The sequence below is a fragment of the Nymphalis io genome, chromosome 22 (genome assembly GCF_905147045.1).
Source record: "Nymphalis io chromosome 22, ilAglIoxx1.1, whole genome shotgun sequence".
In the NCBI taxonomy this organism is placed as follows: Eukaryota; Metazoa; Arthropoda; class Insecta; order Lepidoptera; family Nymphalidae; genus Nymphalis; species Nymphalis io.
The window spans coordinates 7,813,639-8,101,996 of record NC_065909.1 but is presented as its reverse complement, the minus strand read 5'-3'; the positions used below and the strand labels follow the sequence as shown (position 1 = coordinate 8,101,996).

The window sequence follows — 288,358 nt, the reverse complement described above, 5'->3', positions numbered from 1 at the left end:
TTTTCGTTATTTTGTTAACACTTTTGTAACACACACACACACACAAATAGACCAAATTGTTGTATTAATTAATAAAAACGGTATACCGATAATGTATTTGATCTTTTAATATTTTACCAACCTTTTCAATATCGTAAAACACGTTTATATTTCTCATCAATTAATTAAATAAATCGTTAAATGTTATGCAAATTTTTAAATGTCAATATGACGCGTCGCTTCTCTTAAATGACGTAGACGAAAGTTCGATGAGGTTCACTATAAGTAATTATTTTGATATTGTTCATACAAAAATACTAAAATCGTGATTACAAAGAGAGATTATGGGTTAGGAGAGTAAAATTTGGGGTTATATGTATTTTTGATGCTAAATCACAATAAAATACAAATTTAAAAAAAATGTCAAAAAAATAGAAAAAAAAAAATCTGCATAGGGACACCCTTATCAGCTAGCAGTATGAAATATACTTTACGACCTATCTCTCATACGTCAGAAATATACATAACAAATTTCATAAAAATAGGTCGAGCCCTTTCGGAGGAGTTCGACCACAACCACCGTGACACGAGATTTTTATATATTAGTCAATTATTTACTATCTTAGAGAAATAAAAAGGGATCGATTTGGCTCATTCAAGCCACTTCCACCTTCGGGTCCTGAGTCAGTCTCGAAATCTGACCCAGGCTAAGGTAAACTCTATTTGAGTCTCATCTGACTGATTTGTCAATTTAAACCAGCTTGACAATACTGGCTTCCCTCGAGGTAGCTGATCCCCATTTGTATCAATGTGTTGAGTTGTATGTATAGTACGTGACATTGAAAATGATAATAGCGTGATTCAGAATCACAAGAGAAATAGATAATGAATAAGGACTCAAGTTCGAAATGTTATTATAAATAAAAAATAAATCAATATAAGAAATGATGATTGTTATATTTTTTTTATGACATAAATCTTAATAAAATTGTTTTCTTAAAACGACGTAATGGCAAAAGTTAAACTTGTACAAGTTTAACTTTTGCCATCGCGAGGTCGCGAATTTGATCTACTTTATTTTATTATTGTTAATGTAGTTATCAAAAGCATTCAAATTTTGGTTGCCGCGAGAATTTAATGTTGGCACTTTTTAGAGTTCAATTGCATTCCGTTGTATTTGCACCATAGTATGAGCCTATTTAATTACTCAATAATTATTATCACTTTCAAACTACTTCTAATAGGTAAAATAAAAGATAAAACGTTAACGATGAGGTACGAATAAACTAACTGAGTTATTCTTTAAATTCGGTGTCGTCAACAGCTGTTGATTCTCACAATACCCGCGTAACCGCGTACGCGCAAGAGTGTGACAAGTGACTGATGTCCTTGTTTGCGTTTCAATAATCTGTGGATACTCGGATGTAAAGGCGGACAAATTCAAATGTCCGTTTCTACTGCGGCGTTTGTTAAAATTCGACTGTAGGTGTATTCATTTACGTACAAGATAATTTTACTTACTTAGAAAAATTAAAAAAAACTTTAATACAGACTCGTAGATAAGGTTAATATAAGCTTATTTTTGCCAAAAAGCATTTTTACAAAAATGCAGATGTCCGTATCTACTTTGCTGCCATCGGCATGTGGCGCTGTAGTCGCGCGTCTATCCAATAGGAACGTTTCTATTCGGTTTCCTCCATTATGGATGAAGAAATCACTCAAACTCGTCCCTAGAAATTAAAGTGTCTGAATCTGGGTGCAATTATCTATATAAGTATGTATTTACAAAAGAAAAGTAGTATATGTAGTATATATCAGTTGTCTGGCTTCAGGGGAAGAATAGACAAAGGGAGGAACGAAGTCCTTTGCGATATTTTTTCGTGTGCGAATGGACTTTAGGAACAGATTTGCTACTGCATACGTGCCGATGAGTAAACCGTTCAACGGTAACAATTTTTTTTTACGCTGGAAAAACTGGTACTGAGAACTACCAAAATAAAAACAAACTAAAAATAAAAACAAAAATATATATATATATATTTGTTTATTCCGATAATATTTAATTAGAAGTTTATTTCGGTTCGGAACAGTAGTAAAGATATGAAAGCGTAATAAACAAATAAATAAACAAACTCACTTACGCATTTAAACTAATAGTTATAAATAAAAAAAAACCTTCGTTAAAGCAACTGATACTGTGGGATGTTGCTAAAAGGGGCCAATATCAATAACCTTTACTTTTGCTAATTCAATAGAAACGATGAACCGTCTAAAACATTTATATAATGCATATAACTATATTGGCGATAAGCCAATAGAGTTACATGCATTATGCGAACGTCAGTCCAGTCCTTGTCGGCTTTATTTAATTATAAATTGTATTTTGAATGATTATTATTATTATATTATGATTATAAAAATATTAACTGTCCCCTACAACGCCAATGCGTTACCAACCTTGGAAACTAAGATATTATGTCCCTTGTGCCTGTAGTTACACTGGCTTACTCATCCTTCAAACCGGAACACCACAATACTAACTATTTCAATCTGCCGCCTTAATATAACCAATGACCAAAAACCAACGTAGCATTCGTTATCTTAAAACACTTACAAGTACAGTACATCGAATGTTTATAAACAACTTATTTCATACCAAACTCTTAGCATCCAAACGGTTCGGAAATCCAGCTAAACCAAAAGCTCCTTTGACATGACGCCGTTATATTCATGTCAATCAGGTTCAGTTTTCGAACAAATGCTTTGAAGTTGTTTTCGATTTTAATTGACTTTGAAACTCACTAGCGTACTGTATTTGGAGTTTGAGACTGACACGGTCGAAGAACTAATTATTCTCCGGAATTTAGTGAACTATAAATATTTATTGGAGACGAAACGAATTCGTGCAAACGATACATATATGTGGATTCGATTTTCGAGTGTCTTTTTTACACGGAAATCATATTTCTTCTAAGAAATTAAAGAGCATACGTCATTTCGCATAAAATGGATAAAGTTCCGATATACAAATTTAAAATAAATAGAATGACTCACTCATAAGTGGTACGTATACGGAATGTCGTATCATATAGCGTGGACGCTTAAGTGAAGATTTTTTTTTTAAATAACCTACAAAATATTTGTATGTTCTTACAAATCTTTATGTAGGTATGTTTAAAACTTAAAAGGATATTATATAAGAATAGGTAGGTCATTAACTAATATTTTAAATAAATCTGAACATTTCCAAAGGTGGAGATTAGAAATAGTACAAGTTGGTTGAATGTAAATCGTAAGCTTTAGCGGTTCTTAATTTTCTGTCGAAGGAGTTTTTTTATATAACAAAATATCTCACACGAGTTGACATAATTGTACGAGTATGTATGTTTATGAGTATATGGATACTACATTTTGCATCTTATTGCAACGTCTAAACGTGGGTCACTCGACTATATAAATATACTTTTTCAATTTAAAATATATGTTATATATATAAAGTTATTTTCAAAGTAATGATTTGAATTTAAGTGACTAACATAAAAATATAATATTTAATATCTTAGAAAAAATAAAAAGGGATCGAGTTGGCTAACTGAGCCTCGGCTCCAACTTCGAGGTTTCAAATTTACCACTTTTCGGCGAGTCTCATCAGACTGCTTTGTCAATTTAAACCAGCTTGACAATACTGGCTTCCCTCGAGGTAGCTGATCCCATTTGTATCAATGTGTTGAGTTGTATATATAGTACGTGATATTGAAAATGTTTATAGCGTGATTCAGAATCACAGGACAAATAGTTAATGAATAAATGTAAGGACTCAAGTTCGAAATGTTATTATAAAAAAATAATAAATCAATATAATAAGTGATTGTGTTATATATTTTTTTATTCTTAGAACAAATTTGACTACCATACAAAAAGTTGCAGTCAACCATAAAAGAAAGCCATACATATCTACGCATGGGCGAGCTAACCGACGTATACCAGCATAAGTTGAACCCTATTTAATATGATTGATCGTATAGATCTGAATTCAACTTACATTGGAAGTGCTAAATCTCTGAAACTGTCCATTTTTTAATTATAGAAGCTAACGTTTCAGCCAATTCTACTGAATTAATAACTATTAATTTTATCGAATAATTTTTCAACGTGATTCTTTAAATATTTATTAAATTAAATAAACACTAAATTTTAAGTGAAGTTAGCCACAATACACGAGTGAAAACCACACTCAATTCGTTAAGCCGTTTCTAAGATTAACGCGCACAACAGATAAACAGACAAACAGGCAAACAGACAAAAATTCTAACAATCATTGTTTTGGGTTCTATTGCGTTGATAACGGCCTCCGGTAATAGTTTTACTCATATATCTTTAACGCACAGACAGTGATCAGTTATAGATTTATAATATGTATAGAGATTTAAACATGTAAGTATAATATTTAACAATTTAATATTTTATTTAAACTTACTAAGTAACGGTTTCGCAGTATTATTGTAATTAGTTTTTATTATAAGCAAATTAAAAAATTAAATGCCTATCTATAGCCCTTAGGCTCGAGTGGCGACCACGAACCGAAAGACGCAGCGTGGGCAGGTCCCCTACAAGGTGGACCGACAACTTAGAACGAGTCGCGGGAAGCCGTTGGATGCGGGCAGCGCAAGACCGGCCAACGTGGAAATCCTTGGGGGAGGCCTTTGTCCAGCAGCGGACGTCTTTCGGCTGATACGATGATGATGATGATATCTATGTAAATCAAACATTTACTTAAAATAAACTAACCACAAAAAACCTTCCAATGCATATCTTTTACATTACATAGTGCGTCTTTAACAAATCGCTACGGCCTTGAATATCGCAAAACTGTCACAACCATCAACGACGTCTGCCGTCACTCGTCTGTCCGCGTTCGGGTCGCACTCTCATTGTCATCGTCGTAACTTTTAAAATATTTGTCCAAATGAAATAGTATAAAAGACAGTTTATCTACTTAAAATATCAAAAGTGATAAAAGTATTTGTTTCGATAAGAATCAATTTATTACTACAAAATGTGTATTTTGCTAATAAATATCAAATTTTATTGTATTTTCGATTCACTATTTTAGCGATAATGACTTACACATATAAGATAGATATATGTTATATGCTGCCGCGGATTTTTTTGTAGAACTAAGTTACATTTCCACCATACATTATACTCGTATAACTCTCACGGTTTTGGCCGCGCACGCCAGAATGGCTGGCAGATAGGGAGATTTTTTTTTCGACTTATATATACCTATACATTAGCCAATTTAATCAATAGCATTATAAATTATGGCCTATGTGTTATTCTGATGTATGAGCTATATTATTGTAAAGGTTCATTAAAATTCATTTTGTAGCTTTTGCGTGAAAGAATAACAAACATAAACTATACAAACATTCGCGTTTATAATATCAGTAGAATAAATCCGAACACTTCCATAGAGAGGAGATTAGAAATAGTACAAGTTGGTTGAATGTAAATCGCAAGCTTTACCGGTTTTTAATTTTCAGTCGATTACATAATAGTCGGAGGAGTTTTTTATATAATAAAATATCTCACACGAGCTGACATAATTGTACGAGTATGTATGTTTATGAGTATATGGATAGTACATTTTACATCTGAATGCAACGTCTAAATGCAGGACGCTCGACTATGCAAATATACTTTTTTATTTAACATATATATTTAAATATAAAGATTATTTTCAAAGTAATGATTGACTTTAAGTGACTAATACAAAAATATAATTATTTAATATCTTAGAGAAATAAAAAGGGATCGAGTTGGCTAGATGAGCCTTGGTCCACCTTCGAGGTTTCTAAGTTTTGAGTCATTATCGGAATCTGACCCAGGTTAAGATAAACTCTATTTGAGTCTCATCTTACTGATTTGTCAAATTAAACCAGCTTGACAATACTGGCTTCCCTCGAGGTAGCTGATCCCCATTTGTGTCAATGTGTTGAGTTGTATGTATAGTACGTGACATTGAAAATGTTAATAGCGTGATTCAGAATCACAAGAGAAATAGTTAATGAATAAGGACTCAAGTTCGAAATGTTATTATAAATAAAAAATAAGCCAATATAATAAATGAAGATTGTTGATATATATGTATATATATATTATTACAGAGACTAAAATTTTGTAGTTGTCTTCTTTTACTTTGCATATAATATTTCAAATAGCTTCATCTACGTCTCTCAGTTAAACTCATTTAATTTACTAAATCACGCCAATGATTTGTTTTAATAATAATGCGAATATAGTAATACTGTTTTATTTATTATTTGTTCATAATAATTATATATTAAAATGACTGCAAACGATACCTTCATAAGAAATTGTATCCTTTTAAAACTGAGAGGTAAATCTGTTTTTAAAAAATAAGTACTTATGATTAACTAACTATTAAATAAACGAGCAATTATAAATTTATGTGCAAATAATGTATTATTTTAGAACTAATTTGGTTGCCATAAAAAAAGGTTACTCACAAGTCATCTTTAAATGATAGATATATGATATCGTGGACTTTTTTTTAACTTTTTAAAATAGAAGAAAAACAATTCTGATATACGTGATTGTTGTTTAACTTTAAACGTTTACGCAGTGCACGCAACGGAAGCTCCCAAAAGGAATACGTTTACCCCGCTTCAACAACATATTCAATGATGCTTTGCTCGTATTGGTTGTAGCTTGATATTACTTTTTTATTTATTTATTATGTATATCTGAAAAAGTTGTTATTTTACTAATCAAATTAAGTAAGATAAGAATCAAATCGATCTCGAACAAGGAGAGTTGCCACCTTACACAGTGTTTTTAAGAGGTGAACAGCATGGTTTGATTGAGCTGCGAGGAAGCGTAGAAGCTGGGGACAGTCAATTTTGAGGAAAAAAACTTTATCCGCAAACATTGCATACAGTGTATGCCTAAGATTGGCTAGGGACTTAATGTTTAAGTGTTTAAGGTGACATTTGTATGAGTATATGTTTTTAGCTATGCCGTTATGTAACGCAAGGTGACATACAAATCGTTTTTGAATACGATCCAGTCACAATGAGTGTGTAGCATAATGTGGCCTCCGGATCACAATACAATATTCCAAGACACTACGAATCAAGCTGTTATAAATTATTATTTTAGTTTTTTTGTCGCAAAATACCTTAAGATTTTTTTGGATAAACTCTAACACGCAAGAACGTTTTTTATTATTGTGTCCATATGACACCGAGGTCGCGAATTTGATCTACTTCCTTTATTTTTTTATTGTTAATGTAGCAATCAAAAGCATTCAAATTTTTCTGTCGTGAAAATTAAATATGATGGCACTTTTTAGAGTTCAAGTGCATTCCTTTGTATTTGCACCATAGTATGAGCCTATTTAATTACTCAATAATTATTTTCAAACTACTTCTAATAGGTAAAAAAAGAGATAAAACGTTAACGATGAGGAACGAATAAATTAACTGAGTTATTCTTCAAATTCGATGTCGTCAACAGCTGTTGATTCTCACGATACCCGCGTAACCGCGTACGCGCAAGAGTGTGACAAGTGACTGATGTCCTTGTTTGCATTTCAATAATCTGTGGATACTCTGAAGTAAGGGCGCACAAATTCAAATGTCCGTTTCTACTGCGGCGTTTGTTAAAATTCGAGTGTAGGTGTATTCATTTACGTACCAGATCATTTTAATTACTTAGAAAAATTAAAAAAACTTTAATACAGACTCATAGATAAGGTTAATATAAGATTATTTTTGTCAAAAAGCATTTTCACAAAAATGCAGATGTCCAAGCATGAGCAAAGTAGATACTACTTTGCTGCCATCGGTTCTTATATATATAATATATCGAATCGAATATATATTGAGTATTCTCGTGTTATATTCGATGAAATAGTTATATATATATATAAGTCGTGCTATTCTTCTATTGGACATCCCCTGCTCCCCGCAACGACCCCCTCCGGTGCCAGTTGTACTCGCCGCGTCCTCCGACGTTGGCTTGAGGAAACGGCCGGTGCTTGTTGCCAGGAGTCTGCCTGCTCAAGAAGCGCACGAGTGGATCCTGCACTTTTTTGGTGTACAAAAAACCCTGCAGGATCAGATTATTGGATAGCTGAGGAATTCAATCACCGGTGTGCGCGGACCGAACTTCTGCTCGCGGGCGCTTAGCTGGGCCTCCCCTAGGGGTCTCACCTGGCTTGGTTGCACGCGCTGAGGTCGTGGTGCCCGTGCATATTACACAGAGCAGCTTGATCCGACACCACCATCATGTCTGAAGGGGGTAGTCTCCCCCCTTAGAACAACGCAAGCGTGGCCGAGGCAAGTCCCGCATCGAGCGGTCAGTTGTTCGAAGAGACATCTTCGACAACTCGACCGTGCCTGTCACCCTCATCCCCGCCGCCGCCCCATGTATACGCATAATACATGCGAAAACCGGAGGAGAAGACGTACACCGGGATGCTGAAGCAGACTTCGCTGCCACTGTAGCTGAATCTACAGCAGGCGTGGAAGGAGCCAAGTGCCCGAGACCGGACTCTTCTCCGGAGTCTTTGGAAGGGGAGGATAAGCGTCCCAGGACTGACGTCTCCCCCGCTTCACCGCCGTATGGATCGCCGCAAGACTCGGCGTCTTCATCGCGCGCGGCATCGCCTATGGTGGGCGATGCAAGCGTAGAAGGACGGCCAAGGGAATTACCACCGCCGCGATCCCCCTCCCCGATGGAGGGGGGGTCGCAAGACACCTGGCCGCGTGACTCGACGAGCTACGCGGCCCTGCCATCGACGGTCGAGGAGATGACAGCCGCCCGTCCCACATCACCGCAACCGGGGTCGTCAGGGGTCTCCTATGCGGTGGCCGCTGCCGCTCCAGCGTCGCCCAGGAGTCGGGCCCCCGCACCGGTACCAGCACCTAGAACGACGCCTCGTTCAAGCTACCCGCCGATTACGGCGGAATGCCTGCCGAACTGGACGAGGCACTTTGAGGTTCTGAAAAGCAAGCTCGGACACGCCCCGAACGCACGCCCTCTGGGAAAGGGAGTGCGCTTCCTGCCCGGATCCGTGGAGGAGTTCCGGGTGATTCAGCGCCATTTGACTGAGGCTATGAGTCAGGACAAGACAATATCCTGGTTCTGCTATAGCCCAGCCGCGGAACTGCCAACCAAGGTGGCCATTAGGGGGCTGCCACTAGATACACCCCCGGAAGAGGTGATCGCCGCCCTGCGCAGTCTAGGGTTCCTTGCACAGAGCGCGAAGGCGATCCCAGGCGGAAGAAGCCGGCATGGGCGCACATATTTTGTCCAGCTGGCGCACCTGAAAGAGCAGGAGCTTAGAAGCCTATACAATGTAACTGAGTTCCTGTGCATGCCCAGCTTGCTGGTCGAGGCCTGGAGGGGCGCGAAGAGCCCACCTCAATGCCACCGCTGTCGCTGCCAATCGACTCACCGCTGCCTACATTGATCGTGGGTGATCTGAACGCGAAGCACCACGCTTGGGGCTCGCGCGTCATCACCCAGGCGGGTAGGCACCTGCTCGAAGATAGCGAACGACAGGGTTACGGTGTGCTGGGTCCAGGAGCGCCGACCCACATACCGAATAACCCTACGTACCAGCCGGACGTCCTGGACATCGAGCTGCATCACGGACTAGACGCACCTATTGATGTTGAGGTTAATTACGACCTCAACACGCAACACCTGCCAATTGTGGTCACAATCGCCCTCCAGCGAGACTTTATAGTGCCCCGTTCCCCCACGGTTTGCGGGTTGACTGGGGGCGCTACTCCTCAGAGATCTCGGAGTTTGAACTCACGGTCCCGATCGCGACGACTGAAGATGTAGAAGGAGCTGCTTCTAAAATTTCTGAGGCGATCCAGAAAGCCAAAGAAGCAGCCACCTCTCAAGGAAGCACGCCAAGAAGTCGTCAGGACCAGCTGCCGAGCTCGCTCCGAGCTAAACTGAGGAAGAAACGTGATCTTCGCCGACTCTGGGTGTGAACGCGCTGACCGAGGGTGAAGCGTACCTCAACAAGATTGCAGAGGAAGTGTCGTGTGCACTCGTGGCTCTCGAGGATGACTACTGGGCGGCCACCATCGATCGAGCATCCGAGCATGACACGACGCTGTACCACCTCTGCAAACAACTCACCGGACATGACTCGTCTGTCTATCCGCTCCTAGATCGAGCGGGTAACAGAAGATATTCCGCCAGCGACAGAGCAGAGATCCTGGCGGAACATTTGGAGGGCCAATTCACCCCCAACCCACCGGACTTAACCAAAACCGATGTCGTCCATCATCACGCGGCGATCCAGAAACAAGTGGAGGTATTCCTGTCGGCTCCAATCCCGCCACTCCAGGGAGACGATTTTATCTCTCTGTCCGAGCTGCGGAAGGCCGTCTTCCGACTACCGAAGAGGTAGGCGCCAGGCCCCGACATATTTTTTTTTGTTATCGTTTTAATTTACTAAAACGATAACAAAAAAAAATACGGTTGGGGAAGAAGAGCAAGGGGAGGGACGAAGTCCTTTGCGATTTTTTTTCGTGTGCGAATGGACTTTCGGAACAGATTTGGTACTGCATACGTGCAAATGAGTAAACCGTTCAATGGTAACATGCTCACAAGCACATTTTCGACACACAAATAGACCAAATTGTTGTATTAATTGATGAAAACGGTATACCGAAAATGTATTTGATCTTTTAATATTTTACCAACCTTTTCAATATCGTAAAATACGTTTATATTTCTTATCACTTAAATAAATCGTTAAATGTTATGCAAAATTTTAAATGTCAAAGTGACGCGTCGCTTCTCTTAAATGACGTAGACGAAAGTTCGATGAGGTTCACTATAAGTAATTATTTTGATATTGTTCATACAAAAATACTAAAATCGTGATTACAAAGTGAAATTATGGGTTAGAAAAGTAAAATTTGGGGTTATATGTATTTTTGATGCTAATTCACAATAAAATACAAATTAAAAAAAAATATCTAAAAAAATAGAAAAAAAATCTGGATAAGGACACCCTTATCAGCTAGCGGTGTGAAATATACTTTACGACCTATTCTCATACGTCAGAAATATACATAACAAATTTTATAAAAATAGGTCGAGCCGTTTCGGAGGAGTTCGACCACAAAAACCGTGACACGAGATTTTTATATATTAGTCAATTATTTAATATCTTAGAGAAATAAAAAGGGATCGATTTGGCTCATTCAAGCCACTTCCACCTTCGGGTCCTGAGTCAGTCTCGAAATCTGACCCAGGCTAAGGTAAACTCTATTTGAGCCTCATCTGACTGATTTGTCAATTTAAACCAGCTTGACAATACTGGCTTCCCTCGAGATAGCTGATCCCCATTTGTATCAATGTGTTGAGTTGTATGTATAGTACGTGACATTGAAAATGATAATAGCGTGATTCAGAATCACAAGAGAAATAGTTAATGAATAAGGACTCAAGTTCGAAATGTTATTATAAATAAAAAATAAATCAATATAAGAAATGATGATCGTTATATATTTTTTTTATGACATACATCATAATAAAATTGTTTTCTTAAAACGATATGTACAAGTTTAACTTTTGCCATTACACAAACAAAAATTGTTTGTTACACAACAATTAGGTAAAACATATAAAAAAATGTTATGTTTATTGTAATTATTTACACACTATAATAGTTTCCGCTAGCGGCTGTGCCCGTGTATGAGGGGTTAAGAAACCCTTGTACTTTTCTTATCCCATACCGATGTATATATTTTATGTACAAAATTTCACGGTGATCTATTAAATAATTTGTTTACTTTATTCATTCTAACAAAAGTAATAACATTTATTTTTATTCTTAGCACCCTTAAGTCAAATGATAAGTTAAGTCATGCATTCGTAGTTGTAACGCACAATAGGGAATTGAACCTAAGCACCCAGCTTCAAAGTTCAACAGCATCAACTAGCTAACGTAGACTGGGTCCAGTACGTGTCTTCGGTCCTTTTATTAAATGTCTTCCATAGGTAACCAGTTGCTGAAGGGTCCAGCGAGTGTCGTCTCCACTTATATTTATGATTATAGAATTCATATAGAACACAGATTACAGTTTTGTAAGGCGCGTAAAATATCGATCGGTCAGCTCGAATATCGATGAGAAGAGACGCCGCATCGATGGCAGCGAAGAAGATACAGACATCTACATAAAAGCAATTTTTAGTAGATCACATTAAGTAAAAAATAGTAACTATTTCGAGATTTATGTACCAATTAACATGAAATTTTCCATGATGATTTAAAATAATATTGTATTTTCAGAATAATGTTGATGTACTTTACTACTTTGTAAAAGCCTCAACGTAAAAAGTCTGCTTGATATCCGTTTATTCGTTGTAATCAAAATGGTGCTCATTCTACTTAAAATATTTAATAAAATAAGATAACAACCTCTAGAACTATTTTTTAAGCATATTTAAAGAAATCTACGCTGCATAAAGTCAGTATTCAATATTTTTAGACTAAAATTTTGTAGTTGTCTTCTTTTACTTTGCATATATCATTTCAAATAGCTTTATCTACGTCTCTCAGTTAAACTCATTTAATTTCCTAAACCACACCATTGTTTTGTTTTAATAATAATGCAAATGTAGTAATACCGTTTTATTTATTATTTATTCATAATAATTATATATTTTTATTTAGGATCAGCTATCAAAGAAAATCAATGTCAAGATAAAAAATAAAGTATAATGCTTATTACAAATAAAAAAATGAATATCACTGTTTCTTAAAAGTATAATCAGCCATGAAATTTACAGAATATCAGACTATTTTTAATCACTTAGTTAAGTGCTTTATTGATAAACCCGCGGTCCCATACGCGTATAACTTAAAGAATTCACAAAAGTATTATCATATTAATATTTATTGGCTTTCGCCGCATTCAGATCCAGACATGGCAACATACAATTGGCCATGAGAAAAACAGAATTCCCTTAAATCTATTCCGACAAATTTTAATGTCTGTCTCTGTGCTTTATTTATAACGACTGCAAACGATACCTTCATAAGAAATAGTATCCTTTTAAAACTGAGAGGTAAATCTGTTTTTAAAAAATAAATAATTATGATTAACTAACTAGCCGAGCCGAGATGGCCTAGTGGTTAGAACACGTGAATCTTAACCGACTATCGTGGGTTCAAACCCGGGCAAGCACCACTGAATTTTCATGTGCTTAATTTGTGATTATAATTCATCTCGTACTTGACGGTGAAGGAAAACATCGTGAGGAAACCTGCATGTGTATGTGTCTAATTTCATTGAAATTATGTCACATGTGTATTCTACCAACCCGCATTGGAGCAGCGTGGTGGAATAAGCTCCAAACCTTCTCCTCAAAAGGGAGAGAGGAGGCCTTAGCCTAGTAGTGGGACATTAACAGGCTGTTACTAACTATTAAAAAAACGAGAAATCATATTTATGTGCAAATAATGGATTATTTTAGAACTAATTTCGATTGCCATAAAAAAAGGTTATAGTGAGTCATCCTTAAATGATGGACATATGATATCGTGGACGTTTTTTTTTTACTTTTTAAGAAAAACAATTCTGATATACGTGATTCTTGCTTAACTTTAACCGTTTACGCAATGCACGCAACGGAAGCTCTCAAAAGGAATACGTTTTCCCCGTTTCAGCAAGTTTATTTTTGTCAAAAAGCATTTTCACAATAATGCAGATGTCCGTATCTACTTTGCTGCTATCGGCATGTGGCGCTGTAGTCGCGCGTCTAACCAATAGGAACGTTTCTATTCGGTTTCCTCTATTATGAATGAAGAAAGCACTCAAACTCGTTCCTAGAAATTAAAGTGTCTGCTTGTATTGAGTCTGGGTGTAAACATATATATAAGTATGTAATTACAAAAGAAAAGTAGTATATGTAGTATATCAGTTGTCTGGTTTCCATAGCACAACCTCTGCTTAATTTGGGATCAGATGGCCGTGTGTGAATAATGTCCCAGGAAAAAAAAGTAATAAAAATTTATATTTGTAGTATAAACTCTTATTTATTATACTATAAATTTTATGAATACTTATATTTTGCATCTTAATGCAACTTTTAAACGCGGGTCACTCGACTATACTTTTTTAATTTAAAATATATATTTAAATATAAAGTTATTTCCAAAGATTTAATGTTGACTTTAAGTGACTAATACAAAAATATAATTATTTAATATCTTAGAGAAATAAAAAGGGATCGAGTTGGCTAATTCAAACTCAATTTGAAACCTCGAAGGTAGACCCAACCTTCGAGGTTTCAAATTTTTCACTCCTCGGCGAATTCTGACCTAGCTTAAGGTAAACTCTATTTGAGTCTCCTCAGACTGATTTGTCAATTTAAACCATGATATGTACTGGTTTCCCTCGAGGTAGCTGATCTCATTTGTATCAATGTGTTGAGTTGTATATATAGTACGTGATATTGAAAATGTTTATAGCGTGATTCAGAATCACAAGACAAATAGTTAATGAATAATATAAGGACTCAAGTTCAAAATGTTATTCTAAATTTAAAAAAAATATCAATATAAGAAGTGATGATTGTTTTATATATTTTTTATTCTTAGAACAAATTTGACTACCATACAAAAAGTTGCAGTCAACCATAAAAGATATGGGCGAGCTAACCGACATTTATCAGCATAAGGTGATCCCTATTTAATATGGTTCATCGTATAAATCTGAGTTCAACTTACATTGAAAGATCTAAATCTCTGAAACTGTCCATTTTTTAACTTCGTTTTGTTATAAGCAGCTAACATTTCAGCCAATTCTACTGAATTAATAACTATTAATTTTAGCGAATAATTGTTCAACGTGATTCTTTAAATATTTATTAAAATAAAACAAGCACTAAATTTTAAGTGAAGTTAGCCACAATACATGAGTAAAAATCACACTCAATTCGTTAAGCTGTTTCTAAGATTAATACGCACAACCGATAAACAGACAAACAGGCAAACAGACAAAAATTCTAACAATCATTGTTTTGGGTTCTATTGCGTTGATAACGGCCTCCGGTAATATGTAGTTTTACTCATATATCTTTAACGCACAGACAGTGATCAGTTATAGATTTATAATATGTATAGAGATTAAAACATATCAAGTCAAAGTCAAAGGCAAAAATCTTTATTCAATATAGAAGTGATACACTTTCATATTGATTGTCATAAATCTAACACCGGTTCGGAAATAAACGTCTCAGACCTGAGAAGAACCGGCGAAAGAAACTCAGCGGGTTTTTTTTATATCTCATTTCTATACAAGAAGTGCAATACATATACAACACTAGCCAAATTATATATACTTTTTCTTTAAATTTGAGATAACCTGGAGGCGATCGTTTCATTCCCAGGGTATGCAATCATTTAAAAAGTCATCGGATGTGTAATATCCTTTAGCACACAAGCGTTCCTTAACGATTCTTTTATATTTCACAATTGAATATTTTTGAACGTTTTCTGGGATCCTGTTGTAAAAGCGTAAACATTGTCCCATAAAAGACTTACTAACCCTGTGTAATCTGATAATAATGGTTGTAAGTTTATACTAGTTCCTGGTGTTAACAGTATGTACGTCACAATTTCTAGAAAAAAAATTATGTTTTTGCGTACGTACATAACATTATCAAATATATATTGAGAAGCGACAGTCATTATTTTAATTTCTTTAAATTTACATCTAAGTGAATCTTTAGGGCCCAGTTTATAAATTGCACGAATAGCCCTCTTCTGCAGTACAAAAATCGTATTAATATCGGCTGCATTACCCCAGAATAGAATGCCATAAGACATTATACTGTGGAAATAACTAAAATACACTAGGCGAGCCGTATCTACATCAGTCAACATTCTAATTTTTTTTACTGCGAAAGCTGCAGAGCTGAGTCTATATACCAATTTATTATTATGAGGGCCCCATTGAAGCTTAGAATCTATGGTGATACCAAGAAGTTCTGTTGCTTCTACAGCATCTAAAGCTTCCCCATTTAAAAGTACATTCGTTTTTACAAATTTCACGTTGGGAGTACTGAATTTAATACATTTTGACTTTTTACTGTTTAACTGTAAATTATTAGCACTAAACCAATGTACTATTTCAGAGAGAGCATTGTTCACCTCGTCATATATTAATAAACGTCTTTTTATTTTAAAAATCAAGGAAGTGTCATCAGCAAACAATACTATCTCATGTTTGTTATTTAGTAAATGTGGCAAGTCATTTATATAAATGAGGAACAGAAATGGACTAAGAATAGATCCTTGAGAGACCCACCCCCACACCAACTGGAGCCCCGGGGATCTCTTTCCATTTAAGTCTACCCTCTGAATCCGATTACTCAAATACGAAATCAGGAGGCTGAGTGCTGTGGCTTTAATCCCATAGTGACGTAACTTCCTGATCAACGTGACATATTGCACACAATCAAAAGCCTTAGATAAGTCACAAAATATCCCTATGGCATCCTGTGACTCTTCCCAGGCTCTATAAATATTTTTAACGGGCTCGACACCAGCAGCGGTTGTCGAGCGACCCCTTGTAAAGCCAAATTGTTTATTGTGCAGGAACTTGTATGTATGTATCAAAATGTACTAACATTTGGTTGAGCGTTCATTTTTGAAAAATCTTGCTAAGCGTTGGTAGTACAGAGATGGGTCTATAATTGTTGGGGTCTGAAGTACTACCGATTTGAAAATTGGAATTACCTTACTATGTTTCATTAGGTCAGGAAACACGCCACTAAGAATACATTTATTAAATATAATAACGAGATAGGTGCAATTTTATCAATAACCGACTTGACTACCTTAACAGAGATTCCCCACAGATCGGCCGTTTTCTTAACATCCAATGAGTTGAAAGTTCTTATTATATTTTTAACACTTACAGTATTAAAGTTAAAGCAAATATTACATTTAGTAACATTGTTTTTTAGTAACGATTCTTCTTCCGTTTGGCAAAAGCTCGGGAGAAAGAGATACAAGACATTACAAAATGTCTTTGTGTAAAGGACTCAAATGGCACTTTGGTTTGCGACGCAGTTAAGGTGAAGGAGAGGTGGCGCGACTACTTTAACGTGTTGCTTAACACACAACACAGTAATGTCTCTCCTCCAGAACTGCCTCCTAATCTCGGACTTGTTGCACCGGTAACACCTGACGAGGTACTCGAATGTCTTCGTACAATGAAAAACCGAAAAGCCGTAGGCCCTGACGACTTGCCGATTAAAGCGTGGAAAGCGATGGGTTCTCATGGTGTGAACCTACTTACTGACCTTTTTAACCAAATACTTACTAGTCGGAAGATGCCCAACTCTTGGAGATTGAGTATCATTACTCCAGTATATAAAGGCAAAGGTAGTGTACATGACTGCGAAAGCTACCGCGGTATTAAGGTTATGTGCCACACCATGAAACTCTTCGAACGCGTAATCGATTCAAGGCTTCGGCAAGAATGTACTGTCTTGGAATGTCAATATGGGTTTCGCCCAGGCTGTGGAACCATAGACCCCATCTTCGCTCTAAGAATACTGGCCGAGGCCCACAGGGAAAAGAAGAAGCCGCTGTACATGGCGTTTCTAGACCTGCAGAAGGCATTTGACTCCGTCCCACGCCAAATTATATGGCGGGCTTTGAAGATAAAGAACGTGCCACAAATCTATATTGACATTATCCGAGACATGTACCATAATACGGAATCAATAGTAGGGACCGCCGTTGGCGACACATACCCTTTCCCGATCACAGTTGGTGTCCACCAAGGCTCGGCCCTGAGTCCTTTTCTGTTCAGTGTAGTGCTTGACGTTGGCACAGTGAAAGCCCATGACCCGTCTCCCTGGCTCATGATGTATGCTGATGACATTGAACTGGTAGATGAGGACAAACAGGTATTGGAGCAAAAGGTGAACCTAAGGGAACCAGTGGAAGGTTGTGCTAGAGAAGGGAGGTCTGATACTAAATGTTGCGAAGACCGAGTATATGGCCTGTGGCAGTACGGACCCCGAACCCATAAAGATAGGCGGAGAATCCGTTATCAAGACGGAAAAGTTTAAATACCTCGGGTCCGTACTGCACGAGTCTGGTACAGTCGACCACGACGTCAGAACTCGAATAAACGCAGCCTGGGCCAAATGGCAGGAAGTCACCGGGGTAATCTGTGATCGCAGGACACCGGTGAAATTAAAGGGCCTTGTGTACAAGTGCATCATCCGACCAGTCTTATTGTACGGCAGCGAGACGTGGCCAGCTCTCGCGAGACACGTTCAGCAACTTCACGCGTCGGAAATGAGGATGCTGCGGTGGATGTATGGCGTTACGCGACTAGATCGCATTCGTAAAGAGCACATCCGTGGTAGCCTTGGAGTTTGCGATGTAGCGGATAAGTTGCAGGGAAGCCGTCAGCGTTGGTTTGGCCACATTAACCGCAGACCACCAGACTATGTCGGGAACCGATGCCTGGATTTTGTTGTCGAAGGCCCTATATCCCGCGGCAGGCCCAAGAAGCACTGGCTCGATGTTGTGAGGGACGATATGAGAGAGCACGATCTCATTAAGGAGGACGCCTTAGATCGGGCAAAGTGGACGCATAGATGCAGGAAAGCGGACCCTGGCGTTACTAGTCCGGGAAAACGCTAGGCAGAAGAAGAAGAAGTTTTTTAGTAACGATTCAGCGACGGTAGGAGAGGAATTGAGTGATTTGGTAGTCGAAATTGGAATGTCAGTAAAATTTTTTCAAAAAGAGTAGCAGCATCCCGATCAGAATTAATTGGCTTATTATCAATGGATAGGTTGAAATCAGAGATGTTATTTTTAACTCTTCCAGTTTCGCAAGTAATAGTTTTCCACGTCATTTTTATTTTATTTGATACGTCTACGATTTTTTTTTAATGTGCAACGACATGGCCATTCAGCACACTCGTTTAAATAATTTAGAGTAAGCATTTACATGGTTAATGAAAGAAAGGGACCGATTGTGAGTCCTTGCATTATATAGTTCATACAACCTTTGCCTACTCTTATGAATTCCAACAGTCGCCCAATTATTAAATGTGAGAAAACTCCTTGAATTGACTGTCTTTGAAGTAAATATAGCATTGAATTCTTTTTTAATTAATATAAAAAAATTGTTATAAAACACATTAGAATTTTCATGTAATGGTAAATATGAGAGCTTTGCCATAATATTACTTCTGAACTTCTCCATTCGATTCATATTGATTGGTACATATGTTTGTTTTATTTCTTTATTATTATTTTTTTATATTTGACTTAAATGAATTAACTCTCACGGTTTTGGCCGCATTATGGCCTTTGTGTTATTCTGATGTATGAGCTATATTATTGTAAAGGTTCATTAAAATTAATTTTGTAGCTTTTGCGTGAAAGAATAACAAACATAAACTATACAAACATTCGCGCTTATAATATCAGTAGAATAAATCCGAACACTTCCATAGAGTGGAGATTAGATATAGTACAAGTTATTTTAATGTAAATCGCAAGCTTTAGCGGTTTTTAATTTTCAGCCGATTTCATAATAGTCGGAGGAGTTTATTATATAATAAAATATCTCACATGAGCTGACATAATTGTACGAGTATGTATGTTTATGAGTATATGGATGCTACCTTTTGCATTTTTCGTCTTGCGCGAGAATTTTAATTTAGCCGTGACTCCTAAGATATTAATTTAAATTAATCCTTTTATAATTCCAATGAGGCAGCCGGTTCTTTTTATTGCCTTTCAATCGATTCAATTATTAGCAACTAACAGCTTCTATTTAAACAGACAGATTGAATTACTGCTAAAATTACTGCTATAAACAAACATAGTCTGTTCAAAGGTGACACTGCTAACATAATTCAAATGGAATTAAGTTTTACTTATTGCGTAAAATAATTAAATTTGATTCAGAATAATGATATTATTTCTAAAGGATTTTATTTTGAATATTGTCAAAGTAATTTAAACCATTTAACAATAAATTAAACATCAAAAATGTCTTTAAAATTTCAAACAATCAAAAAGTACTTTAAATTAAATATTGTTATATTTGCTTGATAAATAATGGTCATTGATTTTGTTTTTTTTTTCTTTCGATAGTTTTTTTGACGCTGAGCATATGATTATACTATCATTTCTCTGATTATACTGTCAGTAAACACTCAAATTATGTGTATATTGAATGTATATAATGTATGTATATTTCAATTAATTTACATGATTTAATAACTTATTTTTCAAGATTGCATTTTTTCTAATTGCTTCAATTTCGGTTTCATGACTTTCCTCCATAAAATTGCGATTAAGACGCGATATAAGTTCCGTGTAAATTAAAACAATAACAAAAAAAATGTACGGTTGGGGAAGAAGAGACCAGGGGAGGAACGAAATCCTTAGCGATATTTTTGTGTGCGAATGGACTTTAGGAACAAATTTGCTACTGCATACGTGCCGATGAGTAAACCGTTAAATGGTAACATGCTCACAGGCACATTTTCGTTATTTTGTTAACACTTTTGTAACACACACACACACACAAATAGACCAAATTGTAGTATTAATTGATAAAAACGGTATACCGATAATGTATTTGATCTTTTAATATTTTACCAACCTTTTCAATATCGTAAAACACGTTTATATTTCTTATCAATTAATTAAATAAATCGTTAAATGTTTTACAAATTTATAAATGTCAGAATGAAGTGACGCTTCTCGTAAAGGAGGTAGACGAAAGTTCGATGAGGTTCACTATAAGTAATTATTTTGATATTGTTCATACAAAAATACTAAAATCTTGATTACAAAGTGACATTATGGGTTAGGAGAGTAAAATTTGGGGTTATATGTATTTTTGATGCTAAATCACAATAAAATACAGATTAAAAAAAAAATATCTCAAAAATAGAAAAAAAAATCTGGATAGGGACACCCTTATCAGCTAGCGGTATGAAATATACTTTACGACCAATAGGTGGTAAAGTATATACGTCATAAATATACATAACAAATTTTATAAAAATAGGTCGAGCCGTTGCGGAGGAGTTCGACCACAACCACCGTGACACGAGATTTTTATATATTAGTCAATTATTTAATATCTTAAAGAAATAAAAAGGGATCGATTTGGCTCATTCAAGCCACTTCCACCTTCGGGTCCTGAGTCAGTCTCGAAATCTGACCCAGGCTAAGGTAAACTCTATTTGAGTCTCATCTGACTGATTTGTCAATTTAAACCAGCTTGACAATACTGGCTTCCCTCGAGGTAGCTGATCCCCATTTGTGTCAATGTGTTGAGTTGTATGTATAGTACGTGACATTGAAAATGATAATAGCGTGATTCAGAATCACAAGAGAAATAGTTAATGAATAAGGACTCAAGTTCGAAATGTTATATTATATTATATTATAAATAAAAAATAAATCAATATAAGAAATGATGATTGTTATATTTATTTTTTTATGACATATATCATAATAAAATTAATTTCTTAAAACGATATGTACAAGTTTAACTTTTGCCATTACACAAACAAAAATTGTTTGTTACACAACAATTAGGTAAAACATATAAAAAATGTTATGTTTATTGTAATTATTTACACACTATAATAGTTTTCGCTAGCGGCTGTGCCCGTGTATGAGGGGTTAAAAAACCCTACTTTTACTTAAGTTTAGAAACCGTATTTTTCTTATCCCATACCGATGTATATATTTTATGTACAAAATTTCACGGTGATCTATTAAATAATTTGTTTACATTATTCATTCTAACAAAAGTAATAACATTAATTTTTATTCTTAGCACCCATAACTCAAATAAAAAGTTAAGACATGCATTCGTAGTTCTAACGTACAATAGGGTATTTAACCTAAGCTTCTAGCTTCAAAGTTTAACAGCAGCAACTAGCTTACGTAGACTGGGCCCAGTACGTGTCTTCGGTCGTCCTATTAAACGTCTTCCATAGGTTACCACTCGCTAAAGGAACCAGGGAGTGTCGTCCACACTTATATATATGATTATAGAATTCACATAGAACACAGATAACAGTTTTTTTGAAGCGCGTAAAATATCGATCGGTCAGCTCGATGAGAAGAGACACCGCATGTGGCGCTGTAGTCGCGTCTCTAACCAATAGGAACGTTTCTATTCGGTTTCCTCTATTATTAATGAATAAAGCACTCAAACTTGTTCCTAAAAATAAAAACAAAAAAATATATATATTTGTTTATTCCGATAATATTTTAATTAGAAGTTTATTTCGGTTCGGAACAGTAGTAAAGCTAGAAAGCGTAATAAACAAATAAATAAACAAACTCACTTACGCATTTAAACTAATAGTTATAAATAAAAAAAAACCTTCGTTAAAGCAACTGATACTGTGGGCTGGTGCTAAAACGGGCCAATATCAATAACCTTTACTTTTGCTAATACAATAGAAACGATGAACTGATGTTGGTTGTTTTATATACAGCACCTAACCGTCTAAAACATTTATATAATGTTATTCATATAACTCCATTGGCTTACGCGGCGAACGTCAGTCCAGTCGCCCTTACATCGCCAATGCGTTACCAACCTTGGAAACTAAGATATTATGTCCCTTGTGCCTGTAGTTACACTGGCTTACTCATCCTTCAAACCGGAACACCACAATACTAACTATTTCAATCTGCCGCCTTAATATAACCAATGACCAAAAACCAACGTAGCATTCGTTATCTTAAAACACTTACAAGTACAGTACATCGAATGTTTATAAACAACTTATTTCATACCAAACTCTTAGCATCCAAACGGTTCAGAAATCCAGCTAAACCAAAAGCTCCTTTGACATGACGCCGTTATATTCATGTCAATCAGGTTCAGTTTTCGAACAAATGCTTTGAAGTTGTTTTCGATTTTAATTGACTTTGAAACTCACTAGCGTACTGTATTTGGAGTTTGAGACTGACACGGTCGAAGAACTAATTATTCTCCGGAATTTAGTGAACTATAAATATTTATTGGAGATGGAACGAATTCGTGTAAACGATACATATATGTGGATTCGATTTTCGAGTGTCTTTTTTACACGGAAATCATATTTCTTCTAAGAAATTAAAGAGCATACGTCATTTCGCATAAAATGGATAAAGTTCCGATATACAAATTTAAAATAAATAGAATGACTCACTCATAAGTGGTACGTATACGGAATGTCGTATCATATAGCGTGGACGCTTAAGTGAAGAATTTTTTTTTAAATAACCTACAAAATATTTGTATGTTCTTACAAATTTTTATGTAGGTATGTTTAAAACTTAAAAGGATATTATATAAGAATAGGTAGGTCATTAACTAATATTTTAAATAAATCTGAACATTTCTAAAGGTGGAGATTAGAAATAGTATAAGTTGGTTGAATGTAAATCGTAAGCTTTAGCGGTTCTTAATTTTCTGTCGGAGAAGTTTTTTTATATAACAAAATATCTCACACGAGTTGACATAATTGTACGAGTATGTATGTTTATGAGTATATGGATGCTAAATTTTGCATCTTAATGCAACGTCTAAACGTGGGTCACTCGACTATATAAATATACTTTTTTAATTTAGAATATATATTTATATATAAAGTAATTATTGACTTACTTAAAGTCAAAAGACTAATATAAAAATACTAGATGACTCGTTAAACAAACGTCTGCCATATAAATTATATATATATATAAGTTACAAATTTATTGGTTTTTTTTTTAAATATTATTATACAATAGGAAGGCGGACGAGCATATGGGCCACCTGATGGTAAGTGGGCACCAAACGCCCTTAGACATTGGCATTGTAAGAAATGTTAACCATCGCTTACATCACCAATGCGCCACCAACCTTGGGAACTAAGATGTTATGTCCCTTGTGCCTGTAATTACACTGACTCACTCATCCTTCAAACCGGAACGCAACAATACCAAGAACTGCTGTTTTGCGGTAGAATATCTGATGAGTGGGAGGTACCTACCCAGACGAGCTTGCACAAAGCTCTACCACCAGTAAAGCTAAGTGTGTGGGGATGGGAACCATGACAGAAATAGGAAAGGAGCGCTGTAGACGATAACCGCCGATATAAACAAAGAAACACAAACCATTCATTTTCTCAATTCAATGTATTTCATTAATGTAATGGACATATTCATTGTTGGTTTAAAAGTTAAATGAAAAGTGAAAAAAGTAGTATATTTTTATCCTAAGGTAGTAAATTAATTTCGAAGAGCAATTGAGTGTACGATAATTTTTGTCAGTCCGTCTTTTGCCATCACAAATATGCTCGATGTTTCTCCCACCCGAGAATATGCCACGTATAATTTTCCGTTTGATAAACATTGTGTGCCCAAGTCTAAGCCACAAACGGACATCGTTTGGCCTTGCGACTTATTGATTGTCGTTATACATATATGCATAAAGCACCACCCTGCGAATTTTTACATGCGTTTCTTTATTATTGTTTTCTTAGGTTATGTCTACGGATTTTGTGTGTGAGTGGTGGCTCATCGTATATTCGTCCCACATTAAGAGACAAAACTTTTGAAAAAGGTGGTCCGTTATTTGTTTACTTTTTAATATTGGTAAATGGTCAACCCCACCCATATACATTGGCATTTTAAAAAATATTCACCATTCCTTACATCGCGAACGCGCCACCAACCTTGGGAACTAAATTGTCCCTTGTGCCTGTAGTTGCATTGGCTGCATCGCCCTTTAAGCCGGAACACAACAATACTAAATATTGCTGTTTGGCGGTAGAATCTCGATAAACATAAACATAGTACATACGAATGGAACATAATCTTTGCGCTGACTATTTCGCCATCACATCGTTGGCCATCACCATAATATTTCGTCTTGCGCGAGAATTTTAATTTTGCCGTGACTGCTAAGATATTAATTTAAATTAATCCTTTTCAGGCAACCGCGTCTTTTTATAGCATTTCAATCGATTCAATTATTAGCAACTAATAGCTTCTGTTAAAACAGACAGATTGAATTACTGCTAAATATTTTTTGAAATATAGTTTAATATTTTACACCACTCGAGATGATTTATTTTAGACAAACTATATAAACAAACATAGTCTGGTCAAAGGTGGCACTGCTAACATAATTCAAATGAACTCCATTTTCCATGAACAAGTTTTAATTATTGAATAAAATAATTAAATTTAATTCAGAATAATGACATTATTTCTAAAGGATTTTATTTTGAATAATGTCAAAGTAATTTAAACAATTTAACAATAAATTTAACATCAAAAATGTCTTTAAAAATTCAAACAATCAAAAAGTACTTTAAATTAAATATTGTTATATTTGCTTGATAAATAATGGTCATTGATTTTGTTTTTTTTTTTTTCGATAGTTTTTTTGACGCTGAACATATGATTATACTATCATTTCTCTGATTATACTGTCAATAATAAACACTCAAGTTATGTGTATATTGAATGTATGTAATTTATGTATATTTGAATTTATTTACATGATTAAATTAACTTATTTTCCTAGATTGCATTTTTTCCACTTGCTTTATTTCGGTTTCATGACTTTCCTCCATAAAATTGGGATTAAGACACGATATAAGTTCCGTGTAAATTAAAACAATAACAATGAAAAAATCCGGTTGAGGAAGAAGAGACAAGAGGAGGAACGAAGTCCTTTGCAAATTTTTTTCGTGTGCGAATGGACTTTAGGAACAGATTTGCTACTGCATACGTGCCGATGAGTAAACCGTTCAATGGTAACATGCTCACAGGCACATTTTCGTTATTTTGTTAACACTTTTGTAACACACACACACACACACACAAATAGAACAAATTGTTGTATTAATTGATAAAAACGGTATACCGATAATGTATTTGATCTTTTAATATTTTACCAACCTTTTCAATATCGTAAAACACGTTTATATTTCTTATCAATTAAATAAATCGTTAAATATTTTGCAAATTTTTAAATGTCAAAATGACGCGACGCTTCTCGTGAATGACGTAGACGAAAGTTCGATGAGGTTCACTATAAGTAATTATTTTGATATTGTTCATACAAAAATACTAAAATCGTGATTACAAAGTGACATTATGGGTTAGGAGAGTAAAATTTGGGGTTATATGTATTTTTGATGCTAAATCACAATAAAATACAGATTAAAAAAAAAATATCTAAAAAATAGAAAAAAAAATCTGGATAGGGACACCCTTATCAGCTAGCGGTATGAAATTTACTTTACGACCTATTCTCATACGTCATAAATATACATAACAAATTTTATAAAAATAGGTCGAGCCGTTTCGGAGAAGTTCGACACAACCACCGTGACACGAGATTTTTATATATTAGACAATTATTTAATATCTTAGAGAAATAAAAAGGGATCGAGTTGGCTCATTCAAGCTATGGCTACAACTTCGGGTCCTGAGTCAGTATCGAAATCTGACCCAGGCTGAGGTAAACTCTATTTGAGTCTCATCTTACTGATTTGTCAAATTAAACCAGCTTGACAATACTGGCTTCCCTCGAGGTAGCTGATCCCCATTTGTATCAATGTGTTGAGTTGTATGTATAGTACGTGACATTGAAAATGTTAATAGCGTGATTCAGAATCACAAGAGAAATAGTTAATGAATAAGGACTCAAGTTCGAAATGTTATTATAAATAAAAAATAAATCTATATAAGAAATGATGATTGTTATATATTTTTTATGACATAAATCTTAATAAAATTGTTTTCTTAAAACGATATGTACAAGTTTAACTTTTGCCATTACACAAACAAAAATTGTTTGTTACACAACAATTAGGTAAAACATATAAAAAATGTTATGTTTATAATAATTATTTACACACTATAACAGTCTTCGCTAGCGGCTGTGCTTGTGTATGAGGGGTTAAAAAACCCTCGTACTTTTCTTATCCCATACCGATGAAAATTCACGGTGATCTATTAAATAATTTGTTTACTTTATTCATTCTAACAAAAGTAATAACATTTATTTTTATTCTTAGCACCCTTAAGTCAAATAATAAGTTAAGTCATGCATTCGTAGTTGTAACGTGCAATAGGGAATTGAACCTAAGCTTGTAGCTTCAAAGTTCAACAGCACCAACTAGCTTACGTAGACTGGGCCCAGTACGTGTATTCGGTCGTCCTATTAAACGTCTTCCATAGGTTACCACTCGCTAAAGGAACCAGGGAGTGTCGTCTACACTTATATATATGATTATAGAATTCACATAGAACATAGATTACAGTTTTTTAGGGCGCGTAAAATATCGTCCAGTCAGCTCGAATATCGATGAGAAGAGACACCGCATGTGGCGCTGTAGTCGCGCGTCTAACCAATAGAAACGTTTCTATTCGGTTTCCTCTATTATGAATGAAAAAAGCACTCAAACTCGTTCCCAAAAATAAAAATAAAAAATACATATACTTTCGCATTTACACTAATAGCTAGGATGCAATAAAAAAAAAACCTTCATTAAAGCAATTAATACTGTGGGCTGGTGCTAAAAGGGCCAATATCAATAACCTTACTTTTGCTAATACAATAGAAACGATGAACAGATGTTGGTTATTTTATATACTACATATATAGTACCTAACCGTCTAAAACATTTATATAATGCATATAATTCTATTGGCTTACGCGGCGAACGTCAGTCCAGTCCTTGTCGGAATTATTTAATAATAAATTATATTTTAATGATTATTATTATTATATTATGATTATAAAAATATTAACTATCCCCTACATCGCCAATGCGCCACTAACCTTGGAAACTAAGATATTATGTCCCTTGTGCCTGTAGTTACATTGACTCCTTAAAACCGGAACATCACAATACTAAATATTTCAATCTGCCGCCTTAATATAACCAATGACCAAAAACCAACGTAGCATTCGTTATCTTAAAACACTTACAAGTACAGTACATCGAATGTTTATAAACAACTTATTTCATACCAAACTCTTAGCATCCAAACGGTTCAGAAATCCAGCTAAACCAAAAGCTCCTTTGACATGACGCCGTTATATTCATGTCAATCAGGTTCAGTTTTCGAACAAATGCTTTGAAGTTGTTTTCGATTTTAATTGACTTTGAAACTCACTAGCGTACTGTACTTGGAGTTTGAGACTGACACGGTCGAAGAACTAATTATTCTCCGGAATTTAGTGAACTATAAATATTTATAGGAGACGAAACGAATTCGTGCAAACGATACATATATGTGGATTCGATTTTCGAGTGTCTTTTTTACACGGAAATCATATTTCTTCTAAGACATTAAAGAGCATACGTCATTTCGTGTGAACTAGTTCTAAACGAGTTTAGAGGTATACATTAATAGATGTCTGGGAAAAATAAATTACCACTCGACCCGGCACAGCGCTGCGCTAGCAGCAGCTTCGGATTCAACATTAGCGCCGCCTCTAGGGACTATAAAATGCCGCTCCATTATCTAAATTTCGCATAAAATGGATAAAGTTCCAATATACAAATTTAAAATAAATAGAATAACTCATTTAGAAGTGGTACGTATACGGAATGTCATATAATATAGCGTGCACGCATAAGTGAAGAATTTTTTTTTTAAATAACCTACAAAATATTTGTGTGTGTTTACAAATCTTTATATAGGTATGTTTAAAACTTAAAAGGATTTTATATCAGAATAGATAGGTCATTAACTAATATTTTAAATAAATCTGAACATTTCCAAAGGTGGAGATTAGAAATACTACAAGTTGGTTGAATGTAAATCCTAAGCTTTAGCGGTTCTTAATTTTCTGTCGATTTCGTAATAGTCAGAGGAGTTTTTTTATGTAACAAAATATCTCACACGAGTTGACATAATTGTACGAGTATGTATGTTCATGAGTATGTGGATGCTGCATTTTGCATCTTAATGCAACGTCTAAATGCGGGTCACTCGACTATATAATATTATTTTTTTTAAATTTAACACATATATTTAAATATAAAGTTATTTTCAAAGTAATGATTGACTTTAAGTGACTAATATAAAAATACTAGATGACTCGTTAAACAAACTTCTGCCATATAAATTATATCTACTGAATATTTTGGTTTTTAAATAAAAAGTTACAAATTTATTGTAAGTGTGTGGGGATGGGAACTATGACAGAAATAGGAAAGGAGCGCTGTAGACGATAACCGCCGATATAATCAAAGAAACACCAACCATTCATTTTCTCAATTCAATGTATTTCATTAATGTAATGGACATATTCATTGTTTGTTTAAAAGTTAAAAGTTAAATGTAAAGTGAAAAAAGTAGTATATTTTTATCCTAAGGTAGTAAATTAATTTCGAAGAGCAATTGAGTGTACGATATTTTTTGTCAGTCCGTCTTTTGCCTTCACAAATATGCTCGATGGTTCTCCCACCCGAGAATATGTCACGTATAATTGTCCGTATGATAAACTTGGTGTGCCTAAATGTAAGCCACAAACAAACATCTTTTGGCCTTGCAACTTATTGATTGTCACAGTACATATATGCATAAAGCACCACCCTGCGATTTTTTTTCATGCGTTTATTTATTATTGTTTTCTTAGGTTATGTCTACGGATTTTGTGTGTGAGTGGTGGCTCATCGTACATTCGTTCCACATTAGTATGTCCTACATATTGGTAAATGGTTTGCAAATTGTTTACTGTCATAATGACGCGACGCTTCTCGTAAATGACGTAGACGAAAGTTCGACGAAAGTTGAGGTTCACCATAAGTAATTATTTTGATATTGTTCATACAAAAATCGTTATTACAAAGTGAGATTATGGGCTAGGAGAGGGAAAATTTGAGGTTATATGTATTTTTTATGCTAAATCAAAATAAAATACAAATTAAAAAAATGTCTAAAAAAATTCTGGATAGGGACGGGACACTCTTATCAGCTAGCGGTATAAAATATACTTTATTACCTATTCTCATACGTCAAAAATATACATAACAAATTTCATAAATTACCTTATCCTGGGTTAGATTTAATATCGAAATCTGACCCAGGCTCAGGTAAACTCTATTTGAGTCTCTCTGACTGCATTGTCAATTTTAACCAGCATGACAATACTGGCTTCCCTCGAGGTAGCTGATCCCCATTTGTATCAATGTGTTGAGTTGTATTATAGTACGTGAGATTGAAAATGTTAATAGCGTGATTCAGAATCACAAGAGAAATAGTTAATGAATAAGGACTCAAGTTCGAAATGTTATTATAAACTATGATATATGATGATATATGATATGTTTGTCAGTCCGTCTTTTGCCATCACAAATATGCTCGATGGTTCTCCCACCTGAGAATATGCCACGTATAATTGTCCGTTTGATAAACATTGTGTGCCCAAGTCTAAGCCACAAACGGACATCGTTTGGCTTTTTTTTTTTTTGAGGAGGAAAGGCATTTACGCCTGCCGCCCGGACACGACAGGGACGGGTATGTGGGACTCACGGAGCAGAAGGCCACCGTCCTACCCACTAAAACCTCCTCGTTTTCGTCTCGCCGCATGGTGGCGGGGTTACGGGAACGCGTTAGCTCACCACCGCGACCCCGCCTGCGGCCGTCGCTTTGGGTGAGCGACCCACCTGTTGTTTTTTATTGAGGTTTTCTCCTCTCGGCCCGGCCGGTGAAGGCAAGGCCCTCGGTCCCACAACAGGCTGGCGCCTGGATAAACGGATGGGAAACGAGTTTGAGAAGGCGGTTACCGAAGTCTGTCCGCCCAGAATCGACACCGAAATTGGGCGAACCCGCCTCTCCCTCCTCCTCTACTCCTCTACTCCTTCCTCCAGTCACTGGCAGCCCGGACTCCGGAGACAAACTCCTCCTCTCTCCGGCGGCTCAAAAGGACCCCGGAGTCCTCCTATTTGCCACGGAGCCGCTCGCTGGTCAACTCTGCGCAACAGAGAAGTCCCAGGAGCGGCCTGCGACACTTCCTCCGCGTCAGTCTCAGCCGCGATCGACAAGCATTCCGGAAAAACATCGGATTACTGGTCAACCCCGTTGCCCAGGGTGCACCACGTGGAGGTGACTGACATGCACCCCGACATCGTTTGGCCTTGCGACTTATTGATTGTCGTTAAACATATATGCATAAAGCACCACCCTGCGAATTTTTTCATGCGTTTCTTTATTATTGTTTTCTTAGGTTATGTCTACGGATTTTGTGTATGAGTGGTGGCTCATCGTATATTCGTCCCACATTAAGAGACAAAACTTTTGAAAAAGGTGGTCCGTTATTTGTTTACTTTTTAATATTGGTAAATGGTCAACCCCACCCATATACATTGGCATTATAAAAAATATTAACCATTCCTTACATCGCGAACGCGCCACCAACCTTGGGAACTAAATTGTCCCTTGTGCCTGTAGTTACATTGGCTCCATCGCCCTTTAAGCCGGAACACAACAATATTAAATATTGCTGTTTGGCGGTAGAATCTGGATAAACATAAACATAGTACATACGAATGTAACAAAATCTTTGCGCTGATTATTTCGCCATCGCATCGTTGGCCATCACCATAATATTTCGTCTTGCGCGAGAATTTTAATGTTGCGTTACTGCTAGGATATTAATTTAAATTCATCCTTTTCAGGCAACCGCGTCTTTTTATAGCATTTTAATCGATACAATTATTAGTAACTGACAGCTTATATTAAAACAGACAGATTGAATTACTGCTAAATATTTGTTTAAATATAATTTAACATTTTACACAACTCGAGATGATTTATTTTAGACAAACTATGTAAACAAACATAGCCTGGTCAAAGGTGGCACCGCTAACATAATTCAAATGAACTCCATTTTACATGAACAAGTTTTACTTATTGCATAAAATAATTAAATTTGATTCAAATAAATGAAATTATTTTAATTATATTATTTATTGTCAAAGTAATTTAAACCATTTATAAATGAAACATAAATGAAACACCAAAAATGTCTTTAAAATTTCAAACAATCAAAACAGAGTCTAGCATAAATTAAATATTGTTATAATTGCCTGATAAATAATGGTCATTAATTTTGTTTTTTTTCTTTCCATAGTTTTTTTGACGCTAAGCATATGATTATACTATCATTTCTCTGATTATACTGTCAATAGTAAACACTCAAGTTATGTGTATATTGAATGTATGTAATTTATGTATATTTGAATTTATTTACATGATTAAATTAACTTATTTTCCTTCATTGCATTTTTTCCACTTGCTTCAATTTCGGTTTCATGACTTTCCTCCATAAAATTGCGATTAAGACGCGATATAAGTTCCGTGTAAATTAAAACAATAACAAAAAAAATGTACGGTTGGGGAAGAAGAGACCAGGGGAGGAACGAAATCCTTTGCGATATTTTTGTGTGCGAATGGACTTTAGGAACAAATTTGCTACTGCATACGTGCCGATGAGTAAACCGTTCAATGGTAACATGCTCACAGGCACATTTTCGTTATTTTGTTAACACTTTTGTAACACACACACACACACAAATAGACCAACTTGTTGTATTAATTAATAAAAACGGTATACCGATAATGTATTTGATCTTTTAATATTTTACCAACCTTTTCAATATCGTAAAACACGTTTATATTTCTTATCACTTAAATAAATCGTTAAATGTTATGCAAATTTTTAAATGTTAAAATGACGCGACACTTCTCTTAAATGACGTAGACGAAAGTTCGATGAGGTTCACTATAAGTAATTATTTTGATATTGTTCATACAAAAATGCTAAAATCGTGATTACAAAGTGACATTATGGGTTAGGAGAGTAAAATTTGGGGTTATATGTATTTTTGATGCTAAATCACAATAAAATACAAATTTAAAAAAAATGTCAAAAAAATAGAAAAAAAAAATCTGCATAGGGACACCCTTATCAGCTAGCGGTGTGAAATATACTTTACGACCTATTCTCATACGTCAGAAATATACATAACAAATTTTAATAATAAGGTCGAGCCGTTTCGGAGGAGTTCGACCACAACAACCGTGACACGAGATTTTTATATATTAGTCAATTATTTAATATCTTAGAGAAATAAAAAGGGATCGATTTGGCTCATTCAAGCCACTTCCACCTTCGGGTCCTGAGTCAGTCTCGAAATCTGACCCAGGCTAAGGTAAACTATATTTGAGTCTCATCTGACTGATTTGTCAATTTAAACCAGCTTGACAATACTGGCTTCCCTCGAGGTAGCTGATCCCCATTTGTGTCAATGTGTTGAGTTGTATGTATAGTACGTGACATTTAAAATGTTAATAGCGTGATTCAGAATCACAAGAGAAATAGTTAATGAATAAGGACTCAAGTTCGAAATGTTATTATAAATAAAAAATAAATCAATATAAGAAATGATGATTGTTATATATTTTTTATGACATAAATCTTAATAAAATTGTTTTCTTAAAACGATATGTACAAGTTTAACTTTTGCCATTACACAAACAAAAATTGTTTGTTACACAACAATTAGGTAAAACATATAAAAAATGTTATGTTTATAATAATTATTTACACACTATAATAGTCTTCGCTAGCGGCTGTGCTTGTGTATGAGGGGTTAAAAAACCCTTGTACTTTTCTTATCCCATAACAACGTATATATTTTATGTACAAATTTCATGATGATCTGTTAAATAATTTATTTACTTTATTCATTCTAACAAAAGTAAAAACATTTATTTTTATTCTTAGCACCCATAACTCAAATAAAAAGTTAAGACATGCATTCGTAGTTGTAACGTGCAATAGGGAATTGAACCTAAGCTTGTAGCTTCAAAGTTCAACAGCACCAACTAGCTTACGTAGACTGGGCCCATTACGTGTATTCGGTCGTCCTATTAAACGTCTTCCATAGGTTACCACTCGCTAAAGGAACCAGGGAGTGTCGTCCACACTTAAATATATGATTATCGAATTCACATAGAACATAGAATACAGTTTTTTAGGGCGCGTAAAATATCGTCCAATCAATCAATCAATGGTCCTCCTGGCTGGTCTAGGCCAGTCTGGGTACGGGCCTCGGGGTTGCCCCCCCTACCCGGGATGGTCCTCCCCGACGGATTCATCCGTCGTGTCCTTTCGTTTTGGCCCAGAGGGCCAGGGTCGTTATGATCCGGTGGCTATAAGTCCTTACGATTACGATTACGATTTTCCTTTTTTGAGGGTGATGTCGTCCTACCGTGTCTCCAGATCGTCGTCGTCCTCTTCACCGATGCCCGCATCGGCGCTGATGGTCGGCGACAGTAGGAGCTCACGAGGTAACGGACGCCCCTCAGGTGGTCTGGCATGAAGCGGTGCTATACCGTGGAGGTGTACACTCGCACTGCTATCTGCCTTAGCAAATAGCGAGCGAGCGAGCTTGCGGACGAACTCCTCCACGGTGGGCGTCCTGGTGTCTCGATGGATGACATCATTTCTGACGTACCTCGGAGCTCCTACAATCAAGCGTAGGCATCGGTTCTGTTGGATCTGAATCCTCCGCTTCTGGTACGCTGAGCAGAGTGCGTACCAGGCGGGGGCCGCATACGTCAGGCACGAGCGGACGTAGGCACCGTAGACCCTCAGTCTGGTCTTCAATGGAAGCCGCGACGTGAAGAGGGTGTGCAGCTTAGACCGGGCAGCCGCGGCATGACTCACCACCTTGTTAACGGTGGGTATCATGCGCAGCCTGCGGTCCAAGTGACACCCCAAGTAGCAGACTGAGGTCTGCCATCCCATGTCCTGGCCTCGGAAGGTGAGCCGACGCATCGGCTTATCAGCACCGACAAGCAGAGCGGCCGTCTTACCAACGTTGACAGCCATCCTCCACTTGTCTAGCCAATCCGGTATCAGATCCAACACGCGTTGCATCCTGTTTATGGCGACGATCTGGTGGTAGGACGACGAAAAGAATGCGCTGTCGTCCGCGTACAGGGCCAGCATCACATCCTCTTCACCCTCACGCAGATGGTCGCGGAGGGTAGGGATATCATCCGTGTACACCGCGTATAGACGCGGTGACAGGCAGCTACCCTGGGGTACTCCGGCTCGAATGGGGCGCGGCTGAGAATCCGCGCCTTCCACCGAGACATAGAAGCTTCGGCCTTCCAAAAACGACGCCACTACTCGCACATACGCGAGAGGCGCCGAGGTGTTCAAGAGCTTAGCCAGAAGTCCGGCATGCCACACCCGGTCGAAGGCCTTCTCCATGTCGAGAAAGACCCCGACGGTGGGATGCCCTTTGTTTCGCTCACTGGCTAAGTGGCTAAGAACTCTCGCCAGCTGGAGCGTCGTTGAGTGGTCGCTGTGGAATCCGAACTGCTCCTCGCGCAAGGGCAGGTGAGGCGCGAGTCTCCGCAGCAACAGACGCTCGAACAGCTTGGCGATGTGCGAGAGTAGCGTGATAGGCCGATAGCTTGCCGGGAAGCGACGATCCTTCCCGGGTTTAGGGAGGACGATAACCTTCCCTCTCTTCCACGCCTCGGGGAAGTGTCCGGTCCGGAGTATCCCGTAAAATGCACTCGCGAGCGCTACGAGGCAGTTGTTGGGTAGCTGCATCAACGCGACGTTGGTAATTCCGTCGGGGCCTGGCGCCTTCCTCTTCGGTAGTCGGAAGACGGCCAGCTCGGACAGAGAGATATAATCGTCTCCCTGGAGCGGCGGGATTGGGGCCGACAGGAATACCTCCACTTGACTCTGGATCGCCGCGTGATGATGGACGACATCGATCTTAGATAAGTCCGGTGGGTTGGGGGTAAATTGACCCTCCAAATATTCCGCCAGGATCTCTGCTCTGTCGCTAGCGGAATATCTTCTGTTACCCGCTCGATCTAGGAGCGGGTAGACAGGCGAGTCATGTCCGGTAAGCTGTTTGCAGAGGTGGTACAGCGTAGTGTCGTGCTCGGATGCTCGATTGATGGTGGCCTCCCAGTAGTCATCCTCGAGAGCCACGAGCGCACGCGACACTTCCTCTGCAATCCTGTTGAGGTCACGCTTCACCCTCGGGCAGCGCATTCGCGCCCATAGTCGGCGAAGATTACGCTTCTTCCTCAGTTTCACTCGGAGCGAGCTCGGCAGCTGGTCCTGACGACTTCTCGGCGTGTTTCCTTGAGAGGTGGCTGCTTCTTTGGCTTTCTGGATCGCCTCAGAAATTTTAGAAGCAGCTCCTTCTACATCTTCAGTCGTCGCGATCGGGACCGTGAGCTCAAACTCCGAGAGCTCTGAGGAGTAGCGCCCCCAGTCGACCCGCAAACGAGGGGAGCGGGGCACTGTGAAGTCGCGCGGGAGGGCGATTGTGACCACAATTGGTAGATGCTGTGTGTTGAGGTCGTAGTTCACCTTAACATCGATGGGTGCGTCTAGTCGGTGGTGCAGCACGATGTCCAGGACGTCCGGCTGGTACGTAGGGTTAGTCGGTATGTGGGTCGGCGCTCCTGGACCCAACACACCGTAACCCTGTCGTTCGCTATCCTCGAGCAGGTGCCTACCCGCCTGGGTGATGACGCGCGAGCCCCAAGCGTGGTGCTTCGCGTTCAGATCACCCACGATCAGTGTAAGCATCGGCGAGTCGATAAGCGATTGGACATCAGTGCTGCAGAAAACCTGTCCGGGTGGCTTGTAGGCGGCATACAGCAGCAGCTCCGTCTCACCAGCATGCACGCGCACCCCCTGCGTACGTAGGCTCACAAACGGTGCATGTGCAAGTTCTTCGTGTATGATATCACTCCTCACCAGGGCTGCAGTTCCTCTGAATGGGCAGCCCCGGGGAGAGACTTCATCTCGCCGATACACGAAGAAGTTCGGGATTCGGAGCTCGATTTCGGCCGAGAGCTTCGTCTCGCCCAGGAGGATTACGTGAATATCCTGCGACTGGGCGAGTAGGGTCAGCTCCCGGATATGGCCAAATAACAACCTGAACCTTGGGAACTAAATTTTCCCTTGTGCCTGTAGTTACATTGGCTCCATTGCCCTTTATATTTATATCATCATATATCATAGTTTATAATAACATTTCGAACTTGAGTCTAGTCTTGAGATTAACATTTTCAATGTCACGTACTATACATACAACTCAACACATTGACACAAATGGGGATCAGCTACCTCGAGGGAAGCCAGTATTGTCAAGCTGGTTAAAATTGACAATGCAGTCAGAGAGACTCAAATAGAGTTTACCTGAGCCTGGGTCAGATTCCGATAATGACTCAAAACTTGGAAACCTCGAAGGTGGAGTCAAGGCTTATCAGGCCAACTCGATCCCTTTTTATTTCTCTAAGATATTAAATAATTAACTAATATATAAAAATCTCGTGTCACTGTGGTTGTGGTCGAACTCCTCCGAAAAGGCTCGACCTAGTTTTATGAAATTTGTTATGTATATTTTTGACGTATGAGAATAGGTCGTAAAGTATATTTCATACCGCTAGCTGATAAGGGTGTCCCCATACAGTTTTTTTTTCTATTTTTTTTGGACATTTTTTTTAATTTGTATTTTATTGTGATTTAGCATCAAAAATACATATAACTCCAAATTTTACTCTCCTAACCCATAATCTCACTTTGTCATCACGATTTTAGTATTTTTGTATGAACAATATCAAAATAATTACTTATAGTAAACCTCATCGAACTTTCGTCTACGTCCTTTACGAGAAGCGTCGCGTCATTTTGACATTTATAAATTTGTAAAAAATTTAAAGATTCATTTAATTAATTGATAAGAAATATAAACGTGTTTTACGATATTGAAAAGGTTGGTAAAATATTAAAAGATCAAATACATTATCGGTATACCGTTTTTATCAATTAATACAACAATTTGGTCTATTTGTGTGTGTGTTACAAAAGTGTTAACAAAATAACGAAAATGTGCCTGTAAACATGTTACCATTGAACGGTTTACTCATTAACACGTATGCAGTAGCAAATCTGTTCCTAAAGTCCATTCTCACACGAAAAAAATTCGCAAAGGACTTCGTTCCTCCCCTTGTCTCTTCTTAATTTACACGGGACTTATATCGTGTCTTAATCGCAATTTTATGGAGGAAAGTCATGAAACCGAAATTGAAGCAATTAGAAAAAATGCAATCTTGGAAAATAAGTTAATAAATCATGTAAATTAATTGAAATATACATACATTATATACATTCAATATACACATAATTTGAGTGTTTACTATTGACAGTATAATCAGAGAAATGATAGTATAATCATATGCTCAGCGTCAAAAAAACTATCGAAAAAAAAAAAACAAAATCAATGACCATTATTTATCAAGCAAATATAACAATATTTAATTTCAAGTACTTTTTGATTGTTTGAAATTTTAAAGACATTTTTGATGTTTAATTTATTGTTAAATGGTTTAAATCACTTTGACCATATTCAAATATAATCCTTTAGAAATCATATCATTATTGTGAATCAAATTTAATTATTTTATGCAATAAGTAAAACTTAATTCCATTTGAATTATGTTAGCAGTGCCACCTTTGACCAGACTATGTTTGTTTATATAGTTTGTCTAAAATAAATCATCTCGAGTTGTGTAAAATATTAAATTATATTTCAAAAAATATTTGGCAGTAATTCAATCTGTCTATTTTAATAGAAGTTGTTAGTTGCTGATAATTGAATCGATTGAAATGCAATAAAAAGACTGGAATTATAAAAGCAAAGCTTGTGCTATGGAAGCCAACATGACAAATGATACACTACATATACTACTTTTCTTTTGTAAATACATACTTATATAGATAATTACACCCAGACTCAGAACAAACAGACTCTTAAATTTCTAGGAACGAGTTAGAGTGCTTTCTTCATTCATAATAAAGGAAACCGAATAGAAACGTTCCTATTGGTTAGACGCGCGACTACAGCGCCACATGCCGATGGCAGCAAAGTAGATACGGACATCTACATTTTTTTGAAAATGCTTTTTGACAAAAATAAACTTATATTAACCTTATCTATGAGTCTGTTTTAAAGTTTTTTTAATTTTTCTAAGTAATTAAAATGATCTGGTACGTAAATAAATACACCTATACTCGAATTCTAACAAACGTTGCAGTAGAAACGGACATTTGAACTTGTCCGCCTTTACTTCGGAGTATCCACAGATTATTGAAACGCAAACAAAGACATCAGTCACTTGTCACACTCTTGCGCGTACGCGGTTACGCGGGTATTGTGACAATCAACATAGCTGTTGACGACGCCGAATTTAAAGTTTAATAACTCAGTTAGTTTATTCGTACATCATCGTTAACGTTTTATCTCTTTTTTTACCTATTAGAAGTAGTTTGAAAATAACTATTGAGTAATCAAATAGGCTCATACTATGGTGCAAATACCAAGGAATCTAAAAAGTGCCATCATATTAAATTTTCACGACAACAAAATTTGAATGCTTTTGACTTCTACATTAACAATAATAAAATAAAGGATGTAGATCAAATTCGTGACCTCGGTGTGGTATACAATAAAAAAATAACTTTTATACCTCATATGGAAACAATAATATAAAAAAAGGTTCTTGCATGTTAGGGTTTGTCCTAATAAATTTTAAGGTATTTTGCGTCAAAAAAAGACTAAAATAATAATTTATAACGGCTTGATTCTTAGTGTCTTGGAATATTGTATAGCGGTCCGGACACTCCATGCTACACACTCACTGTGACTGGATCGTATTCAAAAACGATTTGTATGGCACCTTGTGTTACATAACGACATAGCTAAAAAAATATGCTCATATAAATGTCGCCTTAAACACTTTAACATGAAGTCCCTAGCCAATCGCAGGCATATACTGTATGCAATGTTTGCGGATAAAGTTTTTTCCCTCAAAATTGACTGTCCCCAGCTTCTATGCTTCCTCGCAGCTCAATCAAACCACGCTGTCTACCTCTTAGAAACACTGTGTAAGGTGCCAACTCTCCTTGTTCGAGATCGATTTGATTCTTATCCTATTTTACTTAATTTGATTAGTAAAATAACAACTTTTTCAGATATACATAATAAATAAATTAAAAAATAATATCAAGCTACAACCAATACGAGCAAAGCATCATTAAATATGTTGCTGAAACGGGGAAAACGTATTCCTTTTGAGAGCTTCCATTGCGTGCACTGCGTAAACGGTTAAAGTTAAACAACAATCATATATAACAGAACTGTTTTTCTTCTATTTTAAAAAGTTAAAAAAAAGTCCGTGATATCATATGTCTATCATTTAAGGATGACTCACTATAACCTTTTTTTATGGCAATCAAATTAGTTCTAAAATAATACATTATTTGCACATAAATTTATAATTGCTCGTTTTTTTAATAGTTAGTTAATCATAAGTACTTATTTTTTTAAAACAGATTTACCTCTCAGTTTTAAAAGGATACAATTTCTTATGAAGGTATCGTTTGCAGTCATTTTAATTAAATCACATAGACAGGTATTAAAATTTGTCGGAATAGATTTAAGGGAATTCTGTTTTTCTCATGGCCAATTGTATGTTGCCCTATCTGGATCTGAATGCGGCGAAAACCAATAAATACTAATGTCCCACGAAAATAAAACTAAAAATTCTATAAATCCGCTTTAGTGAATTCTTTAAGTTATACGCGGATGGGACCGCGGGTATAGCTCGTTACCAATAAAACACTTAACTAAGTAATTAAAAATAGCCTGTTATTCTGTAAATGTCACGGCTGATTTTACTTTTAAGAAACAGTGATATTCATTTTTTTATTTGTATATAATGCATTATACTTTATTTATGATCTTGACATTCATTTTCTTTGATAGTTGATCTAGTATAATTTACTTAAAAATAGTTTTGATTTTTTGTCCATAAACAAAAATATATAATTATTATGAACAAATAATAAATAAAACATTATTATTAAAACATCCGCCACAGAGAAGAGACAACGCACCAAAACTCTCTGCTGAGACACTCGAGCTCATGAGAAAACGACGAGAACTACCATCGTTTTTGTCAGATAAGGCCTTAAATAGAATAATAAAAACGCTGACGCGACGCGATCTCCGACGCTCCAATACCCGAGCCATCAAGACTGCGATTGAGCAAAATCGGGGATCGAAAGTATTCGCTCGCAAGTTTGGGAGGCCGCGTCTGACAAAACTTAAAACTGAAAATGGTGGGGTCGTTACCTCTAGGCCTGAGATTGTCGGAGAAGTAGAGTTTTATGGGCAGTTGTTCTCTTCAAGATTGGATAAACCCGTGGGAATCAGTATTGATGACCAGCGCGCCCCTCTTATGCGCCATAACTCCGAGGAGCTCCCGGTCGATGACCAAGGCGAGATTAGGGCGGCTCTAGCACAGCTTAAAAACAACAAAGCTCCGGGAGATGACGGAATCACAACAGAGTTGCTTAAGGCAGGCGGGACTCCGGTCCTGAAAGAGCTAGCAAGCCTCTTTAATTCCGTCATCCAACATGGCAAGACCCCGGAAACGTGGAGTGGGAGTGAGGTGGTACTGTTTTTCAAGAAAGGTGATAAAACCCTCTTGAAAAACTACAGACCAATCTCCCTCCTGAGTCACGTGTATAAGCTGTTCTCAAGAGTCGTCACGAACCGTCTCGCCAGACGACTTGACGAGTTCCAGCCCCCAGAGCAAGCCGGCTTTCGATCAGGCTACAGCACCGTGGACCACATCCATACTGTTCGGCAGATTGTGCAGAAGACCGAAGAGTACAATCAGCCGCTGTGTCTGGCATTTGTGGACTACGAGAAAGCCTTCGACTCCATCGAAACCTGGGCAGTGCTCGACTCATTGCAGAGATGTCATATCGATTGGAGATATATCGAGGTACTTAGATGTCTGTACAATGCCGCTACAATGACTGTCCACATCCAGGACTGTAAGACGAAGGCGATCCAACTGCGCAGAGGTATGGAGTCAATGTAAACGGCGAGTACATCTCACACCTTCGATTTGCCGACGATATCGTCATCATAGCAGAGTCGCTGGAACAACTCACCGAAATGCTGCGTAGCCTAGGCAAGTCTTCCCGGTGTGTCGGTCTCGGTATAAACTTGGACAAGATCAAGGTCATGTTCAACAGGCATGTCGTGCCGGGACCGATATACGTCGAGGGGAAACCTCTCGAAGTTGTTAGTGAATATACCTACCTAGGACAGATTATACAAGTCGGTAGGAACAACTTCGAGAAGGAAGCCGATCGAAGAATTCGCTTGGGATGGGCAGCATTTGGCAACCTTCGTCAAGTTCTCAAGTCGTCTATACCGCAATGTTTGAAGACGAAAGTCTTCAACCAATGCGTCTTACCTGCCATGACATACGGTGCCGAAACGTGGACACTAACTGCGGGACTAGTCCACAAATTCAAAGTCGCTCAGCGTGCTATGGAGCGAGCTATGCTCGGAGTATCTTTGAAGGATAAGATCAGAAATGAGATTATCCGGAAAAGAACCGGAGTCACCGACATAGCTTGCAAAATTAGCAGGCTGAAGTGGCAGTGGGCTGGTCACGTATGTCGTAGGACCGATGGCCGTTGGAGCAGACGAGTCCTAGAGTGGAGACAACGAATCGGCAAGCGCAGCGTAGGGCGCCCTCCAGCCAGGTGGACCGACGACCTTAAGAAGGTGGCGGGCACCAACTGGATGCGGAAGGCGGAGGACAGGGAGCGAAAGTGAGTTTGTTTATTTATTTGTTTGTTCCGAACCGTAATAAACTTCTAATTAAAATATTATCGGAATTTATACTACAAATATATATATTTTTAGGAACGAGTTTGAGTGCTTTTTTTATTTATAATAGAGGAAACCGAATAGAAAAGTTTCTATTGGTTAGACGCGGACACCGCATACGCGCCCTAAAAAACTGTAATCTATGTTCTATGTGAATTCTATAATCATATATATAAGTGTGGACGACACTCCCTGGTTCCTTTAGCGAGTGGTTACCTATGGAAGACGTTTAATGACGAATTTAAGGACGACCGAAGACACGTACTGGGCCCAGTCTACGTAAGCTAGTTGGTGCTGTTGAACTTTAAAGCTAGAAACTTAGGTTCAATTCCCTATTGTACGTTACAACTACGAATGCATGAATTATTTGAGTTATGGGTGCTAAGAATAAAAATAAATGTTATTACTTTTGTTAGAATGAATAAAGTAAATAAATTATTTAACAGATCATCATGAAATTTGTACATAAAATATATACGTATAGTATAGAGGGACTACGAAAGAAATGAAATTAAAGCCGCTGGAAATAATAACAAAATATGGAACGTAATAAAAAATATTAATAACTTAAATAAAACTACAAACCAACCTTTTGAACTCCTTAATATAAATAAAACACCCCTGGAATCAGTAAACTCAGTAAACAAATACTTTGCAAGCATAGGTGCTGATCTGGCCTCAAAAATAACCTCAAACCTACCAACCACCTCCACTAATACCTTTAGAACATCATCTATACAAAATTCATTCGTTCTCTTAAGCACTACAAAAGATGAAATATGTAGACTTATAATCGACCTAAAATCAAACTGTAGTCCTGGCTGGGATGGCATAACGTCCAAGGTACTCAAGTGTCTAATTGAATTTATTGTGACTCCGCTCACCTACATTTTTAATAGATGTTTATCCGAAGGTATATTTCCTGTTTCTCTCAAGAAATCCATAGTTATACCCATCTTTAAAGCCGGAGACAGAAATCTTGTATCAAATTACCGTCCAATCTCGATATTACCATCCCTCTCGAAAACACTTGAAAAAATTATAAATAATAGACTTGTTAAATATTTGGAAGATAAAAATTTAATCGCAGATACACAATATGGCTTTAGGAAAGGAAAATCAACCTCGGATGCAGTTCATTCTCTTGCGGATTTCATAGTAGACAAATTAGACAATAAAGAAAAATGCCTAACTATTTTTATTGATCTTCAAAAGGCATTCGATACAGTCTCTTTGAATAAAATGATCGAGAAGCTAGACAGATTAAGCATTAGAGATAGACAACTACAAATTTTACAAAATTATCTGCTAGGTCGCTCCCAGCAGGTTAAAATAGGTGACGTTATCAGCAATGAGAGATTTGTCACTTATGGAATTCCGCAGGGTAGCATTTTAGGCCCAACTCTATTTCTTTGCTATATAAATGAACTTTGTAACCTAAAGCTAAGAAAGTGTAAAATAATATCATATGCAGATGATACCACACTTACATTTCACGGTAAAACATGGAATGAAGTATTTGAATTTGCACAAGAAGGTTTTAATACGGTTAATCACTGGATGGCTTATAATACACTCACTCTGAATCCAAGTAAAACTCAATACATAGTTTTTTCAATACGCAACACACCTAATAATACAATATCACACCAATTAGTAGCTCATTCGTGTAATCTAGCAGATCATACCAAACGTACCTGTCCCATTATTAATAAAATAGATCAAACTAAATACTTAGGTATAACAATTGATAAAAATCTTAATTTTAAAGGGCATCTAAAACAATTAAGTCAAAAACTCAGAAAACTGACATATGTTTTCAAAAATATGAGACATATCGCTGACTGGACCCTCATCAGGACTGTTTATATATAATTATGTCAATCTTTAATAGCATACTGTATAACTGTATGGGGTGGTTCTAACAAAACGCACATAATTGAAGTTGAAAGAGCTTAAAGAATGTTACTTAAAGTAGCTCTCTCTAAGCCACGCATATTTCCTACTGAAGACCTATATAGGGAAGCAAATGTTCTAGCAGTCAGAAAACTTTACATTTTGAACATCATTTTAAAAAAACACTCCAGGATTAAGGCCTCACTGATTGATATTGCTGACTCTAGAAGATCTTATGAAGTATGTAAATCTGTAATGGTCAAAACATTTTTTGCCCAAAAATTCTTTGATTTTAAAGCAGCCAGGCTTTACAATAAATTAAATAAATTACTCTCTATTTCAAATTTACTAAAATTCGCATGTAAGAGGAAATTAACTGACTGGCTTTTAAAACTGGACTATGAAGAGACAGAAAAATTATTAATTTAATACATTAATAATAAACAAGCAATTGTAGTAAAAAAAATAATCTACACACCATATATACACATACATACAACACACAGGCACAAACACACACACACACACACACACACACACACACACACACCCACATATACACATGCACTCACACGCACATATTCACAAGCATACAATATCTTTTTATTTCTATTAGCATAAGTATAACTTATTACTAGATAATATATTGTAAAAGCTTTAGTGTTTCTCCTGTTTTCTATAAAATTAAACAAATAAATAGTTCCTTACTCAAGAGGGGGAGCCAGGAGACCCTTAGCACAGGGCAACCTAGTTTGGGCTCCTGTATCCCACATATAACTGTATTTATATATATTATAAAAAAAGAAAATGTAAACATTATTGTCTGTGGGAGAGAAAAAAAAATAAATAAATTATTAAATTTATTATTATTATACATTGCTATGGGATAAGAAAGGTACTAGGGTTTCTTAACCCCTCGTTTCCGCTAGCGGCCTTTGGTTAGAGACGCGACTACAGCGCCACATGCGGTATCTCTTCTCATCGATATTCGAGCTGACCGATCGATATTTTACGCGCCCTAAAAAACTGTAATCTATGTTCTATGTGAATTCTATAATCATATATCTAAGTGTGGACGACACTCCCTGGTTCCTTTAGCGAGTGGTAACCTATGGACAGTGGCGGCCTTAGGGGGTGGCGAACAGGGCAATCACCCGGGGCCTCACTCTTGCAGAGGCCTTGCGCAACAACCCAAGCAAATTTAAAAAAATATAGATTATATATTACTTAACTATATATATTTTAAACTTTAGATTTTGATCCTTAATTACTTATTAAGGTAATAACATAACGGTAAATTAAAATAAACTAATTCATTCATTCAAGAATAATTGAAAAATTAATTATGTAGTACTTGAATATCGCGAGTCGGGACATAATGTTCTGCTCCTCTATCGCTTGAGGAATCCCCGTGTTTCATTTCGTTCGTCAACACTTGTCACTTTGGAATTATTTTGCTTGCAGTATGAGTTACAAAATTGTTACTGTACCGTACATATCTTTCAATTTTATAGAAATATTACGTTATTGTAGTATTTAAAGTATTGAATGAGCTGAAAAAGTGTAGAAAAATTCTGTGTGTATGTGTGTGTGTAATTTTTAAATAAAATTATTATTCTGACTGTTTGTGCGAAACAAAACGAGATTTACGAAATGAGTTCGCGTGATTGTGATGCCGGTAGAAAATTTGAGTCAGGTAGTTCAAAAAGGAAAAGAGCTATCAAAAGAAAGCTGGTAAAAGAAAATCTACGTGGATCTTTATATAAATATATAAAAAGTGATGATCAAGAAACCTCTACAAAACATTTATTGACTGAAAGTGACTCTAATCCTGATCCAGCAGAAAACATTCCGTCCACATCATCATGGGTGCCATCATTAAGTAAAAACAGCGAGGATGATGATGAATTAACTACATCATTGTTTCTAAGGTCACCGGTGCCGTCGCCAATGCTATCCAATCAAGAACACGAATCTAAGTCCGAGTATATGTCTACGTCCATCACTGTTGGAATGGAAAATCTGAATCCTCAAAATGACCCCGGTTTGTGGCCCATAACAATTATTGATGTAGACCGAACTGAGATTGTATTAAAAGGTCCAATCCGGATTAAAGTTGATTGATTTCCCGTAAATGATAATGGACAGTGATTCCGCGAATATCATTATAATAAGATATTAGTTAACGGTGAAAAGCTTGACAGGCGCTGGATGATGTATTCACAAACAAAGGATGCCGTTTACTGCTTTCTGTGTCGAATTTTCGGCCTAGAAAATACAAAGATTGGATCAAGTGAAGGAGTGTGTGATTGGAAACACTTGGGTGATTACCTAAAGTCTCACGAATTTAGTCGACAGCACAAAGATTGTATGTTGAAATGGATTAATTTAGAGAATGGTTTAAAAAGCTGTTCTACGATTGACTTCTTGGCCCAATCACAAATTGTTAAAAAGATTGCTTGCAATTGTAAATTTTTTAGCATCTCACAATTTGACCTTCAGGGATCATAGAGAGACGTTAACATGGGACTCAGATTCGAGTGAGACAAGCGGTAACTTTATAGATTTAATAAAGTTAATAGCCCGATTTGATCTCGTGCTGAGACTTCACCTAAAACAAGTAAAGGATAAGACGATTAATGACCACTAAATCGGAAAAAAGTATTCAAAATTAGCTCATACAATTAATGGCAAGTCACGTGAAGAATCAAATTGTTGAATAAATTAAAAATAATAAATATTACTCCATTATTCTTGATTGTACTTGCGACGTTTCTCGTATTAAGCAACTTTCAATTATTAAAAGATTTTTTTGATAAAAATACAGCTGAAATTGAAGAACATTTTATTGGTTTCTTAGCCGTCGAAATAACCACAGCTGAGAGTTTGACTAATTAGTCTAATGATATACCTATTGTATATTTATATATTCTGTGATTATATAATTATATAATCACAGAATTAGAACAGTTAGATATATCATTGCAAAACTGCAGAGGCCAAGGATATGATAATGGTGTCAATATGCATGGTGAAAAAAGTGGTGTCCAAAAACGTATTCTTAAAATTAATCCACTTGCTTTTTAGGATAGATTAGAGGCTCTCAAACATCATGAAAGCATATTTGGTTTCATGTATAATATAAAAAGATTAAAGGAAATTAGTGATAGTATTTTTTGAAGCAATGCAGCGACTTGCAAATATCTATGACAACAGTAGGAGAATATTGATGGACATGAATTGTACGAAGAACTGAATATGTTCATCCGTGTGTATAAAGGAAACGACGACATTATCTCGATGCTGAAATACATAATAGAAAAAAAATTACTGAAGTTTACCCCACTATCGAAATAGTCCTAAGAATTATTGCTACCACACCTGTTAGTGAGTTAGTGAGTCTTTCGAGGCTTAAAATTATTAAAATATATTTAAGGAATTCGATGACACAAGATCGGCTTCCAGTCCTTGCTATTCTTTCAATCGAAAATGACGTAGCTCATTCGTTAGATTATTGTGCTTAAATTAAAGATTTTAGTCTTAGGAAAAGCCGCAAACATCAATTTTAAAATTTACCATCTCTGTATTTGTTAATTTTTAAAAATGTTTCAATATAAAATATTTTAAAAATCAAATTAGATTTATTTGTATAACTTTAGCATTTCTCCTCAAACATGACAAATACCTAAACTAAACAACCAGACCTACTTTTGCATCACATACTTTTCACGTAGGACAAAGGGCCTCGCAAAGACCTGCCGCCCGGAGCCTCGCAATGGGTAAGGCCGCCTTTACCTATGGAAGACATTTAATAGGAGGCCCAGTCTACGTAAGCTAGTTGGTGCTGTTGAACTTTGAAGCTAGAAGCTTTGGTTCAATTCCCTATTGTACGTTACAAATACGAATGCATGTCTTAACTTATTATTTGACTTATGGGTGCTAAGAATAAAAATAAATGTTATTACTTATGTTACAATGAATAAAGTAAAAAAATTATTTAACAGATCACCATGAAATTTGTACATAAAATATATACGTTGTTATGGGATAAGAAAAGTACAAGGGTTTCTTAACCCCTCATACGCGGGCACAGCCGCTAGCGGAAACTATTATAGTGTGTAAATAATTATATTAAACATAACATTTTTTTTAGTTTTACCTAATTGTTGTGTAACAAACAATTTTTATTTGTGTAATGGCAAAAGTTAAACTTGTACATATCCTTTTAAGAAAACAATTTTATTAAGATTTATGTCATAAAAAAAAATATATAACAATCATCATTTCTTATATTGATTTATTTTTTATTTATAATAACACGAACTGGATTGAATCTATCCAGATTTTTTTTTCTATTTTTTAGAATTTTTTTTTTAATTTGTATTTTATTGTGATTTAGCATCAAAAGTACATATAACCCCAAATTTTACTCTCCTAACCCATAATCTCACTTTGTAATCACGATTTTAGTATTTTTGTACGAACAATATCAAAATAATTACTTATAGTGAACCTCATCGAACTTTCGTCTGCGTCATTTAAGAGAAGCGACGCGTCACTTTGACATTTAAAAATTTGCATAATATTTAACGATTTATTTAATTAATTGATGAGAAATATAAACGTGTTTTACGATATTGAAAAGGTTGGTAAAATATTAAAAGATCAAATAAATTATCGGTATACCGTTTTTATCAATTAATACAACAATTTGGTCTATTTGTGTGTGTGTGTGTTACAAAAGTGTTAACAAAATAACGAAAATGTGCCTGTTTACTCATCGGCACGTATGCAGTAGAAAATCTGTTCCTAAAGTCCATTCGCACACGAAAAAATGTCGCAAAGGACTTCGTTCCTCCCCTTGTTTGTTCTTCTCCAACCGTAATTTTTTTTTGTTATTGTTTTAATTTACACGGGACTTATATCGTGTCTTAATCGCAATTTTATGGAGGAAAGTCATGAAACCGAAATTGAAGCAAGTGGAAAAAATGCAATCTAGGAACATAAGTTAATTTAATCATGTAAATTAATTCAAATATACATACATTATATACATTCAATATAAACATAATTAGAGTCTTTACTATTGACAGTATAATCAGAGAAATGATAGTATAATCATATGCTTAGCGTCAAAAAAACTATGGAAAGAAAAAAAAAACAAAATCAATTACCATTATTTATCAGGCAATTATAACAATATTTAATTTATACTAGACTCTGTTTTGATTGTTTGAAATTTTAAAGACATTTTTGATGTTTCATTTATTGTTAAATGGTTAAAATTACTTTGACAATATTTAAAATAAAATCCTTTAGAAATAATTTCATTATTCTGAATCAAATTTAATTATTTTATGCAATAAATGCAGTAAATCTTGTTCATGTGAAATGGAGTTCATTTGAATTATGTCAGCAGTGCCACCTTTAACCAGACTATGTTTGTTTATATAGTTTGTCTAAAATAAATCATCTCGAATTGTGTAAAATATTAAACTATATTTAAAAAAATATTTAGCAGTAATTCAATTTGTCTGTTTTAATAGAAGCTGTTAGTTGCTAATAACTGAATCGATTGAAATGCTATAAAAAGTCGCGGTTGCCTGAAAAGGATAAATTTAAATTAATATCTTAGCAGTCACGGCAAAATTAAAATTCTCGCGCAAGACGAAATATTGATGGTGATGGCCAACGATGCGATGGCGAAATAGTCAGCGCAAAGATTATGTTCCATTCGTATGTACTATGTTTATGTTTATCCAGATTCTACCGCCAAACAGCAATATTTAGTATTGTTGTGTTCCGGCTTAGAGCCATGGAGCCAATGTAACCACAGGCACAAGGGACAATTTAGTTCCCAAGGTTGGTGGCACATTCGCGATGTAAGAAATGGTTAATATTTTTTAAAATGCCAATGTATATGGGTGGGGTTGACCATTTACCAATATTAAAAAGTAAACAAATAACGGACCACTTTTTTCAAAAATTCTGTCTAATAATGTGGGACGAATGTACGATGAGCCACCACTCACACACAAAATCCGTAGACATAACCTAAGAAAACAATAATAAAGAAACGCATGAAAAAATTCGCTTTTTGCATATATGATAACGACAATCAATAAGTCTCAAGGCCAAACGATGTCCGTATGTGGCTTAGACTTGGGCATACAATGTTTATCAAAAGGACGATTATACGTGGCATATTCTCGGGTGGGAGAAATATCGAGCATATTTGTGATGGCAAAAGACGGACTGACAAACATATCATATATCATCATATATCATAGTTTATAATAAGATTTCGAACTTGAGTCCTTATTCATTAACTGTTTCTCTTGTGATTCTGAATCACGCTATTAACATTGTCAATGCCACGTACTATACATACAACTCAACACATTGATACAAATAGGGATCAGCTACCTCGAGGGAAGCCAGTATTGTCAAGCTGGTTAAAATTGACAATGCAGTCAGAGAGACTCAAATAGAGTTTACCTGAGCCTGGGTCAGGTAAACTCTATTTGACGGACTGACAAAAAATATCGTACACTCAATTGCTCTTCGAAATTATATTTACTACCTTAGGATAAAAATATACTCCTTTTTTCACTTTACATTTAACTTTTAACTTTTTTAAACAAACAATGAATATGTCCATTACATAATGAAATACATTGAATTGAGAAAATGAATGGTTGGTGTTTCTGTGTCATAGTTCCCATCACCACACACAATAAATTTGTAATTTTTTATTTAATAACCAAAATATTCAGTAGATATAATTTATATGGCAGACAACGCTTGCCGAGTCATCTAGTATTTTTATATTAGTCACTTCAATCATTACTTATTATTTTAAAATAACTTTATATTTAAATATATGTGTTAAATTTTAAAAAAAATATTTATATAGTCGAGTGACCCGCGTTTAGACGTTGCATTAAGATGCAAAATGTAGCATCCACATACTCATAATCATACATATTCGTACAATTATGTCAACTCGTGTGAGATATTTTATTATATAAAAAAACTTTTCCGACTATTTTGAAATCGACTGAAAATTAAAAACCGCTAAAGCTTACGAATTACATTCAACCAACTTGTACTATTTCTAATCTCCACTTTTTGAAAATGTTCGGATTTATTCTACTAATATTATAAACGCGAATGTTTGTATGGATGTTTGTTACTCATTCACGCAAAAACTAAATGGATTTTAATGATACTATACAATAATATAGCTCATAGCTCGGTATGGGGGTGTTCTGTTACGCAGACGACACTCTCATTACCGCGACGGGGCGGGACTTTGGGGAGGCGGCCCGCCTGGCCGAAGTTGGAACAACTTTGACCGTGGACCGAATGGAAATGTTGGGCCTGAGAGTCTCCATATCCAAAACGGAGGCTCTCATTTTTCCACGGTTCACGGAGAGGCCCCCCTCGGAGGGCGAGTATCACCGTCCACGGGCCGGTGATCAAGGTGCAGGCCCAGATGAAGTATCTGGGCTTGATCCTGGACGGGGGATGGAGCTTCAGACAGCACTTCGTGCAACTCGGCCCGAAGCTCATCAACACAGCTGCCGCCTTGAGTCGCCTCCTAACCAACGTGGGAGGACCGGGATCGCTATGTCGGCGCCTCTATGCCGGCGTAATGAGGTCGATGGCACTGTAAGGTGCCCCGATATGGGTCAATGCGCTCACTGCTCACAACCGGGCCCTCCTGCGGAGGACGCAGAGGGTCATAGCTGTAAGAGCGATAAGAGGGTATCGTACGGTGTCTTGGACAGCGGCCACGCTCCTCGCGAGAGATCCGCCCTGGGAACTCCAGGCGGAGGTGCTCGCAGAGGTGTACCGCTTCCGGCCCGAGGCGAGAGACCGCGGCGACCGTCCAGGGTCGGCGGATGTCGGGCGGATCAGGGCTCTAACCCAGCAAGCCCTGATAGCCCAATGGGAGGAAGATCTGGGGTCCCCCACAGCGGGCCTGGCGACAGTGAAGGCGGTACGTCCCCACTTGAGTCGCTGAGTCAAAAGAAAACGAGGCACGCTCTCGTTTAGGTTGATGCAGGTACTTACCCGACACGGCTGCTTCGGTAAGTACCTGCACAGGATAGCACGGCGGGAAATGTCACCTTCCTGCCACGAGTGTGGTGCGCCAATCGACACGGCGCAACACACCCTGAAGGAGTGTGCCGCGTGGGGGCCCCAGAGGCTTTCTCTGGCGGCAGTTGTCGGCGGAGACCTCTCCTTGCCGAGCATTATCAACGCAATGCTCGGAAGCGATGAGTGCTGGTCGGAAATGGTCTCCTTCTGTGAAAATGTAATGTCGCAGAAGGAGGCCGCGGAGCGGGAGCGGGAAGAGGACGCCGCTGCAAACCTGCTCTGCCGAAGAAAACTGGGGAGAAGATTGAGGCGCTATGCGCACCTTCTCCCTCCGCCGCAATAGGCGTCGCCGGGACTAGGGGGTTCTCAGTACCCTGGTAATCCCCCTACAGAATGGAGGCCTGCATACGCAGGCTGCCCGTCAGAGCGTCGCGGTAGCATGCGCAAGCGATCCCGAGGCGCTCCTCGTTATGACGGGTACCGCTGGTTTTTTAGTGGGTATTCCGCTTTCGGGGCGCACTCGACGCGTCCAATATAAGTTAAACTCAGATCTTTACGATCAATCATATTAAATAGGGTTCACCTTATGCTGGTATATGTCGGTTAGCTCGCCCATGCGTATGTCTATCTTTTATGGTTGACTGCAACTTTTTGTATGGTAGTCAAATTTGTTCTAAGCATAAAAAGATATATAAAACAATCATCACTTATTATATTGTTTTTTTTTTAATTTAGAATAACATTTTGAACTTGAGTCCTTATATTATTCATTAACTATTTGTCTTGTGATTCTGAATCACGCTATTAACATTTTCAATATTACGTACTATATATACAACTCAACACATTGATACAAATGGGATCAGCTACCTCGAGGGAAACCAGTATTGTCAAGCTGGTTTAAATTGACAATTCATTCTGATGAGACTCGCCGAACACTGAAAAATTTGTAACCTCGAAGGTAGAGCCGAGGCTCAATTAGCCAACTCGATCCCTTTTTATTTCTCTAAAATATTAAATAATTATTTTGTGGACTACGAGAAAGCCTTCGACTCCATCGAAACCTGGGCAGTGCTCGACTCATTGCAGAGATGTCATATCGATTGGAGATATATCGAGGTACTGAGATGTCTGTACAACGCCGCTACAATGACTGTCCACATCCAGGACTGTAAGACGAAGGCGATCCAACTGCGCAGAGGGGTGAGACAGGGGGATGTAATATCCCCGAAACTGTTCACCAACGCGTTGGAAGACGTTTTCAAAACGCTGGATTGGACTAGGTATGGAGTCAATGTAAACGGCGAGTACATCTCACACCTTCGATTTGCCGACGATATCGTCATCATAGCAGAGTCGCTGGAACAACTCAACGAAATGCTGCGTAGCCTACGCGAGTCTTCCCGGTGTGTCGGTCTCGGTATGAACTTGGACAAGACCAAGGTCATGTTCAATAGGCATGTCGTGCCGGGACCGATATACGTCGAGGGGAAACCTCTCGAAGTTGTTAGTGAATATACCTACCTAGGACAGATAATACAAGTCGGTAGGAACAACTTCGAGAAGGAAGCCGATCGAAGAATTCGCTTGGGATGGGCAGCATTTGGCAACCTTCGTCAAGTCCTCAAGTCGTCTATACCGCAATGTTTGAAGACGAAAGTCTTCAACCAATGCGTCTTGCCTGCCATGACATACGGTGCCGAAACGTGGACACTAACTGCGGGACTAGTTCACAAATTCAAAGTCACTCAGCGTGCTATGGAGCGAGCTATGCTCGGAGTATCTTTGAGGGATAAGATCAGAAATGAGATTATCCGGAAAAGAACCGGAGTCACCGAAATAGCTTGCAAAATTAGCAGGCTGAAGTAGCAGTGGGCTGGTCACGTATGTCGTAGGACCGATGGCCGTTGGAGCAGACGAATCCTAGAGTGGAGACCGCGAATCGGCAAGCGCAGCGTGGGGCGCCCTCCAGCCAGGTGGACCGACGACCTTAAGAAGGTGGCGGGCACCAACTGGATGCGGAAGGCGGAGGACAGGGAGCTTTGGCGCACCTTGGGAGAGGCCTATGTTCAGCAGTGGACAACGATTGGCTGTTGATATATTAAATAATTATATTTTTGTATCAGTCACTTAAGTCAATCGTTACTTTGAAATTAACTTTATATATAAATATATATTCTAAATTAAAAAAGTATATTTATATAGTCGAGTGACCCACGTTTAGACGTTGCATTAAGCACTAACTACGCAAAATGTAGCATCCATATACTCATAAACATACATACTCGTACAATTATGTCAACTCGTGTGAGACATTTTGTTAAATAAAAAAAAAAAAAAAACTCCACCGACTATTATGAAATCGACAGAAAATTAAGAACCGATAAAGCTTGCGATTTACATTCAACCAACTTGTACTATTTCTAATACCCACTTTTTGGAAATGATCATATTTATTTAAAATATAAATTAATGACCTACCTATTCTAATATAATATCCTTTTAAGTTTTACCTACATAAAGATTTGCAAGAACACATAAATAATTTGTAGGTATGTAGGTTATGTTAAAAAAAATTACTTCACTTCCGCGTTCACGCTATAATATACGACACCCGTATACGTACAACTTCTAAGCGAGTCATTATATTCATTTAAAAATTGTAAATAGAAACTTTATCTATTTTATATGAAATTTCGATTATGGAGCGGCGTTTTTTACAGTCCCTAGAGGCGGCGCTAATGTTGAATCCGACGCTGCTGCTAGCGCAGCGCTGTGCCGCGTCGAGTCGTAATTTATTTTTCCCACACCTCTATAATGTATACCTCTAAACTCACTCAGAACTCGTATACATAAAATGACGTATGCTCTTTAATGTCTTAGAAGAAATATGATTTCCCTGTAAAAAAGACATTCGAAAATCGAATCCACATTTATGTATCGTTTACACGAATTCGTTTCGTCTTCTATAAATATTTATAGTTCACTAAATTCCGGAGAATAATTAGTTCTTCGACCGTGTCAGTCTCAAACTCCAAGTACAGTACGCTAGTGAGTTTCAAAGTCAATTAAAATCGAAAACAACTTCAAAGCATTTGTTCGAAAACTGAACCTGATTGACATGAATATAACGGCGTCATGTCAAAGGAGCTTTTGGTTTAGCTGAATTTCTGAACCATTTGGATGCTAAGAGTTTGGTATGAAATAAGTTGTTTATAAACATTCGATGTTCTGTACTTGTAAGTGTTTTAAGATAACGAATGCTACGTTGGTTTTTGGTCATTGGTTATATTAAGGCGGCAGATTGAAATAGTTAGTATTGTGGTGTTCCGGTTTGAAGGATGAGTAAGCCAGTGTAACTATAGGCACAAGGGACATAATATCTTAGTTTCCAAGGTTGGTAACGTATTGGCGATGTAAGGGATGGTTAATATTTTTATAGTTATGACAATTTACAATCGAGTAGCCTTTTCGTTCATCCGCTTAATCTATTTCGCATATTGACGCAAAGTTTTATTAAATTCGGGCGTTGTCTTTTCGAGATTGAGCTTTAACGCAATGTTTCTATCGAATTTTACCATTACTGTAACGATTCTGACGTAGCTAAATAGCTACCTATTAGAATAGAAAGATACATTTATATTGAAGGACAAAAATACAATGACATTTTTTTGTATTCTTTGGCCCAGGACCTTCAAGGGGCACGTGTAATTGATTAGAGTTTTGTGTGAATTAGCTGACATGTGGCGATGATGGTTCTATAACCATCTATGATGTCGGAAAAAATCATGCAGCGAGGAACTGGACTGATGTTCGCCGCGTAAGCCAATAGAGTTATATGTAGTATATAAAACAACCAACAACTGTTCATCGTTTCTATTGTATTAGCAAAAGCAAGGGTTATTGATATTGGCCCTTTTTGCACCAGCCCACAGTATCAGTTGCTTTAACGAAGGTTTTTTTTTATTTATAAGTATTAGTTTAAAGGCGTAAGTGAGTTTGTTTATTTATTTGTTTATTACGCTTTCATACCTTTACTATTGTTCCGAACCGAAATAAACTTCTAATTACAATATTATCGGAATTCATACTCCAAATATATATATATTTACTTATTTTTATTTTTTTTAAGACCGAGTTTGAGTGCTTTCTTTATTAATAATAGAGGAAACTGAATATAAAGCGTTCCTATTGGTTAGAGACGCGACTACAGCGCCACATGCGGTGTCTCTTCTCATCGAGCTGTCCGATCGATATTTTACGCGCTTCAAAAAAATTGTAATCTGTGTTCTATGTGAATTCTATAATCATATACATATATAAGTGTGGACGACACTCCCTGGTTCCTTTAGCGAGTGGTAACCTATGGAAGACGTTTAACAGGATGACCGAAGACACGTACTGGGCCCAGTCTACGTAAGCTAGTTGGTGCTGTTGAACTTTGAAGCTAGGTGCTTAGGTTCAATTCCCTATTGTAATTGCATTCGTAGTTGTAACTTACAATAGGGAATTATAGGAATTAACTTTTGATTTGAGTTATGGGTGCTAAGAATAAAAATAAATGTTTTTACCTTTGTTAGAATGAATAAAGTAAATAAATTATTTAACAGATCACCATGAAATTTGTACATAAAATATATACGTTTTTATGGGATAAGAAAAGTACAAGGGTTTCTTAACCCCTCATACACGGGCACAGCCGCTAGCGGAAACTATTATAGTGTGTAAATAATTATAATAAACATAACATTTTTTATGTTTTACCTAATTGTTGTGTAACAAACAATTTTTATTTGTGTAATGGCAAAAGTTAAACTTGTACATATCGTTTTAAGAAAACAATTTTATTATGATGTATGTCATAAAAAAAATATATATATATAACAATCATCATTTCTTATATTGATTTATTTTTTAATTATAATAACATTTCGAAATTGAGTCCTTATTCATTAACTATTTCTCTTGTGATTCTGAATCACGCTATTAACATTTTCAATGTCACGTACTATACATACAACTCAACACATTGACACAAATGGGGATCAGCTACCTCGAGGGAAGCCAGTATTGTCAAGCTGGTTTAAATTGACAAATCAGTCAGATGAGACTCAAATAGAGTTTACCTTAGCCTGGGTCAGATTTCGAGACTGACTCAGGACCCGAAGGTGGAAGTGGCTTGAATGAGCCAAATCGATCCCTTTTTATTTCTCTAAGATATTAAATAATTGACTAATATATAAAAATCTCGTGTCACGGTTGTTGTGGTCGAACTCCTCCGAAACGGCTCGACCTATTTTTATAAAATTTGTTATGTATATTTCTGACGTATGAGAATAGGTCGTAAAGTATATTTCACACCGCTAGCTAATAAGGGTGTCCTTATCCAGATTTTTTTTAAGTAATTAAAATGATCTGGTACGTAAATGAATACACCTACACTCGAATTTTAACAAACGCCGCAGTAGAAACGGACATTTGAATTTGTGCGCCTTTACTTCAGAGTATCTACAGATTATTGAAATGCAAACAAGGACATCAGTCACTTGTCACACTCTTGCGCGTACGCGGTTACGCGGGTATCGTGAGAATCAACAGCTGTTGACGACATCGAATTTGAAGAATAACTCAGTTAATTTATTCGTTCCACATCGTTAACGTTTTATCTCTTTTTTTACCTATTAGAAGTAGTTTGAAAATAATTATTGAGTAATCAAATAGACTCATACTGTGGTGCAAATGCAATGGAATGCACTTGAACTCTAAAAAGTGCCATCATATTAAATTCTAATGCTTTTGACTTCTACATTAACAATAATAAAATAAAGGAAGTAGATCAAATTCGCGACCTCGGTGTCATATGGACACAATAATAAAAAAAGATTCTTGCATGTTAGGGTTTGTCCTAAGAAATCTTAAGGTATTTTGCGACAAAAAAACTAAAATAATAATTTATAACAGCTTGATTCGTAGTGTCTTGGAATATTGTATTGTGATTCGGAACCCACATTACGCTACACACTCATTGTGACTGGATCGTATTCAAAAACGATTTGTATGTCACCTTGCGTTACATAACGGCATAGCTAAAAACATATACTCATACAAATGTCACCTTAAACACTTAAACATTAAGTCCCTAGCCAATCTTAGGCATACACTGTATGCAATGTTTGCGGATAAAGTTTTTTTCCTCAAAATTGACTGTCCCCAGCTTCTACGCTTCCTCGCAGCTCAATCAAACCACGCTGTCCACCTCTTAAAAACACTGTGTAAGGTGGCAACTCTCCTTGTTCGAGATCGATTTGATTCTTATCCTATTTTACTTAATTTGATTAGTAAAATAACAACTTTTTCAGATATACATAATAAATAAATTAAAAAGTAATATCAAGCTACAACCAATACGAGCAAAGCATCATTGAATATGTTGTTGAAGCGGGGTAAACGTATTCCTTTTGGGAGCTTCCGTTGCGTGCACTGCGTAAACGTTTAAAGTTAAACAACAATCACGTATATCAGAATTGTTTTTCTTCTATTTTAAAAAGTTAAAAAAAGTCCGCGATATCATATGTCTATCATTTAAAGATGACTTGTGAGTAACCTTTTTTTATGGCAATCAAATTAGTTCTAAAATAATACATTATTTGCACATAAATTTATAATTGCTCGTTTTTTTAATAGTTAGTTAATCATAAGTACTTATTTTTTTAAAACAGATTTACCTCTCAGTTTTAAAAGGATACAATTTCTTATGAAGGTATCGTTTGCAGTCATTTTAATTAAATCACATAGACAGGTATTAAAATTTGTCAGAATAGATTTAAGGGAATTCTGTTTTTCTCATGGCCAATTGTACGTTGCCATATCTGGATCTGAATGCGGCGAAAACCAATAAATACTAATGTCCCACGAAAATAAAACTAAAAATTCTATAAATCCGCTTTAGTGAATTCTTTAAGTTATACGCGGATGGGACCGCGGGTATAGCTCGTTACCAATAAAACACTTAACTAAGTAATTAAAAATAGCCTGTTATTCTGTAAATGTCACGGCTGATTGTACTTTTAAGAAACAGTGATATTCATTTTTTTATTTGTGTATAATGCATTATACTTTATTTATGATCTTGACATTGATTTTCTTTGATAGTTGATCTAGTATAATTTACTTAAAAATAGTTTCGATTTTTTGTCCATAAACAAAAATATATAATTATTATGAACAAATAATAAATAAAACAGCATTACTATATTCGCATTATTATTAAAACAAATCATTGGCGTGATTTAGTAAATTAAATGAGTTTAACTGAGAGACGTAGATGAAGCTATTTGAAATGTTATATGCAAAGTAAAAGAAGACAACTACAAAATTTTAGTCTCTGTAATAATATATATATACATATATATCAACAATCTTCATTTATTATATTGGCTTATTTTTTATTTATAATAACATTTCGAACTTGAGTCCTTATTCATTAACTATTTCTCTTGTGATTCTGAATCACGCTATTAACATTTTCAATGTCACGTACTATACATACAACTCAACACATTGACACAAATGGGGATCAGCTACCTCGAGGGAAGCCAGTATTGTCAAGCTGGTTTAATTTGACAAATCAGTAAGATGAGACTCAAATAGAGTTTATCTTAACCTGGGTCAGATTCCGATAATGACTCAAAACTTGGAAACCTCGAAGGTGGACCAAGGCTCATCTAGCCAACTCGATCCCTTTTTATTTCTCTAAGATATTAAATAATTATATTTTTGTATTAGTCACTTAAAGTCAATCATTACTTTGAAAATAATCTTTATATTTAAATATATATGTTAAATAAAAAAGTATATTTACATAGTCGAGCGTCCTGCATTTAGACGTTGCATTCAGATGTAAAATGTACTATCCATATACTCATAAACATACATACTCGTACAATTATGTCAGCTCGTGTGAGATATTTTATTATATAAAAAACTCCTTCGACTATTATGTAATCGACTGAAAATTAAAAACCGCTAAAGCTTGCGATTTACATTCAACCAACTTGTACTATTTCTAATCTCCTCTCTATGGAAGTGTTCGGATTTATTCTACTGATATTATAAACGCGAATGTTTGTATAGTTTATGTTTGTTATTCTTTCACGCAAAAGCTACAAAATGAATTTTAATGAACCTTTACAATAATATAGCTCATACATCAGAATAACACATAGGCCATAATTTATAATGCTATTGATTAAGCCAATATATAGGTATATATAAGTCAAAAAAAAAAAATCTCCCTATCTGCCAGCCATTCTGGCTGCGCTGCCAAAACCGTGAGAGTTATACGAGTATAATGTATGGTGGAAATGTAACTTAGTTCTACAAAAAAATCCGCGGCAGCATATAACATATATCTAACTTATATTTGTAAGTCATTATCGCTAAAATAGTGAATCGAAAATACAATAAAATTTGATATTTATTAGCAAAATACACATTTTGTAGTATAAAATTGATTCTTATCGAAACAAATACTTTTATCACTTTTCATATTTTAAGTAGATAAACTGTCTTTTATACTATTTCATTTGGACAAATATTTTAAAAGTTACGACGATGACAATGAGAGTGCGACCCGAACGCGGACAGACGAGTGACGGCAGACGTCGTTGATGGTTGTGACAGTTTTGCGATATTCAAGGCCGTAGCGATTTGTTAAAGACGCACTATGTAATGTAAAAGATATGCATTGGAAGGTTTTTTGTGGTTAGTTTATTTTAAGTAAATGTTTGATTTACATAGATATCATCATCATCATCGTATCAGCCGAAAGACGTCCACTGCTGGACAAAGGCCTCCCCCAAGGATTTCCACGTTGGCCGGTCTTGCGCTGCCGGCATCCAACGGCTTCCCGCGACTCGTTCTAAGTTGTCGGTCCACCTTGTAGGGGGCCTGCCCACGCTGCGTCTTCCGGTTCGTGGTCGCCACTCGAGCCCTTACATAGATAGGCATTTAATTTTTTAATTTGTTTATAATAAAAGCTAATTACAATAATACTGCGAAACCGTTACTTAGTAAGTTTAAATAAAATATTAAATTGTTAAATATAAAACTTATATGTTTAAATCTCTATACATATTATAAATCTATAACTGATCACTGTCTGTGCGTTGAAGATATATGAGTAAAACTATTACCGGAGGCCGTTATCAACGCAATAGAACCCAAAACAATGATTGTTAGAATTTTTGCCTGTTTGTCTGTTGTGCGCGTTAATCTTAGAAACGGCTTTACGAATTGAGTGTGGGTTTCACTCGTGTATTGTGGCTAACTTCACTTAAAATTTAGTGTTTATTTAATTTAATAAATATTTAAAGAATCACGTTGAAAAATTATTCGATAAAATTAATAGTTATTAATACAGTACAATTGGCTGAAACGTTAGCTTCTATAATAAAACTAAGTTAAAAAATGGACAGTTTCAGAGATTTAGCGCTTCCAATGTAAGTTGAATTCAGATCTATACGATCAAACATTTTAAATAGGGTTCAACTTATGCTGGTATACGTCGGTTAGCTCGCCCTAGCGTAGATATGTATGTCTATCTTTTATGGTTGACTGCAACTTTTTGTATGGTAGTCAAATTTGTTCTAAGAATAAAAAATATATAACACAATCACTTATTATATTGATTTATTATTTTTTTATAATAACATTTCGAACTTGAGTCCTTACATTTATTCATTAACTATTTGTCCTGTGATTCTGAATCACGCTATAAACATTTTCAATATCACGTACTATATATACAACTCAACACATTGATACAAATGGGATCAGCTACCTCGAGGGAAGCCAGTATTGTCAAGCTGGTTTAAATTGACAAAGCAGTCTGATGAGACTCGCCGAAAAGTGGTAAATTTGAAACCTCGAAGTTGGAGCCGAGGCTCAGTTAGCCAACTCGATCCCTTTTTATTTGTCTAAGATATTAAATATTATATTTTTATGTTAGTCACTTAAATTCAAATCATTACTTTGGAAATAACTTTATATATATAATATATATTTTAAATTGAAAAAGTATATTTATATAGTCGAGTGACCCACGTTTAGACGTTGCAATAAGATGCAAAATGTAGCATCCATATACTCATAAACATACATACTCGTACAATTATGTCAACTCGTGTGAGATATTTTGTTATATAAAAAAAACTCCTTCGACAGAAAATTAAGAACCACTAAAGCTTACGATTTACATTCAACCAATTTGTACTATTTCTAATCTCCACCTTTGGAAATGTTCAGATTTATTTAAAATATTAGTTAATGACCTACCTATTCTTATATAATATCCTTTTAAGTTTTAAACATACCTACATAAAGATTTGTAAGAACATACAAATATTTTGTAGGTTATTTAAAAAAAAAATTCTTCACTTACCTGTATACGCTATATTATATGACATTCCGTATACGTACCACTTCTAAATGAGTCATTCTATTTATTTTAAATTTGTATATCGGAACTTTATCCATTTTATGCGAAATGACGTATGCTCTTTAATTTCTTAGAAGAAATATGATTTCCGTGTAAAAAAGACACTCGAAAATCGAATCCACATATATGTATCGTTTGCACGAAATCGTTTCGTCTCCTATAAATATTTATAGTTCACTAAATTCCGGAGAATAATTAGTTCTTCGACCGTGTCAGTCTCAAACTCCAAGTACAGTACGCTAGTGAGTTTCAAAGTCAATTAAAATCGAAAACAACTTCAAAGCATTTGTTCGAAAACTGAACCTGATTGACATGAATATAACGGCGTCATGTCAAAGGAGCTTTTGGTTTAGCTGGATTTCTGAACCATTTGGATGCTAAGAGTAACAGTACAGTAACAGTAACAGCCTGTAAATGTCCCACTGCTGGGCTAAGGCCTCCTCTCCCTTTTTTTTTTTTTTGAGGAGAAGGTTTGGAGCTTATTGCACCATGCTGCTCCAGTGCGGGTTGGTAGAATACACATGTGGCAGAATTTCAATGAAATTAGACACATGCAGGTGTCCTCACGATGTTTTCCTTCACCGAAAAGCACGAGATGTATTATAAACAGAAATTAAGCACATGTAAATTCAGAGGTGCTTGCCCGGGTTTGAACCCACGTTCATCGGTTAAGATTCACGCGTTTTTACCACTGGGCCATCTCGACTTGATAAAAAATAAACTTGATTTGATAAATTGATAGATGGATGCTAAGAGTTTGGTATGAAATAAGTTGTTTATAAACATTCGATGTTCTGTACTTGTAAGTGTTTTAAGATAACGAATGCTACGTTGGTTTTTGGTCATTGGTTATATTAAGGCGGCAGATTGAAATAGTTAGTATTGTGGTGTTCCGGTTTGAAGGATGAGTAAGCCAGTGTAACTACAGGCACAAGGGACATAATATCTTAGTTCCCAAGGTTGGTGGCGCATTGGTGATGTAAGCGATGGTTAACATTTCTTATAATGCCAATATCTAAGGGCGTTTGGTGACCACTTACCATCAGGTGGCCCATATGCTCGTCCGCCTTCCTATTCTATAATAATATAAAAAAAAAAAACAATAAATTTGTAACTTATATATATGATATAATTTATATGGCAGACGTTTCCAAGGTAACGCATTGGCGATGTAAGGGATCGTTAATATTTTTATAGTTATGACAATTTACAATCGAGTAGCCTATTCGTTTATCCGCTTAATCTATTTCGCATATTGACGCAAAGTTTTATTAAATTCGGGCGTTGTCTTTTCGAGATTGAGCTTTAACGCAATGTTTCTATCGAATATTACCATTACTGTAACGATTCTGACGTAGCTAAATAGCTACCTATTAGAATAGAAAGATACATTTATATTGAAGGACAAAAATACAATGACATTTTTTTGTATTCTTTGGCCCAGGACCTTCAAGGGGCACGTGTAATTGATTAGAGTTTTGTGTGAATTAGCAGACCTGTGACTACAATTGTTATAGATGTCGGAAAAAATCATGCCGACAGCGACTGGACTGACGTTCGCCACGTGAGCCAATGGAGTTATATGAATAACATTATATAAATGTTTTAGACGGTTAGGTGCTGTATATAAAACAACCAACATCTGTTCATCGTTTCTATTGTATTAGCAAAAGTAATGGTTATTGATATTGGCCCTTTTAGCACCAGCCCACAGTATTAATTGCTTTAACGAAGGTTTTTTTTATTGCATCCTAGCTATTAGTGTAAATGCGAAAGTATATATATTTTTTATTTTTATTTTTGGGAACGAGTTTGAGTGCTTTCTTCATTCGTAATAGAGGAAACCGAATAGAAACGTTTCTATTGGTTAGACGCGCGACTACAGCGCCACATGCGGTGTCTCTTCTCATCGATATTTGAGCTGACTGGACGATATTTTACGCGCCTTAAAAAACTGTAATCTATATATCAACAGCCAATCGTTGTCCACTGCTGAACATAGGCCTCTTCCAAGGTGCGCCAAAGCTCCCTGTCCTCCGCCTTCCGCATCCAGTTGGTGCCCGCCACCTTCTTAAGGTCATCGGTCCACCTGGCTGGAGGGTGCCCTACGCTGCGCTTGCCGATTCGCGGTCTCCACTCTAGGACTCGTCTGCTCCAACGGCCATCGGTCCTACGACATACGTGACCAGCCCACTGCCACTTCAGCCTGCTAATTTTGCAAGCTATGTCGGTGACTCCGGTTCTTTTCCGGATAATCTCATTTCTGATCTTATCTTTCAAAGATACTCCGAGCATAGCTCGCTCCATAGCACGCTGAGCGACTTTGAATTTGTGGACTAGTCCCGCAGTTAGTGTCCACGTTTCGGCACCGTATGTCATGGCAGGTAAGACGCATTGGTTGAAAACTTTCGTCTTCAAACATTGCGGTATAGACGATTTGAGGACTTGACGAAGGTTGCCAAATGCTGCCCATCCCAAGCGAATTCTTCGATCGGCTTCCTTCTTGAAGTTGTTCCTACCGACTTGTATTATCTGTCCTAGGTAGGTATATTCACTAACAACTTCGAGAGGTTTCCCCTCGACGTATATCGGTCCCGGCACGACATGCCTATTGAACATGACCTTGGTCTTGTCCAAGTTTATACCGAGACCGACACACCGGGAAGACTCGCCTAGGCTACGCAGCATTTCGGTGAGTTGTTCCAGCGACTCTGCTATGATGACGATATCGTCGGCAAATCGAAGGTGTGAGATGTACTCGCCGTTTACATTGACTCCATACCTAGCCAATCCAGCGTCTTGAAAACGTCTTCCAACGCGTTGGTGAACAGTTTCGGGGATATTACATCCCCCTGTCTCACCCCTCTGCGCAGTTGGATCGCCTTCGTCTTACAGTCCTGGATGTGGACAGTCATTGTAGCGGCGTTGTACAGACATCTCAGTACCTCGATATATCTCCAATCGATATGACATCTCTGCAATGAGTCGAGCACTGCCCAGGTTTCGATGGAGTCGAAGGCTTTCTCGTAGTCCACAAATGCCAGACACAGCGGCTGATTGTACTCTTCGGTCTTCTGCACAATCTGCCGAACAGTATGAATGTGGTCCACGGTGCTGTAGCCTGATCGAAAGCCGGCTTGCTCTGGGGGCTGGAACTCGTCAAGTCGTCTGGCGAGACGGTTCGTGACGACTCTTGAGAACAGCTTATACACGTGACTCAGGAGGGAGATTGGTCTGTAGTTTTTCAAGAGGGTTTTATCACCTTTCTTGAAAAACAGTACCACCTCACTCCCACTCCACGTTTCCGGGGTCTTGCCATGTTGGAAGACGGAATTAAAGAGGCTTGCTTGCTCTTTCAGGACCGGAGTCCCGCCTGCCTTAAGCAACTCTGTTGTGATTCCGTCATCTCCCGGAGCTTTGTTGTTTTTAAGCTGTTCTATAGCCGCCCTTGGTCAACGACCGGGAGCTCCTCGAAGTAATGGCGCATAAGAGGGGCGCGCTGGTCATCAATACTGATTCCCACGGGTTTATCCGATCTTGAAGAGAACAACTGCCCATAAAACCTCTTTACTTCTCCGACAATCTCAGGCCTAGAGGTAACGACCCCACCATTTTCAGTTTTAAGTTTTGTCAGACGCGTCCTCCCAAACTTGCGAGCGAACACTTTCGATCCCCGATTTTGCTCAATCGCAGCCTTGATGGCACGGGTATTGGAGCGTCGGGATCGCGTCGCGTCAGCGTTTTTATTATTCGATTTAAGGCCTTATCTGACAAAAACGATGGTAGTTCTCGTCGTTTTCTCATGAGCTCGAGTGTCTCAGCAGAGAGTTTTGGTGCGTTGTCTCTTCTCTGTGGCGGAAAACACTTGCGGGATGTGTTTTGCAGTATTTTGACCAGCGTGTTGGTTCTCCCATCAATGCTGCTTATGGTTTCCAACGCGGTGAATTGATTTTGAAGTTCCATTTGGAACTTTTCGGAGCCTTGAGCAGCTTGGAGCATGGTAGGTCGGTGAGTAGATCATTCTCGATCTTTCGGCTTTTAAGTTGATATTTAGAGTGCCTCGAACCAAGCGGTGATCACTTCCGGTATTAAACCTGTTGATCATGTAATCTATGTTCTATATGAATTCTATAATCATATATCTAAGTGTGGACGAAACTCTCTGGTTCCGTTAGCGAGTGGTAACCCATGGAGGACCGAATACACGTACTGGGCCCAGTCTACGTAAGGTAGTTGGTGCTGTTGAACTTTGAAGCTAGGAGCTTTGGTTCAATTCCCTATTGTACGTTACAACTACGAATGCATGACTTATTATTTGACTTAAGGGTGCTAAGAATAAAAATAAATGTTATTACTTTTGTTAGAATGAATAAAGTAACCAAATTATTTAACAGATCACCGTGAAATTTTGTACATAAAATATATACATCGGTATGGGATAAGAAAAGTACAAGGGTTTCTTAACCCCTCATACACGGGCACAGCCGCTAGCGGAAACTATTATAGTGTGTAAATAATTATAATAAACGTAAAGTTTTTATGTTTTACCTATTTGTTGTGTAACCAACAATTTTTGTTTGTGTAATGGCAAAAGTTAAACTTGTACATATCGTTTTAAGAAAACAATTTTATTAAGATTTATGTAATAAAAAATATATATAACAATCATCATTTCATATATTGATTTATTTTTTATTTATAATATTATATAATATAACATTTCGAACTTGAGTCCTTGTTCATTAACAATATCCCTTGGGATTCTGAATCACGCTATTAACATTTTCAATGTCACGTACTATACATACAACTCAACACATTGACACAAATGGGGATCAGCTACCTCGAGGGAAGCCAGTATTGTCAAGCTGGTTTAAATTGACAAATCAGTCAGATGAGACTCAAATAGAGTTTACCTTAGCCTGGGTCAGATTTCGAGACTGACTCAGGACCCGAAGGTGGAAGTGGCTTGAATGAGCCAAATCGATCCCTTTTTATTTCTTTAAGATATTAAATAATTGACTAATATATAAAAATCTCGTGTCACGGTGGTTGTGGTCGAACTTCTCCGAAACGGCTCGACCTATTTTTATGAAATTTGTTATGTATATTTTTGACGTATGAGAATAGGTAGTAAAGTATATCTCATACCGCTAGCTGATAAGGATGTCCCTATCCAGATTTTTTTTTCTATTTTGTAGACATTTCTTTTAATTTGTATTTTATTTTGATTTAGCATCAAAAAATACATATAACCCCAAATTTTACTCTCCTAACCCATAATCTCACTTTGTAATCACGATTTTAGTATTTTTGTATGAACAATATCAAAATAATTACTTATAGTGAACCTCATCGAACTTTCGTCTACGTCATTTACAAGAAGCGTCGCGTCATTTTGACATTTAAAAATTTGCATAACATTTAACGATTTATTTATTTAAGTGATAAGAAATATAAACGTGTTTTACGATATTGAAAAGGTTGGTAATATATTAAAAGATCAAATACATTATCGGTATACCGTTTTTATCAATTAATACAACAATTTGGTCTATTTGTGTGTGTGTGTTACAAAAGTGTTAACAAAATAACGAAAATGTGCGTGTAAGCTTGTTACCATTGAACGGTTTACTCATCGGCACGTATGCAGTAACAAATCTGTTCCTAAAATCCATTGGCACACGAAAAAATATCGCAAAGCACTTCGTTCCTCTCCTTGCTCTTCTTCCCCAACCGTATATTTTTTTTTATTGTTTTAATTTACACGGGACTTATATCGTGTCTTAATCGCAATTTTATGGAGGAAAGTCATGAAACCGAAATTGAAGCAAGTGTAAAAAATGCAATCTTAAAATTAAGTTAATAAATCCTGTAAATTAATTCAAGTATACATACATTACATACATTCAATATACACATGATTCTAGTGTTTACTATTAACAGTATAATTTGAGAAATTATAGTGTATTAGAAAATATAGTATAATCTCGAGTTGTGTTACTATATTTCAAAAAATATTTAGCAGTAATTCAATCCGTCTGTTTTAATAGAAGCTGTTGATTGCTAATAATTGAATCGATTGAAATGCAATAAAAAGACTGGAATTATAAAAGCAAACTTGTACTATGGAAGCCAGACAACTGATATACTACATATACTAGTTTTATTTTGTAAAAACATACTTATATAGATAATTACACGCAGACTCAGAACAAACAGACACTTGAATTTCTATTAACCGAGTCTGCATTAAAGTTTTTTAATTTTTCTAAGTAATTAAAATTATCTGGTACGTAAAATAATACACCTATACTCGAATTTTAACAAACGCCGCAGTAGAAACGGACATTTGAATTTGTCCGCCTTTACTTCGGAGTATCCATAGATTATTGAAACGCAAACAAAGACGTCAGTCACTTGTCACACTCTTGCGCGTACGCGGTTACGCGGGTATTGTGAGAATCAACAGCTGTTGACGACGCCGAATTTAAAGAATAACTCAGTTAGTTTATTCGTACCTCATCGTTAGCGTTTTATCTCTTTTTTACCTATTAGAAGTAGTTTGAAAGTGATAATAATTATTGAGTAATCAAATAGGTTCATACTATGGTGCAAATACAATGGAATGCACTTGAACTCTAAAAATTTATTTTTATTTTATTTATTTTTTGAGGGTAGATGATTAATTCCTACTTTAATGTTAATTATTGGTTGAGGATATCAGCCGGAACGTATTCAAGCTGGTATTTTTTATAGATTACTTGTATTATTGTTTTTTTTTTTTCTATATTTAAAAATAAATTGTATAATAATATATTAGAATGATTACAGCTTTTTTAGTAAAAATACCCATATATTTTACTCATTTATGTTTACCTAAAGCTCATGTTGAAGCTCCTATTTCTGGTTCTATAATTTTAGCTGCTATTATATTAAAATTAGGGGGATTATTACTTATTTTAATTGTTATACAAAAAAATAATTTGAAAATAAGATTTATTTGAGTAGTTATTATATTAGTAGGTGGTTTATATATTAGATTTAAGTGTTTTTGTCAAGTTGATATAAAATCTTTAATTGCTTATTCTTCAGTTGCTCATATAAGACTTGTAATTGCGGGAATTATAACAATAAATTATTGGGGGCTTATATTATATAATATATACCTTCAATAAGTATGTGGTGATTTTATTTATATCTTCTAATATAGCAGCTCCCCCTTCATTAAATTTAATAGGAGAAATTAGTTTAATTAATAGTTTAGTAAGATGATCTTGATTGAGAATATTTATATTAATAGGAATTTCATTTTTTAGAGCTGGTTATATTTTATATTTATATTCTTTCACTCAATATGGAAAATATAATTTAGGAATATATAGATTTTATAGAGGGTTATCTCGGAAATATTTAATATTATTATTACACTGATTACCTTTATATATTTTAATTTTAAAGGTTGATTATAGAATAATTTGATTTTACTTAAATAATTTAAATAGTAAAATAGCTGATTTGTGGAGCCAGAAATATGATTAAAATCATTTTGAGTATAATCATTAATAAATATTCTTTATGTTTTATTTGATTTTTTTAAATATTTTTTATATGTTTATTATTTTTTTTTATAATAATTTATTTTATTATAAATAATATAGTTATTTTTTTGGAGAGGGAAATTATTTCTTTTAATTCAATAAATATTGTAATTTCTATTTTATTGGATTGAATATCTTTGTTATATATAATATTTTTTATAGAAAAAGATATATAAGTTCTGAATTAAATTTAAATCGTTTTTTTTTTATTTTAGTTTTATTATTTGTTTTTTCTATACTTTTATTAATTATTAGGCCTAATATAATTAGATTTTTTTTAGGTTGGAATGGTTTAGGATTAGTTTCTTATTGTTTAATTATTTATTATCAAAATATTAAGTCTTATAATGCTGGTATATTAACTGCTTTATCAAATCGAATCGGTGATGTAATAATTTTAATGTTAATTTCATGTTATAACAATATGGTTTTCGACAACACTCAAACACTCTTTCAGCCACAATTGACCTCATCACCCGAATTAAAACTATAATATTAACAAAAAACTAGAATATTGACAAAAAAAAAGAAAAGATAGTATTAGGTGTTTTTATTGATCGCAGAAAAGCATTCGATACAGTGAGCCATGACATACTACTGCAGAAATTATCTAATATAGACGTAACAGGAAAGGCCCATGAGGTGTTAAAATCTTACTTAAATAATCGTCACCAAATTGTGAAAATAAATGACAAACAAAGTAGTCAAAGACCCATTCTGTACGTACCTCAAGGTTCCATTTTGGAACCTCTAATATTCCTAATATATATCAACAATATACAAGGTATTGGGTTAAAAGGAGATTTGGCTCTCAACGCCGACGACTCTAGTCTTTTCTATTATGGTTCCTCTATTACTGACATTATCAACGACGTTCAGATCGACCTACAGCTTCATGATATATGGTTTAAACGTAATTTGCTGACTATTAATATAGAAAAAACAAATTATGTAATAAAACAAGAAGATAAAAGCCTACACTGAACCTACTATTAATTCCGAAATATAATAACTATCTGAAGATAAATCAAAAGACGTCGGAAAAATATCTTGGTTTGATACTCGACAATAAGCTGACATTGGAACCACACATCCAAAATATCATATCAAAATTAACATCGTTGACCAGAGCTCTTCGTGGATTAGCGCGATGTTTACCGCGAAAAGTAAAATATCTGATATATAACTCATTGGTGAAACCACATATCGATTGCTTAATTGAGATCTGGGGGACTGCGGCGGAAGTACACCTTGAGAAAATACAAACCGCTCAAAATAAATTGATTAAAGTGTTATTTAACTACAACTTCCTAACATCATCTGAAAAAATTTATAAAAATACTAAAATAGTAAATATCGCTCAAACATATGCCTATAAAACGTGCATATTAGTACGAAAAATATTGAGTAAAGAAATCCACATAAATTTAAATTTTAAAACAAAATCAGCTATACAAAGAATTCAATTGCGTAACGCTGATCATATTTTTTTTTTTTATATGCCCCGGGATGGCAAATGACTCTACTCCACCTGATGGTAAGTGGTAGTAGAGTCCAAACGCGACGACGGCCAGTACAGTCGGGAATAATGTTCTGTACTAGCCGTCCCCGCCTTGCCGGCCCGCAAGATGCCTCTTCACGCCTCGTTTGAAGGAACCCGGGTTGTAAGAGGAGGGGAACACGTGAGCTGGTAAGGAATTCCATTTTTTGGTAGTGCGACAAAGAAAGGAGTTGCCAAATTTCTTTGTGCGCAATGGAATAATTCCTCAGAGCACTCGCCGTGATACAGACGATAGAAAGCGCTCAGTGCTGCTATCTCGCGACGCAATTGTAAAGGTTCAAGGGTGTTTGTGACCTTTACGTCGCCAATAATGCGTACTGCACGTCCCTATTATTATCTTGCGCATCCCTAGAACTAATTACGGGAAAAAAAATATTACTTTCGAGGGAGCTAAGCTGTACAACGGGTTACCGAGAGACATTAAAGAGCCCACATCTATGGCAAGTTTTAAAAGACGTCTAAGATTTTATATAACAAACAACATAGTACAATAAATATATATAAATGATAAAACAATAATTCTAAAAAATTCTAAAAACAAAAAAAAAATCTGTCTAAAAAATGAAAAAAAATAAGAAAATGGAAAAAAAGGAAAATATATATTTAAAAAAAAAAAAAATAATAATAATAAAATAAAATGATGAACAGATTTCATTAAATATGCCGCATCCTTTTGTATTCCTGAGGTGACACGACGGGCGATATGTTTAACAAGTTCGTCGATCGTCGATCGAGAAGAAAAAATTTCTGCATCTACCTTCTTTATTATGAATTTTTGTAACACTATATGCTTAGATTTTTATATTAGTTTGTAGCTTTCTCATGTAAGTGAATTTCTGCGAATCTTTATGAGAAATAAATTCTTTAAACTTAATTTCTTGAATAACTAATTATGGGAGATGAAATTTTATTTTTTATTTAAAATTTTATAAGGAGAGATTATTCTATGAAAGTAATTGGTATTTTAGTTATTTTAGCTGCTATAACTACGAGAGCTCCAATTCCTTTTAGTTTGATTACTAGTTATGATTACCTGCTGCTAAAGCAGCTCCTACTCCTGTTTCTGCTTTAGTTCATTCTTCTACACTAGTTACCGCTGGTGTTTATTAATTAATTCGTTTTAATAATTTATTAGTTGATATATTGTTTAAAAAAAAATTATTATTAATATCTGTTTTAACTATATTTATGGCTGGAATTTGTGCTAATTATGAATTTGATTTAAAAAAATATTATTGTTCTTTCTACGTTAAGACAATTAGGTTTAATAATAAGAATTTTAAGAATGGGTTACGGAAATTGAGCTTTTTTCATTTATTAACTCGTGCAATATTTAAGGCTTTATTATTTATATGTGCTGAAGTTATTATTCATATAATAAATAATAATCAAGATATTCGATTGATAGGGAAAAATAGATTATATATTCCATTAACTTCTTTATGTAAAAATATTTCTAATTTGGCTTTATGTGGTATATTCCTTTTTTAGCTTGTTTTTATTCTAAGGATATAATTTTAGAATTAGAATAAGAAAATTAATTTTTTTAATTTTTTATTTATATTATATTTCTACGGGTTTAACAGTATTTTATACTATTCGTTTATTAATATATTTAATAGTTAATGACTTTAATTTATTGTGTATTTATAATTTATTTGATGAGGATTTTATTATATTAAAAAGTATATTTATATTATTTTTTATAAGATTAATTTCTGGTAATTTTTTAGGATGAATAATTTATTCTTATCATTATATAATTTATTTACCTTTTAATATGAGAATGATAGTAATTTATTTAACATTACTTGGTTTATTATTAGGATATTTTATTAGAAATATGGGTATTTATTCTATTAATAAATTTTTGAAATTTTATGATTTAAGTTTATTTTTAACTTTAATGTGATTTTTACATTATTTTATTTACTTATATATTAAATTATAGAATGTTAATTTTTGGTCAAAATTTATTAAAATTTTTTGATTGAGGTGAATTATAGAAGAGTCATAGAATTTAAAATATTATAAAATATTATTCAGTTATTTTTCATATTTATCAAATATTTAATTTTAAGATTTATTTATTGAAATAGCTTAAATAAGAGTGTAATATTGAAGATATTAAGGTGATTGATTAAAATCTTTAAATAAATAAATAAATATATATATTATATATATTGAAGACATAAAGAAATATTAATGATATTAATCACTATTAATTAAGTAAGCATCTTAATTTATTATATTTCTAATTGGAATTTTGATTCAATTTTATCATTAAGAGTGATATACATCTAATTTGGTTTCAATTAATAAATAAGGAATTAATAATACTCTATCTTTTAATTCGAAATTAAATGCAATATTGCTTCTTATTTAAGATAAATTGAATAACATTATTTTTTGAGTGCAAATCAAATGTTTTTATAAACTATAATCCTTTAATTAATTCAGTTTAATATATATTGTTTTCATTCATGATAGGTTCCAATTAAAAGTATAATAATAAAAAAAAACTAGTTTTATATCAAATAAAAAATTAACTATTTTGAATATAGGGAAAATTAATACAATTACAACATCAAAAATTAAAAAAAAAAATACTGAAATTAAAAAAAAGGTAAAGAAAATGGAATTCATGCTAAACATATAGGGTCAAATCCATGTTCAAATGGGGGCATTTTTATCGGTCTTGAAATGTTTTTTTTTTGAGATAATAAATGGGATTATTTTGTAGTTAATGATGTAAAAAGTAAAAAAAATAATTATTTATATTTATAAAATATTATTATTTTTGATTGGAAGTCAAATATAATAAATATATTATATAAATAGTATAATATATAATTTCATCAGTAAATAGAATTATAAATAAATAGTCAAAGTACATCTACAAAGTGTTAATATCATGCAGCAGCTTCAAATCCAAAATGATGGTTTTTTGAGAAGTGGTTATTTAAGTGTCGGATAAAACAAGTAATTAAAAAAAATTGTTCCAATGAAGTCCATGAAATCCATGAAATTTTGTTGCTATAAAAAATTAATCCATAAATTCTATCAGCAATAGTAGATGGGACTTCTAAATATTCATATGCTTGAAGAATAGTAAAATAGATTCCTAAAATAATAGTGATAAATAATCTTTGGGAGTTTTGAGTGAAATTATTTTCTATTAAAGCATGATGGGATCACGTAATAGGAATTCCTGAAGTCATTAAGATAATTGTATTTAAAGGACGAATTTGAAAAGGGTTAAAAGCTAAAATATTTAATGGAGGTCATATTGTTCCAATTTCAATATTAGGTGCTAATCTTCTATGAAAAAAGTTCAAAAAAATGAAATAAAAAAATATCTGAGAATCCGCACCGTAACAGCTTGTGAATGTCCCACTGCTGGGCTAAAGGCCTCCTCTCCTCTTTTTGAGGAGAAGGTTTGGAGCTTATTCCACCACGCTGCTCCAATGCGGGTTGGTGGAATACACATGTGGCAGAATTTCAGTGAAATTAGACACATGCAGGTTTCCTCACGATGTTTTCCTTCACCGTAAAGCACGAGATGAATTATAATCACAAATTAAGCACATGAAAATTCAGTGGTGCTTTCCCGGGTTTGAACCCACGATCATCGGTTAAGATTCACGCGTTCTTACCACTGGGCCATCTCGGCTCATATCTGAGAATAAATAAAATTATTCCTCATCGAAGACCATTAGAAACTAAAATAGTATGTTTTCCTTGTAAAGTTCCTTCTCGGCAAATATCTCGTCACCATTGATATATGGTTAATAAAACAATTAAATAACCTAAAATAAGAAGATTTATATTAAAATTATGAAATCATTTTACTATTCCTGTAACTAATGTTATAACTCCAATAGCTCCTGTTAAAGGTCATGGTCTATAATCAACTAAGTGAAATGGGTGATTTTGGCTTATTGTCATTCATTAATTTCTCTGAAATTAAGTGTTCTAAGAATAGTGATTACATAAGCTTGAATAATAGATACTGCTGATTCTAAAATTAATAATAAAATTTGAGTAAAAATTAATAAAAATTACTAAATAATTATGTATATTAATTCCTGTTCTTTTTAAAAGAGTAATTAATAAATGTCCGAAAATTATATTAGCTGTTAAACGCACAGCTGAAGTTCCAGGTCGAATAATATTTCTAATTGTTTACTTTTTTTTCCTTTACATTATTCACACACGGCCATCTGATCCCAAATTAAGCAGAGTTTGTGCTATGGAAACCAAACAACTGATATACTACATATACTACTTTTCTTTTGTAAATACATACTTATATAGATAATTACACCCAGACTCAGAACAAACAGACACTTTAATTTCTAGGAATGAGTTTGAGTGCTTTCTTCATTAATCATAGAGGAAACCGAATAGAAACATTCCTATTGGTTAGACGCGCGACTACAGCGCCACATGCCGATGGCATCAAAGTAGATACGGACATCTGCATTTTCGTGAAAATTCTTTTTGACAAAAATAAACTTATATTAACCTTATCTACAAGTTTTTATGAAGGTTTTTTTATTTTTAATTAAAATTATCTGGTACGTAAATGAATACATCTACACTCGAATTTTAACAAACGCCGCAGTAGAAAAGGACATTTGAATTTTTGAAACGCAAACAAAGACATCAGTCACTTGTCACTCTTGCGCGTACGCGGTTACGCGGGTATTGTGAGAATCAATAGCTGGTGACGACGATTCCCTGGCTAAGTTGAAATCAACTTGCTTGCTTATCTTACTTTGATTAGTAAAATGACAACTTTTTCAAATATATTATATATTTTGTTATAATTTTTTTTTCTTGTCTCGGATATTTTTCTATTGTTGTAAATAAGTTTTAGTTTATCAATATAAGTTGTTACATGAATGTGCTGTAGCTACTTGAAAAAGAAATTTTCTTTTTATGTTTAATTACAAGCGGTGTTTACCTATAATTAGTTGTTATATATACGCTATTCTATGTATATATATTTTTAATGTATTAACAGTTATATTCATTGTGTTGTATGTTGGTAAACCTTAATAAATAAATAAAAAAATAATATCAAGCTACACCCAATAGGAGCAAAGTATCAATAAAAAATGATGCCTTTTGAGAGCTACCGTTGCGTGCACTGCACTGTAAACGGTTAAAGTTAAGCAACAATCACGTGTATCAGAATTGTTGAATTGAGCCGAGATGGCCCAGTGGTAAGAACGCGTGAATCTTAACCATTGATCGTGGGTTCAAACCCACACACAACTGAATTTTCATGTGCTTAATTTGTGATCATAATTCATCTCGTGCTATACGGTGAAGGAAAACATCGTGAGGAAACCTGCATGTGTCTAATTTCACTGAAATTCTGCCACATTTGTATTCCACCAACCCGCATTGGAGGACCCGCAGCGTGGTGGAATAAGCTCCAAAACTTCTACTCAAAAAGAGGAGAGGAGGCCTTAGCGCAGCAGTAGGACATTCACAGGCTGTTAGGGTATCATTTAAGATAACCTTTTTTTACGGCAATCAAATTAGTTCTAAAATAATCCATTATTTGCACATAAATTTATACTTGCTCGTTTTTTAATAGGTACTTATTTTTTTAAAACAGATTTACCTCTCAAAAATCTTAAAAGAATACAATTTCTTATGAAGGTATTTGCAGTCGTAATAAATAAAGCACTGAGACAGACATTAAAATTTGTCTGAATAGATTTAAGGGAATTCTGCTTTTCTCATGGCCAATTGTACGTTGCCATATCTGGATCTGAATGCGGCGAAAGCCAATAAATATTAATATCCCACGAAAATTAAACAAAAAACGTTGTTATTACTGAAATACTATAAGTCCGCTTTAGTGAATTATTTAAGTTATACGCGGATGGGACCGCGAGTATAGCTCGTTACCAATAAAACACTTAACTAAGTAATTAAAAATAGCCTGTTATTCTGTAAATGTCACGGCTGATTGTACTTTTAAGAAACAGTGATATTCATTTTTTTATTTGTATATAACACTTTATTTATGATCTTGACATTGATTTTCTTTGATAGTTGATCTAGTATAATTTACTTAAAAATAGTTTTGATTTTTTGTCCATAAACAAAAATATATAATTATTATGAACAAATAATAAATAAAACAGTATAACTACATACGCATTATTATTAAAACAAATCATTGGCGTGATTTAGAAAATTAAATGAGTTTAACTGAGAGACGTAGATGAAGCTATTTGAAATGTTATATGCAAAGTAAAAGAAGAGAACTACAAAATTGTAGTCTAAAAATATTGATTATTGTTTTTATGTAGCTTAGATTTCTTTAAATATCCTTAAAAAATAGTTCTAGAGGTTGTTATCTTAGTTTATTAAATATTATAAATCGAATGAGCACTATTTTGATGACAACAAATAAACGGATATCAGGCAGATGTCTTCTTTTACGTTGAGGTTTTTACAAAGTAAAAGAGTACATCTACATTATTCCGAAAATAGAACGACATAGCGATAAAACCTGTTATACAATAAATAAAAAAAAATATTTTAAATCATCATGGAAAATTTCATGTTAATTGATACATAAATCTCGAAATTGTTACTATTTTTTACTTAATGTGATCTCCTAAAAATTGCTAATATGTAGATGTCTGTATCTTCTTTGCTGCCATCGATGCGGCGTCTCTTCTCATCGATATTCGAGCTGACCGATCGATATTTTACGCGCCTTACAAAACTGTAATCTATATTCTATGTGAATTCTGTAATCAGCTACCCTACCCAGATTTTTTTTTCTATTTTTTGAACATTTTTTTTAAATTTGTATTTTATTATGATTTAGCATCAAAAATACATATAACCCCAAATTTTACTCACCTAACCCATGATCTCACTTTGTAATCACGATTTTAGTATTTTTGTATGAACAATATCAAAATAATTAGTTATAGTGAACCTCATCGAACTTTCGTCTACGTCATTTAAGAGAAGTGTCGCGTCATTTTGACATTTAAAAATTTGCATAACATTTAACGATTTATTTATTTAAGTGATAAGAAATATAAACGTGTTTTACGATATTGAAAAGGTTGGTAAAATATTAAAAGATCAAATACATTATCAGTATACCGTTTTTATCAATTAATACAACAATTTGGTCTATTTGTGTGTGTTACAAAAGTGTTAACAAAATAACGAAAATGTGCCTGTGAGCATGTTACCATTGAACGGTTTACTCATCGGCACGTATGCAGTAGCAAATCTGTTCGTAAAGTCCATTCACCCACGAAAAAATATCGCAAAGGACTTCGTTCCTCCCCTGGTCTCTTCTTCCCCAATCGTAATTTTTTTTTGTTATTGTTTTAATTTACACGGGACTTATATCGTGTCTTAATCGCAATTTTATGGAGGAAAGTCATGAAACCGAAATTGAAGCAAGTGTAAAAAATGCAATCTTAAAACTAAGTTAATCAATCATGTAAATTAATTCAAGTATACATACGTTACATACATTCAATATACACATGATTCTAGTGTTTACTATTGACAGTATAATCTAAGAAATGATAGTATAATCATATGTTCCGCCACAAAAAAAAATATTGAAAGAAAAAAAAAACAAAATCAATGACCATTATTTACGGTTTACGGCTTAAAATCACTTTATTTCTCAAGATTACAATCACTTCGAGGAGAAATAAATAAACTTAACAAATTAGTTACAATTAATATACAGAGTGCGCAAATAAATAGACGGTATTACAAAAATCAAATCAATCAAATCAAGCAATTATAACAATATTTAATTTAAAGTACTCTGTTTTGATTGTTTGAAATTTTAAAGACATTTTTGAAGTTTAATTTATTGTTAAATTGTGTAAATTACTTTGACAATATTCAAAATAAAATCCTTTAGAAATAATATCATTATTGTGAATCAAATTTAATTATTTTATGCAATAAGTAAAACTTAATTCCATTTGAATTATGTTAGCAGCGCCACCTTTGACCAGACTATGTTTGTTTATATAGTTTGTCTAAAATAAATCATCTCGAGTTGTGTAAAATATTAATCTACATTTAAAAAAAATATTTAGCAGTAATTCAATCTGTCTGTTTTAATAGAAGCTGTTAGTTGCTAATAATTGAATCGATTGAAATGCAATACAAAGACACGGTTGCCTCACAGAAAAGGATTAATTTAAATTAATATCTTAGCAGTCACGGCAAAATTAAAATTCTCGCGCAAGACGAAATATTATGGTGATGGCCAACGATGTGAAGGCGAAATAGTCAGCGCAAAGATTTTGTTCCATTAGTATGTACTATGTTTATGTTTATCCAGATTCTACCGCCAAACAGCAATTTTTAGTTTTGTTGTGTTCCGGCTTAAAGGGCGATGGAGCCAATGTAACTACAGGCACAAAGGGACAATTTAGTTCCCAAGGTTGGTGGCGCGTTCGCGATGTAAGGAATGGTTAATATTTTTTAAATGTCTACAAAATAGAAAAAAAATCTGGATTGGGACATCCTTATCAGCTAGCGGTATGAGATATACTTTACTACCTATTCTCATACGTCAAAAATATACATAACAAATTTCATAAAAATAGGTCGAGCCGTTTTGGAGGAGTTCGACCACAACCACCGTGACACGAGATTTTTATATATTAGACAATTATTTAATATCTTAGAGAAATAAAAAGGGATCGAGTTGGCTCATTCAAGCGATGGCTACAACTTCAGGTCCTGAGTCAGTCTCGAAATCTGACCGAGGCTGAGGTAAACTCTATTTGAGTCTCATCTGACTGATTTGTCAATTTAAACCAGCTTGACAATACTGGCTTCCCTCGAGGTAGCTGATCCCCATTTGTGTCAATGTGTTGAGTTGTATGTATAGTACGTGACATTGAAAATGTTAATAGCGTGATTCAGAATCACAAGAGAAATAGTTAATGAATAAGGACTCAAGTTCGAAATGTTATTATAAATAAAAAATAAATCATTATAAGAAAAGATGATTGTTATATATATTTTTTATTAGATAAATCTTAAAAACATTGTTTTTTAAAACGATTTTGAAAATTGTTTGTTACACAACAATTAAGTAAAACATATAAAAAATGTTATGTTTATTATAATTATTTACACACTATAATAGTTTCCGCTAGCGGCTGTGCCCGTGTATGAGGGGTTAAGAAACCCTTGTACTTTTCTTATCCCATACCAATGTATATATTTTATGTACAAAATGTCATAGTGATCTGTTAAATAATTTATTTACTTTATTCATTCTAACAAAAGTAATAACATTTATTTTTATTCTTAGCACCCATAACTCGAATAAAAAGTTAAGACATGCATTCGTAGTTGTAACGTGCAATAGGGAATTGAACCTATGCTTCTAGCTTCAAAGTTCAACAGCACCAACTAGCTTACGTAGACTGGGCCCAGTACGTGTCTTCGGTCGTCCTATTAAACGTCTTCCATAGGTTACCACTCGCTAAAGGAACCAGGGAGTGTCGTCTACACTTATATATATGATTATAGAATTCACTTAGAACATAGATTACAGTTTTTAGGGCGCGTAAAATATCGTCCAGTCAGCTCGAATATCGATGAGAAGAGACACCGCATGTGGCGCTGTAGTCGCGCGTCTCTAAGCAATAGGAACGCTTTATATTCAGTTTCCTCTATTATGAATGAAGAAAGCACTCAAACTCGTTCTTAAAAATAAAATAAAAAATAAAAATATATAAACATATATTTGGAGTATAAATTCCGATAAATTCTAATTGTAATTAGAAGTTTATTTCGGTTCGGAACAGTAGTAAAGATATGAAAGCGTAATAAACAAATAAATAAACAAACTCACTTACGCATTTAAACTAATAGTTATAAATAAAAAAAACCTTCGTTAAAGCAACTGATACTGTGGGATGGTGCTAAAAGGGGCCAATATCAATAACCTTTACTTTTGCTAATACAATAGAAACGATGAACAGGTGTTGGTTGTTTTATATACTACATATATAACTCTATTGGCTTACGCGGCGAACATCAGTCCAGTTCCTCACTGCATGATTTTTACCGACATCTATAACCATCATCGCCACATGTCAGCTAATTCACACAAAACTCTAATCAATTACACGTGCCCCTTGAAGGTCCTGGGCCAAAGAATACAAAAAAATGTCATTGTATTTTTGTCCTTCAATATAAATGTATGTTTCTATTCTAATAGGTAGCTATTTAGCTACGTCAGAATCGTTACAGTAATGGTAAAATTCCATAGAAACATTGCGTTAAAGCTCAACTCGAAAGAACAACGCCCGAATTTTATAAAACTTTGCGTCACTCAAAAAATCGTATGTATTTTTTTATTTAATTTTTTTATTTGAAATTGATTAAACGGATGAGCGAATACCATTTAAACCATATATTTTGCTACACACATACATTACATAGATTATACAGAAGAAAAATAATTAAATTTAAAGAATACAGTGTAGGTAGCAAGGGGTTCATCTCAGTATAAGCTGTGCCAATGCACAGCACTGATTTTCAGATGGCCCCTGACTATTGGGTAAACATAAACAAATGCGCGCACACGAAAATAAATAAATGAAATTATAAGAACAAAAAACTAAAACTAAAAAGCCCTTATCCTTGAGAAAAAAAAACATACTACACAAAAAGAAAAACATCACAAGGAACTTAGACATAAGATAGACAGACAGACAGACAGACTTAGACATAAGACATTAAAAATGAATATGATAAATACTAAGTCTATGAGGTAGTATGACTGACACTATATTTGGAGGTTGTTACTCTGAATTTTGTTTATTTAAAAATAATACCGTCAAATGTTTTTTCCAAGTCACCTGGGACTAGGCTACTCGATGGTAAATGGTCATTACTATAAAAATATTAACCATCCCTTACATCGCCAATGCGCTACCAACCTTGGGAACTAAGATATTATGTCCCTTGTGCCTGTAGTTACACTGGCTTACTCATCCTTCAAACCGGAACACCACAATACTAACTATTTCAATCTGCCGCCTTAATATAACCAATGACCAAAATCCAACGTAGCATTCGTTATCTTAAAACACTTACAAGTACAGAACATCGAATGTTTATAAACAACTTATTTCATACCAAACTCTTAGCATCCAAACGGTTCAGAAATCCAGCTAAACCAAAAGCTCCTTTGACATGACGCCGTTATATTCATGTCAATCAGGTTCAGTTTTCGAAAAAATGCTTTGAAGTTGTTTTCAAATTTAATTGAATTTGAAATTTACTCGCGTACTACATTGGTGTTTGAGACTGACTCGGTTGAAGAACTAATTGTTCTCCGGAATTTAGTGAACTATAAATATTTATTGGAGATGGAACGAATTCGTGTAAACGATACATATATGTGGATTCGATTTTCGAGTGTCTTTTTACACGGAAATCATATTTCTTCTAAGACATTAAAGAGCATACGTCATTTCGTGTATACGAGTTCTAAATGAGTTTAGAGGTATACATTATAGAGGTCTGGGAAAAATAAATAACGACTCGACGCGCCACAGCGTTGCGCTAGCAGCAGCGTCGGATTCAACATTAGCGCCGCCTCTAGGGACTGTAAAAAACGCCGATCCATTATCGAAATTTCGTATAAAATGAATAAAGTTCCGATGTAAAAAATTTAAATAAATTGAATGACTCGCTTAGAAGTTGTACTTATACGGGTGTCGTATAACATAGCGTGGACGCGGAAGTGAAGAATTTTTTTTAACATAACCTACATACCTACAAATTATTTGTGTGTTCTTACAAATCTTTATGTAGGTACGTTTAAAACTTAAAAGGATATTATATCAGAATAGGTAGGTCATTAAATAATATTTTAAATAAATATGAACATTTCCAAAAAGTGGAGATTAGAAATAGTACAAGTTGGTTGAATGTATTGAACGTAAATCGTAAGCTTTAGCGGTTTTTAATTTTCAGTCGATTTCCAAATAGTCGGAGGAGTTTTTTTATATAATAAAATATATCACAGGAGTTCACATAAATGTACGAGTATGTATGTTAATGACTATATGGATGCTACATTTTGCATCTTAATGCAACGTCTAAACGCGGGTCAGTCGACTATATAAATATACTTTTATAATTTAAAATATATATTTATATATAAAGTTATTTTCAAAGTAATGATTGACTTTATGTGACTAATACAAAAATATAATTATTTAATATCTTAGAGAAATAAAAAGGGATCGAGATGGTCTGATAAGCCTTTGAATCCACCTTCGAGGTTTCCAATTTTTGAGTCATTATCGGAATCTGACCCAGGTTAAGGTAAACTCTATTTGAGTCTCATCTTACTGATTTGTCAAATTAAACCAGCTTGACAATACTGGCTTCCCTCGAGGTAGCTGATCCCCATTTGTGTCAATGTGTTGAGTTGTATGTATAGTACGTGACATTGAAAATGTTAATAGCGTGATTCAGAATCACAAGAGAAATAGTTAATGAATAAGGACTCAAGTTCGAAATGTTATTATAAATAAAAAATAAGCCAATATAATAAATGAAGATTGTTATATATATTATTACATAAATCTTAAACACATTGTTTTATTAAAGTGATAAGTACATGTTTAACTTTTGCTATGAAAAAAATGAAAATTTTTGGTTACACAACAATTAGGTAAAACATATAAAAAATTTTATGTTTATTATAATTATTTACACAATAATATTTAATAAATTAAGATAACAACCTCTAGAACTAGTTTTCAAGGATATTAAAAGAAATCTAAGCTACATATAAACAATATTCAATATTTTTAGACTAAAATTTTGTGGTTCTCTTCTTTTACTTTGCATATAACATTTCAAATAGCTTCTTCTACTTCTCTCAGTTAAACTCATTTAATTTCCTAAATCACGCCAATGATTTGTTTTAATAATAATGCGAATATAGTAATACTGTTTTATTTATTATTTGTTCATAATAATTATATATTAAAATGACTGCAAACGATACCTTCATAAGAAATTGTATCCTTTTAAAACTGAGAGGTAAATCTGTTTTTAAAAAATAAGTACTTATGATTAACTAACTATTAAAAAAACGAGCAATTATAAATTTATGTGCAAATAATGGATTATTTTAGAACTAATTTGATTGCCATAAAAAAAGGTTATAGTGAGTCATCCTTAAATGATAGACATATGATATCGTGGACTTTTTTTTTATTTTTTTAAAATAGAAGAAAAACAATTCTGATATACGTGATTGTTGTTTAACTTTAACCGTTTACGCAATGCACGCATCGGAAGCTCTCAAAAGGAATACGTTTTCCCCGTTTCAGCAACATATTTGATGATGCTTTGCTCGTATTGGTTGCTTGATATTATTTTTTTATTTATTTATTATGTGTGTCTGAAAAAGTTGTTATTTTACTAATCAAATTAAGTAAGATAAGATAAGAATCAAATCGATCTCGAACAAGGAGAGTTGGCACCTTACACAGTGTTTCTAAGAGGTAGACAGCGTGGTTTGATTGAGCTGCGAGGAAGCATAGAAGCTGGGGACAGTCAATTTTGTGGGAAAAAACTTTATCCGCAAACATTGCATACAGTATATGCCTGCGATTGGCTAGGGACTTCATGTTAATATGTTTAAGGCGACATTTGTATGAGTATATGTTTTTAGCTATGCCGTTATGTAACGCAAGGTGACATACACATTTTGAATACGATCCAGTCACAATGAGTGTGTAGCGTAATGTGGGTTCCGAATCACAATACAATATTCCAAGACACTACGAATCAAGCTGTTATAAATTATTATTTTAGTTTTTTTGTCGCAAAATACCTTAAGATTTCTTAGGACAAACCCTAACATGCAAGAATCTTTTTTTATTATTGTGTCCATATGACACCGAGGTCGCGAATTTGAACTACTTCCTTTATTTTATTATTGTTAATAAAGCAATCAAAAGCATTCAAATTTTTTTGTCGTGAAAATTTAATATGATGGCACTTTTTAGAGTTCAAGTACATTCCTTTGTATTTGCACCATAGTATGAGCCTATTTGATTACTCAATAGTTATTTTCAAACTACTTCTAATAGGTAAAAAAAGAGATAAAACGTTAACGATGAGGTACGAATAAACTAACTGAGTTATTCTTTTAATTTGGCGTCGTCAACAGCTGTTGATTCTCACGATACCCGCGTAACCGCGTACGCGCAAGAGTGTGACAAGTGTCTGATGTCTTTGTTTGCATTTCAATAATCTGTGAATACTCCGAAGTAAAGGCGGACAAATTCAAATGTCCGTTTCTACGGCGGCGTTTGTTAAAATTCAAGTGTAGGTGTATTCATTTACGTACCAGATAATTTTAATTACTTAGAAAAATTAAAAAACTTTCATACAGCTAATTTATAATAGAGGAAACCGAATAGAAACGTTTCTATTGGTTAGAGACGCGACTACAGCGCCACATGCGGTGTCTCTTCTCATCGATATTCGAGCTGACTGGACGATATTTTACGCGCCCTAAAAACTGTAATCTATGTTCTATGTGAATTCTATAATCATATATATAAGTGTAGACGACACTCCCTGGTTCCTTCAGCAACTGGTAACCTATGGAAGACATTTAATAGGAGGATCGAAGACACGTACTGGGCCCAGTCTACGTAAGCTAGTTGGTGCTGTTGAACTTTGAAGCTAGAAGCTTAGCTTCAGTTTCCCATTGTTTGTTACAACTATGAATACATGGCTTAATATTATTATTTGACTTATGGTTGCTAAGAATATAAATAAATGTTATTACTTTTGTCACAATGAATAAATGTAAAATGAGTAAATAAATTATTTAACAGATCAACATGAAATTTGTACATAAAATATATACGTTGGTATGGGATAAGAACAGTACAAGGGTTTTTTAACCCCTCATACACGGGCACAGCCGCTAGCGGAAACTATTATAGTGTGTAAATAATTATAATAAACATAACATTTTTTATATGTTTTGCCTAATTGTTGTGTAACAAACAATATTTATTTGTTTAATGGCAAAAGTAAAACTTGTACTTATCATTTAAAAAAAAAACAATTTTTTAAGGTTTATGTCATAAAAAAATACATAGAACAATCATCATTTCTTATATTGATTTTTTTTTTTTTAAATAACATTTCGAACTAGAATCCTTGTTCATTAACTATTTCTCTTGTGATTCTGAATCACGCTATTAACATTTTCAATGTCACGTACTATACATACAACTCAACACATTGACACAAATGGGGATCAGCTACCTCGAGGGAAGCCAGTATTGTCAAGCTGGTTTAAATTGACAAATCAGTCAGATGAGACTCAAATAGAGTTTACCTTAGCCTGGGTCAGATTTCGATACTGACTCAGGACCCGAAGGTGGAAGTGGCTTGAATGAGCCAAATTGATCCCTTTTTATTTCTCTAAGATATTAAATAATTGACTAATATATAAAAATCTCGTGTCACGGTGGTTGTGGTCGAACTCCTCCGAAACGGCTCGACCTATTTTTATGAAATTTGTTATGTATATTTTTGATGTATGAGAATAGGTAGTAAAGTATATCTCGTACCGCTAACTACCGCTAAGGGTGTCGTTATCCAGAATATTTTATCTATTTTTCAGACGTTTTTCTTAATTTGTATTTTATTTTGATTTATCATAAAAAATACATATCACCCCAAATTCCACTCTCCTAACCCATAATCTCACTTTGTAATCACGATTTTAGAATTTTTGTATGAACAATATCATAATAATTACTTAAAGTGAACCTCATCGAACTTTCGTCTACGTCATTTACGAGAAGCGTCGCGTCATTTTGACCTTTTAAAATTTGCAAAACATTTAACGATTTATTTAAGTGATAAGAAATATAAACGTGTTTTATGATATTGAAAAGGTTGGTAAAATATTAAAGATCAAATATATAGTCGGTATACCGTTTTTATCAGTAAATACAACAATTTGTGTGTGTGTGTGTGTGTGTTACAAAAGTGTTAACAAAATAACGAAAATGTGCCTGTGAGCATGTTACCATTGAACGGTTTACCCATTAGCACGTATGCAGTAGCAAATCTGTTCCTAAAGTCCATTCGCACACGAAAAAATATCGCAAAGGCGAAAATAAGTTAATAAATCATGTAAATTAATTCAAGTATACATACGTTACATACATTCAATATACACATGATTCTAGTGTTTACTATTGACAGTATAATCTAAGAAATGATAGTATAATCATATGCTCCGCCACAAAAAAAAATATTGAAAGAAAAAAAACAAAATCAATGACCATTATTTATCAAGCAATTATAACAATATTTAATTTAAAGTACTCTGTTTTGATTGTTTGAAATTTTAAAGACATTTTTGAAGTTTAATTTATTGTTAAATTTTGTAAATTACTTTGACAATATTCAAAATAAAATCCTTTATAAATAATATCATTATTGTGAATCAAATTTAATTATTTTATGCAATAAGTAAAACTTAATTCCATTTGAATTATGTTAGCAGCGCCACCTTTGAACAGACTTTCTTTGTGTATATAGTTTGTGTGAAATAAATCATCTCGAGTTGTGTAAAATATTAAATTATATTTCAAAAAATATTTGGCAGTAATTCAATCTGTCTGTTTTAATAGAAGCTGTTAGTTACTGATAAATGAATCGAGTGAAATGCAATAAAAAGACTGGAATTATAAAAGCAAAGCTTATGCTATGGAAGCCAGACAACTGATACACTAACTCATATACTACTGTTCTTTTGTAAATACATACTTATATAGATAATTGCACCCAGATTCAGGACAAACAGATACTTTAATTTCTAGGGACGAGTTGGAGTGCTTTCTTCATTTATAGTAGAGGAAACCGAATAGAAACGTTCCTATTGGTTAGACGCGCGACTACAGCGCCACATGCCGAAGGCAGCAAAGTAGTATCTACTTTGCTCATGGTTGGACATCGTCTTATATATATAATATATCGAATCGAATATATATAGATTGAGGGTATTCTCTGAATATCCTCGTATTGTGTTCGGTAAGATTATTGTATATATAAGTCGTGCCATCTCTCCGTTTGGACATCCCCCGCTCCCCGCAACGACCCCCTCCGGTGCCAGTTGTACTAGCCGCGTCCTCCGACGTCGGCTCGAGGAAACGGCCGGTGCTAGTTGCCAGGAGTCTACCTGCTCAAGTGAAGAGAAGTGCACGAAAGGATCCTGCACTTTTTTGGTTACCAAAAAATCCTGCAGGATCATTAAAGCATCGGACAGCTGAAGAACAGTATTACCGGTGTGCACGGACCGAACTTCCGCTCGCGGGCGCTTAGCTGGGCCTCCCCTAGGGGTCTCACCTGGCTTGGTTGCACGCGCTGAGGTCGTGGTGCCCGTGCATATCTATCGCGAGCAGCAATCCGACACTACCATCATGTCTGAAGGGGGGGAGCCCCCCCCCCCTTAGACCAACGCAAGCGCGGCCGAGGCAGGTCCGGCATCGCGCGGTCAGTTGTTCGAAGAGATATCTTCGACAACTCGACCGTGCCTGTCACCCTCACCCCCGCCGCCGCCCCGCGCATACGCATAGTACACGCTGAGACCGGTAGAGAGGACGTTCACCGGGCTGCTGAAGCAGACTTCGCCGCCACTGTAGCTGAGTCTACAGCAGGCGCGGAAGGAGCCAAGCGCCCGAGACCGGACTCTTCTCCGGAGTCATTGGAAGGGGAGGACAAGCGCCCCAAGACCGACGTCTCCACTGCATCACCGCCGTACGGATCGCCGCAGGATTCGGCATCCTCATCGCGCGCGGCATCGCCTACAACGGGCGAAGCAAGCGCAGTAGGACGGCCAAGAGAATTACCACCGCCGCGATCCCCCTCCCCGATGGAGGGGGGGTCGCAAGACACCTGGCCGCGTGACTCGACGAGCTACGCGGCCCTGCCATCGACGGTCGAGGAGAGGACAGCCTCCCGTCCCACTTCACCGCAACCGGGGCCGTCAGGGGTCTCCTATGCGGCGGCCGCTGCCGCTCCAGCGTCGCCCAGGAGTCGGGCCCCTGCACCGGTACCAGCCCCAAGAGCGACGCCTCGTTCCAGCTACCCGCCGATTACGGCGGAACGCCTACCGAACTGGACGAGGCACTTCGAGGTGCTGAAGAATAAACTCGGACACGCCCCGAACGCACGCCCTTTAGGAAAGGGAGTGCACTTCTTGCCCGGATCCGCGGAGGAGTTTCGGGTCATCCAGCGCCATCTGACTGAGGCTATGAACCAGGATAAGACTATATCCTGGTTCTGCTATAGCCCAGCCGCGGAACTGCCAACCAAGGTGGCCATTAGGGGGCTGCCACTCGACACACCCCCGGAAGAGGTGATCGCCGCCCTGCGCAGTTTAGGGTTCCCTGCGCAGAGCGCGAAGGCGATCCCAGGCGGAAGAGGTCGACATGGGTGCACCTACTTCGTCCAGCTGGTGCACCTGAAGGAGCAGGAGCTCACAACACTATATAGAACTACTGAGCTCCTGTGCGTGCCCGGTCTGCTGATTGAGGCCTGGAGAGGCGCGAAGAGCCCTCCTCAATGCCACCGCTGCCAGGCATTTGGCCACTCCTCGGCCAATTGCCACAGGCAACAAAAGTGTGTTCGCTGCGCCGGCGAACACCTGGCACGGGACTGCCCGAGACCATTGTCAGAACCACCGACGTGCGCAAACTGTGCAAAGGCGCACACAGCAAAGGACTGGAGGTGCCCGGTCTTCAAGAAAGAAGCACGAAGGAGGGGCATTAATGTGCCCGCCCCTCGCCCGAACGGACCGAGAGCACAGCCAAAGGGGGACAGGGAGCGTGTCCCCCCGGTAGCACCTAAGCAGGTGGTCGGTCGCCCTATCGTCGCAGAACCCAGAGCGACGATAGTAGTCAACCAGCGAACAAAGCAGCCACCTCCTGTGAAGAAAGCCACGGAGGTGCGAACTAAGCTTGCGCCCCCAACAACTCTGGCGCCTCCAGCCAACCAGCCGACGGCCAGGGACCAACCTCTAAAGGCGCCTAGCAGAAAGAGGAAGAGGAAGAGGGCAGCTAGGCCATCCAGGACTGAGCCTGCGGCGGCATCGACGCCGCAGCCCAGGAAGGCAGCGACGGAGCCAAAGTCCGCTCCGGCTGCCGATACGCGGCCGGTGGTGAGGCAAGAAGTGCCTCCCCCTGTGCAGATGACAACCTCGGCCAGTGCGAAAGGCCCGGACACCACCATCATCGTCCGGGTTTTCATGGAGGCACTGACAGCGATCCTGGTCGCCTATACACAGGGCCAGGACATAATACCTGCCATCTCAGCTGGAATAGCCGCTCTTGCGAAGCTTAATTCCAGCTGAGAATACTATATTGGAACCCAGGTGGCATACGTGATCATTTCCGAGAGCTGACCCTACTCGCCCAGTCGCAGGATATTCACGTAATCCTCCTGGGCGAGACGAAGCTCTCGGCCGAAATCGAGCTCCGAATCCCGAACTTCTTCGTGTATCGGCGAGATGAAGTCTCTCCCCGGGGCTGCCCATTCAGAGGAACTGCAGCCCTGGTGAGGAGGGATATCATACACGAAGAACTTGCACATGCACCTTTTGTGAGCCTACGTACGCAGGGGGTGCGTGTGCATGCTGGTGAGACGGAGCTGCTGCTGTATGCCGCCTACAAGCCACCCGGACAGGTTTTCTGCAGCACCGATGTCCAATCGCTTATCGACTCGCCGATGCCTACACTGATCGTGGGTGATTTGAACGCGAAGCACCACGCTTGGGGCTCGCGCGTCATCACCCAGGCGGGTAGGCACCTGCTCGAGGATAGCGAACGACAGGGTTACGGTGTGTTGGGTCCAGGAGCGCCGACCCACATACCGACTAACCCTTCGTACCAGCCGGACGTCCTGGACATCGTGCTGCACCACCGACTAGACGCACCCATCGATGTTGAGGTGAATTACGACCTCAACACACAGCACCTACCGATTGTGGTCACAATCGCCCTCCAGCGCGACTTCACAGTGCCCCGCTCCCCTCGTTTGCGGGTCGACTGGGGGCGCTACTCCTCAGAGCTCTCGGAGTTTGAGCTCACGGTCCCGATCGCGACGACTGAAGATGTGGAAGGAGCTGCTTCTAAAATTTCTGAGGCGATCCAGAAAGCCAAAGAAGCAGCCACCTCTCAAGGAAGCACGCCGAGAAGTCGTCAGGACCAGCTGCCGAGCTCGCTCCGAGCGAAGCTGAGGAAGAAACGAAATCTTCGCCGACTGTGGGCGCGAACGCGCTGCCCGAGGGTGAAGCGTGACTTCAATAGGATTGCAGAGGAAGTGTCGCGTGCGCTCGTGGCTCTCGAGGATGACTACTGGGAGGCCACCATCGATCGAGCATCCGAGCACGACACTACGCTGTACCACCTCTGCAAACAGCTTACCGGACATGACTCGCCTGTCTACCCGCTCCTAGATCGAGCGGGTAACAGAAGATATTCCGCCAGCGACAGAGCAGAGATCCTGGCGGAACACTTGGAGGGTCAATTCACCCCCAACCCACTGGACTTATCAAAGATCGATGTCGTCCATCATCACGCGGCGATCCAGAGACAAGTGGAGGTATTCCTGTCGGCCCCAATCCCGCCGCTCCAGGGAGACGATTATATCTCTCTGTCCGAGCTGCGGAAGGCCGTCTTCCGATTATCGAAGAGGAAGGCGCCAGGCCCCGACGGAATTACCAACGCCGCGTTGATGCAGCTACCCAACAACTGCCTCGTAGCGCTCGCGAGTGCTTTTAACGGGATACTCCGGACCGGACACTTCCCCGAGGCGTGGAAGAGAGGGAAGGTTATCGTCCTCCCTAAACCCGGGAAGGATCGTCGCTTCCCGGCAAGCTATCGGCCTATCACGCTACTCTCGCACATCGCCAAGCTGTTCGAGCGTCTGTTGCTGCGGAGACTCGCGCCTCACCTGCCCCTGCGCGAGGAGCAGTTCGGATTCCGCAGCGACCACTCAACGACGCTCCAGCTGGCGAGAGTTCTTAGCCACTTAGCCAGTGAGCGAAACAAAGGGCATCCCACCGTCGGGGTCTTTCTCGACATGGAGAAGGCCTTTGACCGGGTGTGGCATGCCGGACTCCTGGCTAAGCTCTTGAACACCTCGGCGCCTCTCGCGTATGTGCGAGTAGTGGCGTCGTTTTTGGAAGGCCGAAGCTTCTATGTCTCGGTGGAAGGCGCGGATTCTCAGCCGCACCCCATTCGAGCCGGAGTACCCCAGGGTAGCTGCCTGTCACCGCGTCTATTCGCAGTGTACACGGACGACATCCCTACCCTCCGCGACCATCTGCGTGAGGGTGAAGAGGATGTGATGCTGGCCCTGTACGCGGACGACAGCGCATTCTTTTCGTCGTCCTACCACCAGATCGTCGCCATAAACAGGATGCAACGCGTGTTGGATCTGATACCGGATTGGCTAGACAAGTGGAGGATGGCTGTCAACGTTGGTAAGACGGCCGCTCTGCTTGTCGGTGCTGATAAGCTGATGCGTCGGCTCACCTTCCGAGGCCAGGACGTGGGATGGCAGACCTCAGTCTGCTACTTGGGGTGTCACTTGGACCGCAGGCTGCGCATGATACCCACCGTTAACAAGGTGGTGAGTCATGCCGCGGCTGCCCGGTCTAAGCTGCACACCCTCTTCACGTCGCGGCTTCCATTGAAGACCAGACTGAGGGTCTACGGTGCCTACGTCCGCTCGCGCCTGACGTATGCGGCCCCCGCCTGGTACGCACTCTGCTCAGCGTACCAGAAGCGGAGGATTCAGATCCAACAGAACCGATGCCTACGCTTGATTGTAGGAGCTCCGAGGTACGTCAGAAATGATGTCATCCATCGAGACACCAGGACGCCCACCGTGGAGGAGTTCGTCCGCAAGCTCGCTCGCTCGCTATTTGCTAAGGCAGATAGCAGTGCGAGCGTACACCTCCACGGTATAGCACCGCTTCATGCCAGACCACCTGAGGGGCGTCCGTTACCTCGTGAGCTCCTACTGTCGCCGACCATCAGCGCCGATGCGGGCATCGGTGAAGAGGACGACGACGATCTGGAGGCACGGTAGGACGACATCACCCGTGAATATAAAAATACCGAAGAAGAAAGACAGCCGCTGGGTCACAACGACCCTGGCCTTATGGGCCTAAACGAAATGACACGACGGATGAACCGTCGGGGAGGACCATCCCGGGTAGGGGGGGCAACCCCGAGGCCCGTACCCAGACTGGCCTAGGCCAGCCAGGAGGACCATTGATGGTTGGACATCTGCATTTTTGTGAAAATGCTTTTAGACAAATAGAAGCTTATATTAATCTTATCTACAAGTCTGTATGAAAGTTTTTTAATTTTTCTAAGTAATTAAAATTATCTGGTACGTAAATGAATACACCTACACTCGAATTTTAACAAACGCCGCCATAGAAACGGACATTTGAATTTGTCCGCCTTTACTTCGGAGTATTCACAGATTATTGAAATGCAAACAAAGACATCAGACACTTCTCACACTCTTGTGCGTACGCGGTTACGCGGGTATTGTGAGAATCAACAGCTGTTGACGACGCCGAATTTAAAGAATAACTCAGTTAGTTTATTCGTACCTCATCGTTAATGTTTTATCTCTTTTTTTACCTATTAGAAGTAGTTTGAAAATAGCTATTGAGTAATCAAATAGGCTCATACTATGGTGCAAATACAAAGGAATGTACTTGAACTCTAAAAAGTGCCATCATATTAAATTTTCACGACAACAAAATTTTAATGCTTTTGATTGCTTTATTAACAATAATAAAATAAAGGAAGTAGTTCAAATTCGCGACCTCGGTGTCATATGGACACAATAATAAAAAAAGATTCTTGCATGTTAGGGTTTGTCCTAAGAAATCTTAAGGTATTTTGCGACAAAAAAACTAAAATAATAATTTATAACAGCTTGATTCGTAGTGTCTTGGAATATTGTATTGTGATCCGGAACCCACATTACGCTACACACTCATTGTGACTGGATCGTATTCAAAATGTGTATGTCACCTTGCGTTACATAACGGCATAGCTAAAAACATATACTCATACAAATGTCGCCTTAAACACTTTAACATGAAGTCCCTAGCCAATCGCAGGCATATACTGTATGCAATGTTTGCGGATAAAGTTTTTTCCCACAAAATTGACTGTCCCCAGCTTCTATGCTTCCTCGCAGCTCAATCAAACCACGCTGTCTACCTCTTAGAAACACTGTGTAAGGTGCCAACTCTCCTTGTTCAAGATCGATTTGATTCTTATCTTATCTTACTTAATTTGATTAGTAAAATAACAACTTTTTCAGACACACATAATAAATAAATAAAAAAATAATATCAAGCAACCAATACGAGCAAAGCATCATCAAATATGTTGCTGAAATGGGGAAAACGTATTCCTTTTGAGAGCTTCTGTTGCGTGCATTGCGTAAACGGTTAAAGTTAAACAACAATCACGTATATCAGAATTGTTTTTTTCTATTTTAAAAAAATAAAAAAAAAAGTCCACGATATCATATGTCTATCATTTAAGGATGACTCACTATAACCTTTTTTTATGGCAATCAAATTAGTTCTAAAATAAACCATTATTTGCACATAAATTTATAATTGCTCGTTTTTTTAATAGTTAGTTAATCATAAGTACTTATTTTTTAAAAACAGATTTACCTCTCAGTTTTAAAAGGATACAATTTCTTATGAAGGTATCGTTTGCAGTCATTTTAATATATAATTATTATGAACAAATAATAAATAAAACAGTATTACTATATTCGCATTATTATTAAAACAAATCATTGGCGTGATTTAGGAAATTAAATGAGTTTAACTGAGAGACGTAGAAGAAGCTATTTGAAATGTTACATGCAAAGTAAAAGAAGAGAACCACAAAATTTTAGTCTAAAAATATTGAATATTGTTTATATGTAGCTTAGATTTCTTTTAATATCCTTGAAAACTAGTTCTAGAGGTTGTTATCTTAATTTATTAAATATTATTGTGTAAATAATAATAATAAACATAAAATTTTTTATATGTTTTACCTAATTGTTGTGTAACCAAAAATTTTCATTTTTTTCATAGCAAAAGTTAAACATGTACTTATCGTTTTAATAAAACAACGTGTTTAAGATTTATGTAATAATATATATAACAATCTTCATTTATTATATTGGCTTATTTTTTATTTATAATAACATTTCGAACTTGATTCCTTATTCATTAACTATTTCTCTTGTGATTCTGAATCACGCTATTAACATTTTCAATGTCACGTACTATACATACAACTCAACACATTGACACAAATGGGGATCAGCTACCTCGAGGGAAGCCAGTATTGTCAAGCTGGTTTAATTTGACAAATCAGTCAGATGAGACTCAAATAGAGTTTACCTTAACCTGGGTCAGATTCCGATAATGACTCAAAACTTGGAAACCTCGAAGGTGGATTCAAAGGCTTATCAGGCCATCTCGATCCCTTTTTATTTCTCTAAGATATTAAATAATTATATTTTTGTATTAGTCACATAAAGTCAATCATTACTTTGAAAATAACTTTATATATAAATATATATTTTAAATTATAAAAGTATATTTATATAGTCGACTGACCCGCGTTTAGACGTTGCATTAAGATGCAAAATGTAGCATCCATATAGTCATTAACATACATACTCGTACATTTATGTGAACTCCTGTGATATATTTTATTATATAAAAAAACTCCTCCGACTATTTTGAAATCGACTGAAAATTAAAAACCGCTAAAGCTTACGATTTACGTTCAATACATTCAACCAACTTGTACTATTTCTAATCTCCACTTTTTGGAAATGTTCATATTTATTTAAAATATTATTTAATGACCTACCTATTCTGATATAATATCCTTTTAAGTTTTAAACGTACCTACATAAAGTTTTGTAAGAACACACAAATAATTTGTAGGTAAATACAATATATATATATATATATTTATATTTGCAGTATAAATTCCGATAATATTTTAATTAGAAGTTTATTTCGGTTCGGAACAAACAAATAAATAAACAAACTCACTTTCGCATTTACACGAATAGTTAGGATGCAATAAAAGAAACCTTCGTTATAGCAATTAATACTGTGGGCTGGTCCTAAAAGAGTCAATATCAATAATCCTTACTTTTGCTAATACATTAGAACTATTTATTTATTATACTACATATCACTGGTGGTAGGGCTTTGTGCAAGCTCGTCTGGGTAGGTACCACCCACTCATCAGATATTCTACCGCAAAACAGCAATACTTGGTATTGTTGTGTTCCGGTTTGAAGAGTGAGTGAGCCAGTGTAATTACAGGCACAAGGGACATAAAATCTTAGTTCCCAAGGTTGGTGGCGCATTGGATATGTAAGCGATGGTTGATATTTCTTACAATGCTAATGTCTAAGAGCGTTGGTGACCACTTACCATCAGGTGGCCCATATGCTCGTCCGCCTTCCTATTCTATAAAAAAAAAAAACTCTATTGGCTTACGCGGTGAACGTCAGTCCAGTCGCTGACGGCATGATTTTTTCCGACATCTATAACAATCATCGCCACATGACAGCTAATTCACACAAAACTCTAATCAATTATACACTTAAACCTTCCTATTGAATCATTTAATCCATTGGTTCAAGCCGTATGAGAATCGAGTCGGTAGTTTTTGAGTTTTTCGCGCCTAAGCGTCCGTCTGTCTAAACAGACGGACGCGGTAGGGGACTTTCGTTTATACTATGTGTGATGCCTTTTTTCGTAATATTGTTAGTATTTAATGGAAAGTTTGTAACTTCCGTTTTAGCTCAAATAAATTGTTTATCTTTTGAATGATTTGGCAAATTGAAAAATTTGTTATGCATTTTACTTAAATATGTACGTTGGCTTTTAGAACGAGACAACAGAATTAAATAACTACAATTCGATTGACTCCACAGTTTTTTGTCCTTCAAGTTTTTGACTTGAAACATACAAATAAGGTCAGGTGTTGGATTAACACCGTGACGTAACGACATTTGAACAATGCGCAAAATATTAACTTCCCTCGCTATATTTAGACAAGTTGAGATATGAATAACGACAAATGAGTCTAGTAACGACTGCTCAGTATCTTAACAAGTATTTTGTAATACAAGCCAATCGTTACCCCGTTACTTTACGTTGTTACCCATATATTTGTAAATAATATGATAAAAACTAATTTATAATTATATAGATTTTAGGTGTGCATCATAACCGATGATCTCGGGTTCAATCCCAGAATAGCAATGAATAGTCCATGATTAATTTGTGTTCATAATTCATCTCGTGCTTGATTAAGGAAAACATCGTGAAGAAACTTGTATGTGTTAGTTGAGAATTTGCTACATACATAGCAAGCCCGCATTGGAGCAGCGTGGTGGAATTAGCTCCAATCCTCAAAAAGAGAGGCCTTTAGCTATTACTTTTAGAAATTACCACTTACTGTGGTACCACTCACGTATATTTTTTTGAGCAATCAATTTTATTATATGTGTTGAGCTATATACAGCACAAAGAGACAGTAACCGCTAATCAAAGCTTGTGATCCTCTTTTGTTAGGCTTTTGAGGTCGAAGTTTAAAGTGATTCACACAATGGTAGCCGCTTCATTGTTCGCTCCAGCGCTGTAAAGCGAAGTTTGTTTTCCCCTATAAATATTAATATAGTTTTCGAGCAGGTTTAGTCACGGGAAACGTAAATATTTTGTCATTTGTCAATGAATTACCACATACTAAATAAATGAATAATTATTGGTACAAATTTAAATTTGGAACATCGATTGGGATTTATACAAAAAATTGTGATGGCGATGATATGATGATATGATATGATGATGTGCGCAAATACAAGTGCACTTTCATAATCCGATGAATAATATAATATAATACCAATATATGCTTTCCGAGGCACTTAACGATTTCCAGTTAATAGTTCCGTAACATTTCGCGATAGGAAAACCATATAATTTTGAACTGGATTGAAACTAAGATATTTGCAGTCTCATAAGATTGCCCAACGTGGCAGGAATTCATTATATTATAGTCTTGATGGGTGATATAATGAACAATAAATTATGTCAGTTTTTCCACTGTAAGCCTAGGAAAATCCAAGCTTAACCGAATTAATTGGTGCGCAGGTGCGGATGGCCACGGTATTAATACAGTGATCAAAGGAAACGATGCTCTGCATCCTTAAAGATTTTTTCCAGATGTTACATGTAACAAATAAAACGGCCCATTGTGATAATGTTTTGTAACCTTTTTTTGATTTTGGGATCCAAAGTTATGTATGTGCTTATGCACAAAAAAATCTTAATGTATAGCTTGTCCTGAAAACATTTTAATACATAAAAAAGTGAGCGGACGTGCTAATGAAAAATCTAATAGTAAGTTCTCACCATCCATAGATAACAATATTCAACATTGATGTTCGGTGGTAGAATACTCGTAGTAAATGAATACCTACCCTGTAAATATTTTTATTACGGTTAACACTGGTAAACTCTTCAACTTAATCTCTTTTATATAATACTAATAACATATTCATCGCTGTTGTTTTAATTGAAAATGAATAGTGATAAAAAAATAAACATACAACACACACATACAGACAAAAATGAACACATTCGATTCTCAACTATAATTATGTATATACTTAAGATTTTTTGGCTTTATTTACGAATTATATAATATTTAATGCGAATATTTTATTTAATGTAAAAAAATTCATATGATTATATATTTGGATAAATAAGTATTAGATATTAATCGATTGGCAATTGCTTTTTCGGCTTTAAGTCAACATTGGTTTTTAATCGACTAACTAAGGGGGAGACGTTGTTATAAAAAATAGCCTATGTTCTTCGGGGCTTAAATTTCATCAAAATCGGTTCAGTGTTCTAGCTCTGAGCCTAACAGAGAGACGATTTTCGCTTTATCTATATTAGTATAGATACTGCATAGAAAATCGAATAAGGAAATATGAAACATTCTATATTTAAAATAAAAACGAACGGCATATTAATTTTTTTATCAGCAAATATTTAGATAATCACATTTTTGTCATCACATAGTTTATTAAAAAGTATAAAGATAAAATATTCAAATACATATTTATATCAATAGATTGTGAGGGCTAACATAAACGAGGACAAAACTTATATTTTTTCCTAAGATAATAGGTAATAATAATATTATCCTGGGACATTATTAACACACGGCCATCTGATCCCAAGCTAAGCAGAGCTTGTACTATGGAAACCAGACAACTGATATACTACATATACTACTTTTCTTTTGTAACACATACTTACATAGATAATTATACCCAGACTCAGAACAAAGAGACATGTTCATGCACACAAATGTTTGTTCTGGCGGGAATCGAACCCACAACTTTATTACTCTTGTTTTCCGGTTTGACAGATGACTGAGCTAGTGTAACTAAAGGTAATAAGAACACAACATTTTAGTTCACAAGATCGATGGCAAGGAATGTTTAATACTCCTGACAGCGCTATATATGGTGGTGAACACTTACAATCACGTGGTATATATGCAATTATAATAATTCATCTTAAGATATCATAACAAAATATTATAATATCTTTATCGTGTGTATTATGTGTATCGCTAAGCTCGCTGAATGTAAATAAGAGTGAAATAATATATTTATTGCTTGTTATAAGATTGTATTATTATGATTTTATGAATAACCAAGTAGTTTCACGGATAATATTGGTTTTATTTTTATCAGCATGAATAATATTTGTTATTGAATAAGCCAATAAAAGCAACACATATTCGATGTTTGTATTTTGGTTGAAATGATTTCAAAGATTTATTTGATATTTTTAACTAGTACAATTGTTTCCGATTGCGTCTGGATATCATTTGGTTTGTTGTCAACAGTTTTATAAATATTTCCGATATAATAAATATGACGTCATACCCTTATAAGAATATATGTAAATACTAACTTCCTCAAATTTAAATCGCTTATACTCCTTGAATAAGTACGTTTAATTGTATTGTATCCATAAATTAAGAACACTAAATGTATTGTTGTTTGTTTAAATAAATGAATAAACAATACTATATAGCCTATGTCCGGTCTAAAACTGTAAACTAAAATAATATAAAAGTTCCATAATGATCGGATCGCAATTTTTCGCGTAAATTCAGAAAAAATATTTAACACAACTCATCTCTTTATAATATTAGTATGATTACGTGATTAGGAGCAAATTTGAACACGTTTAATGAAATTCTGCCACGTCTGTATCTAAGAGTATTAGAGCAGAGTCAAAGTCAAAAATCTTTATTCAATATACAAGCGTTACACTTACTTATTGATTGTCATGAATCGACCACCGGTTCGGAAATAAACACCACAGACCTGAGAAGAACCGGCGAAAGAAACTCAGCGGGTTTTTTTTATATCTCATCCTTTACAATAAAAACAACAATAGCCGAATTATTTTATACATTTTTTTGTATCTGAAATAACCTGGAGGCGATCGTTTCATTCTCAAGGTGTGTAGTCATTTAAAAAGTCATTGGTTGTGTAATATCCTTTAGCACACAAGCGTTCCTTAACGATTCTTTTAAATGTCACAATTGAATATTTTTGAACGTTTTCTGGGATCCTGTTGTAAAAGCGTATACATTGTCCCATAAAAGACTTTGTAATCTGGTAATAGTGGTTGTAAGTTTATACTTGTTCCTGGTGTTAACAGTATGTACGTCACAATTTCTAGGAAAATCTTTTATGTTTTTGTGTATTACATACATTGTTACTTGTATTTGTATATTACATATTTTTTTACATTATCAATATATATTGAGAAGCGACAGTCATTATTTTAATTTCTTTAAATTTACCTATAAATGAATCTTCAGGGCCCTGGTGGTAGGGCTTTGTGCAAGCTCGTCTGGGTAGGTACCACCCACTCATCTGATATTCTACCGCAAAACAGCAATACTTGATATTGTTGTGTTCCGGTTTGAAGGGTGAGTGAGCCAGTGTAATTACAGGCTCAAGGGACATAAAATCTTAGTTCCCAAGGTTGGTGGCGCATTGGCTATAAGCGATGGTTGACATTTCTTACAATGCCAATGTCTAAGGGCGTTTGGTGACCACTTAGCCGTATCTACATCAGTCAACATTCTATTTTTTTTTATCGCGAAAGCTGCAGAGCTGAATCTATTTGTCAATTTATTAATATGAGGCCCCCATCGAAGCTTAGAATCTATGGTGATACCAATAAATTCTGTTGCTTCTACAGTATCTAAAGCTTCCCCATTTAAAAGTACATTCGTTTTTACAAATTTCACGTTGGGAGTAGTGAATTTAATACATTTTAACAGTAAATTATTAACACTAAACCAATGTACTATTTCTGAGAGGATAAGCTCCATAAAATGTTCATAGACATAATAAACGTCAAGTAATCATATATTTTTTAAATTATTTCAAATGGATAGGCAGACTGGCAAATGGGCCACTTAGTAACTGACTTTTTCCGCCATACATCGCAAATCACTAATTTTGGGTTGTTTCTTATTATGATGTCACCAAGAATTATAAATCGAAAATAATTTCAATTGTAATCCGTACTCGCTTTGGTTATTTTGGCGAGTTAAAACCAAATACCTTTTTGTCGGGTGCCGAAGCTTTTATTGCGATTTTATTGTACGAATAGTATTTTGGAAAGGTAATATCGATGTCAGAGACATACAGTTATTCTTCATTAGACGCCTTGCCTTATTACAAATGATTTCCCAGAGGGATAGGAGTAAATAGCCCATAATGTTAGGAATCCTGAGCACATATTATAATAATGATTAGACGATTCGAGAAAATCAGCAGTTAATTACGCGTTTTTATTACTGTAATCGTTAAAATACAAACGTTTTTATTTCTATTAGTACTAGACTTGACTTTGAAATAAATTACAGTCGAAATAATCGGAAAAATAATTAAGTGAATCAGGGGCCGAATTCTACTAATATATAACGATTATGATACGTTCCCGATTCAATTCCGATCCAACTTTGAATCATCTATATTTATTCGAATCGGAACCGAATCGATAAAATGTTAACATATACCGTTATATCAAAACCAATCGTAATTGTTAACTTTTATGGCAATAGTCGATTAAATTAAAGAATAGGAAGCGGAAAAACGGCAACGATCACCCTTCGATTCGATTGCGATAAAGTGACAATTTGTTAGTAGAATTGGGCCCCAGTTTGCTGTCAAACGTGCTCAAATATGGCGGATAGAAAAATATGACATCACGCACGTATATGTGCAAATACACAAATGATTTTTTTTTTTTAAAATTAAAACGGCAATAACAGCGACATCAAACACTCAAAGATCTGTCTAAATTACAATTTCTAGTAAAAAATAGTAAAGAAGTAAAGTACAGTAATATTTAAATTTTAATTTAAGGAAAATCGTTTCGAATACGAAACAAAAGCAATAAAAATATCAAAAAATAAAAATAACAGTAATTAAAAATATAGTGATATTCTGTAGGAACTCAATTCATTACTTATCCGTGAAATGTTGACAACCGACTTATTTTAGGTGATATACTATTTTGATGCGGGTATTCTTGAAATGTTTTGATCATTAAGGTCAATGTCGCAAATCACATTCTGATATTTCACGACCGTTTTCTGCGGTCAGTTTTATACAAACATATCTTAGCTGTAAATTAATATTAATTAATTAATCTTGAACCGTATCCCTGAACTTATAAAGTGTATACTTGCATAATATTTTAATGCTAATAATTAATTATTGTCAATCAATATTAAATCTTAATAATTACATACAAGGTTCAAATTTGCTTGATCAGTCGTGATCGTAGCCAATTTGTCAGAACGCCAATACATGCGATATAACAGATGGCGTTGTTATCGCGCCGGATATGAAACCTGGCTCTAATCTAGCTCCCACAGAGCCAATGAAAAATATACAGTATAGTAAAATATAAAATAATTTAAATATTATTAAGTTTTTCTACAATATTTCTTCTTTTATAATTAAATCACTATAATCAATAACCTCTACCTGAAACTGTATCTTTCTTGACCTGAGCAAAGGCCTCCCCTTAAGAAATAAATAAAATTTAAATATAATTTCACTGCGTTGCTCTAAGAATTTAATGGACGATACTTTCACACAAAATTAATCCATACATATAATAAATCTGTAACTGATCGCTGTCTGTACATGTCATATACATATTTGAGTAAAACTATTATCGAAGGGTCTTTATCAACGAAATAGAACCCAAAACAAAGATTGTTAGAATTTTTGTCTGTTTGTCTTTGCGTTTGTACACGCTAACCTGAGAAATACATAGCGCGGGTGAAGCCGCGGGCACAGCAATTTGTAAATAAATAGAAAATGAAGTCACTGGTAACTCGAGTTTAAATCATCTCCGATAAGACAAACATAAAAATAATAATAAAAATAATCATTATTAAAAATTATTATTAAGAATATATTTTAAGAAACATCATATCAACTTTGTATAAATAAAATTAATAGATTAAAATATGTATAAAAAACACGTTCCATTCTAAATGTTCTTCGCTCTTTATTGATATGACAACGTACTGCATTCAAAGTTTGCTAAGCATTGTTCCACTGTGGATGTTTCATTTTCATTTTTATTCGAAGACTAGAAAAAATATCATGGAAAAATATTTTGATACGAGATGAGAACATAACATCGATATTAGATGATATTTGATTATAATTAAAGTAATGCCATTTATTATTGGTCGCACAGTGTTCGATATTCGAATGGCTAAATTTGAATATCGAACGCTAAAACCATTATTGATAAGAATTAGAGGAAAACATATGTGAGTTCTCATGTTATAAACGCGAAAGTAAGTTTGTGTGTTTGTTACGCTTTCATGTTTTAACTATTCAACTAATCGTCATGAAATTTTGTATAAATGTTGTCAGGGGTACTGAAAACGACAAAGGGTATTTAGCACCCCTCCCTCTCAAACGCAGGCGAAGCCGCGGGGGAATGTAGTTATATATAATACATGTATGTATAAAGTAACTGACTGTGAATAGCCCGCTGCTGGGCTAAGGCCTCCTCCCCTTTTTTAAGGAGAAGATTTCGAAACTTATTCCACCACGCTGCTCCAATGCGGGTTGGTGGAATAAACATGTGGCAGAATTTCATTGAAATTAGACACATGCAGGTTTCCTCACGATGTTTTCCTTCACCGTCAAGTAAGAGATGAATTATAAACACAAATTAAGTACATGAAAATTCATTGGTGCTTGCCGGGGTTTGAACCCATGAACCACTAGGCTATCATTTTATTTAATTAATATTAGTATGATCATGGTGATGATGTTTGGTTAGTATGATTACATTTAACGACAAAAAAAAGAAATATAAAGTTTTCTTTAATTAATATTAGTATGATCTATTAAAACTTAAAAATTATTGCAATATCGTTATAATTTTATTGCATTCGACGTCACGTATGTAATTTTAGCATTCTTTGCCGTGATGTGTATATATTATTAAGCAATGCATTAAAATTTATATATTTTTGATGTGAAAACTTCTTTAGGCGCGTTGCCTTTATCGTAGGGGATAAACTCGTGGCTTCGCATCACCGACAACTGGGACATTAACAGGCTGTTACTGTACTGTACGTACATACTATTTTGTGATCCTGAATCGCGCTTTCAACTTTTTCAAAGTCAGTTACTATATATACAATTTCGATGACATGTCACAGTGGGGTCATCCTTCTCGAGGAAAGCCAGTTGTTGTCAAGCTGGTCTAATTTGACAAATCATTGATGAAACTTATTCAAAGATTATCTCAAGCTGAGCTAGGGGAAACAGTAATGAACGTCACTTGTTTATAATCTTGTATGTGTTTCAAAGCTCCTGTAAGATCTCGAGGTATGGAACTAATGCTTGTAAAAGCCGACTCGATCCCATTTTGTTTTTTTGACAACGATTAATTGTATTTGTTTTTTAAAGGGCATTGTAATATGATTGTCTCGTTGGTCTATTTATTTATTTATTCTAGTGGTTAGATTTAAGACAGCAGGTCCCCAGATCTGGATTCAAACCCAGATCAGGCCGATAAAAACATATTTTGTATTTATGTTGAAGAATCTAAGTAACAGCCCGCAGTCAATTAAACTTAAAAACACTTGGGATCAAAAAAACTTAAAAACACACATATTGCTCGCATTTTATTGCAGTTTTAACTACCCCCTGAATTTTATAATTTTGTGTCCCCGGTGTCTTTATTACCAGGGGTGACTCGAGCTATACACCGAATATAAAACACGAACAATGTTGTAAGTAGATATTATTGTATTGTAATGTAAACGAAATTATATCAATGTCTTGTATTAATACGGGGCATCTAAATGTAATAAGAATTTCTTGCAAACAGTCAGTGCAACTACAGGCATTTGGGACATAACATCTTAGTGTCCAAGCTTGGCGCTTTGGCGATTTAAAGGATTGTTAATATTCCTTAAAGCAGCAATGTCGATGGTGGTAATTAATTACCATCAGGTGGCCCATTTGCCCGCCAGCTATCCAAAGGACGTTCAAATTTTCAATTAAAACTTTTTGAATTGCTAAAATTATCTTCGTCTTAAGTGCATAATGGATCTGCATCACCTATTAAATGTTATAAAATATTCATTTTTATTAATTTTATAAATTATGCCTACGGGCCTTTCAAATGTCTCAAATAATTATCCTTTTTTTAAAATAACTATATTTACGATTTTGTAACGTGTTAACTTTTATATAATCTGTAATAGCTATGTTCTAAGGCAAATGTCAAAAAGTGAATAACCAAATATATGGAATATAAAAATAAAAGAACCGACGAATCGAGGAAAAAGACCGTAAATCTTTTATAGTGTTGGCTATCTATCACATTCGCATAAAATTAATGGTGTTTGTAAAACTTTTGTCGAATAAGATCGCGATTAATTATTACGATGAAACGGATAGTCATTTTATTTTTCTTCGTATTTGTTTTTCCAAGTACGTCAAACTTACAAAATACAATTTTTTTTTATTAATGACGTGCGTACACGTTCTAAATTAAATCAATAATGACAGAAACAGCGTTTCAATGTTTAAATAAACATCCGCTGAGCAACTTTTATTAGTACCAACGCTACATTAATATACTTACTAAAATACGAAGTAAAACATGTCTATAAAATTCGTAAATTTTCTCCAAATTAGAATATCTAAAGTACGCTGTAACTAATTATGAAATCGTAATTAAAATTATGCTCATAATTTTATTCAAAGTTAATTTTTAATTTGTACGTACATTTAGCTTCCAAAAGTTTTAGCACGCAAAAACCTCAAATTGATCTTTTTAAAAATAGAACACCAAATCATACGAATACAATACAAAACAAAAAAAACTTACTCACTCAATTAACTACCTTTAAAAATACAATTAAAACGATTGAACACATTCAACAACTCACAAGTTGCGCCAATAATGAAATAATTTAAAGTTTAAATTCCTACCTTCGGTCTCTAAAAAAACCTTCTTATCAGTGATAAAAGATTTCTACCAACAAAAATGGCGGTTTGAAACCACGCGTCGTGGTTTTTTTACAACGCTTTTAGGATAAAGGATAACTTACTGTACATAGGTATCTATGTAAAGGTATGACAGATATGCTGTAAATTGTTATTAAATAAATTTAACTTTGTAACTAATTCTCTTAATCTATTTTTTATATATTCGAATGTGTCAATTGCTGTTATTATTATTGATATTAACATAAAACATCCCAAAATGATAGTCATATTTTAATCAAGAATATACTAACAGCTTGTACACATAACTAACATACACATAACATATTTAAATATCTTTAATATTTTTTCTTTGTATTATTTTTAGCTTTTCAAATTTTGTTCCTAAATTTTAGTCATTTAACATAAGTTCTGTTTTTTGTTTTAATTTTTAAGTTATATCATTTTATATTTGTTAAGTTCTTAATATTAATTTTACTATTTATAGCTGTATTTGATGGATGCTGTGGTTTCCTGTAACTGCGGGAGCATGTAGATTTATAACTCGCATATTATATTAAAGCTTGTCATGTGTATACCTTGTTGGAGATCCTAATAAAATAAAAATAAAATTACATTACATAAGAGTTGAAAGAAATAAAATGGGATCGAGCTGGTTTACAAGCCTTGGATCCCCACGAGGTTTTAGACAAGTTTTGAGTATATATGTGGCTCTCGTAGTTTGAAATATACATACTAAATACTTAGGACAACTTTCATATGAATAATTTGTCAAATTAGATCAGCTTGACAACAACTGGCTTACCACGAGGGTGATGACCCCATTGTATAGTGACCTCGATTTGTATTTGTATTAACTGATGTCGGAAAAGTTAAAAGTGAGATACAGAATATAAGAGAACTTAAAGACAACTTAATATATAAAATAAACATATATTCATGTTTCATCAGCCGAGATGGCCTAGTGGTAAGCCGAGATGTAAGCCTAGTGGTAAGCCTAGTGGTAAGAACGCGTGAATCTTAACCGATGATCGTGAGTTCAAACCCGGGCAAGCACCACTGAATTTTCATGTGCTTAATTTGTGTTTATAATTCATCTCGTGCTTAACGGTGAAGGAAAACATCGTGAGGAAACCTGCATGTGTCTAATTTCATTGAAATTCTGCCACATGTGTATTCTACCAACCCGCATTGGAGCAGCGTGGTGGAATAAGCTCCAAACCTTCTCCTCATAAGGGAGAGGAGGCCTTAGCCCAGCAGTGGGACATTAACAGGCTGTTACTGTTACTGTTACATGTTTCATTACTTAATATGGATGGTTAATGGTCACCATTGCCCATAGATAGTGGCGCTGTAAGGAAAATTAACCATTCCTTACATCGTCAATACGCCACCAACCTTGGAAACTAAGATGTAAAGTCCCTTGTGCCTGTTTTACTCTGGCTCACTCACATAAAAACCGTAACTCAACAATACAAATTATTGCTGTTTGGCGGTTCAATATGTGATGCGTGGGTGGTACCATCCCAGACGAGCTTGCAAAAAAGCCCTACCACGAAGTAAATATTAGTATAGTTTTACTATTAGTATTATATATATTAATATTTTTCGTCATTGATTTTTTTAAATAGTGTGATAAATAAATAGAACTAAAATATATTCAAACTGTCCGACCCCTGTGTATTATACTATTATATTATACCCTCTTTATTTACCGAATTCAATAAAAAGGATCGTTTGTTAGGTTGACATTGATTTTATTAAAATACTAGTGGACTCGGCAGACGTCGTCTTGCCATAGCTATTTTTTTATTTGGTGACATAACGACGGGTACAATTGTGTTTTCAAAATATCCAGGCACCCATTGAAATATACACACAAAATTTTATTCAAATCGCTCCATCTGTTTAGGAGTTAGGTGACGAACACACGTACAAAAAAAAAATTTTAGATATCAAATCTATATATATATATAAAAAATTAAATTTTAAGAAATTGTAAGAATAAGAAAAAAAAACTTTTATTAAAAATATAACGCCTCGTCTTGTCGACTCTACTGGTGACAATATTTCTGGTTCATTATTCGCCCAGAGGATCGGAATTGCGATTCAAAGGGCAAATGCCGCTAAAATTCTTGCCACCATTCCACGCGGTCATGATTTGTACAGTAGCTATTATTAATTTTATTTGTATATATTTCAGGCTTTTATACGAATTATTCTTACTTTCTTGATTCTAAAGGACACATTTGTTGTTATATATAATTATATGTTATATTTAATGTTTTTAATCTACTACGAACGATATAAACTTATAAAGAAAAATATACTTGTAAAGTAACCTAAATTTCTATAATAATACCAGCGGTGGATTACATATATTTTTCAAGTACAGGCTAAGTATTTTCAAGTACCTATAATATTTTTACCAATATATCTCGAGTGTACCTCGAGTGAATGAAAGGCGAGCAGGAAAAATATCTGTCTCGCTTACTCAGCCTGTAAATCCACCATTGAATAATACAAAATTGATTAATTATATATATATATATATATAAGCGAAATACCACTTATCACGAGACCCCTAAACTATCTAAATATATAAAGAAAAAATAATTTAAAGTTATTAAATCAATGTTAGTATGATTAAGTGTGTCTATTATATTATTCGTTAAATTATCTTATACAGATCTCTCATTTTAAGATCCTGAATCGCGCTTTCAACTTTTCGTACGACGGTTGCTATATATACAATTTCCTCGACACGCTAAGTCGGGGTCATCCCCCTCGTGGGAAGCCAGTTGTTGTCAAGCTGGTCTGATTTGACAACCGAAGCTCGTTCGAAGTTTATCTAGAATTGAGAGAGAAAAACAATAATGTCTACTACAATAATTTGAAACTCCTGTTCATACCTCGAGGTGGAGCTAAGGCTTATATAAGCCGATTCGATCCCATTTTGTTTCTTTCAACTACTAATAATAATATTTTAAATTTTTCCAAAGACTATATGTTCCATTGTTTTTATTTACTTTATTGCGTTTAAGAATTATGAATTATAACCCATGACTGCGGGTTCAAACTCAAGCATCCACTGAATTTTCTTGTGCTTAATTTTTATTTATAATTCGTTTCATGCCCGGTGGTGAATAAAAATAAAACTTATCATTTAAATACAGATATATATTTAATAATTATATATATTATATCACGGAGAGTGTTCTGAGGAATTGTTTGGATTAGTCGCGGCCGCTGACTTTCACCCCCGGACATCTCGTCAGAATTCTAAATTCCACCCTCACCAACCCCATGTCTGGAAATGTATTTCCATCCTCGCACAACCACCCTATTTTTTCGCTGGAAAAACGCATTTACGCGTTTTCCCCATTTGCAGTGGGGGGGCGGTGTATGGGACTCGCCAGAACTAAACATGCGCCGGAATATCCACTAAAAAACCAGCGGTACCCACACCGCCTATTTCAGGGACGTCACGGGATCGCTTGCGCATACTTCCGTGACGCCCCGACGGTTGGTCTGTCTTTGCGGACCTCCAAATCTTAGGGAGTTCTCGGGGAACAGAGGCCCCCTAGCCCCGGTAACACTTGCGGCGGGAGGAGAAGATTCGCATAGCACCGACGCCTTCTCCCCAGTCTTCTTTGGCGAAGCTGGTCAGACGAGGCCCCCTCCTCGCGCTCCCGCATCGCTGGCCGTGTCCGAAGGCACACCACACTCATGGCAGGAGGGTGTCACCTCCCGCCTCGCTATCCGGTGCAGGTACTTACCGAAGCAACCATGTCCGGTAAGTACCTGAGTCAGCCTGAATGTGAGTATGCCATGACACCGTTCCACCCAGCGACTCAAGTGTGGGTGGACCGCCTCCACTGTCGCTAGGCCTACTGAGGGGGACCTCAGGTCCTCCTCCCACCTACGAATCAAGGGTCGCTGGGCTAGAGCCCTGAAGAACTTATTTTACCACCGCCGAATGTTGAGGGACGCCGCTTGACCTCGCTTCCACCCGGAACCGGTGCACTTCCGCAAGCACCTCCGTACGGTATCCACGTATTGCTCTCACCGCTATGACTCTCTGCGGCCTCCACAGAAGAGCCCTGTCGCACAACCACCATGTGGAACCAGCTATCGCCGGCGACTTTTCCGAACCGATGTGCCATACAAACCTTAAAGACAAGAGCGTACTCATTCCTAAAAGGCCGGCAACGTACCTATAAGCCCTCGAGTGTTGCAAGTGTTCCTGGACGGCGGTAATCACTTTCCATCAGGTGAGCCTCCTACTGCTTTGCCCCCCTCTAACATAAAAAAAAGAACTTAGTCCCAATTTCCAAGAACTAGTCTAGGAATCGAGTCCCGGCTTCGGATGGGTAGATAAGAAGGAAAATGTATTTTGGATAGGATTTGCGTAAAATCCGTTCTTAGTGAGCGTCTACATCGGGGAAGGAGTAATTTTGACAAATTTCAAGTCAATAAAGTAAATAAAAACAATGGAACATATAGTCTTTGGAAAAATTTAAAATATTATTATTAGTAGTTGAAAGAAACAACCGTAACCGTAACAGCCTGTGAATGTCCCACTGCTGGGCTAAAGGCCTCCTCACCTCTTTTTGAGGAGAAGGTTTGGAGCTTATTCCACCACGCTGCTCCAATGCGGGTTGGTAGAATTCACATGTGGCAGAATTTCAGTGAAATTAGACACATGCAGGTTTCCTCACGATGTTTTCCTTCACCGTAAAGCACGAGATGAATTATAATCACAAATTAAGCACATGAAAATTCAGTGGTGCTTGCCCGGGTTTGAACCCACGATCATCGGTTAAGATTCACGCGTTCTTACCACAGGGCCATCTCGGCTCGGAAAGAAACAAAATGGGATCGAATCGGCTTATATAACCCTTAGCTCCACCTCGAGGTATGAACAGGAGTTTCAAATTATTGTAGTAGACATTATTGTTTTTCTCTCTCAGTTCTAGATAAACTTCGAACGAGCTTCGGTTGTCAAATCAGACCAGCTTGACAACAACTGGCTTCCCACGAGGGGGATGACCCCGACTTAGCGTGTCGAGGAAATTGTATATATAGCAACCGTCGTACGAAAAGTTGAAAGCGCGATTAAGGATCTTAAAATGTATAAGATAATTTAACGAATAATATAAAGAAAAAATAATTTAAAGTTATTAAATCAATGTTAGTATGATTAAGTGTGTCTATTATATTATTCATAAAAAAATCTGTCAAATAGATTTATCTTAATAAATATCAGACTTTTCTTTCATGCTAGTATGAAAGAACCCGTCTCGACGTGGTGTCTGAGAAGTGAAGACTGAGAATGAGTTCATAAAATCAAACGACAAGTCAGTAAAGGTAATCGATTATAAGCTATTATCGATTATCGATTTGGTTGCCAAGACAGCTAGCGATTATTTTATAGCGATTTCATAACGGCTCTAACCTGGTGTGTAAATGCTTAATGGAGGTACCGTGTTAACCGCCCTAATGACTACGGGTATGCTCCGCATATTAAAATGAAAAATTGTACCCACATGAGAATTTTTTTAGTAAAAATTTCTTTTTTATGAAATGAGAATGCTATACATAGATATGTATATAAAATCAAATACACTCCCTAAAAAGAAGCATTATATTAAGCCATATTCTTCTTGCAATTGATTTAATAATATATCATTAATATTATATAAACAATAATGGTTCTTAATATTAACAAAATAAGTTCCATTATGCAATACATTTCGTCAGATGTAATAACAATTTCACCAAATCCTTCAGATTTTATGTACTTCGGATGATTGAAAAAGTTTTCTACATGGCGTTTAAAGCAATGATCGTTAAACTCATTTTAAATCTTTTCTCTTTGTTTTGAACGAAAGTTTTTTTATGATATATGGAAATAACAACCATTTTACATCTGAACCAGCAAAACCCGGCAGACTTTGCTTCTGTAATATACTAATTTTAAAATATCTTTAAGGCATATTTTATCAATTTTTGAATTTTTGGACGTTTTATACTACAACTATTTTTTAGAAAGCATTAGCGTAGCTTAACGCTACGAAACCCCCCTTTATTTAAACTTGTCAGTATATATTTAATCAATTTAATTATTGATGAAAGAAGTTTTGAAATCTAACAAGTGATGAGCTTCAGAAATTTCCTCCTATAACCCAAATTAAACTCCTCGTTATAATATACATTTGACCAGCCGGTTGGCGTGGTTGGTAGATACCTGCCTTTCACGCCGAAGGTTGTGGGTTTGATTCCCACCCAGGACAGACATTTGTGTGCATGAACATGTCTGTTTATCTTGAGTCTGGATATAATTATCTATATTAGTATGTATTTACAAAAGAAAAGTAGTATATGTAGTATATCAGTTGTCTGGTTTCCATAGCACAAACTCTGCTTAATTTGGGATCTGATGGCCGTGTGTGAATAATGTCCCAGGATATTATTATTATACATGGTGCATTGTAGTACTGGTATTATTCAACATAGACCAGATTTAGGTAATCTTATAATTAAAGTAAATTAAGGTTCTTTACATAGCCCAGCGATCAGTGTGGAATATAATTTTATGTACTGCTACACCATGTAGTTTTTAATTCATAAAAAAAATATAAAACAATTAAACAGCATCGAAGTCTACCAACATCCACGTATAAATATGTCTGACATCCTATTATGATTATACTATTTTGATAAAATCTTTCTTAGTCCATAATATTAATGGTCAACTTTTAAAGCTTTTAGCTCAAGTTTTGCCATAGTTTTAAATTTGTTCTGTATACATGCGTATATGGATGTTAAGCTATATCTATCATCGAATATTCGGTCAAGCTGTTCCGCCATATTTGTCTAGTCTAGATATTTGAAATTCTGTCCTGTGATTGGTTCACGTTCGAACACCATTGTAAACATTCTATATTTAAACAATTTTTTTTTCGACTTATTCTCTTAAATCGTCTTTGTTTTATATGTTTTCATCGCAAATCAAGTCTTTATATAATGATGTCATTCACCGATTTAGACCAAGCAAGATACACTAAGCAACTGCGCAATTAATTTTAAATCAAATCAAGTCAAAATCATATATTAAAATAGAAGCAAGCAACAAGCAAAACCCAGTTATTGATTGCCAAATTAGATATTACGTCCGTTTATTGGATTAAATATTTTCCTTAGATTTACATATTTGCTCCGAATTTTAAAATTAAATACATTTTAAATTACAGTATAATATACTCATGTGCTTCGAGAATTATACAATAAAATAATGAATACTGCAATTATACTGATGCTACATTCCTTCCGAACAGAGGTTTGAACCTAGGACATCGGGATGTGCAGCCCTATAAGCCAAGTCACCACAACTACGAGACATTCTGAAATGAACGTTGACGTATTTAATATTTTAATAATATTAAAAAAAATCTAGTAAATAAACTATGTATGTAATATGTGACTATATTTTGTTCTAATCATTATAACTAATAAATGCAAGCTCGTCTGGGTAGGTACCACCCACTCATCAGATATTCTACCGCAAAACAGCAATACTTGATATTGTTGTGTTTCGGTTTGAAGGGTGAGTGAGCCAGTGTAATTACAGGCACAAGGGACATAAAATCTTAGTTCCCAAGGTTGGTGGCGCATTGGATATGTAAGCGATGGTTGACATTTCTTACAATGCTAATGTCTAAGAGCGTTGGTAACCACTTACCATCAGGTGGCCCATATGCTCGTCCGCCTTCCTATTCTATAAAAAAAAAAAACTTGAATATAAACTGACGAAAAATTCAAAATGGAGCATTTAATATTATATAATAAAACATTTACGATAACTTATAATTCAGGTTCTCGGCGATCGGATTTCGCTCAGCTCTTATAAATAATTAGTAATTCTAAATTTTTTTTTTTTTGTGTAAAATTTTGGTTATCAGAAAAAACTTATAGATAAACTTAGGAAGCGAAACCGTATCTAAATGCAAATTTTGAGCCAAATCGTTACACGTTACCCGTTTCCGAGATACATATTTATATAATATTTATTTAATTTATTTATAATAGGGAGGAAAATTCGTTACCTGATGGTAAGTGGTCAAAGCCGCTCATAGACATTCGTGCTGGAGGAAATATTAACAATCAGTTACATCAATGGACCACCAACTTTTTGAACTAAGCTAAGGTGTGATGTCCCTTGTGCCTATAATTACACTGGCTCACTTATCATAAGCAATATATATAATATCATAAATGCTGGGTCAAGGCCTCTGTGAGGAGAATATTTCTATCTTCCACCACGCTGCTCTCGGTAGATTGATCAATATACATGTGGCACAATTTTATCCGGCACATACAGATTTTCTCACAATGTTTCTCAGACATCTTCTTTGACGAGCCGTTTGGCGTGGTTGGTAGGTACCTTAATTTCACGCCGAAGGTTATGGCTTCGATTCCCACCCAGGACAGATATTTGTGTGCATAAACATGTCTGTTTGTCCTGAGTCTGGGTGTGATTATCTATCAAAAATCAAAAATCAATCAATCAATCAACAGCCAATCGTTGTCTACTGCTGAACATAGGCCTCTCCCAAGGTGCGCCAAAGCTCCCTGTCCTCCGCCTTCCGCATCCATTTGGTGCCCGCCACCTTCTTAAAGTCTTCGGTGATTATCTAAATAAGTATGTATTTACAAAAGAAAAGTAGTATATGTAATATATCAGTTGTCTGGTTTCCATGGCACAAGCTCTGCTTAATTTGGGATCAGATGGCCGTAAGTGAATAAAGTCCCAGGATATTATTATTATTATTTTATAGCACGGAATGAATTGTAAACACAAATTAAACACATGAAAATTCTCTCGTATTACTACTTACTGAAACAGATAGCTAGACACCACTGATACCAGATAGAGTTCTTTCTAAAACAATTAATAATAAACATGAAATGAATTCCAAAATAAATGAGAATACTGTTTTAAACGACAGCTCAATTAAAAACAGTTTCTCATTTATACAAATTGAGTTTTTTGATTAAAGAGCAACAAAAATACGTAGGTCGCCATAAAATAATACATGTAAATGTTTATCGTTTGTTTCAATACCAAAAATGACTGATGATTGTGTTAAAATTAATTGGAATTGGAGGGCGTTAGTAGCAACGACACAGTATAATACTATTGTAGTTACTTTCGTATATATGTTTTATGATAAGTATAAATTGTTCACAATAAATAAATAAATTATTTCATACAAATGTCTGATATAAGTATCTAGCTAATCGTTGGGCTTCGCAGGGTAAAAATGTATTTTGGATAAGATTTGCGTAGAATCCGTCCTTAGTGAGCGTCTACGTCGGGGAAAGAGTAACTTTGTCAAACAAGTCAATCGGGCGGATAGTTTAGGACGGTCGGCAAACCGCGGTTCGCGAGCCGCATGTGACTCTTTGACTCCTTGGCCGTGGCTCCTCCACAAATTGTTTAGTGCAGGCACGGAATATTACTTATTATCTTGTCTTGTAAAAGGTGAGTAATTTTTTTTTAAACTATAGCAAATAATAAGGGCACATTTATAGAAAGTAACAATAGCGCAGATTGACTTTCGAAAACATGTGTTTTATTATGTTACCTACGCTCGTGCCGAAATGTATTTTTAAGATTTGTAGTTAAAAAAATACTTTTTTGGCGAACACTTAAGCAAAGCTTAAGTTAAGTAAATGACTATTTGAATCAATTTTAATCGTGTATTGTCTTGATATCGTCTATATTTGGCTATTTTGAATGGCAAGGTTGGTGACCACTGGCTTAGGAGATCTCGTTCTATTTTGCTGATATATATGTAGATTACAGAAAATACTATGATTCAGTTAATGAGCCCGTTCATCTCTATAGCGGAATCAATTGAATCTACATGACATAATTCCTCGACATCCAAACGCAAACCCAGCCATCAAAAAAGGTTATGGTGAAGGCCACCCGAAAATCGTGCGAGTCGGACTACGGACTTATAATCGATACATTGTATTCCTACTCGCACAAATAAGCTTAAAAATGTATGACGTTTGGATCTATAAGCACTTTTATCGATCAAAGGGTCTAGGGTACGGTTATGGGCATGCCCGTGTTGACAACGGTGAATCTGCGCCTGTCGACATCTATAATATAATCGATGGTATTTATTATGAATATGAAAACAAAGGATAATATTATAATCAGTAGTTAATTGGAATTGTGTTGAACTATAAATAAAGGTATATTCTAATGTAAGATATATTAATCAAGAACTGTTTGCAGTGCATAATTATAACAGAGCTATTAGCAAATCGGATGTAAAATGTAAATTTAGGGTTTGTTTATATTTACACCGGCTTCCGATGGAATATAGTTTACGTGCTAAGATTAATGTCAATCGGCTCATCTGTTACATTATCCCTGTAAAGTCTTGTCGACTCAAAACAATTATGATTATGTTTTTAAATAGGTACCACCCACTCATCAGATATTCTACCGCAAAACAGCAGTACTTGATATTTATGTGTTTCGGTTTGAAGGGTGATTGAGCCAGTGTAATATAGGCACAAGGGACATAAAATCTTAGTTCCCAAGGATCGTGGTACATTGGTGATGTAAGCGATGGTTAACATTTCTTACAATGCCAATGTCTATGGGCGTTGGTGACCATATGGTCCACCTGACGCTTACTCGTCCGCAAACCTATATTATAACAAAAATTATACACGTATATAATGTTCGTCCTGTCTGTATATCAACACACAGAATCAATGACCTACTAAGTATTGAACGCTTAAATTCGAAACATAGGTTTATTGTGTAACGTAAGGATCCGTTAAGAAAGGATTCTATGAAATTTCAACTGTAATGGAATCTGTATGATCTTTGCCTGTACGATGTTGATCAGCTAGTCGGGTTAACATACATGTAGTAAAAATTCTCACTCAAATTGAAATCACTCGAGTCACTTGGTCCCATAAAGTGATGTTGAATCAGAGTTAACAAGGCTGTAAAACTGACGTTATCCCGGATTACTGAACAGTTATAATTCTTCAAGTTTTATCACAATTTGACGGGCACTTCAGCGAAAACTGGTCGAAAAATAATAACATTTCGTCACTTTATGCTTTTGAACTGGATTTAACAAGTTTTTTTTTAGTATCTGCTCGTTAATGTCTCGTGGCTTACTTATATATGTGGTTTGGGGCTTATTGATATATATGTCATCATTATCATCATTACCCTTTTTTCGTCCACTACTGGACATAGGCCTCTCCAATGGCACGCCAATGAGCTCAATCTTCAGCTCTTAATCTCCATCCGCTGCAAGCCACCTTGCGTATATTGTCGATATGTATAGATATATATGTGGTAGAATATAATACGACGTATGCAGGTTTTCACACGATGTTTTCATCCACCAGCGACTCTACTATGAGGTAATTTATAAGTCCAATCGCAAACTTCAAATAAGATTTTCTTGTTCGATAAAAATGTTTCATTATCAATCGTTACATATATAAAGGTTGCGTTCAAATTCGATTTTGTAAATCGGTTCGGATTGTGTAATTTCAGTAAAATTCCTTTGACGAAATATATATATATATATATATATATATATATATCTTTTTTATAGGGAATAAAACACTGACTCGTTGGTCTAGTGGCTTGATGTAAGGCCGCAGACCCGGAGGTCCTGGGTTCAAGTCCCAGGTCGGGCTAGTAAAAAGTTATTGGGTTTTTCGGTCAGAAAATTCTCAGTAGCAGCACGAAATCTGGAATTTGGAAGTGTGTACACTCCGGTGCCTCGGAAAGCACGTAAAGCCGTTGGTCCTGCGCCTGAACAACAACAACAACCGGTCTTGTCAGATTACCGTCCTATCGGATTATGAGAGTTAGGGAACAGAGAGTGCACCTGTGTTTGCGCACACATTTGTGCACTATAATATCTCTTACGTAGTTGGCCGCCGTGGTCAAATTCGGTCTGGAGGATATTATATTAATAAAACACACTCAACACATTCATAAATTTATTTTTACATTTCTTAAAACAATGGATATACATTTATATGTTATAATTAAAATGTTATATACACTAATAATATGAATATGTTAACATACTGTACATTAATACTATGATTACATTAAATAAAATCTATTTTGAAAAAAATACCTAGTAATAATTTTTAACGCATTTTATTACTAATTTTATTTAATTAAATGCATTTAAAATATTAATATTAAATATATGTTTTCTTAAACAAAATCATCTTATGTTTGTTCTTTTTACAATTAATAATTCTTACATATACCAATTTTTTTAATAATTATTTAAGATAAATTATTGAAATAGGATATATTAATATTTTTCATTTGAATAGTCAATTATGAATATGAGGCTGCCCACTAGATGTAACGCTTAAGTTATGACGCAAAAAGTGTTAAAAATATTCAAATAATTGTATCTCCTCCTCAAATAAATGACACGTGTTGCTTGTGTATGCGTGTTCTGTGGGTGTGTGTGTGTGTGTGTTCTCTGTGTGTTTCTCTCCCTCTTTTGTGAGTGCATCTGTGCACATTTTTTGTTCCGAAAAAAGTTAATATGTTTCTGAAAAATAGGTTTTTGTAAGCCTCGCCTAAAACACTGGTTTACCATATGTCTGCCATAAATAAACATGAATGTCACAATCTTAACAATAATCATAAATAATTATTTAATATCCGCGACGTAAAGCTCGCAAACAGTAAACGTTCAGTGACATTTGACATTTTTAGATACCTCACTCAACACCAGCGCCTCTCGCGGCGAGTTCAAACGCGATAGCCCTACGCGGATATAAAAGCTCCCTTCAAGAGCCTTGTAATAATCTTGAACGTAGAAGCAGATCATGATTATCATATAATTCAGGTATGTCTTATAATATAATTATGTAAAATGACGATTCAAAAATGCGTCTTAAGTCTACTTGAATAAAGTATATTTTGATTTAATTTGCTTGAAACTGAAATGCGAAAAATTTCGTCTTATTGCAAGATTCGAATGAGGCCTCCTCACCTATGATCGAATCATTGATCAAGGAACCTATCAACCAATTAGTGAGTGATTGTTAAAATAATTATTAATTACAATAATGTGAAAATTTTAAACTTACATTATATTTACATAAAATATACTATATACTTAATACCAAGATACGGGTTATTTTCATATTATATTTTGAGGTAAAATATTTACATTATAAACTAGTAATTAAATTAATTTTTCTAAAAAAAGTCTGTTATAACGTGTAGTTTTATATAAAGCTATTTAATATATATATAAATAACTTACAGAGTAAAAATAAAATAAAATACATCTAATATGTATAGATCAATTATTTTATACTAGATATAAAAATAAATTAATCAATTCAAGATGTCTTGCAGCGTATCTCACTTTTGAAATATTGAAAACCAACTTAAGGTGATACGCTATTTTGATACGTATTTCCCATAAATTTTATAATTATCATAGTCAATGTCGCAAATCACTGTCTGATATTTCATGATCGAGTTATGGGATGAGATTCGAGTTTGCTAAAGCCTTTAAGCAATAGTATTCACAATGTAACTGATACAACATTTTTTTTCGGAATTGCTTGATATATTTTAAACTGAAGTGGAATTATCATCCTTCCTGACAAGGAGACATCTCCGCATAAGTGGTTAGAGAATAAATAATAATAAAAATATATATATATATATAACGTTGGCGTATTAAAATTTCATCAAATATTTTCATTTTCATTTTGGTCTAACAGAATATCTATACCGTTAATAATTCGTTCTCTGTATAAAGAATACTGTTTTTTTTAATGAAAGTTTGCTATTTACTCATAGTTGTACTAAAAAACTTCAACTTGTTATTAAAAACAGTTCATCTATGATTCTTTATTCAAATAAAAATATATATCTGACAAAATACATGAAATATATGGTTGATGGATTTTGTGTAGAAATTAATTAAAAATATTGATTTTTAAAAAAAGAATAAAAGTTCAATTGTTTGCCAGTTCTTTCCCGTGTATCCATATCCGGAATTCGTAAAAACTTTGAATGAAACTGAATATTGAAGATTGAATCTATCAAGTGATTTGATTGAGTCGATGAGCGATTTAATATATTACTCAATGGAAATAGTTTCGTTTCAATGTATTACAGATTGATTGTAGTCATAATCAAATCATAAGCATTACTAATTGGTGGCTCGGTGAGTACTTCGAACTAAAAATTGAGTCCCGTAACGCAACAAACGTAAAAATATTTTTAGACCGTTTTATTGCACATATGTTTACCGACACTGAATGCGTTTTGTGTAAACAGGCCATTTCCTGTGAACTTTAGTGTGTCGTTTACAAACAATTAATTATAACGTATTATATTACGACGTCTCTTGTCTCTATCGCACTTATGGTTATAATAAACGGCGACGTGTGACGGGTGATTTATAATTGAATATGTATCATTAGTAAATGGCGTTATGTTTGAACAACTTTCGTTGGTATCAGTAGGAAATATATTATCAATATTAAATACTACAGTATTAAATAAAATAATATGTAACCGTAACAGGCTGTGAATGTCCCACTGCTGGGCTAAAGGCCTCCTCTCCCTTTTTTTAAAGAGCAGGTTTGGAGCTTATTCCACCTCGCTGCTCCAGTGCGGGTTGGTGGAATACACATGTGGCAGAACTTCAGTGAAATTAGACACATGCAGGTTTCCTCACAAATTAAGCACATGAAAATTCAGTGGTGCTTGCCACGGTTTGAGCCAACGATCATCGGTTAAGATTCACGCGTTCTTACCACTGGTCCATCTCGGCTCAGTGTGCTCAATAACATATGTAAGTTTGAGTGATATTATTATAATAAGGACATTCATCTCAACTTACCATTATTATAAAACAAATTGGTAATAAAACAGACAGACTCATAAGATACGTGAACAAAAGTCTATATAACGTTAAAACGTTTTGTTATAAGAATGAAAAGAGATGGGATTAGGTACAATATGGTCTAACATAATAAAATGGCCGTTATAATAATTTAAGATAACATATAATTATTGTTAGTGAAAGGGTTTGTAAGTAAAATTAATTTTACAGAGGATCTTAAAAGATTCTATTAATTAATTAATCATGATTATTATCTTACGTTTTATTAAAATAATAATAAATGTATTTTCCCATTTGCCTTTTTAACGTGTAATCCTAATATTCTTACATCGCCTCCAGCCTTCGGAACTAATTCAATAATTAATTACACTGGGTCACTCACTCAATACTAAGTATGGATGTCTGGCGCTAGAATATGTGATAAGTGGATGGTACCTACCCAGATGGGCTTGCACAAAGCCCTACCACTAAGTTACACTGTAACGTTACGTAAATAATATTAAAAAAAAACAACACACAGCATGACTTTTTGGAGCTTAAAATTGGAATTTAAGTTGTACATACGACATTTTACAAGTAGCTAATATGTAAATAGATAAAGATAAAATCATCAAAAATATGTAAATGCTACGCTATAAGTATATTAATGTACTTAATAAATATCCAATACATACTCAATAATATTATTTGAAGAAATTAATAATAATAATGTCTTGGGACATTATTCACACACGGCCATCTGATCCCAAACTAAGCAGAACTTGTACTATGGAAACCAGACAATTGATATACTACATATACTACTTGTTGTCTTTAAAAAAATATTTTACACGGTAACACAGAAATATAACAATGTCAATTTTTTTTTATTATTTAAGTCAAATTTAAAATAGTCCCTCCCGATTCCCACCCGACGCAAAGCTGCCTATAATGCAGGCCGCATTTCCGCGCTGTACTTTTTGTCTTTAGTAAATACATTCTTATATAGATAATTACACCCAGACTCAGGACAAACAGACATTGACAATCGAACCTTCGGCGTTAAAGATAAGTATCTACCAATTTATAATTTGACTCTAAGCATGACTTCCACTAATTTCAGTAACGACAGATTTCAGAAAAGCCTTTTAACGGCCCAACGTAATCCTACATGTTATTGTATTTAAATGTTTACATATTATTTTAAAGTATCGTTAAAATCGCAAAGAATATATTTTTAGTTTATATAATTATTTAATAATTGACATAATTAAAACAAATGAGGAAATAGTTTGTTGATTTTAATTATGATAGGTTCATATAATTTATAAGGAATATTTTAATTGATATAAAAGTTTGACTGTAAAAAATATTTATTAGAAACAATATAATTTTTAATTTATTATACATATTGTATGGCTCACGAATTCAAAATACTAACGTTCACCTACATTTATGTATAAAGATTTAATGTTTCATGACGTCATGAAGAACATTATTTTTAAAAGCGCTTCAATCTAAACAAGATTACTATTATCTTATGACATATTACGATATGCAATAAAATGCTGATTAAATTTTTAAATTTGAAGTATTTACACCGCTCAAACTTGTCATACAAAAACTCGATACATTTTAAAATACCATATTAACTTTCCTCTTATTTGGAATCTGACTATTTAAGCTACGATTAAATTTAAATTTGAACCCGTTTTTCGTTTCGTCAACAGTGTAAAGTTCTCTTAATTCGTTATCACATTCACGGTAATCAGCGTATGTGTCACTGTGTCTTTCGATTTCAATTTTCTCGGAAACCTTGGCGTTGCATCCACTCGGCTCTTGACCTTTGAAACAGTCGTAATAAGGTTTACAATCAATGCTGTTTGTGCTTCTGGCTATGTAGCCGATGTCGCGGTTCCTATCTGTGTAAACGAAAAGATCTCTGCCTATATGTCAATCCCTGATATCTGTGGTCAGGGTGAACCGAGCGGATTCGCTTATAGAGTCATCACGAGCTTTAAGTCTCCGATTTCCATTCAAGTGTTCTATGAATGACGTGTTCGTATTCCTTCCGATGTCCCGATTTATGCTGTTGTGGTTAGAGGGAGAGAGGTGGGTCAATCTGTAACTGACGCAAGAGTCGTTCCGTCTGACAACAGTCCTGGTTGTTCCAGCTCGTGAGCTACCTATCGGTGCGAAGGACGTACCGTTCTGTTCTGGTGCTGGTGATGTGTGGCAACAGCAGAAACACTTGAAGTATGATCTGTGGAATTCTCGTCGGAATTTTCCTGTAACAAAATTTATAGTAAAAAAAGCGTTCGATATTTAAATCTTGAAAAATGTGCTAAAATAATAGCAACTTTTGTACAATTTTTACCTTTTAACGGAAAATTCGACATTAAAAATGGCGATTATTAAAAATAGCAACTTTTAATACATATAGTTCTTAGAGTGTTTGACTTGACAATTGCTTATTGGACAAATTAAGGTGTTCGGAATTTAATCAGAATCATAATTGGTGGTGAATTTTATCACAAGGTGGAAAAATGGCATGCAGGTGTGTGTAACATGGTGACATATAACGAAAATAAATGCATGCGTTCCCCGATGAAATAAAACTTTCGGTAAAGCTAATTTGTATTTATAACCAAACCATCGGGGGTTGAAAACACTGACCTGAAAACCCTGGGAATCCTGCAAACAAAATATTTCTGTGACGTATTTGTAACGAAAAAAACATGAAATGTAAAACAAAGAACTCTCAACTTAAAACTTATGTTCGTACAAAGGCATGCTTAAAAATTCTTCGCGCCTGTTTGTGTTAACAACATAATCAAAATGCTTTTTAAACGATTTAGTTAAACATTTTTTCTTGTTTTAATTTGTAACAAGTTTATACAGCGAATTGCATTTTTGGATACTCTAATTTCTGAAAAACAACATAGTTTTAGTAGATAAAACTATGTACCAGATATCTTAAGTTACACTAGCGAAGTCGTTCGTCGAAATTATCTTCATATATAAATAAATATTTCGTCGTTTGTCTTATATGCGTTCTTATAAAATTCATTTGTTTAAGCTAATAGATCAGTGCTATTCTTAAGAACTCCATTACGCACGCGTGAAATGTCGTCAACGGACTTATGGTGATATACTATTTTGATACGTGTATTCTTAAAATGTTATAATTATAATGGTCAATATCGCATATCACTTTCTGATATTTCACGACCGTTTTCTGCAGTGAGTTTCGAGTTTGTTGTTACAAAATAGTCCTACTGGTGTTTGTTTCTACGTCATTTCCTGTACATCACCATCACCGCATACTATTCGTATTGGATATTTCCTTACAAAACAATTTATATGCATTACAACGTATTTACTTTAGTAAGTATTATATGAACATACGTTTTTCTTTCGTTGTATATCTGTTATTAGATTATTACTTTTTTTTTCAGAGTGAATCGCTGTACCCGATGATGAAAGATTTTAGTATGGGCATGACTTTTTTTTAAATGGTGATGACTTAAGCTATGTTACAATTAGGACAATTTTATATGAAGATATTTAGAAAAAGGGCTTTAAATGTATTAGTAGGCAATATATAGTATAAAAATATGTATATGAATATGACTTTGTATGGCTTTTCTTTTAATTGTGATATGTTTTTATATGTATATCTTTTATGATACAACATTAAATAAAAATAAACAATTGTGTTCACTTGAAATCTGTTGCTAGATTCGAATCACCTTACTTTACTTAAGATCAATGCTCAATATTAAAAGAGATAATTTATATTTCTTCTCATATTAATTAATATTTATAACTATAAGCTTAAAAATAATATAAATTAAGTTTTATGTTAATAGCATTATAAATGTTATTTATTACGATGATGATATCAAAGTAAAGTGTTAAGTAGATATAAATTACTTTTATTTATCTCTACCTAGCATTTCGAAAAACAAAGAATGAAAAACGAGAATAAATGAACACGTGGATAAAGAAAGAATAAATCAAATAAAAAACACTGTCGAATCAACAGTTTTCTATTGACGTTTGAGAGCTCACGAATGGAAGCCGTGGGCTTAGACAAACGTATACACCGATTGAAAAATTCGTTTGCGGAGCAGACCCAAAAGGTATGGATGTCGCATAGAATATAGTATTGTATTCTATAGACAATTGCGAATTTGTAAGCGATTGATTTACTCGAAATAATTTTATCACGACGGGTTTCTAGACAGTAGTCAAATTACCACTTATGTAAGTGAATTAAATATTTCGATAATGATAAGTTATTGTTCGTTTGTCTGTGAAATGATTTATGTCAAGTACGATCGTTGCAGAAAGCGATCGCTTCAATAAGTTTCAAATGCATTTTATTTGCTAGCTAATAATTCTTACTAGCTACCTATTCTGCTTTATACGGGTCCACATAAATTGTTTATATAGTAAATACATATAATTGTAATGGTTTACGCAGCACTCGTAAGTGAAACATCCAGTCGATGATTTGACATTTTTTTTATAGTATATGTAGGCGGGCAAGAATATGGGCCTCCTGATGTTAAGTGGTCACCAACGCCCATATACATTGACGTTGTAAAAAATGGTAACCATTGTTTACATTACCAACCTTAGCAACTAAGATGATATGTCCCTTGTGCCTGTAATCACACTGCCTCACTCACCCTTCAAATCGGAACACAACAATACCAAGTACTGCAGTTTTGCCGTAGAATATCTAATGAGTGGGTAAACTAAATAACCTACCCAGACGAGCTTGCACAAAGCCCTACCACCAGCATACAACTAAACATTCATCATGAATCACTCCGTTCACTGGTAAACCATATAAAAATCTGTTCGGTAGTCGTTGAGCTTATTGCGTTCAGACAGACAGACGCGGCGAGGAACTTTAATATATAGCGATAGTCTTCGACTTGGTTTTTTTTTTATATCTTTGGCGCCACTATTGAGTGTCAATACACTATAGCTAGTTAACATACGGAACAAACCTTGTAGACCAGGTCATTTCATACGAATCTTACTGTAGTTGAAAAGCATGTCACGTCAATACGAGTCGTGCACTACAGGTTCCGTACCAAACTTAGGCTTCGACTATTTATTATTGTTATTATTTTTCATAGTAGCAACCATGATTATATTCATCTGTGACAAATTTAATTGCTTCGCTGTAATTTTTCTGAAGATAATATAAGGTTTAGTGATCCTTGGCTTGCCCAAAGCCATTGTTCTTTAAAAAAAGTAATTCAAATCGTTTGAATGTTTCTATTAGAAAGGTATATATAAAAACGTAAAACTCACGATGTAAAATTCAAACTATGACATTCAGTAATAATCTTCAGATTATTTTATCTAAAAGCAAAATTATAAGTTAACAAAATTAAAAATTAAGACTAATAAATAATTAATTTCTTCTGCTGCTACTTCTCAGGTCTGGCTCAGTAAACTTTTTATGTTTCAAAATAGATTTGGAAAATAAATAGATGTCAATGGAGTCACGAAGGAATATAAAATGGAAGTTATTCTTACCACTCATGAAGTTGTAGATAAGGGGGTTTACGGCAGAGTTCGCGTAGCACATCACGTGAGAGATCAAAGCTATGCAGGTCATTACTTCAGACTGCTGGACTTCATAGGCGACCCTGTTGAATAAAAAGTGTTTATATAATATTATAAGCAAACACAACATATACTATTCCAGTGGCTAGTATAATATAAGGCTGTCGATCTCGAGATCATGGGTCAAACCCTAGGTCAGACCAATAAAATATAATAATAATAATAATAATGTCCTCCAGACCTATTTCGGCCACGGCGGTCAATGTCAAGAGAGATTAGCCAACTGCGTAGGAGATATTATAGTGCACAAGTATGTGCGCAAACACAGGTACATTCTTTACTCCCTAACTCTCATAATCCGAAGGGACGTCAATCCGACACGACCGGAAAGAGTCTGAACGTCTGATTGGCTCATCCTGGAAATTGAACCCAGGATCTCCGGGTCTGCGGCTTTACATCAAGCTACTAGACCAACGAGGCAGTCTCAACGAGGCAATTCCAATAAAATATAGTATATCTATCAATAAATTCTCAGTAACAGCCCTGAGATTGAAAATTGGCAATGCTTACATTTCCGTACACTAGAAAGCATGTTACGCGCATTCCATAGGATTACATCAGCACATAGTAATCATTTATAAACATCGTGTGCACACGTCTGTTCTCGATAAATCAATCAGGATATCATCATCGAATATCTATTTGAAATGTATTACGAAATAAATGGTACTTTATGATGGTATCTGCTTAATTAATTCACATAACATCATACATTAATTACGATAACTACTCTAAAAATGTTCGTTTTCGAAATATTTCGCTCAAATATATTGTTTTGTCATTTTGTACAGACGGCTACTATCATATGTTATACAAGAATAAATAAATTTTATGTTAAATGCATCTAATCGAGTACGACTAATAGTCTTAACCATCCCTATACCAGAATCTGTATTGCAATATAAATATTGGAACTTCAGCATAATCTTTTTTTTGCAAATTACTACACCGATTTGAAACAAATAGGATAAAGTCAAGCGTATGAACTATATCAATATATATATAATATAATAATATAGTATCAAACATATTTACTATAAAAGATTGTCCACTCTATATACTGTTTATATATCAATAAACAAGAGAAATAAAAATTAAATTAAAATTTTGATCTGAAGAAATCTGTTTGTATCAGATGAAAATCTTCCACTTGTGTGATAGAAACCTGCATCTGTTAAAATAATAAAGTCCTTATTAGATTTTGTATATCCTTATATCATTGATGATGATGAACTCCTGACCTAGGTCAGTTAAACTTTAATGTCGGATAAGAACACACGCATCCAATGTCCTTACAAAGCTCTCAGAGTAAGTTAGAAACGCATACTGTCGTGTATTGCTCAAAGTAGCATGTAAAATTACCCTTTTTATGCATCGTATGAAATGTACAGCGCCACTAGCGGTTATCATATAAAACAGCGTTATCCATATAATTAAAAGTTATAATTATATTATAATCTGGGTGCTATGTTTAGCATATTTTTGAAGTATTGTATGTATGTATATATCTTTTAATTGGGATCACATCTTGTTTTGTCGCTGTGTGCGTGCTTTAAAAACATCTACTTGAGTTTTAAGTGTGTGTGATTTTTAAATAAGAGAATATATTTTTTTAGTAAAAAATGTAGATGTTGAAGTCTTTTTTTTATAGAATAGGAAGTTGGACGAGCATATGGGCCACCTGATGGTAAGTGGTCACCAAACGCCCTTAGACATTTGCATTGTAAGAAATGTCAACCATCGCTTATAGCCAATGCGCCACCAACCTTGGGAACTAAGATTTTATGTCCCTTGTGCCTGTAATTACACTGGCTCACTCACCCTTCAAACCGGAACACAACAATATCAAGTATTGCTGTTTTGCGGTAGAATATCTGATGAGTGGGTGGTACCTACCTAGACGAGCTTGCACAAAGCCCAACCACCAGTAAAGTCGTACCTACCTCAGAACAGAAAGCAGGTGAACTGGGAAATAACAGACTGCGAACATGATCACCACAGCCACAAGCATCTTGGCGGCCTTACGTCGGGAGCGGAGCTGCCCCTCGGTGGAGGCGTTGGCGTGGATCGATGGAGTGGTTCGTCTGTTGGCTGCCAACCCTAGATCATGTTGGACATTAAATAAAGTAACATACTATAAATATATTAAGAGAAGAAAAATTCTTATTTTAAAAAGGTTCGAATTAAGCTGCTAAATGTGCGTTCCTTTTTTTATTCAATTCGTTCTCTACAATCTCTTTTTATGATTTTTAATTTTTGATAAAATTGATGGGTCCTTTACACTTATTAATAAAATTCGTTTCATATAAAATATATTGTCATTATATATATGTAGAATAAATAAAACTACTTAACACCTATCTTAATTATTAAGACTACTCGTTAAGTTTTACTTGCCTGGTTTCGAAGCCACCACTTTTGTGTAATATCTCGATTTTCAACTGATCTTTAGATGGACATTGTGTGTAGATTAACTGCGTCTTATAAATATTATTTGCGAAAATAATATGAATATAATGCTATTATTATACATGAAGTGTGTTTTTTCGTTCGCGTTGACTTTGGAATTGTGTTTTTAACTCTCTGGCAACGGTTTTGAATCAAAACGCATTTTGTTTAAATCGAATTTAATTCCACTGTCCTTAAACATAAAAAAACATACTACTCGCATTGAAGCAACGTGGATTGCCCAGCGTTGGGACACTACTTAACTCAGTATTTTTTGGCTTATGATATTTTGTTATTATATAAGTTAATAAATTTAAATTTATTTTTTGCGTGAAATTGAGTTATTGTAACAAATATATTTTACAGTTGACTTTTAAAAAAAAATACGGAAAAATGAATTCCTATTTGAAATTCATTTTTGCCAAGTCTACCACAATTTAGTCTCTCTAAGCAAGCGACCGTGTGGCCTAATGGATAAGGCGTCGGACTTCGGATCCGAAGATTGCAGGTTCGAGTCCTGTCACGGTCGGAATATATATTTTACCCAAACTAAATATTAATTTGAATAAATTATTTAGAAAAAAATAATGTGTAAATAACAATTGTTTTAATTTGTACAAAAGTTTGTATTTTTTTTTATATTCATAAATGAAGCTAAGGAACTCCCATTTCGAATTGAGTAACCCTTTTTGCATTTATTGAGAAAACTTACAAGGCTATATCATGAGTTTACGCTACGCCTGTCATTCGTGGAGCTTTAACTTCTAACTATAAACGCCAACCAGTAGGACAATAAAAAATACACAGGTAATTGTGTAAACCACAATGGATGAGGGTGAAACCATGCAAAAGATAGTCTGTGAAACGTAAAAAACATTGCAGCTTCTGTATGTTTGTCCAGTTATTGCTTTTAAATCACGAATCGGAATTTGAAGCGATTTTCGATTTCATATACAAAATTTATTCCGACAGGTTTATATGTATGATACACTTTTATTAAATTTATTAATAGTAGAGAAAAATTCATTTTATATAATGGACGTTTAGATGACTTACACTGAGTAAACTATAAGTATATAATCTATTGTAGGTTGCCTGTATGAAATCGCTATGTAGCGATAAGGCCGCCAAAGTTGTATGCTAATTGGGTTGTGTATATGTCTTATGTAATACATTATTTTTAAATCTTTGTGGTGTACAATAAAGTATTTTCTATTCTAATATATTCTAGGTATTTGTCAATAAATTTCTGGATTTCTATAGAAAATTATGCAACGACATATTTAACTTTTATACATAAAAAGAAACCATAGCTATGAAAAAATGGGTAATAATTAAACATTTCCTTTCGTTAAATTTATTTGCTATTCATTAACGGTAATTAAAATAAATCGCAGTTCGCATATCAATATCTTTTATGAACGGTTGCGGTTCCGCGTTTAGTTTTTAGTATTTCAAAACAATTTTACAAGACAAATAAATATAAAACACAACCAAAGCATTCATTTCACAATGTAATACTGAGTTACTTGCTGGTACGTTTCGGTATAATTTACAATCCAAACCGCCTTTATATTCAAGTCAATGAAACATGACGATTCTAAAGTGCTTTTAAGTACCTATTTAAATATTTATTTTTTGGTGGAATAAGCTCCAAGCCTTCTCCTCAAAAAAGGGAGAGGAGGCCTAAGCCCAGGAGTGGGACATTCACAGGCTGTAACAATACAATTACAAAAAATTCTCAATGTATCAGAATTAATGAACTTAATCAAACTACATCAAATTTCTTTGAGAGCTTCGTATAATTAACACACACTGCCTTTATTAAGCCCTTAACAAGTGTCGCCTACAAGCTTTTAATTGGGTAATTTATAATAGAGACTAGAGGAATTTGTTTTATAAAGGCAGTTATTAATAGTCACGATGTTAATAAGACCAATAATTGCTGAATCAAAATTAATTGGATTTGTCTTGACTGATTTGATTGTGTTTTATAATATTCGTTTGTAAAAAAATACAGTCGAATATTATAAAACAACCAATAATAACTACAACAAAAACTGTAACAATCGAGATAAGGAGCAGTTTAACTGAAACGAGATTACAGTTTGCCTAGAAAATATATATTCAAAATTTGCTTAATAAATCATAGTCAAAAATCTTTATTCAGTATACAAGCGTTACACTTACTTATTGATTGTCATAAATCTACCACCGGTTCGGAAATAAACACCTCATTGACACGTCATCGTATACGACGTATCGGGGTGCAACAGATTAATAAGGTGATAAATAACACGCTTTTTGTTCTTTCTCCTTAAATACTTTTTGCTCGCTCGCGAAACAATTTTTATTACGATAAAAATACCGTCGATGTATTCAAAAATGTATAAGCAATTAAAAACAATATATTGCCTTTCTTAATTCGACGACAGATTTTCAAACGATCGAGCGATCGGTGACGAGATGAGTCAGCTGTCACGATAAAAAGCAATCATCAGCTCGTGATCAAAGCAGATTCAACTTTGTCGAAACATTCGACGAAGCAGAATGTATGATGTTGTTAAAATCAAAATAAAATATGTAAAATGGAAAGACAATATTGTTAAAATGCAATACATCAATATATGAACTATATTAATTATAGCATAAATATTAACTAAATTTTGTAACTAATTAGAAAACTATATGATAATATCTTCCTGACCGATTTCGATCACGTTTAGCCAGCTGTGCAGAACATATTATAGTGTACAAGTGCGTGCGCAAACTAGGTGCACTCTCTATTTCATCACTCTCATGATCTAACGGGCTGTATGGAGATTTTTTTATAAAAAAAAATAATATTGTTTATCGACTCGAGGTTTTAAACCAGGACCTCGGAATCTGCCACTATCTAGCCACTAGATTAGCGAGGCAGTTTCTAAACTGATAATGTTTAAAGCCATCAAAAGTTATATCAATTGAATTTTATTAAATCTAACTTAGTGCTCACTTTGTTAATAAATGTAAGTTACAGCAAACAAATATCTCACAGCTGCCTAAAGACGCCTTGTTAGGAAAATGCCAACAAATAATCCATAATGTAACACAACGATGTGGCGACACATGCGTGAGAACTTATATCGATACGTGCAGGTTTTCTTACGAAATGTTCATCCGTCGAGCACGAGATGAATTGTAAACACAATGTCGTACTTCGAAAATTCAGTGGTGCTCGACAGAAACCCTCGACTTTTAAATAAAATAATGCATTTTTATCTTCAACGTAGCGCGGCGGTCTTCTGTCTCAATCTTATACTCTATGAATAAATATTCCTTATGCTGACCGAGAAATTAAATATTTAATTTTTTCGTTTCACTTTACAGACTCATAAACAAAATATAGACGATATCAGTGATTAAAAAAAAAAACATATAAAAATGTCTATTTAAAAAATAAAAACGTAATTAATTTGTTATTATTAATAACAAACAAAAATATTATGTAATGATTTGGCTACGTAAATTAAGTTTGAGAAAAAAACTAACTATTGTGAAAGTCGGTTCTTTTCGGAAGAATCTGTCCTATACCGTAACAGCCTGTGAATGTCCCACTGCTGGGCTAAAGGCCTCCTCTCCTCTTTTTGAGGAGAAGGTTTGGAGCTTATTCCACCACGCTGCTCCAATGCGGGTTGGTAGAATTCACATGTGGCAGAATTTCAGTGAAATTAGACACATGCAGGTTTCCTCACGATGTTTTCCTTCACCGTAAAGCACGAGATGAATTATAATCACAAATTAAGCACATGAAAATTCAGTGGTGCTTGCCCGGGTTTGAACCCACGATCATCGGTTAAGATTCACGCGTTCTTACCACAGGGCCATCTCGGCTCGGAAAGAAACAAAATGGGATCGAATCGGCTTATATAACCCTTAGCTCCACCTCGAGGTATGACAGATTCTTCTTTTCGGAAGAATCTGTCCTATACTGGTAGGTTAATAATTCATTGAATGCTGTAACATGATTCAATTTGAATAAAGATTATTCTGATTTTGATATAGTAAGGGAATGCTTTTGTGGTAATGGTTAGTGGTAAGTATAAAGGCAGCACTTTTATAAATGTTTACCATATTATAATACCCTTAGAAATTAAACTAAATCTTCTAAGCAAACCAATTAAATCTTATAGAATTTCTTTCAACTTACTTACTTACATAGAAGTATTTTTCTTATAATAAAGTAGCTGTCTGTCTCGGAACTTTATTTTAAAATAAGGATTTTATCCAAAGTTTTTTTTAACCATTGCTGTATAAGTATGGGTATAAAATTTACTTATTTACTTAGTGGTAGGGCTTTGTGTTATATTTATATTAACATATTATATAACCTATGTCCAAACTAAAAGTATACAGTACAGTAACAGCCTGTTAATGTCCCACTGCTGGGCTAAGGCCTCCTCTTCCTTTTGAGGAGAAGGTTTGGAGCTTATTCCACCACGCTGCTCCAATGCGGGTTGGTAGAATACACATGTGGCAGAATTTCAATGAAATTAGACACACGCAGGTTGCCTCGCGTTGTTTTCCTTCACCGTCAAGCACGAGATGAATTATAAACACAAATTAAGCACATGAAAATTCAGTGGTGCTTGCCCGGGTTAGAACCCACGATCATCGGTTAAGATTTACGTGTTCTAACCACTAGGTCATCTCGGATTTTGGAAACTGAAAGTATACAGTAAAAAAAAAATGTAGAAGTTTTTGCATGAAACTATTAAAATAATGATAACGTACATGATAGTAAAAGTAGTGCCACAAATAGTTGATACGAATTTATTATCTTTTTTGCGTTTCTGTGTAATGTTTTATCAAAATACGTTAGTTTATATGTTTTTATTTTTCTTCTTGAATGTATACCATTTTATTTTTATACATATCTATTTACTTTTATGCATGTTTTTAATACATGTTTTCATATGCTGATATGACTAAAATGTTCAATTGGAGTGATTAAAACTAGTTTTGTATATAGGCATGACGCGTTTAGCCTACAATTGCGATGTATGGTCTTAGTAAATGTCACTAATCATCACTAAAAGTTGTTAATTTTTAAGGATGATATATATAAGATTATAGACATTTATTTTCAAAAAGACATAAGTCGCTTATATATATTGTACATTGTGTTGGCTTCCTATAAAATAAATAAACTATAAACAAACAAATAACACTTACTTCTTAAAATTTTTTGTATGATACGTGTTTAAAGACTTTAGTTTTAGAATTACATCAGTAATAAACAAATAGGCTTTTTTGTTTATTAAACTTATGTTTATCTCACTTTGCTGACCATTTCTGTAACTAGCGCTCTTGCTCTCACAAACGAACGGTCAGAAATGATAACCAGTATTGCATAGTAAATAAAAATAATTTATTACTTACAATTGTTTTGTCCGCTAGCTGGGCACAGCTTATGAGATTCAGTGTGACCAGGAATGTTGTCCGATCTCCACAGAACTCTCACGATCTGGCAGTACGCTATCATCATCAGAAGAAGTGGGAACCTGTGTAACAAAAACATTTGACAGATTTATATATTAATTCATTTAGATGTTTAAAGCGGAAGAGAACATCAAAGATAGTAACAATCAAATTAGACCATTTTGACACATACACTACCGATGCTTCTGATGGTAAGTGGTCACCACCAACCATAGACATTGGCGTTGTAACAAATATTACGATTCCTTACATCGCCAATGAACCACCAACGTTGGGAAATGAAGATGTTATGTCTCTGGTGCCTATTGTTATACTAGCTCACTCATCCTTCAAACTCATCCACAACAATACACTACAACTATAATTGCTATTTTATCGGTAGAATATCTGATGAGTTGGTGGTACCTTACCAGACGGGTTTGCTCAAAGCCCTGCCACCAAGTAAATTTGTCAAAATTTTGATACAATTGATGTATCAAAAAAAATAAGGCAGACTAAAAAAAATGTTCGTCATTTTATTCGGAATTTAAATTTTTAAATGTTATGTAAAATCGTCTGCCTTCGCCATCATCTCAATAGTTCTGTTAGAACTCAATTCGTATCTCATTCAAAAAAACGTTGAAAACCAACTTACGGTGATAAGCTATTTTGATACATGTGTCCTTTAAATTTTATAATTATTATAGACAATGTCGCAAATCACCTTCTATTTAAAGTTCGTGCTATGGCATGATTTTCGAGTTTGTTAAAGCTAATTAAAATTAAGGTTAGGAATCACTATAGATGTTCTGAACTTAATTTATCGTCCCTGACAAGCAGATTCAGTTCCACATACGGGGTTAAAAAACTAAATGTTGTGCTTTCTTGATCTACCCTTTAATATTATAATTATTTGTCAATATCGTATACTGATTTCTGACATTTCACAATCGTGTTCTGTGTGCCGAGTACGAGTTTTTTGACTAATTCGATAGCGTTGAACAGCGCCATCTAGTGAAAATATTCGTAATTCCATAGGAATCACAGTTAACGTCAACGCTATCGAATATGTAGAAAAACTCACACTGGGCACACATAGTAATTTTCCAGTTTTTTCTTACAGAATAGCTTCACATTTAATATTATTCTATCACGTTAGTAAAACTCACTTAGAGTCCTCGCCTACGTCTATGGAAATGACCAATTAACGCAAAAGTCTACGAAAATAACTCGAGTGAAAAATTAAGAATACTCGGTAAATAAGGTTTGAAATAATCCTTGAAGGTAATGCCCCAAAATAGACTAGACGAGTATATTTTTGTAATTGACGTTTATTCATTACGGCCCGCGGCAATGGTCGTGTTGGAAATGGCCTTTGATGTTGAATTTATATAATATATTTATTGAAACAAAAAATTTCGAGAAAGAATAAATATTATCCCGAAGTGCTGTTTCAGATTATGATTTAGTAAGATACCAGCGAATTAATATTAAATGAATATTGAGAAGTAAGAAGTCTCTCAGACTGAAATAATTGAATGATTTTGACCTTGTTTGATTCGATTTTATGAGCATTTGGGCCACCTGATGGTAAGTGGTCTTAAGGACCATCGCTTACATCGCCAATGCGCCATCAATCTTGGGAATTAAGATGTTATGTCCGTTGTGCCTGTAATTGCACTGGCTCAGTCACCCGGAACATAACCGGCTTCAAGCCGGAACACAACAATACAAAGTACTGCTGTTTTGCTAGAATATCTATTGAGTGGGTGGTGCCTACCCAGACGAGCTTGCTCAAAGCCCTACTATTAGTAAATTATTTGACAATATGTAGAAGAGAAAATGCCGGGAAAATAACGGGAAAAACGTCTGTTTATTTCTTCTTAATCATGTCTTACAAAAGTGTCTTTTACTAAGTAGGGTAGACTTGGTACAATTGGGTTTCATAATAGGTGTTCCAGTTTTGCCAATTAATAGAAATAATGTATTCAGTTATGTAATATCTTATTTATATTTTTTAAAATTAGTAATTTACTAATTACATTTACTCAAAATAAGATTGTATAGATGATAAAAGCATGAATAAACTATTCTACTTTTATAATTTCAGGAAAGATGCTATGCTATTTAATTTGTGTAAAGGAATAACTACAGTTCTTCGTACAGTCAGCGGCATATTTAAAGTAACAGAAAATATTACCAAATACATAACAACATCTAAAATGATCAACAATATTCATAAAACCAATTACTAATTATTTTGTCCAAATATATCGGAACGCGAACTTCGTCAAATATATGAGATCCTTGAAACCGTCATTAAAATAGTAACAAGCATAGCTCGAGTTTGAAATATTCAAAAATTAAAATAAACCTTGTCGTAATACGTTTTCACAACTTAGATATTTATGACCTATAGTAATATTTTTGATATAAAAATATATAGTAAAAAAACGATACGGACGTTATTGGTGACTTTTGTTTTATGCCCAGTTAACGATCGAATTTGGTTAAGACATACTTCTGATTGAAAAATTCGAAGTAAGCCCCGTTACGTAATCTTATCAGCTAACTGAAAAATCTACATTCTGACAGGTAGCTTTAAACCTAAATATAATCTTGTAAAATTACGATTCAAAATGCCTTCAGCAATAATGTAAATTTTCATTAATTTAATAAATTGTCTGGCCGAATCTATATGACTGCATATATTTGTCTTTGTATATTTGAAAACATTCTATTCAAATTTATTTATTATTTGCTCTTGATTTCGAATGGTCTCATAAGACTTGGTTTTGGTCTAGACTTATTTATTTCTCGTCGTGATAAGAAACTTCAATATCGAAGTACAAATTCTTCATAATTATGTTTGTGGTTTTATCTAACCATTGGTTTGTGATTAAAATCTATATTGTATTTGAGATAAAATTATTTTACATACATCTAGTAGGTTTAAATTATGATGTTAACATATATAAATTAAATATTTTTGTTTCTGTAAATACAAGTAATCACTTACTCTTTTAACCCGAACAAAGCAATAGAAAATTTTGATGATTTGCGATGAAATAACTTTTGAAGGGATTTCTTCAAAAGTATTAACATTAATATTAACATATAATATTACTATGAATTCTACTAAGGTACAAGGTGGTTCTTTAACAAAATTATAGTACAGTAAACAGTACAGTAACAGCCTGTTAATGTCCCACTGCTGGGCTAAGGCCTCCTCTCCCTTTTGAGGAGAAGGTTTGGAGCTTATTCTGCCACGCTGCTCCAATGCGGGTTGGCAGAATACACATGTGGCAGAATTTCAATTAAATTAGACACGTGCAGGTTTCCTCACGATGTTTTCCTTCACTGTTAAGCACGAGATGAATTATAATCATAAATTAAGCACATGAAAATTCAGTGGTGCTTGCCCGGGTTTGAACCCACGATCGTCAGTTAAGATTCACGTGTTCTAACCACTAGGCCATCTCGGCTACAATATAGAAATAAGTTAAAAATGATAACGTTAATTTTGTGTAAGTAACAGGTGTAAATGTCTCACCGTTGGACTAAAGCTTCCTTGAAGAGAAGGTCTTAAGTCTTGAAGGATCTAACAGAGCAAGTCAACCTGCAATTTTTGCTTAATATTCACGTAACCTAACCACTGGTCATACTCCGCTTATATATTTGATAATGCCTTAATTTAACGAGTCAGAACATCTATCATTATATTAAATATAAACTTTTGTAAGGACACTCGAAATTTCATTGGAAATTTTGATTGATTGAAGTATTCGAAATCGATAATTAATAAAGTTTTAGATTACGCAATCTTAGTTCGTGAACTATTCAGAGTGTATTTAATATAAGTTATGATTCAAGGATTTGTAAAATTTAATAAAATATTTAATGGACCGCGTGATTATAAACAGGAATTTAAGATTTATCTTTAGTGCTCTTTTTCGTCAAACCTCATTTTCATATTAAAATGAATACCTGACAACGCACAGCCTATTCTAGATAGTAAGTCAAACAAGATGACATTTTGCACAGAAATTATCCTTATAGAACACACGTGAACACTAAAAAAGAAAGTATTTTAAAAAAAAATATCTTTTCCTAAGGACGTTTAATGGGCGATGAAAGCTTGTACAGAATTATTCATATCTGATGCTAGTAAATAAGGTTATCGGTATTGTAGTGTACACCCATCTACAATAATATCAATTCTCACGTACAAAACGATTTGCTTCCTCGTTTCTGATACGCACCGCTGAGATCTGGAATACCCTCCCGACTTCCGTTTTTCCCACCACCTACAAATGGGTACCTTCAAGTCTAGAGTGAATAGGCATCTTCTAGGCAAGCGCGCTCCATCTTAGACTGTATCATCACTTTCCATCAGGTGTGATAATAGTCAAGCGCTAGCTTATATATTTAATAAAAAATAGTATTTTATAATAAAAATATATATTATTTGTGTATATATTATCTGTTATCTCGGGTGACACATCGTGGAGAGCGAAAACTATTAATAAAAACCATTGTGACAAATCACACTACTTAAAATCAGATTAATACTTTTCGTCTGTTTTTCTTTGTTTAAAAACAATAAAATATTTGAATAAATATAAAAAGTTATTATTAATTAAGATTGTTAGTTGACAGAATGTAAAGGACATATTGCTTTTAGTCATTTACAAGCATTTTTGAATATATAATTACTCGACTACTTTCAGACGATACGTGATTTCAGTCCGTTTGTAATATGTATGTTCATCTGTTCTCGCATAACTTGTAAACTATGATTACTTATCAAAATTAGACTTTTCGGTTAGGTTTCGTTACAAGCGACTTTATCGTCTCGATTAAGTGACATCACGACAAATTCAAAATTGCTTACACAGGAATACATTTTATAGTATTATAATACAATATAACAGTAGTACGCGATCCAAAGTAAATTTGGCATAGGATCACGGCAACTTTTATGTACTAGATATTTAAAGTAAGTATACGAAAGTTGTTCACATATTAAATAAAATATTGAATAGTTTAATTATAAACAAATACAATAAATAAATAAAAACAAACAAATTAATAGCAAAAACACGCCGTCTAAAGGATTGTCCTGTGGCATTGTTCCCAGAGGCTGGCACTATTGCCTCTGTTCATCGCTTTTTTTTTTAATATATATTATAAAAATGACTGCACACAGTTTCAATAAAATAAATTATTAATATATCATTTTAAAATTGTAATTACAGCTAAAAATAATGTAAACGTACGTAAACATACTTTGTAAAACGTAAACGGGTTCCCACAATACGGGCCTAGTGAGGGGTCCCAACGGATTTATTCACAGTATTGTAAATTGCTTTTTGGTGAATAAAGATTTTTATTTCTATACTCAGTAGATAAGAATAACAGACATAGATATTTCTTGGTTCGTACTTTTCAGTGCGCAATTTTTTCCGTAATCGGGTTTTAGTTTTTTAAATTATTTTTATATATCTACAAGACTCAAGACTGTGTAGCAAGTTCAATTGCACCGAGAATAAAATAATAATAATAAAATTTTATAACAGTACCCTTAAATTGATATATTATCGTATTGTTCGTTACTGGTGGTAGGACTTTGTGCAAGCTCGTCTAGGAAGGTACCACTCACTCATCAGGTACTCTACCGCAAAACAGCGGTACTCGGTATTGTTGTTTTCCGGTTGGAAGGGTGAGCGCCAGGGTAATTACAGCCTCAAGGAACATGACATCTTAGTTCACAAGGTTGGTGGTGCATTGACGATGTTAGCGATGGTTAACATTTCTTACAATGTTAATGTCTATGGACGTTGGTGACCACTTACCATCAGGTAGCCTATATGCTCGTCCACTTACCTATTCCATTTAAAAAAAAGTTTTATTAATGGTATTATAATACTTACGTGTAAAGGAAAAGCGCCTTTATGATATGCCAATTAAGATCACTTTCGTCTGACCACGTAGGCGTACACTGCATGAAGTACTGTGCGTCGAAGCGTAACTCCATATTCTTCTGTACTTGGAGGACAACGAATTCAGGAACATCTGCATAAGATAAATCATTAATAACTTATGTAATTCTAGAACCACCCATAATTGTTAAAGAGATCGTAGCAATTGGGCACACAAGCATATAGTATTATAGTAGATTATTTGTGTACATTAATTACATGGAAATTTCTAGAAGTTTTATTGGGACTCGAAAATGTAACTTAACTATGGTTAGCAAAAATAAAATAAAATAAGCGCAAAAGTGTTTTTGTTTGTTACACTGCAACGTCTCAACTAATCAACGGATTGTCATGAATTTTGCATTATATGCATATATACTGGTGGTAGGGCTACCGCAAAACAGCAATACTTGATATTGTTGTGTTCCGGTTTGAAGGGTGAGTGAGCCAGTGTAATTACAGGCACAAGGGACATAAAATCTTAGTTCCCAAGGTTGGTGGCGCATTGGATATGTAAGCGATGGTTGACATTTCTTACAATGCCAATGTCTAAGAGCGTTGGTGACCACTTATCATCAGGTGGCCCATATGCTCGTCCGCCTTCCTTTACTATAAAAAAAAAAAAAAAAAATTCATATTTGCATTTATTTCATTTGCAGAAATAGTAGTAGTAAATGAACAACATGGAAAAAACTACAGGAACAAAGTCGCGATTACTAATAATTATTTATATTTAACACTAGTATTCGCCCGCGTCTTCGCCCTCATGTTGTGTCTTGTTGGGTTATAAGAAAGTAGTCCATATCATTCCTCGGATTTCAAGCTTGCTTCATAACAAATTTCATCAAAATCGGTTCAGTATTCTAGTTGTGAAAGCGTAACAGACAGACAAAGTTCGCATTTATAATATTAGTAAAGATATAAAATCTTTCGATTATAAGTTATTGACGACACATGTCAAACCCGTTTACCGCATCTCGAAAAATCGTTAAAATAACTTTATATTGCGCGAATCGTAAAATCCGGAAAAAGGAAATGGTTTTATCCAATGGCTAAAAGAGGCTTTTGGTGTATCTCCCTTAATACCGCGGAGACAGGTTTTTTTCCTTCACAAGCAATTTATTTCTGATATTTCGTATCGCAGTTGTATAGATTTCAAATAAAACTTATAATGAGAGCTTTCTTTCAAGCTAGACCATAGAGCAACTTAATTGAATGTGTTTGTCAGCGATAACGAGCGGGGAGAAGAAAGAAAATCTAGACGCGTAAGGGATATATTTCTCGCTTTACGTCAATTACTTTGATGCGCTTAATTTGTAATCCTGAACCAGAGGAAATGAACTGCAGCAATATAGAGAACTTTGGGTCTTATTTTTATGCACGTAAAGCTTACATTTTATTAATATCTATTTTTTATCGTGTTTTAAATATCACAAGACTCTTCTTTGACTATCTTGTGATTAACATTTTCAAATATAAGGAAGAATAATATAATAATATCCAAAAAGAAACAAAGACAAAATTAAGGTACAAAACCAAAAAAAAGTTAACAATATGATATTTGATAATTTGGTGAAAAGGTCGTAGTCTCAGCTAGGCTGCTTTTCAGTCTACGCCTTGTACATATGCTGTCAACACAAAGGTTACATTCAGTGCAGTAAAAGGTAAAAGAAGATAAATATTATTTTTTGTATTAAACGCCAAGTGCTATCTTGTTAACGCCAAGTTGTTATCTAGCATATGAATGAAAGGTTATTAAATCTGCCGTAGTTAATATCTCAACACTGCTAATGATTGTAATAATTATAATTATAAACGGAACTTAAGACATACATCTCTTTATCTGATTAGAGAATGATATTTTTGTTCATTCAAACTTCGTTTAATTAAATATGTGTCATAGAGTTATAAAGAAATAGAAGTATCACGTTATAATGTTACTTACTGAAGAGTAAAGACAGCACCCAGATGATAAGTATAGCGGTCTTCGCACGGCTTGTGGTGGATTTAAACTTGAGAGGAAAGCAGATGGCGTACCACCGGTCCACTGAGATGAACGTCAGAGTCAGCACTGATACCGTCACTGATACAGACTGCAAAAATAATACATACGTTAGAGCTTATACAAGAAATACAAAATGTGAGTTTTTTGCTAATACTTCTCAGATGAATCTACATTCTATACCGTTAGTAGATTTGTCCTAGTAGAGCTTTTACTAGGTAGGGTATTGCGCAAGCCCTCCTGGGTAGCCTTTCATCAGATATGCTACCGTTAAACAGCAATACTTAGTTAGTAACTACAAGCACAAAGGACATAACGTCTTCGTTCTCATGGTTGGTGTCGCATTAGTGACGTAAGGAATGGTTAATATTTCTTACATCACCAATATCTATGAGCAGTGGTGACTACTAAGCATCAGGAGGCCTATTTGCCCGTCCACCTACCTATAGCATAAATGAAAGCTTTTCATTCAATTTGATTGAATAATACATAACGATTAAAATTGCTTATATAATAATTAATGAACATTTTGATTATTAATGTATTAAACTTTAAATAAATATGTATAAAGCACTGTTTCGTCATTCATCGTCAAATTACCAGCAGTTTGGAATTACCTATATTCCACAGAGAAGAATCGTAAACAACTCAGTTTGTGGTTTCCCATAAATTATATAATTTACTAGATGCAATAAAAATATAGGTTAATACGAAATCAATGACTTTGCTTTTTTATTATCTGTAAATTATGATCCTGTATTGAGTAATGTACATTATTTATTCTAACATACCATTTACATTTAATAATAATAATATCCTAGGACATTTTTTACACACAGCCATCTTCAGCTTGTACTGTGGAAACCAGACAACTGATATACTACATATAAATACACCCAGATTCTGAACGAACAGACATGTTTATGCACACAAATATCTGTCCTGGGTGGGAATCGAACCCACAACCTTCGGCGTGAAAGGCAAGTATCCACAAACCACGCCAACCGGCTCGTCAAGGCTCGTCACATTTATTAATAGGCATTATTAAAATATCTGTGGAATAAACGTAGCGTGTACTCAAACGCTACAAGTAAAAACGTTGTAATGAATATTTTCTCGTATCGTGACCAAGAAATTTTAACTGAACATAGCCTTAGACATATAACTTTCGATAACACTTGGAGATAATATTCTCAAGCGATTAGAGTTTTTTCTAAACGAGTAAAGCCGTAAAAAATAAAATAAGTTTAATAAAACAATAAACTTATTTCTTTCAATTTATAATAAGCTCATTTAGTAACAGCGTATGGTAAGATGCATTTAAATTAAATATATCTTTTTGTAATTTATTTAAACAAGGTAGACATGGAAATGACAATTGATGGACAGTTGAATTGGAACACTGGAGCTGTAAGAAATATAACTCACGTTCTGTGTCCTCAATGCTATAAAGCACTCTATCAAATATTATGTTATGTTGCTTATACCTTCCATTACACAGACTTAAAATATTTTTGATGCCGCTATAACGGACGGACGGAGGACGGAGGACATCGCAAAGGCCCTCAACGACACCTCGAAGGCCCACTACAATGTTGTTATGGGAGACTTTAATGCTAAAGTGGGAGTACAAGATAGCGGTGAATCGAAAGTCGGACCTTACGGCTTGGGCTGCAGAAATCACAGGGGGCAAATGCTGGTAAACTTTCTCGAAGCGCAGGGGCTTTTTTTGATGAATTCCTTCTTTCAAAAGAAGCCTCAGAGGAGGTGGACCTGGCGAAGCCCCATTAACGTGACAAGGAACGAGATAGACTTTATCATTTCGAATAAAAGGGACATATTTAGAGATGTTTCAGTGATCAACAGGTTTAATACCGGAAGTGATCACCGCTTGGTTCGAGGCACTCTAAATATCAACTTAAAAGCCGAAAGATCGAGAATGATGAGGTCTACTCTCCGACCTACCATGTTCCAAGCTGCTCAAGGCTCCGAAAAGTTCCAAATGGAACTTCAAAATCAATTCACCGCGTTGGAAACCATAAGCAGCATTGATGAGAGAACCGACACGCTGGTCAAAATACTGCAAAACACATCCCGCAAGTGTTTTCCGCCACAGAGAAGAGACAACGTACCAAAACTCTCTCTCTCTGCTGAGACACTCGAGCTCATGCGAAAACGACGAGAACTACCATCGTTTTTGTCAGATAAGGCCTTAAACCGAACCGAATAAAAACGCTGACGAGACGCGATCTCCGACGCTCCAATACCCGTGCCATCAAGGCTGCGATTGAGCAAAATCGGGGATCGAAAGTGTTCGCTCGCAAGTTTGGGAGGCCGCGTCTGACAAAACTTAAAACTGAAAATGGTGGGGTCGTTACCTCTAGGCCTGAGATTGTCGGAGAAGTAGAGAGGTTTTATGGGCAGTTGTTCTCTTCAAGATCGGATAAACCCGTGGGAATCAGTATTGATGACCAGCGCGCCCCTCTTATGCGCCATTACTCCGAGGAGCTCCCGGTCGTTGACCAAGGAGAGATTAGGGTGGCTCTAGAATAGCTTAAAAACAACAAAGCTCCGGGAGATGACGGAATCACAACAGAGTTGCTTAAGGCAGGCGGGACTCCGGTCCTGAAAGAGCTAGCAAGCCTCTTTAATTCCGTCATCCAACATAGCAAGACCCCGGAAACGTGGAGCGGGAGTGAGGTGATACTGTTTTTCAAGAAAGGTGATAAAACCCTCTTGAAAAACTACAGACCAATCTCCCTCCTGAGTCACGTGTATAAGCTGTTCTCAAGAGTCGTCACGAACCGTCTCGCTAGACGACTTGACGAGTTGCAGCCCCCAGAGCAAGCCGGCTTTCGATCAGGCTACAGCACCGTGGACCACATCCATACTGTTCGGCAGATTGTGCAGAAGACCGAAGAGTACAATCAGCCGCTGTGTATGGCATTTGTGGACTACGAGAAAGCCTTCGACTCCATCGAAACCTGGGCAGTGCTCGACTCATTGCAGAGATGTCATATCGATTGGAGATATATCGAGGTACTGAGATGTCTGTACAACGCCGCTACAATGGCTGTCCACATCCAGGACTGTAAGACGAAGGCGATCCAACTGCGCAGAGGGGTGAGACAGGGGGATGTAATATCCCCGAAACTGTTCACCAACGCGTTGGAAGACGTTTTCAAAACGCTGGATTGGACTAGGTATGGAGTCAATGTAAACGGCGAGTAAATCTCACACCTTCGATTTGCCGACGATATAGTCATCATAGCAGAGTCGCTGGAACAACTCACCGAAATGCTGCGTAGCCTAGGCGAGTCTTCCCGGTGTGTCGGTCTCGGTATAAACTTGGACAAGACCAAGGTCATGTTCAATAGGCATGTCGTGCCGGGACCGATATACGTCGAGGTGAAACCTCTCGAAGTTGTTAGTGAATATACCTACCTAGGACAGATAATACAAGTCGGTAGGAACAACTTCAAGAAGGAAGCCGATCGAAGAATTCGCTTGGGATGGGCAGCATTTGGCAACCTTCGTCAAGTCCTCAAGTCGTCTATACCGCAATGTTTGAAGACGAAAGTCTTCAACCAATGCGTCTTACCTGCCATGACATACGGTGCCGAAACGTGGACACTAACTGCGGGACTAGTCCACAAATTCAAAGTCGCTCAGCGTGCTATGGAGCGAGCTATGCTCGGAGTATCTTTGAAGGATAAGATCAGAAATGAGATTATCCGGAAAAGAACCGGAGTCACCGACATAGCTTGCAAAATTAGCAGGCTGAAGTGGCAGTGGGCTGGTCACGTATGTCGTAGAACCGATGGCCGTTAGAGCAGACGAGTCCTAGAGTGGAGACCGCGAATTGGCAAGCGCAGCGTAGGGCGCCCTCCAGCCAGGTGGACCGACGACCTTAAGAAGGTGGCGGGCACCAACTGGATGCGGAAGGCGGAGGACAGGGAGCTTTGGCGCACCTTGGGAGAGGCCTATGTTCAGCAGTGGACAACGATTGGCTGTTGATTATAACGGACGGGGTTTTTAACTGAGCTATGTGGGATTCTTACCCACTAAAACCAGCGCTGTGGCCATCTTCAGCATGGATTGGAAGGACATCGCTTCAATATAACACATCCGTGGCCCCTCCGGGCTGTGCTCCACTCGTGGCTATGTTAATCCCGTCCCCCGTACATCTCGTCAGTGCTTAGCCTCGGCAGGGGAATGCCATCCGGCTACCATCCTCCTCAAGGCTATCTCAAATGGGACACGCGATGAAATAGGACACACCAACTCACGCGTTCACGACCCCACACCTTACTCGACCACGATCATGACGATCTCACAGAAGGAAGCTCTCCACGCCAATTTCCTGTGGAGCATCGGCGATACGATTGCTCGCACGGTGAAGTTTTGTCCGACCGCGTGGACGTGCAACTGCTTTGCGGGACACGACTCCAGTGTATCCCTGCATACACTGCACCCTACCAGGACACTGCCTTCAGAGTGTTCCGTGCCACAGTGGTGGCATCGTCGTCGTTTCGATCGGTCATCACCTGCGTAAGTCGATAAGTGACACGTCGCTTTCGTCTCATCCAGGCTTTGAAGGCTGGCAGGATAGTTTCTTGCTTAGGCGGTTCTGACAAATGTCCTAAGCCAAAATGCATTCTTTAATCGGTCACGTGTTTTTTACTGAGTTTGCCAGTAACGCTGACAAGGCTAATAAGGCCAACAGGTATTATAATATCAGTTCAAAGCCCGTAAAAAAATTAAACTCTCACTTATAAAGTAATTTTAAAAGCCAGCCAGAATTTTTTTCCAAAGCAATAACTGGTTTTCATAAATTCATTTTCTTCGTACATGTCTATTAGTCTGTTATTCAAAGCGATACTAAAATTCATTATGATAAGCTTGTTATATCGCAAAATTGACCTTAATTCCTTAACTTTAAGGTTGTAGTTCACTTGTTCCCACGCTGAGTAAATTAATTAGTATTGACGCTGATAGAGGGACCGCTGGATCACCATAACGACACCATATTCAATTAACTTTAGGACGCCCTCTATATAAAATATTTGTTCTATTTTAAGCTTCATTTTGTTGGATATTTTTATCTAATTACGGAGCAACTAAAAGAAGTAATGTATTTTGTGTTTCACATTCAAGACTTAGTGTATAAAATATGTAATTTTCTTTCTGTTACACATACTTGTAGATCGCTGGGAAATCCGTACAAATGCTGAAAAAAGGAATATCACCAATGCTGTTTTCAGAAAGTTAGTTGTCTAATATTCCTATTTCCACTTTCAGTTAAATATAAAATAAGTGGAAAGAGCAGCCCAAAAGGTAAGATCAAATAAACGAGTTTCATACGGCTACACGGCACAAAAAAAGCTGAGATGGCCCAGTGGTTTGCTTAAGTGTCCGTCGAAAAAGTATTTTTTTAACTACAAATCTTAAAATATATTTCGGTGCAAGCAATTACGCTGAGATAATATAATAAAGCCGAGCCGAGGTGGCCTAGTGGTGAATCTTAACCGATGAACGTGAGTTCAAACCCGGGCAAGCACCACTGAATTTTAATGTGCTTAATTTGTTATTATAATTCATCTCGTGCTTGACGGTGAAGGAAAACATCGTAAGGAAACCTGCATGTGTCAAATTTCACTGAAATTCTTCCACATGTGTATTCCTCCAACCCGAACTGGAGCAGCGTGGTGGAATAAGCTCCAAATCTTCTCCTCAAAAGGGAGAGGAGGCCTTAGCCCAGCAGTGGGACATTCACAGGGTGTTACAATACAATTGCAAAAAATTCTCAATATATCAGAATTAATTGCTAACTTAACTATTTCTGTTATTGTTACACGGCACAAAGACTATCCAGCGCTAAATATACATATATATCGTAAGTTTAAAATGCCAATTTTTCGACACCGCAAAGTCAATACATGCTTCTTGAGGCAAGATGTTTGTTTCTATAATAATATACCGCACATATTTTTAACATTGCTTATTAATAAACTTTAATATTATATTAAAAAAAACACGACTATTATATAATCTATCGAAAGCCGTGACCGCATTGTGAAACCGGAGTGCTAAATATTTAAGGAAGGATATAAAATTGTGTCGCTAATAAAACCACTTGGTCTTGCGGCTTAGCCTCTGTAATCCGTCTTTAGAAGTCGTTCACACCGAATTAGATCTGAAAGGCTCTTTCGATAAGTAACCATCAAACCACGTCGAAATAACTTAAGAGCTGTTACGTGAACCGTAAAGGGAAAGTTTTAAGGGAACTACTTCTCTGACTGTAAGTATTTATCATTTTTTCACATGACATTTTGAATGAACATTATTTTTTAATTATTTTGCGAAGACAGTCGCCCTAATAGTCTACTTGATGATCTGATTCTATAGGTGTTGCTACTTATTTTAAGTTCCTAAATAGTATGGTTTTATGGTTATTGTGGTAGCTTTATGTTAAAATTGAAATTGTAAAATGACGATTCGAAAGTGCATGTGATAGCCTAAAATAATAGCATGTGAATGTCCCATTGCTGGGCTAGAACCTCCTCTCCTTTTTTTTTGTTTGAGAAAAAGTTTTGTAGCTTATTCCACCACGCTGCTCCAATGCGGGTTGTTGGAATACACATGTGGCAGAATTTCAGTGAAATTAGATACATGCAGGTTTTCTAGTCGATTCTCGACGTTTTTCTTCACCGTCAAGCACGAGATGAATTATAAATACAAACTAAGCGCATGAAAAATCAGTGGTGCTTGCCCGAGTTTGAATCCACGATCATCGGTTAATATTCACGCGTTCTAAGGGTGTGATAGTTTACTTGAATAAATTATAATTTGGTTTTGACTACATTTTTGATTCACATTCTTTTACATGATATATTCATAAACTAATTTTTAATAATATTATAGTAACTGAATATTAACTAAATAGTGGAATGAGGCCTCTTATTTTTTGAGGAGATTTGGAGCTTCCTCCACCACGCTGTTCAATGCGATTTAGTGTAGTACATATGGAATTTTTTTATCCGACACCCGTCGCCTAACACGAGACGAATTTTAAACACAAATTAAGTACAATCGACGTATATATATAAAAGTACATTAGCTCACCTTGAGAAGTTAAACTAATGTACTTTTGGTTTCATGTAAATGTAGAAAAGAGATTTGTATGTTGACGCATGGGACTTGTACATGAGGATTAAGGTCAAACATACCGTCGATAAAATCTCCTGTATTTTCCTTACATACACTTAGCATAATACAGATCTCGCAACAACTTCAAGACGACATTCATTTGTTATGCGTTTTATAAATCTGACGATAATATTTTCTTGACTTTTTGAATGCGATCAATTGTAACTTTTTTATGTGAAGCATCTATTTGTGCGATTCGTGGTAAGATGAGTTATGTCATGAGTTAAAGTGTGAACATTACAGGAATTTTATATGTTAATGAGTTAAAACTATTAATAAAAACCATTTTGACAAATGACACTACTTAAAATCAGATTAATACTTTTCGTCTGTTTTTCTTTGTTTAAAAACAATAAAATATTTGAATAAATATAAAAAGTTATTACTAATTAAGATTGTTAGTTGACAGAATGTAAAGTACATATTGCTTTAAGTCATTTACAAGCATTTTTGAATATCTAATTACTCGATTACTTTCAGACGATACGTAATTTCAGTCCGTTTGTAATATGTATGTTCATTTGTTCTAGTATTCGGTATACGTACCGTGATGGAAAACGGTATGACACTCTGATGCCATTTACACTCTCCTCCCTCTTATATGTGCGTCGTGGCTAGAAGTTTTATTTTAAGATATATGTAATATAATAAATTAATTTAATTTCTCCACAGAAAGCTTACAAAATAACGAGTAATATTTAGTTATCACTTATATAATGTGATAACTGGTGCTTGCAATAGGAAAACCTGTTCTCCGAGACACCAGGATTCCACTCCCGTTTACATTTATTTCATACAACTAATCCGAAACAATCCGAAAATATTAAAAAACAACAGATATAATAAGGAAAAATGAAGAAAAAAAATTTAAGTGTATAGAACTGTGAAATATGAAATAATAATAAGATAGAACAAATACTTGTGGTAGGGCTTTGTGCAAGCTCGTCTGGGTAGGTACCACCCACTCATCAGACATTCTACCAGAAAACAGTACTTGGTATTGTTGTTCCGGTTTGAAGGGTAAGTGAGCCAGTGTACAGGCACGAGGGACATAACATCTTAGTTCCCAAGATAGGTGGCGCATTGGTGATGTATGCGATGTTTAACATTTTTTACAATGTCAATGTCTATGGGCGTTGGTGACCGCTTACCATCAGGTGGCCCATATGTTCGTCCGTCTTCCAGTTTTTCAGTGTATGAAAGCACGTAAGTCTGTATTTGTATACTGAATTTAATTTAAATTTAATATAAGATATTATATAATATTTATTTATTGATTTTCGTTTAATTAAAATTAAGTTCGATATATAAGCCTCACTTTATTAAACTCGTAGAATTGTATAGCCTAGCTTAGAATGTCAATATAGATAAGAACACAGTGATCTGTGATACAAACACATATATATTTTAATAAGTATACCACTAGTTAAATCATTAAAGGTATTATGTCTCTTGTGACTTGCGTGTAGTTAAACTGACTTTTCCTGCAAACTTAAACGCTTAATACAAAGTATTGATTTTTTGCGGGAGAACGACGAATGTGTTGGTTGTTGTGCTCATATTATACTTAACTAAATCTTAAATTATAAAGTTTATTGTAACAAGGCTTACATAGAAACGCAATATTATTATATAATAAAATATATTCTAATCTGGTGGCCATCTCAGCATATTATATACATCTCAATATATATATATATATATATACCTGTCAGTTACCTGTCTAAAGGAAACTATACAATATTTAAATTATTCTTTGAAATTATATCGTATATTTTTCTATTTTTTTAAAATCTCTTTATTCTAGGAACTTATTTGAAAACATGTTTGTTGATAGCTCAGAATTCTTGAAAATAAGACAGGTAATAAACTTAGCCAATAAGTCAGATGAAGCGATGAAAATTGTGTTAGCAATAAAACGTTTTTATAACGGAAACATCCTGTTACGGAAATTAATTTTAAAAATCTTGAAATTATGAAGAATTTCCATATTAATCCCGCTGTGCAATTTTAAATGGGCGTGGATTTAATATACTTCATTTAGGCAAGATCTTGTGAATCGTCATTTTATAAGGTAGTGCAATATCAGAAGATTAAAAATAATAATAGATTCTGACAGAAAAACAAGCTAGGAGTACTTGTTTTTTCTGACAAGAATTTCATGATAGAAAACCCATGATCATAACATGTTGCAGGACCGATATTTGCTTCGGCCTCGGAAACTACAGCACCTTATATATATGACAGTGTGACTGTGGCGTCGTTAACGATTATTCGACGATAAAACTTGAGACGAGAGTGATTGCATACTTTTTGTTGTTATGCCACTCTGGCGGAACGTCAAACGAACAGCCATCTCTTGGATATCATCGATGGATCGCAGTTAATTTTAATTACGTTTGAATTATATCATAAGTTGGATTTACCAAATGTCAATGATACGCCGATTTATAAATAAAAGAATAACTGACTGACATAAATGCACACGCCCAAGCTACTAGGGCAGCATAAAAACTTCCATTCATTCTTCCAGGTTTTTTTACACAGTAGTTTATTAAAGAAGAATTTTTGAAAATTTAACCTCTAAGTTTGGGGTGAAAGTTTGTATGAAAATCCTTAATTTTTTTAGAAATTGCTATGTAAGTTATAGTATATAGCAATTATGAATCATGACGTGAGCGAAGCCGTGTGTTGGTTCCGTATAACTTAGTCATTCCAATCATGATAACAATACAAAACAAGTTTTTTTAAGCCACCCAAGAATGATTCTTAGACCTTCAAATGATCTTCAGCGATTGATACTTAAAAATAAGCTGCTCTCATCATTTGTATACACATTGTTGTTGATACAATGTTTCAACATCCCCATTGCACCGTTATATTTCTCTATGTAAAACTATGTCGTCCGAATACCTTAGTAACAAAGAATAGCAACAGTCAGGTTTCTTGTATTCTTGAAATAATCAAGCACACCCATGAATATTAATTAATTTGACTCCACCTCCACATAATGAAAGGAACGAATTATTCAACGAGACTTTCAATTATTCCGAAATTTCTGATACGTGTTGGCATTTCTAAGCCGTATAATTTATATCTTTACAAATGTATTATTTCAAATAGTAGATTGCAATTTATAATGCACATTATTTTACTTGGCCGTGGAGTACCGGCTTAGAATAGTACTCCCCCAATCTCATCCCGTGGGTGTCGTAAGAGGCGACTGAGGGACGGGGAAAAGGGGGGATGGGCAGCAGCGTCCCCCCTCCCATAAACATCTTACCCCCTACTGCGCTCGCCAACACGCCTGCCCAGCGCGGCGAGTATGGGCAAACCCCTCCCTAAATGGCAGATGCGCCCAAAAAAAGGCCCCCAGTTACCGGCAAGCCCGCTAGGCCCGACCAAGGTAGCAGTCGCGGTATCGGCAGGGCAGGGGGTGCTAAGAATCACCGGTTCACGGCAGGCTACCGTATAAAGCGACTGAAAATGGCAACGTATAATGGACGCTCGATGAGGCTGGACCATCACCTCGCCGAATTAGAAGTAGAGTTAAGTCATATAAACTGGCATATACTGGGGTTATCTGAAGTCCGAAGACAGGGGGAGGATACGATAACTCTAGAGTCCGGTAACTTACTCTACTTCCGCGAAGGTGATAACCTCTCCCAGGGTGGTGTCGGTTTTCTAGTCAAAAAGGATCTCATTAGCAGCATTGTGGAAATCAGTAGTGTGTCGAACCGGGTAGCGTACCTTGTCCTAAAACTTTCCGACAGGTACTCCCTGAAGGTCGTACAGGTATATGCGCCAACTTCGACATACTCTGATGATGTGGTCGAAGCGATGTACAAGGACATCGCAAAGGCCCTCAACGACACCTCGAGGGCCCACTACAATGTTGTTATGGGAGACTTTAATGCTAAAGTGGGAGTACAAGATAGCGGTGAATCGAAAGTCGGACCTTACGGCTTGGGCTGCAGAAATCACAGGGGGCAAATGCTGGTAAACTTTCTCGAAGCGCAGGGGCTTTTTTTGATGAATTCTTTCTTTCAAAAGAAGCCTCAGAGGAGGTGGACCTGGCGAAGCCCCGATAACGTGACAAGGAACGAGATAGACTTTATCATTTCGAATAAAAGGCACATATTTAGAGATGTTTCAGTGATCAACAGGTTTAATACCGGAAGTGATCACCGCTTGGTTCGAGGCACTCTAAATATCAACTTAAAAGCCGAAAGATCGAGAATGATAAGGTCTACTCTCCGACCTACCATGCTCCAAGCTGCTCAAGGCTCCGAAAAGTTCCAAATGGAACTTCAAAATCAATTCACCGCGTTGGAAACCATAAGCAGCATTGATGAGAGAACCGACACGCTGGTCAAAATACTGCAAAACACATCCCGCAAGTGTTTTCCGCCACAGAGAAGAGACAACGCACCAAAACTCTCTGCTGAGACACTCGAGCTCATGAGAAAACGACGAGAACTACCATCGTTTTTGTCAGATAAGGCCTTAAACCGAACAATAAAAACGCTGACGCGACGCGATCTCCGACGCTCCAATACCCGTGCCATCAAGGCTGCGATTGAGCAAAATCGGGGATCGAAAGTGTTCGCTCGCAAGTTTGGGAGGCCGCGTCTGACAAAACTTAAAACTGAAAATGGTGGGGTCGTTACCTCTAGGCCTGAGATTATCGGAGAAGTAGAGAGGTTTTATGGGCAGTTGTTCTCTTCAAGATCGGATAAACCCGTGGGAATCAGTATTGATGACCAGCGCGCCCCTCTTATGCGCCATTACTCCGAGGAGCTCCCGGTGGAATTTACACATGTAAATTCCATAATAATTGTGAAAAAAAGTGATAATTATTATGGAATTTACACATGTAAATTCCATAATAATTATCACAGTTATATTTTGACAAAAAAGAATCGAATATGTATTCGATTCTTTAATAAATCGATTTTTTATTTGCTTTCGTTAATTTTTATTATACACAATAATCATGAAAAACTTGTGTATAAAATGTTTTTTTGCTACAAAATAATTTTATGAATGTAACTAATAAAATAATTGTAATTTCATATTCAATAATGATTTTCAAAGATAATAACAATTTGGATGGACCAGTGGATAGAAAAAAACCTGAGTAACCGAAGATTGCGGTTTCAAATATGGGCAATTTTTTTTTTAGATATGGTCGAACGATTTTGTTACTTGTTTGATATACTCCGAGCTGCAATGTACCATCGTGGTGGAATCAGTCTAAAGGTCCAACCATTTCTATTAAAAAGGGAGGTGCTTTCCCGCAATATTGAAACAGTTACGGGATGTTTCCAATTCAATCCAGTAACGAAGTAGTACATCTGACTATTACTCGATTCGCGAGTAATATTTTTTTAATAAAACGCTTTTTTCTTTAATAAATTAGGTATATTACTAGTATAAAACTTAAATAAGAACTTCTTTCTTTATTTTTAAAGCGACTAAATTTTTTTATTAATTTTAATGTTATCAAACATTATTTTCACCTCTTAGTTCGTTTACATCAAGTCGAACCAGCCTTTTTGTCGCCGTCAGCTGTGTAATAATATTGAAATATATACTTCAACATATATCAGACATATTTGTCGTTCCAACGTAATGAAAACCAGCTCGCACTTATGGTAAAGCACCCTCAGAGATGTGACTGAAATTTATGCGCCGAGTCTTCATAATCACGTTTCGGACGATATGAAAAGGTTCATTCGGAGTGTAATAATGAAATACAAAAAAATGTTTTTCTGAGTTTATGAGATGCAATTTGTTAGAAGAGGAAAAAATATATGAAATATTTACGAAAAATAAACTTCAAAGAGCTCTCCGCATGGGTAGAGGTCTTTGCCCAGTTGTGTGACATTTATAGGCTGTGTTATTTTTTATTAGAGCCTAGATGGCCAATTAAATGTAATACTTATTTAAATTTGTGCTGTGTGTGTATGGACTTGGTTTTTGAGTGAAGGTAGGCTACGAGTTTCCTTGCTCAGCTATATATATATATATATATACTCATAAAATAATTTTGTTATGTCATTAAGCATGGTTTATAAGTAGAAGTTGTTAATAAGGTAATAAGGCATAGTATATATGTGTATACTACTATATCATCACTCCAGTTAAAGCAATCGTCAAACTGTCGTCAAAAGCAATAATAGAACTAAGGCAACCCGTGGTGGCGTCGATATAGCCAAATGAGGAAAGCCAAATGAGGTTGATGGTATTTTCCATTAAAAAAATACCAAAAGTTTTCCAGAATTAGCAAGTTAGTAGTTTCCTCATAAAATACCTGTAGGCGTTATTTGTTCTGCACTGAATATCTCCGAGGAAATAGCTATGATTATAACCATAGATTGTACACCTGTTTTGCACATATTGTTGTACACTCCTAGTAGTCTTTAATTTTAGCCGCTGTGACAAAAATTGGTTATAAAGATGTTGTAATTTCATCCGAATCTTATTTCTTAAATAGAATATAATAATAAATATTTATATTTACACATAGATTCACTACATAACCTTAATGATGAAGTCGAGAAAAATAAACAAACAACAGCAATTAAAATATTTGACGATGGTTACATTTTCCTAATTATTAAATGTTTTCAATTTGTTACTCTTTACTAAAGAAACAAGGCAGGTTTTTCTTATTCAATAAGATTCAAGTCTTATTAAAATAACCCCTAAATGAGACACGTGTACAATAAATTATCAATCAAAAAGTCAAAAGGGAACTCGCAACACGCACGACCGAAAGGTAACTCAATGAAGGCTAATGTCGGAAGGGATTAGCTTTACAAATCGTTCAAGAATATCGGTCTTATAGCTTAATAAATAGAAGTTAAAATTGAATGTAATTTTGTTTCTAGGTAATCTGATAAAAGAAATCCACATGGCTTCAACCAAATTTGTTTGTATGTACAAAAAAGTATTGTACATTTTAGTAAGTCTCTTATTTATCTTAAAGAATGAATGACTTTGTAAAAATAATCAGATTAAGTGTAATTATTATATGACAAGAGCTTAGAGGGTTTGTATTAATTATTTATATATACGAAATAAACAGAAATCATTATATTCATAGATACACAATGATGTGACAATAAATATTACGTAAGGTTTTGATTATGTTTTAGGCTTAATACATTTTTCCACATATCGTGAGCTTATTAATACTTTATTTAATCTATATTATATTATATTTCTAGGAATAGAAATAGAGAAAATCATGATCAACACACTAAAATCAAAATATTGATACACGTTTTAAAGGTTAAGGGATAAAATTTGATATTAGAAATTATTTAAATCAACTCACCTGAAAATATAGTACAATCCTGCACATTGCTGTTCCGAAGAACCACGTCTTTGTAACGTCCACACCACGGTTGGAGGCAAACATATCAAGATAACCATAAAATCAGCTACCGCCAGGTTAACTATAAAATAGTTGGTAACAGTTCTCATAGAATGATTCCTGTAAACTGCTATGCAAACCAACGCATTCCCAATCAATCCTATCACGAAGACAATTGCATGCGTTGCTATGAGAACCCATTCTGATGGTTGTGGATAAATATAATCGTTTAACATTTCCAAATACGCTTCTCTTGACATATTACAAAATTCAGGATCACCAACACAAGGTTCTTCCGTGAAGTTTGCTTCAAAGTATTCGGTAGTTGTTATATCTTCATTTGTATCAGATCTATTAGCAACCATCTTGTCTTTATCGTTCAAATCTAATTTTGAACTTCCTTTATTAATCGATTGGGTTATATTTTCACTTTTGTTATTATTCATAGTTTCCTCTGTACTTGCATTAACATTTCTTTTATGCCTCATATAATTTCTTTTAATATTCGTGTAAGCATAATTGTCCAAATTTTCGTCATGGCTACTATCTTCAATATATTTTGTATTCATAACGCTATCTATATCATTAAACAATGTTTCGTTTTTAAATCTTTTGCTTACTACTGCACTACTCTGAGCACTTAGACATATATTACAAATAAAAATAATCGTGAATGTTAATATTGACATTTTGATTGTCATTTTGATGTTATTTTATCAATTATTCATTCTCAAATCTTTACGCTGTTTATGTCCAATCTTCTGTAGTATTCACACCATCTGTAAAAAGAATATTAGCATAAATAAAACCAATTCTAAAGTGAAATGTTTGTTGAAAAAACATCCTCTATTTAACAAGGTTAGGAGTTTACAGTTGAATGATTTTAAGTGCCCTTTGCGTGGAATGGTTTAAAACTTGAAGGAACTTTTAAACTTTGTAAGAAAAATGAAAGAGCAATCTGTTTTAATAGATTATTTTTAAGTCGTTATAAAAATGGAACTTCGAAATATCATTATCGTCTCTATAAATAGCTAGAATATATCATTCTAGAAATTTGTTTGTTCGGAAGCCAAATAATATTACTTTAATGTACCTAGTTAATAATACGATGTTTGCATAAAATATGCATTTAAGCGAAAAATTTAAGTTTGTTAGGTATAACGATTTAAAAGAACTAATTTAAGTATATTAAATATAATACAGATTTTATCCACACGTCCCTTTACACGTACCTCTCGATAAGCGATCTTATTTGGATACTTTTTCTGTATAAAAAGACCGGTTGTACAAATTATTTATAGAACGACGAGCCGGTTGGCGTGGTTGGTAGATACCCGCCTTTCACGCCGAAGGTTGTCGGTTCGATTCCCCCCAGGACAGTAATTTGTTTGCAAAAACAAGTCTGTTTGTCCTGAGTCTGGGTGTAATTATCTATATAAGTATGATTTACAAAAGAAAAGTAGTATATGTAGTATATCAGTTGTCTGGTTTCCATAGTACAAGCTAAGCTCTGCTTAGTTTGGGATCAGATGGACGTGTGTGAATAATGTCCCAGGATATTATTATTATAACTGGATCACAGTTCTATAAAATTTAATAATATTATAATTAATATAAAATTCGCTGCCATTTTTTCCCTAGTTCCTTCATATCAATAGCACCGCAGTGGCTGATTTAAGAAACAAATATATGTTTTTAATATGGATGTCATGTGAAAGGAGATGTTTCTGGTTTTCTGCACAAAGAAAATTTAGTAAACGCCAAAAAGATACCGCAAATCGTCAAAAATTATCTAGTTTTTGTCTTCATTACCTAAAGCATTACGAGAGTAATTCAATATATAGATCAAATTTAAAAGAATGTAAAGGTAAGAGGACATTTCCTATTTTTTTCTATCTCGAATAATATATGCTATATGTTTTTATATATAATAATAAATTTATATAAGTTTATATGTATGTATGTATGTATAAGTGTATATGTATATATATGTATGTAGGTTGGTATATTACATATTTGTGTTAAGCTCAATAAATTTTAAGTATAAGTTGTTCGCACTCTATGCCCGATTCTGGCTAAAAAAACACAAACATTCATAATTCATAAATCATAAGTGATAAGGCTTTTCGGTGAAGGAAAACATCTTGAGGAAACCTGCATGTGTCTAATTTCATCGAAATTCTGCCACATGTGTATTCTACCAACCCGCACTGGAGCAGCGTGGTGGAATAAGCTCCAAACCTTCTACTCAAAAAAGGGAGAGGAGTCCTTAGCCCAGCAGTGGGACATTCACAGGCTGTTACTGTTACTGTAAGTGATAAGGCCTTTGCATATTATATACTATTTGTTGCAAATGTTTGTAAAGTGTGTGCAATAAAGGATAAATAAATAAATAAATAAATATGCTTTTATGTTTTTGTTCAGACACAACCCTTGAAATGTAACGTAGCGTACATACATTTTTTTTTTTTACTTTAAACTGGATTTACTCATTCAAACTCAAATGAAATAATCGAATTTTGCAAATTTTATATTTGACTACCTTAATCGCGAATCCCAAGGGCTAGTCAGTTGTATAGGAAAATATTACGCAAATGACTTTTAAAATGTTCCATAAAATTGCTACTAAAATATCATCATACTTAAAATCATCATCATTTCTAAGTGATTGATTTGTAATGTTTCCTAATGTCATATTCATTTCTAATTTGAAATAGTTACCAGATATTAAAAAAATATTAAAACGCTCGTTATTAAAAAACCTAACGGCGAAAGGCGTATTTTGGTAAAATTAAAAAGTATGACATAATAATATAATATTGCTCTGTACGTGTATTTTGTTTTTATGCCAGAGCTTGAATACGGATTTATTTGAATTCATTGATGTATAATTGAGGATATACGAATAAATGATATGATGGAACTGGTTTAAAATTAATTTATATGGTTCAACTAATAAATACCAGTTTATTTAAATAAAGGCTTGTAATATTAATCATGTTCATAAAAAATTAATAAAACATATCGCAGTCCACGTCCTACGAATACAGAATGATACGGCTACACGAAATTCTTGATGATAAATTCAACTAATTAATCATATAAATTATAGCGGAATAAATTTTCAAGAAACGTACAGGTCTAAACGGAACGAACCCTACAATATTTCAAGTAACTTTTTGATGCATAATATTTACTATTTATGCGAAGTATTGTACAGCATATCTAACGTTTCGAATGATTATCATATTGTAGTAACAGTAAGTGAGTAACAGTATAACAGTAGCCGAGTGGTTAGAACGCGTAAATCCGGTTCAAACCCGGGCAAGCACCACTGAATTTTCATGTGCTTAATTTGTGTATGTAATTCATCTCGTGCTTGACGGGGAAGGAAAACATCGTGAGGAAACCTGCATATGTCAAATTTCACCGAAATTCTGCCACATCTGTATTCTACCAATCCGCACTGGAGCAGCGTGGTGGAAAAAGTTCCAAACCTTCTCCTCAAAAGTGAGAAGAGGCCTTAGTCCAGCAGTGGGACATTAGCTGGCTATCATGTTTTAGGTGTATTTTAATAATAAAATTACATAAATTTGCTCTTAATTTTGGGATGTAAGGGAGCACAACTGTATCTAGCTGTTTCCAGCCAACCTCACCTGCACGTGGTGCATCCTGCCGATTAACAAACGAGGCTCTGGCGACCGACTAATGGCGGTATAACCATTCCATTAAGGCGTAGCTAAATACTGCAGACCGGTGACGGGCAGCAGCGTCATCTGTACGACGAGCTACGCTCTGCGATCACCAACCCGCCTGCCCAGCGTGGTGATTACGGGAAAAACCTTTTATGGCACACACCTATACGCAACCGCCCCTAGTTCCTGGTCGCCCCGCTGTTCCTGGCCAAGGCGGCGGTCATGGTAAGGGTGGGGTAGGGGGTGCTAAGAATTCCCGGGTTACGGTAGGCCGCCAACACCGACTGAACCTGGCTACGTATAACGGATGCACGCTATGGCTCGACGAACACTTGGCACAGCTCGAAGAAGAGCTGAGGAACATAGGGTGGCATATTTTGGGGCTATGTGAAATCCGAAGAAAGGGAGAGGATACCATAGCCTTAGAATCAGGTCATCTTATGTACTTCAGAGAGGGAGACCAACCATCCCAAGGTGGCGTCGGGTTCTTGATCCACAAGGCTCTCTCTGACAACATCTTAGAAATCTCCAGTGTGTCGGCAAGGGTAGCGTATCTTGTGATCAGACTCACCAAGAGGTATAGCCTCAAGGTTATCCAAGTATACGCACCCACTTCGACACACTCGGATGATGAAGTGGAAGAAATGTACGAAGACATTTCTAAGGCATTGCACACCACCCAAAAGGCCCACTTCAATGTTGTCATGGGGGACTTCAACGCTAAAGTGGGAGTACATACTAGCAGCGAATCGGTAGTAGGACAACACGGATTTGGAAGCAGGAATCATAGGGGGCAAATGCTCGTCAACTTTCTGGAGAAAGAGGGTCTGTTCTTGATGAACTCTTTCTTTAAGAAACAGTCTCAACGGAAGTGGACGTGGCGAAGCCCAGACGCTACGATTAGAAATGAGATTGACTTTATTATGACGGACAAGAGGCGAATATTTAGAGATGTCTCTGTGATCACAAGGTTCAATACCGGAAGTGATCACCGACTTGTACGAGGCACTCTAAATATTGACTACAAGCTCGAGCGCGCCCGTCTAATGAGGTCTACACTCCGACCAAAATTGCTCCAAGCCGTGGAATTGAATCAACTAGACATTTCAGTTAAAACTGGAAAACCGATTCGCTGCCCTGGAAACTAACAATGACGTTGACATCAACCAAGAACTCGACCAAGTGGTGGGTATCCTTAGGGACGAGGGGACGAAATTCTATCCAGCGCAAAACACCGGCAAGAGGACCAAACTAGTCTAGAGACTCTCCCGAAAGTTAGAGCTAATGCGAAAACGACGTGAAAACCCTACAGTCACTTCGTCAGATCTTAATAAAAAAATATCAAAGCTAGTAAGACGCGACCTCCGAAACTCCAGTACACGCTCTATAAAAGAAGCGATTGAGCAAAATCGGGGGTCAAAAGTCTTCGTTCAAAAACTAGGTCGAAGCCATCTGACGAAGCTGACCACTTCAAAGGGAAAAGTCGTCGCCTCTAAGCTCGAGATTCTTAAGGAAGTTCAGGACTTCTACGGTAAACTATATACATCAGTAGCGCCTCGTCCTCAACCCGACCCTGGGGATCGTAGAGCCACTTTAGCCCCCTTCACAGAAGAGTTGCCAGAAGTAAGCCAAGACGAAATCGTGATGGCTTTAGGGCAGCTTAAAAATGGAAAAGTCCCCGGGGAAGATGGAATTACGACGGAGCTACTAAAGGCAGCTGGAAAACCTTTACTAACGCAGCTCCAACGAATATTTAATTCTGTCATATTCTTGGGGAGAACTCCAGAGGCATGGAGCACGAGTGTTGTCGTAATGTTCTTCAAAAAGGGAGACAACACCTGTGCTTAGCATTTGTGGACTATGAGAAGGCTTTTGACTTTATTGAGACCTGGTCTGTTCTGGAGTCCTTACAATGGTGCCAAATCGATTGGCGATACATCCAAGTGCTGAAAGGCCTGCATGACGCTGGTTATGACCGTCAAAGTACAGAATCAGCAGTCTGACCCTATCCTCTTGCATCGAGGAGTGAGACAAGGGGATGTCATTTCACCGAAATTGTTCACTAATACATTAGAGGATATGTTCAAGACGCTGCACTGGGAAGGGCGGGGTAAACATAAACGGTACCTTTCGCACTTGAGATTTGCAGACGATATCGTCATCGTGGCAGAAACCGTGCAGGATATGCAATATATGCTGAGCAGCCTGGCTGATTCTTCTGCTCGAATTGGTCTCCGGATGAACTTGGAAAAAACCAAGGTAATGTTCAACGAACACGTCAGTCCGGAACCAATAGCTCTTAACGGAGTTCCTCTCGAAGTTGTTCAGGAGTATGTGTACCTTGGGCAAACTTTGCAGTTGGGTCGAAACAACTTCGAGGAGGAAGCACGAAGTCTTCTTGCTGTACTCTTGTACAGCTGGGCTGGGCAGCGTATAGAAAACTCGGTCAAGTCTTTTCGTCACGAATACCGCAATGCTTGAAGACAAAAGTCTTCAACGAGTGCGTCTTACCGGTTATGACCTACGGAGCCGAGACGTGGACACTGACAGTGCGTTTGGTCCACCATTTTAAGGTCGCTCAGCGAGCTATGGAGAGGGCTATGCTCGGAGTTTCTCTGAAGAATCGAATCCCAAATGTGGTGATCCGACAGAGAACCAAGGTTATCGACATAGCCCAAAGGATTAGTAAGCTGAAGTGACAGTGGGCTGGACACATATGTCGCAGAACCGACGACCGTTGGAGTAGACGCGTTCTGGAGTGGAGACCACGCCTTGGCAAACGTAGCGTAGGACGCCCTCCAGCTAGGTGGAGTGACGATATACGCAAGGTGGCTGGTAGCGGTTGGAGATTAAGAGCTGAAAATTGAGCTCAGTGGTGTGCCATTGGAGAGACCTATGTCCAGCAGTGGACGCGAAAAGGGTGATGATGATAATGATGATGATGCTCTTAATTAATATACTAAATTAGTCGTTTAATAAAAAAAAACTCAGTATACGTCAAATGTTTTACTTAAACGTTACATATTACGTTGCAATTTAATTCAATCATAAAATTTTACTTCAAAGCTACTCTGATATTTTTTTTTTTTTTATAGAATAGGAAGGCGGACGAGCATATGGGCCACCTGATGGTAAGTGGTCACCAACGCTCTTAGACATTGGCATTGTAAGAAATGTCAACCATCGCTTACATATCCAATGCGCCACCAACCTTGGGAACTAAGATTTTATGTCCCTTGTGCCTGTAATTACACTGGCTCACTCACCCTTCAAACCGGAACACAACAATATCAAGTATTGCTGTTTTGCGGTAGAATATCTGATGAGTGGGTGGTACCTACCCAGACGAGCTTGCACAAAGCTCTACCACCAGTAGTACCACTATATTATTGAGCAATGAAATTAAACCGTAGAGTCTAATGATTTCTTAATAAGTCTGTAAATCTATTTACTGTATTTACAGTGTGTCTGCATGTTTGTAGGTCTTATAAATATAAGACCTACAAACATGCAGACACATTGTACTTAACGTACAGCTATACTAATGTTATAAGTATGGAAGTAACTCTGTTTGTTACGCTTTCACGGCTAAACAATTGAACCGAATTTAAATTTTATATAAAGCAAGCTTTAACCCCAAGGAAGTACATGGTCTACTTTTTATACTTAACACCCAACCCCACCCTTAATGGACGAAGCCGCGACCGAAAACCAGTATAATTAAGGATACACAAGGCACAGAAAACAATACATGTATGTATCCATTTAGGAAACGGATGTGGATATGAAATTGGAGAGTTATTATAGCCATTGTATGATATATGCATTAATACGTTTATTTACTTTGAGCGTTGAATAAATATTAACAAATCAAAATTAAAAATACCTACTTTAAAAATCACGACCGGAAGGAATTGTGGAACCAATGGTAGCATTACTCCGTTTATATCGTATCAGAATATCCTTTATATTACTATTCAATTGGCTAAAACTCAATAGCATATTAGAAAGAAATATAATTTAAGTAATTGAAAATCGAAGATTTATAGAGTAGGAAGGCGGACGAGCATATGGACCACCAGTAATTTTCATTGGTGGTAAGGCTTTGTGCAAGCTCGTCTCGGTAGGTAACACTCACTACCAAGCACATATTCTATCACAAAGCACGAGTACTTGGTATTGATGTGTTCCGGTTTGAAGGGTGAGTGAGCCAGTGTCATTACAGGCACAAGGGATATAAAATCTAAGGTCCCAAGGTTGGTGGCGCATTGGCTATGTAAGCGATGGTTGACATTTCTTACAATGCCATTGTCTAAGGCATTGGTGACCACTTACCATCAGGTGGCCCATATGCTCGTCCGCCTTCCTATACTATAGAAAAAAAAGAAGTTTGTTATGAAACTTTGCCTTATATACCCGCCCCATACCATTTATCATATTAGATTCTTAATGACTTATATACCATAAAGTGGTATGTGAAACTGGCGTGTTCGTACATTTTTAGTCGCTATTAATTATGAGCGAAGTGAAACACTTTTGTTGAGCTCGCGTGTAAAAATAATCGTATTTTTCATTCGCATGTTTAATTTGCGGTCGTAACTTTATTTATTGTAGACTAGATGTTGCCATTAAACTACATACGTCTTCATAATGTGTACACTAAATGTACTCTACACGGCAATTTCTCTTTATATTTTTCGGTGTATTTTTACATTCTTACACTACGGATGCACTGCTAAGTTTGGTTGTGTGTGTCTGTGATATTGTGTTATACAACATTATTTTACGAGGAATAGATAATACATAAATATTCCTCGAAAAAGTATATAGTATGAGTTGTTGTCGCACACTACGCCCGATTAATGATCCTGGCTAAAACAAAAAACATAAATATTTCTCTTTACAGAGGTTGCCTGGAAGAGATAATTGTAAGTGATAAGGCCGCCTTTGCATACTGTATGTACTACTTGTTCTTTTATATGTTTGTATATTGTGTGCAATGAAGGATTAATAAAAAAATAAATGAATAATACAACTAAAAGTATTGAATCAAGTTTCAAATAAATTAAAATGTTATTTATTACATACATACACATACAAAAATTGATTGACGCATTTTGTGCGGGTGAAAACACACACATTGCATAGAAGTTCTATGTTGGTAATGTTACACATTTATGTTTTCAATAACAAAAAATAGGATAAAATTTATAGACGACAAGACAGAACATATCAGCAACTTTAACTGTTCCGATGATTAATAAAATAATTAAAGTGAATATATTACAGTATTAAGTTAGAAATGTTTTATTTATTATACACGTAGGCTACACTACATTAGAGGGGCACTCTAAGTTTAGCTCTCAGGCAGCCCAAATTCTAGACAATAATTATAAAATGTTCATATTAAGGTGACATTAAAATGAACATCCACAGACTATAAAATGGTCTAAAACTTATAATACATAAATAATTATAAAGAATAATTCAAAATGGCTAGAAATATTGGTTATAGCAAGTTTGGTTTTTTACGTTTTTTTTTTTTAATTCTATCGTTTTGGGAGAGTTGCCAATATAATACAAGGGTGCAGATCCTAAGGTCCTGGAAAAGACCGGGTCGGACTAGTAAATTATTGAATTTTTATCTCGAAAATTACTAAGTAGCAGCTCGAGGTTTGAAAGCGACATTTACGTAAAGCGTAAACAGTAGTTTTAATTGATAGAAAACGCTTAAAATACATATGTAATATTTTGCTTAGGATATATATGTTCTGCGTGATAAATAAATTAAAACAAAATTAACCAACATGCATTTTTTTTGTATTTATGTTTTAAAGATAGATATCTTGCTGGCTTATCTGTCATTTTGAAGGTCTTTCACGCAAAATTTTTGTTAATTTTTAAAGCTTAGTATCGTCCGGTTGGACTAACAAATTCCTGTCTGACAATATTGACATAATGACCTATATGTATCTCAAAAAAAATGCTACATATAAACATAATATATAGCCTATGGCCCTGATATTAAAAAATATAAGTTCTACTTCAAAAAATTATATTAGTAGAATTGTACCCATTCCGTGAGGCGAAACTAAAAACTCGCTGCAAAACTCGATCGTGAAATGAAATGCCATAAAGGTTTGGATATTGAAATTATAAAATTTAAATAATATTCGTGTCAAAATAGCGTATATAAATTTGTTTTCAAAGTGTTACGAGTGAGATACGAAGCGAGTTCTTAAAGAATAGTATCGCTGTAATTACCTGGATTTTAACCTTTAACACAGTTGTAGAATTAAAAAAAAATTCGAGCTGAAGAAAAATACATATTAAATAAAGTAGCGATTTCTGTTTTTAAAAAGTTTTCATTGTAGACAATTCGCAAAACTTTTTTCATAATCCTTTACGACATAAGTTTCTAAGTACATTTGAGATCGTATGAAGAGTAAAGTTCAGTTGGGTTGAGAATTTGTTTGGAATTCGCTGTGCGCGCTCTTTGCCTTTTAGGTTTTAGGAAACTACGTACAACTTTATAATAGGTAGAATACCTAAAGACCACATATTTAAGTAAAAATTATTTTTAAGGATATATTTTAGTATCCAAAAAGATTTGACTTTTCACTTGAGTTTATTTAAAGAACTTAATTAATTTATTTATTTTTGTCATTTTTTCTATACCAGTTCAAACATTAGGAGTTCATTTTGATTTTAACTAATAATATTTGATTTAAATATAAATATATATTTTGTCTAATAATTCGACGAGTTGCACCTGTTATGTTCACAATGACCAGTAAAGGTATTCTTTAATAACAAACTCGAAAATCTCCATAGAACTCGTACGTGAAAAGTATGAAAGGGATACTATAGCACATTGACTATAATAATTATAGCATTTAAAGGATTCGCGACTCATAAATAGTCAAGTCATGTATTGGGAGCCCACTTAAGGGCTCAGAAGGGCTAAGATTATGCATATCCGAAGGGTATATCCTGTAAAGCGGCTTTACAGAATGGACTCTGTTTAACATGCCGTCGAGGTTGTGAGGAAATATAGTTGTATTTTTTTCTGATTGTGTTATTGCTGTTACTGGCCTTAACAGCATCATCGAGCTTAGGGGTGAGTACTAAATTTTGTTTTGAAGAGGTAGAAGTAGTTGTATGACACAATATATAACCAGTAGGGAATATCTAGCCTCCGAGATTCTGGGATATGATGTATTGAATTAGCGTCATCTATCACTACCATTGTATAACATTATAAAACAGCACTACTGAGCCTCCAGAAACGTGATCAGCGGCTTAGATTCAATAGTTTTAAATATATCTGTTTCTATATTGTTCAAGTTATCAAACTATAAATTAAGTTGGATCGTTTAAAGTTAATAAGTATAGTTTTGAAAACTTTTCCATCCATAATTACAGAGGAAGTTTTAGTTGTGTGTATGTTTGTTCTTGCATAACTAACACATTAAGTATTTGGTTGAGAGACAGTTAAATCTTTTACGACTAAGATTAGTTAAGTTACTTCAATTTTGTGTGAAGATTAAACTTATTATGTTGAAAATTTGCTTGGAATTCGTGATCGTCTTTCTATATAGGATATTCGAAAAATATTTACATATATCAACTAGTATTAAGTTAAATATATCATATATATTTAATATTCGCACATTAGCACTAGGGGCACTCGGGGTTAGTGCTCAGGCGGCAATTTTTTTTTTAAAGCATAGGAACGCGGACGAGCATATGGGCCACCTGATGGTAAGTGGTCACCAACGCCGATAGATTTTGATATTGTAAGAAATGTTAACCATCGCTAACATCACTAATGCGCCACCAACCTCGGTAACTATGATGTTATGTCCCTTGTGCCTACACTGGCTCACTCACTCTTTAAACCGGAACACAACAAAACCAAGTACGTTTTGGCGGTAGAATATCTTCGAAGAAATTCGGAATGTAAGAAAAAAAATCTTGGTGTTACCCAATTACGCATCCGCGCGATGTTATTCGACACATACTACACGTACCAATTAAAAGTGAGTCAATCTAAATTAAAATAATTACTACTAATTAGTTATTTAAAAATTGTATATCACAACTTTATCCATTTTATGTAAAATATCGATAACATGGCGGTGTTTTTACAGCGCCCAAGGGCGGCGCTTGGGTTGAAACTGGCAATGTTAATACCGTTATGTTTCTAATAAATTATGAAAGTAAAATTGATGTCTTTAGTAATACATCTTTACAAGACATTTTGTATTCCAGAAACGTCTCGTTTTGCTTACAGATAGTACAATTGTTTACAAGGCGAAATTAAAAAAAAATATAAAAGTATGTTACATAAGAACTACATGGTAACATAAGTACTACGACCATGAAAATTGGCATATACACGTATTTTTTGAAGGTATCATACCATCTCATTTGTTGCAACTCAACGCTAGATGACGCTGCATATCAACACCTTTTTTTATCCTGCGACATTATTCACACACGACCATCTGATCCCAAACTAAGCAAAGCTTGCACTATGGAAACCAGACAACTGATATACTACATATACTACTTTTCTTCTGTAAATACATACTTATATATGATTATATAAATATTATAGATGATTGCACCGAGATTCAGGACAAACAGATATGTTCATGCACACAAATGTCTGTCTGGGTGGGAATCAAACCCACAACCTCCGGCGTAAAAGGCAAGTGTACCAACCACGCCAACCGGCCTGTCATTCAACCGCCAGGACAATATTGGCCGGGGTTTTGCTAGTATATAATATAAATTATATTTATTCAACAAGACTGCTTATTACGCTAAACCTAAAATGCCATCCCTTAGGTCGAAAGAAGCTATTAAAGATGACTATCATGTTGACAATAAATCCAAATGGACTATAATCACTTATTGCTATTTGATTTTCAGTCTAAACATAAAGATATGTTGATAAGATTATGAATAAGACAAGATAAGCTCTTTTTGAAGTGAAACAAATATTTGCGCGGCTTAGGGTTACTGAATCGTATGCCGTGACGGCAAACGACATGACGCTCCTATGCCGGCATACCTTTCCGACGCCGGTCCGCGTTCTTCTCCCAGAAGTGTGCGTGGCGTGTATTCTAAATACTACTGTTTTAAATACATTGCTATATTACATTATTAACTAAACTCTATATTTATGTGTATTTTTCTTAATATTTATTTATTGTTTTTTTGTTAATTAGATATTATTTCAATAAGTACTTTCGATGTTTCACACCCGCCGAGAGACCCGTAACGGATATATGTTTTTTTTTTTTTTTTAATTTGTGATATAAGCAAATATTGTGATACAATCTCCTTTGTAAGGTACTCTTTCCATATTTAGCGAGCCTTTCTTACCATTTTTAATAAAAATATTTAATATAATATACGAAATTCAGGTTCAATCTTTGTAAAGAAAGCTTACGCAGAATTACCTTCGAAATTCAAATAATATACTATATTATTTATATTGAAACCTCTTTTCAAAAAGAAAGAGGGGATTCCTTAGCCCAGCAGTGGGAATATAATAAATTACTCTACGTTTGCTAATTATTTAATAAACATTAATGTGTTACAAATAAAGAAACAAAGCAATGCCACCTAATGTATGAAATCAAGTGTATTAACATCTTAGGTGTTATGTCCTTTGTGGTGGTAATTACATTACAAATAAATGAAATCCAATAGTATTGCTGTTTTCGTTACCATTAATGTTAACGAAAACAGCAATACCAGCAATAACAGCAATACCCAGACAATCAATGGTACTGAACGAATCGTTAGTGTTACCTTTAATCGACTTCAAAAAAGGTGAAGGTCTATATTCGTCTGTATATTTAAGCTTATAAAGTCTTTTTTTTCTTCATATATTTAAAAGCAAAGGTAAAGTTTTAAGAAAAATAATATATAACGGATGAAAACTGGTGCGATTCGATTCTTAATCGATTTCGACTAGACAGACAATTTAATGTTTGTACTTATGCTTAGAGATCTGAATCAATCTAATAAAAGTAATTTTGTCAAAGACGCCATTGGACCGTGAATCCAGCAATTTATCCGCATTTAATATTACTACAGTTTCTGTGGGAACCGTCTGGGGTGTTTAATTGCTGTGTGCAATTTAGATTCGATCACAATGTTATTGATAATATTTTTTAAATTGGTCTCATGATAATGACCTCGTTGGTCTAGTAGTTAGTATAAGTCAGGATAGTTAGGTTCTGGGTTCAAATTCTGGGTCAACTTATAGCAAAAATAAGTCAGGGCTAGGAGGATTAAAATAATTACTTAAACGATAATTTTAATGTTGCGTCCTCTTCGCTGATTTAGGTTATGGCGGCCATTTTTAAAATAGGATGGGTGCATTCTCTATTCTTTCAATTTTAAATGAGACCGCAATCCAACATTTAAAAAACATCTAAATATAATGTACACAACTTTCAACTTTTTCGTATAAGCATTTTACATGTATTTTTGTAATTATTTTAGATATCTTCTCACAATTTATTTATTTTTCTTGATTGATAATTTGTATTACAATAAAATATTATAGTTAACTTGAAATGGCTTGAAGTCGATCCTTATTCGCCTTGATGCGGAGGAGCGTGCGGTGGTCATTTCTGTCGACGAAACGTCGCAAGTCGGGCTTCTCGTTTCCGCCGGCATAGACGGTGTAAATGTTGGTCTATCAGCCTTGTCCTTAAGCGTAAAGAAGCGCTCGTTAGGCTACTGTTCGCCTATCTTTATAATTTTGGACATGGCGTTTGAATCAGGTCCAAATTATTTTAAATTTCGAAGCCTTATAAACGTTTCCCAGAACCAAACATAAGCGCGATTCAGATAGTTTAGACACTGTCTGTCACAAGTCTTAAAAAATAGCAAAACGAAAATTCAATTATTATTTCAGTAATGCGTGCGTTCACACTCACCAATTGCTGTCATTATTAACAAATACTGCTACAGATTGGAATGCTTTTAACTCAATGTAAACATTCCGTCCTTTTTCAACTGTCATCTAACCAGATGTACCATTTCCTTAGAAAAAATGTTTTCGCAATGTACCTACTGGTTATTTTTGGCCAATCTGAGTAACGTTTGTCTATTTTGCATTAAAAAAAAATATTAAAATTGGCGTTTTGTGATCTTTTATATCGCACTCTGAGAACGGAAGAGATATTTAGCAAACGTTTTCAAAAAATAGATAATTATTATGCTTATGTGCATAGGTGATTCTATTTAATAATATTATCAACAGTAACGATATTAATGCAGTAAATAGTTGCCACATTATTCTTTAAAAAAATTGTCATTTTCATACTAAAATAGTAATCAACTATATTTATTATTTATATAGTGTTTTTATGTGTTTGTATTAATTAACTATTTATTGTAAAAAAAATATTTTGAATTATGTTTTAGTTCTGTTTACATTTAAAAGCTTAAAATAATAAACCATGTATCAAAAACTTAAAGCCTCGATAGGAGGGCTGATTTATTTTTCGCCCAAATAATCGGGCGTCGGTGGTCATGATAAGACAGAACTAAGGCATGCATATTCTGTACAAGATTAAAAAGATGATATTTTTTCTTAAGGATTCGTTGATTTTTATACATTTTATACATTTAATTGTGACAAAGAGGTGGTACCAAGTGTCTTGCTGGTTGTTCTCGGTAGAACGCAAGACAGTAACTTATTGTACGCATGATGCCTGATTATCAAATTAGGAGAACATCGGGATATAACCAGATAAAGAAATAATCAGAACTAACACGCTTCCACTGATTTTGATTTCTTATCAGGTCGTCAGGATCAGCATACATTTGCTAGATTTAGAAAAATTAAAATATTGTATGTAATAATTTTTATTGAATAAAGAAATAAGTGGAGGAAAAGTGAAAAAGACGGACGACGTGTTAAGAGGAAGGAAGAGGGATATAAAAGTAACAAGAATAGCGTGAACGATGATTGCGATTCGGATTCATTACTTAAATTGTATTTAGTTATAACGAGTGACTAATAAGAAGTTATTACCGTCTCTGAAAACAATTAAGAAATCTTACTAGCATATCATATTTTACGCAACAATAAACTTATTAATCCTTATTATTATTTTTGGTGAACGAAATACATCTAACGTAGTACACGTTACTAATACCAATGTATTTTTATATAGAAAAATGTTGAAGATTAATTAGTACTAAGTTGAATCAAAGTCAGAAACGGTAATAAATAGCGAGTGTAACGCCTCTAGCGTTACACTCGCTTTGCTAATTGTCAATAATACGCCACCGGTCCGAAAAGAAATAACTCATATTTATAAGAGACTGGAAAGAAACTAAGCGGGATTTTTATTATCTCATATGTAACAATTATTATTTAATAATGGAACTCTTTACGATGTATCTATTATACTATATTCTTTAAAAGCAGGTAAATCAATCAACAGCTAATTATTGTCCACTGCTGAACATAAGCCTCTCCCAAGGTGCGCCAAAGCTCCCTGTCCTCCGCCTTCCGCATCCAGTTGGTGCCCGCCACCTTCTTAAGGTCATAAAGCAGGTAAAAGAATAATGAAAATATAAAGTATGATTTTTGAGGATAGAATAGCCCTAAAGCGACAATCAATCTGTAGCAATCTAATCACATTGACAGAGGGCATAGTTTTAGAGAAAACATCAATTCTTATTATCGAGTTTTGTACGGAAATCAAGAAAAGCGTTTGTTTCCAAAAAAAAGAGTATATCAATTAAAATGAGACCTTATAACTTATCATCATTCTTAATATTAATTACCATTTATCAAACCAAATACTTTTAACTTTTGCTAAATAATCTACATAACTATACTATATTATATCATCATCATCACCCTTTTCGCGTCCACTGCTGGACATAGGTCTCTCCAATGGCACGCCACTGAGCTCGATTTTTAGCTCTTAATCTCTACAACTATATTATATATGTATGTTAAAATATCCAACTCCAATCCAATTTTATTCGATGATACTTCAGACTTTTTTCATCAATAAGTACGTCAATATTTACCAAATATACAAAATATTTCAAAAGATTTTGTCGATCAGTTATTATGGATGGGATTTTGGAATTTCCAATTAGATATATTATCGCTTATCTGTAGCGGCTAACCAAATATGACACTTGACAAGATGTCGATGTTAATTCCGATTATAACCACTCGCCATAATATAACTTGTTAGTAATATTTTTACATACAATTTAATCGAATGCAATTAAAGTGTCAACGAATTGTTTAAGGATTCCAATAAAATAAACGAAGATATATTTCGTAAAGCCTATTATTAAGACCCAGTACAGTGTAAGTTACCGACATAACTTGCAAAATTAGCAGAGTGAAGTGAAAGTGGGCTGGTCAAGTATATTGAAAGACACTTTAGGGTCGTTATTCAATTTATCCTATATAAGAAAAGATTATAATTTATACCAGAAGAAAAGAAATAAATAAAATTAAAACGTTCATATAATTAACAAAAAACACATCATATATTGTTATAAATATTTAAAGTTGTTTTATTTTTAATTTTACTGGTGGTAGGGCTTTGTGCAAGCCCGTCTGGGTAGATAGCACCCACTCATCAAATATTCTACCGCAAAACAGCAGTACTTGTTATTCTTGTGTTCCGGTTTGAAGGGCGAGTGAACCAGTATAATTACAGGCACAAGGGACATATTATCTTAGTTCCCAAGGTTGGTGGCGCATTGGCGATGTAAGTGATGGTTGACATTTCTTACAATGCCAATGTCTATGGGCATTGGTGACCACTTACCATCAAGTGGCCCATATTATAAGTGGCACGTCCGCCAACCTATAATATAAAATAAAAAAATATTTAAAATACTAGAAGGCAACGACTGTCTTGCTTATTATTTATTATTTATCTGTCTATTCTTTTCTATTACCCTTAGCTCTGTTGGGACTCATTGAGCGTCAAGATTTTTAAAGGTTTACTTAAGATGGTTGTTATAAAAAGATAGAATGAAAATTCAGTCTGTTTTGTATACATTTCCTGAGGCTCTATTTCGAAAGTTTGAAGTTAAGGTTCTTAAAGTTTGTTCCTAATGGATTTTCTTTGTAAGTATAATTTATGTTCAGGCAGTTATCGCAACGTGTGAGCAAAGTCTTCTACGTGACATTCTATTCTATTATCTCATTTGAAATAAAAGATTAACAGACTGAAATATCTACGCACAGCTCGAACGACTGGGGTTAGCACCATAGTAATTTGCATATGGATTCCTTTTCCACCAACCCGCACCGGAGCAGCGTGGTGGAATAAGCTCCAAACCTTCTCCTCAAAAAGAGAAGCGGAGGCCTTTAGCCCAGCAGTGGGACATTCAAAGACTGTTACGGTTTCGGTATAAAATTCCTTAGTTTTGAAAAAAGAACTATTAGATTTGGTATTTAGCATTACTGAATTATGAGACTAGCGAAGCCTCATCAAGCGCTCTGAAGTTTTATTTTACTATATAAAATATTACTGTCAATAAGAATTCCTGTTACTACGATAATAAAAATTCAAACAAAACAAATGCGTAGTTCCAAAATAAACAAACATAACTTACTTAAAATGTTAGTAAATAAAATCTATGTACATTATTACGCATATATTATGTCTACAATGAGCCATTAGTAGATTAATGTCGTTTCGGTTGGCTTAATTGGGTAAGGCAAACAGATTCGACAGTAAAGTGATGAATGGGTCATTTTGTTTTGGACGCTCATATAATATCGTTTTTATATAAAATAGGAAAGCGGACAAGCATATGGACCACCTGATGTAAGTGGTCATCAACGCCCATAGACGTTGGCATTGTAAGAAATTTTAACTTTAAATTAAAATTTTGAACCTTTAAATGCGCCACCGACCTTGGGAACTAAGATGTTATGTCCCTTGTGCCTGTAATTGCACTGGCTCACTCAAGCTTCAAACCGGAACCGAACAATACCATGTACTGCTGTTTTCCGGTAGAATATCTGATCATTGGGTGGTACCTACCCAGACGTTCTTGCACAAAGCTCTACCTCCAATATTTATTTACCGTTAATATCAAAGTTCTTTATTTTTCGTTCTAATGAATTACAATCACAGTTCTAATTTTTATGCAGTGACTTATTCTGTCTTGATCATATATGTAAATAGCTAATCGTTCCGGCTTCGGACGGGTAGATAAAAAAAATGTATTTTGGATAAGATTTGCGTAAAATCCATTCTTAGTGAGCGTCCACATCGGGAAGGAGTAATTTCAAGTCGATCGAGCGTATAGCTTAGAATATTATATATGTTGCAGAAGCTGAGGTACTTTGTACAGTTTGTTCGTCCGAAATGGTCAGTGTGCACGTGCGGCACGGTTGAGTGTTACACGATAAGTCATGTAACTGTCAAAGCGTCTTATGTCACTGTCAGTGTTGCTATCAGTCGTATACGAGTCAAAACTAAGACTATATTTAATTACTATTATTTATTCTCTATATATAGGCTACATACATTATAGATAAATAGGTTAAATACATAATCTATGTGCGGTGGCGGCGACGGTGCGCCGAGCTAACGCGCTTCTAGTAATAAAATTTTCAATGTTGTAACAAATTCCTCAAGCGGGTGTAAAATTTAATGGGAATAGTCTTTAAGATTTAAGAAGTAATTAAGGGAAGTTTGGGAAGCCAATAGATTTTTAAGTGCTATTTTCCTTTTGTTTATGAACATTTAGTACTAGAATTAAAACTGATAATTGTTGTTCATGTTCCGCAATTGTTACACGCTAAAACTAACGAATATATTTAAAAGATATTTAGTCTAGATTCTTGTGGGGGAGGGGGGTTGTATTACCAAATAAACCATTCTGAATTTACAGGAATAATAATTTGACTTCGTTGATCTTATTGTTAGTAACAATCATCATCTCAGCTGATGATGAGAAGTCCACTGCTGGACAAAGGCCTTCCCCAAAGACATCCACGTTGGATGGTCTTGTGCTGCCCGTATCCAATGGCTTCCTGTGACTCTTTCTATGCCGTGTGGTGGAATATACACCAGAGAACGAGCAGCAGCGTCTCTCTGAGTACTATGACCAACTTACTGCTATCGCCAAACTGTCTGTCAAGCGTGGTGATTATGGCATATCCCTCCAATGATTGTTGCAACTAAACCACGGCCCCTAGTCCCCGGCAGTCCTGCTATTTCTAGTAACAATGTATACAAATTATTTATAACATTTATTATGTATTGCAATTTAAAAACTTCATCAATCAAATAAAATCAAAATTCGTTTAAGAATTACGATGCCACAAACAGACACTAGCGCACATGTTTATATATATATAACCACATTATATATATACCACATTTATATACAAATATTGTACCTTCGTTTGGAACTGAATCCAATTACTAGCTCACTCAACTTTCATATCAGAAAATAAGCGGGACTATTTCTTATTCGATCGGAATGTATCTGATTAGTGACTAACGCTCCCCATCCTAAACCTAACCCTGTCAGTAAATGACCGTCGCGCAATTTAACCTTTATTTCAGCTATATTTTATTCCAGAATATTTTTCTAGAATGATCTGGGACTAAAAAGTTTTTTTAATTAATTTAATTTTATTAAAATCTAATATAATCACGAGATCTGTGGACATTACATAGCATATTTAAACTTAAATCACCACCTATTGGATAATTAAAATTTTAAATACCAAATAAAAATGAGTGATTAATTTTAAAATGTTATAACTTTATAAGAATTTAATTTATATATTTGAAAAAAAATTTGGTGCGTTCTAGCAATACGAATGAATCTAAACAAGCAGTTTCGTCAAATACTTAACTCAATTAAAATAATAGAAAGTTACTCCAAATACACGAACATCGAATCTGAGTAGATTTGATAGCTTAAAGAAAACAATGGTACACATATACTTCATAGATGTACGCGCGATAGATGTCTCATTGGACGTTTTATATATATATATATATATATATATAAAAGTTATATGTTGTTATATGTTAGTTTGTCATACTTTTATGCTATGTTTTTTTTATATCATATGTAAGCGGTTGGGCGATGGCCCACCTGATGGTTAGTGCTTATCACATCACTAGACATTGGCGCCGTAAGAAATACTAACACCGCTTATGCGCCAATAACCTTGGGAATTTAGATGTTACGTCCCTTGTGCCTCCAGTTACACTGACTCACTTTCTTTTAAGCAGAACACAATTTAAGCACCGAAAGTTGATATATTTCAGAGATAAAAAAATATTTTATAACCAAATTATATTATTTTATTCTGAAGTCTGTATGCAAGGAAACTTTGTCAAAGTCATTGACCTGAAAGAAATTCAACTGCACTTTCTCATAATAATATTTTATATAAGCTGCTTTACTAAGAAAACTAATAAATAATTTTACGTCCAACAGTTCTATTCATCGACCATAAAACTGAATACAACCCAAATCCGCCATTAACCTTCTTGACATAAGTACGCTAATCCCTTGCACTATGTGAGCTATCGCGTGCAGTTACTGTAATCTTAATTTAATTGAGTTTCAAGTCATTAAACATTGACAACGCTGTTTACATGCTTTTAAGCAAAACATACAAGTTTGTCTAACGTTCTAGTTGATTCAGTACCTAGCTAATAAGGTTCTAGATACCGACGTTCAACTCAGGGTTGAAACAATAGAGAAGAAGCGGCGTAATCGTGAACAGGCTGAAGTAGGTGCTTATTGAAAATGGCAGTTCATGGTATGGAAGTAATAATAATAATAATAATGTCCTCCAGACCGATTTCGGCCAGGGCGGCTAATCTCAAGAGAGATTAGCCAACTACGCAGGAGATATTATAGTGCACAAGTGTGTGCGCACACACAGGTGCACTCTCTATTCCTTAACTCTCATAATCCGATGGGACGGCAATCCGACACGACCGGAAAGAGTTCAGGCGCAGGACCAACGGCTTTACGTGCTTTCCAAGGCACGGGAGTGTTCACACTTCCAACTTCCAGACTCCGGGCTGCTACTGAGAATTTTCTGACAGAAAAACCCAATAACTTTTTTATTGGCCCGACCTGGGAATTGAACCCAGGACCTCAGGGTCTGCGGCCTTATTAGCCACTAGACCAACGAGGCAGTCAAGGTATGGTACGAAAGTATCACCCTCCTAACACGAGTACCCTAACCGAGTATGCTGCGTCCTCAAACAGATTCCTTGACGGCGATTGTCGGCAGAGATTTCTTGTTGCCCTGCGTGATTTACGCTATGCTCGGCAGTCTCGGCAGGCAGAGAAGTTCTGATCGGAGATGGTCTCTTTATGCGAGGGTCAATAAGGAGCCATGGTGCGGCAGCGTTGAGAGTATCTTCGCTGATCCTTTCCTCTGAAGAAGACCGTGACAGATCTTTGCACTCGTCGTAACATATGATAAGCAAAATATACGCAAGTAGATAGAAAAAATATTCACGCACAGATACCAACCTATATATAGGTATAGCTTCAATATATGTGTTATATATTTACCTGTATGTCAAAGGTCGAGTAAACATATCATAATAACATTGTCATATTAGTAACGGCTTGTATGTTTACATTACGGGGTGGAAATTAGAGACAGGGCTGTAGTTCCCTAAAGTATTGAAGCAAAAAACATTTTATATCAGCCAATACTTGTGCAATTAAAAAAAGCAAGAAATTAACGAAAATTCTTATATCCCTTAGAAACAAAAATACCAGTTGATTATATAATTTTTAATCCGCTAATTTCACGTCGTCGAATTTTTAATGGAGAGTTATTATTATATTTTTGTAAGAATTTCGTGAATCTAATCAGTTTTCTAATTAGATATAATTATTGTAATTGTTTTTTGGCGTGTTTCTATTATTTTAATTGTTGTAATTGGTCCGTACTAATAAAATAAAAAAATATGTTGTATTTTGGAACTGGAAGCTTTTTTATATTGGTCAAAAATCTTTATTCAATATTCAAGTACTCGTATTACAAAATATACTTATTTATTGTCAAAAATCTTATCAGAGAAGAAAGGATGAATAGTTAGGCGATGATGTGTCTTTTTCTGTCGAATGTGAAATCAATAATGACAGAAAGAGATAAATCCGTCAATCAACTAACCAAGCAACATTTACAATTAAGGCCTTTAGAGATTACTAAAAAAGAAAAAAAACAGAAGAGAGAAACTAGAGCAGAAAAATATAACTACTGTTATATTTGTAAAAAGTGTTATGTTACTATACTACTGGTATATAACTAATCTCTTTAAAAAAATGTCGAATAAAGATTTTAAGTCAGATCTGAAATCTGCAGTGTAATGTGCAGTGCGGCCTAATGGCCCACCTGCGGATAAGAAATGATTGGTCTTGAACGTTAAGGACTCTATGAAGTTAGAACAAAACTTGCTCTGCCAATAGACAATGCGATTAGAATAAGTACGTCCCTATTCTTTTAATTACAATGTCAGAGATGCAATATGTGATGGTCTTTTGTATACACTAGCAAAAATAGCTATTTAGTAGTAGAATACTGAGTGGTACCTAAAATCCAAAGTGTATAAAACTTGACCACAAATAAAAACGTAATTATACTAAATTTGAAAGTGAAAATTGTAATCTCAATTTCAATCAATTTAAAACTTTAAGTGTTATAAAGCGAAATTGATAATTAAATGTGTTAGTTTCACTCGAGTAACATAATTAATTAAATCACTCGCCATAAATGCAAATTTGTCTTTTAACTTTCTGACTAACGAATGATTACTTTCGAAAGCAGTTCAAGTTTCAAATGTTTTCGGTTCACTAATGAGCTCAAATGGTTCAATTAGTTGCCTCAGAATGCTCTTTGAAATCATTATGGAGAAATATATACTTAACTAAGTAATAATTGATAAGTTATCAATTATACAACTGATGAGAATAATAGTAATATATGTTTTGTAAATGTCCTGTAAAGGGTTGAGCCCAGCAGTGGGACTTATACATAGTGTTGTTTTGGGTCTCCCCTTCTTGAATTGTCCTTCGATTTGAAGTGTGAGTGAGGTACACCCACAGGTACAACCACAGGACATAACATCATAGTTCCCAAGGTTGGTTGTGCATTGACGATATATTGGATAATATTTTAATAGCAATGGCGATCATTTACTTATCACAGTCCTACCAATAAAAAACAAACATTCATAGCAGATTTCCATCAGACAAATACCAGCTTTTCTAGAAATGTTTTCCTTGAAAGCCGAAGCGCAAATTATGCACATGAAAAATTCAGGTGCTTGTCCGATTTGAACCCTTGATTGAAGATCCACGTTTTCTAGGCCATCTCGGCTCTGATTAGAATTGCTCTTATGCTTTAAATGTCCGTTAAATATTTAAAATCAAATTTAGCAGCTGCATTACATTCTGGAACTTGATAATGGAATGGAATTGATTTCTGGTGACGTTATATATTTCGTGATGACCACGAGATATAATACAGAATTACAATACTAGAAACAGTGTCCGCATTTTTTTTTTATGTTAAAGGCAGGTGGACGAGCGAAATCCTAGAAGATCACCGTTTAATTAATGATCGTCAGTACGGGTTTCGACCAAAACGGTCCACAGGTGATCTTCTAGCGTACGTAATACACCTCTGGGGTGAAGCTATCGACAAGCATGGAGAATCGTTGGCTGTCAGCCTCGATATCTCCAAAGCTTTCGACAGGGTCTGGCACAGAAGTCTTCATTCCAAGCTGCCGGATTATGGTCTGCCTGCTCAGCTATGCACCTGGATTGCCAGCTTCCTACACAAGCGTAGCCTTCGTGTTTTAGTTGATGGTTGCACTTCACAATTCTATGTAGTGAATGCTGGGGTCCCCCAGGGATCTGTGCTATCTCCCACTCTTTCTTTTGCATATCAATGATATGCTCTCTCTTGGGAACATACATTGCTATGCAGACGATAGTACAGTGCATGGTGGATACCACGGACGCGTAGTGGCTGGGCGAGCAGAAATTGAGGAGAGGCGGAAGGATCTTGTCATTGAACTCGATAGGACGTTAGAGCTCATCGCCAAATGGGGCTCTGATAATCTTGTTGAGTTTAATGCCAAGAAAACACAGGTATGCGCTCTCACGGCGAAAAAGTCAACATTTTCCCCTCTTCCCTCCCTCTGTGGTACTCCGCTGGTGATGCAAAGCAAAATCACGATGCTGGGGATTGAAGTTCGCTGCGACCTTAGTCCAAGGGATTACATCGAGGCTGTTATTAAAACAGCTTCACGGAAACTCGGAGTTCTGAACTAGGTGCGGCGCTTTTTCACGCCACAACAACTGTGCCTGCTGTACAAAACACAGGTACGGTCTTGCGTGGAATATTGCTCGCACCTTTGGGATGGCTCCGCTAAGTACCTACTTGAGGCCTTGGACCGGTTGCAGCGACGTGCCGTACGCATTATTGGCGACGTAAAGGTCACAAACACCCTTGAACCTTTACAATTGCGTCGTGAGATAGCAGCACTGAGCGTTTTCTATCGACTGTATCACGGCGAGTGCTCTGAGGAATTATTCTCTCTAATTCCTGCTTCCCCCTTCCTCCTTAAGTCCACGCGAGCTGGTTCTCGATGTCACCGCCTAACTGTGACATCAATTCCATCGCGAACAAAGAAATTTGGCAACTCCTTTCTTTGTCACACTTCCAAAAAATGGAATTCCTTACCAGCTCACGTGTTCCCCTCCCCTTACAACCCGGGTTCCTTCGAACGAGGCGTGAAGAGGCATCTTGCGGGCCGGCAAGGCGAAGGCGGCTAGTGCAGAACGTTTTTCCCGTCTGTACTGATCGTCGTCGCGTTTGGACTCTACTACCACTTACCATCAGGTGGAGTAGTCATTTGCCCTCCCGGCGAATATAAAAAAAAAAAAAGAATGGGCCATCTGATGGTAAATACATTATAATGAAGTGACAATAACTTTAAATTAAATTAATTTATAGATACAGATGAGATACGCATGCATACAATAGAATTTTTACAATTGAGAGATAAATTGAATCTGATTATGAAACATATTCATAATTAGATTCAATTTATCTCTCAAATTTATTATAATTCTCGCGAAACATTTATAGATTTGGAGTGTAAAATTGTATTATTTTAATAATAGTTTATATTAGGCAATTAATTGCACACGTCTTATTTATTTATTTAATAATCATACTATAATTTCTGATATGTATGTAATTATAAATATCCATGACATTCTTAGATTATTGCGTAAACTATAAATATAAATAAAAGAAAATGATTCATAAAAATAACAACGGGTATTTAAATTAATATATTTAGAAGATCTATTTTAAACGTTATTACCCACTATTTTGATGAACCATCGGGCTTAAAATGTTCAAAAAGCTTTTATTTTTAAAGTATTGAAACTGTCGTTATGCTCAGCATAACTTGCTTTCATGCTTATACGCACTATCGGAGCTAGCTTTCCACGTCTTACTTTAATAAGAAGAGTTCTACGAATAGCTTAAAGGGCAAACGAATTAGTATAATATAAAGGCGAATGAGGAGAGATTCTAAAAGTAAATTATCTTCAGAACGAAGAGCTCATCATGAAAACTTAAAAATTATTTGAAAGAAATGTTCGCTCAATATGTGTTTTAATGTAAATAGTGTTTTAATATTAGGAGGAAGTGCTCAATCAGTGTATATAAAGTTTGAATAGACTTTTCAATCACGGTTAGACTGCTACTGAGAGTACTATAATTAACCTTTTAATGGGATCATTAAGAAGAAAAATGTTTTCCGTGAACTAGTTTCTTAGATTTTGTTTCTTTTTTTTAATTTTAAATAAAAATAGGTAGGCGGTCTTGCAAATGAGCCACCTACAGTGTTGACTGGTAAGTGGTCACCACTGTCCGTAAAAATTGGAGCTGTAAGAAATATTTTACCATTTCATACATATCACATACATATATATTCCGTACATACACACCTAAGATATTACGTCTCTTGTGCATGTAGTTACACTGGCTCACTCACCCTTCAAACCGTTACATAATTATACTATTTCTATTTTTAAAATATTTTCATAATATGCTTATACCCGGTAAAAAATAGCCTGTAAATGTACCACTGCTAGGATTTAATGCCTCCTCTAATTTTTGAGGACAAGGCTTGAAGCCTAATGCGGGTTAGTTGATTACTAATTTATTCGTGCAATTTATAACCTGGGGTCTAAAGATTCACTTAGATGTAAATTTAAAGAAATTAAAATAATGTCTGTCGCTTCTCAATATATATTTGATAATGTTATCTACGTACGCAAAAACATAAAAAAAATCCTAGAAATTGTGACGTACATACTGTTAACACCAGGAACAAGTATAAACTTACAACCACTATTACCAGATTACAAAGTCTTTTATGGGACAATGTATACGCTTTTACAACAGGATCCCAGAAAACGTTCAAAAATATTCAATCGTGAAATTTAATAGAATCGTTAAGAAACGCTTGTGTGCTAAAGGATATTACACAATCAATGACTTTTTAAATGACTGCACACCTTGAGAATGAAACGATCGCCTCCAGGTTATTTCAGATACAAAAAAATGTATAAGATAATTCGGCTATTGTTGTTTTTATTGTAAAGGATGAGATATAAAAAAACCCGCCGAGTTTCTTTCGCCGGTTCTTCTCAGGTCTGAGGTGTTTATTTCCGAACCGGTGGTAGATTTATGACAATCAATCCTTGATTACGCTGACACCTGCTATCTTGACCTAAGAGAGGAGCAATTAAATAAACTCGAGTGTATTCAAAATTTCTGTATTCGGTTTATATTCGGACTCCGCAAATTTGACCACATTTCTAAATTTCGCAAAAAACTCGAGTGGCTCCCAATCCGTCTTCGCAGGAATACTCATATTCTTTCTCTTCTTTACTGTATACTTTTTCATCCAAATTCTCCACACACTATCTTAAACACCGTTTTGAATTCCTTAAGGACTCGCACGGCCGCACTCTACGATCTGACGATAACCTAATTCTTAAAATTCCTTCTCACTCTTCTTCTTTTTATACCAATTCTTTCTCTGTCCAAGCAGTTCGCCTATGGAATTCTTTACCACTCCACTTTAGACAATCTCAAACTATTAACACATTTAAAATCCGACTCAAGGCATATTATTTATCATTATAATTATCAGGGAGTGTTGTTTTATTATCTGCCGCACTTTATTGCTATTTATTATTTATATGATAATAATATATTATTATGATAAGAATATCATAATAACATTTTTTTTAATGTTTTGTTTTATATATTATATATGTATTTTTATGTATATATTATTTATTTATATGTATGTACATTTAGCTATAGTACTGTGTATATATATCTATATTTATTTAAAAAATAAAAATTGAGATGATTAGTACACCTCCTTACCGCTTTATTTATTTATTTATTTCATGTCCTTCACCCAAAGGTTGTCTGGAAGAGATCGCTCTTTTAGCGATAAGACCGCCTTTTGTACAAAATAGTTTTCGTTTCTTTTGTATTTGTGTTTAAAATGGTTCTGTAACTCTTTTGGTGTACAATAAAGCATATTCTATTCTATTCTATTCTAATCAATAAGCAAGAGTAACGTTTCTATATTGAATAAAGATTTTTGACTTTGACTTTGACTCGGGTGCAGATTTTCTTCAGCCACATGCATGTTTCCTTACAAAGTTTGCTTTTACCGCTGAGCACAAATTTCGTTTAAAATAAATTTTATCTTGTATTGAGAAATATAAGGAATACTCATATTTATTTGACACACGTATGTAAATCAAATCAGAAGATCCTATAGTTTACAAACATAATTATATATTAATGTCATTAATAAAGTACCAACTGGATCAAACTAATTTAGCTTCACTATCTAAATCGCAAAGCTGCTAAGTCAAAGTACACATGACCTTGTAATTATGTCATACAACCAAGCATGTCTTATACAAGACGCAAATGAGCGCTCGCTTTGATACCTACTGTTACTGATGACTACTCTATATATTGCATCATTTATATAGTTTCTAGCTAGTACTAGTGCGAGTTTCTTTAGATGTTCGATAGCGTTGACGTAATAGTATTTTAATTGTTATCACTAGATGGCGCTGATTGCAGTATCTATATCCTCACACTCACCATCTGATGGGATGGCAATTCGATAAGAACAGTAACAGCCTGTTAATGTCCCACTGCTGGGCTAAGGCCTCCTCTCCCTTTTGAGGAGAAGGTTTGGAGCTTATTCCACCACGCTGCTCCAATGCGGGTTGGTAGAATACACATGTGGCATAATTTCAATGAAATTAGACACATGCAGGTTTCCTCACGATGTTTTCCTTCACCGTCAAGCACGAGATGAATTATAAACACAAATTAAGCACATGAAAATTCAGTGGTGCTTGCCCGGGTTTGAACCCACGATCATCGGTTAAGATTCACGCGTTCTAACCACTAGGCCGTCTCGGCCCAATAGACCATCTTGGCAAGTACAAGAATACCGCTCGCTTTTCCGGATTTTTACGAGTGATCTTTGTTTAAGATCAACGTATTTTATCCATTGTTCCATATAGGCTTTTATGTCGCTAAAATTTTCAGTAAATACTATATTTAATTAATTTAATTGCGAGAATCAAATTTGGTTTTATTTTATTAATAGCTACTTTGAATATTTCGGCCACATAACAATTGTACCTTTAACATTAATTGTCATATTTTATGTAAAATTCAAAAGGTAACTTTACGTTTAATTAAATGGTAACACGTTTTGTTGTATGTTTAATTAAATATTCAACGAAATTTCATTTAATGTATACTTATATAGGTAGGGCTTCATTTCGATTCGTCAAATTGCCAATTTGTATTACATTATAATAATAATGTTCTCCAGACCGATTTCGGCCACAGCGGCCAATCTCAAGAGTGAATAGCCAACTGCGCAGGAGATATTATAGTGCACAAGTGTGTGCGCAAACACAGGTGCACACTCTATACCCTAACTCTCATAATCTGATGGGACGGTAATCCGACACGACCGGAAAGAGCTTAGGCGTAGGACCAACGGCTTTACGTGCTTTCCGAGGCACGGGAGTGTACACACTTTCAGACTCCGGGCTGCTACTGAGAATTTTCTGACAGAAAAACCCAATAACTTATTATTGGCCTGACCTGGGAAATGAACCCAGGACCCCCAGATCTGCGGTCTTACATCAAGCCACTAGACCAAGGCAGTTGTTACATTATAATATTTACCACTTAAAGCTTATTCATAATAAATAAAAGTGACAAATATCTTACTTGGTGGTAGGGCTTATATATATATTCATACATAGTTTTTCAAAAAAAAAAAGCCGAGATGGCCCTGTGGTAAGAACGCGTGAATCTTAACCGATGATCGTGGGTTCAAACCCGGGCAAGCACCACTGAATTTTCATGTGCTTAATTTGTGATTATAATTCATCTCGTGCTTTACGGTGAAGGAAAACATCGTGAGGAAACCTGCATGTGTCTAATTTCACTGAAGTTCTGCCACATGTGAATTCTACCAACCCGCATTGGAGCAGCGTGGTGGAATAAGCTCCAAACCTTCTCCTCAAAAAGAGGAGAGGAGGCCTTTAGCCCAGCAGTGGGACATTCACAGGCTGTTACGGTTACGGTTATAGTTTTTCATGCAGAATATGTCAAAAATATATGCAAATATTGCAAACCCGTTAAATTTATTACAGCCCGGTTATCTACATTCCGAATCAGTGGGAGATTGGTATTAATTAGAATCAAATGTGCTTGGCTTAAGTTAGTTAAAGCCCTAAATCAAAGTAATGAGATTACAATATACTCGTAGACCGAAAAAAAATTATGTCCTATAACGAATTATTTGTATACATAAAAAGGCACAGAAAAAACGGTTTTGTGCATTTTTCTTCTGTTTGTCAAATGTGCAAACAATAATGACTATGGTCGAATTTCGACCATGGGCGAACACTAGTAAACACAAAACTCAAATCACGGCTCATTAGGTAAATACTATGATCTTATGTCTACGTCAGACGCATTGAGTGTAGATTGTATACAAATAGTTTTGTTGTCAAACTAACTTTCAGTAGTTCAGCATAAAGCTCATCAAAGTCTAAAGGGAACTGAATGGATTTGTTTTGAAACCCTTGTATGTGTGGTCAGATTTTAAGCGGAAGCTAAAGTTCGTCTTATATTAATAGTAAGGGAATAATCTAGAAATTTAATGTAGATAAAAAATACTTGTATATTTTATATGTATCAGTACTTATAAGTTTTTAGTATACAAATCAAATATATTATCATGATTGTATTATTTTGTGACACGTTTCAGTACCTAAATTGTTCAATAGGTGACGTTAATCAATTTATTCGATTTTATGAATCGCGCTCTTTTTTTTAAAATAAATACTATTAGGTTCGTAATACATTTAAATAAAATTTCCTTGTCCTGGGAAGTGGTGTTTTTATTTAATTATATTGTTCGCCTAATTGGTACAGCACTAGGTTGGTTGGGATTGTATCATTTACTGATTATACGACGGGTTATTTAAAAAAAATTAAGTAACAGCCTGTAACTGTCACAGTGCTGTGCTAAGGACCTCTCCTTTTGAGGAGAACGTTTGGAAGTTACTGTAGCACGCAGTAATGAAAATTCGTTGGTGCTTGCTTAGGTTTGAATCCGCCATCATGGTTTAAGATTTACGCTTTATTTTATAGTAGTATGTACCTAATACAATAGGTAGAAGGTGCGACAGAAACCTCTTTTTTTTAAATATAGTTTCGAAAGCATGGAAATGTGTCGAAAATTATGTATTTATAAAGCTAAATTGAAAATTTGTGTTATTAAAAAAAAGCATCGTTTTACTGGTTTGTATTTACTTTTAATAAATCGTGGTGATGAAAATATAAAAATAGCCCATTGTTTAGAGTTATTCAGTAGACCTAACTACATGTATTTATACTGGCTCACTCACCATGTACACCTATTCATAGAAATACATGAGTACCAATTCAAAAGATCAATACAAAGGCTTTGTAATCATTATAAAATGAAAACGAAGAAAAAAAATTGAACTTTGAATATAAAATACGCACCAGCATTGTAGGCTGGTAATAAAAAAATTAAAAGCGAAAATTTAATTCGAAATGCGTATAAAAGCAGCCCGCAAAACAATTTGTCGGCAGGCATTTTGCTGATAATTGCATCCCCATGGTTTAATCGCTGAATATCTACTTGGTACATAATTTGGATATTGCGCGGTGTAGCAATATGTTACATAATTTCAAGTAATTGTTTAACTATTGTGCGTAATAACAGTATTATTTGATACAATGCTGCAATTAATGTATCTTTGGTTTAGTGGCTAGATATAGGGCGAAGATCCCGAAGTCCTGGGTTAAATTCCTAGTAAAAGGTTATTGGGTTTTTCTGTCGAAGATTCTCAATGGCATATTTTGTTATATTATGTATAAAATGTGTTGCAGCTACACTGGCTATGACGTCGCAGCAGTTGTGGTAGTGAAAGAGGAACACTACTGGCACGGCCACATTAGAGCTATTATTGCTTTTTAATTTTCGCAACCTCATTTCACTATACGCATTACATTTTTATATACCAAACCAAAGTCTTTATTTATTGCATTACTAAGTAGAAGCAAGGCATCAGACTTCACCCGCTTCAGATTCAATTAATATAATATACGCTACCAATCAGCACAAACCCTAAGTTTCATTATACACACGGTACTAGTGATGTCTGGATTAGACACGCCCCTTCCGTGTCCCGTTCCAACTAAGTAAGACATTGTTTTGACACTTTATATAATTTTTATTTGTTATTAATTACTTAGTATGAATGGGCTTTTGTCATATGGGTTGATATTTTTGTTATATACTAATGATATACAGCTTCGATGTAGGCCGTCTATGTACTTTTTTTTTGTACAGTTTGTCGTTGGTTTGTAATTTAACTAGGAAGAAATACTCCCATTTGCCCCATAGTAAAGGGATACCTGATAAAAATTAGTCCCTCCGGTCATATGTACTTATAATAAACAGTTTTTAGTAACATATATAGTTCAGTTCTACTGTTAGGCAAAGGTCTCCTTTGCTCTTAAGGATTATTGTTATTCAACGGTAGACATACAAAGGCGAGTACCACGTAAGCCAATTTTTTTTTAACTGAGCACGCTATTATTAAAATTATAAGTAACTACTACCAACGCCCACGGCCTACGCCCGGGTGTGGGGGGTTGTTAGTTAACCTGTGTTAAGTTAGGATTTAATATCAAGCTACTTCAATATCAAATTTTATTCAAATCAATTTAATAGTTTTTGCGTGGAAGAGTAGCAAAGATATATCCCCATAAACTTTTGGCCATTATATTATTAGAATGAGCTGTTATAATTATTAGCATTAATTTGCTTATAATTTTGTACTTTATGCTCAGTGGTAACTAAAACCACTTCTTACAGCGCACCGCCAACTATGAGATCGATCTGCAGTTATACTGGCTCACTTGCTCTTCAAACCAAAACATAGACCTTCAAAGTATTGTTATTTAACAGGTGCATGCCTCGTTGATCTAGTCGTAGAATCGAAGGTTCTAGGTTCAAATCCTAGGTCAGGCCAAAAAAAAGTTATTGAGTTTTTATGTCGAAATTTGCGAAAACACTTGTGCATTATAGTATATCCTACGCAGTTGACTAAACTCTTTTGGTCTGGAGGACATAATTATTATTACATTATTTAATGGTTGAATAAATTATGAGCTTTGCCATCAGTTAATTGTCTTTACGATAAAAAAGGAAAGAAGAAAGTCGATATATTAGTTAGGGTTGCTTTAAGGCTGCATGGATTTAAATAACATTAAAGACGTTAATGGTTTATGGTTACGTCTTGGCTTCATACTCATAGAGTGCTTTACCCGGGTAATATTAACAAGAACTTACAAGAATTATTAAGCTGATTTTATTAAAATCATCTTTATTAAATCAGAGTTTATAATGCTTTATAGCCGGATGATTAAGAAAACGAAACCATTAAGGATAATTATAAATAACTGATGATATGATATATAAAAATCTGTTGTTTTTTATGGCTAGTAGATAATACAAATTGCAACGTTTAAGGAACAGAATAAGTCCTTATGAAATGCGCAGCGTAGGGCGCCCTCCAGCCAGGTGGACCGACGACCTTAAGAAGGTGGCGGGCACCAACTGGATGCGGAAGGCGGAGGACAGGGAGCTTTGGCGCACCTTGGGAGAGGCCTATGTTCAGCAGTGGACAACGATTGGCTGTTGATTGATTGATTGATTTGATTGAAACGCGTTGCTGAGATTCTTTCATAAAAAAGTATATTAAATCTGTATGTAGTAAATAGAGTGATATGTACAAGATATATAGAGTGAACTTCTGTCGTCCATCGCTGCCGCCGCTGCTGAAGCCCGGCGGATCCCTGACCTTCACGGCAATAGAAATGGCTAACTTATTAGCGGCTCTGTTTGTCGAAAATTCGCGTCTCGATGCGGGAAGTGCCTCTCCGCCTAACATACCACCTTGCGATTCCATCATGCCTGAGATACGAATTCGCCAAAGAGAGGTTTTAAAAATTCTCAGTACCTTGAACGTGAATAAGACCCAGTGGCCCTGACAGGATTCCAGCAATAGTCTTGAGGAATCGTGCACCTGAGTTGTCTCCTGTTCTAACACGCTTGTACCACCTTTTTCTTAAATTCGCTCAAGTTCCTAAGGCTTGGAAGATTGCCAACGTACAACCTGTACCTAAGAAGAATAGCCGTGCTGACCCGGCCAATTACAGACCCATAGCAATCACTACCATACTTTGCAAAGGTTTGGAACGTGTATTAAATAAGATAAAAAGATAACTCCTGGCGTACCTCGAAGAAAACGATCTCCTACCGGACCAGCAGTGCGGCTTTCGTAGGAATCGATCAACAGGAGATCTTTTAGTAAACGCTACTCACATCTGGGGCGAAGCCATGCATGAGGGCCTTCTGAGCAAGCTTTCTAGCTACGGGATACCTGTTGGCCGTTGCAACTCGATATCAGATTTCCTGAGTGGACGATTATTTCAAGTTGTCCTAGATAACTTCTCGCCTGATCTTCTTCGTTTTCTTCTTCGTCGTGACACTCTTGTCAGAGTAGTCGTGGTCGCCATGAAGTATTATGAATTATTCGGCGCAGATGTTATACGCCTCACGAGCCTTCGCCATAAGTCCCTGTTAGTGGTGAGCCTGGTGCATTCATGCAAAGGACCGCCAACAGTTGTTTTTATTTGGTCGGTCCATCGCATGGGCGTCCTTCCACGTGGTCTGATGCCATCCACCTTGCCTTGAATAACGCGCTCAAAGGAGTCATTTCCTTGCCGGGAGTCCTCACCTGATCTCATGGCAATTAATGCCGATGTTCTCTTCTCTTCAATTCTCTTCGCTACGCTCTTCCTACTGAAAACAAATGATCTGCCAAAACCCGGTATCTTTGTGTACGCAAACGACAGCACTGTAACGGAGAGATACATATCCGGTCCCGGAGCTAGTGCAACAGAAACTCTTGAGTTTCAAGTTTCTTGAGTACATCAATTTGACATTGGAAGAAGTATCGGATTGACGTATTTAAGACACGTACGAAACGATTTGCTAGCTCGTTTCTGATACGCACCGCTAATGTCTGGAATACCCTCCCGACCTCCGTTTTCCCCACCACCTACAATATACCCATATTGTACTTCAAGTCAAGTATCTTCAAGTCAAGAGTGAATAGGCATCTTCTAGGCAAGTGCGCTCCATCTTAGACTCTATCATCACTTTCCATCAGGTGATAACAGGGAAGCGCTGGCTTATATGTTAAAAAAAAAATAAACTAGCACGCCCGTTAGTTATTATTAATTAAGAAATTAATAATAACGTTCTATCTTATATGAATTAATTTTACAGGACTTATATACTTTGATCAACTTGATAACAGGATTTTAGGCAAGTCAAAAACTGATTCAAATAAAGTACAAATTAGTAATGTCTCCTCGAGAAATTATGCGGCTAGCCTAAATTTATAAACTATGCATCCTTCTATTTAGTAAAGGACTTTACCCCTTTTGTAAAGACCTGAATAGTTTTAAGATTAACACAGACTTGAAGAGTTTTTGGGTTAGTAGCACAAAGTTTTGTATCATGATTAGCCTTGTTTTATTAAATATGTATTGCTACATTTGTAAGGAAGTGTTACTTAAATGGCCAGCAACATTGGGAACTAAAATAATATGTACCTTGTGTTTGTGTTTAAACTGACTCACTCACCCCTTAAACCAGAATAAAACAGTACTAAGTATTACTGTTTGGTGGTACAATATATTAGAATTTGTGGTACCTACCCAGACGGTCTTGTACATATATCAAGTTATAATTCACTACAATTTTACTAAGCGCTCAGATTTGATCATAAAATTTGTCATACAACGCGCGAAAAAAAAATCTCGCTTAAATAAAATAAGATATACAATTATTGTCCAAAATTATTAATGTTTATTCTGTCACGTTATTAGAATCATAAAACAAATCCCTAACACGAAAACCGAGAATAAAACAGACAACTCTGTGGTTAAAGTTTTATGTATGCTATTTGAGTTTACGGTGAACTGACATTCGGAATGTTGTTCTGGAAGTTTATTTCGTGAAAATCACCGAAAATCATTTGGTTGAGAGACAAATTAATCACATTGTAAAGTTTGAATTATGGCGTTTTAGAAATTAAACACTTTAATTGTCATCGTAAATAAATAATGATATTTCGTTGTCCCTTGGATGAATGAATATGTTTTTGATGTTTTCATTGTAGGCAGAGCTTCATCATAAATATCAAAGTATATTAAAACTTGATGGTAGTAACATAGATTTTAATACTAGACGTTTGGTTAATGTCAACAGATTTTAAACATTTACTTTTATTTATTTATTTGTTGCGTAAGAGCCGAGATGGCCTAGTGGTTAAAGAGCAGAGATAGCCTAGTGGTTAGAACGCCGTGAATCTTAACCGATATACGTGGGTTCCAACCCAGGCAAGCACCACTGAATTTTCATGTGCTTAATTTGTGTTTATAATTCATGGACGGTGAACTTGACGGTGAAGGAAAACATCGTGAGTAAATCTACATGTGTCTGATTTCATTGAAATTCTACCACAAGTTAATTCTACCAACCCGCATTGGAGCAGCGTGGTGGAATAAGCTCCAAACCTTCTCCTCAAAAGAGAGGGGAGGACTTTTGTCCAGCAGTGGGACATTAACAAGCTGTTACGGTTACTGTTGTGTTAAACATCGTGTTTTAGTTTCTTTGATAAAATAAAAATATTTTTTATACTATATAGCAACGAAGTATATAATATCACACAAAGGATTAGAGAACGTTAGAGTATAAAGGGTATGACGGCAACAAAGCGTCATGCCGTTTGCTCAGTTTTGCCTCTAGACTAATTCAACAAATCGGGCAAAAAGAAAAAATACATTTTTATTTTATTAGCGAAACTTAATGTTTTTATTTATTATATTCCATATTTATTTGAATAAGTGTAAATATCGATGTTTTACATCTAATGCTGTAATGCTGATGATTTAATTGTGAAACAAGTTGTGACACGTAGGAGTTATTCCGAATATACTCTATGTTTAATTTGATTTCTAACATTTACTTTACAGTTATTTCACAAACACTCTTAATACTATCAATTTATTTTGTTTTTACCATCGAAATTTTTAATTATTTAATTATAATGAAATGTTTTATTTCATTTATTTGATAAACCAAATTTTTTAACCGATTAGTTTATTTATACATGGAAATTAATGTTGTTGAAATCACGCCACAAATGGATTCACTCGGGTCTATAATGATGGAAATGCAGTGTTACTGAGACATGTAATACAATGATTAAAATAATGTAAAATATTAACTATATTTATTAAAAAAATACAATTTGTCATGTTTAAAAAAAGCTTCGATCAGTAAGGCCTTGATTGAAAAATATTAAACACTTTATAATAAAGTGTGGAATTAACATTCATTGATTTATTTGCGGGGTTATTTCATAATTTATTATAATTACCAATATTATAAAATGTTTGGAAAAGAATACCTACTGAGTTTCTTATCGCTTCGTCTCGTTCAAATCTACATTCCAAACCGGTAGTGACGTATTTACACGCAAGAACCTATTTTATTAAAGTAATATTTTGATTTTATTTGTACACTAACGACTTTTATAATGAATGGTAATTAAATATACACATAAGGCTTAAAATATTTAATCATTTAGTATACAAGTAAGAAAAAACAGCTTACACAATATTTTTTCGTTTTTAAATTTCCTAGAACAAACAGTGAAATTTATAAGCAATTAAAAACGAAAGACATAAAACTAAACGTAAATAAAAGTCCCCTGAATAAACATTGTCAATGTGTTTTATGAAAGTGAAATAGCGGCCGTGGAACGCCATGTTGTCAGCACGATGCTTGTATATGAAAATAAATTGCAGTGTGTTACTACCCATATACATTCGCGCTGTGAGAAATAATAGCCGTTTCTTACATCGCCAATGCCAATCGCCACAAACCTAACTGTCGTTAACTAAGGCTCGGACAAAGTTCTACCACCGAGTATATCAATATACACGATTAAAAAAATTACCGTCAGCTATCATCTCTTAATCAGTCACAATCAATTGTCAATCTTATCAACAAAAAAATTAAACCATTTTTGTTAAATGACATTGTAATAATAGTATGTAATTTGGACCAAAATTTTTAAGAAAAATAGAGGCTATTGACATAAAAACTTGTGGAAAATAGACGTGGAGCGTTCGATAACATTAATTAATATAATATGAGCGAATAAGTTTGTTGGTATGACGCTTATATTCTTATAACATTAGTTGTATATTACTCTTGAAATATTTATTTCTAATATCAATTATACCAGTGTGAGATCTGGCTGGGAAACTAGTAAAACCATTGTTAATAGAATAAGAAGCCTCAAATGTTTCATCCTTTTGTGAAATATCGAATCTTTTGTAAAAAAATCTTCAATTACTCGGGTTTTTGTGACTAAGGTCTCATTTAATAGATAGCTTCTTATAGGTTATTTTTGGCATTATATATAACGCAATATATAACATGTATTAAGTATAAATAATACATTGACAAATTTATTAGTTTGTTATTATTAATTTTTATATATTTAATATGTTTAAGTCTTTTACATAGATAATAAAATTTTAAGCTATGATGCTTTGAGATTTAAATAAATATATTTTATACCGAAAGGTTTAATGTGAAATGCAACATAAAATATTTTAAATGTATATTTATATTATCCAATTTTCGACTCAAATTTATTATATATCTATATACAAATTCCAAATTTTAATTAAGTAATTTAGTAGAATATATGCTTTGACAAACGATCATATAGACAAAGGAGACTGATCCAATAACAGTTATGTTTTGTTGAAGACTGACACAGGAAAATGAAACACTCACAAGAAATGTTATGCCATTAAATCTATTTCTCGAGACTCAGTGCAAATAATAATAAGGGATAGGATTCAGGACCTAGAAGCTAGTTGGAAATGAAATGAACATTTCCGATACAACAAAACAATGTGAAACCGTGCGGGAATGTAATCAGCGTTGCAACGTGCATTCTGGCACGTGTCGCGATATTTACCTGTATGAATGTAACTACGAGCTCTTCTTTATTAAGTTGATTTAATTTTCTTTGAAATAGAATTCCTTATATCCGATAAATTTTAATTAAGCTGACGACTGTAAGGTATATTACTGATATTTTGAGTTTAGCACAAACTATAATTGGCTTGCAATATTTGTCTGAGTACAGAGACTGCTAGAAAATGAAAGTTCATTGGGTAGGTATGGTCAGATTGGTATATTGCGTTATATTATCAATAAAAAAATGTGCCTTCACAAGACGCCAGTCAGATGTGAATTATTGATAAAACAAACGGAGCTTCGTCAATGAAATACATATATTTTTCTTATTATTATTTTAAATTATGAATATACTGTAAATATTAACGTACACAGAGGGAGTGACAGCGGCGGAGAGGATTCATAACGGCGTCAAGCCGTTTGCTGTTAAGGAATACGAGTCGGTCTCTCTCCGAAGTTTCAAATTATAATTTATTTATTTATTGGAAAATACACATCTACAGTGCTTATATTAAACACTTGTAAATTTAAAACCATGATATATGTACCAACAGGTAACTTACTGTCTAGTTGACAAAAAATATTATATTTTTTTTCAATGTTTTCTTTAATATATATAATATTGAAATATCAAATGCCCACGTATCCTCTCCAATACTTAATATAAGCGGCTTAATCGGAGCATTATTTGATCATAGATTTTACTGGGGGTAGAGAGATTTGTGTAAGGTCGTGTGGAAAGGTACCATTCACTCATCAGATATTCTACCGCAAAACAGCAGTACTTGGTGTTGTTGTGTTACGATTTTAAGGGTGAGTCAGTCAGTGTAATTACAGGCACAAGGGACATGACATCTTTGTTCCCAAGTTTGGTGGTGGATTGGTGATGTAAGCGATGGTTAACATTTCTTACAATGCCAATGTCTATGGGCGTTGGTGACCACTTATCATCAGGTGGCCCATATGCTCGTCCGCCTTCCTATTCTATAAAAAAATAGATAATAGTCGTTTGAAAAAAAAAACGACTGCGTTGTATATTATAACAGTACGATAAAAAGTGGTCTTTTTAAACCATGTTACTACTTCAGTTTGTGATTTTACTTCGTTTTAGAAGACTCGTATATTGATGTCAATGATTGTTATGACTATGTCATTTTAACTTGACTTGATGTATGAATGAATTTAAATTAATTCGAAGTCTTTAATTAACGGGTATCACACTAAAAGTTATGAGTTTTAAGTAAGCTGGTAGCCGGTACAGCATTATAGTAATATGTGTTGATATGGATTGATAGCTTTATTAAAATTTAGGCTTTATTATTATATCAAGCAATGTATCGATTGCAAAATCATAAAAACATTGTCGTTCGATAAATATCAATCAAATCAGTAACAGTCTGTGAATGTCCCACTGCTGGGCCAAGGTCCCTCCTTTTTTGCGGAGAAGGTTTAGAGCTTAGTCAACCACGCTGCTCCAACGCGGGTTGGTGGAACACATATGTGGTAGAATTTCAGTAAAATTTTGACACATGCAGGTTTCCTCACGATATTTTCCTTCACCGTCAAGCACGAGATGAAACACAAATAAAGCACATGAAAATTCAGTGGTGCTTGCCCGGGTTCGAACCCACGATCATCGGTTAAGATTCACGCGTTCTGACCACTTTGTTACTTTTTCTTTTTTTTTTCTTCAAGCAGTAGAAACCTTCAGAAAGGCACCTAGCTCCCATGGGAGGAATTGGGTTATGTGGAATTCTTACCCAATAAAATCAGTGCCGCCAGTAAAATGATGGCCGTCCTCGGTACGGATTTTTTTTATTATCGCGGCTGCCGTCCTCCTCAGGGCCGTCTGAAATAAGACACGCGAGGCCCCCGCCCTCACGGAATCACTCCCATCCAGCCCCAGGGTTACGACCTATCTTTTAAGCCCCGGGCGTTGGGGCTGTGGGGCTAACCACTGAGCCATCTCGGTTCCTCAATCAATCAAATATTGGAATCAAAATTAAAAGCATCTCCAAAAAAAATTGTCTCATTCCTTCAATTCCTAGACAATGTTAAATTATTATCTTTTATTGGGAATACAATAATCGTGAAGAAATAAAATATGTTTCTATTTTCTTTCTACATTAAACACGACACGACGAGAATTTTTTCTTTAACTAATTCATATGTTCTTGTTCGAAGATATAAATAATTTTCTCTGACATAGATATTTTTTGTCCATGTCCATTAGTCTTCGTCTTGACTAGACAACGAGTGATGTAGAAAATTTAACGAACACAAGATACGACGGTGATATAATATAACTGTAACTGTGTGTCTGTGATACTTTAATTAATTCTTTGTAAAATAAAGTAAATGAAATTTTAGTAATGCCGTTGCTGGACTGAGGCATCTCTGTTTTGAGAAATAATTTAAACCTTGTTACCAAAATGAATTATGTCGTTGCAGCATTGCGAAGTAAGCTTCTAATTTGCTCCTAAAGAGATGCCTGGCAGTAGTTTGTACGAGCTGTTTTGTTTCAAGTAATGCAAAGATGTTAATCTAAAAGCCTTTTAATCAACTTTGAAGAAACTGCATCGCATATACAAATTGGCACTGAAAGAATTAATAATCATTTCTTATATCACCAATGCGCCTTCAACCTTGGAAACTAAGATGTTATGTCACTTGTGCCTGTGGTTACACTGGCTCACTCACCCTGCAAACCAGAGCGTAACAATGCCAAGTATTGCTGTTTGATTACATGGTTGAATGTAAGCTACACTATTCACTATGAATTTCGCGTAAATTTCAAACATTTCAAGTACGACAACTTACTACGAAACTATCCAAACTGTCTTTCAAACAGACCAGATTATACAGTTAAAACACAATAGCTAAGTTATATAAACTGAGACTAGATACCAGTCTTCACGATCTGAGTTGAGGAATTATTTACACTTGCCTCGATACACGAATAATACACGAATCAAAATAGCGTATCACCGTTAATCGGTTTTCAATATTTCACGATTGAGAAATGAAGTGAATTCTTACAAAATACCACTTATACTGTATCGAGTCGAAATCATTCATTTTTTTTTTAAACTTGGCTTTAATCTTTGTATGCACAAAGCAAACACCTGTGTACCTGACACACAAAAATAACAGTTGTTACAATACAGTGTTATAGATTTAATTCTAAACATTAATTAGTTTAGAGAACTGCCTTTCTATATTGTAATAAGAACCGCTGTTTGTTACAATAGAGATAGTTCTCGACATACTTGTTTAATTTCAATAATTCAGAATTAAACAATTATTCTGCTGGAGACACGTCGTTAACGATATGAAATACTTGAATGATGTAGAATTGTTTTGAATGAATACTAATCTGTACAATTAAATTTGCAACTTATGCTGAAAGTAATAAAGTGTAGTTTTCCTTGTTTTCATTCATATAATCTGTATATATAAAGTAATAGCCTGTAAATGGTCCACTCCAAGGCAAAGGTCTTTTCATAAGGAGGCTTATAGCTTAAATATTCTAACGCCAATCAGCAATACTTAGTATAGTTGTGTTCCAGTTTAAAGGGTGAATGAGCCAGTTTAAATACAGACACAAATGACGTAGAATCTTAGGTTCCAAGATTGGTCGTACACTGACGATGTAAGAGATAAATAATTCCTACAGTGCCGATATCTATGGATAGTGGAGATCACTTACCATCGTTTGATCATTTCCCAGTCTGCTTATTTATTTTTTATTTTTTTTATTGGTCTACTAAACTAAATAATAATAAAAGGAAACATGCATATTTTTATAATTGATTTTGGGTAACATAAAAACGTTTAATTTTTTTTATACAGATACAACATCGGCTTAAAGTTTAAAGTATAACACTTCTAACCTACAACCACGATAAACATATTTTTTTTAATCTATCTTCGTATGTAAAGAGCTATATGAATTATAATTGACGTAATAAAAAATTGTATGGTTACTTTTAATATGTTTCCTCTAATAAGGTTTAAAATTTATTTAAGGTCACTACTAATTTAGATTTAAGCCTTTCATAAAAAGTTACGTAACTGCCCTTACATGTCTCGCGGTTTGGCTTGACCTTTAGCCCTTTGTGTTTTCACAGTAGATCTAAATTACATAAATATACCGAAACTTGATTAATTAATTCTCCTACAAGGCCTTTTGACCGAAATTAGTAGCCAAACTCAGACAATTTCAATTACGGAAGCAACATTCTATTGAACAAATATGTAAGGAAAAACAAGGAAATGTACTCGTACAATATTATTTTTACCTTACTTTCTTAGTCCATTGGGACGATAATTCAACACGAGCACAATATTAGAAGTTAGAGATGTAGATCTGTTACTAGTACGCCCTTTACCGGAACATTCATTAAATGGACCATGATGTGTATCTGCCAAACTTCTAATTCCAGGTTGCTACTGAAACTTCATGATAAACCACTTCAGAGAAAAAAAATAGCTTTTATTTGAGGCGAGGTCACATAAAGGTTAAAACACATAAATATTCTTGGAAGATTGCGGCTTCAAGATTATGCATTGCTTAATATTTTTTTATGATTAATCATCTCTTACTTGGGGCTGACGAAAAACATCACATCAAAGCAGCATGTCGGAATTAACTATAAGCCTTTTCCTTCCAAAAAGAGGAAGCCAGCAGTACGACATTAAATGGCTGTTACGTTTACTGTTACGTTTTTTATCGACCTGACCCGACAATTTATTCAAGAACTTAATGAAGCGAATTGTATAATCTTGAGACGAAACCAACGGAGCAAAATAATCCACATATATTTCAACTACCACAAAACCAATTTTGTGGTAGTTGAAATATAAGCACATAAAATATTTTTCAATATTTTAAAAGGACAATCGAAGCTGTTATCTCTGTCTAGTGGTTATTACTAAAATGTTATTACTTAGTAAGTAATGAGCTTAGGTATTAATTAGTACAACAATGAAATTGGATAGAAGCGACATTAAACGTATAATCTGTGCTTATAATGGTTTCTTGTTACTAATTGAATTTCTTACCTCGTATCATATGAAACGGTGCAATTAGTCTCGGTAATAGGTACTAATAATGTAACCACTCTTAGCCACCTTCTTGGTTTAGTAGCTAACTTATAAAGCTGCACATTCTAACGTCTTGGGCAGTATATAGAAATCATTCTCATGCCTCAGAAAGTTAGAAGTTTGTCCTGCGTCTGAACTCCCCATCCCCTGAACTGAACGTCCCATTTAATTATGAGAGTGAGGATCCGCTCAGATATGTATCCAGATAGTACACCCTATTATTATGCATACTTCTATATTATACTATTATCTGCTAAGTTGGATTCGAGATTAGCACAATGAGTACTCGAAATCCGGTCAAGAGGCCAACTGTCCTTAGAAACTCAAGCTTTTAGAATTAAATTTTGTGATAAGAGTCGGAATTAAAGATCGATACAAATATTTAATAATTCCCCGGCTTATTACGCTAGTGATAATAATCGCATGGTTATAATTTTAATTAACAACAACGTTTCATTGATTTGAAAATTGGTTATGTGTAAACCATTAAATTACAAAACATTATATGTAGTATTTTCCTAAAAAGATACTAATAAGTTATGATGATATTATTCATATTTTTCTCCATTTAAACTTGGGCTGCGAATGAAACCCTCGTAATCCCAAATGGATAATATTCCAAGGCGTTAGTGTGAAACTTTTTGGTTTATAACACCTTATTCTTACAAGAAATCTTTACTACGGCTTATTACTATCAGGTATGTTAAGGTTTGGTCCATTTTATATGTATACGTACATAAAGGTTTTATGTAAAGCAGTTACGATATTTTGGTAATCCATTACTTATACTTATTACTTATTTTTAATATTTTTCCCGTTCTCCACAGACGTTTTTTTTCATTCAATCTCTTTTTGTGTATATACCCGTGAATTATATATGAATAAGTAAAACACATTTGTACCTTCACAACATAGCCGTGAATTTTGCGAACGATGTTTGCGTTAAGAAAAATGTATTAAATGTCGCTACTCTCCATTTTAGTCAGATAACTGATAATTTTAATTCAAAATTTTATTTCTTTCTTTAATGTGCGATTATACGATTAATTAATGTTTACTGTTTCGCTAATATTTATTTAGTAATGTTTTTTTCTTATTGCTGAGACTACTAATAAGTAGAATATTACAACATGTCATCTGGTTACAAAATATGATAATCAGATGACAGAGCTGGTCTGATCGAAGTCCAGTCCCATTAGGGCTTTGTAGAATCGACCATATTCCACTGTTTGTTTTTCCACATGGCTTTACGATCACCGATGCTAAATACCTTAAGCTAGATTCTTTGGCTCAAGATCAATGTGCATATCAGCGTTCACCTTGAGAAATCTAAGATTACACTCAAATAGTTAAAATTTTATTATTAAAAATACCTAGATTTAATCCCATATCCCATGAATGTACAACCTCATTCCAGATGAACGTGGATTGTGCATAAGGTATGTTAGCAGTTTACAGATGGCCTAGTAAATCTAGTTCAGTTTGTTTGCACCTTAGAATACTAAAGATATAAGGAAAGAGAGGAAAAGCCAGCTATTAGAGGCACGTACATTGTTTCTATCAGAGAAAAGACTATTTATATATTTTTTCAGTCTGCTAAAGAAACGTTACCTTACTTGTTGTTTTATAAATCAATCGTTAACACCGAATGCCTCTGTATTTCAAAGTTTTTGTAGTTTCTTCTTCTTAGTCGATACGCTCTTAACAGAGCGGTCATGGTCGTCAGGAAGTTGTTGATGTTAATCTCTTCAGGATGTTTCGCCATCTCTCCCTGTCAGCTGTCATCCTACACTTATGTAATGGTCCGCCCACCACAGATCTGATTCGGTCAGTCCATCGCATAGACGCCCGACCTATTATTATTTGTAGTCCCACTTATCGTTTAATGCTCGACTTATTTTGGGTCCGGAAGACTAAGGTTACAATAGTAAAGTGGATGCAAAATAAAATAAAACTGAAAAACAATAATTATAATCATTGAAAATATTATTTTCTCTGAATAAAAGTAGAAGATAGTATTGTTTTTACAATCAATTAGTTTCCGCCCGCGGCTTTTGAACACGTATAAGTGGAAGTGGTAGGCGTTAGGTACCTGATGTCAATTTCTGTACCCGTGACAACGTATTGTCAATTTAATAATGAGCAGTCGAGTAGTTTAGATGTGTAAACGTAGCAAGCAAACTCACTTTCGAATTAATAATATTAGTTAGAATTTCAAAAGAATTATCTAAAGTCAAGGAAAGATTTATTTCCATAGTATTAACAGTCGCTCAGTCGCAGATTGAGTATGGAATAATTGAAGCAATCGCACGTCGAACCGGCTTATGTGGAGCGTTAAACGATAATGGGCTCTATTGTATTCGAATTAAACTCGTATTTCAATTGAAAATTTTCAATCGTCACGAAAATTGCTATCTTCCGCTTAGCTGCAAGACAGATTGGCTGTTTAAATCGAATATGTAAAGTGACTGGATGTGTCAAATGAAAATATCTGAACTTTTGAACAAATGCAATTGAATAATATGTTTTAAGATTTAAGTGTAGATTAGACGATTAATTAAATTTATATATGTGTGGGTTTCATTCATCTAAGTGAAAAATAGTCCAGTGGCTATAACACAGGAATCTCAACCGATGATTTCAGGTTCAAAGTCGAAAATCTTTATTCAATATAGAAATGCTTCACACATACAGCTCGTCACACTTTCTTTTTTTTTTACGCTGGAAAAACGCATTACGCGTTTCCCCCACGGGAACAGTGGGGAGGGTATGTGGGGAGGGTATGTGGGGCTCGCCGATGTTCGAGGCGCCGAGTGCGCCCCGAACAACGGAATACCCACTAAAAAACCAGCGGTACCCTTTCCGTCATAACGAGGAGCGCCACGGGATCGCTTGCGCATGATTATCAGGGTACTGAGAACCCCCTAGTCCCAGCGACGCCTATTGCGGCGGAGGGAGAAGGTGCGCATAGCGCCTCATTCTTCTCCCCAGTCTTCTTCGGCGGAGCAGGTTTGCAGCGACGTCGTCTATCCGCTCCCGCTCCGCGGCCTCCTTCTGCGACATTACATTATCACAGAAGGAGACCATTTCCGACCAACAATAATAAGGACCTGAGCTGAGAAGAACAAGTGAAAGAAACTAAGCGGGATTTTTTTATATTTTTATCTCATATAATTATAGAATAATATTTGTTTAATTTGAAATGGCCCGGAGGCGACCATTTCATTTCCAAGGTGAGTAATCATCTAAAAAGTCATTGGTTTTATAATATCTTTTAGCTCACAAGCGTTCTTAAACGATTCTTTTTAATTTCGCAATTGAATATTTTTGAACGTTTTCAGGGATCCTGTTGTCAAATCGTGTACAATGTCACTCAAAATACTTACTAACCCCGTATAATCGGGCAATAGAAATTGTAAGTTTATGCTTGTTCCTAATATTAACAGAATGTACGTCACAATTTCTGTAATAATCTTTTACGTTTTTGCGTAAATACATAATATAATTATCGAATATGTATTGAGAATAAATAAATACATAACAATACGCATTGATGAACTTTACTCGTACATAACATAAGTTTAACTATTAAAGGTTTATTTAAACAAATATTTATTTACATAAGAATTATTTTCATTACATTACAGCATATAAAAATAAATAAATAATTTAATTTTTTCCCGTTTAATCGCAATTGCGGTCCTCTGGGCGATATATATATTATAGAGAATTATATTATAGAGTAACCCTATTATAAAAATTACATATTTTTCCTTTGTAACAGTTCATTCAATTCATAACCTTGTAGTGTATGTTTTTTTGTTTTTTTTTTTTTTTTTTTTATATTCGCCGGGAGGGCAAATGACTCTACGCCACCTGTTGGTAAGTGGTAGTAGAGTCCAAACGCGACGACGGCCAGTACAGACGGGAAAAACGTTCTGCACTAGCCGCCTTCGCCTTGCCGGCCCGCAAGATGCCTCTTCACGCCTCGTTTGAAGGAACCCGGGTTGTAAGAGGAGGGGAACACGTGAGCTGGTAAGGAATTCCATTTTTTGGAAGTGCGACAAAGAAAGGAGTTGCCAAATTTCTTTGTTCGCGATGGAATTGATGTCACAGTTAGGCGGTGACATCGAGAACCAGCTCGCGTGGACTTAAGAAGGAAGGGGGAAGCAGGAATTAGAGAGAATAATTCCTCAGAGCACTCGCCGTGATACAGTCGATAGAAAGCGCTCAGTGCTGCTATCTCACGACGCAATTGTAAAGGTTCAAGGGTGTTTGTGACCTTTACGTCGCCAATAATGCGTACGGCACGTCGCTGCAACCGGTCCAAGGCCTCAAGTAGGTACTTAGCGGAGCCATCCCAAAGGTGCGAGCAATATTCCACGCAAGACCGTACCTGTGTTTTGTACAGCAGGCACAGTTGTTGTGGCGTGAAAAAGCGCCGCACCTTGTTCAGAACTCCGAGTTTCCGTGAAGCTGTTTTTATAACAGCCTCGATGTAATCCCTTGGACTAAGGTCGCAGCGAACGTCAATCCCCAGCATGGCGATTTTGCTTTGCATCACCAGCGGAGTACCACAGAGGGAGGGAAGAGGGGAAAATGTTGACTTTTTCGCCGTGAGAGCGCATACCTGTGTTTTCTTGGCATTAAACTCAACAAGATTATCAGAGCCCCATTTGGCGATGAGCTCTAACGTCCTATCGAGTTCAATGACAAGATTCTTCCGCCTCTCCTCAATTTCCGCTCGCCCAGCCACTGCGCGTGCGTGGTATCCACCATGCACTGTACTATCGTCTGCATAGCAATGTATGTTCCCAAGAGAGAGCATATCATTGATATGCAAAAGAAAGAGTGTGGGAGATAGCACAGATCCCTGGGGGACCCCAGCATTCACTACATAGAATTGTGAAGCGCAACCATCAACTAAAACACGAAGGCTACGCTTGTGTAGGAAGCTGGCAATCCAGGTGCATAGCTGAGCAGGCAGACCATATGCCGGCAGCTTGGAGAGAAGACTTCTGTGCCAGACCCTGTCGAAAGCCTTGGAGATATCGAGGCTGACAACCAACGATTCTCCATGCTTGTCGATAGCTTCACCCCAGAGGTGCGTTACGTACGCTAGAAGATCACCTGTGGACCGTTTTGGTCGAAACCCGTATTGACGATCATTAATTAAAGAGTGATCTTCTAGGTAATGGATCAGTTGGTTGTTTAAAATCCGTTCCATCACCTTACAAAGTACTGAGGTGATAGCTATTGGCCGATAATTTGCCGGGTCAGACCGATCCCCTTTTTTTGGGAACCGCTTGCACATTAGCTCTTCTCCAAGCCTCCGGCACACTTCCCGAAGAGAGAGAAAGTTGGAACAGGCGCGTTAACACAGGAGACAGCTCCGCTGCGCACTTCTTCAGCACTATGGCTGGTATTCCATCGGGACCGCTAGCTTTCCGTACATCAAGTGATTGCAGCTCCGCACGCACATCACGTTGCCTGATTTTAATGTCAGGCATCGTATGGCCACATGCAGGTATTGTAGGTGGCAGTGCACTACAATCATCGATGACGGAATTGTCGGCAAAGAGTTTAGCCAGGAGATCAGCTTGCTCTTGCGGACTGTGAGCTAGCGATCCGTCCGGATTTCTCAGCGGTGGCAGCGAAGGTTGGCAGAAATTGTTTTGCACAGACTTGGTCAGACGCCAGAAGCTACGGGAGCCCCTAGGATGCGAAACAAGGTCATGACCAATCTGTACAATGCGCTGTGCATCCGCTCTCGTGTATGCCTTTCTACAGGACTTGGAATTTTTATTATAGTTTGCTTTCAGTGAGTCAATGTTAGATGCCCCGCTAATGCAGCCGTTGATCCACTTGCGATATGCCGCCTGCTTAGATGATACAGCATCGGCACATTCACGAGTGAACCAACGGTTACGCGTACTCCTACTGACGAGATCTGAGCTAGGAATGTAGTATTCCATTCCCAGCATGATCTCGCCAGCAACAGCAGCGGCACTAGCTGTCGGGTCATTCCCACTGAAGCAACGTTCCTTCCAAGGGACCGACGCATAGTAATCGCGCATACCGTCCCAATCCGCCGACTTATAGTGCCAAACGCGACGTTTGCATACCGCTAGTGGCGGCAGCTTGGCCTGTGGCACTCTGGTAGAAATAAGGCTGTGATCCGAAGAGCCAAGAGGAGCCTGAACCACAACCTGATATTCCACCGGGTGAGAAGTCAGCAAAAGGTCCAGTAGAGAAGGTGCTTGCCCATCAATGTCTGGGATCCTGGTGGGCTGATCAACCAGTTGGGTCAAGTCATGTGTGAGAGCAAAAGCATGAGCAGTCCTTCCAGCATAGTCAGTTTTGAGGGACTTCAACCAGGATTCGTGGTGAGCATTAAAATCCCCCAAAAACACCAATTCCGCGTTAGGAAATTGCTCTTGCGCAGCATCTGCCACCCGACTAAGATGGTCAAATAATCGGCTTGTCTCCAAGTCACCATTGTGGGATCTGTAGAGGCACACGTAGACTCGGCTCTGACGAACCAGGTCCACACGTACCACCAACATGGAGAAGGAGGGGTCCTCCAAGCAGCGCAGTCGGTGACAGCAAACATCCGTCCTGACGAACAAGCATACTCCGGCTTTCGCTTTGAAGGATTCTTCAAGCGTGTAGCCGGGATAATTAAGGTAGCTGGTATCGGCAGGACGGAGTATTTGTGTCTCCGTGAGAAACAACATTGCTGGCCGTGCTGTCTCGAGATGGTGGTGGACAGCGTTGAGGTTAGTGTGGAGTCCTCGGATGTTAGAGAACTCGACCTCAAACAGCGAGGGTATGGTGGGGGTGTGCACCGCTGTGCGACCGTTATTTCTGTTTTGTTGCGCCATTTGGGAAAAATAGAATGGAAAAGAGACGTGAAGCGAGCGATGTATTGCCACGATAGGGATGGGCAAAGCGTGGAGGCGTGTTTCCCCAAGTGGTTGCCAAAAGGAAAAATACACTGACACGCCGGACGGAAGGGCCCCCGAACCCCCCCGGAAGTGGCCGCCGGGACCCCACCTACCGGTCACCAACCGGCACGACGGTCCACCCCGAGATTATACGTGGCCTAGTGGGGCAGCCTCACGAGCTGGTTAGGCACGCTCGGGCCCCCGTACTATGCCACGGGCAGCCAGCGGAACAGCCGTTTATTCGGATCTCCCTGTCCGGCAGGTCAATACAGTTTCCCCCGGCATTGGTTCAACAGTCGTCTCCAATTGGACCAACACCCATCGCGGCAATACTCGCTCGGGCTCTGGCTGTACGCTGGCTGACCTCGAAACGCGGCTGCAAGCCACTTCACGAGTTTTTCACCATGCGTACGGTGGTAACAAGCCAGGCGGATGTTAGTATCCTACCACCAGATGAGCAGATGGTCGCTCAGTTACTACAAAGTGTTAATGAATTGTACTACAGCACCTCTTTTTTATTGACATCTATATATACGTCGTGAGATAGCAGCACTGAGCGCTTTCTACCGACTGTATCACGGCGAGTGCTCTGAGGAATTATTCTCTCTAATTCCTGCTTCCCCCTTCCTTCTTAAGTCCACGCGAGCTGATTCTCGATGTCACCGCCTAACTGTGACATCAATTCCATCGCGAACAAAGAAATTTGGCAACTCCTTTCTTTGTCGCACTTCTAAAAAATGGAATTCCTTACCAGCTCACGTGTTCCCCTCCTCTTACAACCCGGGTTCCTTCAAACGAGGCGTGAAGAGGCATCTTGCGGGCCGGCAAGGTGAAGGCGGCTAGTGCAGAACGTTTTTCCCGTCTGTACTGGCCGTCGTCGCGTTTGGACTCTACTACCACTTACCATCAGGTGGAGTAGAGTCATTTGCCCTCCCGGTGAATATAAAAAAAAATAAAATATATATTGAATTATACAACACCATTGGACAAGGTTCCCATGGTGTTGTATAATTCATCCGATGTATTTTGCGTTATATTTTTAACGATTTATTTATGTAATTGATGAGCTCCTGAAAAACTCTGTCGCCTCATAAATCAGTGTGGAACGGGACATTGCGCTGAACAGACTTGTGACATATTTCTCTGCAAACACAGAACACAGGCCTTATAAGATCTCTGCGTGATATTTACTGGTGGTAGGGTAGGGTTGTGTGCAAGCTTGTCTGGGTAGCTATAGTAGCATAACATCTTAATCAGCAATGTTGGTGGTGAATTGGCGATATAAGCGATGCTTAACATTTCTTACAATGCCAATGTCTATGGCGTTGGTGAAAACTTACCATCAGGTGCTATGCTGGTCCGCCTATCTATACTATAAAAAAGACATATTTTTTGGCAACGCCAATCGAACAAGGTCAACGATGTGTACACCTTAAACAATATATACGGACATAAATACAATGCCGTAACCGTTGCCGTAACAGCCTGTGAATGTCCCACTGCTGGGCTAAGGGCCTCCTCTCCTCTTTTTGAGGAGAAGGTTTGGAGCTTATTCCACCACGCTGCTCCAATGCGGGTTGGTAGAATTCACATGTGGCAGAATTTCAGTGAAATTAGACACATGCAGGTTTCCTCACGATGTTTTCCTTCACCGTAAAGCACGAGATGAATTATAATCACAAATTAAGCACATGAAAATTCAGTGGTGCTTGCCCGGGTTTGAACCCACGATCATCGGTTAAGATTCACGCGTTCTTACCACAGGGCCATCTCGGCTTCTATAATATAATATAATATTATATAATATAATAATACAATACAAAACAATATTTCTAATTCTTTTTTGTTATCTATATCAATTTACCTTTATATAAATGTAGCTAGCAATGTCGTTCAGTACATTTAGGTGACATTAGAGGTTATAATAAAAAATATTTATTTTCAGAGGTTTTGACATTTCGCGAATGTTCTACGTACGTAGGCTTGTAACGTAATATTTTGATATCAGTAAAGCTATTCTGTTAGAACTCACTTCATTATTACCCGTGAAATGACAACCGACTTATATTTTATTCTTGATATGTTATAATTATTATTTTCAATGTCGCATATCACTTCTGACATTAAAGACCGTTTTCTGCGGGACGTTTGAAGTTTGTTCTTAGAACAGAACAGCCGTACTACGATAGTTGCATTAAAGTGATACTGATACGGTTTCCACTTACAAAAGGATTTAAATCATTCGATGAGAGATTGAATGACGATTCATTCTCGTTTATGTAATCAGCTCATTTCATGTACTAATGAATAACGTTTAATCAAATAACAAACAAACTGAAATGTAGACAGCATTATTCATAAATTATTGTATCACTCCTTTTAATAAATATTTTATTATTTCAATCATTCGTTCGCACCTTTGCATATTGACGAGCCGGTTGGCATGGTTGGTAGATACTTGCCTTTTCACGCCTAAGGTTGTGGGTTCGATTCCCACCCAGGACAGAGATTTGTGTGCATGAACATGTCTGTTTGTCCTGAGTCTGGGTGTAGTTTTCTATATAATTATGTATTTACAAAAGAAAGGTAGTATATGTAGTATATCAGTTGTCTGGTTCCCATAGCACAAGCTTTGTACAAGCTTAATTTGAGATCAGATGGCCGTGTGTGAAAAATGTACCAGGATATTATTATTTTTATTATTATTATTATTATTATATCAATTAAATCTTATGTGAAATGTACATTATTTAATAAATAAGGCTTATTACACAATACAAGAATATATTTAATAAATTATCAAAAAGCGTTGTTTGTATTCGTTAGATTCTACGCAGGATATGTCAATTTTATTATAATTATATGATTTTTATTTAAGACTACGAAGTTTATTTAAGAAAATAAAGAGTAACAACTGAATATCAGTTTGTTTTTCTATTAACTTTTTTATAATATCAACTTCTTATTAATTTTTTCTTTTCTATTTATTTCACTATTTTTTATTCTGAAGTTAATTTATTTAATCTACTATTCAAAATGTAATAAAAACTATTTGAATTAAAATATGGTATCAAAGAATGTTTTAATTTTTTCATTTATATATTTGAAAAGATTGATATTTGACACGCTTAGGATATGCTTTTATGATTAACTGAGTGAATTGTGAATGTCCCACTGCTGGGCTAAAGGCCTCCTCTCCTCTTTTTGAGAAGAAGGTTTGGAGCTTATTCCACCACGCTGCTCCAATGCGGGTTAGTGGAATACACATGTGGCAGAATTTCAGTGAAATTAGACACATGCAGGTTTCCTCACGATGTTTTCCTTCACCGTAAAGCACGAGATGAATTATAATCACAAATTAAGCACATGAAAATTCAGTGGTGCTTGCCCGGATTTGAACCCACGATCATCGGTTAAGATTCACGCGTTCTTACCACTGGGCCATCTCGACTTAGTGTCGGAGTGAATTATTGTTAAGTGCATCATCTTAGTTACTTCATACATCAATTGATGTACATCATCGTACCGTAACTTGGGATTCCATAACTGATCCACCGAAAAAACCCGTCCAAAAAACATTTTATTTATCTTGTAAAATCGACATAAATGTAATTTACTTTGCCAGCAGTTTCTTAAGTAAATAATACAATATGATTTCGAAATAGAAACGCAATGGTCGTTACCATTTATTGATAACGACTTACCTCAAGTTAGGTTCGAGATAAGGCACGCTCACAAGATAAAAGTAAATTTAAAATTACTTGTTCTTGGTTTTGTTGATATGTATTTTATATTGTAAATATTTATACAAGCAATAACACTGTCCATCAAGTGCTTACCCGTGGAAAGTTAAAAATTATATTCGAATTTTAGACTTTTTTGCGCAATATTTGCTAGTCCGAAATATAAGCATATTTCGTCTTAGTATAAAAATTACAATGTTAACGCATTCTTTAATAGTAGGATATTTAGCGTGAGAGATCTTCGTACTGTCTCGTGAACTAGCTTGTGTATACTTCTTACAAGTAACAGATATGCAAGAAAGCAAATGGCATGGTATCCACAGCGTTACTTGCTCATGCATGCATCCGAATGACTGTATGAAAAAATATTTTTAATGATTTAGGTACCAAATATTTAAACAAAGGTACAAAATAGTACTAAATGCTGGTGGTATTTTCAAGGTGAACTGTCAATGTATACAGTCGTTCTGATGCATGTCTTGCTCACACCATTTCAATTTACATGCATATGTATAGACTTTACAATTATTCTTAACAGAGACACCCAATGACGTTTTAATGGTTCGTCCTCGGGATTAAATATTGGCTGCCGTCTAAACAACAGACCACAGTTGTAGTCAATATGTATAAATGTTGAAATACCAAATAATATTTGGTATTTGGTCGTGGATTTCACTGGATTAAGTGACACAGCTTTTCAATTTCCGCATTGGAAACTTTCCGCGTGCCAGTTTTAAGCATCAATTGAATCAAGTTAATAAACTCACATTCACATCTAGCATATTTAATTCAGTTGCAAGTCTGATTGATTTGAATTTTTGAATCCATTGAAACGCTCTAGAAGTTTAAAGTGGAGGTTTATTAATCAATTGGTAAGGATTCGAACGTTCGATTTGTTTTCTTTTTCTTTTACGACTAAAACAACAAGGATTTATAATATCTTGTTGTAGATTAAGTATCTGATGATATGGAACAGTGACAGCTCAGTTGTCATTGATATTATATAAGACGGATATATAACATAAAGTAACAGTCTGTGAATGTCTCACTGCCGGGCTAAGGCCTCCATTTTGGTGAAATTAGACACATGCAAGTTTCTTCGCAATGTTTCCCTTCACCGTCAAGCACGAGATGAATTATATACACAAATTAAGTACATGAAATTTTAGTGGTGCTTGCCCAGGTTTGAACCTACGATCATTGGTTATGATTGACTCGTTCTAACTACTAGGCCATCTCTGCATCAAAACATAATAATATTTTAATTTAATTTTTTTGCTGAATAAATTAACGGCTTAAATTAAAAAAGGTTTTAGCGCTATTTTAACAAAAAAATGAAGTTTTTTTTAATCTACGTTGAGTGAAATAATTTCACACTCAAGATCGACCACTGGTCTAGTTTTGACAGCGTTAATACTGATTAGATATAAAAAGTTGAACACGAAGATATCGTCATGACCTCCCATATCATTTTACCTTCGAAAGCGTTAGAAATTTAATATTGACTTACAGAAAAAGCAATAACGTTGTAATAAATAATCAGTAAAAAATACAAACACTCATTTACATATAAAACAAAACTCAGTTCACAGTAGTATGTCTAACGACGGGATGTTACGTTCACACGGTTTTAACACCAGTAAAAGATAACTGAATAAACTATAAATAAAAACCTATTCCGTTGACATAAACTACGCCAAGCATGGCTTGAATTTAGTTTAATCCTTTCTCGCGTGGTTTATTTTTCATAATATCACTAAAAATATCATGTAAAGCTTAGAAACTCGTACTTTTTGATTTTGCCATAATTCAATTTTAAAAGCATCGACTGCTAGATGATCCGGCGACCTGAAGAACCTGTTGGGGCTTTGTGGCCGTCTGGGTTATACCCACTCATTAGATATTGTAGACGCTAAACAGCAATATTTAGTATTTTTTTTATATTCGCCGGGAGGGCAAATGACTCTACTCCACCTGATGGTAAGTGGTAGTAGAGTCCAAACGCGACGACGGCCAGTAAAGACGGGAAAAACGTTCTGCACTAGCCGCCTTCGCCTTGCCGGCCCGCAAGATGCCTCTTCACACCTCGTTTGAAGGAACCCGGGTTGTAAGAGGAGGGGAACACGTGAGCTGGTAAGGAATTCCATTTTTTGGAAGTGCGACAAAGAAATGAGTTGCCAAATTTCTTTGTTCGCGATGGAATTGATGTAACAGTTAGGCGGTGACATTGAGAACCAGCTCGCGTGGACTTAAGAAGGAAGGAGGAAGCAGGAATTAGAGAGAATAATTCCTCAGAGCACTCGTCGTGATACAGTCGATAGAAAGCGCTCAGTGCTGCTATCTCACGGCGCAATTGTAAAGGTTCAAGGGTGTTTGTGATCTTTACGTCGCCAATAATGCGCACTGCACGTCGCTGCAACCGGTCCAAGGCCTCCAGTAGGTACTTAGCGGAGCCATCCCAAAGGTGCGAGCAATATTCCACGCAAGACCGTACCTGTGTTTTGTACAGCAGGCACAGTTGTTTGTTTGTTGTTTGTGAAAAAACGCCGCACCTTGTTCAGAACTCCGAGTATATATATATATAGTATTGTTGTGTTCCGGTTTAAAGGGTGAGCGAGTGTAATTACATTAAGAAGGGGCATATCATCACAGTTCCCAGGGTTGGTGGCGCATTAACATGTAAAGAATGGTTAATATTTACAGTGTAAATATCTATGGGCGGTGACGACCCCTTACCATCAGATGGCCCATTTTCCCGCCTGTGAAAAACAAAGATGGTAAACATTAACGTACCACAGGAGAAAGATTCAGATAGGTCCAGAAGAAAATATTTATGAATAATATATTTTTTTATTTCACCTTCAAGTCTCATTGTTTTTGATAAACATATTATGAGGCAGAGATCTTAAAATTAAAATAGCGTTTAAAAATAAAGCTTATTAGTTATTTCTTTTATTAGATTGTTTATCCAAAGGATTAGTGAATACTAACTTCCTTTTACTTTAAACTTTATTTAAAATATTTTATTAAGAGTTAAATAAGCGTGGGTTGTTTTGGCTCATAGGACTTTATATCAAAACATGTTTTTAGAAACTAGAAATATAAGTGTATGAAATGAACTTTTCTGTAGAGTTTTCTAGAAAATCGTTCTATAATAACTAAGAAGCTATAAGCACAGTTTCATATAAAATTCGTTTTTATTTCATCTAAGTTGATTTATATTTCTCAAATTACTCATTTTCCTTTGTCGTTAAAATTAAAACTTTGTAATATAAAACCAAGAAGACATAAATTTTCACATTTAAAATACAAAAAATAGTATCATAGTTATCTTTTCACTATGTACAATTATATTGTATTTTTTAATGTGAAATTTCTATTGACGCTTGGGGGTAAGAACGGCTGGTATGTTGTGATGGAAACTCTCTTTGCTGTTATGCCGTCTTCGCTACCATTACTCACTTTTGGGTGCTTGGCAAATATACTTGATACTTAAGTAGTATATATATAATAATATATTTATTTTATTAAAATAATTATATTTTTTTATTTATTTTACGCCATATTTGCTTTTTGCTTTTATTTAATTTATTTTTTTTAATAATTTTTAAAACGAATTAACAGTTTTAAATAAGTATATTTAGATTCATTTTAACATAATGTGTTCAAAATTTTGCGTAAATTTATTTTATTCACATCTTATGTGTTTTATTATTCAAGAAGCTTTTTCTTTTCGTTACTAATATTGTTTTAGTAAAACAAGATCCAGTTTTAGTTTCACCTTTCCATAAGTAACGGAAACATTCATGCTTAATATTAATGCGAGATAATCGTATGTATGAGTGCGCGCGTGGGCGCACTTGTTTGTGTGTGTATGTGGTAATTCACTTTATTTTTTACGATGTATTTGAATTATTTCTCTTTTCAGTTGCATTTTCGATAAGTGGAAAAAGTTAAAATCAGAATAAAATTTGTTATAAGTTCGTGCTAGACGTTGTATGATGGAATTTTGGGGATAGTTAGAATTTGACTTACGCACATGGAAAACGTTGGGTTTACGGCATCTAAATAAAGAAAAGTTTAACGAAGAGGTTAGTAACAGGTCAGGACAGTCAATTTTGTCTGAGTTTCCGGTAATATTTTTATTATAACCTCATGGGTGGCACTGACATAAAATTCATAGGCATTTACTTCGATTATAGAGTAGCTGAATCTGATTATTGTAAATTACTTTGAACAAGTGATCTTGTACATTTATCTTACTATTGCTATAATAATAAAAATTATATGTAAAACTCTCATATTCTTATATACGTGTACTGAGCTATACGTGGTCCTTTTTATACAGTTTTATGGAGCAATCATCGCATGACTTCCATATCGTTACGCGCCTACCATTAGCCCATTGGATTAGAATAATTTTCCTACAAAAAGATAACGATTACCATATGTCTGTGATAACAACCGGAACTAACGACCTAATGTTGGAATGACACGCAATGTATCGTAATATATATCGTATATATATATATATATATATACGCAGCATGTAAGTGTCCCACTACGGGGCAGTTACATACAAATGTGAATAATAATAATAATAATAATAATATCCTGGGACATTATTCACACACGGCCATCTGATCACAAACTAAGCAGATCTTGTACTATGGACAGACAACTGATATACTACATTTACAATTTTTCTTTTGTAAATAACTACTTATATAGATAATTACACCCAGACTTAGGATAAATAGACATTTTCATGCACTCAAATGTCTGTCCTAGGTGGGAATCGAACCCACAACCTTCGACGTGAATGGCAAGTATCTACCAACCACGCCAACCGGCGCGTCAAATTGTAATATGATGTTTTCTTTGTCTGAGCACGAGGCGAATTATAGGCACAAATTAATTAAATGAACACTCGCAGATGCCCGGTTCGAATCATCAGATATCGGCTATCTTTGCTTGAGATTCGCGTGTTCAACTATTAGATCATCTTGGCTCAAATTCAGATTGATATGATAATTATTTATACTTTGTAAAATTAAACCATTTACTGGGTAGTAAATAGTGGATAGTAGGGGCTTATTACACAAAATCATTTTTTTTATATAAAATAGGTAGGAGGACCAGCGTATAGGCCACCTGATGGTAAGTTGTCAACGCCCATATACATTAGCATTTTAAGAAATGTTAATCATCGCTTCACTCGTACTACAAATCGGATAAAAACAATACCCAGTTCTGATGTTTTGCAGTAGAATATCTGATGAGTGGGTGGTACCTACCCAGACGAGCTTGCACAAAGCCCTACTACCAGTATGTTACCTACCTATATTATATAAAAAAATATATTTATACTCATATTAAACCACTACGTTAGGCCAATATAACATCAATCAATACACACAATAATAAAAAAAGACCATACGTTTGACACATTCTCCTCTTAAATATTAAAACCTCTTTCATCGTTAAAGCCTTTTTGTTATGAAGTTTCTGTTCGAAATTTTGAATTAGCGTTTAATAAATTATTATAGCGTTTGTTTCATAATTATTTTCGTTTTCTATTTGAATGCAGCCTTTGAAAAACTTTTAATATGTGAAATCTCCATCCGACAACTGTTTGATTTTGTGGTTGGTCTGTTTGTGCAGTTGGTATCACCAACTACACGAATAGACCAACCACAAAATCCACATTCATTTATTTACAAAAGACTTAGAGTATATCTATGTGTGTATTGAGAGTAGAATTATTAGACCCCGTTAGTGTTCTATTGCAAAGACATATCTACTAATTGTTAGCCTGTAGCAGAAATTTATAAGCAATTAATTGGTAAAAATGATCGTGTGACGTGAAACATCGATATTTAGATCAATAGCCATTTATAGAAAGGTTTTATAATAAAATAAAACAAATTATTAAATATTGAGGAAAATAAATAAAATGATTTGTTAATTAACAATATATATGTATATAAATTTAGGATATTCCATGATTCATAGAACAACGTTTTATAAAAAAAAGATGCGCGCTAATTTTAAAACCGCCATTTTGTTGGTGTACAGAAAGGCTCAGTAATTAATTCATTATAAGCGCAAATTTTTGATTTGTTAAACGTGTTCAATTATTGCGTTATTTGAATTTTTAAGAGTTAGCTGATTGAGTTATTTACCTTAATTTGTATGATTTGGTGTTCTATTTTTAAAAATCCATTTCGAGGTGTTTTAAAATCAGTTTAACTTCTAATCGCTGAATATGTACACGAATTACTGTGCTGGCGAGGAGGCATGACGGTATAAGAAAGCGTCATACCGTTTGCCGTCCCGGCGTACGAGTCGGCCTTAACCCCAAGGCGCGCCAAAAGATATTTCACAACAATTTTTTTTGAACTATTATATTTGTATTATGTGTTAGTGAATTATATTTAGATGTTGTTTTAGAGTTACATTTTAACAGTAATACATCGACCGTTACAGAGTAACATTTAGAAATCCGGAACGTTTAATAATAGAAACTCTCGAATTGTAACAGGATTAATGTGATTGATATATGACTAAAAGTGCGGAAATATTTGGTAACGATATTAATTTAAGACTGTAAATTAATAATGGTTAGTTATTAAATATGGACCGTAACAGCCTGTGAATGTCCCACTGCTCCTCCAAAGGCCTCCTCTCCCTTTTTGAAGAGAAGGTTTGGAGCTTATTCCACCACGCTGCTCCAATGCGGGTTGGTGGAATACACATGTGGCAGAATTTCTATGAAATTGTACATATGCAGGTTTCCTCACGATGTTTTCCTTCACTGTAAAGCACGAGATGAATTATAATCACAAATGAACGCATGAAAATTCAGTGGTGCTTGCCCGGATTTGAACCAACGATCATCGGTTAAGATTTACGCGTTCTTACCACTGGGCCATCTCGGCTTTTTTATGGATTTTTAATGGAAATAAAGACCCTATCAACTTAATAACCATATTTAATAAATGAAAGTCAAATTAAAACACGCAAAGTTTTAATTGAATAATTAAATACACACACATTTATAATATGTTTCACTTTTTTTTATTCTACTTCCTTTATTAATTTCCATTTACATATGATATCTGTGTACAGTGTTCCTATATTTTTGTTACACTTATAATTAAGACCCGGGCCTCCTAATACTGGTATTCTCATATCTAAAAGGAGGCCTCTAAGATTATGTCAGTTTAATTGAAGAAGTAAACATATGTTCTCATAATATTTTTTATTAAATTATACTAAAAATATAATGGAGCAAGGGATATAGTAATTAACGCTATATGGCAAAGGTGCTTAAAAAACATACTCGATTATAAATAAATGGGTTTTTATTTAATAAAAAAAACGTCTGCACTATAATACCTGTGGCTAATCTTTTTTGAGATTGGCCGGACTCGGTCAGGTGGATATTATTATCGCATATATCTATATTATAATGAAATTATATAACTTTAAATCACGTAAAGTTAACTGAAAATTGGGGGTCCAAACTCGAGCACTATCGAGTTTTCATATCAGGTTAATTTTTGTTAATGATTTATTCATCGTTATGAAAAACCTATCTTCAATGGCCCCCAACACGCAATGCAGCATATGGAGCAGAATAGTGGAGTATGCTCCAATCCTTCTCCTCAAAAGGACAGGCTTGAGGCTGTATCCAAACAGCGGAACATTACATATTGCCATTAAATAGTGAAATATGATATGTTATTTAACCAAACGATCAGCCCTTAGATTGTCTTAATGGAATTTGCCACGATGTATAAAAATAAATGTATATGGTCTTTACAATATATGTCTTACCTAGACCTTTTTAATTCAAAAGGATTTAATTGAAGAAGATAAGCAAAGGATTTATTCAAAACAGAAAAGAAAAATGGAACATTGATCTTTTGAAGCATTAAAAATTTAAGTTAATAAAAACAAGCTTTGGTTTGTTAGAATAATTAAAATAGAAAGGTTCATAATCGGGCGAGCATCACGAAGTTACTAATTTTTCATCTCGTGCTCAATATTCTTGTATGCATTAGGTGTATGAGTTGAACAAAATTGTGCCATGTACATCCACAATGCTGCTTGAAACATTGCGTGGGAATAGACTCAAATCTTCTTACATACATTACTTTCAATTTAAAGACTGTTTCTTTACCTTAATATGATTAGTATACTCTGTAAGATTTTGTCGTGAAAAGCAATAATAAATACAGAAGATGAATGCAGCAAGCTAGAATAATATTGAATGATGAATATTTGGAGCTGATGTAAAGTACAGTTCAAAGTAAAATTAATTAAATGTGTTGTATCACAAAGGCAATGTTTCATAGTTTCCTGCTTTTAAGTTCATTTTATTAGAAACTCAACCCGTCCACTTTCAGTCCTTTACCAACAATTATTATATCGGTTGAAGAAACATTCGATATTTCTTTGAACGTTGCATTCTCTTTGAAATATGATATAAAACTAAAGAATGAGAGCATCATATTCAAAATTAATGATACATTGGATTTTATTTTTACTATATCGGATTCTCTTTGAACATTTATAGAATACAGTTTGCCGTAGTAGAAGATTATGAAATTGACATAATTGAAAAAAATATGTATGCTACTACTTTGTCATAAATTTTTTTTTGTTTTATCTTCAGTGTATTATTTAGTATATTGTTTTGTTGTTAGTGTCAGTCGTGCGTTTGTTATATCTTATCTATTGTTTCAGTCGTGATATTTTTATGTGCCGCCATGTTTTTGTTGTCAGCCAGTATCACCATATAAAATTAAAGACTTAATGACAATTTACTATGTATACACATTGGACTGTACGATAATTTCTTTATTAAAAATATACTTTATTTCTTTTTAGACACTTTTTTAATCATTTTAGGAAATTAGATCAAATTACCTAAATTATTGTTAGTTAAGTTATTGTTAGTTTTGCCGGCCAAGCAGTGAAAAAATCTGCTGTAATCAAGTATATATAACATGTAAGCTTATATAGCATGTAGCTTTTTTATATTTAGAATAAATGTGGGATGAATATCACCTACCTTAATACGTGACGTCATGCATCGTAATGTTTTCACATCAACATATAAATTGCTTCTCTCTTTATTGCGTGTTATTTCTTGCAAGTAAATTTTCCTGAAAAGAAATGCTGTTATCAGATACAATTATAAAAACAAAGAATATTGAACAGGCTTCTATCAAATTCACAAAAAGTAAAGAAATATTGGTATGATAAAAGCGTCTATGATACATACGGCTTGATTGCAAGCTGTTCTAACCACGACCTTGTTAGCATAGATATTGAATTTTCAGGATTTCTGGCTATTGTTTGGAAACTCTCAAAAAAATGGTTAATATTTCTTACATCGCCACCATGGACAATGGTAATCACTCAGCATAAGGTGGTCAATTTGCCCGTCCACCTCCCTATAAAAAAGGCACTAGGATTATAACATCTCCGTTTATATAGTTAGTGACGCATTTGTGTAAATAATTAACATTTCTAACAATGCCAACAATAATGCATTCCCGTTAAAAAAAATGCTGTCATGGGCCGTCTGGCTGATTTGAAACTATGGAAATTGATGGTTATTCAAAGAATTTATATTTAAAGAATATAAATAAATAAATATTTAGTATTTATTTATTTATATTATAATTAGGCGATAGTAACAGTAACAGTAACAGCCTGTTAATGTCCCACTGCTGGGCTAAGGCCTCCTCTCCCTTTTGAGGAGAAGGTTTGGAGCTTATTCCACCACGCTGCTCCAATGCGGGTTGGTAGAATACACATGTGGCAGAATTTCAATGAAATTAGACACATGCAGGTTTCCTCACGATGTTTTCCTTCACCGTTAAGCACGAGATGAATTATAAACACAAATTAAGCACATGAAAATTCAGTGGTGCTTGCCCGGGTTTGAACCCACGATCATCGGTTAAGATTCACGCGTTCTTACCACTAGGCCATCTCGGCGATAGTACCCGCCTTGAAATTTGAGCCATCTCGGGCTCCGCGTGACGTTTATCCTGAGGGTGTCTCCTACGAGATTGCACCTCGGGACGTAGTCGGTGGTTTAATAACAAACTGTATTTAGCTAAATATTTTATAATATAAAGACAAAAAGGGGGAGATTTTTAACATAATATAATAATTAAAATAATTAGTGACATAGTATTTCGTTCACAAAATTTATATAAATTTTTCTTATTATTATAATAGCATATCGCAACGAATATATAGTAGTTTATGCGCCACGCGCACAGGTAAGAGCGGTGAAGGAAAGGATTTTTGAAGGTCATGCTCTTTGCCGCCACGGCACATGAGCCGGTCATACTCCAAGGCACCTTAATAAATATTTCATATTAAAAAAAGGCTCCGTAACAACATTTAAATGAAATTGACAAAAGTAATATTCGGATTTGATTAATGAATAAAGACCATGAATCATAAAGTGTAAACAGTGCAATAATGCTTTAAATTCCTCGCATCATTGAAGGTACAATGTACTAACGCCGGTAAATTTAACCCAAAACAAATTATTCTAGAATAGCTCGGAAACGAACGAGCTATTCCGATCTTTGACATTGCATACTGACTGCACTCTAAGAGTAAATAGGTTATCAGAAGTGGTATGTCAGTGATAGTACTATGACTATCAATATTTCAAACTTTTTTTCTGATTGTATGTATGCTGTTGGTCCTACGGGCCTTTACTTTACCTGCCTTGAAATTTGAGCCATCTCGGGCTCCGCGTGACGTCCATCCTGAGGGTGTCTTCTACGAGATCGCACCTCGGGACGTAGTCGGTGGGTTAATTTCAAACTGTATTAAGCGAAATATTTTATAATATAAAGACAAAAAAGGGGGAGATTTTTAATTAGTCTTCTGTATTTATATATATTTTTAAGCATAATTTTTTCTTTTAAGTGTTTTATATAAATTTTTTGTGTGTTTGGACATAACTTTTTCGTTTATGAACCGGTTTGATGATTCTGCATTGGAGTTGGAGTGGAGGTTGTTGAAAATAATTTGGTTTTTTGAACAAAAACCAGATTTTTAAATTATTACATTCATATCTGAGACTAAACCAACTTCGTTAAGTTCATTGTTCCTGCGCCTAATCTATGCATCTTTGTTTGAGTACACACTTGTGCCGAGATGGCCTAGTGTAAGCCGAGATGGCCTAGTGGTTAGAACGCGTGAATCTTGACCGACGATCATGGGTTCAAATTTATGATTTGTGAGTATAATTGTAAAGGAAAAAATCGTAAGGAAACCTGCATGTGTCTAATTTCATTGAAATTATGCCACATGTGTATTCTATCAACCGGCATTAGAGCAGCGTGGTGGAATAAGCTCCAAACCTTCTCCTCAAAAGGGAGAGGAGGCCTTAGCCCAGCAGTGGGATATTTACAGGATGTTATTGTACTGTACTCTACACACTTGTGCACCATAACTGCAGTTATCTGACATACGCCGCGCAGTTAGCAAGTCCACATTTCAAATGGCAAAGTTGCCTTAATATTTAATAAGAACATGCTATGCAACAGAGGTATTTTTGTCCAGAGGGTGGATCTACCAGTTATCTGTCCGATAGCTGGTTGGAATCACTACGGGTACGCGACCCCGGACTGTATCATTCCTGTATCTTCCGTGATCACAGTATCCTCACCCCTCTCCTTGATACGCTGTTTCCCATAATTATCCCAGCGTCAAGCCCTTGCTCCCACGTCCCACGTCCCAACGGCAGAGACGTAAACACCGAGTCTCTAAAAAAGAAGGAAAACTAATATTAAGCCCGGAGCGGTGCCTCCGTTTAGGCGTTAGCCAGTCACCTGCGGCCAAATCAGCACCACACGTATTGACTCGTCATTCCTGCTGGGGAAGAGGGTGGCATGGGTACGGGGCAAGCCCGTGTTGCCATAAAGTCGCCTGGCCCAGACGTAGCAGCATCCACGGAGAGGACACTTCGCTCACCTGTCTTGCAGGTGGAAAACAACACGGAGAGTGACAGTCACCGGTTATAAGTCAGCACGAATAGGCGTAAGTGCGGACGCCAGGGGCCACTCTTGACAGTAGGAGGATCCATCGTAGATCCATTGATCAGCTACCACCTGCTTTAAGTCGGGCAGCCCCCGATCAATAAGGTACTGATCCGCCTCAGCGTTAACTTGTTCCGCCTGGGTGAACGGAACACAAGCCTTACACCTAGACGTTGACGCTGTGACATTAACCACCTGCTCAAAGAAACAAAAATCTCAAAACCCACACCAACGCTGCTTACGTGCGCTTTGTGACATGGAATGTCCGAACGATGAGGACAGGCTTCCCGAACACCTACGGAAGCTCCGATTGCGTCCAAGAACTGCGCAAAACTTACAGTATCGACGTGGAGCTTAAAAGGCTCAATATCGATATTGTAGCCTTACAAGAGACCAGAACTGAAGACGAAGGGTCTTTGCGTGAAGCTAACTACACTTTTTACTGGAAGGGCAAGAGTTCCTTGGAAACACGAGAGCATGGTGTAGGTTTCGCGGTTCGAAACCATCTCATCAACGCCATAGAGACACCTGTAGGTGTTTCCGAGCGAATTATGGTCTTGCGTCTAAACACAAAAAGCGGCTTTGTGACGCTAATTTCCGCTTACGCACTGACGCTTAGTTCAAAACCTGAGACCAAGGATCAATTCTACGGCCAGCTTAATGAGACAGTGCGCAGGGTGAATCCAACTGACAGACTGCACATTTTGGGTGACTTTAATTCCCGCGTCGGTCAGGGCACATCAGCCTGGCCTGAATGCTTCGGTGCACACGGCATAGGCAAGCTTAACGACAACGGACAACGATTGTTGGAGTTTTGCTCAAGGCACCAGCTGTGTGTTACCAACAACATTTTTAAAGGCAAAATGATGCGGAAAGTCTCGTGGATGTACCCTCGATCTAAACACTGGCTCCAATTAGACCTTGCTCTTACAAGAAGGGGGGATCTACGGGAAACGCTCCACACGCGGGCGTTTCACAGTGCCGAGTGTGACACCGATCACAGCCTCGTTGCTACTAAAGTCCAACTTGTCCCTAGGAGAGTCCATTCTTCCAAGCCACTCGGTCGAAAAAAGATAAATCCTTTCAAGACTCGTGACATGGAAGCAGTGGAGTCATTTGGGGAACTCGTCCGCGAAGAAGTTGCAACTTGGGACAGTACGGCATCAGCGCGAGTCGAATGGGAAAAAGTCACGTCTCTTCTCACTGACACTGCAGGCAAGGTTTTTGGCTATCAAGAAGCAAAATCTTACGACTGGTTTCAAGAAAACGAGGAGCACTTACTTCCCTTGATTGACTCAAAACGCCAAGCCGCTTTAAATTTTCGCCTTAATCGTTGCGATGCGACGCGTGAAGATCTCACGAAGGCAAAAGCCTCATTCCAGCGTAGCACGCGTTTCTTTGTAAATGCGTATTGGACAGAGCTTTGCCAAAGTATCCAAGTGTGCGCAAACGCGGGGGATATTGGCGGGGTGTACGCGGGCATCAAAAGAGCTCTTGGACCTACTCCAAAAAAGACGGCACTTCTCAAGGAAATTGACGGTTCTGTTATAACAGACAGCACCCGTCAGATGGCAAGATGGGTAGAATACTACAAGGGGCTCTACTCGTGCCCAGTGGATATTCAGCCAGAAGCAGTGGAGCTTGTCCCGAATCTGGCAACTTGGCACGAGCTAGACGTTGCACCCACAGTAGAGGAACTTTATCTGGCCGTCAAGAAGCTCAAATGCGGAAAGAGCTCCGGAAAATACGATGTTGTCACCGAAGTCGTCAAGCTTGAGTGTCTCTTGCCCATCCTTCATAACCACCTGGCTAAGTGATGGGAAGAAAATTACGTCTCTCGGGATATGCGAGTTGCTAACATCGTCACTCTTTATAAAGGTAAAGGCGATCGTGGCGACTGCAACTGTTACCGCGGAATATCTCTTCTTAGCATCGTCGGTAAAGCCTTTGCTAGGGCCAGTTTAGGCAAACTACAAAGGCCCGCCGACCGCGTATACCCTGAGGCACAATGTGGTTTTAGGTCCCAACGGTCAACTGTCGACATGATATTTTCACTCAGACAAGTGTAGGGAGCAACATACCACCCTAGTCATTGCATTTGTAGACCTAAACAAGGCTTTTGACTCCGTGAGCAGAGAGGGGTTGTACTCGGTTCTTGTCAGAATTGGATGTCCCCCAAAACTTCTAAGGATAGTGCAATCGTTCCACGAAGATATGGAAGTCACCGTCCTGCACAATGGCAACACATCCACGCCATTCGAAGTACGCCATGGTGGTCGTCAAGGCTGTGCACTGGCCCCCACCTTGTTCAGAATATTCTTCTCAGTGCTTCTGAAGGTTGCTTTTGGAGATGAACAGCAAGGCGTCCACTTACACACGCGAACCGTTGGTAGGCTGTACAATATCTCAATGCTCAAGTCCAAACGCCACAGGGAGGACCTATTTGTAGATAGTCTCCTCTTCGCTGACGACGCTGCCTTCGTTGCTCATGACCAAACTCAACTCCAGAGTCTAATGGACAAATTTGCCAGAGCGTGCGACCTCTTTTCAATTTCCATAAACTGTAAGAAGACCTTTATTTTAGCGCAAGGATATTTAGAGCAACCAGTAATCTTGCTTAACGGCGCACCTTTACAGGTGGTTAACAAATTTTGCTACCTTGGGTCGCATTTGTCGAGCAATCTCTCGCTTGATGCAGAGATCGACTTCCGCATCGGCAAAGCAGCCTCTACTTTCGGGAGGCTCTGTACAAGGGCTTGGGATAACAGACACCTTACGATAAAAACGAAAATGCTTGTTTACCAATCATGTGTCCTAAGCACGCTCTTGTATGGAGCAGAAACGTGGACAACGTACGCAAAACAAGAACGCCGACTAAACTCATTTCACTTGCGCTGTCTTCGGAACATTCTGGACATCACATGGCAGGATCGCGTGACAAACGAGTTTGTTCTAGGCGAGGCACAGCTGCCTAGCATCATGGCCATTCTCAAAAAAAAACGGTTAAGGTGGCTGGGACACGTGCATCGAATGGAGCAGACTCGTCTTCCAAGGCAAATACTACTGGGAGAGGTTGTGGATGCAAAGAGGTCTGTTGGGCGGCCTATGCTCCGTTACAAAGATTGCGCTAAGCGTGATATGGTTGCGTTTGACATCCCTAGCAATCGGTGGGAGGAACTGGCAGAGGACCGTGCCAAGTGGCGACGCCTTATTCACGAAGGTCAATCAAACCATGACAATAACTGGTTTAAACTACTAAAAGAAAAACGCACTAGGCGTCATGAGCGGGCTTCAAACCCCCGCCCATCTGGGGGCGCATACACTTGTCGGAAGTGCGGCCGAAGGATCCTCTCTCGCATTGGTCTTTTCAGTCATGAACGCAAGTGCCATCGCGATGCCGCTTAAATCATCTGTCAAAGATGCAGAGGCCTATATATGCAACAGATGAACATGTGACATTTTGATTATTTTCATTGTTCTAAGGTACTCGTATTCATATTTAAATTCACGATATGATCGAATTACGTCAATATTTGTTTTGATCCCTTCATTTGATAGAATTAGAACAGATTTGTGCTAACTACAAAGGTAATAAACGTTGTATTTTATACTTGATTACGACGTAGTTAGAAAATGCTAGAATTATTCATACTAGTCAGATATATATCATTAAGTTTGTCATATTTGCTTGAAATTACTCTGCCTATAGTCATAGCTTAGCTATATATAGCCTAGAACCTTCCTCAACAAAGGGACTATCCAACGCGATAAGAGTTATTCAAATCAGAATGATTCTTTCTGAGATAAGCTGACACAACTACACGAACACTTAGGCTTCATTATAATAAATATCGTTGTAATTCTTTGTATATTTTTGCATTCTTTGTTATACGAAATCGTCAAATAAAAAAAAAACGTCTGGAAATAATTTGTTCTGTAACACTAACAATGCCAATCTAATAAATTTAATAATTAACTCCCCTTAATTATTATTAATACCCTTCGTGTTAAAAAAAACTACATTCACTAACATTCTATTCTTACAGTTATTAGAGCACTATGAAAACATATGAACCAATTTATTAGATATTCTATCGATGAAAAACATGACTTTGTAATATTTTGTTTTGATTCGAAACGCCATTTTTGGTTGAGGTACAGGACACAAAATAAATCTACGTCCTCACGGTTAAAGGCGTGTTGACAGTAAGAAGTTGCTTTTTCTTATTGTATTGCAAGTAACAATGGACATGATGAACCCATACCATGAAGTAAAAAGTAGTAAAAAAAAGAAAATTAGACAACTGTTATGACTATAGAACCAACAAAAGAGTGTGTTTGATTCAAAACTTTAAATATATAAAAATAAATAACGAGTGAAATAAAAAGTTAGATACATTTCTGCGGATATTTTTTGTAGACTAAAAACCAATACAATCTCCTAATAGCTAGAAGCGATTGCATACAATGCATCGTTGATTCCAACGGAATTTAGGTCTGTTTGTTTTACCACAATATTGGATACCAGGGTTCGGAATTCGTAAAACAATTGTTTTCTCACCACAATATTTTTGCGTACTTATTTATTGAAATAAATTTTGCCTGAACTTAAACAAATTTATATCAGTTCCGTTACACGAACGAACCAAATGATTTTATTTAAGTTTTTTTTTGGGTTTGTTTTTGAAGTCTATATAAGATTGTACTTAATTTCGTTTCAATCGTCAAACTGGATGTGTTTACAAATCAACCTAATTAATACTATGAATGTGGAAGTAAGCAGATACACCCCTCCCCCCTAAAATGTGAGTAAAGTCACGGGCAAAGATTAGTTTAATAATATAAAACAGAGTACTTTCTCTTATAATATAATAAATATAATAAATCTAATAAAAATTACAGCAATCTCTTGAAAGACTTTAATATGGATAGTCTCTCTGTACGCAGACAATTATTAGATCTCTCTTTCCTATTTAAGATAATTCGTAACGAGATCGACTGTACTTACTTACTTGAAAAGATATACTATCGTATTCCAAGGCGCAATGTTCGTAGTTTTCTGGGCACTTTTGATGTCAGAATATCAAAAACGAAATTAGGATGTAATGCACCAATGCCTAGATCATCACGGTTGTACAATGGTTTTTGTCAAGATCTAGATATTTTTAATGACTCTGCCATGATTTATCGTAAACGGGCGCTAGAATTGTTGAGAGATGCAAATAAATAATAAATAAATAAATAAATAATAAATAATGTTATCTTAATTTTATTTTGTATTAATTAGTATATTTTTAGTAATTTTTTTGTAACGTAAACTTTGCATGAATTTAATGAATTATTTAATTTTAATTTGTACCTATATCAATTTCAAACTATTTGTGTTATTAATTTTAATTTTATTAAGTGCATGTTTATTTTTTTATGATCTTTAATTTGTACCAATTTGGACTTTTTTTTTTTTAATCTTTCTACTCATGTTGCTATAATTATGTGTTAATGTATTTTTAAAACAAATATTGTAATTGTTGTGGCTACTTTAAAAAGCTTCACATGTTAGCTATTTTCACTAAATTGTTTTACATTTGTCATTAAAACATGTAGTAGCTACTAGTGGTCCTTAAAATAAATAAATAAATAAATAAATAAATAAATAAATAAAAATAAAATAAATAAATATCTACTTGATGAGCTGCAATGTTCTTTTCACCATTAAAATAGGCACAATTTTACCTTTCTTAATAAAAAATAATTCATTTATTGTTATAGTAATTAACAGTATATACTACACCAGCCTGAATCGAAATTTGCCCCCAACTCACCGTCACATAATAGCAGTTATCTGGCTTGCACCATGTAAGCAACATTCATATTATATCAATAAACAATCACTTTCTTGTCTCTAATTCTATTTTTTATTGTAGTCGAAACCCATTCATTCATTATAAATCTTGTCACTTATTACACGTAGTGCGCATAAATATCCGTTTGTGCAAGCGACACAAGTTCCACGTTCGAAGGCAGGAGAGGTAATGAGTTGGCTCGCGGTTCAGGCGGTAGGAGGTATTGAGGGTATACGTATTTCTTTCAGTTTAATTATTAACAATATATTAAGTCTTTTTAAAAAATGTAAATCACTTCATACCCATATTTAGATTTTTACCCTAGAAGATCAATGTCTAATTAATGATCGTCAGTACGGGTTTCGACCAAAACGGTCCACAGGTGATCTTCTAGCGTACGTAACACACCTCTGGGTTGAAGCTATAGACAAGCATGGAGAATCGTTGGTTGTCAGCCTCGATATCTCCAAGGCTTTCGACAGGGTCTGGCACAGAAGTCTTCTCTCCAAGCCCAACTCCTTTCTTTGTCGCACTTCCAAAAAATGGAATTCCTTACCAGCTCACGTGTCCCCTCCTCTTACAACCCGGGTTCCTTCAAACGAGGCGTGAAGAGGCATCTTGTGGGCCGGCAAGGCGGGGACGGCTAGTACAGAACATTCTTCCCGACTGTACTGGCCGTCGTCGCGTTTGGACTCTACTACCACTTACCATCAGGTGGAGTAGAGTCATTTGCCATCCCGGGGCATATAAAAAAAAAATTAAAAATTTTTATTTGTTGTATGTGCAGTAACAACCTGTGAATGTTCCATTGCTGGGCTATGGCCTCCTCTCCCTTTTTGAGGAGAAGGTTTGGAGCTTATTCCTCCACGCTGCTCCAATGTGGATTGGTGGAATACACATGTGGCAGTGTTTGTTTATTTGTTTTGAGGTATGTTTGTGGTTTTATTCCTTTCGCAATTATTTTTAATTGTGATTTGTCAACATATAAACATTAGTATATATCCCTTATTTGAAAATATATTATTTATAAAGTAATTAATTATAAAAACATATTATGCTGATCAAACAAAGCTATTTGAGGTTATAATTAAGGCTTTTAAGTTTTAATTATGAGTTTACAGTGACATTTTGAAATTTTTTAATGACAGTTTAAGTAAAAATTTAAGGATTTTCAAGTTGAACTTCGTGGGGTGCTATTTTTAGTTCAAGATCAATTTTGGGTATAACATTCTAAAGTTTTTGACATAGAAAAGGTTTTACTTCTGTCGCAACGTAGATTATCATCACAGTACACGCACTTTAATAATATTGTTTTAAATTATATAAGACTAATTTTATGTTTTAATACAATTTTGTATAATAAAATTATTAAAAAATTACAGCTCGTACGGTCGCATCTGCATACAGGTAATTATTTCGTAGCTTTGTGCAAGCCCGTCTAAGTAGTTACCCCTACTCACCACATATTCTAGCCAAACAACATTGTTGTATTCCGATTTAAAGGAAACAAGGACCATAGCGTCTTAGTTCCCAAGTTGAAGCACTTAAATGTTTATAAGCTGATGTGACCATTTACACCGTCATTAGCCATAAGTTAGCCCAATTGCTTGTCGGCCTACCTATTTGAATTAATAAAAAAAAATACAGCTCATACCTCTACGTCTGGATAAAGGCCTCTTGTTATCAAGTTGTTTAGGAGAGGTATACGGCTCTTAACCGCTCTGCTCAGGAACGAATTAATGGTTGGTAATGTATCATAATTCTTGAGTATTTATATTGTTATAACAAATTTGGTACTTCAATAACTGAATGGTACTTATCAGATTTTGAGCGAACGACCATCACTTGAACTCCACGTGTATCTACTTTACCGTTTCTATTCAATATAATAAGTTATTAAGTACTAGTCTCAAGTAGGAATTTTAATTGCTTGAAAATTCATTGTTAAATCGATTAATGCCCGGTAACCATATTAAAGGATTCGTTTTTGCTTACGTACAATAGAACTAACTACGAGGTGTTACTCAAGAATGTCCCTATAAAAAAGTTTCGATGTGATATGAAGACTTTATAGGAATGACTTTATCTTATAAATGATTAGCTTGCGACTGTGTCGCTGGTCTAGTGGTTGGATTTAAGTATAAAATTAAACATATTAAAAAAATCATTAAACTGTCCGATTATGGAACAAAGTACCTGAGCATATAAGGAAAGCCACCTCTAAATCTACTTTCAAGTCTCGTCTCCTTGAGCATATCTTGTCAGAAAGCTCCTAGTTCTCTTCATCTTTGACATCCATAATATGTTATATTTGTATGTATGTATATTTTCGACTATTAATTACCGCCTTCACGAATTTCCGCTTAGCCTAAAGGTTGACTGGTAGAGAATGGCATTAAGTCCGCCTTTTGTCATGCTACTCAATGTGGTGGGCAAAAAGTTTTTAAATAAATAAATCTTTCTACTTTGTTCAAACCCTCTTCCCAGTTCAGCTTGGGTCGGGTCTCCTTGTACGTCTGCGCCAGAGAACTCTGTTCTGGCTTGTCTGTGTACTCAGATTGAAATAAACATTAATAAAATTCCTAAAATAATATAACACCGTTTGCGCCAAATTAAAAAGTAGTAAGACCAGCTGTCATATTTTGCATAGACCTGTCTTGATTTATATCATAAAATTGTATTTATACCATCGCTTATCAAATCATAAAAAATAAACAGCTAGGAGATTCCTTGATATGTACAACAGCGAGCGCTGTGAAAAAAAAAACGCGCTAATATGAAACTGCTCTTTTGTTAGTGGACAGATAAGTAAAGTAACTATAAAAAAATATATATTGGCGTGACTTGTGATTTATTAACTGTTTTCAATTGTGTTATTTGGTTTTTAAGAGTGATTGAGTGAGTAACTTATATAAATTTGTATGATTTTGTGTTTTTATAAAACCGATTTTACTTCTGGATGATAAAAAATTAATAATAATTTTTATTAGGTTTGATACACATCAAATCTGTTTCAATTATATATATGTAAGTTTGTCTAGAGTTTATGTTTGTTAGCTTAAGCAGCACCCAAACAAGCTGACAAGGGTATGGCGAATAAAAATAAACATTAATATTTATTTGTTTTTAATAAATATACTTTAAATAAAGTATATTTAGCACGAAACTAGTTTCGCAATTTTAAATCGATAATATGCAATATTATTTTGAGAAGTTCATTTAACTTATATCGACTAAATGTTTGGAATGTGGTTTTAATCAACAATAATTTCTAACTACGTAGATAAAGTCCACTAGACTAAAATCCGACTTCAAATTCTAATCTCAAGTGATAGCAAACAAACCAACTGGCTAGTAAAAACACAGACGATCTAGTGCTTAAATATGTGTACAAATACACACATACTATCTTAACCTCACTATAATTATACGGCATGGTAAGCCGACACGACTCTTGAATCTAACGCTGTCTATTAACGCAAAATCTTGGCAAATAAATAAAACAACTTCAAATCGATCCGATCCTTGAGTTCATGCTCTGCAACCGTATAAGTTATCCACTAATATAATATAAAGATATACTATAAAGTCAAAGTCAAAGTCAAAAATATTTATTCAATATAGAAGCGTTACACTTGCTTATTGATTGTCACAAATCTACCACCGGTTCGGAAATAAACACCAAAACAATAACTGTATATTTTATGTACAGTACATGTATATTATAATTGAAATGTTCCGAAATGAAAAGACATGAAAAATTACAAGATTTGTTATAAATGCCAAATTTTATTTTCATTCTAGCTTATATTCGTTCCATTTTAATTCACACAGTTTTAATTATTTAAAAATTACATCATTAATTGCTCCCAAGTCTTTCAGTCCCAAGTGCTTTCAGTTCCACCTTAAGTAACGGCAAATTGAATTTAATTGTAATTACCAAGTTACATATTTTTGGTATTTTGATGGAAGCATAGAAGGGTTGTGGAGTGGAATGTAGGCCATTTCTACTGAAGCTTATCTGCCCTTCTTAGTATAGTAACAGCCTGTGTATGTCCCATAGCTGGACTAAGGCCTCCTCTCCCTTTTTGAGGAGAAGGTTTTGGAGCTTGTTCCACGACGCTGCTCCAATGCGGGTTGATGGAATACACATGTGGCAGAATTTCAGCGAAATTAGACACATGTTGGTTTCCTCACGATGTTTTCCTTCTTGCTTGATGACCATCAATTTGTGATTATTAATTTATCTCGTGCTTGACCAAGCACGAGATAAATTAATAATCACAAATTAAGCACCTGAAAATTCAGTGGTTCTTGCCAATGGGTTTGAACCCACGATCATTGGTTAATATTCACGCGTTCTCATCACTGGGCCATCTCGACTTCATCTGCCCTTCTTATTGTAAGAAATTTAATTGAGTTCTTATTTATCATATCATCAATGCTTTCAGTCCTTGACATTCTAGAGAAAATAAGTAGGGTCACCTGATGCTTTGTGATTATCAACAACAAAGATCATTTACAGCAACAATAATTCAGCCAATGCGTTATTAGCTTTTAATGATTTTACAGGAGTTATTTGAATCTTCAATATTCCCAAATTGTAGTTTCAAGGAAACACAACTATTAGAATCTGGTTTCATAGTTTGCAGTTACTAGATGGCAAAAACGCGTGATCCAATATTGGATAAGTAAATTTGAATTTAAACATAATCTTAATTTAAATGTATGATACCAAAGACTATGCTTTATAATTAATTAAATCAAAATAAATTAAATGTTTATTCTTAGTTGTTTCTTAGAATGAACCAGGATTAGACATTTAGATCTTTTTTTGTCAAATTCAAAAATCTTTATTCGATATAGAAGCGTTACACTTACCTTTTGATTGCCATAAATCTACCACCGGTTCGGAAATATGCACCTCAGACCTGAGAAGAACCGGCGAAAGAAACATCGGTTTTTTTATATCTCATCCTTTACAATTACAAGTAATGAATATACTTAAGTGCCTAAATTATCCAGTTCGTAGAACACGTTTATCTTACCAAAGGCCTCAGGGTCATATCCGGACAATCATAAACTAGTTATTGATTGATATTTGTATTTATTTTATTCAAGGATATTTTACGCGATACGTATATTTATATTAGATTAATGTAGCGTGGTGGAAAATTATTCCTAATTAATTTGATCTCCTTAACAGGGAAAAGGGATTTTCAGCATTACCATACTGTTACTGTATTGTACTTCCTATTTTCCCTTCAAATAATTCAATTGTTATAAAATGCTTTTGGATGATTTTTTGCAAGCAATTCATCATGATGATGATGAAGCCTTAGTTAGCTTTATCATCTCTTTTCGAAAAATATTTTCCGATATATCTTACTTCGATTAAACCGTTGCGATAAAAACCAATAGCGGCCAAACTATATACAAGAAAGGGTCACGTTCGTTTTTCTGTCAATAAAACGAATTGTATATTATATCGTGTAATTGGATTCCAGTTTTAGATTAGACGACTTTTTAAAATGCTCAAGGATTCGACTAAAAAGCGAAATTTATAAAGCAAAAAAACTTTATTTTTATATTTTTTTATATTTGCAGGGTAAATGACTCCACGCCACCACGATAGGAAGTGATAGTAGTGTCCAAACGTGATGACGACCAGTACAGTATCTTATTCTTATCAAATACCATTCATTGTAATAACTATATAATGCATACATATATAATGATTTGTATTATATATATAGCATTTAAAAGTAAAACAGATTTTAAAAAGACCTGTATAAAAGTTATTCTCTGACACTAAAAATCCAAACAAAACAATTGAACACGTTCTATAAGTCCCGACAATAATGAATTAATTAGTTCATCAATCTTTCCAACAACAAAATGGCGGCTTGAAAGTCGGGGAGCAAATGAATCAAAGGCTTATCTTAGATCTTACTAAAAAACGTTCTATAGCAACTAAAATATATTTAAACATTATTATATACCGTGTCTTATATACTTTGTCGTTTTTCGAATGGTACAAATATTTTTTTTTTATAGAATAGGAAGGAGGACGAGCATATGGGCCACCTGATGGAAAGTGGTCACCAAACGCCCTTAGACATTGGCATTGTAAGAAATGTCAACCATCGCTTATACAGCCAATGCGCCACCAACCTTGGGAACTAAGATTTTATGTCCAGTGTAATTACAGGCACAAGGCCTGTAATTACACTGGCTCACTCACCCTTCAAACCGGAACACAACAATAACAAGTACTGCTGTTTTGCGGTAGAATATCTGATGAGTGGGTGATACCTACCCAGACGAGCTTGCACAAAGCTCTACCACCAGTGACCAATATGTGTTTGTCACTTACCCGCTTTACACTGTGGCTTATTATGGATGTAAATAGTTAAGATAATTTGTAAATCATACTAAAATTATAAAAATAAATGAGTCTATAAATTTGTAACTATTATATATATGTTGAATCATTACGACTAATTCACTAAGCCGATCGTAATGAATTCCTACAAAGATTCCTACACTTCGTATTCTAGATTTGTATATAATCATTCTATTTAGAGAATTTACGGGTAAAATAAAATGATTAATATAAATTACTGATGTGTAAGTCGTAGAAACTACACATACTTAAGATTAACCTAGAGCGCAATTTATAAGAAAGCCGGCTTTGTACGTGAGTTTAATATGAATTCGTGTCGCATTCGTCAGTTATTAGAAAATATTACGTTCTGAATAACACGAAATACATTAAAAAAAAACTATTAATAGATTTCAATAAAGAACATTTGTATTATTTTATCCGACCAGCACGTCACATATGTGATAAATCCGTGATGATGCTCAAGAAGCAGAAGAATGGCTTAAGAGTTTTTGATGAAGCAAACGCTGGTGAAAGGCTTTTATACAAGTCCGTCTGGATATATTATCATGTCATCAGTTTTTCTACCATAAGGTCGACTGTGGTCCCATCTTTTTACGTATTTTTATTAATGAGTCGAATTGTTTAAAGTTAATTTACATTTTTTTTAAAAAGCCGATGTGGCCCTGTATTAAGAACGCGTGAATCTTAACCGATGATCGTGGGTTCAAACCCACGCAGGCATCACTGAATTTTCATGTGTTTAATTTGTGATATAATTCATCTCGTGCATGACGGTGAAGGAAAATATCCTGAGGAAATCTGCATGTGTCTAATTGCACTGGAACCCTGCCACATGTTTATTACATCAATCCGCGTAGGAGCAACGAGCTCAAAACCTTCTACCCAAAAAGGGAGAGGAGGAGAGGAGGCCTCAGCCCAGCAGCGGGACATTCACAGGCTGTTACTGTCTATCTGACTTACATTTTTTTCTTAATTAATGCGAACATTTATATACGTAATTTTCTCATACATTAATTTGTATATAAATAACAAATCAACACTCACAAAAACCAACCGTTATAAAGATACCAAAAAATAAATAATTAGTAATATATTTATTTTTTATTTCGGCTAACATCTTACTTAATTAAATATTTTATCATACAATTATAACAAAGGGTATTCATTTATCCTTCAGATATAACCTTATAAATCCGTACAGTCAGCTTAGTTCAAAGACGATGGTACATATGAAATCTAACACAATGTATTCAACAGATGATGCTACATTAATCAAATTCAATCACTATTATGATGAAGCCTTTATCAGTAATCTAATACCGTTCAATTTAAAGGTAGATTCGCGCTAATAATTTATAAGGCTGAATATGCCATTTAAAATTAGTGTCTTAGTTGAAACAAACGGCCCAATTGTAATTCTATATCTTTGAAATTTTAGAGTCCTAATTAACTTTAAGACAGCACAGCATAAACTCGTACATGGTAAACAAAGATAATGATTATTTGATATCATATACACGTAAGTACATATTGTAAACGAACATTGGCTCATTGGCACGACAATACTAAGTATTACCGTTTGGCGGCAAAACATTTGATGAGTAAACTAAACTATAAACCTTGATTTTTATTTAAAGTTCTCGATTATTGTAGATTGTTTTAGAACTGGAATCGAAAAATATACATTTCGTGATCTAATCGTATCTGTGATTTTGCATATTGACTAGCAATCGAACAAACAATACGAACGAGACTAAAATACAATAGATTATTATTTGAGTTTTCAGTTGTCACAAGAATGTTTTTCTATTGTAACGAGCGCATTGTTGGAGTATATACAACTTTGTTGTATGATAAATTTATGTTTAATTACAAGTTGCTTTTTCTTTAAGCCCATTGCGAATACAACGGGTAATAATAAAGTACAGTGGTTACAAGACCATTGTTAGAATTGTGTGTTTTAAATTTTTTGCTAATTGAGCATGACCGTGATCCAAAGTTACTTTTACCAAATAGAAAAGCTATAAAAACATACTTAAATTAAACTTAAAGAAAGGTATATATATATATATATATATATATATATATATATATATATATAGGTACTAGGTAGGTTACCTATATATATATATAGGTAAAGCATTCTTCCTGTACAGTAACAGCCTGTGAATGTCCCACTGCTGGGCTAAGGCCTCCTCTCCCTTTTTGAGGAGAAGGTTTGGAGCTTATTCCACCACACTGCTCCAATGCGGGTTGAATCATTCAAAACATGGTGAAGAAATCAATAATCCTTAGTCTTATACTCAAAGAGATAGGATTATTGTTTTCTCACGATACTTTTCTTCACTGCCGAGCACCGGATTATTATAAATACAATTTAAATACATGGAAAACTGTGGATAATAATGATGCTTGCCCGGGCTTGGGACCCGCTTCATTGATTAACTTTTCAATGTAATATCGGCAATTTCATAAGTCAATAATTATTACGACTGACATATTTCTTCAATCCATATTTGTTATAATATGCATCATAGAAAGTCAAAAGAAATAGGATACGTTGTTTATTATTGTCAATACAAAAGTTGTAATTTTTTGCGTCAATGTATCAGAAAATGTATAATTTTGTGCTATAATTATTGACACAAATTATCAACGCTAAAGCCATCATTAATCTTATATAATGATGATCAGTGTGGAAATAAATATTCGTACATCCAACGTTGAGAGGTAATTATCTATAATTTATTAATGTATCACATTCAGTGAACTTGTCTTCATAAATTGTTTGCTTGTATCTGTTTAGTTTTCTGCTTCGTTGGTGTAGTGGCTAATAAAGAAACAGATTACGAAGTCATGGGTTCAAGTTCATGGTCTAGGCAATATGATTATTAAGTTTTCCCATCGAGAAATACTCAGTAAATATCCAGCAGTAGTTAGCAGTCTTTACACTTATACCTCTGAAGGCACGTAAACGTTGGTCTTGTGCCTGAACTTTTCTGATTCTTTCCGGCTGCTTCGTCTTCGCCTTGGATTATAAGGGTTATTCGCCTAGAGTGTGTTGATGAGTATACGTTAGGTAGAATTCCATCTGACACGTACAACCTTTACGTTCACGCGAAAACAATTAAGCTCGATAATAACTATGTATTAGCTGTATATATTATGGGTGCTGGCCCCAATATGAATCGTCCATATTCATCACTTTTAGAACTAGCCTCATTTTCTCAACTATAACTAAATACACAGAGAACTTTAAGAAAGTAATGTTCCTTAAACGACTGTCAATTTATCAGGTGAAGACTCGCATTATTTTAAAGTTCAAACTAAAAAACGGACTCGTGCAGCGGTTCGGAAAATAAGTCTTCGAATATTATGAGGAAATATTGCATTTTTCGTTTTAGAATACTAATAACTGGGAACTGAAAAATTGGCAGAAATTTCAGAATTGATCTGTTTTCTTGAATAATACGCAAGTCTTATAAGAGTACAGGTCTCGATACACTGAGATCAAGGCCAAGGTCGGTGCATCTCCATGTAGGTGCTAACATAGTTTTAATTGACCGGTTAAGCGATGTGATGTTTAATTATTAGAATACGACCAAACATAAGGATTGCACGTTTCTTTTTTTTAAATACCTTTACATCCTGCATCGGTATTTTCTCTGCCAATATCTGGCAAAGCACCTCAAATTATAAAATCGTTAGTTTAAATTGTATGTGCTAAGATAGAATTGTTGAAATTTCAACTTCAAGGGAAGAAAATGTGGAGAGGTAACATTGTATGCAAGTATTGGTACCTTGAGCTTAGAAACATGTATGAATCTTTTTTTTATTCGGACAAAGTCATCAACTAGTCTTGTATATATATTTAATCCTATAACTATATTGTATTTTCGTAATAAAAACCGTGACATAGTTCTAAAACTTACTTAAACTATTGACGGGAATATCAACTTCGTTACATAATTAAATCTACTTGAACGGTCTAGTATTAATGAGTTGGTTCGGTGAGTTCGAGCTTAACTAGTTTTATGAGTACATAACAATATCATTTAGACAAATATTATATTATGTAGCGTCAATAACTAGGGATTCGAAGATCTTTACTAGACATGAAATTGCTTTATAAAGTATTTAATGAAAAAATGGATGACGATAGACTGTTGAGTAGATTTAATATTAATGTTCCTAGAAGACCTCCTTGCAACCCATGTCCGTTCTTTAAAAGTGACCGCACTCGAACGAAACTTGGACAGAATGCTCCAATATCGCGAATATCGCGAGAATTATCGTGTAAAAAACACAGTAACACTGGACATTGGTTGTGACGGGCTCTCATCGTTCATGAAAAAATGTGATGACTCTTTTAGTAAAATAATTAAAAAAAAATAATATAAAGTGTTAATTTGTTTAAAAATTTAATTAGTTACCTTTTATTTCTGTTTTTGTTTTTTGTTCTTTATTTAAATATTTTTATTTTCTGTTTTTATTCTATTTTTGATTTGTATATTTTGCAATTGTGTTTGTGAATGGTATGTTCTCCTGTGATTGGTTGTGCATAGTTAGTTTTAAGTTAATGTAAAAAGTGATTTGAATGTGTCTTATGTCCGACTGTTGGAGATCTAAATGAATAAATAGCGCAGTGGTATTATTTATGGCCACTTAGTGATTAACTAACACGAGCTTTACGCTTATTTGGCGATTACTATTATTTATTAATTTCACTTTTTAGTCACATATTAATCAATCTTTGATTGAGGTTTAGCAAAAAGATTCTTATTATTTTTATAATATTATTATACATGACTTTTAAACAGGTAAACAGTCAGTCAGATATTAGATTGAAAATCAGTTTTTATAAAATCAAAGATAGATACTTCAATTTTATTTATTTATATAGAATTAATTGATAAGTGAAAATATGGGTGGTAGGGCTTTGTGCAAGCTCGTCTGGGTAGGTACCACCCATTCATCAGATATTCTACCACAAAACGGCAGTATTCGGTATTGTTGTGTTCGGGTTTGAAGGGTGAGTGAGCCGGAGTAATTACAGGCACAAGGGACATAACATCTTGATTCCCAAGATTGGTGGCGCATTGGCGGTAAAAGCAATGGTTAACATTTCTTACAATGCCAATGTCTATGGGCGTTAGTGACCACTTACCATCAGGTGGCCCATATGCTCGTCCGCCTGCCTATACAATAAAAAAACATCTGATTCATGTAACGCTAGTCTGGTCCTTTAAATGTTATATGTTATGTTGATATTTCACGATACATTTTACGAATTCTACCGGGAAGAATCGGTAAGAAACTTAATAGCTATTTTTTCTCATCTATTTAATTATAAAGTCAATCAAATATAATTAAAAGTATGCATATCCTTGGAAGTCAAACAAACACTAACTACAAGCTTTTTTATCATCTTTGTGTAAGACAGACAAGTAAAACGTAAGTTCTATTTGTTGAGTTGAGTAGATTTTAATTACACATTAAAGGAAAAGTCGAGTGGGTATCCTTGCAATGTCAACGCGTCCCCAACCACGGGATCTAATTCGTTTCGTCCCTAGAGCCTGTAATTACACTGAGTACCCTTCATATAACACAATGATACTCTCTTTTATGTAAAAATATACAAGCTATGAAAAATGCCTTTTTTTATGTAACAATTTATTCATGTCCTCAAGATGCTTACCTTCATCGCCAAGCACGAGATGAATTATAAACATAAATTAAGCACACAGAAGCTTCTTGTTCTAACCACAGGACCATCTCGCATCGGTATATCTGTTCGTACGCGGTAATCTTCAAAACCCATACAAATGTAAATAATAATTGTTTATGCATTACTTAATAAGTGGTACGGAAGCAGGGGACCGAGGAAAAGGGGGGTGATGGAACCGACAACAACGCACTTTTTTATTACCGGTGAAGAGACTTGCATCCGGGTGCCGTAACTTTCTTGTATTTAATCCCAAATAAAAAACAACCGTATCTCTCATGGAACATTTAAATAGGATAACAAAGCTAATATTGTTACGTTTATGGTACAAATATACGCAGGTAAAACTGCAGGGAAAGCTAGTTACAAATATAAAATAAGCACAAAAAAGACGTAGTCTGGATTTGAACTCGTGGTCTTCGGGTAAGATACACACGTGTTCCACTCGTACTTGGTTATTAATCCATTAATTTAAAGATTTGGAAGTAGAGTTCGTACTACCACTGGGTAGTTATTTACTCCTTACATATTTAACTGCCAAACAGCGAATTTTTTTTTCTTTTTGTTTTTTTTTTCAAAGGGTAAATTGAGCCAGTGCAATTACAGGCGCAAAGGACACACTTCTAAGTTCCCAAGGTTTGTGGCAGAGTAAAGACGTCGTGGCCAAAGTGACCCATTTGTTAGTCTGCCTATATAATACAAATATTAAATACAAAAAATCTGTTTTATAATATATTTACAGTTCAAATATATTCTACCAATAAAAAGTTATTCCCTAACTAACAACATATCTATGTACTTAAGGATAAAAACTATTTTATATGCTAATACAGAATATATTTATATCAAATAATTGCCTTGAACATGAACATATATATATATATATATATATATATATATATATATTTATTTCATTAACAGGTGCTGACTGATTTAATACATCATATCATATAATATCTTACAGATTCCTCAACACACTCAGCATTTACTCCAAAAGGCAATCATCCTCAACACATGCCGCCTCACTCGCAAGATTCTTACGACTTCATCCGTCTCATCTGCTTATACCTAGCCCCTACTCGCGCTTGGCTACGACCCGTGTGCTTAGGTTTCTAATATCCTGGAATATTATTCACACACGGCCATCAAATCCAAAATTAAGCAGAGCTTGTACTATGAAAACCAGACAACTTATATACTAAATATACTACTTTTCTTTTGTAAATACACCCAGATAAACAGACATGTTCATGCACACAAAAGTCTGTCCTGGGTGGGAATCGAACCCACAACCTTCGGCGTGAAAAGAACGTATCTAACAACCACGCCAACTGGCTCAGGATGTATATCATTAGTAAGTAGCTTAACTGTCTCGATAATCTAATGGATAAGGTCCTGGCTGCAAACTTCGAGTCAGTCCTATAAAAAGTTTCAACAAAAGTGTCTAGAAATTATCAGTAGTAGCCTAGGGTGTAAAATAATATATTGTTAGAAATGATAATGGGCGTGGTCTATTTGAAAAATGGAGATGGCAGTAGAGGCAATGGTCAAATAAAAGCCGAAGTGAAACCACGCGGTCCTCGCGGGTTTAATGTCTTATTATAATTACATAAAGTATGGAATTAGTTGAGGTAAATTTATATAATATATGAGGTCGATTTATATAATAGTTCGCTAAAAATATGGTTATAGACTCTTTCGTTCCTCAAAATGTACCTAAAGCCGTCAGTCTTACACTGTCAGTCTTACAGTCTTGAACTGTGTCCTGTTGTGTCGAAATGCTGTCGCATCGGAATATCAGAGTGCACTGTAATATCGCCTTTAAAGTTGGCTAATCTCCGTTAAGAATAGAATTGGAAATCGATGTGTGAACGTCATCACAAGCAAGATAATATTATAATATAATAATCGAATGTAAGCATGTGTGCTTTGTCTTTGGTATCTATGTATTAATGTGTGTTCATTCATGAGAATGCGTTTATGTTCATGCGTGGACATGTGTTTGCATAAATTAAAGGCTGGATATATTTGCATAGATACAGGATTAAGTCATGTAGATGTCTAAACAAGGCAAGACGGTATTCTCTTTGTTAATTAGGTCTATATGCACGTATCTAGGGAGCATTTAACGCATAAGCTTTAATATAAATTAACATATTTCAAATAATTAGTCAACCAAATAATTTTGTTTGTATTATCTTAAATAGATAAAAGTTTTAGCTTCATTTTCTTTAAAAACAAAGTGTAATCGATACGTATGTACGTAATTTATCTTTAATTATTTGTCACGCAGTACCTATGTTATACATTTCGATAAAACAAAAAGTCTTTAAATTTTTTTAAATTTTCACGACGTGGATTAGCTATCTATCCGAAGCTACTCTATAATAGGAACTAGCTGGTCTAGCTATTGTGGTTTCAAATAATAGCATTTTCAATGAGGATTTACGTTAGGCTGGCGGCCAATTAAAAGATGTTGCCAAATGTATAATGCCAAATCTATACACTAATGTGAAATGGAGGATGAAGACATACGCCAATCCCAAATATATTGGTATAAGGTTACGGGATGATGATGATAATGCATTATGAGTATTATAATACATATTGAGTTCGTTATAGAACAGTAGTCACAACGACATTGATATGTTACGAGAATGATGATAAGAACAAAGCGGTAAATTTCGCTAAGAAAAATATATTATATAATCTCTAATAGTTCTAAATAACTTATTAAGTTAATTTTTTATCTTGTAAATACTTTTTTGAAAATGTGTATATTGATAAATACTTTAGATGTTGAATTAGATACAAACCTCAAAATTAGATCATTGGCCAGCAGCTGGACATTTACATGCTATTACGAGATTTCGTAACAAAGCTCGTATTTAAATCAGATAACGTGATTCGTAATACATTAGTTACGAGCAGCGGGCTAGCAAATAATGTCATGAGAAATACGACGCATTCTCGTTTATTCAACCGTTGTGAGAATGAATTATCTAGGAATTGTCAAGTGCGACAATTGACTAGCGACAATGCCCCTATATCTTACAAAATTGAAAGTAAATAATTAAAACTATTATATTATGTATTGATAAACATATATCACAGTAATATACAGTATATTTTTATGCGAAAATAAAAATTTCAAGATTAAATTTAAGTGAATCGTTATTTGTTATATTTGATTTAAGCATTTCGGATCAAAAATGCGCCGGACCTGTAATATGTATATATATACTTTAGTTTGACATCCATGGAAAATTTCCTTAAAAACTGAACCACAATTTCAAATTCTATAGAGACTCGCATCGTATCTCAATCGTGGAATGTCAAACACAGAATAATAATAATACGTTATTTTGATGTGTGTATTATTTAGCGGTTAGCTTTGATGGTATGGCTTGCAAGCCTATCTGGGTAGGTAACACAATTTTATTATACATACATATTCTACCGTTAAACAGTTATAATTAGTATTGTTGTGTATCAATTCGAAAAGTGTGTGAATAAATGTAATTACAGGCACAAAAGACAACATCTCAACATCAATAAAAGCGTCTTCTGAAAATAAATTTTTGAAAACACACTTTCTTTCTATTATTCATTGAATTAAAATATACCAAAAGACTTATAAGTTATCATCTATATGTGCTTAAATTTCATCGACAAAATCGTTCAGAACCATCACAAAGGAAGCGAAAATGACGCAATTAAAACTTAACTAAGTAATGAAATGCAACACACGTCACTTAAACATGAATTATTCATCACTTCCCAAAGTTTCTGCGGAATCTACATAATATTTTATACGCTTTATAAAATCAAGAACTAAGTTAACACCGAAAAGATAAATAGTATTCATACACGTTCATTTGATTAAATCTCAACTATTTATGCGTGATGTGCCAACTAGAGGAAGCTGCCTGATACGAAGTCTCCTTGAGAAGTTTTCGTTGGTTGGTTTTCCGAAACAATACTTTTTTGATGATGGATGAACTTAACAATTACTCGCTATCGGAGACCAGCACCATGGAGTTTTCATTAGTTAAATTTGTGTTTAAAATTCGTTTCGTGTTTGGCGATGAGGGTAAACATGATGAAGAAATCTGCATGTATTGGAGACCAGATATTCATCTTAACCTAGTGGAACAAAGCGAGAAACATTTGTTGACCAATATTATTAAAGGGAGGGATGTTTGGGACATTTATACGCCCTTACTGTACTATAATTATTGTAAAATGGTAGTAGAATGTTACAGGTTAATTTTATTCCTATTTCGAATTATTATAATCAATTTTGTGATTGATTATAAGAAATTGACATTTTTCACGTCAATAGTTTCTACATTTAAATACTGTGAAGCGCATATTTATATACTAAAACCTTCTTTATGTATATTGGTTTAGTAGTTTCCCAATAATGCATTACAAAAAAAACGTGTCATCATTTATTATAGATTTGGATCTTATTATAATTTATGTATAATTTTTGGAAAATCAATTATTTGGCTGTAAGGTTTCTATGTTACGTTGTTAAGGTTTTACTAGTGGTAGGGCTTTGTGCAAGCTCGTCTGGGTAGGTACCACCCACTCATCAGATATTCTACCACAAAACAGCAATACTTGATATTGTTATGTTCCGGTTTGAAGGGTGAGTGAGCCAGTGTAATTACAGGCACAAGGGACATAAAATCTTAGTACCCAAGGTTGGTGGCGCATTGGCTATAAGCGATGGTTGACATTTCTTACAATGCCAATGTCTAAGGGCGTTTGATGACCACTTACCATTAGGTGGCCCATATACTCGTCCACCTTCCTATTCTATAAAAAAAAAAATGTTTAGGAAGGTGTCTTTGTTTGCGTACTGAGCGAAGCTATGAATACATTAAGCTGCATACAATTCAATTATACCTTACTATACTGCCACAGAACTTCGAATTTTCTATGCTCTGGGCAATTTAGGTTCTTGGTTCTACAATTTCGGCTCTGAATATGTTATTGCTTGAGACATTATGTGGCGAAGGGAACACTCCCAAACAATGTTATCTAATATTTATTCTACTAGTCGTATTTAGATTATGAAATTATATTTGTTATCTTTTTATTGTTGGTTTTTATTATTATTATTAACACGTAAAATCTACTCTAAGACAAGTGAAGAGAGTTCAAAGTCAAGAATCACTTACATTTGCTTAATATGATGTGACCTATCTGTAAAACCATATTGTAGTTTGCACTTTAGCGACGTATTTCCTTTGGGAATAAGTAATACCGTTTGCTGTTTCTTTGGATTATGAACCATGTGCTGTGGTAATAAGAACTACATGGATTGACTTTAAATAATTTTACATACAAATGTTAGTTTTAGACGCCACATTGACTAGAGGGTAGTCTCTGGTATATACCTTGTTTTTGATGTAATGTCAAGAATTATAACGATATAATTATTTTGAGGGCTTAAGTAAATGAATGACGTCATCAGTATTCAATAATAATAATAAATTGCGTTGCACTATTACATACTACAACAATAATCGAATGCATTTTGGTAAATTGTTGTTTCTGTCTATATAAATATAAATTTGTCTTTTTTGGAAAGATAATCATAAAAAAAAATAATCATCACCGTAGGCCTGGTAGATGTGAAACGTTGACATTGATGGTTATTGAATGAATTTTAAATAATTTCGGAGTAAAATAAATACACAGTGTTTCAAACTTACAATAAATATATGAATGAAGTATGTATATAGTACATTCTCGCCACAAACGCAAGGTAACAGAGGGCATAACGGCATAAGAGAGTATCGTGCCGTTTGCGGTCACGGCATACAAGTCGGATATACAATAAGGATTCATGATTATAGTATTACTATATTAAGTGCGCTTCGTCATAAATTTTCGAACATATTATTTACCATAAATTTCCGGTGAATTTTCCAAGCCTATATGACATAGAAACCTTAAAAAGCATATTAAAATCAATACGAAATATGTCAAAAACACTTTCTTATCCATCATCAATTCATTGAGCTTAGGAGATAATTGATAGCATGGATAAAATGCGCGGCTTAACCAAAAGTCTGATACGAATTTGAGCAAGTAGCATAGAGTTTTTTTAAAAAAAAGCCGAGATTGCCCAGTGGTAAGAACGCGTGAATCTTAACCGATGATTGTGGGTTCAAACCCGGGCAAGCACCACTGAATTTTCATGTGCTTAATTTGTGATTATAATTCATCTCGTGCTTACGGTGAAGGAAAACATCGTGAGGAAACCTGCATGTGTCTAATTTCACTGAAATTCTGCCACATGTGAATTCTACCAACCCGCATTGGAGCAGCGTGGTGGAATAAGCTCCAAAACCTTCTCATCAAAAAGAGGAGAGGAGGCCTTTAGCCCAGCAGTGGGACATTCACAGGCTGTTACGGTTTTATATCCCTAAGCTGTTACAATTCATCTTGTGTTCGCCGATAGAGAAAATCATGCAACAAATATCTTGAATCCTACGATATGTACTTGCCCAGAAATAAGAGTATTATGTAAAACATATCCATTTAAATATTACCGTCCTATCGTATTCGAATATTGTTTCTCTCATATCTATCAAGAAATAGAGACACAGAGTATATTTATTTATTTAGGTTTACCAACATGACACGCAGTAATAATTTGAAATTAATAGTTTACAAATTAGGTCTTAGGGTAAAACTTATAGGTAACCACGACAGGCAACAGAGACAAAAAACATTTTAATTCAAAAAATGAAGCACATAAAATTAAATTTTAAAATTTATCAATAATATAATAAATAAATAGTATTAGTACACAATAGTATAATTACACTACTAGAAGCTTTATAATAATGAAATATAAGCAAATTTAAAAGAGTTGATTTCTTATGAGCCAAACACTTTAAATAGCTTAACATAAGATTCTCAAATTTTCCAAGTTTATTTCCAAATATATCAATATCTGTTCTCCTTAAGAAGTGAACGTGAATGAATAGAATGTGCGCCAATTTTGCGCACATATTGTTTCACTTTTATAAATCCAACAAAAACATCGTGAGGAAACCTGCACTTGTCTAATTTCATCGAAATTCTGCCACATGTGTATTCCACCAACCCGCATTGAAGCAGCGTGGTAGAATAAGCTCCAAACCTTCTCCTCAAAAAGGGAGACTCTTCTCCCTTAGCCCAGCAGTTTGACATTTATGGGCTGTTACTATATTTATCCAACATATACGGCAAGAATATGACATGATAGAATCTCAATAGATGTGACGTAACAGTTATGTTATGGCAGTGTAATTACAGGCACAAGGGACATAACATCTTAGTTCCCAAGGTTGGTGGCGCATTGGTGATGTAAGCGATGGTTAACATTTCGTACAATGCCAATGTCTAAGGGCGTTGGTGACCACTTACCATCAGGTGGCCCATATGCTCGTCCGCCTTCCTTTACTATAAAAAAAATGTTATGACAATAGCATTGCAGTTTGGTTTAATTAAGAAAATATAGAATCAACACAAGTACGACAAATTGTATAAAAACAAGCGCGTCACGTTTTTAGCGCCTACTGTGTTGTCATGAGAGCAATTTAGAGTTGCAACACGTGTACGCCCTACTCAGTGAGTAGTGTAACGAAATATACATTCGTACGACAAAGAACCATATAAGTGGTCTTACAGTTTATTGAAGCACAAACAGAGATGGTTTTTTATATATTTGGCGTATTATTACTGTAAAAACAAGAAATTGTACATAGTACAGTGGTTATATAATTCTTTAATTAAACTGATTTTATTATTTTTCTTTGCTATTTTTAGAGGACACTATCAAAGAGATTCTGAATATAAACCTAAAAATTTGCGATCCATTAGAGATGACCCGATTAAGGCAAGACTATACGATAACATATAGACCGAATACCATCCAGACCCACTAAGGAATTCCAGATTCCCACTAAGACTAACAACCTATTAACTTCAACTGGCCCACATTCCGAGTCAATGAATAAGTTAATGCAAATGTATAATCTGGATTATTTTTTTAATAGCTAAACTTAGATTGTGAAATGGTAATAAACATTCAGGAACATTCAGTAAGATACATCAAAGGCACGGACAAAACGTCTGCGGAAATATAATTTTTTTTTTAAATATTATATTATTATTGCATTTTCAAAGGTTAGTAATTAGAATAAGACTAAAAATACATTAGTTCTTTAAATTCGACGATCTCATATATTAGCATCTTTATATAAACCGAAAGACCTGCTGGTATTTTGCTAATAGGTACAGACCTTCTGTCGTTTGTTAGTTATCAAATATTTGAAGGTTTGTTAGAGTTATTATAATTGCAGGTGATAGGGATCGTTAATGCTTCTAAGTGTACTAATTACTATGGGGGAGATGACCACTTCTAATATAAATAAAGATATGGTATGTAATATATATATAACTGCTGTACTACAAACAAAGCTAGAAATATATTTTTCTGTACGTTTTGTAGATATATTAGCAGTTTAAAAAAAATTAAATGCGATTTTTGTTCATATTCATCTGTTAAAGTTTTGTCAGCTTTAGCTTCGGGAGTGTCTCGACTAATAATTTTCTCCTTGACAACGTTGCGATAATTAAGTACAACATAAATAAATGTGAGCATCACGGGTGTGACGCCAAGCAGATGGTGATACTACGAGATTGATGATTATTAAAATAATTTATAATTAAGGTACACCAATAAAAAATGTTGAGTAAAATAAATAAAAACATAAGATTTTCGTGAATTAACAAAAATTTTCTTATAAGATTGGTTGATTATGAAGATTTACAATAAAATAAATTTTGATAATACGAAGTTCACCGGGGCACCTCGTTATAATATTATTATGTATGTGTTCGCTACACATATACATAGTGAAGGAACACGCACACAGAAAGCGGCGACAACCATAGATGTTAATCATAAAAATTACCAATACACCTTGAAACATGAGTATTTTAAATTGAAATAGCCAATCATGGCAGAGATTGAAAAATAAACATCGATTTGCATAAAATCAAAAGTCGGAGCCGTTCACACTCAATTTAATAATGCTTTTGATGCTCGATTTTCAGCAGGTTTGTTTGTACATATCGTCTGGGGCAATCGGTTCTTGTTTAGCATGTACTTTAAATATGAAATACATTTGTACTATGTGTGGAACTCAAAATAAGCATGCTTCGGTTGGTAACATTTTGAGCAGAAACTCAAAAATAGCATACAATTCACATGTGTATACAAAAAGAGCATGCTCGTAAAAAACATTCATAATAACTCAGTATGCTTCTGAGTTAAAATAGTCGTCTTCCTTTTATTGTGAATTTTTGCTCATAATGTTATGCTTATAAAAAAAAACTTTTTAATTATCCTTTATAACTTTATTGGGTGAAACAGCAATGTATATCTCGTATTGATTAAATGTCGCTGGGTAAAACAAAAACGTTTATTAAAACTGTCTATAAAGATAAATTGACTTCAGATTACGTTGAAATTCCGTTAAAAATATCCAATTCAGTGCGAGGGAATCAATTTAAAAAAAAAAATTTAATTTACCTATCAGCTTATCAATATAAGAGATGAGAACTGTATTCAAATTATTATTTAAGTTTTTAATACTTTAGCACTATGACTATATATATATGATAAATACTGCCTAATGGACTGCTACTCAGAATACTAAGTATTGCTATTTGGCGGTAGAATATGTGATAAGTGGGTTGTATTCGTTCCTAACCCTACGACGAACTTATTTGATAGAAACAGGTCCCACTGCTAGCCTAAGGCCTCTCTCCTCTCAATCTTTTTCCACCACGCTGGTTCACTGCGGTGTGTACACGTGTAAAAGATATATGTAGGTTTCCTCACGATATTTTCCTTCACCACAAAGTACAAGATGGATTATAACACAAACAAAGCACATGAAAATTCGTGGTTAAAATTCATGCGTTAGGACTCTCGGCATCTCTAATTTTCAGTGTTAAGTTGAAATATACATTAATATAGATGAAAATTATTCAGGTCGGTTTTGAGGTTTTGTTTGAGGGATCATATATTGCGTGGTTGCTGATTGAGCTTTATAAAAATAGCATTAAGTAATTAAGAAAAACCTTTAATAAAATATGATATGTGATCGTACGCATTCACAGTGCAAACATACTCGTATAATTGCTTAATGAAAACGTTGGAAAATTGACACAGATTTATCGCTATACGAATATGTCATTTGTTTCGACAGTTAAATTGAATTCTTTATACGTTTAATTTGTTCGCTTTCATGTAAATATACGAAATGTATATTTTGATGATTAATTTTATCATAAATTTATTTTTGGATATTTTATTTAATGGTGATACGATTTTGGACGCAACGTTGCTATACGTGACGTTTGAGTGAAGCGCCTCTGACGCTAAAAGGTTTTGCTTGTGTTACGTGTACTCATGACAAACCAATGGTATTTGAAAATATGTTAAATATCAAATACAGCGATTTAAATTAAATTTAGCATGATTATTAGTATTACATAAAATATTGCCTCTATGTATAAATATACATAGACAGATAACACCCCACTAGTAGTAGATAGGTGGAGAGACGGTAGACAGATAAATTAGTATAAACACAAATAAAAAAATGGTGCTTGTGTGTTCAACCCACAATCTTTAAGATTCGTGTGCTATAACCACTGAGCCACCTCAGCTCGATCGCACAAGAAAAAAAATATAGAAAAAATTAAGTCAATTTTATTCATAAAAATTTTAGCCACGCCGATTCAGCATTGTTACTTATAGATACTAGCTTGCAAATCACTTTTGATTTATGTCGTAAAATGAACCTAGAAAGAAAATATTTTATCTTTCATCTCTTTATTATTTTTATCGTTTTAAAAATCAACCAACTTCATCTCTTAATAATCAAAATGATTATATCCATATCATTGTACTCGAGAGCACTTTCTTACGGTTAAGTTGCATAGTTATACAGTTTAACACGATTTCTCATTTTCATTATTGATTTGACATTAGGAATAAGAATTCATTTACTAATCGCCCGCTAAACCAGACGTTAATGTTTATGCTTAAGCTTCTCACACGTATTAATAACCGCAATGATAGAATAATGAATGAAGTCTTTATTGTAGTTTTCGAAAAAATCAAGCACAACTTTCTTTTTTATTTATTTTGGGAAACATACAGCGTAATATAAAACACGAATATTTGATATCAAAGTGAGTCTCACATAAGACAACAAAGACGGTTACTAAAACCACAAAGATTATAAGTAATTTACTGTCAAATTCCTTTATTTGTTGCTAATTTCTTAATTATTTTTGAACTTATGAAACTAGATTCCAAGACAATAGTGTTACTTGTCGTAAATAAAGATTGTTGTGATCTCTAAGGATAAATTGTAACAGCGAATATACTACTTGCACGTAGATATGTACAATATAATTAAAACATGTAAGTTTTGTTTTTAAATTTCAAATAAGTAGACGGCCTGGCTAGCTGTTGGTTATTCGTATAAATATTGGCACTGTAACAAATCGCCAAAAGGTGACCAACCTTGGAAACTAAGATGTTATGTCCCTTGTACCTGTTGTTACACTGACTTACACACCCTTCAAACTGGAATACAAAAGTACTAAATATTAGTGTTTAAGTTGAATAGTATGCAGTAGAATACATGAGTAATAGTAGCCCCAGAGGGGCTTGCGCAAAGCCGTACCAGAAAATATACTTAAGCTTAGCAAGCCTACAAACAGTCATGAAATAATCTTGTTACGTCCAAACATCTTTGGATCTACTATTAAAATATCCTTTAGTAAATAATATAAGGATCCGGATTTCCAATATGTCCAAATCAGCCGTTAGGAATTCAATAGCTGCTCCTGAATGTTGGGTCGGTTTGTGCAAATATTTTATCGTAGCAAACATTCACATATAATCTTATTTATTCAGAGAAAATGTATAACGACGAAAAATCCTCTTTTTACATTTAATAATGTTTTGTTTTTTTTTTTTGAATAAAAATTAGTGGTCATCACCCATAGACATTGGTATTGTAAAAACTATTAACCACTCTATACAACGCCTTGTGTCACCAACCTTGGGAACTAAGATGTTATGTCCCTCGGGCCTGTAGTTATACTGGCTCACTCACCTTTCAAACCGGAATACAATAATACTATGTACTGCTGTTTTGTGGTAGAATATCTGATAAGTGGGTAGTACCTACCCAGGTGAGCTTACATAAAACTCTACCACCAGTAAACAAAATAATAAATAAATTTGAATAAAATTTGATAAGTGATCGCGTAACCAAAAGAACAGTGACAGTTTACTTGATGTAGTATATAGTATTGTTGTGTTCCGGTTTGAAGGTTAAGTGATCCAGTGTAATTACAGGCACAAGGGACATATCATCTTAATTCCCAAAGTTGGTGGCGCATTGGAGATTTGAGCGATGGTTAAAATTTCTTTCAATGCCAATGTCTATGGGCGTTGGTGACTACTAACCATCACATGGCACGCTCTTTCGCCTATCTATTCCATAAAAAAGGTGGTAACTTATATATGTTAAACACACAAACATGCTTAAGATGTAGATTTAAACCGAAAGCGACGGTTTTGGTTGAAGATGTTGGCAATTCAGTACTGATTGCTGCCTGGTAAAGGATTAAATTTTACCTCACGTATTTGAGGTCGGTTTTGAGGTTTTGTTTGAGGGATCATATATTGCGTGGTTGCTGATTGAGCTTTATAAAAATAGCATTAAGTAAAGGATTAAAGTTTGCCTGGTAAAGGAATAAATTTTACCTCACGTATAAGCCACGAGCACTGGAGCAAGGAATATGCTCCAAGTTTCTTCTACGTGAAACAAGAATCATTTAGGCAAGAATTTTAGTGCCGGGTATATATAGTTATAATAATAATCATGGGATATTATTCACACACGGCTATCTTATCCCAAACTAAGCAGAGTTTGTATTATGGAAACCAGACAACTGATATACAAACATATACTACTTTTCTTTTGTAAATATATACTTATATAGATAACACCCAGAGTCAGGATAAACAGACATGTTCATGCACACAAATGTCTGTCCTAAGTGGGAATCGAACCCACAACCTTCGACGTGAAAGGCAAGTTTCACCAACCACGCAAACTGGCCCGTCAAATTCACTTGAGATTGATTCCAATGCCTCATTTATTCCGAGAATAACTTCTCTTATATGTAAAACGATATATAGGTAAATAGGGCTGTAAAAGTAAAGGAACCGTAATTGTTTCAATGTTGGGATAGAGGTTGAAATTGGCAGAATGAAAATGTAGTATTAACAAAATCAAGATCTTTATTGAATGTAGAAACTGTAGCTTCCAGCAACCAATATGGTTAATAAAGTTGAATTATCATGTACTTTTTGAACATATTATTAGGAAACAATATTATTAAGTAGTCGAGATGGCCTTGTGGTTAGAACGCGTTTAACTTAACTGAGGTAGATTCAAACCCGGGCAAGCATCACTGACTTTTGTGTTTATAATTCATCTCATGCTTCACGGTGAAGGAAAATATCGTGAGGAAACCTGCATTTGTCAAATTTCACTCAAATTCTGCCAGTGTATTCTACCAACCCGCATTGGAGCAGCGTGGTGGAATAAGTTCTAACCCTTCTCCTCAAAAGGGAGAAGAGGCCTTAGCCCAGCAAAGGGACATTAACAGGCTGTTACTATTACTGTATATTATTAAAATGGTCTTAGACCTTTTCAACATCTAATGACTGTTATCATATACTGATATCCAATATATAGTTTATGTTTAAATCGAACAGGTTTGTTAATTAGTGCAATTGCTAATATGTATGTAAGTACATTTTTATTATAACACAACAACAACAATTTTATATACCTTACCTATATGACTATTATTTTTTATTTTATGAAATAGTTAAGCGGACGGGCAAATGTGCCACCTGATGGTAGCTGTGATAACACCCATTGACGTTGTAAGAAATATTAACCGACCCTTACATTGCCAGTGCAAAAAATATATTAATAATAGTTTATATATTCATTAAAATAAGAACAAAACAAAACGTATCATAACAATAAAAATAATAATTAAGTTTTATTTATCTAAGTATACAGTACTTGAATGAATCTATCTATTTTTTTCTTTCTTGGCTTTACTGGAATAAATATCTTTAAAAAGGGATAAGTACGTGCTTTAGACTAACGATAAGTTCATTTTTACTTATATGTTTAATAGAATCTTGTTATATTGACGGGCCGGTTAGCGTTGTTGGTAGATACTTACCTTTCACACCGAAGGTTGTGGGTACGATTCCCACCCAGGACAGACATTTGTGAGCATGTACATGTCTGTTTATCCTGGGTCTGGGTGTAATTATCTATATAAGTATGTATTTATAAAAGAAAAGTTGTATAAGCTACATATAAGTTGTTTGGTTTCCATAGTACAAGCTCTGCTTAGTTTGGGATCAAATGAACGTGTGTGAATAATGTCCCAAGATATTATTATTATTATCAATATCATCCATTTATACTATTCATTAGTATTATTTATTATACCAGCAAAAAAAAACAACAAACGTCTATCAAAAACATTAGGGGAAGTAAAATGAAAGCTTGAGAATACAGAGAAACTGATGTATTTTATGAGCTAAATTGTGTAAATTGTTAATGCGATTTTTATTTCTCGTTCGATAGCGTGTCTGTGATTTATATGATGAATACAGCGCCATCTAGTGGCAATAATCGGAATTCCATACAAATCGCAGTGAACATCAATGCTATCGAATAAGTAAAAAAAATTCGCTGTAGACAAACTTACTGAAGCAGAAATTTGCAAATATTAATTCTATCTCATTGACTATCCTTATTATTGAAACGTTGAGATCATTATCAAGACGCAAATGAGGATTAAAAAAAATAAATAAATTTCAACATTATGAACTTAAGCACTTACAGGCAAATTGAAATAAAAATAGCTATTGCCTATACACATATACATTATTGCTGGCTTTGTTGACATTAAGCCCAATTCATTTTTTATTCAGAATCATAATTGCGATTCAACTGTAAACTTATCTATCTACAATCCCATGCGGTAGCGACATAGAGATTAATCATTAAACATTAATTCAGTAATGTAATTCAATACATTTATGTAATTGGAAACAAATATTTTAGTTAATATGCTCATTATTCGTTGTATATTTTTAGATACATAAAAACGATAACTAGAACGCACCATAACAGCTTATTTATGCTTATGTCTACCGTTAAACCGTCATATGTCATGTTTACGAGGCATTTGTATGCATTTTTCACGCTAGATAAACCGTTGGGTTACAACCTTGTCTAAAAAAAGCTATTTATACTTGGCAGTGTGTGAAAAGATTTGATTTAGGAGTCGATGGATACTATAATATATTTTAAATCCGATTAAATTTACAACAACGTGAAACATGTTATGTCAAATATTATTAACTGGTGGTGGTAATTAATTAAATTATTAATAATTATTCACTGGTGGTAGAGCTTTGTGCAAGCTCGTCTGGGTAGGTATCACCCATTCATCAGATATTCTACCGCAAAAAAGCAATACTTGATATTGTTGTGTTCCGGTTTGAAGGGTGAGTGAGCCAGTGTAATTACAGGCACAAGGGACATAAAATCTTAGTTCCCAAGGTTGGTGGCGCATTGGCTATAAGCGATGGTTGACATTTCTTACAATGCCAATGTCTAAGGGCGTTTGGTGACCACTTACCATCAGGTGGCCCATATGCTCGTCCACCTTCCTACTCTATAAAAAAAAAAAAAATCACAAAGTGCTAGTGCAATAAGCTTCAAGCTATCTTCATACGCATATGATATTCTCATATTAATTTTAAGTGGGAGTTGTTTTTTTATCGTACATATAAATACTATTACTAATTTAGTACTAAGTTATGACCCAACCATATCTGTAACGCTGTTGATTGCAAGTAAATAAATAAAATACGCGATGAGTAATTTTTGCTCAGCGGTGATACGTTAACTGTGAGTTACTTTTACTTTATTCTTCTTTAATATTGAAGCATTAAACTTAATGACTGTTAGCCATTTTTCATCATACATCTAAATATAAATAAACATCTTCTCTTAATTTGAAACAACATGGTGGCGTTACGTCCCTCAGGTTGGCTATCATCTAATAACTAACTGATCGGCTCACAATCTTTATTTAAGCAATTTGACCTTTTGTAGGACCTTGTAGTTAAACTGTGGTACATTTTTTTTACAAAAATCGTATTGATACTATGACAAGAAACAGGTATAATAAACGATGTTATAAAATCGTGTACTTTTCTTTACAAAAATAGACTTATTTGAATCAATAAATCGGTGTAATAAATACGTGTTTGTTACTTGTATAAATTTTGTGAGATTCACATGTCTTTACGAAGTCACATCATAACTCTGTGGGACCATTTCGGTCACAGCGGATATTCTGAGCTAAGTTTAAACGCAAACAGAAATAAGTTTAATAATTCTCTAAATTTAATTATCCGATGGGGTGGGAATCCAACGCAACGCAAAATATAAATAAGATAGCTAAATCATTTATAATTTGTGTTTTAAATAGTTTTTACTCGGTACAATATAATTTAACACAAAGGATAGAAAATTTAAAAATAAACAACGCTTGTAAGAGTAAATTTATAAAGTAAACTAAAGGTTTAATTTTAAATAACAAAACAAGTAACAAAGTAAATAGGTTACGTATAAATAAACGGACTTAAGTCAGATTTGAAATTGAAGTTCTAAGATAAAATGTCATAGTTGGCAACGAATCAATCTTCTTCGAGTTGTTTAGACAAAGGTTTATCAGCTAGATGGGTCACTTGATGTTTAGTGTCAATGGAAATGAACATTACAAGAGAAATTGTTTCCTATTCCTTGTGTTTAAGGGCCAAATTAGATAAACACAAATTAAGCACATCAAAATTCAGTGGATGATTTTTGACAACCAATAAGCAAGTACGCTTATATATTTAATAGAGATTTGTATGACTGTAGCTATGCTATTCTCGGATAATATGTTTGACGTGTTTGTTTTCTGGACATTCTGGGAGCGACTCGTCTCTACATCTACCTATATCTTATATTGACTTTCGAATTTCTTTAAAGGACATATCTGTATTTCATAACAACATTTAAACGTATATTTTGGTGGAACAATAAATGTGAAAATATATTAGTATTTGTAAATTTATATGTATTTATGTTTTTTTTTAGAAGTACGATTAAATGCATTTTAAAATGCATCATCTACCCATTTCTTTATTTGCAAATCTAGCCTTAAGGGTGTCTGGAAAAAGCTATTAAGCGATAAGGCTTTATTGTACGAGCGTGTATATTGTGATAAGAACTTACATATTTATTTTATGAACATGGAGTACAATAAAAGAGCCTGTTTATCCATCTATCTGACACGCTTTAGCATATTTAGCATACTACAAGTGTTTCAACATATATATATATAGGCCTCTGCATCTCTGACAGATGATTTAGGCGGCATCGTGAAGGCACTTGCGTTCATGACTGAAAAGACCAATGCGAGAGAGGATCCTTCGGCCGCACTTCCGACAAGTGTATGCGCCCCCAGATGGGCGGGGATTTGAAGCCCGCTCATGACGCCTAGCGCGTTTTTCTTTTAGTAATTTAAACCAGTCATTGTCATGCTTTGATTAACCTTCGTGAATAAGGCGTCGCCACTTGGCACGGTCCTCTGCCAGTTCCTCCCATCGATTGCTAGGGATGTTAAACGCAACCATTTCACGCTTAGCGCAATCTTTGTAACGGAGCATAGGCCGCCCAACAGACCTCTTTGCATCCACAACCTCTCCCAGTAGTATTTGCCTTGGAAGACGAGTCTGCTCCATTCGATGCACGTGTCCCAGCCACCGTAACCGTTTTTTTTTTTTGAGAATGGCCATGATGCTAGGCAGCTGTGCCTCGCCTAGAACAGACTCGTTTGTCACGCGATCCTGCCATGTGATGCCCAGAATGTTCCGAAGACAGCGCAAGTGAAATGTGTTTAGTCGGCGTTCTTGCTTTGTTTTGTTTCAACATAATAGTAATGGTAACTCACGTCAAATGAATTGGGTTGTATAAGAAACTTTGATTGCTGGAGTCTTTTTAATTATTTATTATTGATTTTCCACATACGTGTTGACCGGGACTTTGTTGTTGTATTTTTTTTATAATATAGGTAGGCGGACGAGCACATGGGCCACCTGATAGTAAGTGGTCACCAACGTTCATAGGCATTGGCATTGTTAACCACCGCTTACATCGCCAATGCGCCACCAACCTTGGGAACTAAGATGTTATGTCCCTTGTGTCCTGTATATCCCGGAACACAACAATAACAAGTTTTGCGATAGAATGTCTGATGAGTAGGTGGTATCTACCCAGACGAGCTTGCACCATGTATATAGTTTGATTTACATTATTTTTATTTGTCTATCTGTTTTAATTTCCAGGCAGCATCACAATCTATTAGTACATTTTAAGAATATTGATGACAATATAGTATGATTTTTCAAATGAAAATAAGTTTGCTAATTGAACGATGATGACTTTTTTATTGACTCGGAGTATACCAGTAGTTTTCGTCGGTATTATTCGAATTTAAGGGATTCTAGATTCCTTAGCTGGTTTGATTTTACCAGTCTGTACATTATTGGATTATCTCTATTATGTATCAATATTTTTGGGTTGCGTTGCGCTAAGTCTATAATTGTTTTAAGATATTTATTTAACTATTACAGGATTTTTTTTTTAAAGAATAGGAAGGCGGACGAGCATATGGGCCACCTGATGGTAAGTGGTCACCAACGCTCTTAGACATTGGCATTGTAAGAAATGTCAACCATCGCTTACATATCCAATGCGCCACCAACCTTGGGAACTAAGATTTTATGTCCCTTGTGCCTGTAATTACACTGGCTCACTCACCCTTCAAACCGGAACACAACAATATCAAGTATTGGTGTTTTGCGGTAGAATATCTGATGAGTGGGTGGTACCTACCCAGACGAGCTTGCACAAAGCCCTACCACCAGTAAAAAGGATGTAATTAAATAAAGTAATATATAATAGTTCGATTAGTATGTGACAAAATGATAGAGTGAGTAATTATTTCTTAGTTTATTATGTAGTGGACTGACAATAAATGATAAAAATCTTTTCATTCAAAAATGTTATCATAATAGAAAGAAAGCGCAAATTAAAAGTTCTACACAAAGTTTTTCTCTTTTAAATTTTATCACAAAAATAAACGTAATTCAAGCGAGTATATAATATAAAAGGCGTAACATGATTTGTCATCGAGTAAGTGAATTTGTAGCCTTTTTGAAAGACATTTTTTAAATGAATATTATTTGTCTTCTCTTTGTTGGATGTAATCAATTATTGCGATAGTGTCGAGATACGTTTGTTGAATGAAGAAAATGTCATCGAACCCTATTAATATATAAAGTGAACTTAGCTATAATATTACGTTCAGTTGAATGTTTATTTGGACAATGGATATCTTTCATTTTAAATATGTAATTAGTAATGTAAGTAAGAGTATTTAATGTAATGAGGTATGAATGCGGACTTTATTATAAGACCATTTGCTGCAAAACTGGGAATCAGTGCTGTTTCAGTTTAGCAATCAAATAAAATTGTTTTTTTTTTTTTTATCGTTACTAATGTCTGATGAGTTAGTAGGCTCTAATTGGCCTTAGTTTTATTGAGGATAACCCTACTAAATGGGCGTTTATTCACTGCTGTAGTTAGCAGGAAAGTAGACCTTAAAGGTCAGGGTTACATATTTATTGTACATTTATTATATACTATATTGTACCTTTATTATATATTGTACATTATTTATATACATATGTATATAATTGAGTCGTTGGTCTAGTGGCTAGATGTAAGGCCGCAGACCCGGAGGTCCTGGGTGTCGATCCCTGGTCGGGCTAGTAAAGTTATTGAATTTTTCTGTTGAAAATTCTCAATAGCAGCCCGGAGTCTGTAAGTTAGTAGTGTGTACACTCCCGTGCCTCGAAAAACACGTAAAGTCATTGGTCTTGCGCCTGAACTTTTTCTGGTCGTGTCAGATTGCCGTCCCATCGAATTATAAGGATAAAGGAATAGAAAGTGAACTTGTGTTTGCACACATACTGATGCACTATAATATGTCATGAGCAGTTGGCTAATCTCTCTTTATATTGAGCGCCGTGGCCGAAATTGATCTGAAAGATCTTATATAATTATATAGATAAAATATTCAAACTATTGTATTCAAGGTCAAAAGCTAATGCACCATACATGTCTTGTGATTGTCTTAAAGATTACCCGTCACAGCAAATATTCGATCAAGAAGTTATAATTATTATTAAATGACGGCAACTTGAAAATCATATTAATTTAGATATATTTACTGAAAAGCATGTGAAATATACTATTTGATATTCTAATTCAGATAAGTTACCATTAATATTAATCTCAAATTAATGAATTCAAACATTAATAAAAAAAAAGTTTTCAAAATTCAGCATCTTCCAAGATGGACTGACAAGTTAACACAAACAAATTAATATGTAAACAATAATTTGACTGCTTCGCATGCTAACTTGAAGGTAAATTCGGCGTCTTCGAGACTGCAATCTGCATATAACTAAACCTTGTTATTCTCCTTAACGAAGCACGTTAGCGCTTTGTCGGCACCATTTGAATCGTATAATTGAGCTAAGTCATTCATAAAAATACCGGCGATGCTAATTGGAAATAATATAAATGCAATAATTTAAATTTAAAACGTAATTTTTATATTGATATTCGAACTCTTTCTATTATAATAAAAATAAAAAAATAAAAAATTATATACGCTTAAGTTTCCAATAAAAAGATTTTAGTAGTTCATTTCCACGAGTAGTCATTTCTCGGAATTAGGCGAGAGAACTTATTTAAATAAAGTCATCGATAACTGGTGGTAGAGCTTTGTGCAAGCTCCTCTGGGTAGGTACCACCCGCTTATCAGATATTGTACCGCAAAACAGCAGTACTTAATATTGTTGTGTTCCGGTTTGAAGGGTGAGTGAGCCAGTGTAATTACAGGCACAAGGGACATAAAATCTTAGTTCCCAAGGTTGTCAATGTCTAAGAGCGTTGGTGACCACTTATCATCAGGTGGCCCATATGCTCGTCCGCCTTCCTATTCTATAAAAAAAAAAAAATAACTTCGAGAGCATCCAGGTCCATCAACAATACTGTAATGACAATATAACAACAAGCCGAGATGGCCTAAAGGTTAGAACGCGTGAATCTTAACCGATGATCGTAGGTTCAAAGCCGAGGAAGCACCACTGAATTTACATGTGCTTAATTTAATTTGAGTTTATAATTCATCTCGTGCTTGACGGTGAAGGATAACATCGTGAGGAAACCTGCATGCGTCTAATTTCATTGAAATTATACCACATGTGTATTCTACCAATCCACATTAGAGCAGCGTGGTGGAATAAGCTCCAAATCTTCTCCTCAAAAGGTAGAGGAGGCCTTAGCCCAGCAGTGGAACATTACTGTCTGTCTGTTATACATAACATGACTTTCGTCTTATCTATGTTCATATCAACTTGTTACGAAAATTGTCCAGGACTCAGTATTGCATTCCATTAATGTAGCGATTTTTCACATGTTTAAAGACACCAGAATTAGGATTCTTGAATTTAAACTGATTCTATATTAGAAAACTATGTACAGACATTTTTATAAAATACAAAAAAATACACAATACATACATAATACAATTTACATATATTATGTTTGGGATTTTTTCATATTTAGAATTATATTATTGCATTTATATGTATACTCATAAATATATTTTTGCCTCGTATATTTTTATAACAAATTATGATTTTTACGTCTTTTGTACTTCGTCTGATAAGTATTGTCACAATGAAAATTTAAATTATTTTATGTATAATTCATATTATTTATTATTTTAATAACCTTTTTTGCGATAATTAAAAATTATTATTTTCTGTAATAGCGTTTAATAATAATTATAATAATGATAGGGCACACGTAAAGTATTCAATTTAATATTTTAATATAACGCAAACAAAACTAGGTCAATTACATTATATTTTTTAAAACAATCTTTGTTTGCTTTGTTCAATCAAAATGATTTCCAAAACATTAAAACAAGTTAATGAATTCATTAAATTTAATGTTTACTTTTTTTTTGCAAAAACGAACCTTGATTGATCTTGTGTACTTTATAAATGAAATCTAATAAAGTTTATGTGGATAACATATTATAATTAAAGACTTCAAAGGCGAATAACGACAACAAAATACGCACACATATGTATATATATTTTTTTGTTAGTTTACACATATATAATTTTAAATAAATTTTAAATATATATATATGTGTGCGTGTGCGTGTGTGCTGAGGAATTCAAAGTATATCACCAACAAAGTATATCAGTATTCTGTTAGGTTAGAGATACGACTCATTCTTTGAAAGGACGGAACTTAACATCAGTTAATACTAATCAGTACAGTCAGCGAATACCCTTAAATTTTCCACCGCTGGGCAAAGATTCCCACCAACGTTGGAACCAAATGTTGGAAACAAAAAATATTGTGTGCGTTTCTGAAAAGCCTATACGTCTGATAAGATTTGTTTTACATATTCTATTAACTAATAGAATAGCTTAGCTGATAACTATCAGCGAGTCGAAATTGTCCAGAGAAAAATTCGCGAAATTATAAAAGTGTATTTCTTTTATGTTTATACCAAAAAGACTAGCATTTAAGTTAAAAAAAATATCTTATTTTTTTATTTAAAAACGAATTTATACCTTTATAAATGAATGACCATTTTGTTACAAATTAAATTTATTCATTATCCGAAGTTAGTTTCCCTCAATTAGCCATTTACAAAAGCTTTTGATACGTTAATTTACACAGACTCAAAGGATCTATGTCGTATTTAATTAAAATATATATATATACGTGTTTGGACACATATTATAATATTAATTATTAGCTAGATATAAAGTCGTTGATCCCACGGTCCCGGGTTCAAACCCCAGGTCGAGCCAATTGGTCATTAGGTTTTTCTGTCGAGAATTTTCAGTAGCAACCCGGAGTCTGGAAATTTGAAATAAATATACTCTTGTGCCTAAAACTTGTAAAGCCATTTGCCCTGCCAGAAATACGCTGCAGCTAAACCTTGTTACATTGAGCTGGGGACTTCCAATTTTTTATACATACTTCTGTAGACGCGGGTATCAGTAATGTTCATATCTTTTTGACAAATTAATCCGAATTGTTCTTGACAGACAAAAATATTCTAAAGGGATTTTATTTGCCATTTTCAAATTTGGAACCCTAAATAAATTAATATTATTATAAAAAAAAACAAGCGTAGACACATGCCCGATGAAGAAGTAAAAATATATATAAATAAAGATTTTGATTTCATCGATAACGCAAAAAGCGTTGAATTTGTATTTTACGGAGTTACGAAATATAAAAGTTATTTAATAAAAGATAAAATGAAGACCGTGTTGTATTTTTCTTAAGGCTTTTTACTATGAAACTAGACCTATATTGAATAGATTTGAGTTTGTTTTTCATTGGTGAAGCAGCGCGGTAAATAATTTAAGCGATAAAATTATAATATATAACTCTAAAATATAACTGTTTTATAATCCTTATAATATATAGTTATTATATACAGATATTTATACATATATGTGTGTATATTGCTATTATACACATAAATAACTATAACTGTTAAAAATATAATCTTCGTAAAAAATAACGTGGGATTTTATACGAGAAATTAATTGATATATAACTTATTCAGGCAATATGTTTTACACATCGTATACATAATTAAGCATGATCCTTCTATATTTAAAGAAATAGAAAGCTTTATCTTTAAATCAATAAGGCTGGTAATGAAAATTAAAATATTGTAATAAAAATACCTTAAAAATAAATTCAAGCCTTAATTATTCAGTGATAAGCGCAAGCCAGTCTGGGTAGGTACCACCCAGTTATCAGATATTCTACCGCCAACCAGTATTAAGTATTATTGTGTTACAGCTTGAAGGGCGAGTGTGACTGTGTAACTACATGTACAAGGTACAAGGCTCCCAAGGTTGGTGGCGCATTGAAGACGTAAGGAAAGCTTAGTATTTATTACATTGTAAATATTCATGGGATGCGGTCACCACTAACCATTTATATTTCACTAACATCGGCCTCTCTTAAGGTGTGCCAAAGTTTCCGGTTCTCCGTCTTTCACAGACCAATGGCCTGAAGAACCATCTATTTAAGCAGTTCCCTCTATAGCATTGAGTGACCTTGAATACGTGGACTAGTCCCGCAGTTAAAGTCAACATTTTGGCACCGTATGTCATAACAAGTAAGATGCATTGATTATATACACTATGTGGTATAGTATCGAATCGCTTCGTATTATATGGTAGAACGTCACCTTTACAGTCGATTGTCGTTTGACCTTTGATATCATTTAAAACCCCTGCGATGTTGGTCGGTAACGTTTGAAGTTTGATTAAATCGATAAGATTTCAAATAATATAAAGTAAGACTTCGTTATTTGGCTATGAAAATATAAAATTAGAAAAACCAAAACTAATAAACAAATCTAGATTTAAGTTAAATCGAGAAACGCTTAATAGTATGTAGTAAGTTCTGTTTTATTTTTAAGATCGAGTTGTGATTTATATTCATATATATATATATATATATTTTAAATATGAGTCTGTACTATATTTACAAAAATAACATGAAACTCACGAGTATCTAAGTCTAGATTTAAAACGGTTGAAATGGTAAAGCATATAATATTACATACTAAAGCCTTCTCCGAAACGCGAAAGCACCTTCTGCACACACATGCTCTTCATCGTTAATATCAATCATCATTTCTATAGCAGTATTAATAAAAGACGATTTCAATAAAATATCGTATGAAGCAAGCTTGAAACCCAAGGACAGATACAAACTATATTTTTTTACCTATTACCCGCCACTCTCCCCCAAGCACGTGGGCAAAGCCGCGGGCTAATTCTAGAGAAACATAATATAATTTTAGACACAAATATCTCATTATTCTATGATACAAATATATGTAATATATATTTAAGTCATTGTTTTAAACGATATCCTTTCATCCATCATATCATTTCATTTTAATGGTGGTAGGGCTTTGTGCAAGCTCGTCTGATACCACCACATCAGATATTCTACCGCAAAACAGCAATACTTAATATTGTTGTTTTGTTTTGTATTAAATTAAATTAAATTAAATTAAATTAAATTATATAAATGAATTATATAATTTCATGCACCTATTAAATATAAAAAATGTCTTGTTTTGTAATTACTTATGATTAATTTATAAATGGAAACTGTTTTGGTTTATGAATTGTTTTATATATTTTTTTTTATTGTAATTATTTCACTGTTTGTTTCCTGTACACTAAATAAATAAATAAATAAATAAACAATATAGCAATACTTCCTATTCTATAAAAAAAACAATACAAATCCATGAGCAAATACTTAATTAAATTACTTAATTAATATCAGTGATTACTAATTATATTTAATTATATATAATTTTTTGTATATTAATAATATTTATAACATATTGAATGCGACTTGATTGCTAACCGTTAGAACTAATAAGAACTTAAAAATGCATTTACACAGTTTATGCAATTAATGATATTCTGATTCTATTTATATACAAATACTGCTTGCATTCTTGCCACCATTCATCCACGCGGTCACGATTTGTACAGTAATTATATTTAAATTTAATTTGTATTTATTTAAGGCTTTAATGTAATAAAATTAATGTAATTAAAAAGCCGAGATGTACTAGTGGTTAGAAAGCGTGAATCTTAATCGTTGATCATGGATTCCCGGATTGGAAATTCGGGCAAGCACCACTGAATTTTCATGTGCTTAATTTGTGTTGTGTTGTACTTGACGGCGAAAGAAAACATCGCGAGGAAACCTGCATGTGTCTAATTTCATTGAAATTCTGCTACATGTGTATTCTAACAACCCGCATTGGAGCAGCGTGGGAATGGAGAGCAGACCTTAGCCCAGCAGTGGGACATTAACAGGCTGTTACAGTTAATGTAACTAGATATGTAATACCTTTAAATTTACCTTTTTAATTTTTAATTTATATATTTTAAAAATTACCGTACATAGTTTCATATTACTTATTATTGAAATATGAAATTCACATTGTGACTCTGTACTGTCATATTAATAATAATTGACCTAATTTATATATTTAAGTAAATATACGATTTGTTCAATTAAAAACACTCGAGTGTTCCGCACGTGTACAATAACCAACCATAGCGAACGTACAAATCAAACCAAATAGTATTAATCTTTCGACATTTGTAACATTTAAGCAAGTATTTTAAAAGATTTAAATGAACTAAAATATGTTGTCTACCAACATTTATTTATGCATACCCTTCTGGGTAGATATCCTCTCGTCACAATTCCAATGCTCGATATTGTTGTGTTCCGGACTGAAGGTGTATGCTAGTGTAACTATAGGCAAAGTGACATAACATCTTAGTTCCCAAGGTTGTTGGAGCATTGGCGATGTAAGGAATGGTCAATATCTATGAGTCGTGGTGAGTATTTACTATTAGATGGCTCATTGGTAATCCGTCTACCTATTGTATAACATACATAAATATATATAATACGGGTTGATAGATCAAAGGCCGTCTACAAAAAGGTCTGACCTTTAAAATTAATTAAGTTCTAAATTACAATTTGCAATACGGTATAATACTGTTCTCACTTTAGTAAGAACAGCATCCACTTACGAAATAATAAACTGACCCAGTACGCCAGCTACGTTTTAAAGTACTTCGAATATAATTTGGGTAATTTATTTTATTTTATTTGGTTAAAAAAAAATGTTATATTTACCTACACCTTTATTGATCTTACTTGATTTTATTATGTTTTGCTATGTGATTTTATAGATGTGCTTGTTAAAATTTAGTGACTGTGTAATTATTATCTGTGGAAACTTAGCTGATTGTATGTGTGATGTATTATTTTATATTATAATTCAATAATTGTAATCACATTGTATGTTTTCTTAAAAATAAATGAATATATATATATATATATATATATATAATAAATTGAAAAATAAAACCGACTTCAATAATGCAATAAAAAAATTAAAATAAATCAAATACGTTTTTTGTTAAAAGGTTTTAAATTTACTAAAAATATGTTCGACATCAAAGCTAAACTACGTTAGCTCGCAAAAGGCGTTAATATTATTAAGAGATACATAGTAACTATATTTTTTAGCTTAAAATACTAAAAATCAGCATAAATTTTAAATAATTGAATAAAATTATTCTCAAGTCACAAGTCTTGTTCGATAAAGACGCAAGTGACTGTTCTTATCAAGATCACTCAAGTGTATCTAATTCTGTATAGTTTTATTCGTTTCTTGCGTTGATTCTGTTTTTATTTCAACTTGATTATCGCTCTAAGTGAGTTTCAAAGATGTTTGTTAAGCAAATATTTATAAAACATCATAACCAATAAATTTTCAAATACTTATGTCGGCTTAAGACAAATCTTTGCTAAGTGGTAGGGCGCAAGCCCATCGGTTGGTGGCGCATTAGCGATGGCCGTATGGTGACCATATAACATCGAGTGGCTCAATTGCCAGTCTTCCTAACGATAACATTAAAAAACTATTTTGCAAAATTGTGTCGATTTTTTTTTATAATCTCGAACTAATTAAAAAATATATATAAAGTGATTATAATTTTTACAGTTAATAGAAAAACCTGTTAATGTCCTACTGCTATGCTAAGGGTTCTCCTCTCCTTTTTGAGGAGTAGGATTGGAGATCATTCCACCACACTGTTAAATTGCGAATTGGTGGAGACACATGTTTTAGAATTTCAGTCAAATTAAATGTGTGCAGGTTTCTTTCCTGCCGAGCACGAGATGAATTATTAAAACAAATTAAACAAATGATAACTCGCTTTAAATCCGCAATCATCGGTAAAGATTCCGACGGGTCTATCTCGTTTATAATTGTATTATGATTTTAATATAAAAATTTAAGACTATTATATATATAAACTTTTTAAACAAGAGTAATTTCACCGATTCAATAAAAAATAAATATTTCGCTATTGAAGATCTCCTACCCTGTTCAGAAAAAAGGATTTATATAATACTTAATTGCTACCAAACTGCTTAAATTTGTTCTTGTTTGAGAAATGAAAATAATGGAATTTTGCTCTACCATACGTGTATTTTTATCGTCTTTGACCTTAAATTCCAAAAAAATTTTATCAAAAATCTGAACGACATAAAAGATATATTTTATATTCATCCTATAGGTTACGCCTTATCATTAATCAAATGTCGTCTCGTAAAACGATAATGTATACCAGTCGCGAAATCTACAGGATCATGTTTAAAATTAGTTACAAGTTAAAATACAAGAGACTCATACAAATTCCATATTGACCTAGTTGTCTGAAAAAAAAGCGCTCGTTTATCTCCATTATGATACTTTCTTTCCACAGCGAGATTCTTGACCTTACATACTTGACGAAATAAGCAATAGAGGGTTAACATTTTTCCAATAAAAATATCCAAAAGAAACTTGACACTATATTTCGTAGACCCCGAGCCTTTGATCGCTACGCTGCTACGTCGTAGCATGGCTTACGTTGTATTTATGTACAATAAAAATGCAATGGGTGCTCAAATTTATTTCATTTTGAAGTTCTATAGTGAGAATGCTTTTAGTAGTAAAATGTTACGATTTGGGTCAGTATGGACGTTTTAAAGTTAAAAAAATAAGTTAAGACGATGTTTCGAATTTTTGTTGTAATATTATTTTATGTTCAAACATAATACGTTGCAGTAAGAGCTCTTAAATGAATAATGTTATAAATAACTTTTCTCGTGTTCATAAAAAGACGAAAACTAAGATGTTGCATGATTTTTTTATGAAATCGTTATGTTGACTGGCAAATGGGCTAACTAATATAAAGTGGTCACCACTGCCCATAGAAACTGAAAGTTATTTACAATATTTTACAATGCCAATACTCCACCAACCTTGAGACAGTTGTGCAGTGTAACTACACTGACCCTTCAAACCGCAACACAACAATAATCTCTATTACTGTTTCGGTAGAATATTCGATGAGTGGGTGGGTACTGTATTTCTCTTGTAATACAAATACTGTTGGGCCAAGCCCTCCTCTCTTTTTGAGGAGTTAGGAGCCCATATTACTAAAATGCTCGAAGATACACATATAGTAAACTTTTATTTTACATATTCCTTTAACGCCGAGCAGGTTATGACTTATTGTTACCAGAAATGGTTGCCTGACACAATCAGTGAAGATTCGTAAGTTCTAATTACTGGGCCATCTCGGCTCAGTACCAAAAATGCCTTGGAGCCACAATCATGTAAGTTATTTCGTGATTCCACTAGGTTCATCTCATGATCTTCTTACTCCTATTATATTGAGTAAGATTATGTATATTTGGTTCCGTTGTAACATGATTTTCATTATTTTACTCGGCATAAAATCGTTAAATCTTGATACATTTGATACGGGTGGATTATCACATATCCGAATCTTAAATTGTTCTCAAAGAATGAAAGTGCGATAAACATTAACTTTGCCATATATTTAATAGCGTTTTCTGATTTAAGAAAATAAAGAATATACGTTATTAGTCAAATATTAATATTATTTTGAACTTGAACAAAGAAAAATTTAAGTACCTAATAAAATTTATTTTATATAATCCAAATCCTATGTAATGATCATGATTATATGTACACGCACAAATTAAACTAAAAGAAATTTATAAACAATTAAATATTAAAGGAAAATCGATTTTCTTAATGAGATTACGTAACAGCATGTCTGTTTATAATATTTTCTGTAATCTGTAAATAGTATTTTCATTATATAAGTTGATTTTATATAATTTATGATATATACTAAAAATGCCTAATATTTAAAAATTCCAAGTGAGTGATATCCTACTAACCGATTTCGGTCACGGTGGCCAATCTCATGAGAGACCAGCCAACTCCGCAGGATATATTATAGTGCACAAGTACGCGGTCTATTACAGGTGCAATCTCTATGCATTCACACTTATAATCCGGTAGGACAGCAAGCTGATACGACCAGAAAGAGCTCAGGCTCTAGACCAATAACTTTACGTACTTTCTGCGGCACGGGAGTGTACACACTTCATATTGCTAGGGCGCTAATAAGAAAATTGCGGTTGGCATGGTTGGCAGATACTTGCCTTTCGCGCCGAAGATTATGGGTTCGATTCCCACCAAGGACAGACGTTTGTGTACATGAACATGTCTGTTTATGTTGAGTTTGGGTGTAATTCTCTATATAAGTATGTATTTACAAAAGAAATGTAGTATATATATATTGTCTGGCTTCCATGGTACAAACTCTTTTTAATTTGAGATCAGATAGCCGTGGGTGAATAATATCACAGGATATTATTATTATTATTATTATTATTATTATACCAGTATATATTATTATATTTTTTTTGACCGACATGGGGTTTGAACTCAGGACCTCGGGATCTACGACCCTATTTCTAACCACTAAGCCAACGCAGCAGTAAAGAAAACAAGTATCAAAATAACGTATCAAATCGATAGTCAATATTTTACAATCGACTCGAGCAGTCGAGAGTATCTAAAGTTGGATTTGTTTCCTTAAGAGTGGTTTTGCAAAACTCTGTGTCAATAGTCACTTTATACTTGCTTCTATTCTATTCTAAGCTTGTGAGGAACCGTTAAGTTAGCAATTAATTTCTCAAGTCAAACTTTGACTAAGTTCCAATGAGTTATTGAATTTCAAATAAGATATTGTCTCGTACTAATAGTACAATACATATCCAATATTTTAATATTATTCTAAATAACGAATATTAATACCCGTAACAGCCTGTGCATATCCTACTGCTGCGCTAAAGGCCTCTTCTTCCTTTTTAAGGAGAAGTTTTAGAGCTTATTCCACCACGCTGCTCCAATGCGGGATGGTGGAATACAAATGTGGCAGAATGTCAGTGAAATTAGACACATACAGGTTTCCTCACGATGTTTTTCTTCAGCGTAAAACACGAGATGAATTATACTCACAAATTAAGCACATGAAAATTCAGTGGTGCTTGCCCGGTTTTGAACCCACGATCATCGGTTAAGATTCAGGCGTTCTTACCACTGGGCTATCTCGGCTGTCATAGCCCAGCAATATTAATACCTAGGAAAACAAATTCAATTTAGACGGGATGCAATTAAGGTCACACAAATTCAAGTTGGATTGGTTTGTTGTAATCGAATCGGATCAAGGGCCGATTGTACGTTTCGTATATATTCGAAGTTATGATTCCATTGTAAGTACCGAGTTATCCTTTGTACTGTTAGATAACTTGAAATAACTTCAATTAACAAAGATATAAGCTAAGACTCTCTGATTGTTGTTACATTGTCTATTTAAAAAATTAATAATAAAAACAAATATACTTTATTAACAGAAACTGGGCAGACGTTGCCTAGTATACATATATGTTAGTCATGATAATGAACAGTGTAGAAAGAGATACGATGCAACGCCATCTAGCGGTGAGTAACAACAAAGTAGATTTTTAACTATTATAATATTCAAACTCAAAGTAAAAATATATATTTTTCAAAAAGGCACTTACAAGTCTTTTTTAATAATTATTGTATGATTTCAATTTCATAATAAAGCTACCACCGGTTCGGAATGTAAAATAAGTTAGAAGAACCGAAAAATAAAAAAAGAAACTCAATACTTACTCTTTTTAACAGTGAAAAAAATTAATATAATGAACATATACAATTATATTTATGAAAATCAAATAATTTCAATGAACTAGCTTCAACCTCTTCTATCGTTTATATAATTCTAGACCTTATATATTTTTATTTTTCGATGATATAGTTATTGGTAAACATATAGCAGAAAAATAAAATAAGCGGAATTTTAACTATAATATAGTATATAAGAGTAAGAATAATTATATGTTATGTAAGTATAGATTACATTTTACGCAAACGCGTCGTTGGAGCAATCCTGCCAGCCTTCGAAGCCTGGATGAGATGAAAGCGACGAGTCACCTTCCGACTTACGCAAGTAATGACCGGTCATGGTTGTTTTGGAGAATACCTGTGTAAGATCGGACGTGAATCGACGGCGATGTGTCACCACTGTGACGCGGACCGGGACACCGCTCAGCATACGTTTGAGGTGTGCCCCGCGTGGAGTGCGGAGAGGGAGATCCTGGTCCGTGAAGTCGAACAAGACACGCCCTGCGAGCAATCGTGTCGGCGATGCTTCGCAGGGAATCGGCGTGGAGGGCTGTAGCCTCCTTCTGTGAGACCGTCATGGTTCAGAAGGAAACGGCGGAGCGGGAATGGGAAAGGGCCGGCCGTCGTCTCGGCCCTCCCATAGTCCAGACGCCCGGGGCTTAACAGATAGGGCGTAACCCTGGGGCCGTGGATGCGTGAGGTGGGGGCCTCACGTGTCCTATTTCAGACGGCCCTGTGGAGGACGGCAGCCGTGATGGCCTCGCGCTGCCGGAAGCACTAGCGGGGGGGGCGAGATTCGCCCCCTGATGAGAGCTCCGCCGAGCCACGAGTGGAGCAAAGCACGGGAGAGGCCGCGGATGCGTTATATCAACACGATCCCGCAGCTTTTCCGATCCGTGATGAAGACGGCCATCGCAGTGGTTTTAGTGGGTAAGAATCCCACATAACCCGGTTCCACCCCTATTTTTTTTTTTTTTATAGAATAGGAAGGCGGACGAGCATATGGGCCACCTGATGGTAAGTGGTCACCAACGCTCTTAGACATTAGCATTGTAAGAAATGTCAACCATCGCTTACATATCCAATGCGCCACCAACCTTGGGAACTAAGATTTTATGTCCCTTGTGCCTGTAATTACACTGGCTCACTCACCCTTCAAACCGGAACACAACAATACCAAGTATTGCTGTTTTGCGGTAGAATATCTGATGAGTGGGTGGTACCTACCCAGACGAGCTTGCACAAAGCCCTACCACCAGTAGAATGGACCTATAGGACCCGGGTACCTTTCTGAAGGTTTCCATTGCGAGAAAAAAAAAGATTACATTTTAAATCGCAATAAACGGAAGGAAACAAAAAAAACTAGGCACGCAACGGCGCGGACACAAAAGTCTGTGGAGATATTATCTGTACTTATATTATAAATGCGATATTAACTAAAACGATTTGGATAAAATTTTGTATGAAGCAAGCTTGAACCCAAAGATAAAACATAGGCTTCTTTTTTATACCTAACAATCACCCCCCCCCCCCCCCCCCACAAACACGCAGGCGAAAGCTATTACATATACAACGATTAAAAAAGGAGAACATAAAATCCTTAAAGATTAATATATATGTGATGAGTGTTGTAGATCGGCCGTGGGTATCGAAGTAATTAGATATATATGATCTCAACAGACAGGATTAAGATATAAATATAATATATAGATTCTACAGCAAAGTACCGAAAACACTCTGACTACTCTTAGCTACTTATTAAAATACATAAGTATAAACACAGTAACTTAATTACAGCAAATCTAATCATATGTAATTATCAAAATTTATGCTTCAAGTGACCTTCATTGCTTATTAAATAAACCTTTCCATTTTTAAAATTAACAAGCTAAAAAATATTAGTTATTTAAATTCTTACTTTTTAACAATTCCTGTCTTGCTTGGAGCAAAATAGCTAAATTATGTAAAGAAGTGGAATGATTCGCTTAGCGTATCTTCTGCTCGGTTAGTTTTGGTTTTATTGTTTTAAAGTGAGTACATATCTTTATATTACTTAATTCTTTTAAGATATTATACGTTAATCAAGTCAATTTTTACTATTTGTTGTAAGTTCAAAAAACATGTAAGTAATTTTGGAGTAACAGCCTATAAATGTTGCAATGATATAGATTAGGAGCCGGTTGGCGTGGCTGGTAGTTGCCTTTGACGCCGAAGGTTGTGGGTTCGATTCCCACAAAGGACAGACATTTGTGTGTTTGAACATGTCTGTTTGTCCTGAGTCTGGGTGTAATTATCTATATAAGTATGTATTTACAAAAGAAAAGTAGTATATGTAGTTTTTCACTGGTGGTAGGGCTTCGTGCAAGCTCGTCTGGGTAGGTATCACCCACTCATCAGATATTCTGCCGCAAAACAGCAGTACTTGTTATTGTTGTGTTCCGGTTTGAAGGGTGAGTGAGCCAGTGTAATTACAGCCACTAGGGACATAAAAAATCTTAGTTCTCAAGGTTGGTGGCGCATTGGCTATGTAAGCAATGATTGACATTTCTTACAATGCCAATGTCTAAGGGCGTTTAGTGACCACTTACCATCAGGTGGCCCATATGCTCGTCCACCTTCCTATTCTATAAAAAAATATATATATCAGTTGTCTGGTTTCCAAAGTACAAGCTCTGCTTACTTTAGGATCAGATGGCTGTGTGTGAATAATGTCCCAGGCTATTATTATTATTTAGCAAAATTTCATACGACATCTGTGTAACTTACCAACTTGCTTTAATTTAAAGGAATCACTAATATGCATATTTATCCGTTATTTAAGCATAAAGCTGTTTGGAGTGACGAACAACCAAATAATAACTGCGATTTTTATATCGCTAGGCGGTTCGTAAACCTATTGACGCTTCGATTATATTATATATTTTAAGTGGGTGGTACTTATTCAGGCGCTGCACAAATCCGTAGCTACTACAGTTGAAGAGATCTCATTCAGTTTACTTGCCTTAATTTTCTTCTCAAAAGATTAGTAGCAGGCCTTAAATATCTTAAGAAGGTTCCGAGTTTACTCAACCGAGTTTTCAGTGAGATATGATGGATATTCATGTGTCAGAATTTAGAATGTAATCCGTGATCATGAGCACGAGATAAAATCTTAACTATCCTAACTAATATTATTAATGCGAAGGAAGTTTGTTTATTTGTTTGTTACGCCTTAACTACTCTACCGGTCAACATTAGAAAATTTAATATAAACTCAGTGTTTAAATTAATAAAGTTATCCTCAAAAACCGTTGTTGCTTGCTTATCATATCATATCACGGGCTTGATATATCCCGACATTCTGGACTTTTCATTGTTCTATCGTAATTAAATTAATTTCTTCGAATCGGATATTGACCGTGGGTTGCACTAGATGTCCGAAAAGTATAATACATATGTAACTTGAAGGTTATTAAAATAATTTATAATAAAAGAAACCCCATAATATTTGATATATCGATTTGAAACAATAAAAACATAGTTCAGTTTTAAAAATAAATATATTTTTCCTATTAATATAATTATAAATAACAACAAAGTGTATAGTATAAGCGGCACGCATAAACAAGAGAGTAAGTAGTGAGCGGTGGCTGAGAGGGCTCATCATGGCATAAGAGAGCGTTTGCCGTAACGGCATACGAGTCAGTCGAACCCTCAAGGTGAGCTAATAGTATTAATTATAAATAAATAAAACTACTTTATTAACTATTACAGCATAAAGTTTGTGTCTGTATTAGAACATAAAATAACATAATATAATGATGACATATACGATCAATAATAAACAAAGAGACCAATATTTTTTAGTTCTACTTTGCCAATAAAAAAAATAAAAAAAATAAATTAAAATAAATAATAATGGAATAAGCTCCAAGCCTTCTTCTCAAAAAGTGAGAGAAGGCCTTGAGCCCAGCAGTGGGACATTCGCAGACTGTTACGGTTACGGTTGTCAGTATAAATATACTCAAATTGTCACATAATATGTTATTAATAATATAACGAAATATGAAGTCGATGGTCGAGATGATTCGATTAAAACTAAGCCGAGTCCAATTTGATGAGAAGGACAATAAAAATTACATTTTGTTTTATTAAAGAAGAAAGGAGAGAGTTATAATTTTATAACTTACATATTTCATAGGCTTAAGAAGTTTATTTCTCATCAAGAACAAAAGTTCACTTACACGAGAAACGACTTACATAATTTTCTTATATCTATATTATAATGATCGGCGTATTTATACAAAACAAAAGGAATTACATGTATAATTCTTCAAATCAAGCTTTGACAGTGTTTCCTTAGTTCAGTCTTAAATTTTACAAAGGATTTTTCATTAATTAATTCTTTGAGTAAGCTATCGTAAAGTTATTTCGTAAAGAAAAATCTAGTAACTTCAAAATAACATGATAATATTTGAATAAAAATAGAGGTTTAGTTATATTAGCATGGGTTTTATTAAAAATTGCTTTTACGGTATTGAAATGTTTGATTAAACAAAAAGCGGTTCAATTGTTACATTTTTATTATGTCATTTTGAATGTGGCTTTTTCGCGGATGAATATCTTATTCTAGTCTTGTATAAAAGAATAAAGTTTGTATGTTTGTTCTCTATGCGTTTCTAAGCCATACATCCGATTGTGATTAAACTTCAGGGAGTTCATTTCATCGTTGCTTTTTCCGAACCAATTTGACTTAAGAACCTTCAAGAAAAGAGTACTTATTCCATAAAGGCCGGCAACGCACTCGCAAACCCTCCGGTGTTCACGTCCAGGGCATAGGTAATCACTTTCCATCAGGTGACAAGATGGTTTGTCTATAAATAAAAGCCCCCGAATTTTCCTGGTGCAAAACCTTTTTTTTATAAAGACAATCTTCAATATAAACATTTTACGCAACCTTTATTCTGCTAAGCCAGGAGGGGAAGCTAAAATATAAATTTTTTATTGGATGTGTGCTACTCGATACACTATTATTTTATATTTCATGATAAATAACTCGTTTAGTCCAGTCCATACAAAAATATATAGTATTGTGCAAAAATTATATTAAGAAATTATATGTAAGCACAATTCAAAACTGTTGCAAATTTTTTGTATGTAAGAATAGTATTTTATTTTGTTAATCATATTCTTATTTATTTTAAAATCAGAATAATTTATTACTGATGGTTTTAATAGAGCATAAGTGAAATAATATTAAGTTTTATTTCTTATTATTTTTTATGTTTTACCGACAATCTCAATTAAGAGTTATAATATATAAAAATCTTTGTAATTATATTAACACATGTATTAAAGCACTTAACTCAAATTCTATACGAAAATTAAAAGTTGTTAGAAATTTTATTTGTCATAAATATAACAAATACAAATTATGAACTACATCCACGATAGTAACAGTAGTACAGTACAGTAACAGCCTGTAAATGTCCCACTGCTGGGCTAAGGCCTCCTCTCCCTTTTTTGAGGAGAAGTTTTGGAGCTTATTCCAATATAGATAGTAACAAATTAAATCAAAATATACTTTATTCAATGCTATTACGAGCATTTTTGAATCGTGAAAGCATTTGAGGAATTTTATTACACAAACGAACACCATGTCCAAGGAAGGATGAATTCGCTTTGTGGAGACGGAAACCTGATTTTACAAGTTTTTACTTCTCGTGTTTATACAATATTTAGCGATAAATTTTTATCGAACATATCGTGCACGAAACATGACGACGTAATATAAAATAAAGGTATTATTAATTAAAAATATTTTGGTATAAAACTATTTATATAAATGTATTTGTTATACGAACTATTTTCTTTTATCAGGTATTTCTATAACCCAACAGAACAAAACATAAGTATAATAATAATAATAATTTAAACCCAAATAAAAAAAACTATAATATAAATGTTTTAAGGTAGTTTATTTTTAATATATTTATACATTATGTATTATTTCTGTAATTTGACGTAAATTATTAAAAGAATCGTTAATATTATTAAATTATTCCCAAAATAATTAAGAATGTTGTCTACCGTCCATTTTGAATCGTGAAAAATAAAATATTTAGTAATTAATACATATTATTAATGATTAATACGAATAATCCATTATTAATGGTTAAGTTTATCGATAAAAATTATATGAATGGGGTTTTTAATAAATGGGCTTTACAATATTTCGAAAAAAGTAATGTTGATTTTTGTTTTGAAATAACTTAATATTAATAAAAAACATTTAATCCTTATTTTTTTAATTATAAGAATCAGTAGTCGTAATCGTAATCGTAGGGTAATCACACAATATATATTTTCTACCATATAATGCTTGTATTATTTTATTTTTTTCGTATTATATTAAAAATTACTTTTCAGAAAGCGTATTTAACACATTTATTTATTTTTTATATTGTATATAATATAACAATTAACAGAAATAACAAAATAAAAGACCATATAACCATATACAACAATTACTTACGTTTCCAGTAGCTGGCAAGAGATCAGAAAATTTCTCTAATACAAAATTAACAAAATTAATTTTCATTTAACGCACAATAAAAACTTTTTCGTCAACTTTCACAGTAAAAATAGGTTTTACATATTTAGATCTTGCACTAAAAAATAAACCACTACATTACTTTTATAGTTTTTTTTAAGCTTAAAACTTTTCCGACGTTCGAAAATGTAAGCGAACGTTGTACGATGTCAGGCATGCACTGCGAGGCGTAAGCGGTGTACAACTGATTTCCCGCGCTCGGCCATGACAGAAATACGCTGCCACAGATTAAATAGAAGCGGAATATCGTACCATACGTATTAAATAAATGTTATTCGATATTTGAATATTTTATAAAGATTTTTGGATTCAATCAAGCAAAATTATAATAGATTTTCTTAACTACTATTATTTTTAAAGTATTTTTTCTACTATATAGATCCGATAGATACTATATAGTCCGTGACATAGGGTCAGGGAGACAGTTTGACGATTTGACCTGTAACGGTTGAAAAGGGCACGGCCTCTAATGAATGAATAGATTAAAATCAAGGGTTTCTCTGATAGGCAACAAGACACATAGCTTTGAAAGGCTTTTAATACTTTAAAAATACTAATTGTATATACTGTGTCCAATTACTATGAAAATAAATAAAATAATATAAATGAATCTTTTTTTTTCTAAATTCTTCGTTCGAAGTTATGAATGACAAAACGTTAATTTTATCGATTTTCATAGACAAATCGCGTTTGATCAAAAAATAAATGATGTATATACGTCATATGTATGTACGTCATTATACACTTCGTTAGATTTTCCGTATGTTCTCACCCACGTTAAACTTTACTGCTCCGCCCGCGTGGGTCGTATCACGATGTTTTATAACACATACGTTTTCGTTCAGCGGCGAAAAGTGGATGGTACAAAGAACCATATCTACCATTATTGGTTACTCTGACGTCTTCTCTGGATGACCCCGAACGCTCTGCAAAGCGTTGTTCAAAGAAGTTGAAAGGTCTGCTTTTAAGTTACACCAATTTAAAAGGAAGACCAAATATATGTAATATTAATAATATCCTGGCACATTATTCAAACACGGTCATCTGATCCCAAACTAAGCAGATCTTATAGTATGGAAACAGACAATTGATATACTACTTATACTATTTTTCTTTTGTAAATATATACTTATATAGATAATTACACCCAGACTCGAGCAATATAAGATTATATATATAGGAGCTTATTAGTTATAATACATATTGTTCTTAACATTTTGTTTATTTTATATAGTACATATTATAGATATGTATTTCTTCTTAAGTCAATTGTTAGTGCTAACTATACCCGATTTTTGTTCCTGCGATAATCCTTAATAGATGTTTCCTGGAAGAGGTGTTCTCTTGTAAGTGATACCTTTGCGTACTTTTCAATCTAACTGTTTTTAAACTTTTTATAAATGATGTGTTTGACTTAATAAATACAAATTATTATTTTTTATTAGCCGCCATCTAAGCACGCGTGTAATTGACATATATCAGAACACACGTTAAATTGTATGACAACGATTTTTGGATCAAATCTCAAAGGATTCTTCATTAAATGATTTTACTTACTTCACTTATCGGCTCAATACATTCTTTGCATGAATGGATGTAAGGATGTATTGAACCGGAAAATACCTCTGTCTATTGTGTATTATTTGATTCCTTCCTTAAAACTTGTGATTGATCATCCATTATTCTGAAATAGTCCGTTAACTAAAAGTTCAGTTATTTAATATCCTTTTTGATGTACGATTGTTTTTACTTCGGACATTTAGATAATATACCACTAATACATAACTGAATATATAATAAATCCATGAAATAACATGATATAGATAATAATAAAGTGTGGAGTTAGCATTCGTTGATTTCCATGTAAAGTTATAATTAAATTGTGTTTATGTTATTTAATTAACGGTCGAGAAATTAGTACTTTTTTATTTACGTCATAATTTATTCTGAACAATATTTCAAAATTTTGTTTTAAGGATAAAAGTATTTCAAATAATGTTAAACCTTTGTGGTTATGGCAGAATAGAATAGAGCCGCCTATTCTCAACGCGTGGGTGATGTGAGAGACGATATAGGGAATTAAGTAAATACATCAATCGTCGTCCGTCGACCTCGTGATTGCCTCTTTTGGTTGCAAAAGCATGCTCAAGGAGATTTGTTCAGTTACGCAGCAGTTTATAGTGCACTACCTAGAAGTGACTGAGATCCTATTTCAGGATGATATCCTTGTCACTTATAAATGCTGCTACTAGGAAAAGGGCTCCTCACCCGTGTGTCGTTTTAACAAGAAATCAAACTATTTTTATTTTACTTCGTAATGAACTTAACATGAAGTAACAAACGAATTTATATTATTCTAGCAATACCCAACAGACTTTGTCTTGTTTGTAAATAATATGATTTAATGACGCGGAACGAAAGGGCCTAAACAAAACATATTGATGAACAAACATTTAAATGAATAATTCCTGTTTGTTTTTAGGCTGGGAACCTTCTCGGTCGTACGTAGAACAATTCACCAAAGTTCTATAACAATTGGATCAATAGATTAAGGGCGCAATGAGGACGTACATACAAAAATTTATTTTTTATTATATAGAATGAAGTTCTGCTTCTCATATACCATTGTAAGTCAGATTTGGTGGACTCATTATGAATGTAACTTAGATCAAAGATAGACGCTGTATTCTTATTATTATTTAATTATAATAGGTAAGCGAACTGGTATACGGCAATGCACCACCAACCTTGGGATCAGAGAAGTTACATCCCTTGTGCCTGTCCACTGGCTTGCTCACCCTTTAAACTGGAACACAACAATACTAATTACTGTTTAGCGATAGTATATGTATATATGATGAGTGGGTGGTACCGACCCAAGTAAAGTATTTTTAATTAATTATATTTGAGTGTTGGTCAAATTGAAATATTATTATTCCTTTGCTTATAACTGTATGTAGGGCGGCATGTATATTATGTAGGTTACAATTTCTAGAAAAATATTTTATGTTTTTCTATAGTTTATTGACCTTTGTTAAGGTCGCGTTGGTTTCAAATATACAAAAATATCAAAAAAGGCTGCGAGTTTATGGTTTTCAATTGTTTTTAATACATAGTATTATTTTTTTATATTAGTATTTTATGTTTACAAGGTCTTTAATAGTTGAAAACAATGCCTTAAGTGAGGATCGAGCAATTGTAGGGAAATCAAACAGCAGAGGGTCAAAAGTATCGCATATTCAAGGTCATGCTTTAAATCTAGTATACATTGATTTATTATTATTATTATACTGACGTAGGACGCTCAGGTTGTAATCGGATTTTAACGTAATATTCACCTTTATAATAATAAGCCTTTATAAAAAATAGCCTCTATTTATACTGTACCGTATACCTTAACAGCCTGTGAATGTACCACTGCTGAGCTAAGGCCTCCTATCCTCTTTTTGAGGAGAAGGTTTAGAACTTATTCCACCACGCTGCTCCAATGTGGGTTGATAGAATACACATGTGGCATAATTTCAATGAAATTAGACACATGCAGGTTTCCTTACGATGTTTTCCTTCACCGTCAAGCACGAGATGAATTATAATCACAAATTAAGCACATGAAAATTCAGTGGTACTTGCCCGGGTTTGACCCACGATCGTAAGTTATCGCATATCGCATTGGATCAGCGTGGTGGAATAAACTCCAAACCTTCTCCTCAAAAGGGAGAGGAGATCTTAGCTCAGCAGTGGGACGTTCACAGGCTGTTAATAATTCCCAAGGTCGGTGGTGCCTTGGTGTTTGTGACCAAACTCGGTCAGGATACCATCATCATCAATATTATTTTTTTCTGGTAAATTTGGGATGAATGATGGGATTTAATTTTCCCATTCAAATAACTAAATTGAAAAAAAAACTATAACTTCTAACGTATAGTATCATTCTATAAGTTCCACAACTTAAATGTAGGCGATCCAGTAATGTCAACCTTATCCTAATTTTGTCAAACGAAATTTTTTTACCATAAAAAAGTGTTGTTGGTAGGTAAAAATTTAATCACAAAACAATTGTAATAATATAAATATTTATATTAAGTACGTGATGTAAAGCAAAATTTATTCATTGATAAGGAGCGTACGGTTTTTTACGATTAATGAAGTTTCAATTTTAAATACATTACAAATTATTATCACCGACTTATTATTATTGCTATATTTTGAAGTCGATTCAACACGTGGAATATTATAGTCTAGCTGAACGAATGAATGAATTCAATGACTGAATGCCATAAGATACATAACCAAATAAAAATGTGTATCTTCTGAAAATTATTCATATGCAATAAAAACTGTGAACCAATCTAAGCTATGTATATATTTACTATTATATACAGCTAAAGTGTTTATTTGCTCGTTCATTCATTTTTATTTACTTGTTTAGGACGCTAATCCCAACATTTATCAAACAGATTTAAATAAAATATTTTGCGATAAGCGTTTTATTTAACGGGTTTTTAGGGCCTAACATCACGCTATGAAAGGTATTACTTTTATATTTTACTCCGATATCACAATGATCTTCAAATATATCATTCCAATCACAGCTTTTATAGCATACGTAGGCGGATGAGCATATGGGCCATTTGAGTATACATAAGTAAGCATGATCCTTCTATATTTATTAAAAGAAAAGACTTGATCTTTAAATTAATAAAGCTGGTATTTAATATTTTTTTTTATTTTATATCATAGGTAGGCGGACGAGCAAACAGGCCACCAAATGGTAAGTGGTCACCAACGCCCATATCATCACATTGGCATTCTAAGAAA

General features: G+C 35.1%; 1 protein-coding gene, 1 non-coding gene and 1 pseudogene across 2 annotated transcripts; 1 reads left to right on the top strand and 2 right to left on the bottom strand.

Moving 5' to 3' along the window:
• Positions 1 to 75,396: 75,396 nt before the first annotated feature.
• LOC126777325 (cytochrome c oxidase subunit 3-like) lies at positions 75,397 to 82,665 on the bottom strand (annotated as a pseudogene).
• A 42,014-nt stretch (positions 82,666 to 124,679) lies between these two features.
• LOC126777186 (orexin/Hypocretin receptor type 1-like) lies at positions 124,680 to 283,702 on the bottom strand. The gene is given in 10 exon segments (XM_050500153.1): positions 124,680 to 125,573; positions 128,848 to 128,960; positions 130,881 to 131,037; positions 136,807 to 136,928; positions 142,779 to 142,920; positions 144,772 to 144,919; positions 159,383 to 159,441; positions 159,444 to 160,200; positions 223,868 to 223,961; positions 283,463 to 283,702. Coding segments are annotated over 8 exon segments (1,755 nt in total). The 5' UTR covers positions 160,123 to 160,200; positions 223,868 to 223,961; positions 283,463 to 283,702; the 3' UTR covers positions 124,680 to 125,238.
• On the top strand, positions 131,842 to 131,914 carry Trnar-ucg (transfer RNA arginine (anticodon UCG)). Its single transcript has one exon. It is a non-coding gene; the product is annotated as a tRNA-Arg (tRNA).
• Positions 283,703 to 288,358: the final 4,656 nt, after the last annotated feature.